Source organism: Bubalus kerabau, chromosome 22, assembly GCF_029407905.1.
Source record: "Bubalus kerabau isolate K-KA32 ecotype Philippines breed swamp buffalo chromosome 22, PCC_UOA_SB_1v2, whole genome shotgun sequence".
Classification (NCBI taxonomy): Eukaryota; Metazoa; Chordata; class Mammalia; order Artiodactyla; family Bovidae; genus Bubalus; species Bubalus kerabau.
Window position 1 is genome coordinate 39716568 of NC_073645.1, and position 283433 is coordinate 40000000.

The 283433-nt window shown below is 45.0% G+C and overlaps 4 protein-coding genes, 3 long non-coding RNA genes and 1 other non-coding gene across 10 annotated transcripts; 4 read left to right on the forward strand and 4 right to left on the reverse strand.

Moving 5' to 3' along the window:
• Positions 1–1050: 1050 nt before the first annotated feature.
• Positions 1051–3306, forward strand: LOC129636517 (uncharacterized). Its single transcript, XR_008706975.1, has 3 exons — positions 1051–1246; positions 1582–1684; positions 3170–3306. It is a non-coding gene; the product is annotated as an uncharacterized LOC129636517 (long non-coding RNA).
• A 128-nt stretch (positions 3307–3434) lies between these two features.
• VAX1 (ventral anterior homeobox 1) lies at positions 3435–9366 on the reverse strand. 2 transcript variants are annotated; one of them, XM_055559956.1, is made up of 4 exons: positions 9126–9366; positions 7783–7970; positions 3754–3787; positions 3435–3614 (listed from the first exon to the last, which is right to left on the reverse strand). In XM_055559956.1, exons 1-4 carry the CDS (start codon positions 9364–9366, stop codon positions 3442–3444), a joined length of 636 nt encoding a protein of 211 aa, XP_055415931.1. In that variant the 3' UTR covers positions 3435–3441. The 2 variants fall into 2 exon arrangements, with proteins under 2 accessions (XP_055415931.1, XP_055415930.1); XM_055559955.1 differs by having other exon boundaries at positions 3470–5866.
• Positions 9367–62199: 52833 nt separating this feature from the next.
• KCNK18 (potassium two pore domain channel subfamily K member 18) lies at positions 62200–74374 on the forward strand. Its single transcript, XM_055560823.1, has 3 exons — positions 62200–62419; positions 64770–64898; positions 73581–74374. The coding sequence occupies exons 1-3, from the start codon at positions 62200–62202 to the stop codon at positions 74372–74374; spliced, it is 1143 nt and encodes a 380-aa protein (XP_055416798.1).
• A 6935-nt stretch (positions 74375–81309) lies between these two features.
• LOC129636699 (uncharacterized) lies at positions 81310–90302 on the reverse strand. Its single transcript, XR_008707083.1, has 3 exons — positions 90227–90302; positions 82500–82684; positions 81310–81554 (listed from the first exon to the last, which is right to left on the reverse strand). It is a non-coding gene; the product is annotated as an uncharacterized LOC129636699 (long non-coding RNA).
• LOC129636700 (uncharacterized) lies at positions 87839–89031 on the forward strand. Its single transcript, XR_008707084.1, has 2 exons — positions 87839–88434; positions 88729–89031. It is a non-coding gene; the product is annotated as an uncharacterized LOC129636700 (long non-coding RNA).
• A 5689-nt stretch (positions 90303–95991) lies between the features above and the next one.
• Positions 95992–134772, forward strand: SLC18A2 (solute carrier family 18 member A2). The gene is made up of 16 exons (XM_055560718.1): positions 95992–96098; positions 96569–96704; positions 98282–98633; positions 108107–108165; positions 108466–108549; positions 108843–108935; positions 109860–109949; positions 110059–110102; positions 110172–110232; positions 113417–113512; positions 124572–124650; positions 124835–124886; positions 125789–125852; positions 128309–128428; positions 128550–128683; positions 134409–134772. Exons 2-16 carry the CDS (start codon positions 96584–96586, stop codon positions 134511–134513), a joined length of 1554 nt encoding a protein of 517 aa, XP_055416693.1. The 5' UTR covers positions 95992–96098; positions 96569–96583; the 3' UTR covers positions 134514–134772.
• Positions 134773–137724: 2952 nt separating this feature from the next.
• PDZD8 (PDZ domain containing 8) lies at positions 137725–220176 on the reverse strand. 2 transcript variants are annotated; one of them, XM_055560716.1, is made up of 5 exons: positions 219076–220176; positions 192165–192290; positions 177296–177398; positions 146732–146894; positions 137725–142614 (listed from the first exon to the last, which is right to left on the reverse strand). In XM_055560716.1, exons 1-5 carry the CDS (start codon positions 219945–219947, stop codon positions 140411–140413), a joined length of 3468 nt encoding a protein of 1155 aa, XP_055416691.1. In that variant the 5' UTR covers positions 219948–220176; the 3' UTR covers positions 137725–140410. The 2 variants fall into 2 exon arrangements, with proteins under 2 accessions (XP_055416691.1, XP_055416692.1); XM_055560717.1 differs by lacking the exon at positions 192165–192290.
• Positions 220177–257770: 37594 nt separating this feature from the next.
• On the reverse strand, positions 257771–257843 carry TRNAE-CUC (transfer RNA glutamic acid (anticodon CUC)). The gene has a single exon. It is a non-coding gene; the product is annotated as a tRNA-Glu (tRNA).
• Positions 257844–283433: the final 25590 nt, after the last annotated feature.

Here is a 283433-nt window from a genome sequence, read left to right on the forward strand (position 1 = left end):
TAGATAGAAAATAAGTTTCTTATCAACTAAATAAACCAAAGAATGTGGTGCTCGTTTTCAGCTTTGATGTGTATTCCATGCCAGTTCCTCTGGACCTGGTGGCCTTGCTTCTATCACAGCTCTGATGTCTCTCCAGCTGACACCTATGGGTCCCATCAAGAAAGGTGTGCACCTGAGTGTCTTTCAGCAAATATGGAGGACTCTCCTTCTGCCCTCCCCAAACTCCCAGGTCTGAACAGGAGCAGCCCAACAAGATGGTCCCAGTTAGGTTAATAAAAGACCTTCCCTTAGATTTGTTCTTGTTGTTGAGTTGTTAAGTTGTGTCTGACTCTTGCGACCCCATGGACTGTGTAGCCCACCAGGCTCCTCTGTCTATGGAATTTCCCAGGCAACACTACTGGAGTGGGTTGCCATTCCCTTCTCCAGGGTATCTTCCTGATCCAAGGATGAAACCCTCGTCTCCTGCATTAGCAGGTGGATTCTTTACCACTTAACTACTGAGTAAGCCCCACCCTTAGATATGAGATACCACCAGAATCTATCCATCTTCCTCTTCTGCTTCATTAAAATGAAATCTACTTAAGTGAGAAGACTCTGATCTGTAAGGATTTCCCAATGTAGAAATGGTGTTAAATTACTATAGTGTGAGGTGATCCAAGAAACTTGTGTCAGAAAATGTGGATTATTGTGTTTAATAAACATGCATCGTATTCCTACCGAACACCAGGCCCTAGGCCGGATACTGGAGGTCTCCGTGAGTTTGCCTTTGAGTACAGGAATTTTCAAATGTTAGAGTGGATAAGGATCACTGTAGGAAACTTGTTAACAATGCACATTCCTGAACCCACCCCCAGAGTTTCTGATTATTAGATGGGGCTGAGGTTTAGGAATCTGCATTTAAACTAGTTCCCAAGTGATTCTATAGCAGGTGGTTTTCATCTGTATCTTGAGAAACTCTGAGTTAGTAGACAGTTCTGACCAGGTGTTTAAGTCAACCTCAGGACTGCAGGAGATTGGAGGATACAAAGTGTAGGGTAAAGAGGGTAATGGGCATCATTTCAGAGGGAAGTAGAGGCAAGGAGTTGGGTACTGGCAGGAAAAAAAAAAAAAAACAGGAAGAAGGGAGAAATTCGGATCTCTTGATGAAGGCACCAAGTTAATCCTCAGCAGCTGGTGTAGTAGAAAGAGGCCTGGAAATAGGAGGTGGCAGACGTGGATGCAAATAGGCTAAAGAGTTCCATTAACTGTGAGCCAGACGTTCTGGACACAAAAGAAGGGAATGAAGGAAAGGAGGGAGTGAGGGAAGTAGCAAGGCAGGAGAGGGAGGGAGAGAAGAGGAAGAAACAGAAAGAGGAAGGCCCTGAACCTAGGGGGAGCTTATAGTCCTGTGGTTCTGACTATGAGGCCATGGGCAAGTCATTTGAGAGCTCCCTGCAGGGGTGGGGGCGGGGCAGCTGTATGTGGCTCTTTAAAATTAGGCTAGACCTCTGGAAATAAGGAGAAATAGAGGTGGTATATGCAAAGGCTGTTTTGTATAAAGAATTGCTAAATGATGCTCATTACAAATTGATTCTGGCTCAGAGTTAGGCCCACTGCAAGCATGGATGTGATCACATCTGATTCAGCTCCTGAAGTGACTTCCCTCATCTTTGCCACACCTGACCACCAAACTCACAGGAGTTTGGTGAGACGTTTTCCCTTTTTCTTCTCTGCTCTGAGCTAACTTGGATATGGCTTTGTGCAGGCCTGGGCATGAGATTCCTTTCAGCACTCCCACCTCCAGCTGTTCTCCTTGACCCCAGAACCCTTCCACCTTCTCCCCAAAAAGGGCCAGCTGTTGTCCCAGAAGCCACCTGCCTCCTCCTTGGCCTATGAGTCACTAGTTGGGGGCCAGAGGCTTCACTGGAGGATTCCAAGGACCAAAGCAACTGGCTGGAGGCCCTTGGGAAAGGAGAGGAGACAGGGCAGACATTAAAATGAAATCAATTGTCTATAAATATTTTTTAATTAAAATTGTAATTCTTATTCCGTGCAGAAGAGTCTAAGAACAACTTTGCTCCAAGTGCCAGGCGAAATGCTCAGCAGCTCTCCCAAAGCCAGGGAGGGGAAGGGAGGTGAGAGCAGAGAAGAGATTCAGTAACTGGTTCTTTCTACTTTTAGGGATAAAAAGCAAAAGGAGAAAGGCCAGGGAGCTGGTAAGGGATATTCTTGGTGACTCCCCAGGCTGAGGCTCCTGGGGCAGGGAGCTGAGCTTCTTGGGGGCCCTGAAGCTGGAATTTTTGTACTTTCCTTTGTTCTATAAAATTATGCCACCTTCTCACTCCCTTTTTCCCCCTTGCAGGCCCCCCCGGCCACCAGCCATGAAACTGCAGCCAAAACCACCCATGCATTGGCCTGGGGGCCACCCGGGCAGACAGAGGAATCAGAAAGCAGGGAGAAAGAGAGAGGGAGAGGGAGAGACTGGGGGCAGTGGAAATCTCCAGATGGAGACTGAGTGGAAGAAGGGAGAGAGACAGTCTGGAGAAGCGATGGAAAAGGGCAGAAACAAGAGGGTGGAGACAGAGAGCCCACCAGAGGAGAGAGGTCCTTAGAGGGAAAGACAAAGATACAAATCAGGGAGGAGGGAAAAGAGGGTAGGAAGAAAGGACAGGGAGGGAAAAGCAGAGAGGTAGCGAAGCTGAGGGGTGTGTAGCGACTCAGAAACAAAAGTCTAGGGTTTGCGGCTGCTCTGAGCCCAGAAAAAAAAAAAAAAAATACCGTGAGCTCACAGCGAGGGTCCAAAGCATAGAGAGCAACTCACACTCAGCTCAGGAACTCCACCGCCCCGCCCTGTGCCGCCGCCTCATTTCGGATGCCTCAAACTTGAGGTTTAGGTGCAGTACACTCGCGGTGGCCCGAGGGGCCTCACTTGGGCAATTTCCCCAAGAGAACTGTGACCGCCCCCCCACCCCGCCCCCCAGAGGTTCTGACGCCATATGAAGAGAGGGCTAGGGTTAGGAGAGCGTGTCCCAGGGTACCATCCCCAGGCCTCCTAGCTCTCCCAGATTTCTGACTGCAAAATCTACATGGGTCACCATTGTGTTAGTGTAGTGGGATGGGGTGAGGGTGGGGGCGGTGGAGAGATCTCTGCAAGAATTAATATCTATTTTATTCTCTTGCTCCTTCAAAGTTTCTCTTTTACCGCCGAGCGACTTCTTGACAGTCAGAAGAAAGGCAAATCTTTCCTCTTCGGGACCCTGTGATTGCACAAATCCAACATACTGCTGCCAGGGAGATGCAGCTGGAAAACTCTAGAAGCTGGAAGTGTTGTCATTAGGCAGGAACTCCAGGGTGTCCAGAGACAAATTCCTAAATAAACCTGGAAACATCAAAGTGGGAGACGGAGGAGAGAGGGACTGAAGGTTGGATACAACTGGGACAGAGGGCCGGAGAGTGAGACCCTCATGGAAGCCGAACGAACATCGTGGCAGGCTCCTCTGTCTGAAAACCTTGTCCCAGGAGCTCAGGGTACCAGCTATAGGGCCCGGCACCCGCGGGGCAGCCACCCCCTGCCTCAGACTCGTCACTTGCCGAGTCTTTTCTCTTCTTTTTTTGTTTTTGTTTTTTTTTTAATCCTTCAAATACAAGACAAAAATACACCTCATTTATCATCATAGATATATATATTTCACTCTCACCACATAAATACAAAACATCCAAATATCCAAAACATTCAAAACAGTTAGTAGTCAGGATTCAGTAACACCTACCCGCGTGTGAATCGTTCATTATTTTCTTCACTATTTGCCTAAAAAAAAAAAAGACAGAAAAAGGAAAAAAAAAAAAAGAAAGAAAAAAGGAAAAGGGGGGAAAGCTTCCGACGTAAATAATTTACAATAAAATTACTATTTTTAAAATGCTCTCCGCTCACTTCGGATGGACGAATACATTCTTAGACGCTGCAGCACCCGCCGTCTGGGTCTGTGGTTTTGGTCAAAATATGCGTGGCCGTGGCCGTGGGGATGGGCGTTGTTGCGGGGGAAGGGGTGAGGCCGCGACCGAGTGGAGGTCCGGTTTTCTCACTTGGAACCGTGGAAACTCTGTTTCTGTTGTTGTTGTTTTATAGGGAAGGAGGTGGGAAAGGATGCTTTTCCTAACCACGCAGGGAACTGATCCGGATACGGAGACTACCGACAGAGGAGGCCGGGTCGCCCTGTCCGCGGCTGCCATTCGGACGTTTCCAGAGTGCTGGAGGGTTTTGTGAATCCGGGGGTGGGGGAGAGGGATGGGCACTGATTTGTTTCCAAACCTAGCAATGCTGCCCGGAGCCACGGATCCGGGAGACGGTGGGGAGGAGAGGCCGGGAGCTGCCCTACTCTCTCCCGGAGGAGCGTGATGCCGTCGGTTATCTCCCGCAGCAGCCTCGGAGAAGATCCTGAATTTTCTATCATTCGCGGCATAGGCATTTCTTTTGCTTTTTTCCCTTTTCAATTCCTGTTTAAAGTCGTAACACCCGGATCTTTAATTTTGCATTGCCCTGGATGCATTTTCTATCCTGAATTTTCTTACCGCTTCCTAACTCCATCGTTATGAGTTTTTAAAAAACTGCTTCCACTCCACTCGGTTCTGTATGGTAATTACTCTCCTTTTATTGCTGATTAGATCAAACGTTATTACAACAGTCGCCTATCATGATGTTTGGTTTATTGTCTCCTGGGATCGGGGTTGGTGGTGATGGGAGTTTTTCTAAAAGGGGGAGAAGATTCGGCACGATTTGTCCAGCCAGGAAGCTGAGTGTGCGCCGGCTCTCCCGAGATGTCCGCAAAGTGGTGTCCAGCGGCTTCCAAAAGCCCTGGTTTCTCTGGCGAGAGGAAGGAGCCTCATCCTTTTTGGTCTAACGAAACCTGTCAGCCTTTTCAGCTGGGGTCTACTTGCAGCTTCCCTTTTTCAAATATTCATAAGCATAATGAACGGCAGCAGCGGCTCAATCTAAAGCAGATGTCCTGTGCTTTGGACTTAGAACGAGTCTTTCCCTCCAGGGCCAGGCACTGGTTGGGGCATCAGGTTGGTTTTCCCCCCCAATTCTTTGGATTCTCCTGGATGCAGAAGGAAGTTGGCGCCGGAGGGTGGGTGTGGGACGACACGGGGGGGAGGGTAGCCCAAATGGCAGAAACTGGTGCGGAAGGAGAGCTGTCAGAGGCCTCTTGGGAGCCGGGTGCCCAGCTCAGGAGCCCCGGCGCCTAATGCGCGTGAGTCCATAAATATCACCACAATAGATACTATAAATATAAATACAGGGAAACACTTCAAATCAGTCCAGCGCTTTTTTCTCCGCCCCTTCTTTATTGTTGGTCCGGGAGTAAGGTTCGAAGGCCGAGGAGCTCAGGTATCGGGCGGAGAGTTCTTGTAAATTCCCGGCCAGTGAACCGGCCATTGTCAACGGGGCGGAGGAAAGACGGCTGGCGACGGAGCCGAGCAGCGAGGGCACGGGCAGGCTGAAGAGGCCGTGGCCGGCGGCCGGTGCGCCCGCGTGCAGTCCCCCGGGCCCGGTGGGCCCCGGGCCCGGAGCGCCGCCCACGGCTGGCGGGTGCGGGGATGCGGCGCCGGCAGGACCCGGGGCGGCGGCGGCTGCGGCGGCGGCCGAGCCCGCGGCGGCGCCCGCGCCCAGGGCCGGCAGACTGGGCCCGCGGAGCGCGGAGCCGAGCGCGCCCGTGGCGCAGGGCGGCAGGAGCGCTGGCAGGCCTGGCGGCGACAGCAGGCGGCCCTGCTCCAGCAGCCGGAGCACGCTGCACGTGGCCGCGGTCTCGGACACCACCGAGCGCAGCTCCGAGTCCTTGCCCTGGTCCTTCTTCTGCTTCGTGCGCCGGTTCTGGAACCAGACCTTCACCTGCGCGCCGGCCCAGGGGAGGGTGGGAGAGAGGGAAACGAGCGTCAAGGGGAGCAAGCTCCCGGGGCACAAGGGCTCCGGGGAGGGGGGCTTCCCCCAACTCCAGCCAAACCCCCGATCCCAACCCCAAGCTGGAGCCGGAGAAGTCGGGCCCGGGAGCAGCGGGGCAAGGGCGGCGGGAGTCGGGGGACTGGGGGGACAAGGGCCGCCAAGAGGGAAACACAGCTCCCATAAGCTGCGCTTCCGGATGGGTCATGGAAGCAGGCCTAGGCCGACCCCGGTTACAAACAACAAAGAAATAAAAATGCCCATGACCCTAACTGGGAAGATCAGAAGTTACTTCACTGGGCCACCGCACTACTCGCAGGGGGACTGTGGATCATCGCTGCGTAAAGGCCCGTTTTTCCAGGAGAAGGTGTAAGGCCTAAAGGGAAGTAGGAAGTGAGCGTGAATGAGAAGGAGTATTGCCCTGCCTTTCAGGACCCAAACCCCTGGCCATAACTGGCTCGAATTTAGCCCCAGAAGCACTAATTCTGTTGAAGGCTACAAAAGGCTATTTCTTGCTTTTTAGGGTCAGATGGACTATCAACTAACAGTAAGCAGGGAAGATGTCTACACATAGAATCTGTGCAGGATGCATTTTATAAGCCAAGCTTTCTCCATCTCCTCACCAGGTGCTAGACTGGAGGGTCTGAGTGATGTCCTTAATTGATAACCTAACTCTGCTGCTGTCCGTCATGGACTTTGGAGTCATGGGAGGAAGTCAGGAGGCTGGGGTAGACTAAGTACTCTCCATCAATCTCCACTCTTACTTCCACATCTCACTCTGTCCCTCTTCAGGCCTAACTGGTGGCCCAGAATTGGGCATTTGGCAGCTCTAGGGAAAGGTTATTCTGTCCAGATTTTGTAAACTAAGAGAATGGTAGCAGAAAGAGTAGGGGTAAAGCTACATGCCAACTCAAACTCAAAATGGATATCCTGTATGCTCTGCCCTTGGGTCTCAGCTCTGCCCAGATCCTATATCTAAAATGCTCCCCATCTGTTTCAGAGCTGGACACGGTAAAAGGGACTGGTCCTCAGAAAGAAATATGCCTTACCTAGGCCAAGCTGAAGCCATGCCCTGGGCAGGTCCTAAATGACCTCCACAAGGCAAAGCTCTTGGGCCCCAAAGACCTCTTGGGCCCAAAGTCCCAGTAGAGTATGGATTTTGAGTAAAGGAGAAGACCTACAGCACAATTGTCAGTGCTGGCTCCCAAGGGCCCAGATTTGTTTCCTATCTCATACCTCACACATCACTGGCACTGAAGGTGCCCAGAGTGGATGCTTGGGGCTGGGAATGGGGCTGAGTCCAGTTCAAGGCCAGCAAAAGCATTAAGGATCAGGGCAGCCTGGTAGGCAAAAGCAGATGTCCAGAATGTGCACCTTTTTAATCCCTGGTTGTCACCCACAGTTCTGAAACAGGGGTCTTTGGTCCTAGACCCATTCTTGCTGAATGAGCCTGGGTGCTAGGGAAGGTTACCATCTCCAGAGAGGGTGGTGCCAGGAAATCTGGCCAAAATAGGGTGGCCAAAACAGGGGCAAACATAGGTTCCTCCACGAGGAGAGGCAAGCAGGGAATTCTCAAGACTAGGGTCTAAAAAGAAACCAAAAAGACAGGGTTTGGGGTCCTCCTGAGCTAGGCCAAGGTGGGCAGACATGGGCCCTGGAAGATGTGGGGTGTAGGGGGAAAAGGATGGCTTAGCAAAGGGAGAAAGCCTTCAACCCTTCTTTTCCATCCTCCCCAATTCCTCTGCCCCACCGTGGGAGGCTTGGTCCAGAGTCAAGCTAGGTGGTCAGGAAGAGCTTCTAGAGCTGGCTGGGGCTGATGGGGAGGGAGGCTGATGCAGAGAGCTGTGTGCGGCCTGGTCTCTGAGTACCTGCGTCTCGGAGAGGTTGAGCTGCCGTGCGAGCTCCGTTCTCTCTCGGCCCACCACGTACTGGCAGCGCTGGAACTCCATCTCCAGGCGGTAGAGCTGCTCGGCGGTGAAGGACGTGCGTGTCCTCTTGGGCCTATCCAGGTCCAGGCCTTTGGGGAGGATGATCTCTCGGATGGACCCCTTGGCATCTGGGGAAGGGGAGATGTCAAGCATCAGAACCCATCCTCCTGCTTTCCTCCACCTCCCCAAGCCGGAGCTGGCTTCTGAACCACAGTCCGGAGGTGGATGATGGGGGTGGTGGGAGTAGTGGGGGTGCAGCCACAGCCGGGAAACAAGGACCCTATGTGTGTTTGGGGGGTGAGGGGACTAACTCCACATAGCTGATGGGAGGGGGAATCGCTGTTGGCCTTTGTAGAGCCCTCCGGACAGGGGAGAAAAAATAAGTGGGCTGACGTTCCTTTTAGCCTGGGAGACTCGGCTGCATGGACAGGATCCCCTGTAGTTTGAGGGTCCCCGCACTGACCAGCCCAGGTCCTGCCAGCCCCAGCTCTAGAGCAGGCTGACCGAGACCGTGCTACATTGGTCCCCACCCCCATCCCGGGGTCTCCTTCCCTCCCAAAGCCAGGCGGCGGAAGGAGGAGGGACCGAGTGGGAGCCTGCACGGCCTGGCGATCGGTTGGCGGAGGCGGCGTCCGGCTGGGGCCGGAGTCGGTCCTCCGCACCGCCACCGCCGGAGCTGAGCGCACCCCGCGCAGCAGAGCGGGGTCGAGCCCAGCACTGAAACGGCATCCGCGGCCCGGCAAGCCCGCCTGGCTGATTCTCCCAGCGGCGGCGGCGGCCAGCCTGGAGCACGGCGCCGGGCCCCCTTGGCCCAGAGCGCCAACTCGCCGGGCCGTTGCTGGCGGTCCGCGGCTCTTCTCCAGCGCTCGCGTCCCCTTGGGTGCGCTCGACTCGCAGGGCGCGGGAGCCCCCAAGCAGGCTCCCCGCAGTTCCTCGGATCCACCGGACGCAAACACGTCCTCCAGAGTTTCCTGCTGCCTTCCCGGGTCGGAGGCCGCAGCCTGGAGCCTGGGCCCTACCGCTCAGTCCCTCGGCTCTCCCCCAGCAGCCCAGCCGGCGGGGCCCCTCGAGGCTTGGAGGGATCGAGGCTCCTGGAGAGCGTGCGTCCCAGGTGGGAGTCCCTAGCGGCGGGCGGGACCCCTGCCCGGGGAGGGCCAGCAACTTTCACCTAAGTCCCGGGCGGCAGACCCACCCCGCCGGCCAGGGTAGGCGGCGGGGTGCCTCTCGGGTCTCGGAGTCGCCCCTAAAAAACGCCCCCCGCAGCAGCCCTGCCCCGTTCCTACCTCGGACCAGGATCCGGCGGCAGTAATCCGGGTCGGCTGCTGAATTGCCTTTACTTTTGTTACAATCTTCCGGAGCGCCCGACGCAGAGAAGGCGCCCTGCGGCTCCTTGAGGAAGGCGGCGGGGAGGTTCCCCTCCGCGCCCTTGCTCTCCCGGCTCTCCTTGTGCGCGTTCTTGGAGACCCGGGCGGCCTCTGTGTCCGAGTGGCACCGAACGTCCATTTTGTCTGGTTTCCCGAACATAGGAGAGGCACGAGCAACAACAACAACAACAAAAAAAAGGCGAGGAAAAAAAATAGAGGGGGGACAAAACCCCTACAATACAGCCCTTACTCCCTGCCCGGAGAGAGGCAAGCGGCACGAATGAATGTCCCCGCGGGGCGGCCGCGGGCGGGTCAGCGGCGACCGCCGAGTGGCGCGCTCGCCGAGAGGCGGCGAGTGTGGTCCAGGATCCCGGCGGAGCAGCGGCGAGGCCGCCTCGTCAGCGCCCGCGTCTTCTGAGCACGTCCAGTGTCCCCAGCTTGGCAATCAGGTAGCGAGCAGCGCAACTCCGAATTGCTGTGGCTCCCGCCTATTACTGAGACGCGGAGTTGCAGTTGTCCGACACCCGGGGGGGACGCGCACTCGCTGTTGCAATTGATTACGGGTAATTTCGCAGCCCCCACGTTTCGGTTACCTCATGAATACACTAAATTGTTTGGATAATATATCAGATCGTAATGGATGGTTTCTGTCCTTGTCCCCAATCAAGTAGGGGTTTAGCCAGTGAATAAACGGAAATGATTGGTCTTGCTTTCAGGAAACACACAATCAAAGACCCATACTTCCAGAAAAACTTTTGACAAGATTCATCCTGAATTGTTAGTACCATTAGCAGGCATTATTAACTTTCCCTTTGCCTTTGACCCTCCTGCTCACATACGGGCTAGAGGGGCTTTCTCCACACTCGACAGATAGAGCTGAATGGGGGGGGTGGGGGGCGGGGGGAGGAGAAACAAAACCCCTTACACACCCTCAGCAGAAGAAAGCAGTCGCCTCTAGGAGTGGGGAAAAAAAGAAGGGGGAAGAAGAAAAAGTTTTCCCCAAAAGTATCTCCCCCACACTCTAAAAAGCCAAGCTTTCCTCCCAAACAACTCCTTAACACACCTCGACGCTGACAGCCATCTTAAACTGCCACCTCTCTTCATTTAGTTCCAGTCGGATTTTTTCACGCCTGCACCTCCAACAGCCCTGAGGCAGCCCATTCAAAGGGCAGCTTTGTACTCAGAGTCCAGCAGGAGAGAGAGGGGGAGAGGGAGAGGGAGAGAGAGCCGCGAAAATCTCAACTGTGAGATCTGCTTCAAAAAAAAAAAAAAAAAGTTTTCCCCTAGCTATTTCATTGTCTCTGCTACAATATCTTTGAGAAAAGCAACAGCCAGTAATCCAATAAGAGCATTGATTAGGCCACAATGATTCAATTCAAGCGCATGGCCTTGTGCAAGGAGCATGCTCCAGCCCTTCTCGTCACCTTGCCGGGGCAGAAGCCCTCTCCACGCCGCTCTCCCCATTCATTCCTTTATGGGAAATACGGAGCAAAAGGAGTGAAAGATGGCAATTATCTAATTGGACTATTAAACAGTCCTCTGAGTGCGGCGGTCTGGCGTGGCTCCTGGGCGGGGGAAGGGCCGTGTTCCTGCCCTCATTCACAAAGAGTGCAGGGGCCGGGGAGGAAAGGGGGTTTTTTAAAGGGAGTGGGGCGGGGGGGAGAGGAGAGGTGGGAGGTTTGGCTGAGAATTTTTCCACACAATTCCAAGAATGGGGGCGGAGGCAGGCAGGCGGGCGGGCGGGCGGGGAAGGGGAGGGGGCTGGGGCGGGGGTCACGGCGAGCGGGTGGGAGAGGGGGAAGGCAGGGGTGCGAGTGTGTGCGGTGGACTCGGCGGGGCTCGAGCTGACAGCGAGGAGCACTCGGCCCGCTCCACCCTCCCGCCGCCGCGGTCGCCGCCCAGCCGGACTCTGGCTAACGTCGGGGGCGGGGATGGCGAGGGGCCCGGAGCCCGGACCTTCGCTCTCTTCCCCACCCCTCCCCTTCGTCCCTCAGCCCCTCTGGCCCCCAGGGAGAATCCACGCTCTGTCCGATTCCGACCTGAAGGAATCGGACAGCCTCCTCTGTCCCCGGAGGCAGACCTTGGGCTTTTACTTTATTTCATTGGTTGGTGGTTGTGTGTACGAGTGTGTGTGTGTGTGTGTGTGTGTGTGTGTGAGAGAGAGAGAGAGAGAGAGAGAGAGAGAGAACGCCCGATTGTCCCCAGCTCCTCTCCGCGGGGCGGCTGGTTTTCCGGGTCCCCAGCCGACCGGTGGCCCGTCGGTCCCCTTCTGCACCGGCGCGACCCTCCAAACTCGACGCCAGCGCGGCCTCAGGTGGACAGTGCCTTCGAGTCCGCGTCTCGCGGGCCGGCTGGTAGGGGCGGGTGGGCGTGGAGAGAGGGGAGAAGGACCCTTGCGGCGGCCCCGTCCTGAAGACGTAGAGCAGGCTTGAGACAAAAATCCAGCCAACCTTCCAGGGACCTGCGGCACTGCTCAGTAAACCCCTGGGTTGGCGCTCCGAGGCCCACCGAGGGCTTAGCTCCCTAGTGGGCCGAGCCGACGCGGGGCGCCGCGGCCGGGACTTGGCGGTTCCGGGATCTGGGCCCTCTTGATAAGGATTCGGGCGGTGGATGGGGTCCTTGTTTCCCTGAAGAGCTCAACCAGTCAATTATTGGGGCCTCAGCGGGCTGGGAGATGGTGTGGTCCCAAATCCCTGCCCACCCGCCCTTCCCCGCCACCTGGGGGTGGGCCTCGAACCCTCCGGCTCCTGGCTCTAGCCAGGGTCTCCCACCCCGACCGCTCCGGGTCCCTTGTTCCGGAGGATTCGGGGCCTTCTTCCCTCCGGAGACCTCAGGCCAGCGGAGAGTCAAGATCGCAGGGACTCTCCCCGGCCACACCCACTTCCAAAGCCTGCAAAAACCTTGTCAAAAGCCCAGAGGAAAATCTTTAAAAATAAAAATGCCCCACCCACCACCTCTTAACTTCCCCGGTGGCTCAGATGGTAAAGAATCTACCTGCAAAGCGGGAGTCCTGGGTTTTATCCCTGGGTTGGGAAAACCCACTGGAGAAGGGAATGACTACCCACTCCAGTATTCTTGCCTGGAGAATTCCATGGACCGAGGAGCCTGGCGGGCTAGAGTCCATGGGATCACAAAGAGTCTTACACGACTGAGCAATTAACACACATACCACCCCTCTTATTTTAGGTCTAGGAGGTTGAACTGGCGAAGGAACCGAAGTACTGCTTGTAGTAAGGGCACCATGGTGGGTGTCCCAGGGTGGTGGTCCCAGAGATCCATGGCCACATTTCCCTGGCACCAAAGAATACACCCAACTGTAGCCAAGTCCCAGTTTGAGGTTGGGCCTCAGACAGTCTCCCCTCCTTCTTCTTGTAGGGGATAAAAGTGGCAACTATTTATTGAGCAGTCACTTACTGACCAGGTGCATAAATTAATTTTTTTAACCTTCCCATCAGGGAGATAATAATATGCCTGCTTTGAGTTTTTAGAATCTGCCAGTGATGGTGAGGTAAAGTGCAAGGACCTTCATGTTAATGCCTGATATCCTTGAGTATTAGGCATCAATTTTCATGAATTTTACACTGATTACATGAAATACAAATGCAAACATGAAATTCTTGTTTCTGATAATGCTGTTTGTTTCTAACCATGAACATTTCTTAGTAGTCCATCACCCTCCTACATCAAGCTGCCCTGGATTGAGTGAAATGTAGTTTTATTGGCTCAAAACCTACTGAATGAACATCTGAGAGCAGGGTCCTAGAATGCACATTTCTAGTTGCCGCCCCAGGGAAACTTTCCATAAGTTAAAGTTGGAGAACTACACCTTTTAAAGTTAGCTTAAGTTAGGAGACTCTGCTAAGCTTCTTGAGGACAGGGTTTTCCCCCTCCTCCTTAGGGGTTTTCCCCCTCCTCCTTATTGGAAATGTAATACTTATTGGGGAAGGGAAGAAAATGGGGTATTATGGGGAAACAACCAATTTAAATTAAGCAGCCAGTTACCAAGAGACCAGGGTTGCTACAAATCATATAGGGCTTCTCTCCACAGCTTCAAGGACAAACCCTTATCTACTGACCCTAGCCATGGCTCTGAGCTGGCAGCTCAGATGGTGCTGTTGAACGATGCCCTGCCATGTTCCAAGTCCTTGGAAAAAAAAAAAATTCAATAAAGAAACAGTCAACCCATAACCTGTTTTTGCTTTTTGTTATGTATAGCACTTTTTTGTGACTGGATTAAAATTCTATGGGCATCCATCCAGAAAAACCATGACAGGTTTCTGAGAGAACACAGGGAGACGGAAGCCCTGGGATGGAAATTTCAGAAAAGCAGCTGCTGCTCCCAGAAAAACTAAAGCTGTGTGTCCATTGGCAACGGAAGGAGAGAATCCAGTCAATTATTTTGTTAATCTGAGACAAGCCTGTCTACACAACACATGAGGATACAGGGCTGCCCCAGGTAAAAAGTGTTTTATTCTCTTGACTAAATGTGCCTCCCTTGTCAGTACCCTTCCTGCCCCCCACATCACTGTCTGCAGGTGCAGACAGACCCAGAATAGAACTGTAGAGCTGGAAGAATTTTTAGAGATCATCTATTCCATAACCTTCATCTAACTTGACAGATGAGAAAAATGAGCCTGGAAAGACAAAGTGACTTGTTAAGGATTAGGGAACTAGTTAGTAGGGACATCTGTGCTACAATCCTTGTCTCCTGACTTAAAACTGCACTCCCACCACCATCCAGACTGCCCCGAACCTGAACAAGATGAATGTGCTCTCTGGAAGTGATGAAACAATGGCATTTAAATTAATTTCGTCATAATCTGGGCCTTGGAGGTACTTTTCATATTTCCTGCCTCCACCTTGTCACTGCAACAGAAAGCAGGATCGGAGGTACTACACATTGCTTCCTTTTCCCATCTTCATTTTTTTATTTCAAAAAGAAGTAGGAGGGAAAAGCAAGCTGGCAGAAAAATCTGAGATCCTCTTAGGTTATGAGTGACTTAGGGATAGCATAACAATGTCTGAGACATCATTTTAAAAAGAACTGCACCAGAGGAGATGATGCCACCAGAAATTAAGTTTCTGTAACAATAAATCAGAGTACCTGCTAATAATGACTAATTAAAAACAAGAACGCCTATCAAAGTTGCAGTATCATGTAATTGTCATTATCCTCATTTCACAGAAAGTAGTCAGGGCGCTGGGCTTCCCTGGTTGCTCAGTGGTAAATAATCCACCTGAAAAGCAGGAGCCATAGGAGATGTGGGTTTGATCCCTGAGTTGGGAAGATCCGCTGGAGGAGGGCATGGCAACCCACTCCAGTATTCTTGTCTGGAGAATCCCATGGACAGAGGAGCCTGGTGGGTACAGTCCATAGGGTCTCAAAGAGTCGGACACAACTGAAATGACTTAGCTTGCATGCAGGCAGTCAGGGCACTGGAGAAGCAATTGAATTGAGAACTGGTGCTGAATATCCAAGGTAAAAAATACAGCCTTATATCCAGATACTTCCTCCCCATTTTAGCTAGAGTATTAGCCAAAAGGCAGAGAGTTAAGTTCTGAATTATTCTGACCACATTTCCAGCAAACATTCCCAGGAGACTCCATTTCTCAATTTTGTATTTTGTAACAAGAAACAAGTTCTTTCAACTACTTTATATATTTTGTAGGTAGAAGCAACATACAATTTTTGAGTTGGAGGGGGTCTTAAATCTGTGTAATAAACAGGGTTCTGCGGTCAACCACGCTGTCAGGTTCATATGTTCTTAGCTCTGCTACTTACTAGGTATGTAGCTTTAGGCTGGTTACTTTGCTACTCTGTGACTCAGCAGCCTATCTGCACAGTAAGGTTAGCCCTAGTACCTATCTACCTGTAATGCAAGAGACCTGGATTTGATCCTCGCATTGGGAAGATCCCCTGGAAATGTCTACCCACTCTAGTATTCTTGCTTACAGAATTTCATGGACAGAGGAGCCTGGTGAGCTAGGCTCCTCCGTCCATGTGGTTGCAAAGAATCCGACATGACTGAGTGACTAATACTTTCACATTTTCACGGTATCATGTGAGGCAGGGATGAGCCGTCCATGCTGAGCCCTGTCCAAATAACATAATCTTGAAAAAAATTACAGTTGCTGTTGTTTTAAACCGTGCTTTGGGTGGGTTTGTTATGCAGTAATTGGTAACAGAAATACCCATATTTTGGATGAGAAACTGAGGTTCAGAGAAGTTAAGCAACTTGGTGTCACAAGTAGACGGTGGTGTAGCCTGGATTTAAACCCAGGGCCATCCTGTACCCAAATTCATGACCTTGGCCGATGAACTATGTTGTACTTCCTAGGGAATAACCGACTTCTAAAGAATAATTTATTAGTTTCTTTTTGTAATTTCTCTATTTCAGATCTTAAACACTGGACTAGTGAAAGACATAGCACATCACTCTAAACACCAAAGAGGATAAAAGTGTTAGAGCTAGAAATGGACGAGTGATTGTGGCCTTTGCCAAGTTCTTCATCACTTCTTGTGAATTGTGTGGGGCTACTTCGCTGGGATGTACCTCAGGGTGCAGAGCCCTAAATTACTTAAAAAAAAAATAAAGATGCAAATGAACATATTCTGTTCTCACCTTTAGGAAATCAGAGACCCATTTGCACTTAGGGTGGTAAGTGGAAAACGACAGCAGGTGCTTGCTGGCTGTGACATTCTCTACATGAAGCATTCTGGGAGAAGGAAAAGAAAGGTTGATTTTATTACATTTTCTGGGTCAGGGATAACTTTGAGGTTTTCCAGGAAAGCTGGCTTATAAATCTGTATCTTTCTAACAGGAGTACATTTGTGTTTCAAAGTGTCTTTAAACCCATCATTTTCTAAAATGTCTGGCTGCCTGAATAGCTGCTGGAGCCATTTATTCAACAAGCAGGTACTGACATCTACTCTGTGCAAATCTCTAAGAACTTCCTGTATCAGAACTGTAAAGTGTTTTTATTTCAGTGTGCAGGAATGCTTGCCCAGGAGTCACTTATAAACCTCACCCCCTCTAGAAGAGAGCCACAACTGGAAAAGAAAGAAGGCAAAGCCATGGAGTCGTTAAAAGATGTGTATCAAAGAATGTAAATTACAACCTGGATTCTTGGCTTATAGGAGACCTTCTCAGTCCCTCATTCAAAGCCAATTTACTTTCATTTTAGACCCAATTCTAACAAACTCAACTCTCCTATTTCCTAGTCTATAGACCATTAGAGGCAGCAAATGGGAAGGGAAAATACTACTTGGAGAGAGAGAGAAAACAGACCAAGTAACTTGAAAAATATCACAGACTGGGGTGACTTTGCTTGGACACAAGTAACTACAAGCTCAAGTGCTCTTGAGGGCATGAAAACAGTCAAATGCAACATGACAATGGATATCCAGGGAAATGACCCTCAAAAGATTAAATTGTGTTTTTGTTTAAGAGGGCAGAGAAGCACAGGAAACCTCTGAGAAACATTTTATTATAAAATAAACTCAGAAAATTACATACATGTCACACTGTATTCATTTATAATAAGGGAGAAATCACTGCAAGTTTGAAAGGAAAAATTATATTGGTATGAAAACAGTGCAAGCCCTGAGGACTTCCCTTCATTCTCAACTTAAAGCCGACAGAGGTGAGAGCATTAACATAGGAAGACAGAACTGAGCATGGTTTTATTCCAAGATGTTTTGTGTTAGATCTCTGCAACAGAGCCAAAGGAATCAAGAGAAGCGGCAAGATGAATCGACTCGTCCAAGGTCACCCAGCAAAAAACATTAACCCAGACAAGAGAAGAGGACCCAAAGGGAGGGAGTGCCTGGTACAAGGTGGGCACTCAGTATCTGTAAAGAGAGGAAAAGAAAATGCGAGGACTGTTGGCTGTTTTTGAGAGACGTTTGTTCTAAGAGTTTGCCAAGACTCTCAGCTGTGACAGAAGGAGAGAACTCAGGGGGCCTCAGGGGGCTGTAACTGGCCTGGGACCCCAAGGTGACCCCAGAAGGAGACAGAAACACTCTCCAGGAATGAATTATGGTCAGAATTATGGTCAGAACTAACACACACCCAAAGAGCTGGAAAGGATGACATTTATAACCAGGAGATGTTATCGTAAAGTGAATTGAGTAATTTCTAATACTACTTATACTTAGTCCTTCTCCAGCACTTTCCTTCTTCACAAGTGCTTTACAAACATTCACTAATTAAACCAGCATGACTTCTGGAAGGGAAAATTGAGCCTCTGTAATCTGCTTGAGTTCTCTGAAAAAGCTAATAAAATTAAGATGTAATGTTCATGAAGAGGAGTACACAGAACTGTAAAGAGCTTTTGTAAGGGATTAAATATGGAGGTGTGACGGCATCTGATACTCTCAGAGGCTGTTTATGGCAACATTATGTCACTACCATGACACCACCAACAGAAGACCAAGTCCAAACACGGAAGATGCTCTCTTTCTTCAAACAGCCTGATTGTCTGTGGCTGGCTGTGTTCCCCTCTCCTTACGGTTCTTTCTGTGAAGGGCTTGTCTGAGCCCTGGGTACATGGAATGAGGAGGAAGCCTGACTCCTGGGTAAATCAAGCTCCATCCACCATCTCTGCAGAAAGGGCCTCATAAAGAGGTGTGGGGAGCAGACACTCTTGAGAAGCCCTACATCAGCCACAGGCCAAATATCTGGTGCAGAGTAAGACACTCAGCCCTACCCCCACCCCGTTCAAATATTTGATCCCTGCTGCCCAATACATACACCCCACTCCAGTACTCTTGCCTGGAAAATCCCATGGACGGAGGAGCCTGGTGGGCTGCAGTCCATGAGGTCGCTAAAGAATCAGACAGGACTGGGCGACTTCACTTTCACTTTTCACTTTCATGCATTGGAGAAGGAAATGGCAACCCACTCCAGTGTTCTTGCCTGGAGAATCCCAGGGATGGGGGAGCCTGGTGGGCTGCCGTCTATGGGGTCGCACAGAGTCGGACACGACTGAAGCAACTTAGCAGCAGCAGCAGCAGCAGCCCAATACACAAATGCTTTAAAATAGTCACAGTTTTGAGATTCTACAGTGTCTTCTCCCACTACATTCTTGATCTGGACAAGTTCTTTTGCCTGTTTTTACATGTTGCCATGTTTTTCATAAAAGGGGGATGTTGTTACTCTTGGCGAAGAAATTCGGCGGCAATCAAATGAAAATGCACATCAGAGCATTCTGATTTGCCAAATTAGAGTTCCACTCGCCCTGATTTTGACTTCAGCCATAAACAACAGACCACAGTGCTGGCCACTCATTCAACCTGCCTCTCATTCTACAGTGGCTTGAAATCCCAGTGGCTCAGGGGAATACTGGTTCTCAGGAGACTGTTGTTTGGGGTTGTGTGTGTGCTAAGTTATTCAATCATGTCCAACTCTTAGTGACCCCATGGATTGTAGCCCACCAGGCTCCTCTGTCCATGAGATTCTTCAGGCAAGAAACTGGAGTGGGTTGCCATGTCCTCCTCCAGTGGATCTTCCCAACACAGGGATCAAACCCACAGCTCCTGCTGCCTCCTGCTTTACAGGTGGATTCTTTAAATCCACCAGGGAAGCCCAAGTTTGGGGTTGAAGCAGAGGCGATTATTTTATAGCAGGAAATGGAAGCTCTAGGAAAAAAGGAAGGAAATAGGACCAGGGGTTGGGCTGCTTCAACTAGTTCACTAAAAATCTGAGTGATCCCAGGCAAAACCCCACTCCATCTAACCTTAACTTTCTTTTTTTTTTTTTTTAATGAAGAAGGAGCAAGACATGATCAGTGGCCCAAGGAGAGCTGGTGATCCCAGCTCTCACATTCTCAGACTCTGTAGTTACACATGTAACCCTACGGGAACTGGGTACTTAGGCAGAGGCTACTTGATTCATGGCAGAATCATCAAACTATCCAAATTTGACCGCTGCTGGGTATTTAGACAAGGCCAAAAAAAACGCAGTGTGTGCGCTCAGTCATGTCTGACTCCTTGCAATCTCATGGACTGTAGCTCATTAGGCTCCTCTGTCCATGGGATTTTCCAGGCAAGAGTACCAGAGTGGGTTGCCATGTCCTACTCCAAATAAAAACACAGATAAGTCACAAAACAGCTCCACCGAGCATTTACCAGTACACTCATGTGGATTACTTGAAAGCACAGGCTTGAGACCTGAGCCGAATCCAGTCTGTGATTTTGTGTTCTGTTCACGTTTTAAAGGTTAATTTCCAATATTTAAAAGATAAGCAATTTCATCTAAAAGCCTGAACTTCCATTTCTCTTGAAAAATTAGATGACCTGGTTGCACTGGGCTCATTTTTCCATATCAACAGTCAGCTGGAGGTGAGAAGTGACTACCTTTCCTGGAAAGGACATGGGCGCCCCAGTTCCTCACCAGGTGGGCTCTTGAATCAAATTCCTCGCTTGGGTCTGGAGGCGTCTGAGTCTAAGAAATGCTGCAGGGAGCAGGTGCTGTAGACGTGTCTGTCCAGCCGGGCACAAGCAGCTGGCGGTGCAGGCTGCCATCGCTCTGAGCAGCAGACAAAGTGGGAGAGCCTCAGCGTCTGTCGGGTTCTCCCTGCTCGCTGGTCCTAAAACACATCTCACAAAACTGCCCATTGGGGTTTGCACCATACACGGAGTACTTAGAACGCTGAGTCACACCAGGGAAGTCCTACCTCAGTGGAATAGCCCTGAGGCCCCTCCCTTCCTCCTCCCCAGTCCAGAGGTCCAGCCACAGTGAGGCTGGGGAAGATGAGAGAACAAATGACAGGCAGCTGGTGAAAACAGTGAGAACAGCCACATCCTCCCGGGGACTGACACCTCCACAGGAGCCTTCACAGCAATCTTCCCCCACTGTCTGTGCCATTTTACAGGTGGGAAAACTGAGGCTCAGGGTTCCCAGAATGACAAGCCTAGAGGAAGCAGAAACAGAGTCGGGATGACCAGCCTACGTTTTTCACTCCAGTATCCACGTTCCCTCTCCTGCACCCGAAGAGTTGCTATCAGAGACCGCAGGCTGGTGTCCACCCTGCCAGACACGGAGCAGGAGAAAACACAGGCACATGTCCGTGGGTGCCAAGGCTGGTCCTTCAGCTCTAGAAGAGGAAAGAAGAAACAGAAAGGCAATGTGAGACCCAGAGGTTCAGACCCCAACCCTGCCCCAGGTTCTGAGGATTCAAAACAATAAAACCAAACCCAAAAGGATTCCAGCTGTCTACACAGATCAACTCTCTTGACAGTAAAAAAACATTCTAGTTAAATTCTCTTTACAGGGCAAATCTTCGCATGCCAGAAGGGGAGGGAGGGTCAGACTGGGGACTATGTGGCCCAGTGGCTAATGTCTCACTGTACCAGGACATTGACTCTGGTGGGTGTTTGGAGGAAAACAGGAGAAGCCGAGTGTGCTGAGTAAGAAAGAGGATGGTGCCAAGAAGGGTGAGAAGTGACAGCTGGTGACGGGCAGGCCCAGCAGGGCCTGCTGACAAACCCGAGAAGGTCGGTAAATGGAACGGAATCACCAGTGATGCAAAACACTCTCAGAACGTCTGCTGGCTTCTCCCTTGCTTTGAAACACTGGTGTTTTTGTGCAAATAAAAATGGAGCTCTCTTCTCTACAGACTCTCTGCCCAAGCCACGTTATCCTGTTTGCTGCCCCAGGACATATCACTCAGTGCCGCCTCCCATCCCTGGCTCCCCAGAGTTTCTTCTCTTCCTCCTCTGCTCCTTTGCATCTGCCTGTTTTTCTGGGACCTCTCCAAGTCACTTCTTTCTCCAGATGACATTTTCTTTGTCCTACTTGGGAGTTCTAAAATTTTGCATGATTGCTGTCAGTCACGAAATTGACTGGAGCTGCTATGACTAATTCACATAGCTACTATTAACATAGTATCCTATATGCTCAGTTGCAAAGTCATGTCTTACTCTTTTGTGACCCCATGGACTGTAGCCCACCAGGCTTCTCTGTCCATGGGATTTCCCCAGCAAGAATACTGGAGCAGGTTACCATTTCCTTCTCCAGAGATTTTCCTGACCCAAGAATTGAACTCAGGTCTCATGTTGCAGGAAGATTCTTTACCATCGCTTACATATATTAACTCATTTAATCTTCATCACAATTCTACCAGGAAGAAACTATTATTAGCTCCATTTTACAGGTGAGGAAACTAAGGTACACAGAGGATAAAGACTGGTCCAAGGCCAGCCAACTAGTTAGTAACTGTGTATATTTTAGCTTACTAGGGCTTTCATGGCAAAATAGCATAGATTGGGTGACTTAAACAACAGGAATTTAATTTTCTGCAGTGCTGTAAACTGGAAGTCTGAGATCAAGGTGCTGTCTAGGTTGGTTCTGATGAGACCTCGCTTCCTGATTTGTAGACAGCCGCTTTCTCACTATGTCCTCACATGGCCTGACCTCTGTGCTCATGTTGGGAGAGAGAGATCTGGTGTCTCTTCCTCTTCTTATAAGGGCACCAATCTTTTTGGATTAGGGCCCTGCCTTATCACCTCATTTAACCTTCATTGCTGCCTAAAGTCTCCGTCTCCAAATAGAGCCACAGTACGCATCAGGGCTACAACATACAAATTTGGGAGGGCCAGAATTCAGCCTAATAGTGTGATATGACTTTTTTCATTTATTCATTCATTTACCAGTTGCCAAACAGTCTGTTAAGTATGTAAAGACAGGGCAGTGAAGAAGGCAGGGGTTTCCCTAGTGGCTCAGTGGTGAAGAATTCACCTGCCAATGCAAGAGACATGGATTGGATCCCTGAGCTGGGAGAATCCCACATGCCATGGAGCAACTAAGTCCATGTGCCGCAACTCCTGAGGCCTGTGTGCTTAGAGCCTGTGCTCTGCGACAAGAGAAGCCCATGCGCCACAACTAGAGAGCAGCCTCCACTCGATGCAACTAGAGAAAAGTCCGCCCAGCAACAAAGACCCAAAGAAAGTGAGAGTGAAAGTTGCGTCCGACTCTTTGTGACACCATGGACTATACCAGGCCAGGATACTGGAGTGGGTAGCCTTTCCCTTCTCTAGGGGATCTTTCCAATCCGGGGATCGAACCCGGATCTCCCGCATTGCAGGTAGATTCTTTACCAGCTGAGCCACAAGGGAAACCCAAGAATACTGGAGAGGGTAGCCTATCCCTTCCCCAGGGAGTCTTCCTGACCCAGGAATCGAACAGGGGTCTCTGGCATTGCAGGCAGATTCTTTACCAACTGAGCTATGAAGGAAGCCCCAACAAAGACCCAGCAAAGCCATAAATAAATAAATAAATACTCTTTTTTTTTTTTTTAAAGAGAGAGGTTTTAAAAAAAGAAAAAGGCAAACAAGGGCCTTGCTTGTTAAAATATAAGCTCCCTTTCAACAGTCCCCAACCTCTTTGGTATCAGGGACCAGTTTTGTGAAAGACAATTTTTCCATGGACCAGAGGTGTGAGGATGGTTTTGGGGTGAGTCAAGTGCATTATTTTTATTGTGCACTTTATTTCTATTATGATTACATCATCTCCACTTCAGATCAAGCATTACAAAAGAGAGCTTGGGGACCCCTGGAGTGGCAACAAATGAGGAACATGTGAACTCATTTGCCAACTAGGTAATTTCAAATGATGATAAGTGCTATGAAGAAATAATAATAAGGTGTGTTATTGGACTAACTTGGTCAGGAACGATTAAGTATCTATTAAGCATTTATTATGTGTAAAATCTATTTACCCACTCAACAAATATTTACTGAGTATCTATTCTGTGGGATAATGTACTGATGCTGGAAACACAGTGGTGAACAAGACAGATCAAGTCCACGTCCTCAAGAAATTTACTGGTGAATGTGTTATAGAGAGGAGGCTCTAAGACATTATGGTCCCAGCCCAGGATGCTTCCATTAAAATGTCAAGTTAAGACATCTCAGAGGGCTGAACTCTGGCTTACTCAGCGAGCAGGGAAGGAATTCAGAAGAAAGGAAGGGCCAGCCACAGTGAGAGCTAGAGTGTGGAGCATGGCTGTTTTGAAGACGTGGAACTCAACAGGCATCAAAGGATGGATGCGTGGCGGGGTTGGAGTGGGAGGGGGTGGTTTCTATCTAAAGAGATATAAGGAAAGGTGCATGGTGGAATGGAAACAGAAGTAACAGCAACAGCTTATTCTGAATGAATTTTCATTCAACACCTATTCAGCACATGCTCTGTCCCTGTGGGGCCCCAGGCTCCTGTCTTCCAGGTATTTCCATCTGGTAAGGAAAAGGAAGGCCCCTGATGACACATTATACCCTAGAAAGTGAGATGCTCTGTTAGAGAGCTGGGGAAAACACTGAGGGACATGAGAGGAGTCGATCTGCCTTTTGTGTATAACAGTAGCCCTAGAAACTTGTATGCATGCCTCCCTATCTATACATGCACATACAAAGAACAGTTTATACTTTCAAAGTGCCTTTGCATTTATCCATATAAGTGACTTTGTTAAATATGCACAACAGGAGGGATGGTGACTTCTATTTTCCATGTGCATAAATGCAGTGCTTTCTCAGTCAGGACCCAGTAAGGAAACCTGGAACCCCAGCTCTGCCCACTGCTACAGTGCCCTGCTCTACCATCAGTTCAGAGCTGCTGGGGAAATGCACGAGCACGTACATGGGAAATGGCCGTGGGGACAAGTGGGAGGACTCAGGCCATAGTTAGGTTGAACTGGCAGGACCTGCTGCTGGGTTGAGTGTAAGGGTAAGTGAAAGAGAGGAATGAAGGATAACGAGATTTACAGAAGACCAAGGAAATAAAGGTGGAGGGGGAAGGGAAACAGTTAAGATATTGTATAGCACTGATTTAGCTACTGAGAGGCTGTTTGATTCCAAGCAAGCATTTCTTTCTCCAGGTCTCAGTTTTCTCATTTGTAAAATGAAACTATTTAGATCCAATAACTAAAGTTCTTTATGTATGTATATCAGATCAGATCAGATCAGTCACTCAGTCGTGTCCGATTCTTTGCGACCCCATGAATCACAGCACGCCAGGCCTCCCTGTCCATCACCAACTCCCGGAGTTCACTCAGACTCACGTCCATCGAGTCAGTGATGCCATCCAGCCATCTCATCTTCTGTCATCCCCTTCTCCTCCTGCCCCCAATCCCTCCCAGCATCAGAGTCTTTTCCAATGAGTCAACTCTTTGCATGAGGTGGCCAAAGTACTGGAGTTTCAGCTTTAGCATCATTCCTTCCAAAGAAATCCCAGGGCTGATCTCCTTCAGAATGGACTGTTTGGATCTCCTTGCAGTCCAAGGGACTCTCAAGAGTCTTCTCCAACACCACAGTTCAAAAGCATCAATTCTTAGGCGCTCAGCCTTCTTCATATGTATATATGTATGATATGTAAATATTTCATATATACCAACATTTATAAAACTGAGACAGTGAACATTCATGTGACCACCTCCAACATAACACATAACACACCAACATAACTTAAGACTCTTTGCAAAAAAGATAAAAAACACTCTTTGCACAGCCTTTTGAATTGTACCCCCTACCTTTATCCCTACTCCAGATACAACCATACTACCATGCTGTTGAATCTGGCATTTGTCATTAAATCTTTTACTGTTTAATAAGAATTCTGTTATTTTCCTGCATCTTACACTTTAACAATGCTCACTCTTCTGTACAGTTGATTTGTGGTTGACGGAAAGCTTCCCATACAGACATGTCCTCTGGTTTTCACTGAAATCCCATGAGAGGGGCTGACCTTTGAGGATTAGCTCCAGTTTTTCAAATGAGCAAAGGGAGGTTCCAAGTGCAGTATGCCATCCACTTATCATCTTGACTACATTTGCATCCCCTTCTTGCTTTGCTTTCTGCTGCTAGTTATCTTTTCAAGCACATGTGTCCCCATAACTAGGCTGTAAGTTCTTGAGAGCAGGGATCTCTTCCCCGAAGCTGTGGCCAGTGCAGTGAGATTATGGGACTCAGGCTTTAGTCAAAGAAACAATGATGATGGGAAAGCAGCTTATGTGATGGAGTGGTTTCACGGGTAACACAGGAGAAAAGATGTAGAATTGGATCTAAAGAGAACAGAACCAGTGAGCTCCAACCCAGTAATCAAGAAAGCGCTTAAGAGATCAGAACCCATGACTTTGCATTCTAGGCACAGTTTTGCTTAAAAAGCAAAATAAAGAAGTTTTCAGAATAGTTGTAAGAAACCATAGGGGTCATCCAGTGTGCTTGTTGGCATAATCCTGGACTTCCTGCAAATGTAACATATGTTTAGTAAAATGCAATGGGATCATATTACAAACCAACCAGTGTAGTCAGGCAAGCATGACCTTCTAAGTATAACATTTCAGAATCAGTAAATTTAGGACTAAGGACTGCCATGGAGAAGGGTATAAAAGATAACCATAACCTTACAAAAATTATCTCCCAAAAAGCTGGAGGGTATTTCTTTTGTTCATAGGCTTCTCAGAGTCTCAGCCCATCAGTAGGGAAATGAAAACTTCTTGTATGTCACCAATCAGCTCATACAGCATAAGTTACTTGAAAAAGGTCTCTCAGATTTCAAGCGGCCCTTATGAAGGGTAAATTTTGTTACACGACTGGTATTTTAAGGAAAATACGTTGGTTTCAATGATCTCACCTCTTGGTCAGTCTTGATATACTCCACTTGAATACTCCAATTTATTCCTGCTTCAAGGTTCCTATCTATAAAAACTAGAAAATCTTGGATTTCTCAACTCTCATAAAAATACAAGAATCAAGATTGGGAAGACTACTGTGTCTGCAGAATGTGTCCATAAATGTATAGGCCAATTAGCGAAGCTTTATTTGTATATGACAAGTCTCTTATGGTCTAGGAGTAAAACATGTGACCACAATATCCTTGGAATTGACAATCTTTCTAGTGACAGGGACAAGACTAGAAAGAACTACAGGGTTGGGTCTTGGATGCTCAGTGTACACACGGATAATACTGATGATCACTAACATTGAGTGCTGAATGCTTTACATGCAACGTGTCATTTAAGCTTTCTAACAAATAATAGAGCAGTATTATTCTTATTTTCCCTATTCTTAAAAACAAGGCAACAGAAGCTCAAGAGTGGTTAGTAACTCATTCAGAGTCACCAAGAAAGCAAACAGGGGAGTCACGGTGCAAACACAGGTCTATCTGTCTCTGGAGCCCCAACTCTTAAGCGTTTTGCCATCTCATCTCCTTCGATGACTCTCTCGCTTTCCAGTAAGACCTAGGCTCTGAGCTGTTTCTGTGCTAGCCAAGTGAAGGTAGGTTTGCACAGATCCAGCCTGGGGTTGCTGGAGACAGGGACTACTCATTACGATCTCAAAGTAAATAAGCATACGACCTTGGCCTCATTAGCATGAGGTTCAATCTCCTCAGGTTGCCTGTCTTGGCCAATTATACTTTTATTATAAGCAGCTGATATGTTTTGTGCTTCCCAGGTTACTCATAGCTAAACACGAGTAATAAATGGATAACAACTCCTGGAGTGATGCCGACAATTAGCTTGCCTCAGGTCCAAGGGCAAAACAGTCTTAAGTGTCCTACTGACTCTTTAGCTCCAGGACAAACAAATCTTTCTGCCACTAGATAACATTTTCTAGGTGAAAACATTTAGGGCGGTAGACCTGTGTGGGGATATGTGAAAAGAGAGATGCCTATGGCAGATCAGAGGGTTTCTTTCCATTCTGTGGGCTTGTTTCACTTTCATAGAAGATCTCAAGTGTGACAAAATAGCTCCAAAGGATTAATATTTATCAGTGTGTGTCATGAATGTTAGAAATCTTGACATATCATAATATTTTACATATATATATATACATGTACACACACATACATATATGTATCTGTGTGTCTATATGTATAAAGTGAGCAGACAGGAAACACTATGGCCCAGTGGAAAATATTTGAGATTCCGTAGTTTCTAACCTTTTGGGGTTTGATATTCAATAATACAATATTAGAAAATCTTTTAGGGGTTTGCTATTCAATAATACAAAACAAAAAAAAAATGAGACAACTATAAATAAATCCTATCTAGCTGATTTAAATGATAGAGCCCATGCAGCTTGAGCAAATCTTCTTCCTTTAGCCACGGTGTGATTCCTCTTGATTGAGAATTGAGTTTCTGGGCTGTTCTCAGAGAATGAAATTACAAAATACAAGACAGCAGATTTTTGAAAAATGTGTCCCCAGGTATCCCTGCAGAATATCAAGTGACTAGGTCAGAAACTCAGTCGGAAACTTTGCTTCAGGAAGAGCAGAGCAAATCCCTCTCGCCTGGGAGGCCAAACAGAGCATTGTTTTAGTTCTGTAGGAGTTGATGACAATGGAATGGGACATTGTCCCTGGTAATGGTCTCCTGCTGCTGGGGAACCGCGGAGGCTAAACCGAGGTGCTCAGCAAAAACAAACAAGCGGCTGAACTGTTACCTTCTTTTTAACGCAAAAAACTGTTGATCCTGGAACCCAGCCCCTCCCAGCAGCTTCCCTTCGGTTAGAAAAGTCTTGCTTTTGGAGGCTCTCTGGGCTGGGGTGTCGCTGAGTGGGGAAGCAAGCTCGGAGGCTAACTGGCTCTCCTGTTTCTGAATTGCTGGCTTCAGAGACAGGCTTTGGGGACCATTTTGAATTTCACCAGCTGCTGGACAAAACAGGCTTTCCATAAAAAACAATCCCTGCATCACGCGTCGGTACCAGATGAGTCCTCCCTGCCCCCACATCCCACTCTCACCACCTCCCATTTCAGGGCTGCTGATCACACTGGTGGACTTTGTGCTAGCAAAGTCCCTCATGTGAGAACACCTTTATTTTTTGAGTATTAATCAGAGATATCTGAAGACAAAAACCAATAGCTCATTTCTCTGGCATAGAAAGTCAGAACCTTCCTTTTCTCTCTTTTTTTCCCTGTAAAATAATATTAAATGTAGAGAATCTCTAATGTGCATCTCAAAACATAATTTAAAGCGGATAAAAAGTGGAAATGATGGAAAATTGGACATTTTGGAAAATAACAAATATCCTTGCACATTTGAAACCAAAAAATAAATGAAAATTCAGGGTCAAAGTCGTCCCTCAGCCAACTGAAGCTTTTGTAGCAAATACAGTTCAAACTCTACCACACAGATGGAAAATAGTCTGTCTGAATGCAAGCTGGCACTATTCTTTCAATCCACAAACTTCTACAATCTCCATTAAAGCTGCGTGGCATTCAAAAGTTGCAGTCCAATTCATCTTTGCTGTTACTGAGACATTTTACAAGCGTATTTTTTTTCTTGGGAAAAAATTTTAAATTGGGTAAAACAAATGGGAAGTGGATATTTTTTTTAAAAAGAACAACTCCTGCCTGGTCTGGTGATTGACTTGCTTAGAATTCTGAGCAAGCATTTCATTTCCCGATAACTGCCATTTCCACTCCCATCCCAAATTCCTTCTCCTTGGGGCAGACACAGATCATGGAAATACTAATTTGTTCTGCTGGAATTCCCTTCAAGTGTTTCAACAAGAGAATTATTTTGTATCAGCTGTCAGGGTGTCCTTCCAACTTTTCCTTTTCCTCTCTGTACAGGTTTTCCTACAAAGAAGGATGCCAGAGATTGTCAGTTATAGGAACGAGGCATTTGGGGTTAGACACACATTTTGATGTTTTATATGGCCACTATTTGTGTTTTATAATGTTGCTAGTAGAAAACAACTCTGGACGTGAATATCCAATGGCAATGGCAATTTACATTTGTCTTACAGTAATTAATCCAATATTTCTAATTTAAAGACATCTTGTTTAAAACCCTGAAGGAGAAGATGTTTTTGCCCTCAGTCACTTGTTCATGATTTTCTCATTTTTCTCCCTTACCTTCCTGGGTTGACTACGGCTCCTTGGTTAAATGATACTCCAGTGGGCGAAAAAAGGCATCAGTTAATTTTGAAAGTGTTTTGAAAATGTGTTCAGTAACGTAAATCACCATCATAGAAACCTCAAGTGAGAAAAGAATAAATGGGGAAGAATAACAAGCAAAAAGAGCTAGTCCAAAGTACAGGAATAAAGAGGGGAAAAGTAAAAATTTGTAGGGACAGAAAAACTCTTTAATTTGAAGATCTAGTTGTTAAAGAACAAAATTAGAGTATAAGCATTTGGATTAGGCAGACTCAGTTCAAATTGTTACCAACAATATAGGGAGAAACCAAAGCAAACAGTTTTCCGGTAAATCCTAGGTACTCAGAGCTGGCTAAACAAAACGAGCTCTGGAAAAGAAATGAAAATTGGTAATAAACAGAAAGATACAGAAACACTGAGGACAAGTCTGATCTCACTGCCTCTTCGTTATCTGAGTGTATCCTGTAAAACAAGGGATTACTGGAATTTTGTCTTCATCCTCCATGCATCTGGCTAGATTTTGCATCTTCCTCATTTTGTCAGCATGTCCAAAATATCTGCTGAATTTTACACTGATGCCAAGTCCAAAATCTTGTCCACCCTAATAGGCATCCAAAAACTTGCATTTCTTCTGGACTTGCCATAAAGCAGAGTTCTTCAGGAAGGCAAAACTTCCCTCCTGACAATTCTGCTTCCAGATGAGGAAGGTCCAGGCACCCAGACATGCTCATTTCAAAGAATCTGGCAGGAAATTGATGGTTGTGAATGTTGTGCTCCAACTCCTGTTTCTTAAAGAGTGCTGCCAGAAATATTATATTTAAGGTGAAATTTCTTTCAGAAAAAGTTAATGAAAATTGTTTTAGAATTTTAGGAAAGTGCATTTGGTAAAGGCGGAAAGTTTTCAACTTCAGAGACTTTTTGAAAAAAGGAAACAAATTTCTATCACTTTAATATATATTTTTAAAAGTGATTTCTGATAACTGTAGCCTGCCTGCTGATGCCTAAGGCATAGGCTGAAGTTTCCAAGTTGAAACATCATCCTTGTATTTGGGAAACGTCCTCTCAGCAATTCTGACAAATATTAAAAAAATATGGAAGCAATTGTAAAATCACTTTAACCTGAGCAGTATCCTTTTTTTTTTTTTTATGACTGTGTCCAGATTACATAGCTAGGGTTACAGATTTTCACAAACAGTTTCATTTGTGGTAGTTATGTGGCTGAAATTCAAGGCTGCTGTTTCATTCTATTGAACGATTGAGTGCTATCTTTGCCCTCTCTTCCTTCTGCTACTTAAATCGGCCAAGAAAATGTCAAGAAACTAAGAGGAATGGAAAACAGGAGGTAGAGATCATATTCAGAGGACTGAAATCCATCGCATGAGAAACATTAAGTGGATAATAGTTGGGGTTACCTCCCAGCTCCAAGTCCTCCATCTGTGCAATGGGCTAACGTCCCTGGGCTGGGCATGCCTGAGGATGAAGAAAGAAATCCTCAGCCGCTGCAGAGATGCTAAGAAAACAGCCAACTGTCTCCAGACTTAGAATGTTTCAAAGCTTTCTGGCCTCTCGGAGGAAGCCGACCCATATCCTCCCGGTGTCAATTTGCCTTCTAGAAGCAACAGGATGCGCACAAAGATCTGGGCAGGGCTTACATTTTTAGTTTATTGGTTTTATGAGGGTTGTTTGGGGCTCTCTCTGAGATCTGCTGCAGAGTGGGGGGCGGGGGACAAGGTGGGGAGGAAAGGAGTCAGCGAAGAAGAGAGTAAGAGAGAAGCAGGGGGGGTGGAAACCCCAGGAGGGAAAGGAAATGCCCAAGGCGGAGAACGCAGACAGAGGAGGGCCGGGGAAGAGGCTGGGCGGCACTCGGGCTGCGTCCGGAACCAGAGGGCCCGGACCGGGCTCCGTTTGAGCACGCCGCTCAGCCCGGGGCCGCGCCCTCGGCAGCCGAACTGGGTCCCCGGGCTCGGCCTCCGCCCACGGCCCACTGCCCGCCCCCTCCCCTCCCAGGTGGCTGCCTCCAGGAGGCAGGAGCCGCCGAGATGCTGAACTCTGTCCGCCTTCCTCGCAGGCTCGATCGGGGATCTGCACCAGCCGCGAGACTGAGCCGCGGCGGGGGCAGCCTGCGGCCGGGTGGCTCTCCAGGCTGGATGGGGTGGCCCGTTTTACCAGGCGCTGGTGTTTGCAGGAGGCAAGGCCACTTGGGGCCTCCCTGACTCCTGCGGGCCGGGCCAGGGAGCCGGGAATGAAGATGCAAGTCGAACTCCAGGTTCTGCGTGTCGCTGGCGACCGCCGGGCGTGAACTGTCCTCCTCGGTCTCGGTCCCGGCCGGGGGAGGTGCCCCCCACCACCTCCCCCGGTTCTGAGTCGCGACGCCCTCCGGGACCTGGTGCGGATCGCCACGCGGGACCCGGGAGCCGAGCGGAGAGGGAGGCGCTCTGCGCGCCTCGACTTTCCCTGCGCGCCGACGGCTCGGAGCGCCGGGGGGCCCCTCGCGGGCAAGGGGTGCTCGCTCGTCCGCCCTCCCCGCGACCTCACCTCGGCGTCGGGCCCTGCCTCGGGCCGCGAGGATAGAGGCCGGGCGCCGGCTCCGCTGCGGCCGCATCCCTAGCCAGCCCAGAGGCTCCTTCTCGCCCTTTCCACCCCAGGGACCTAAACTCCCCAAACCCCGTGCAGGGGGCAGCGGGGTGCCGCGGGGAAGATAAAACAGTCCAAGTTTTCCGCCAGCGGCGCCAAAGAAACTTCTTGGGGGGTGCGCTCCAGGTTCGGGAGTGTCGCCTCCCCCGGTGACTTGATGGAGTGGGTGCCAGGCTGGGCCTCTTGACAGTTTCATCGCTACTTCTAAAGTCTCCTTCGCTTTGAACTCGGGGAACTAGCCCCTCTTCTTGGAGAAGGAGGCCGCGCCCGCACCCAAAGGGAATCCTCAGGTGACCCGGGGGAGTGGGGCTGTCTGTCTGGGTGTGCCACCTGGGGCCAGGAGTTGGAGATTTCTGATGCAGCTGAGAAACACAACGGCGTCAGGGAGAATAAACTAATAGTAGGACTGGGCCTAAACTTAATTTTTTTTTTTTTAAAGTCTCAAATTGTCCAGTTTGTCTTTTCGCTTCTACTGAAAACATTAGGGGAATGAATGAAAGGTGACCAGTGGGTCACCCCGTGCGTCTGGTTTGCCTTCATTTCCTTCGTTTCTCCCGCAGTTGTCCCAGCAGTGTCCACGTAAAATATTTTCTTCTGTCGAACTCTTGCAACGAAATCGGATTTTCTATTTGGATGGTTCTACGTCAAAGACGGTCTGCAGCGGCACCCGGCTTTGCCCGTGATTAACGGAAGGACATTTCCTACAATAAGGTAGAGTCAATGCCGTGAGCCCAAGCCATTGATTTCCACCCCTGTGTCGTCAGCTTGTTGTTCACTTTCTTTTAAGATTATGGCAGCAATCATCATCATTATAATAACCAGGACACAAACAGCTCCTGAGAAGCCGCTTATAACTACCTCTTCTAGGAGGTGAGACACACGCACACCACCCTGTGGACCTATGTTTTATTTTTGCCAGAGGAACGGCAGAATTGCCTGAGTTTTTAAAAAATGATCTATTTACAGACTTGCTAATGCCTCTGCAGAAATCCTGTTTATCAGCCCAATAGTTGTGACAGGGTTAGAAAACCATTTTAAACTGTTAATCGGCCACAAAAAGGGTCCCAGATTGACGCCTTTCACTTACCTTTGAAAGGCTATAAAAGCGATGCTGTACATTGGGATGAAATTAGACAGCGACAAAATCATTACCTTGACTTCCCACAATAAAGACAGCCTTAGAGAGGGGCTATTGATGGTTTCAAATTACATAACCGTGGTTTATAAGTTCTTCCTCTGGGCTCACAGAAAGCAATTTTAAAGTGTGAATTCTTCAAAGAACAAACGGCCACTAGCATTCAAACACTGACATGCAGCTGCCTTTTAATTTTATTTATTGCAAAACGGCTATTAGTAAAAAAGAGAGAGAAACACAAAAACAAAAATCCCAGCAAGAGCAGGCCAAGCCCAAAGAGAAAACCATGTTCATGTTGTATTTCACCAAGCTCCCTGGGTGCACACTTGGCCAGGGAGCTCCCTGGCCAGACCTTTTCCTCCTCCACGGGACAGGGAGTGGAATTCATAGCCTCGGGAGTAGGAAGAGCCCTGCCAGTGTGACGGGGTCCTGTCTGCCCCCTGCATCTGCAGGTTTAAATCCGAGCACAGCCTCCTCTAGGCTAGAAGGAAAGACATTTTTTCCATACAGCACAGAATCCGGGGGTGGGGTGGGCCTGGGGGCTGGGTCCTGGGCTAAAGATCAGCCCTTCCACTCTCATCCCTCTGGGTTGGCTCCAACATGACCAAGGGTGGGACTCCACCTTTCAGCTGACCTTTACTCAGACCGATTTCTACCTAAATCCGGGAGGCGATGGAAAGCTAATGGCCCTTTCCTTTGCTCTCAAAGTGGCATCTGCATTTTTGCGGGCTGGCCCCCCCAAACCCCAACCTCCTTTGTTGACCTGCAAGGCCTGAAAAAAAAACCCAATGGGGCACCCCGCCGCCCCAGCTTCCGCTTCTTGGGGACCAAATCAGTGGTGGAAAAGCAACCAGGTGGCAGTGTCTTTACCGAGCAAAAACATTCAGGACGGCCTCACCGAGCACTGCGCGAGGAGGGAGAGGAGCGCGCCCTCTTTAGCGTGTTCGGGCGAGGGGCCTTTTGGGGTCAGGAGAATTCTAGGTGCAACTTTGCAGCGGATTTGAGAGACCGGAGGGAGTCGGAGAACCGGAGGCAAGCTGGGGTTCGGCCACATTCGCTGCGCAGCACTGCCCCCTGGTATCCTGCGCCAAAACTGCCCCACTAGGCAGTGGCGATCTCCCTGCTCCGCGGCCCGGGGTTAACCTTTTTCTCCTTTTTTAGGCCACAAGCCCTCTTCTAGAAGCTCCCCGGGAGGCCTTGAGAGAGCTCTCCTGCGGAGCTCTAAAGCCTTCCTTCCCGCCCTGCCCCAAGCACTCACCTTCCCAAAGAGGACTCCCGAAACCAGGCCCCTGGTGTGACTCTGGCACCCAAGCGTCAGCTGAGATGTGAGGGCTGCCAGGAGGCCTCACTGCAGGCCTGTGTGAGCGGGGAAGGCTTGTGTACACGGAGGTTCATTTAGGATTGGGAAGGTTCATTCTTTTAATGAACGCAAGTTCCCTGGGCATCTTTTTTTTCTTGGCATTTGGGCTTTCTGGAGAAGAAAGAAAGGGGAGGCAGGGTCACGGTCTTCCTGGCACCCAGAAGTGGGAGAGATGGGTAGGTATCAGGTGACCCACTCAGAACACCAGGGCGTGGCTCAGGAGGGCCCAGAGTCCTGCCCAGTTTGCCCCCTTCCTATGGGTCCCCAATAGCCCTGCCTTCCTGCAGGTGTCCGGAGGAAGACTGCCCTCTTCTCCAACCCATACTGGGCATCTGGTGCCTGTTGTGGGTACCAGCCTCAAGACACCCACCAGCAACTGGAGGACTGGGCCCCTGCTTGAGGCTAGGGCTTGGGGAGAGGTAGGTGTTCAGATAACTGGACACAGAGAAGGAGTTCAGACCTCCAAACCAGGTCCGCTCTGGGTTCCAGCTTGGTCACCTGCAGACGGTGTGACCTTGAGACCTTCAGCCTCTCTGTACATCTCTTTCCTTGCTACTTTTTCAGGGAGGTTGTGAGAATTGAGATAATGTTCTTCAAGTGTGTGCTCAGTCAGGGTCACCATTGGTGACTGTAGGTGTTCCCTGCAGGAAAGTGCCCCAGAGAGCATCCCATAAGGAGTGGGGCCTGAAGCACCACAGTGGTGCTAACCCCAGTTTTCAGGAGAGGTGGATACAGAGCAGTGATAGCCCTGAAGGCTGTGCCCTGGGTCCCAACGCTTCCTGGGTGTCTTCCACCAGGGCCCAGGCTTTGCTCGAAGGGAGGACTTAGCTCACTCCTCTTGGCTCTGGGAAGCTAGTCATCCCTGTGTATGACAGCATCTAGTGTTGAGAACCTTGGCCTAACACGTGTCACACACCCAGCCTTAACCTGCATCAGACACAGGGCTAAGAGCTTCACGTTCACTATCCCATTTCATCTTCACAGTGATGGGACAGAAGTAGTTAAGTTTTCAAAACTCCATTTTACAGAGCAGGCAGCTGAGCTCAGAGAGGTGGGGTAACTTGCTCAAGATCACAGAGCTGGTTTTTTTCAGAGGCTAAGCCCTTTCTGGTGTGACATTAGAAAGCATAGGCTTTCACTCTTCCGTTTCCACTCATGCTGCTACTGCTGCTGCTGCTAAGTCACTTCAGTCGTGTCCGACTCTGTGCGACCCCATAGACAGCAGCCCACCAGGCTCTGCCGTCCCTGGGATTCTCCAGGCAAGAACACTGGAGTGGCTACGTTCTTTAAACTGCAGTTTCTTTTTCCCTGCCTTGGCACCTACGGAAGCTGAGGCGGCTCCCGGGAATCTCAGGCCTTGACGCGAATTTTCACTCAATCGAGTCTGCTTCGGTCTCTAGTCCCCTAGGTGATCTCAGATCAGAATGACCCACCCGAGCATCCGGACAAGAGTTCGGGGAAGAAACCTCTCCCCTCCCTGGAAGCTGAGATCAAGCGGTTAAGACGGTCCAGGAAACAGGTGAGGCCACGCCTGTTGAGTCCCCGGGAGGCGCAGGCGCGCGGATCCGGGATGCTGGGATGCTTCGGGGACTCCTCCGGATACCCACGCCGCGCGAAACCTCCCTCGCTCCCTCACCCTAAACCAAGGTCTCGAGGACCGGAGGTTGGAGTGCGGGGAGTGTACTGCGTGTAACGGATGTCGCGGCGCAGGGCACCAGCAGTCAGCTATGGAATGGACTTGACCATGATGTTCCCGGGCCAGCGGCTCCCTGCGATGGGAGTCCCCGAGCTCCCCAGTCGGTAAATATCCGACGATTGCTTCCTGGGAGCTACGCCCGGCATCCACGCCTCTCCCTACCCACTACGTCCCAGTCACGGTCAATTTCCAGGCCGCCCCCAGGGTCCCCCACTCTCTGTCCTAACCCCCGCCCTCCCGTGGGGCCAAGTTGAGGGCACCACCAGCGCTCTTCGGAGTGAGTTTTCTGGTGGGGCCCAGGCTTCGTTGTATCGCACGCACCCCGCCCACCCATCCCCCAACTGCTCTCCCCGGAGCGCAGCCCCGGCGTCGGCCGCGCCGAGCGAGGCGCCCCCTGGCGGCAGGAAGCCGCGCGCACTCGTCTCCCTGGTGGCTCCGGGCGCCCTCGCCGGCCTCTCCCACGGAGATGGCTACCTTGTTCCCAGAGACGGTCCGAGAGACGCTCGCAGCTTTCCTTGACTGGCCCGGGCGCGCCCTTGGCCCAAGCCCCCTCCACGTTCCCCAGCAGCGGGCCTGGTCCTCCCTGAATAGAAACCACTGATGCCAGGTAACCCCCACCCCACTGCCGGGCTTCACTGGACGCTAGGCCCCTCGGAGGCCAGCGCTATGGTTGAGAAAAGAAAGGAAAAAAAAAATCCACCCATCCACCTAATTCAGGGGTGAAGGAAAACCGTATTCATCCGGATTTTCAAAAAGAAAACGTCCCCCCCTCAACAACCTCGCGTCCACCGCCCCTTGCCCGGATCCTGTGAACCGGAAAGGCAGATATTCCACGGCCTTCTCTCCGGTCACGTGAATGTCCCCGGTGCTATCTGCCCACATCTCTGTGTGAAGCAGTTTCTTTCCCTCGAAATCCCACCGGGAAGACGCGATGGAGAGAGAGGACTCATTCGAACAAGAATCTGGAGAAAAACTCCCCGAGAGTGTTCAAAAACTCAGCAAGCTGCATTTTAGCCGAAGTTCCTGGTTAGAGCTCCCTGAGTTTCCTGTGGGTTTCAGGTCTAGTGTCAGAATGACCTGAATTTGAATCTTGATTTTGTCACTTAATAGCTGACTCGGGCAAATTACCTTCTAAGTACCAGTTTTCCCTGTTACAGTAGTTACCTCACAGGCTATCATAAAGATTAAAAGATCATACTGTGAAGTTTAGGCAGGTAACTGTATCTTGATTATTTCCCCTAAAGCCAGAGTTCAATGCTTGCTAAGCCTCTTCAGTTGCAGTCGGGTCCTACTCTGCGACCCTGTGGACTGTAGCCCACCAGGCTTCTCTGTGCATGGGATTCTCTAGGCAAGACTACTAGAGTGGCCATGCCCTCCTCCAGAGGATCTTCCTACCCAAGGATGGAACCTATGTCTCCTACCTATCCTGCATTTGCAGGTGGATTCTTTACCACTAGCGGCACCTGGGAAGCCCAAGAGTTCAACGAGACTTTAGCTAGTTAAGGTTGGAAAATTGGATTTGACTTGGACTCAAGGATGAGACTGGGGGCAGAGATACTGTTAAAAGGTGAGTTTTTAATCCTGGGAGGGCTGAACTCACAAATAACCATTCGGTGCTTGCATCAGTGAGAATCAGTAAGGCTGGGAGTTGGGACCCTAGGGCTCTCCAAGGACCTTCCCAAGCCTAAGTGTTTTCTTATGCCTGCCTTGGGGCAGGGCTGGTCTTTGTCTTTGTACTCTTGCACCCAAGAGGCGGCCAGTTACTCAGGGTCCGTGCTGGCTGCTGAGTGAGTGGATTTGGTCATCCCAAATGTGGCCTTACACAAGTCATCTTTCCCTTTGCTTTCTTAACTCCTGCCTTCTCTGAACAGGCCAGATTCCCCTGTCATATGCTCTCAGCGGACCATACACTTTCTCTTCATGATGACTTACCACTGTTAAAACTTCACATTTATTCGTGCAATCATCAGATTGTCTTCCTGTTGCTGTGAGCTCCATAGCTGTTTTCCTGTCCCTGAGTTGTTCTTAACAGTTAATACAATGGATAATGGTTGAATGGCAACGAAATGGCTTTTTTTGTAGCTAGATTCAGAAAGTAGTTTAACCCTGCCCCTCACCCTAATTAGCAGTCATGGTAGGTAATTCACAATACACTCTTTCAATATGTTGTAAAGAAATTAGCCTCCAAATGCACTACCAGGCAGGCTATTCTAGACGTGACGGAATAGAAAGGCACACAGACCAAGTTAAGATGCTTTAATCTCACAGATTATTGGATAAATTGAAAACACACAGGGAGAAGGAAGATAAAAAGAGATGGGATAGGTTAGCAACAATATGATCAGATATAAGAAGGTGGGGAGGACCACTTGCAGAATCGTGGGTTATGTAATATGTCATGTTCATGTCCCCTTTTCCCTCCCCCCTATAGTAAGTTCAGTTCAGCTCAGTCGCTAAGTCATGTTCAACTCTTTGCAACCCCATGGAACGCAGCATGCCAAGCCTCCCTGTCCATCACTAACTCCCGGAACTTGCTCAAACTCATGTCCATCCAGTCAGTGATGCCATCCAACCGTCTCATCCTCTGTCGCCCCCTTCTCCTCCTGGCTTCAATCTTGCCCAGCATCAGGGTCTTTTGCAATGAGTCAGGTCTTCGCATCAGGTGGCCAAAGTATTGAAGCTTCAGCTTCAGCATCAATCCTTCCAATGAATATTCAGGACTGATTTCCTTTAGGATTGACTGGTTTGATTTCCTTGCAGTCCAAAGGACTCTCAAGAGCCTTCTCCAACACCACAGTTCAAAAGCATCAATTCTTCTGCGTTCAGCCTTCTTTTAGGGTCAACTGTCACATCCATACATAACTACTGGAAAAACCATAGCTTTGACTATACAGACCTTTGTCAGCAAAGTAGTCTTTGCTTTTAAATATGCTGTCTAGGTTGGTCATGGCTTTTCTTCCAAGGAGCAAGCATCTTTTCATTTCATTTCTGCATCACCATCTGCAGTGATTTTGAGACCCCCCAAAATAAAGCCTGTCACTGTTTCCACTTTTTGCCCATGTATTTACCATGAAGTGATGGGTCTGGATGCCACGATCTTAGTTTTTTCAATGTTCAAGCCAACTTTTTCACTCTCCTCTTTCACATTCATTAAGAGGTTCTTTAGTTCTCCTTCACTTTCTGCCATGAGGGTGGTGTCATCTGCATATCTGAGGTTGTTGATATTTCTCCTGGCAATCTTGATTCCAGCTTGTGCTTCATCCAGCCCGGCATTTTGCATGATGTACTCTGCATAGAAGTTAAATAAACAAGGTGACAATACACAGCCTTGACATACTCCTTTCCCAATTTGGAACCAGTCCATTGTTCCATGTCTAATTCTAACTGTTGCTTCTTGACCTGCATATAGATTTCTCAGGTTCCCCCTTGATGATGTGGTTACAAGGACTAGAGTTGGGGGTGGGTACTGAGATAACAGACAGAAGGTGCCCAAGGCAGTGACACACACTTTCACCATCAAGTTCGCCTGGCTAACAGCAGGAGCTCTACTGTTAGTCTGTACAACACCTTCAGGTTTAGCTGTGCGTCATTGGCAGAACACAACCGGGACCACAGTGGATGTCGCCAGTGAGTGGCTAGTTTAGAGGATTACATAACTGCCAGCTCTGAGGTGGCATGATCGTACCTTATTACTTGGTCTTTTCATCTCTATTTGTACTTAGCACTCTGGTTTGTTCTACACTATTTTTTTCTCTCCATCTTTACCATATCCTGCATATAGCTGCGGAGAAGGCAATGGCACCCCACTCTAGTACTCTTGCCTGGAAAATCCCATGGACGGAGGAGTCTGGCAGGCTGCAGTTCATGGGGTCACTAAGAGTCGGACACGACTGAGTGACTTCACTTTCACTTTTTCACTTTCATGCATTGGAGAAGGAAATGGCAACCCACTCCAGTGTTCTTGCCTGGAGAGTCCCAGGGACGAGGGAGCCTGGTGGGCTGCCGTCTGTGGGGTCACACAGAGTCGGACACGACTGAAGCGACTTAGCAGCAGCAGCAGCAGCAGCATATTGCTGATTTACCTGCAGGTGAACTCTGCCATGTCCCACAAGATACTTGTGACCCCTGCTCTAGAATGAACACTTCCTATGAACTTTGCTTATATTTCATTGTCTACTGACTTGCTTACCATCACACTGCTTATGAGTTTCATCCATCTGTTTCTTTTTCCTGTCTTCTGGAACACGATTCAGTATTCTCAGATAACACAGCACACACATATTGCACAGTATGTGTAACTAAATGCTAAGCATCATGCTAAGCAGCCTTCTAGTTAGTGGAAAGACACAATCAGTCCACACAGTCATATGGAATGGGACAAATGCCGGGCAGCTGGGCCGGGGGAAGGTTGGAGAGATCTGCTGTCCCAAGAACATGTGATGAGCAGTCAGGGAGAGCTTCCCGGAGGAGATAGCACTTGAGCTGAGATCTGCAAGCAGCGCTCCATAGTCCTGAGATTTCTGAAATTCCTGATAAATAAACATCAAGGTCTATTGCTTTCCCCCATCCCACTTTTGAGTCACATTTAGCCTGTTTTCCCTTTGACTTTCCGAGGGAACACTAACCTGTTCTAGTCCCCCAAATGCGCAAATGTTATGTTTTACACAACAATAAGAATGAAACACACCTATTGGCAAAAGACATTGCAGAACAGTGTTTAGGCTTATAAATGGTTCTAACTGGGATCAACAGCCTATAATTAGACTTTAACAATCTAAGAGAGGAGTAATGTGCACCCCGCAGGACAGATTGGCGTCTTTTTCTTTAGTTCTGCAGGTTTGGTGGGTAGATTGGCCCCCGACGTGCCTCCTACAATAACTGTCCCACCGAGGTAAACATGTCACAAACAAGAACAATGAGATCACCAATAATATAACACTAATACTATAAACAAAAGGAACGCCACCTTCCGCTCTGGTGGAATAAAAAACACAATGTGGACCAACTAACAGGGCTATTTAAAAACAAGTTATCACGGCCAAGCTTCTTAGCTCTCCAAACGCAATTTTCCGGGAACCTCGGTACAAGAAGAAGTTTTTCCTGAAAGGGGCCTGCCTCTGCTGCTTTCTGGATAGCATTTGCTTACAGATCTGAGGCCTCAGACAAAGAAGAATATGCCCCACACAGACCCACCTCAATGCTTATTCTCATTTATTTCCCCCCAAGTTGAGACATTTCTAGGGTCAAAGGTTACTGTAAATGGAGCGTCTGTAAGCACATCCTCGCAGTGACATTTTCAAGAAACCTCAGGCTTTTCCCAAATGCCAAAGCCCTTTGATCACAGGCCACACTTCCCTGATAAGGACTGTTTTCCATGTTTTCTTAAAGAATGTTTAAGTGGGCGACAGAATATTAGCTGCAGTGGACCTTTTACGAAACTGTTTGGTCTGTCCCTTTCATTTTGTAAACGGCAACCAGCTCCAGGTGCAGACTGGAAGACATGACAGGCCTTGCTGTGAAGAAAACACAATGTATCCTTATACAAATAAATGAGGATCAAGCAAGATGCCTGGCTGGTTTCACCGGGGTGTTGCAGTTTGCCCTCATTCCATGAACCAACTTGTTGGGCCAAGGGATGAGTAGCCAGAGTCCTCAACTAACTTCCATGTGACATGACAAGAAGGACAGAGACAAAGCCCATTGTCTAGAAAAGGAAGTGTGCGATTAAAATGGGATGACTACTAGTTGTCGTAGAAGAGATGTTACATTGGATAGGACCTTTGAGCCAACTCAAAGCTGACCTAAGAAATGAAACGACTTTATTGGACCACATAACAAAAAAGTCTAGAAAAATAATCATTTCAGACATAGTTATCTCCAGAGACCAATGGTATCACATTCTCTATTTCTTGGGTCCCTCATGGTGACAAGATTTCTGCCAGATACTCCAAGCCTGCATCCTACCAGGTTTAAGTACTGTGAAAGAGAGTGCCTGTCCCTTAATGATCACAGCAGGGGTCTCAGTGCTTCTGACTGGGCCATGTGCTCATGCCTTAACCAATCACTTGGGCCAAGAGAAAGCAAGGCTCCGAGTACTCAAGTCTGAATCTCATGTCCATTCTTGACACAGGTGAAACATCATTCTGAATGTGAGAGAGAGTGGTCACTCCTAGAAAAATCGAGGTATCAGGAAGCAGACAGGGTGATGGATAGCAAAACCTAAGACATCCACCATAGATGTGAAATTGAACACAAGGTGTCCCTTGGAGCATCAGCCTTCTAGTGGCAGCCCCAGGTTATGTGGGCTCTGGAATCCAGATATGCACCCAGAGAGTCTTGCAAACTCAAGCACAGCTCTTTGATCAATATGAAGTATCTCTGATTAGCATTATCTCCTCCATGAGGTAAGCTTGTAAAATCAATACTTCGATTTCAGGACTTTCACTTCTACAGATTTGTAATATGGTTTCTGATTCACCAGACTTTTGGATGCTGGCAAGCCTCAGTTTCCTCATCTGTCTAATGGGGATAATACAATGAAAGTGGAAGCATTTTGCAAACCATAAAATACCATTCAGAAGACATGAGGGTGGATGGGAAAGTCGGGATTCCATGGCTACAAAGCCAAAAGCATGGATGTTCTAGGCCTTTTCAGATGAGGGGCAAGCTGATCTGTGGGTGAACACTATAGTTAAGGGATCTCTGAACCAGAACCCTGGGTACACTGTCTCAGAGAGAGTCTGGGTTTTTGACCATGTGCAAGAAAGAAAAGGAACTCCAATGCACTCTTTATTCACAGAACCCCAGAGGGCAAGAGTGTCACACCTCAGGTGTGAGTCATGAATATCACCCGAGGCCTGGGAGAGGGAATAAGACCCAGGACAGTAGCAGCCCCTGTTGGTCCTGTCACCTGACTTGGCAAGCACGCAGAAGGTGCTTCTTGGGGAACACGTGCTGGTGCGGGCCAGGGGGCGGCTGGGGATGAACCTAGAGTGGTGGTGACAGTTACCTATCAGCCTTCCAGGAGAAAGCCAGGCGACATCTGTCCTTGGAAGGCTTTCCAGACGTCTCCAGGAGCAGTTGCCACTCCTCTGTCCATGGAATTCTCTAGGCAAGAATACTAGAGTAGGTAGCCATTCCCTTCTATGGGGATCTTCCTGACTCAGGGATTGAACCTGGGTCTCCTGCATTGCATGCAGATTCTTTACCATCTGAGCCACCAGGGAAGCCACACGGAGTGGTCACGTACTCCTCTAATGTCTTCTGAGAGCAGGAACAGTGCATCTGATCATGTCAACAAACCCACTTCCCTATTGGCCTACAGCCTCCTTCAAGTGTGGCGCTCACAACAGCAATCTGTGCTGAACCCCCAAACCTGAGTGTCAGGGCCATTTCCCTCTGCCACCCCCTATCCCTCGCTGCCCTTCTGGTTTCCCCTTATGTTCTTTCTGCACAATAACCACAGGCCCATGGGCCCACGGGAGCATCAGCCCTCTTCACAGTTCTGTCTCCAAACACATTTTAAAAAAGGGAACTTTCTGCAGGTGCAAAATAATCTTGAGAAAAAAAAAAAAAGCAGGCTCGGCATCCTCATGTGGTAATACGGATGATAACCTCATGAACACCAACTGTTCTAATCAACAAGCGATCTCAGGTGGGGATTGTCGTGCTGCTGGATGCGGTTGCTGCATCTCCTCCCTGGGGAGTCTCCTCACTTCTTCCTGGAAGCAGAACACCACGCTGCTGTGTCCCCATCCCAGCCGAGAGGCGGACCTGCAGTAAAAAAGGGGGCACATGGAATCAAGCAGCTGGAAGCCATGTCCACTTTAGTTCCAAGGCCTGGCTAACACAGTCTGTCACATCAGTGTTATCATATGTTTGTTGGAGTAGCTTGGTAAAGAGGGCCCCCGAGGGGTGGGGCTGGCACTCCTGTTGCTGTTGGAGACAGGATCTGTGTTCGATTCTGGTTGGGAGAGCGGTTCCAGAGGCTGTGAATCCAGACAGGGAGAACGCTAGCATCTGATCCTCTGGACAGTGCACTACGGCAGAGTATCAAGGCAGGACTTGTGCTTTGGGGATCATTTGTGTCTGAAATATTCTTGGGAAACCCATGGAGGAAGGCAGCTGTTCTATAAATCTAAGATACAGATTAATTTTGCAGTGTGTACCTGTCATAAATTCATAGTGAAGTAAAACCATTAGAGGGTTTACACTGGTCCTTGGACTTGCTGAGAGCAGAGAGGAGCTTTTTCCCCTCTTCATGAACACCAAGAAAGCAGAATTCAGACTTGTTCTTAGAGCTCCCTCTGGTGGCAATTACAAAAAAAACCCCAGCTCTGAGGGTTGTTTTTTGGCGGGAGCGGGGGAGGGGGTGCTTCCCTGATAGCTCAGTTGGTAAACAGTCCACCTATAATGCAGGAGACCCCGATTTGATTCCTGGGTCAGGAAGATCCGCTGGAGAAGGGATTACCCACTCCAGTATTCTTGGGCTTCCCTGGTGGCTCAGCTGGTAAAGTATCCACCTGCAACGTGGGAGACCTGGGTTCAATCCATGGACTGGGAAGATCCCCTGGAGAAGGGAAAGGCTACCCACTCCAGCATTCTGGCCTGGACAATTCCATGGACTATATAGAGTCAGACACGAGTGGCTCCAAAATCACTCCAGATGGTGACCACAGCCATGAAATTAAAAGACCCTTGCTCCTTGGAAGAAAAGCTATGACAAACCTAGACAATGTATTAAAAAGCAGAGACATTACTTTGCCAACAAAGATCTGTATATGGTTTTTCCAGTAGTCATGTATGGATGTGAGAGTTGGACGATAAAGAAGGCTGAACGCCTTCTTTGAATTGATGCTTTTGAACTGTGGTGTGGGAGAAGATTCTTGAGTCCCTTGGACTGCAAGATCAAACCAGTCAATCCTAAAGGAAATCAGTCCTAAATATTCATTGGAAGGACTGATGCTGAAGCTGAAGCTCCAATAGTTTGACCACCTGATGTGAATAGCCAACTCACTAGAAAAGATCCTGATGCTGGGAAAGATTGAAGACAGGAGGAGAAGCAGATGACAGAGGATGAGATGGTTGGATGGCATCACTGACTCAAAAGACATGAGTTTGAGCAAGCTCCGGGAGATGGTGAAGGACAGGGAAGCCTGGCGTGCTGCAGTCTATGGGGTCACAAAGAGCTGGACACAGTTGAGAAACTGAACATTAACAAGAGGCACAGAGGGGCTTCCTGAGGCCTCAGCAGGTAAAAAGTCCACCTGCAAAGCAGGAGGTGCAGGAGACGCAAGTTCCATCCCTGGGTCAGGAAGACCCCTGGAGAAGAAAATGACAACCCACTCCACTATTCTTGCAGGGATAATTCCATGGACAGAGGAGCCTGGCGGACTACAGTCCATGGGGTCGCAAAGAGTTAGACGTGACTGAGTGCAGTGACACAGAGGTCACCTGAGTTTTCAGTAAGAAGCTATAGGAGAAAAGGTCCTCTACCCTTTCAGTGTCATGGCAAAAAGTCCACCATCCCCTTCTGTAAGGGGCTGCCGTTCGGAGTCTGAGAAGTTGAAATTCCTCCGGATGTCTGGTCCTGTTGATGTGCGTGTATCCTGGCGTGAATGATTCTTGCAGGGAACTTGGACAGCTGCTCTGGACTACTTTGATGCTTGTCTTCTCATTTGTGCATGCTAAGTCGTTTCAGTTATGTCCGACTCTGTGCGACCCCATGGATTGTAGCCCGCCAAGCTCCTCTGTCCATGGGATTCTCCAGACAAGAATACTGGAGTGGGTAGCCATTTCCTCCTCCAGGGAATCTCCTTGACCCAGGAATTGAACTGGAGTCTCATGTGTCCTGCATTGGCGGGCAGGTCCTATCCCTAGAGCTTTCCTATATTGGTCCCCATTTCTCAAGCAGATCAGCAGTCTCTCCAGTGCCGAGATGACATCTTAATCACCCGTGCAGGATGCCTCCCTCCCTCCAGCATCTAGCAGGGGACTTTGCCGATGGGACGACTTCCTGGGAGATGCTGGAGCCTGGCCAGTCACGAGGTGAACTGCCATGCGCCTCTGAGGCTGATGCTGAGTGACCAAGCGCATCAGCTGCTTGCCTGCCCTGTGCGGGCTGCGATCTCATAGGTCTTGACAGACGGTGGCAGCTTTGACATGTCGTCAGCCTCATGTGAACGCTCGTCCCCAGTCGCTGCTCTCGGACCGCCAGCTCTGATTCCGAGAGCTGGGCTTTTCAGTTAATGCTTTTGCCCCGGGAGATGGGGGCCGCGGGCAGCGTGGCGGGAGTTCGAAGGCAGCCCGTAGCGTTGGAAGAGACTATTTTCAAATAGCTAATGGTGTTTTCAGTGACCTGGGGATATTTGCTACCACTTTCAATGATGAAAATGAATCTGCAGCTCAAGAATTCTAATTTGTCTTCCTCTTAACCGGTGGGGCATTTCCTGAACACCACTGCCCCCTTGTGGCAGTGAATCTAATCTTGTAGGGTGGTGAAGACAACAATTTCTGAAGCCTTATAAGCTTAAACTGGGTGGGCTTCTCAGGTGGAGCTAGTGGTAAAGAATCCGCCTGACAATGCAGGTAGCCATAAAAGACTCGAGTTTGACCCCTGAATCAGGAAGATCCCCTGGAGTAGGAAATGACAACCTGCTCCAGTATTCCTGCCTGGAAAATTCCATGGACAGAGAAGCCAGAAGACTACATTCCTTGGACTTGCAAAGAGTCGGACAAGATTGAGTGACTGAGCACGCCCACGAGCACATACACAAACACAGACACACAAACTTGGATTAACAAAGGGGGCTGGAGATTGTCCCCCAAACTTTACTCATCCCTGGAAGGAACACATACTTGTAACTAGATGAGGTGCTTGGGTCATTCATCCCCTTAATGCCTTGGCTTTACTTCAAGCTGGTAATTTAGAGGCAATCGTTAAGTGGATTTACAGCCAGATTATTTAAATCCACTGATAAATCGACTTGTGGATTAAAATTTGCAAGCTTCTGAGACCTGGTACACTCCTGTTTCACAGTGGATTCATTGAAAAGAGAAATGACACTGGTAAACACTTGTAGTTATTAAACATCTCATTTGTATGAAGACAGCTTCTACTTTTTCTTGGAGTAAGATTTTTTTAAATTGTTGATTAGTCACTACATTGTGTCCGACTCTTTTGTGACCTCATGGAGTGTAGCCCAACAGGCTCCTCTGTCCATGGGATTTCCTAGGCAAGAATACTGGAGTGGGTTGCCATTTCCTTCTCCAGGAGATCTTCCTGACCCAAGGGTCAAACCCATGTCTCGTGCATTGCAGGTGGATTCTTCACTGCTGAACCACCAGGGAAGCCTTGAGATAAGGTTTACATAACATAAAATCGGCCATTTTTGCAAACTGAAGTATAGTTGATTAACATTGTTGTATTGGTTACTGTGTACAATAAAGTGATTCACACACATATATTCTTTTTCATATTCTTCTCCATTATAGTTTATAAAATCAATCATTTTAACGTGAACAATTCAGTGACATTCAGTACATACACAATATTATGCGACTATTAGGCTATGTGAATGTCCTAGTTCCAAAACACTTTCATCATCTCAAAAGAAAACTCCTGTACCGATGCAGTTAGTCCCCATTTCTCTGGTACCTGGAAACCACCCATTTATTTTCTGTCTGTATGTGTTTACCTTACTCTAGTAAATGAAATGGAATCATACAATATTTGTCCTTTTGTATCTGGCTTCTTTCACCTAGTATAAGGTTTCTGAGGTTCATACAAGTTGTAGCACATAACAGAATTTCATTCCTTTTAATGGCTGAATAATATTCTATTACATATGGTACCACTCATCCACTGATGGCCCTTTGGGTTGTTCCCACCTTGTGGCTATTGTGAACAGTGCTCCTATGAACATTCGTGTCCAGGCATGTGTCTGAGTCCCTATTCTCAATTATTTGGGGTATGTAGGTATGTAGTCCACTAGGAGTGGACTTTCTGGGTCATGTAATAATTCTGTGTTTAACTTCTTGATGAACCGGGTCTTCAGGTAGAAGACATGTTCTAGCATCTAACAATTCCTGCCACCTGCTCATCTGTTCTGCATCTGTTGCAGGTCTGCCAGCTGGCCGGAATGCCTTGGCTTGGGTGGGAGTAGGGGGGTTCTGGTTGGCTCTGTGTGTCTGGAACCAATAGCTCTCAGAGATGCTCTTCTCACTGTGCATAGCAGAAGCCTAACCCATCCACGCAAACACATTAAAAAGCCTTCTCTGTCCTCATAGCTGCTGCCCTTTCATTGTCTAAAGTCACATCGGTTCAGTTCAGTTCAGTGGCTCAGTCGTGTTAGCCGAGCCCAACTTTAATGGAGAAGGGATGTAACCGTGGGAGGCTTTGCAAAGTCACAGGGCAGAGGGTGTGGCTGATTTGTGGTCTTAGAGGCACAGAGTAAGGAATGGGAGAAATCACCCTCCTCAACATCGCTGATAAGATTTGGTTCTCTTTATACTGGGCCGATTTTCAATACTTAACTTACTTTTTTCTACATCATATTTACATTGTATCCAGGACATTCATGGTCTTGATGCAAATGTGTTTGCACTGTGGGATGTTTATAGCCAACCACAGCTGTGGAGCATCCCAATTGCTGGAAACGCCTCTGGGGAAGCTGGGCTTGCTCTGGGTGGAAACCTCCAGCCTCCTTTAAGATGGGCCTCTTAAGGAATGGGCATCAATAAGTGGCATCAATTATTCACCTCCAGGAACGTTCTCAGAAAGGAACAGCAGGCTGCAGAAATCGCCAGCAGTATTCATACTTTTCAGTGTTTGGACCTCTGTTCATCTTCTGAAAGACTGGGCATTTCTAAACTATTAAAAATTCAGATTTCAGAATAGAATGACTCTACATTGTGCTGAGATGTCAAAGCGACCCTGAGGTTCCTTTTACACTTCTTCTGTAGGGTCAGGGGAATGTAGGAGCATCTTGTCCGTGGGAGATGCCACAGGCCCCTCTGTGATGTGACCTTAAGGTTGCAGAAAGGGTCTATCCTCTGTTCAGCAAGGTCTTTGCTGCCTGTCTGCTGAGACAGCAGAAATTAATTCCCCTGGTAGTTCAGTGGGTAAGACACTGCCCTTCCAGTACAGGGAGTGCAGGTTCGATCCTTGGTGTGAAGTGAAAGTTGCTCAGTCGTGTCCAACTCTTTGCGACCCCATGGACTATATAGTTCATGGAATTCTCCAGGCTGGAATTCTCCATACTGGAGTGGGTAGATGTTCCATTCTCCAGGGGATCTTCCCAACCCAGGGATTGAACCCAGGTCTCCCGCATTGAAGGCAGATTCTTTACCATCTGAGCCACCAGGGAAGCCCTCAATCCCTGGTTGGGGAACTAAAATTCCACATGCCACATGGTGTGGCCCAAAAAATACCTAAAACAAAACACATTAAAAACCATTCTGAGGGATTTGCTTCTTTGGAAGACTCCTTTCAGAATGCAAAACCACAGGAGGGAAGGGAAGGAAAATTAACATTTATCAAACATCTAAAATGTGGATGAATCCTCACCCACAAGATAGATACACTTTACAGATTGCTTTATTAGATTTTCCTTTTAAATAATGAATACCTCACAGAAATATGTAATACTGGGAAAGTTTTTTTTAAAAAGGAAGAGTCTCTGCATTCCAGCCCTCAGAGATAATCTCTGGCAATGGTGCAGTGTATAACCCTCCAGGATTTTATATATGCTCTATATACTCACATATATTTGCATCTCACTTGACCTGTCAGCAGGCTTCCCTGGTAGCTCAGCTGGTAAAGAATCTACCTGCAATGCAGGAGACCCCAGTATGATTCCTGGGTCGGGAAGATCCGCTGGAGAAGGGATAGGCTATCCACTCCAGTATTCTGGGAGTCCCTTGTGGGTCAGACAGTAAAGAATCTGCCTGCAATGCGGGATCCCTGGGTTGGGAAGATCCCCTGGAGAAAGGAATGGCTACCCACTCCAGTATTCTTGCCTGGAGAAGTCCATGGACAGAGGAGCCCCGGTAGGCTACAGTCCATGGGGTCACAAAGAGTTGGCCAAGACTGAGTGACTTTCACTTTGATCCATTAGCAGCACTTGATGGGGTTGATGACATTGGGCTGTCCCAGCTTCAGAGATGGAATCCCCCTAGTTCCCACTTACTGCTCTGGCTGCCTGATCTCAGTGGTTTCTATAGCTTTCTCTTCTCCTTGTTGGGGGTTTCTCAGTGCTCAGCTGTGGACCATCTTCTCTACTCATTCTATATGTGTTGGGAGGTCTTGTTCACTCCAGTCCCATCATATACTATCTGCCCAATTATGGATCTCCAGCCTTTTTCTCTCTTCTGAGCCCTGACTTAAATACCCAACTGCTTTCTGACATTTGTCACTAGTATGTCTTAGAGGAACTCCAAACTTACTTGAACAAAACTGATATGTTGATCTTTCTCTTTCAAAATCTGCCACTATTCAGTGAAACACATCTTGGTTACTTCCAACTTTGAAGTAATTATGAATCAAGCTGCTGTAACGTTCACACACAGGTTTTGTGTAAGTTTTCAGCTCCTTTAGCTCCTTTTCAGCTCTATCAGGCCTAGATCTGATAGATAGAGTGCCTGATGAACTATGGAATGAGGTTCGTGACATTGTACAGGAGACGGGGATCAAGACCATCCCCATGGAAAAGAAATGCAAAAAAGCAAAATGGCTGTCTGGGGAGGCCTTACAAATAGCTGTGAAAAGAAGAGAAGCGAAAAGCAAAGGAGAAAAGGAAAGATATAAACATCTGAATGCAGAGTTCCAAAGAATAGCAAGAAGAGATAAGAAAGCCTTCTTCAGCGATCAATGCAAAGAAATAGAGGAAAAACAACAGAATGGTAAAGACTAGGGATCTCTTCAAGAAAATCAGAGATACCAAGGGAACATTTCATGCAAAGATGGGCTCAATAAAGGACAGAAATGGTATGGACCTAACAGAAGCAGAAGATATTAAGAAGAGATGGCAAGAATACACAGAAGAACTGTACAAAAAAGATCTTCATGACCCAGATAATCACGATGGTGTGATCACTGACCTAGAGCCAGACATCCTGGAATGTGAAGTCAAGTGGGCCTTAGAAAGCATCACTACGAACAAAGCTAGTGGAGGTGATGGAATTCCAGTTGAGCTATTCTAAATCCTGAAAGATGATGCTGTGAAAGTGCTGCACTCAATATGCCAGCAAATTTGGAAAACTCAGCAGTGGCCACAGGACTGGAAAAGGTCAGTTTTCATTCCAATCCCAAAGAAAGGCAATGCCAAAGAATGCTCAAACTACCACACAATTGCACTCATCTCACACACTACTAAAGTAATGCTCAAAATTCTCCAAGCCAGGCTTCAGCAATATGTGAACCATGAATTTCCTGATGTTCAAGCTGGTTTTAGAAAAGGCAGAGGAACCAGAGACCAAATTGTCAACATCCGCTGGATCATCGAAAAAGCAAGAGAGTTCCAGAAAAGCATCTATTTCTGCTTTATTGACTATGCCAGAGCCTTTGACTGTGTGGATCACAATAAACTATGGAAAATTCTTCAAGAGATGGGAATACCAGACCACCTGATCTGCCTCTTGAGAAATCTGTATGCAGGTCAGGAAGCAACAGTTAGAACTGGACATGGAACAACAGACTGGTTCCAAATAGGAAAAGGAGTACGTCAAGGCTGTCTATTGTCACCCTGTTTATTTAACTTCTATGCAGAGTACATCATGAGAAATGCTGGACTGGAAGAAACACAAGCTGGAATCAAGATTGCTGGGAGAAATATCAATAACGTCAGATATTCAGATGACACCACCCTTATGGCAGAAAGTGAAGAGGAACTAAAAAGCCTCTTGATGAAAGTGAAAAATTGGCTTAAAGCTCAACAATCAGAAAATGAAGATCATGGCATTCGGTCCCATCACTTCATGAGAAATAGATGGGGAAACAGTGGAAACAGTGTCAGACTTTATTTTTCTGGGCTCCAAAATCACTACAGATGGTGACTGCAGCCATGAAATTAAAAGACACTTACTCCTTGGAAGGAAAGTTATGACCAATCTAGATAGCGTATTCAAAAGCAGAGACATTACTTTGCCAACAAAGGTTCATCTAGTCAAGGCTATGGTTTTTCCTGTGGTCATGTATGGATGTGAGAGTTGGACTGTGAAGAAGGCTGAGCACCGAAGAATTGATGCTTTTGAACTGTGGTGTTGGAGAAGACTCTTGAGAGTCCCTTGGACTGCAAGGAGATCCAAACAGTCCATTCTGAAGGAGATCAGCCCTGGGATTTCTTTGGAAGGAATGATGCTAAAGCTGAAACTCCAGTACTTTGGCCACCTCATGCGAAGAGTTGACTCACTGGAAAAGACTGATGCTGGGAGGGATTGGGGACAAGAGGAGAAGGGGACGACAGAGGATGAGATGGCTGGATGGCATCACTGACTCAATGGATGTGAGTCTAAGTGAACTCCGGGAGTTGGTGATGGACAGGGAGGCCTGGTGTGCTGCGATTCATGGGGTCACAAAGAGTCAGACATGACTGAGCGACTCATCTGAATCTGAATCAGCTCCTTTGGAGAAGCACCGAGGAGTGTGATTACTGCATCATGTGGTAATGGTGTGTTTAATCTTATGAAAAAAAAAAAAAAAATCACACTGTCTTCCACAGTGATTATGATCTCGCTAAGGCAGCAGTGAGCGGTGGCGGGAAACGAGATCTTAATTCCCTACCCAGGAATTGAACGTGGGTAGCCTGGATGAGAACCAGAAATCCTAGCCAGCGGATCAGCAAGGGCTAGAAGTTAGAGGCTATCTTTCCCTGGATCTTTGCCCCAGTGAAAAATGCATTTATCACGGAGGCAGAAACTGTAAGTGCAGGTACAAAGTTTATTATCAGAGACGCAGCACACAAGTGGGAGAGCACATGGAGAAACGGCTTGTTTAGCTAAGACAGAGCAAGGCAGAGAGGCACACCCAGAGAGGAAGGTGAGGGCAGCCGCTCTAGTGAGAAGGAGCGCAGTAAACAGGTGGTTAAGTCATTCACATAGGTCAGTGCTTCTGGGTCTTCCTTCAGGCCAATTATCCCATTTCTTTTTCCTTACCTGACCTACCTTGTGTGCTGCAGTCCATGGGGTCACAAAGGGTCGGACATGACTGAGCGACTGAACTGAACTGAACTGACCTATTCTGAGACCCTCCCCTGAGTGCGCACCCACCCCTCAGGCAAGATGGATCTTGAAGTGAAGGCTTCTGGGAGGAGCAAGACTCATGGCCTGGAGTTATCCTTTCCCTTTTGATCCACAAGGAGACTTTCTGTGCATGAGTAATATCTCCCTTGTTTCCAAAGAAGGGGGGAGCGGAGATCCCTCAATCTTTTACTCAAACAGAGTTTTGTCCCTCTTTGTCCTTGCCATGACTTTTACCTAAAGGTGTTTTTTTGTTTGTGTTTTTTTTTTTCGTCGTGTCCGACTCTTTGCGACCTCATGGACTGTAACCTGACAGACTCCTTTTTCTATGGAATTTTCCAGGCAAGAATACTGGAGTGGGTTGCCATTTCCTTCTCCAGGGGATCTTCCTGACTCAGGGATTGAACCCAGGTCTCCTGTATTGCAGGTGGATTCTTTACCATCTGAGCCACCAGAGAAGCCTGGTGTCTACAAGAGACAAACGTGGCTATTTACCCTGTTACTGTTGTTACTTCCATTTGGGAAGGCAAACAGGAAGCTGATTGCAAATGCCTTAACTGGAGCCCACCTATCTCTTGTCTCAAGAAATGCTAACTATTTTAAGTATCCAGCCTGAAGCCCACTTCTTCATGCCCCATGAAATGCAAACAGGAGGCCAATTATAAATGTCTAACCTGTAGCCCATCAATCTCCTACATCAACTATACCATTTTGCATGTCCACCAGCAGTAGATGAGAGTTCTTGTTGCTTACCAGCATTTGGCGTTGGTGGTTGTTTCAGATTTTAGCCATTCTAAGAGAGGTGTAGTTGTGTGTCATTGTTACTTTAATTTGCAGTTCCCTAATGATGTATGATTGCGTACTTGCGTTCATGCTCAGTTGTGTCTGACTCTTTGTGACCCCTCGGACTGTAGCCCACCAGGCTCCTTTGTCCATGGAATTTCCCAGGCAAGAGTACTAGAGTGGGTTGCCATTTCCTACTCCAGGGGATCTTCCGGACCCAGGGATCTGGGTCTTGCATCTCTTGTGTCTTCTGCTTTGGGAGGAGGATTGTTTACCACTGAGCCATCTGGGAAGCCCCATGATGTATGATGCTGAGTATCTTTTCATATGCTTATTTGTACCCGTGTATATATATCATTTTGGAGAAGGAAATGGCAACCCACTCCAGTGTTCTTGCCTGGAGAATCCCAGGGACGGGGGAGCCTGGTGGGCTGCAGTCTCTGGGGTCGCACAGAGTCGGACACGACTGAAGCGACTTAGCAGTAGCATATATATCATTTATATATGTCATTTGAAGTGTCTGTTCAGATCTTTCACCCATTTAAAAATTGAACAAATTTTAATTTATCTACTTATGGCTGTGCTGGGTCCTCCTTGCAGTGCTTGCGTTTCTCTTTGCAGTGGCTTCTTTTGCTGCTGAGCATGGGCTCTAGGGACTTCCCTGGTGGCTCAGATGGTAAAGCGTCTGCCTGCAATACGGGAGACCCAGGTTCAATCCCTGGGTTGGGAAGATCTCCTGGAGAAGGAAATGGCAACCCATTCCAGTATTCCTGCCTGGAGAATCCCAGGGACAGAGGAGCCTGGTAGGCCACAGTCCATGGGGTCACAAATAGTTGGACACGACTGAGCGACTTCACTTCACTTCACTTTCACTTCATGGGCTCTAGGGTGAATGGGCTTCAGTAGTTGTGGCGCCCGGGGAATAGAATCCTGGCTCAGTAGTTGTGGCGAAGAGGCTTGGTTGCCTAGCAGCCTTTGGAATCTTCCTGGACCAGAAATCTAACTTGTGTCCCCCTGCAACGGCAGGCAGATTCTTAACCACTGGACCACCAGGGAAGCTTTATCTTGTTAAAAATTAAAAATATTTTATTTTCCAGCTTTATTAGATGTAGTTGACATGTAGCATTGGGTAAGTTTAAGGTATACAGCATATTGATTTGATGCTCCTATATAATACATCGCAAAGTGAGGTTGTTCTTTTTATTGAGTTTTAAGAGTTCTTTATATATTTTTGATAAATCCTTTATCAGGCATTTCTTTTGCAAATATCTTCTCTCACTCTGTGCCTTGTCTTCTCATTTTCAGTTAGTTTTAAATTTCATATTTTTAAATTTTAAATTCTAGAATATCTTCTTGATGGTCTTTTAGAGAGTCTCTGTTAACATTACTCATTCATCCACTTGTCAACCTTTTCTCTTATGTTCTTTATCGTGTTAGTTACAGTTATGTTAAAGTACTTACCTCCTTATTCTAACATCTGGATCACAAGTGGGTCCACCTTTGTTTTTTTCCCCACTTGATTATGTTCACAATTTCCTGTCAATATGTCTATTGTGTTTTTTTTGGGGGTAGTGCTGAACAGGCAGAATGAAAAGGGTGGGAACCTCCACACCTCAACATTCTGTGCTATGTGCTGAATCGCTTCAGTTATGTCTGACTCTTTGAGACCCCATGGACTGTAGCCCACCAGGCTCCTCTGTCTATGGGGATTCTGTAGGCAAGAATGCTGGAGTGGGTTGCCATGCCCTCCTCCAGGGGATCTTCCCAACCCAGGGATTGAACCCAGGTTTCCTGCATTGCAGGTGGATTCTTTACCGACTGAGCCACTAGGGAACATCCTAAAATAATAAAAATCACAAAAATCACAAACAAAAAAGCAAAATCCCCAAATAAGAACATCATCCCTTGAATTTACACAGTGCTTTAGACGCAGGTTTGATCCCTGGATTGGGAAGATCCCCTGGAGGAGGAAATGGTAACCCATTCCAGTATTCTCACCTAGAAAATCCCATGGAGAGAGGAGCCTGGCAGGCTACAGCCCATGGTGTCGCAAAGACATGACTGAAGTGACTTAGCGCACTTAGAGTTCCCAAAGCGCTTTCAAAACTTTTCATCTTTTGGCTTTTCTCATTCTTCCCACACCAACCAGGATAATTAACTGCAGGCGGTAATAAGAAGTCATCTCTACAAGGAGATTTTATGAAAGCGCTTATCAAAGACTCAGATCCGTGTGTCTCCATCCACAGGAGTGGTGACTTAGCCACAGTCTCAGGATATCTTGCCCCATGAGTGTGGTTGTGGTCAATTCTGTGCTCCTAATCAAGCCTCCCTTCTTCCTGGGCAGTTGCCACTGCCAGATGCTTTGCTTACATCTTCTGGATGACCTGGTGGCTCAGTGTGAGGAAGTCCTCATCAACTGAATGTGAGTACAAGCGATGTGTGCAGTTTCCATCTCACTGACGTTTAAAAAAAATAGTTCTCATCCTGACTCCCCCTTTCCCTTCCCTTGAGATAGGACAGGGATGAGCTTAAGAGTCTAGCGTTTTGGGGTTTTTTAATATAGTGGTCAGCGAAGAATCAAAGGTATTTTTAGATTTATTTTTGGCTGTGCTGGGTCTTTGCTGCTGAGTGGGCTTTTCTCTGGTTGTGGAGACTGGACGCTGCTCTCTAGTTGAGACGCACTGGCTTCTCACTGTGGTGGCTTCTCTCGTTTCGGAGCACAGGCTCTAGGCAGCACGGGCTTCAGTAGTGGGGTCACGTAGGCTCAGTAGTTGTGGCTCCTGGGCTTTGGAGCACAGGTTCAGAAGCTGTGGTGCACGGGCCTAGTTGCTCTGCAGCACGTGGGATCTTCCCAGATCAGGGATTGAACCTCTGTGTCCTGCATTGGCAAGCAGATTCTTTACCACTGAGCCACTAGGTAAGCCCGAGAGTCTAGTTTTAAGCATGCAGCTGGGGTTGATGGCTTAGGGCAGTGCTTCTCAAACTTTAATGTGCTTTAGCATCACCTGAGGAGCTTGATCACCACACTGGGTCCCACCCCCAGAGTTCTGAATTCAGTAGGTCTGGGATGGGGCTCAGGAACTTCCATTTCCTACAAGTCCCCAAACAATGGTCATGCCGCTTGTCTAAGGGCCACATTTTGAAAACTGCTGCCCTAGGATATGATGGGGCAACAAGATGGAAAGACTCTGGTGCTTAATGACTGTGAGGCGGGAGATAGATGTGCCCCAGCCTGAGCAGCTGGAGTTTGTCCCCTGTGGACAGTTACTCCTAGATGAAGAGGAGGAGCTGGGCGAGCCCTGCCCAGATAAGAGACCACATTTCTCTCATTCTCAAGGTCATGGCGACCTTCCCAACTGCATCTGTGCAGAAAGGCTCCTTGGGGATCAAAATGGAGGGGGAGTCACCTCACAGTAAGTGATGACAGCCTGCCCATGGGCCTCTTCACTAGAATCCATCTTGGCCGCATGACCTACACATGGGAGGACTCTGAGATAAATTAAGAACAAGCTCAGAACCAGGCAAAGCAAGATAATTGGCCAAAGGAGACCTGGAAGAAATGTCCCACGTAAGTGATTCAAGCTACCACATGGACACAACTCTCTCTCCAAGTCCACCCGTGTATCCATCCACATGTATTCCTTTCCCTTGTAATAAACACTTAACTTGTCTCATGACTTTCTGTGTCTATATGGACATTTATTTCTGCAAAGCTGTTGGGCCAGGGCCTTGTCACTGGTCACTTGGTCTGTGGCTGGGATTCAGAGCTCTCACTGCCTCGGCCTAACTTCAGTCTCTGTCTGGGGAACTGAAATCCTGCTTCAAGCCGCTGCAGGCCAAGGCCACCTGAGATCAGCTGGATGAAGTGGAGCTGCTCCAACAGCAAGGAGCTCCTGCTTCCAGCCTGTTATGTAAGAGGTTGGTATACTTCCATCTCTTTTAAGCCACTATATATATATTTTTGGTCCTCTCATTAAAGCAACTTCGCCTTTATTCCCATCTAGGACATAGGGTGATGGCCAAGAAGGGAATAGTAGTCTGTGGGCAGGTCTTTGGTCAATGATGTCCTTAAGGTTTAATTTCCTCTCTGGGCCTATGACTTCTGAAGGAATCATCCTTTTCCCATGCCCTGCGATGTGGACAGCAGGTCACATGTCCCATTTCCATGCCAAAGCCATACAAGTTGATTGTAACATAGCAATTTGATTTTAGGAACCAATGCCATGTTTAATGTAGAAGTGTAATCAGCTTCTCATTATTTCTACAAGAACTGGTGGGTTCGTTGTGATTGAGAAGCACACTCCTTGATTACTCATCCTTTCTTAAGAGTGAGAAATCGGGACTTCCCTGGTTATTCAGTGGTTACAATTTTACCTCCCAGTGCAGGGGGCGCAGGTTCGATCCCTGGTCAGGCAGCTAAGATCCCACATGCCTCTCCGCCAGGAAACCAAAACATAAAACAGAAACAAACAAACAAACAAAAAAGAGTGAGAAATAGACACACGCACACAGAGACACACGTAGGGAGGCCATGTTTCCCTCCAGGGCAGCCTGCGGTAGGAGAACGCACATGGCCAGTGTGGTGCGGCTGCTCCGTGGGGTGGGGCTGGGTCTGGCCAATGAGCCGGCGCTCACTTACTCTCAGTTTGGGGCAGATCCCAGGGTCTTTCTCTAGCCTGCAGTCTATCTACCTGTGGAAGGTGCACAGCATCGTGATACTCATCACCAAGGATGACGAGCACACAGGCTCTGTTATCCTCTACACTGTTCTAGACGTTTGGACTATGTCTTCTGGAAAGACTTACAAAGAGGAGTACAAATACACTTTTTGGCTTCTACCATCTAACATTTTCATCCATTAACATTGCCCCCAAACACATTAAATAGCACTCAGAATGCACTACGTAATAAATAATGAACGACTTATGCCTTCTTATCTTAAGATGTTGATTCTTGACGAGTAAAGAATGATTGAGAGCACACTAAGGCAGCATTCAAAAACAATGGCCAGGAGCGACATCCTGTGTTCATGGACTGGGGGGTTCAACATAGTTTGGTGTTGAGTCTCCCCACATTGTTCTGTGGGTTTATGCAGTTCCTATCAAAATCCCAGTGAGGTTTTCTGTAGACATAGGTAAGATAATTCAAAAACTTACGTAATGGGCCTTTTTGGTCTTCTTTTTAAATTGAAGCATAGGGCCTCAGTGGTGGCTCAGTAAAGAATCTGCCTGCCAGTGGAGGAGACATGGGTTCGATCCCTAGTCCGGGAAGATCCCACATGCTGAAGAGCAACTGAACTCATGTGCCACAACTACTGAGCCTGTGCTCTAGAGACCGGAAACCACAACTGCTGAGCCCACGGGCCACAACTGCTGAAGCCTGCGAGCCCTAGAGCCCGCAACAAGAGAAGCCACTGCAATGAAGGGTAGCCTCTGCTTCCCACAACTAGAGGAAAGTCCACACATCAGTGAAGACCCAGCACAGCCAAAAATAAATACATAAATAAAAAGGGCATTCTAATTTTAAAAATTGATTATAGTTGATTTACAATGTTGTGTTATGTTCACATGTACAGCAAAATGATTCAGTTATATATATATATTTTTTTTTTCAGATTCTTTTCCCTTATAGGTTATTACAAGATATTGAGTATAGCTCCCTGTGCTATACAGTATGCCTTTGAAGTAGAAAGGCCTTAAGATAGCTAAAACAATCTTGAAAAGGAAGAACAAGGTAGGAGGAATCATTATACCTGATATGAAGGTGTTCACACTGCAGGGGCAGGGAGAATATGGGTAGTAACCAGGGGACCCACTTCTTATCCATGTCTGTGAATGGGCAAACACAAGCAAGTCGACCTGGAAAGGCTCAAACCTTTCAAGAATGAGGATTTGGGTCATGCCATTGGGAAATCCACTGAAAGCAGCAAAAGAGGTGGCAGAGGGCAAGGAAAATTTAGAATGAATAGTGAAATAAGGAGGCTAAGAAAATCAGTTACTGTCCTGAGTCCAACCACAGCGGAAGCTGTGCTTTGTCCTACAAACTTCCCTTTCTAGGTTGCCTTCAGGGGATCAATGGAACTGTCTAATAACCTTCTAAACTTAGTAGTAGCCTTAGTTTCTCAGTCATGTCCAATTCTTTGTGACCCAATGGACTGTAGCCCAGCTGGCTCCTCTGTCCGTGGGATTCTCCAGGCAAGAATACTGGAGTGGGTTGCCATTCCCTTCTCCAGGGTATCTTTCTGACCCAGAGATTGAACTTGGGTCTCCTGCATTGCAGGCAGATTCTTTACTGTCTGAGCCACCAGGGAAGCCCAACCTACACTTATCCTTATATTGATCATCCCTCTCCTGTTTTAAATGACTGGGTTGGTGCACTTGTACACCATACCAGCTCACCATTGACAAAAGTTTAACAACTGCATGGCAATCTTGAGCCAAGAACTTTCTGCACACCATTTCCTTGCCAATGAGTATTGAGCCATCCTGCCCTCTCAGATCACCCCTGGTGCCCACTACTGCAGACTGGATCCCTTGTGAAGCAGACACAGATAGAGTAAGGCATGCAAAAACTCTATTTATTAGCAAGTAAAGGAGAAGGGAGGAGGATCAACCCTGCATATTCATTAGAAGGACTGGTGCTGAAGCTCCAATACTTTGGCCACCTGATGCGAAGAGCTGACTCATTAGAAAAGGCCCTGATGCTGGGAAGGATGGAGGGCAGGAGAAGAAGGGGACAACAGAGGATGTGATGGTTGGATGGCATCACCGACTCAATGGACATGAGTGAGCAAACTCCAGGAGATAGTGAAGGACAGGGAAGCCTGGCGTGCTGCCGTCCATGGGGCTGCAAAGAGTCAGACGTGACTTGGCGACTGGACAACAACACAATATGCAAAAGCTCTATTTATTAGGAAGTAAGGGAGAGGGGAGGAAGCAGGATGGGACACGGGGGAGCCTTGAGATCATGATGCAGACCCGATAAAATCTCTGGTAGACCAATAAAGAGCAAAGATTTCAGGTCAGAGGAGTTTGGCAGGTGATAGAAATGGTTAAGCTCTTGTTCCCCTCACCTTGCTCAGCCAATGGACAGAGGCTTCCCAGAGAACACGGCCTGAATGCTGAGGCAAACCCCGAAAGAACGAACAGCTGGAGGCTGTCAGGAACCATGCTCCTTGGAGCTGCACAGAATCCTTTCATGAAGGGGGATCTAAAGGTACACACATCTCCACGTCTGCCATCTGGGGCACATTTTTATCCTCCTAGCAGAGACAGGGCACAGGGCAGCAAGTTGCATTTCACGTTTCAGGCGCTTGCTTACATCATACCTGCTAATACTTGATTGGCTGGAGCAAGCCACGTGGCTTAGTCCAACACTAAGAAGCAGGGAAGTATGCTCCGCCCACCTGAGGCCAAGGCAAGGGTTGGGGTACGCTACTGAGGAATGAAGAATTGGGACCAACAATTAGATCCACACAGGATGAAGGCCCTTTGTAAACCATGGAGCTCTGGCCTCACTAATTACGATTTGGCACCCCGCTCCAGTACTCTTGCCTGGAAAATCCCATGGATGGAGGAGCCTGGTGGGCTGCAGTCCATGGGGTCGCGAAGAGTCGGACCTGACTGAGCGACTTCACTTTCACTTTTCACTTTCATGCATTGGAGAAGGAAATGGCAACCCACTCCAGTGTTCTTGCCTGGAGAATCCCAGGGACGGGGGAGCCTGGTGGGCTGCCGTCTATGGGGTCGCACAGAGTCGGACACGACTGAAGCGACTTAGCAGCAGCAGCAGCAGCTTCCTGTCCAAGAGTCTGGGTACCACACATACCCAGGAAGGACCATCACTTGGCTAGAAAGCAAAAGTCGCATTCGGTACCTGGAAGTCAAAAGTGCAGCTTCGGAACGGGAAAGGCCAAAGCACAAAGCAACCACCAGATAGTCTTTCCAAAGCCCCTGAAGGGCAGCTCAGGGATTGGCCAGGCTGCTGGGCGTGCAGTGGCCCGGTGGATCAATAGCAATTTGGGGCACTGAGTAGGGGTGGGCCGGGGAGAGGGGTGCGCTCTCCGAGAAACTCGCAGGAACTGAATGCTATGAGTGCCGGCTGCTTCCCGAGTCCTATGGGTGGGGGAGAGGGGGAATCCTGGCACCAACCACTTAACGCTGGAACCGGGCCATTCTCAGGGCGCTTTCCTCCACCTCCCCCCGCCCCCCGCACCTCCTCCCATCCTCTGGACTCTGGCCTCTCCAGCATTTCCTGTCCTGCCCACTGCGGGGAGGATGGAGGCTGCGGGGCTTCCCCAGGCGAAGAGCTGCTTCTGGGAGGCCCTGGAGAAGCTCTTCCCTCGTCTCTGTTTCCTCTGCTCCCTGGTGACCTACGCACTGGTGGGAGCTGCGGTCTTCTCAGCCATCGAGGGCAGCCAGGACCTGAGGGCAGAGGACCCGGAGTTTGAGGAGTTCTTGGAGAAGCTCTGTGGCATCCTGAAATGTAACAGCACAGGTAGGTGGCTCACCTGGTGGGCAGGTCTTTTCTCTGTTGGTGGAAGCAGCCCCCAGAGAACAGCGGGTTTGGAGGAGGCTTGATCTGGGAGCCCTCTGCCTGCCTCCTCCCCATCCCTGGGCAAACTTAGGCAAGTGACTTCTGAGTCTCAGTTTTCCCTTCTGTAAAATGGGAGAGAAGAGTGGACGGCCTCTCAGGGTTGTTATAAAGAATGTAGGAAAAGCACTGGACATCCAGTAGGTGTTCCCACCCCTTTGCCTCAGCTCCAGCCCCACCCAGAGCATCATGGTCCATGGAGGACCGATTGCTGGAGATTTGATGGGGCGGGGTGGCATGGCTGGCTGGCCAGATCTGGAGCCAGGGATTCCTAGGCTGGTCCTCGGAACTGCCTGGCCCACCTTGATTCAGTTTACAGGGACTAGAATTCAAGGAACCATCCAAATTGGATAGGCCCCAGCCTGCCTCTACTTTTTGTTCCCAAAGGCCTTTTTGTGTGTGTGTGTGTGGTCTGACTCAGGGGAGATAAGAAGGGTCCTGAGAAGAACTTGGGTCCTGGTTCCAGGCCAGGTGCTCTCCCAGCTTGCTGTGTGATCTGCGGCAGAGTAATTACCCTCTCTAGGTCTCAGTCTGCCAGAGAGAAGAAGGCCCACAATCTCAGGTCTGCCAACCCCAGGGACCCTGTGGGAAGCAGATGAGATAATAGACATGAAGCCTCTTGGAAGGCACAGGGCGCTGTATGTCTATCCTTATTGCTTTTCATTGGTATTTGTCCATTATTTCTATTCTGTTCTGTCCCCTAAAACTTGCAGAGATGTATTCAACAGAACAAGATAAAATAATAGAGAGTGAAGAAAAGACAAAGGAAATGCAGACTCTAAAGTTCAGAGGAATAACAGGGTCCCACGGTACGACAGGTCCTCAGCCAGGCTGTTAATGACTCCTCTGACCTGCGGGAGGTCCCTTCAGTGGGGGCGGACCAGAGGCTGCTCACAGGTGGCAGAGTCCTTCCTCGGTGGAGAGTCCTTCTCTCTGCCTCTGGGCCACGCAGATGACCCACGAGATGCCATCAGACACTGCACCATTACTGGATCCAGACTGTCAACAAGTTCAGGGCTTTACAAACCTGGCCACACACCAGAGTCATCAAAGGAGCTTGTCTCAAATACACATTCCCAGGCTCTTCCCCAAACCCATTGAAGCAGGATCTCCAGGGCTGGGCTGGGAATCTTATTTTTAAAAAGTTTCCTGGGTGATTCTGATGCACAGAGCTGACCCATCCCCTGATTTTCACTGGAGAAAGTGCTTGGTAAGTGCTGGATTCTGCAGCCCTTGTGCCGAGTGTTTTTCATGCACTATCTCACTAAATCCTCCCACCAACCCAATGAGGTATGAATTGTCCCCCTTTTACAGATCAGAAAACTGAGGCACTGGGAGTGAAACAACTTGCCCAAGGTTACCCACGAGAAAAAGGAGCCAGGGGTTCAATCCGAGGCATTTAGATTCCTAAGCCAGAACTTTTCACCTTGTCATGCTTCCTCCTCCATGGGGAAACTGAGGCTCAGAAAGAAGCCTCATGTCCACAGCTACGGGAACTAGTCAAGGGCAGAGCTGCGTCTAGACTGCAGGTGTCTGGATTCCCAGTTCAGTGCCCATTCAAATAAGGATGGATTTTCTTTTATAAAATTAAGGAATTGTGTAATATTTCACAAAAATAAGGGTTTTCTGCTGTGTGCCTGGCTGTGTGATCTCCTCTTATAACAGTGCCAGCTGGCAGGCAGTTTCTGGGATCCCTAAACCCCCTGAGTGCTGGGCCAAGGGAACCATTTGGGAACCTCCTTGAGAAACCAGGGCCCCCAAGCTGGCCTCCACCCAGGCTTCCTAGACATTCTCAGGCAGCTGATGCCAGCCTGATCCCAATGCTCGATCAGGCTTAATGGTCTCCGGGAGTGGGGATGGTTTGCAATCATGCAACTCCTCTCATTTCATGAAACGCTTTTCCTTTCAGTTCTTAAGACCCTGGTGAAAGAGACAGAGCAGAAGTTAGTAAGCCCCTTTGCAAGGCTCAGAACATTCAGAAAGCCCCCAGGGCACTTCCATGACTGACCTCAGGCTGGTGGGCATCTCTCTCGGGTGCTCGTCACGCAGGTTTACATGGGCTCCTGATCTCCGCAGCTGCCAGAGCAGTACCTAAACTGCAGAGACGTCGAGCAAAGGGCTCCGAGAGCCATCTCGCGTTGATGAGGGCCACAAGGCATGGGGCGTGGTCCCAGGGGAAGACACCCCTTCACCTGGGCGGGACCTGTTTTAGAGGGTGGGACCTTCTCTCTCACTCCGTCCTGTCTCTGTGGAGTTGAGGAAGGCCGGAAGCGGGACCTGGAGAAGCTGCTGCAGAAGGTGAAGCCCCAGTGGTTTAGCAGGTCTGCAGACTGGTCCTTCCTCAGCTCACTCTTTTTCTGCTGCACGGTCATCAGCACAGTGGGTAAGTCCAAGGGCAAGGGCGGGCTTGCAAGAGAAAGCAGAGGTGGGGGGTGGGGGAAACGCTTGGTAGGGATGCTGAAATGTTTACTTCATTTAGTGCAAGAAATGGGTGTGGCGTGCCTACCCTGTGCTCAGAAAGATGGCATGAGTGAGGCTGCCACTGGCCCATTTGTGCAAATCAGGAAAGCATACCCTTTCAGTTCGAGCTTCCCTGGTGGCTCAGATGGTAAAGAATCTGCCTGTAATGCTGGAGACCCAGGTTCAATCCCTGGGTCGGGAAGATCCCCTGGAGAAGGGAATGGCAACCCACTCCAATATTCTTGCCTGGAGAATCCCACGGACAGAGGAGCCTGGCGGGCTACAGTCCAGGGGCTCACAAGAGTCTGACATGACTTAGCGACTAAACAACCTTTCCTTCGGGTGGGGGCAGCCCTATGCGGAGGTCCCAGTAAGCAAGGTGCAGGCTGCATTTCAGCTTCTTCTTCGTCTCCGGGTGAGTGCTCTTGTACAAAACATGCCATGTACCTGCCTGCCCAGGGTCTTGGACTCAGGGGCAACCAAATGTGGTCAGTGTGATGTGCTTAGGGTAACGCGAGAGCACAGTCACTCCAGCCTTGGAGTTTCAGAGTCACCGGCACACTGATGGCAGCTGACTCCGAAGGAATGGAGGAACGCGCTCAAGGAGGGCTCTTCGTGGAGAGGGAGGAGGGTGTGCCAGAGCACGACCAGAGCACTAGCCATGAGACAGAGGAGGAGGAGTGGGAGCTGCAGGGCTAACGAGAGCTAACAGCTGCCTGCAGGGGCTGTGCTAAGCCACCTCCTTTAAGGCCCACAGGGAATCAGGTCAGGGAGCCCGAGCCCAGAGGGCGGATGTCAGGGGCCAAGGTCACGCAGAGAGTGGAGCTGGTGCCCGTGACAACCACTGAGACTCCAAGTCCGGTGCTCCTTCCCCGAAGGAGGCTGCTGGTTTGCAGGCCTGTGGGAGTGCCGTGGGGACTCCGCCTCCTGCTGCACAGGGAGCTCCTGGGAGGGCTTGGCTGTTCCTGGGAAGCAGGGACCCCTCGGATTCCTGCGTCTAACTGGAGTGGATGATGGTGCCTGCAAGGAAGGGGCTTGCAGAGAGGAAGGAGCTGGCCTCTACCCTGCTCCCTGCACTTGCTGTATATGTGTCTCCAGCCTCGGAGCAAGGGAAAGACTTCTGTGTGAGTCCTTGTCCTGGGGATGTCTCTCCCAGAGCCCCGGTGGAGAGGGTGCGGGGACAGACCTGCCCCCACCCCACAGTGACCACTTGCATGTTTAAAGATGGACTTGTTGACCCTCAAAGCCACAGACTCTCCTCTCGATGGCTGCAAAACGGGTGGGCTCAGGGAATGGCAATCCACTCCAGGATTCTTGCCTGGAGAACTCCATGGACAGAGGAGTCCATGAGGTCACAACGGGTCTGACACAACTGAGCGAGTAACATTTTCACTTTTCATTTTCCTGGGTGACAGAAGACACTGGAACTGGGCCGTGGAGATAGCCTTTGCTGTCTCCCTTCTTTCCTTAATTGACACACACTGAACACCTATGACCGCAGCAGCAGCCGCTGCGCTGGCCAACACATGTGCATTTACTACTGACCAGGCTCCATTCTGAGTTTTTTTGCCATGATCAGCCTGTTGAACCCTCGCGGCAGCCCTGAGGTAGCTGCTGGTGTGCGTCCCACTCCCTGGATGGGGAAAGTGAGGCAGGGCAGGTCCACCCTGTTTGCAAGGTGACACAGCTCATGTGTGTCTGGGTTCAGGCTGTCTGGGTCTTAACCTGAGACCCCGCTGCTTCTGTCTGGACCTGACTTTCTCTGTGCCCAGCACTGGACTGAACTAGGTGGACGCCTCCCACCCCAGTGGCTCCAAGTCTAACGAAGGGAGGAACAATGAACAGCTGGGCATGCAGATGAGCTCAGAGGAGAAGCTTGGACTGTGAAAGTGGGTGAAACAGGGTGTAGGGGTGGTCCTGATGGGTGAGGAGCAGGGAGAGACTTGTCAGTGAAAGTGACATTGGAGCTGAAGGATCTGTGGAGATTAACCAGGCAAAGAAGGCTGAGAGAGCTTTCCAGCCAGGCAGCAGGGCAGAACTCTGAGGGAGAGGCCACCAAGGCTGGCAGGCTGTGAGGGACGGGGCTGGTCTTGCATTCAAGCACCGTATCCCTAGGTCAGTGTCGGAGGGCCTCCTAGCATCTGGGCCCATACACTGGCCACCTGATGCAAAGAACCAACTCATTGGAAAAGACCCTGATACTGGGAAAGATTGAGGGCAGGAGGAGAAGGGGATGACAGTGGATGAGATGGTTGGATGGCTTCACCGACTCTATAGATGTGAGTTTGAGCAAACTCTGGGAGATGGTGGGGGACAGGGAAGCCTGGCGTGCTACAGTCCACGGGGTCACAGAGTCGAACACGACTGAGCGGCTGAATGACAAGAAGCTTCCCTCTGTGGTGCAGCAGTAGGAAGGGCCTGGTGAGAGCAGCCAAGCCAGGGTTGGTAGGAACCTCCCTTGCTGGGGGCAGGGGTCACCGTAGTAGAGGGGATGGGGCAGCCCTCAGCCACGAGGCAGGAGATCCTGGCTCAGCGTCCCCACCAGGCATGTGAGCCATTGCTCAGCCCCTGCCCCTTTTGGTCAGCACAAAGGACTGGGGCTCTGTCTTCATTCAGGAGGACATCAATTCAAGAGAGTACCAATCCTGGTTGGAGGGGGACGGTAAACCTGGGCTCACAAGGATCGTGGCTGGGCACTCATCCTGGAAGTGGAGCACAGTGGCTACTATGGATTCTGGGGGCCAGCCACCTGGGGTCAGAGCTGTGTGACCTCCAGTGAGCAATGTAGCCGGTCTGAGCCTTGTTCCCTAATCTCTAACTCCTCCCAGACCTGCCTTCAGGGTCTGTGTAAGCATCAGTGACAAGCACCTATATGAGCAGCTGCCACTAACAGAAAACCCAACCCAACTGGCTTAAACTGCAAGGAAAACGTGTCACCTTGCAAGTAAGAAGGCCAGTCGGGGACGGCTCTCAGGCCGCTTGCTGGGCAGCTCACTTGTGACACTGACCATCAGGCTCTCTCCATCTGGCTCAGTGGGTCATAAGATGACCACCAAGGTCCACTCCCACCCTGGTGTAGTCACATCTCGTAGGCAGAGGAAGGGCCAGCTGTCGTAATCAGCAAGGAAACTTCTTCCGAGAAGCCTCCCACCCCAAGCCAGTCCCTGGCAAAGGGGGTTGGATTACCGGGATGATTTAGACTAACTGGATCTATCGCTGAATCGGATAAGGGAGCAGCGGCATTCCAGGGAAAGAGGGGGGAATGGCTGCTGGATGGACAGGCAGTGTCTACAGTGAGGAGCGCATATAAATGGGCACGTGCTTGTGTCAAAGGGCGCCCCCGTGTGGCTTCTTTCAGAACAGCTCTCATTCACCTGAATGCTGATACAGGCAGCGACAGGTAAGGGGCAGAAAGTGGGGTAGTTGTTGTTTATTCGCTAAAGGAGTAACAGCAACTTAATAGCTGTGCTACTGAGCATGTACCAGCGTCAGGCATGGTGTCAGCATGTTTTATATGCACGATTTTATTTAATTCTCACAGCAGCTCTACAAGGTAGGTGCTGTGACCGTTCCTTTTGGGAGTGACCTAGGACTTTGGCACGGCTGATGTCTTAAACCAAAGGATTCTTTACAGTGGGGGCTGTTCTTTGCACTCATCGTGGGATGTTTATAAGTATCCCTGGCCTCTCTCCACTATGGAAACCCAACTTTTTCCCTGCTGTCTCCACCAGTTGTGAAAGCCCAGAATGTCTCCAGACATTGCCAGATATCCCTCAGGGAGCAAAGCTGCCCCCTGTTGAGAACCACTGATGTGATGTAATGCTTATCAGATCGTGGTCCCTGGACCAGTGGCATGACTACCACCAGAGAACCTGTTAGAAATACAAATTAATTATCAGGCCCCATCCGAGACCTACTGAGTCAGAAGCTATGGATGCAGGGCCAGTGAACTCTGTTGTAACCAGCTCTACATGTGATTTTGATGCACAAGACATTTGAGAAACACTCTCCTGGGACAAGTGTTCTCAGGCGAGGCTGCACGTCAGAATCACTGGGTTATCATTTACAGGCGCCTCCCCCCCCACCCCCACCCTGCTGCCATGCCTGGACCCCACACCAATCAAGTCAGACTTACTCGGGACAGGCCCAGGCATCAGTGTTTTTCAGAGCCCTCCAGGTGATTCTAATGGTAGTCCAGGCCATGAAGCACTGATCTAATGGAAATGCATTAGCTTGGTTTATACCCCAAGGAAACGACACTCCCACTCATGTCCAAATCCATTAGGACATCAGGCCATCCAGTAATTACTACTGGAAGGGGATGTTGGGGCAGTTTCTGCACTGCCCATAATCAATAATGGCCCTGCTGGTAATGCTGCTTGCTGCCCCGCATCTCTGGGTCACCTGAAATGCAGCTGACCTTGATGCTGAGGAAGGGACCCTGGGCAGGTACGAGGCTGGTCAATCCCCAGTCATTTCCAAACGGATCAGCCCCCTGGGATTTGAGAGTGCATGGGCTGTTAAATCCTCAGAGACTAAGTGAGGTGAACTGATGGCATTAGAATATATACCCACATTATAAGGAATGATATGATTTTTCCATTCTGTGTTCTAGCATTCAGTAATTGGGGAGGAAATCCATTTCCTTCCCAGGGTCCTGTGCTCTGAGACTTGCCTCTCTGCCGTATGGCCCGTCCTCTGGATTGTAATCGTATTCCACTCAGAGGCGGCCACAATGACTGTTTATGATCCACTGAACCCACCTTTGCCAAGGACAGCATGTGGGTGGGGAGGGGGCGGAGGTCTTTGGGCGAGGGGTGCACACGCTTGTTGGCTGGGGGCTGGGGGCCCCAGACGAGTCACCTGACTTTCCTCTTCCTTGCCCATTGACATGCAGTAATAGGAGTGGTTGCCAGCATTAGGGGTTCTGGTATGCAGGGAATTCTGACTCTAAAAGGCACTTTACTCCATAAATCCAGTAAGAAATGTGATATTCTTCTCTTTACATAGATCTCACCTTAAGACCCCATCCTGGAGGCTGGGGGGCTTCCACTGGGAGCTTTTCCTGATTTTCCTACGGGTGCACGAAAGCTGGGGACTTACGCAACATCTGGAAAACGGGATGACTCCCTGCTTACGGGTCCCTCTGCTGACATCTTTTAAGGACTGCCAGCCCTGCGGGGCCTGTGACAAGCTCTGGCATGGGCATCTTTGCTGACACTCGGGCTGGACCCCTCCAAGAATCCATGGCCTCTCTGAACTCCTGTCCCCACGAGGGGCTCTGGGTGCCCTCTTTTCTCCTTTCCCCTGCCCTGGAGAATCTCTCTACCCCCTCCACACTCACCCTGGCTCCAGAGAGCAGCTCCCTGGAGTGCCCGAGGCTGCCCTGGCTTTGGCAATTAAGGGTTTTACCAGAACAGGAGACTCTGAGTCCTGGGCACATGGGGTAGTTGGTCCTCCTATCCAGGGCCTCCTCTATTGCCCACCCCCTCCCTCTCCCTGAGATGCCACTGCACCCTCACCTCCTCGGTGCTCCTAGGAGGTCATTGTCACTGAAGTATGGACGAGACGCTGTCCTGAGGTCCCTTCTGCCACCTCCTCTCCCCGAGGGGAGGGCTGAGCTGCTGGAGCCCTGCAGAGAGCAGAGACCGGAAACCCTGGGCTCCCTCAGCATGGCTGGCCCCACTGAGCAACCCCGGTGTCTGATGGGCGGTTTAGCCAGGGAGAGCTCACTCCAGACCCTGGTGCTGTCAGTCCTGCTGGGCACTGAGGGAGCTGAAGTCATGGCTTTGCTTCCCTCTCGACTAGGAGCCCCCGGAGGGCATGGCCTCTGCCCGTTCCTCACTGCATCCTCAATACTGCCCACAAAAGCCTGGCACAGTGTAGGTCCTCAATAAATGTGAATACAGCTTGGACGCCTTTGTTCCAATCTAATTTGTTGTTGTTCACTGGCTTGGGCTTCCCTGATAGCCCAGTTGGTAAAGAATCCACCTGCAGTGCAGGAGAGCCCAGTTTGATTCCTGGGTTGGGAAGATCCGCTGGAGAAGGGATAGGCTACCCACTCCAGTATTCTTGGGCTTCCCCGGTGGCTCAGCTGGTAAAGAATCCACCTGCAATGCAGGAGACCTGGGTTCAATCCCTCGGTTGGGAAGATACCCTAGAGAAAGGAAAGGCTACCCACTTCAGTATTCTGGCCTAGAGAATTCCGTGACTGTATAGTTCATAGGGTCACAAAGAGTTGGACACGACTGAGTGACTTTCACTTTCACTCGCTAAGTTGTGTCTGACTCTGCGACCCCATGGACTGCAGCACATCAGGCCTCCCTGTCTTTCATTTTCTCCTGGAGTTGGCTCAAATTCGTATCCACTGAGTTGATGATGCTCTCTAACCATCTCATCCTCTGCACCCCCTTCTCCTTTTGCCCTCAATCTTTCCCCCTTCAGGGTCTTTTCCAATGAGTCAGCTCTTCAAATCAGGTGGCCATGTTTTCCTCTTTTATGACTTGTTACTGATCTCCACGTGCATACTCGCTGTGTTTAGTTGCTCAGTCAAGTCCAACTCTTTGCAACCCCATGGACTGTAGCCCACCAAGCTCTTCTATCCATGGGGGTTCTCCAGGCAAGAATACTGGAGTGGATTGTCATGCCCTCCTCCAGAGGATCTTCCTAACCCAGGGATTGAACCCAGGTCTCCTGCACTGCAGGCAGATTCTTTGCCTTCTGAGCCACCAGGGAAGCACACTCACTGAGGTGCTTATTTGATTCATATTTGCCTCCTCCACTAGACCAGAAGCTCACCGAGGTTGGATCCCGGATCTGTTTGGCTCACCGATCTGCCCCAGTGCATGTAGCGAGTGCTTATGTGCCTAGACCATATGAATGTAGAGCTCGATGCGCCTGCCATCAATGGTACCTAGCGGAAGCAGCAGGGTGGCGTGGAGAGCCCTGGGAGGGATGCACATGGAGGAAACCCTCCGAGGGCCTCCCCCCGGGGACCCCAATAAAGATGGGCAGCCTGACCACCTGCATGTGCCTGGAGGGCAGACGCTGAGGCCAGAGTTTGCACAGGAAGTGGTGGCCCTGGAGGAGGTTGCGGCTTAGCCAGCTTGTCAATTGCCTTCCAATTAATTTACATAATTGGGCTGGGGCTTTCTGCATGAATCATCCTTTAGGACATCAAAAATTAAACACAGGCATTAAATACAGAAGCTTCTCCCTCTTTGTGGGAGGCACTGAGTTTGCCCACTCCAGAAGATCCTGCGACTTGTGCTGTGGGATTTGACATCCCTCTGCTCCTGGGCCTCTGTCGACAAGAGAGGAGGCTGGGGTGACGGAATGAGGCAGCTCGTGAAGAGAAGGAAGACTTCAACCTAGCCCTCTCTTTGCTTGGCTCACCTGTCCTCAATGGTTGGCATGTCCAGCCCCCTTGTTGCTCCTGACCCAGCGGAGGGAGCTGGCTTGGGAGCCAGATGGGATTTCCAGGCATCCATCCTAGAGTAGCATTTATTGAGTACCTACTGTAGGCCAGGTTTCAATGCTTTGACCTCCAGCTTCACAGTTTATCACACGTATGCTCTTGGCTAAGTCGGTTCACTTCTCTGAGCCTCAGTTTCCCCGTCTGTGATGGTGATCACCATAGCTACCAATGAAGGCTGGTTAATACCTGGCCACCAGTAAGTGCTCAAAAAGCCAGCTCTTATTATTAGATCGAGGACATTGACTGCCTGGGAATGACACATCCACTGAGTGTGAGGCACTGGTCTCTTGTAATCCCTCCAGCTGGTCAGTATGCAAAGCAGGGGTGGTCCTCCCCACTTTAGAGATAAGAAACCTGAAATGTGAGCAGTCACATCACTTTCTAGTAAATGGTAGAGCTGGAACTGGAAATGAGGCTGGCAGGATGCTGGATGCTGGGGTCCTCAACTCTTCACTGTTGTCCATGAACAGTCGTCTGACCCACTCAACCGCAGCTGGCTCTGAGGGCAGCAGTGGTATGTTATTCACTGCTCCTCTTTCTGCCATCCCAAGAACTGTGAGCACTGCTTACACAGCACTGGCATGTAATTGCCTCTTATACAGAAACAAACCTCATCCGGAGGCCCAGACATGCCAGAAAGGATGGGCGTGGCTTCTTAGGAACCAATGCTTTCATGGAGGATGACGGAGGTGATGGGTTTGCTTGCAAAGCCACCACACCCTGTCACCTGAGCTCATCACGTTTCTCCAGGTGTGCTGGCTCTGTCCTCTTTCAGACGCTCAGAGATGGCAAAAGGCAAGGCAGTCAGCTCACTCCCACATGCGGGCTTGTCTCCTGCCAAGGACATGAGTCTTCCCTTACCCTAAAGATAAGCTGGGTTTCACCTCCTTCTGCCCCAACCAAAGCAGACCTAACGTCAGACAAGCTGATGAATGTTTTAAGATGAATATTTTTAAAATATGTGGTGCAAAACGTCATGCCAAGGAAAGGAAATGGCAGAAGGTCTCTTTAAAGGTTGTTTTTTGTTTTTTTTTGGTGTTTTTTTTTGTTTCGTTTTGTTTTGTTTTTTTTTTTTGCGGCGGAGGGGGAGGAGCCGCCAACCATCTGGGGCAAGGTCTTCTTTTTCAGGTTACAGCCACATCTACCCCGTCACCAGGCTCGGCAAGTACCTGTGCATGCTGTACGCTCTCTTTGGCATCCCGCTGATGTTCCTGGTCCTCACGGACACGGGCGACATCCTGGCCACCATCTTATCCACGTCCTACAATCAATTCCGAAGATTTCCCTTCCTCCCCACTCCCCTTCCCAAGTGGTGCTCCGGACGCCCCAGCAAAAGACGACCCGACTCCTGTCCCACAGATGAAGACGTCCCGCACGTGGTCGTCCATGACCGGGAGCTCCCGGCCCCCAGACCTGCCCCCGTGGCCCCAAGCAGCAACATGGAGCTGTTCGAGAGACTTCTGACACGGGAGAAAGACAACACCCTCCAGGTGCCTCCTCAGGCCATGGAAAGGAGCACATCGTGTCCCGAGCTGGGGTCCGGGCGGCTCTCGAGCTCCATCATCAGCAACCTGGATGAGGTGGGGCGGCAGGTGGAGAGGCTGGACGTCCCCCTCCCCGTCATAGCCCTCGTGGTCTTCACCTACATTTCCTGCGCGGCCGCCGTCCTTCCCATCTGGGAGAAGCAGCTGAACTTCGAAAACGCCTTCTACTTCTGCTTCATCACGCTGACCACCATTGGGTTTGGGGACATTGGGCTGGAACACCCTCACTTCTTCTTGTTCTTCTCCATTTACATCATCATTGGGATGGAGATTCTGTGCATTGCTTTCAAGCTGGTGCAGAACAGGCTGATTCACCTCTATAAAACTCTCATACTCTTCTTTGCAAACGGGAGGTTTTCCAGTCCTGTCAAAAAGTGAAAATGCTCCATTGACTCGGGTTTTCCCATCTTGTTGAAGAGGGAAGGCTGCGTTGACTCTCAGGTGACGCCGCTGGCCAAGCTGGTTGTCTCGTCCTGTGTTCGGGGGCGCTCTAGTTAGAACTGGTGTCGCCTGAGACCTTGGAGTCACATTCCGACATGACATCTAATTACTGTCTTGAGGCCCTGCAGAAAAGTGGCCAATGTCTTGATAGGAAATCAGGACATTAGAAAAAAACTGTCACCATCCTCTGAAGTCCAATTAATTGCCATCTCCATTTTTCAAAAGCTTCCCCTGATGTGAATCAAACCACCTCAGAGATGTCACTGGGTTTCTTGCAGCAGGAGGAAAAAAATTACCTTTGATTTTGCCATTTGTACTTTCAGCTAAATTAAAACCTTCCTGAGCTGCTCCCCTTTTATCCTTGGTGAAGCAGAGCGAGTCTGAGCCACCTCTTTTCTTGAATGACTGCATGAGTCGGATCAGCCCAATCCCTGCCCTTGTAACATACACCAATGGCACTAAGAGAAATTGTCACCTGTGTTCACAGGGGCCAGGCAGATTTCCTGATTGCCAGATTCAGTGTAGACTAGGGCTCTCACCAAGTGGCACAGGATTGCATCTCCTGAGTGAGCTGGCATGTGAACATGTTGATGTTTATGGATGGGTATGTAAAAGGGCTGGTGTTTATCTGGTGGATGTGAGCAGTTCGTGAATGACTGGCGTGTGAATGGGGGGTCTGTGTGGCATGTGGCCTGGTACTCCAGCTCCCTTTGCCGGAGGACTTTCTCTGGCCACTAAAGCACAGGCATGCTCAAGGCAGGCTAGAAGTGCCAAGGTTAGGGTCCCTGAACCTATGACCTGCGGGAGTGGGTGGACATATGGCGCCAGCTTCTTGCCCCTCTCATGGGATAACTTTGGACCACATTCAACACTGTCTCCCCGAGCTCCCCAGGGCAGTCGAGCCTCACTTGCTCATGAGTGTGCCCATGTATTGGTGTGCCCTCCTTCATTTCTCTGTCTCACGTCTCCACTCCTCTTGAGATCACCCCGAGATAACCCACTTGCACACAAAGCCTTGTCTCAGAGTCACTCCTGGGGGACCCAGCCTGGGAGAGGAAGTACCAAATCCATATAGAAAACCGGTTGCCTTGTGCATGGAATAACATGAGCCACTCTGTTTCCCTATTCATTTATTGGAAGTGTCTTATTGGAGAGAAGCAAAGTTTCCTGAATGCTTCTTTGAAAGAATCTTGGAAAAATCAACTCATGTCCTGTGATTGGCCAAACTGCATAACCAGTGAATTTTCCTCCAAGGTATAGAACAAAATCCCGAAGTCAGGAAGATTCCCTGGAAGAGGAAATGGCTACCCACTCCAGTATTCTCGCTTGGGAAATCCCGTGGACGGAGGAGCCTGGTGGGGTACAGTTCCTGGGGTTGCAAAGAGTTGAACACAACTGAGCGCCTGAGTGCACAGGTAGAGCAAAAGTCACAAGAACCAATGAAAACTGCCAGTGTGCTCCAGTTTGAAGTGAAAGCAAGTCAGCTCCCAGTGGAGGGTGCAGGCCTTCCTTTCTGGATCTTTCCTTTTCTCCCCTACTACTGTTGTTAATGCAACCCCAAGCTGAGTCCTTCCCCGAGTGGCCACCAGGTGGCGCCGCCAGACCGCGCGGGCCCCGCGCTCCCGGGGCCAGCAGGTGGCGCGCCTGCCACCCGGCGCTTCGGAAGAAGGGGCTTCAGGAGTGTTTGTCTCCCCCCAGTCCCATCCCATGGTCTCCCCTACGAAGGGGAGAGTCAAGCTCCTGTCATCCGCTGTGGCCCTCTGACAAGGGACGCCTCGGACTTCTCACTGAGGACACCGGGAAAAGCAACTCGTGGGCGCCTTGGACGTCTGTCCCGCATCTCTGAAATCACAGCTCAAGTCAGGGCCTGAAATGTTACTACTTGAGTCTCAGCCACTTGACACATGGTGTCCTGTTAGTAATCCCACCTTTAGCTCCCTTTCACCCTGGATGTTTTTCTGACCCACCAGCCTCACTGGGGAGAAGGAAATGGCAAGACACTCCAGTATTTTTGCCTAGAGAATCCTGTGGACAGAGGAACCTGGTGGGCTGCCATGTATGGGGTCTCACAGAGTCGGACACGACTGAAGAGACTTAGCAGCAGCAGCAACAGCCTCCCTGGAGGGCAGGGCCCTCCCTAACACTATCCCCTCTCCAGTTTGGGTGGATCGGGCCAAATACCAGCAGGTGGTGCTTGCCACAAAGGATCAGAGACTCCCAGTGACTCTGATGAAGGTCGGTGTGTTAAAAGCAGAGGTGATGTACCTGGTAACTGATGAAGCTTAAGCTCAGGGTCCCATGGCTCACCTGGGACCTCCTTTGGCTGGGAGACACCTTGACAGTAAAGTCCTTCAGTTGTATTTTGTATTCGTTGGCATTTTAATTTGTTGTTAAATGTTAAACAGTCTAGAAAATTATTCACAATCAAACCCAACTTTGAATGGACAGTTTTGTATTGTTTTCTTACAGAAGCCCCTTAAATTGAATCAACATCCACAAACCCGCCCCTGCTGACAGGTACTCGACAGAAGGAAATGTTGTCCAGGGGGACATCCCTTTTGGCCAGCCTCCTGCTGATCCAATGTCCTCCCCCAGACAGAGGTCCAGCCACTTTGCCACTGGCCACAAGGTCCCCTCTGCCCACATCAGCCTCCACGCACACAGGCATACAGTAAATAACCTTAGGAGGAGGCAGGAACTAACAGGATTTATGCCCTGGTTTTTGCCATGTGGTAAGACTGCCCACTGTTGAGAGATGCCCCCAAAAGAAGGTGGCTTATAGAAAGAGTCAAGAAGAAAGAACTCGAATGCCAGCCCAGAAACTTCCCCAGGAGCACCTTCAATGTGCTGACCAGGAAGAGACAGGGCCAGGCTAGCTCTGATCGAAAGGGGCTTGGGGAAACTAATGCTTCCTGGAAGGGCTGCTGGGGACGGAGGGACAAGGAATCAGAAAACCTGGCCAGAGCACCAGACCTGGGTGCTTCTGAGTTCTCTGGAGAGGAGAGGATCGCCCCTGTGTCCTGGTGCTTTGATGGGTGGGAAATAGTGATCACTTCCCTAACAACGAACCCTGGCCAGTTGACACAATAGTACTGACTATTTACTATTGGTTGGTAGTTGTTGTGAGGCTCAAACAAGAGAATCCACGTGGAGCGCTGTAGCCCTGTGCCCACCTTTGCATGCATGCATGCTCACTCTCTTCAGTTGTGTCCGATTCTTTGCAACCCTGTGGGCTGTAGCCCACCAGGCTTCTCTGTCCATGGGATTCTCCAGGCAACAATATTAGAGTGGGTTGCCATTTCCTCCTCCAGGGGATCTTCCTGACCCAGAGATCAAACCCATGTCTCCTGTGTCTCCTGAATTGCAAGCAGGCTGTTTACCACTGAGCCACTAGGAACACCCATGCCCACCTTTACTAGTGCCTAAAAAATCCTAGCTGTCCCCATTACTGTGATTAGGAGGCAAAAAATGCCAGGTTTCCTCTGTCTCCAGCACCCCCTCACTGATTAGGGGAGAAGGTGCATTGGTCATTCCTGGCCAATTCTAGGGTGGTCTTATTCTTGCGGGCCCAGGCAGAATAGGCAACCTCCAGCCAGATGGGACACGTTCAGTGGCTGGCACCCTAGCACACCTCTTCCTCGGCTCCCCACTGGGTACCCTGAGGTCCCCAGACATGACTAGATCCTTCTTCTCCAGCCTGCGTTTATCCTTTCTTGTGGCTTCCGCAACACCTCATTGCCTGATGCTCTCTGATGGCTCTGTTTCTGCTGGGCCCTCCTCGTGGGGCTCCAGGGCTTACACCTCGGACCATTTGTTTCTTCCCTGTCTCCACTCTCTCCCTTCTACTCGTCCATGCTAGTGGATATAAACACCATCTCCAGTCCTGGCGTCTCTCCAAGACTGCAGACTCACAGCTTCTTCCGCAGCCTCTCCCTGGACAAGCCCAAGACACAGCTTGAACCTCTCCCCGAGTCCTGCTCCCTCCCACCCACCCTGGGAGTGGCAGCTTCAGCCTGCTAGCTGCCCAAGCCACATGCCTGGGAGGCTGTCTTGACCCTGCTTTCTTTTCTTGCCCGCTGTGACTTAAGAGGCATGTGTGCAGCGTTTATGAAGCCCCCCACTCCAGTCTTGAGAGATTCTGCTGTTGCTGATTTCAGGAGAGGCTCAGCATTTGTATATTTTAGAAGCTCCCAGCTGGCTCTGGCTGTGTCTTCATGCACTTACTCATCACAAGCTTTTGTCCAATAACTGTGTGCCAGGCACCGAGGCAACAGCTCTGAAGAAGAACACTTCTGATGCCCAGGCACACAGCAGGTGCTCCTGTGTGTTGAGGTGGAGGTGGTGACCCAGACCTGCCCCCCCACAACAGAGAAGGAGCAAGACGGCTGGCTGGATGATGGAGGCGCCAAGCTGAGCAGGTCATCAGACTCCCCACACCCTGTAACTTCCTGGAGCTGGGCTGTCAGGATTGGGCGGGCTGGGCGGCTTGGTTGTTGCCATGGTGACCAATGCGCATCTGTCTGCTCAGCAGATAACTTTGAAGTTGACTTGGATGCGGGGACAACAAAGGGCACCTCCATCTTGGATGCAAATTATGCTTCTTTTCATCCTCCTGGGCTCTTTACTGTTTTGCTTTTATTCTTGCCATTTAGATCAGAGAATGAAACCCTTTCAAATGCTGTAAATTCAAGACACAGACAATTAAGGGGGCCTCTCTGAGGTTCAAGCCCCCTCCTTTAGTCTCTTTGGAAAGTAATCTCACGTGTAGAACAAGAGATGACCTCACAGAGACAGCCTTGCTTGTATGTCAGTATCCAATAAATATTTACTAAGCACCTACTGTGTGCTAGGACTCAGGGTGGGTTGGGTGCTGGGGATTCAGCATGGTAAAAAACTAACCAGGTCTCTGCTTTCTCAGAGCTTATGATCAGGACTGCCTCTCCAGGCCTGTTTCCCAGAGTACAAGGGGGCTGAAGGAGCCTAGGGATTTTCATACGGAGGTTTCTGAAACCCAGGTGACGATCCCAGTCACTTACTTTGCTCCATGTTATATATTCTACTTCCCTATAACATTTCGTTTGAAAAAAGAAGTCCGTTAAAAAAAAAAAAAGACTTCCTTAGCAGTCCAGTGGTTAGGACTCCTTGATTCCACTGCAGAGGGCACAGGTTTGATCCCTGGTTGGGGACCTAAAATCCTGCAAGCCACGTGGCAGGGCCAAAAAAACACCCGAAATGGAATGGACTGCCTGTCACTGGCGTATAGGCTCAGTGGACTCTTGGCTTTGGGGAGTCCCTTCCTTCTGGGTATGTATGGGGCTCAGCATCACCAGCAATCCTGCTAACCAGCCCCTCCTTCATCTTTGGGGAGAGGTGAGCTGTGGGGAGTAGAGGGCAATGTCAAGATCTGAAGCAGGCTGGTTGGTCAGCACACAATGCACAACCCATTCATCCTCTCATTTTTTATTTGCATAAAGACCTTAAAAAAACTTTTAAAATTAGCAATATGTAATCATGCAGTTTTGGAAAATATTTGACACTTGGTGGGAAGGATGAAGCTTGGGTATCCCACGAGCCAGCAGTTCCAGTCCCAGGCACGGACCCTAAAGAAACTCAGGTCACAGTCTCCACAGTAGGGTTGCTAAAAAACAGCCCTGAATGTGGAACACACCAATGATGTCCATCCACAGAATGAACAAAGAGATTGTGATATAGCTTTGCAATGGAATACTACACAGCAGTGAACAGGAATGGCCTTTAGGTGTTGGTGACACGGAAGAGGAACCAGAAAAAGAAAGAACATCCACAGAAAGATTCCACTCATGAAAAGATAAAAGACAGATAAACCTCAATTGTATTTGTAGGGAAGCACCATCGGTGGTTGGAGAGGGCAATAGCATCCCGCTCCAGTACTCTTGCCTGGAAAATCCCATGGATGGAGGAACCTGGTGGGCTGCAGTCCATGGGGTCACTGAGGGTCAGACACGACTGAGCGACTTCACTTTCACTTTTCACTTTCATGCATTGGAGAAGGAAATGGCAACCCACTCCAGTGTTCTTGCCTGGAGAATCCCAGGGACAGGGGAGCCTGGTGGGCTGCCGTCTATGGGGTTGCACAGAGTCGGACACGACTGAAGTGACTTAGCAAACCATAGGTGGTAGAATTATGAAAAAAGAACAAGGAACAGAAAATCTAACAAGTCAGGAAGTCTAGAGGAAGGGAGGTAACTGTGATGGAGGAGAGGCCCCTGGGAGGTCCGGGGCCTCCAGACGGGTTTTATGTCTTGACCTGGGTGAGGCCGCATGTGGCTCACTGAACGATTATCTTTTACTCTGTAAACATTGGCTTCCCTGGTGGCTCAGTCGGTAAAAAAAAAAAAAAATCTGCCTGCAATGTGGGAGACCTGGGTTCAATCCCTGGATTGGGAAGATCCCCTGCAGGAGGGCATGACAACCCACTCCAGTATTCTTGCCTGGAGAATCCCCAAGGACAGAGGAGCCTGGTGGGCTACAGTCCACAGGGCCGCAAAGAGTCAGACACGACTGAGCATGGCATGGGTGGGGTAGCATGTGGCTCACCAAACAATTATTTTTTACTTTGTAAACATGTCCTGTGCTCTCCTTTGTATATATGATATATCCCATAATGAAGATATGAGAAAGAAGCAATAGAAGCTGTGCTAAATAATACTTTTAAAAAATTGGATGGACATAAGATTACCCATGGAGAGTGAAAATCTGCACCCTCTTACTCTCCTCTTCCCCCATTATTTTCAGTCCCTGGAACTAAATACAGTAAATACCATTGTGGGCTGACCATCAGTCATCCAGAAAGAATCTGTTTTCCGCATTTTGCATTAATACATGTATGTAAAGCCTTTTCGATGAGTTAACTTGCTTTCCTAAATGAATCACAGCAGACGCACTGTCCTGTGAGCTTTGATTTCACAAATCAAAGAATGAAAAATACAGAGTGGAGAATGTCCTGGATGCTTTCCCAGGGTGCACCTCGCTCTGCCTCATCCTCTCGGCCCCTGGGCCCTTCACTGTCAGCGTGACCACCACTTGCTTTCACAGGCCCCAGCGTGCAGACACTCAGGAGGCTTCCAGTTCTTCCCCACTGCAATTTTAAAGTCACACAAGTGACTTGACATACAAATGTCTTAACTAATTTTCAAAAGATTTCTCATTCCTAAGTATTTGGTCTCATTGGGCAGGGGGGGTGGTGCATTGGAAAATTCCTGCACTTGCAGAAGATACGCAGTCTCTCCATGCTGCCACTTTAAAGGGATTCGTTCTCTGTTCTCAGAGGAATTAGGAATTAGCAACATCTGGAACTTCAAAAATTAGACCCAGAGAGTCAGCTATGTAAAAGCAGCTCTGGTCACCTGTGTGAAAAGGGTGGATCAGAACCTTCCCAAAGTCTCCTAGAAAAGGGGTAACTGTATCATGTGTGTGTGAGTGTGTATGTGTGTGTGTTTATGTGTGTGTGTGTGCCTGTGCATGTGTACGTGTGTATATGTTCATGTGTATATATGTGTGTGAGTGTATATGAGTATGTGTGTTTATGTGTGTGTGCGTCAGTATGATTATGTGTGTGTCCATGTGCACGCGTATGTGTTCCTGTGAGTGTATGTGTGTGAGCGTGTATACGTATGTGTGTCTGTGTGTGTGTGACCCTATGACACCCGAACGCTGGTTTTGCAGGGAGACGACATCTTCGACAACAAGACAACAACAGTCAATATAAATCCAATTGGCCGTAATGACTGGATCTCTCTCCCCTTCAGACACGGTGACTGTGATTGCTCAGATGCCTTTTAGTTACGGACAAGTTTCTGAACAAAATAATTAGGTTTGGGGCTTTGCAGTCTGCCCTATTGGACTATTGATTATCCACTAAAATCTCCTGCCCTGCGGACACCCGGGTGTGCAGTCAGCATAGCAAGTGGGCGAAGACAGATCTGGGCAGGGGTGAGGGGGTGGGGGCAGAAGCCGTCACACAGCTGCACCCCAAGTCGCTCCCAGCTTCCTCTGTGGCCGAGGACCATCCGTGGACACCCACCTGTCGGCCCCTCCAGTGTCACTCATCAGCCGTCCCCGAACCACGAAGGCCCAGGAAGCAGCGTTCCAGCTCTCACGGCTGTGTGACCTCGGGCAGGGCTCTGTCTGTCTCTGAGTCTGCTTTCCCACGTGGAAAGGCAGCCATTAGACTCAACAACCTCTGGGCGCTGATATTCTAGCTCCGCACTATCCAGTAGAAATGTAACATCAGCCACAAACACCAGTCGCATGGATCATTTCACATCCAGCAGCCATGTTTAAAAAAGTAAAAAGCAAGAGGTGAAATTAGTTTTTAATAACATATTTTATTTAGGCCAATTCTAAGTATCTAAGATACTAAGATCTAAGATATAAAGATCTTATCTAAGTCTCTAAGATATTACTGTTTCAGCATATAAGCATAATAAACATTAATGAATTCCTTACATTTTTTTCATACTAAGTCTTTGAAATTCAGTGTGTATTTTATACTTAACAGCACAGCTCACTTTGGCCTCTGGCATTTTGAGTGCTCCATGGCCATGGGTGGTGAATGGCTACTGGACTGGACAGCTCAGGTGTCCTTGGTCTGTTCCTTGTCTATACAGATGAAGACACTGAAGCAGGCTGACTGGGACAGATGGCTCTGGCCCCAGGCTCCTGCCTGCGATCTGATGCTGGTTGCAGGATTTACTCTTTACAGTTCACTGTACGAGCCACTCTGGGGGACGCAGAGGAGGAAGGCATCCCTTTGCCATCAAGGAGCTATTAATCCAGTTGGAGAAAAGAAAAAGAATGAGCCCAGAGGTACCTACTGGGGACCAGTGCTGGCTGGTAAAATTTTAGGGGGAACAGGCTATTAGGGCTTCATGCTCTCTTAGAGGTAGAGACCCAGGGCAGCTGTGGGTCATCCCAGACTTGACTTCATGTGAACAGAGGACTTGAGTTGGGAACCCAGGGTAGGAAAAAGATTCGAAAACTCAGAGAGATGTGGAAAATATGAAGAATGTCCATTGCTGGGGAATTGAGGGGGCCAGGGTGATTAGAGTGTGGTGGGGTGGATTGTGGACAACCTTGAAACATAGATGCTGGGAAAGATTGAAGGCAGGAGGAGAAGGGGACAACAGAGGATGAGAAGGTTGGATGGCATCACCGACTTGATGGACATGAGTTTGAGCAAGCACCAGGAGTTGGTGATGGACAGGGAAGCCTGGCATGCTGCAGTCCATGGGGTCACAAAGAGTCGGACACAGCTGAGTGACTGAATTTAAAACACAGAAGTGCTTAGACAGGAGTATAGGGAGTCACCTTTGGCTCTTGAGCTGGGGAAGGGTTCGCTGGAAGCGGTGGTTCAGTGAGATCTGCTCAGTCACTGATGGATTGGAGGCAGCACCTGGTGCCAGGGAGCGGGTGAGGGGACCGCTGGAGCAGGAGGTGGTGACGGGAGTTGGGGGTAAGAGGAGCCATCTACAGAATGAGAGGATGCCAGTCCCCTGGGTCTTCAGCTTTGATGGTGAAACCGTGACAGTGTGATGACATCTGGGCATTTTGTTTCCTCCTGGGCTCCCCTTCCTAAGGGCAGGAGGGTCATACTATGTGGGTGGTCCTGCTTAAGCAAAGAGTCAGTCAGGAAGAAACAGAGGTTGGGGTGTTGGGAGTGGGTTGGCTGCAGGTAACTGCTGGGGAGGGAGGGGGCATGAAGGAATCAATTACTTGAGGCTTTAAGAAGCAGAGACAGCAATTCCTTGCTTGGGTGCTTAGTTGCTCAGGCATGTCCGACTCTTTGCGACCCCAAGGACTATAGCCTGTCAGGCTTCTCTGTCCATGGAATTCTCCAGGCAAGAATATTGGAGTGGGTAGCCATTCCCTTCTCCAGGGGAGCTTCCCAACTCAAGGATCAAACCTGGGTCTCTTGCATTGCAGGCAGATTCTTTACCATCTGAGCCACTAAGCCTTGGCATCATAGATTGAGCAGAGTTTTAGTGAGTGGATCATGGCATCTGGTCCCATCACTTCATGGCAAATAGATGGGGAAACAGTGGCTGACTTTATTTTTCTGGGCTCCAAAATCACTGCAGATGGTGATTGCAGCCATGAAATTAAAAGACGCTTACTCCTTGGAAGGGAAGTTATGATCAACCTAGACAGTATATTAAAAAGCAGAGACATTACTTTGCCAACAAAGTCTGTCTAGTCAAGGCTATGGTTTTTCCAGTAGTTATGTGAGAGTTGGACTATAAAGAAAGCTGAGCACCGAAGAATAGATGCTTTTGAACTGTGGTGTTGGAGAAGACTCTTGAGAGTCCCTTGGACTGCAAGGAGATCCAACCAGTCCATCCTAAAGGAAATCAGTCCTGAATATTCATTGGAAGGACTGATGTTGAAGCTGAAACTCCAATACTTTGGCCACCTGATGCGAAGAGCTGACTTCATTTGAAAAGACCTTGATGCTGGGAAAGATTGAAGGCAGGAGGAGATGGAGACAACAGAGGATGAGATGGTTGGATAGCATCACTGACTCAATGGACATGAGTTTGAGTAAACCCCTGGAGTTGGTGATGGACAGGGAGGCCTGGCGTGCTGCAGTCCATGGGGTCGCAAAGAGTCGGACATGACTGAGAGATTGAACTGAGCTTTAGTGAGTTGGTGGAATGATAGGAAAAAGGTTTTTCAACCCCAACCAGCTAAGAGGGGTCGGGGCTTGGGCAGGTAGGAGACGGGTGGTGGAGGGACATCACTCTTGCAATGGCCTATGAGCCGGAAGGGGTGTAGCAGCTTGTTCCTGTTTCTAGACAGCCTGGGAGAACAGAGGTCAATTCCATGAGTCACCCTCAGAGGGCGCTCACTGCCAAAGTGATCTCCAAGCCTGAGTCAACCACTGCATTTATGGATACTTAACTGTGCCAGGCAGCATGAGGCTCTAGGGGGAAGACGTGGGAGCAAGACCGCAGCGGCCTTGCCCTGGCCTCCGATTGTGTGAAGGAGGGATGGAGAAGTCAGACATTAATCACAATCTCACAGTCACAGATTATAATTGAGAAATGGCAGGAATCAATCAATATCAGATCAGTCATTCAGTTGTGTCCGACTCTTTGCGACCCCATGAATTGCAGCACACCAGGCCTCCCTGTCCATCACCAACTCCGGGAGTTCACTGAGACTCACGTCCATTGAGTCAGTGATGCCATCCAGCCATCTCATCCTCTGTCGTCCCCATCTTCTCTTGCCCCCAATCCCTCCCAGCATCAGAGTCTTTTCCAATGAGTCAACTCTTTGCATGAGGTGGCCAAAGTTCTGGAGTTTCAGCTTTAGCATCATTCCTTCCAAAGAAATCCCAGGGCTGATCTCCTTCAGAATGGAATGGTTGGATCTCCTTGCAGTCCAAGGGACTCTCAAGAGTCTTCTCCAACACCACAGTTCAAAAGCATCAATTCTTTGGTGCTCAGCCTTCTTCACAGTCCAACTCTCACATCCATACATGACCACAGGAAAAACCATAGCCTGTCAAGATGAACCTTTGTTGGCAAAGTAATGTCTCTGCTTTTGAATATGCTATCTAGGTTGGTCATAACTTTCCTTCCAAGGAGTAAGTGTCTTTTAATTTCATGGCTGCAGTCACCGTCTGTAGCGATTTTGGAGCCCAGAAAAATAAAGTCTGACACTGTTTCCACTGTTTCCCCATCTATTTGCCATGAAGTGATGGGACTGGATGCCATGATCTTCGTTTTCTGAATGTTGAGCTTTAAGCCGACTTTTTCACTCTCCACTTTCACTTTCATCAAGAGGCTTTTTAGTTCCTCTTCACTTTCTGCCATAAGGGTGGTGTCATCTGCATATCTGAGGTTATTGATATTTCTCCCAGCAATCTTGATTCCAGCTTGCGTTTCTTCCAGTCTAGCGTTTCTCATGATGTACTCTGCATATAAGTTAAATAAACAGGGTGACAATAGACAGCCTTGACGTACTCCTTTTCCTATTTGGAACCAGTCTGTTGTTCCATGTCCAGTTCTAACTGTTGCTTCCTGACCTGCATACAGATTTCTCAAGAGGCAGATCAGGTGGTCTGGTATTCCCATCTCTTTCAGAATTTTCCACAGTTTACTGTGATCCACACAGTCAAAGGCTTTGGCATAGTCAATAAAGCAGAAATAGATGTTTTTCTGAAACTCTCTTGCTTTTTCGATGATCCAGCGGATGTTGGCAATTTGATCTCTGGTTCCTCTGCCTTTTCTAAAACCAGCTTGAACATCAGGAAATTCATGGTTCACGTATTGCTGAAGCCTGGCTTGGAGAATTTTGAGCATTACTTTACTAGCATGTGAGATGAGTACAATTGTGCGGTAGGTTGAGCATTCTTTGGCATTGCCTTTCTTTGGGATTGGAATAAAAACTGACCTTTTCCAGTCCTGTGGCCACTGCTGAGTTTTCCAAATTTGCTGGCATATTGAGTGCAGCACTTTCACAGCATCATCTTTCAGGATTTGAAAGAGCTCAACTGGAATTCCATCAGCTCCACTAGCTTTGTTCGTAGTGATGCTTTCTAAGGCCCACTGGACTTCAAATTCCAGGATGTCTGGCTCTGTGATTATCTGGGTTGTGAAGATCTTTTTTGTACAGTTCTTCTGTGTATTCTTGCCACCTCTTCTTAATATCTTCTGCTTCTGTTAGGTCCATACCATTTCTGTCCTTTATCGAGCCCATCTTTGCATGAAATGTTCCCTTGGTATCTCTAATTTTCTTGAAGAGATCTCTAGTCTTTCCCAATCTGTTATTTTCCTCTATTTCTTTGCACTGATTGCTGAGGAAGGCTTTGTTATCTGTTCTTGCTATTGTTTGGAACTCTGCATTCAGATGCTTACATCTTTCCTTTTCTCCTTTGCTTTTAGACACAGTAGGTAAGGGATATGGAAACTTGGCAGCAAGTATTAGCTCAACAAAGAAATCCTCAACTAGTTCTATTTTAACAGTTTTAACTCTTTGAGGAGCTCTGCATTGTTAGAATATCTTAAGCTTCCCGTGCCTCTTGTGATTGGGAGGCTGTGAATCTGAACAAACCTGTCAGGCAAGCTAGAAGGTCATCAGAGGGGGTTGAATTGAAACACTCCTATTATGCCCAGGAGACTTATTAACTAGAGTTTTAAGTTGATTTTCTTACAAAGGTGGTCAGGGATAGCCCCCCCATAAATGTCAGAAGAGTTGGTGAAAGTCGTGAAATAGTAAAACAGACAGATTTTGGTTTTGGGGTAGACGCTCAGGCAGGTCCAGGGAGGGTGGCCCTCGAGTCCTGACTCGCCTTTGCATATCAGGCCTCTCCGTATGACCTTTGTCATGGGTGGGAACTCCCGTGCTGGCTCCCAGCAAGAGAAGAACCTCACAGGCAGAAGGAATGGAGTGTACAAAGGCCCTGAGGCAGAGAACCTCAGTGCAAGGAGCCCTCTGTGGCTGAAGGGGGAAAGCAGGGGCCATAAGAAGTGTGGAGGCTGCATGACCCAGGAGGGGTACGGCCTCTGGGTCAGGGTTCCTCTGGCTGCAATGCTAGGACCCCCGTGATACACACAGACATCTGATGCCACGTGAGAGCCCTGCTAATTAGAAGGGAATCTGATCTTATGTCAGCGGCAGGAACAATGTGGTAAATGAGGATGGAGGAGTGGTCGAGGCCAGAGAAGGCACTTCCTGTTGGGCCACATCGAAGATGTTTGACATTATCCCAAGTGCAAGGCCATTGAGGGTTTAGAGAGGGAGTGGTATCACCATTCTGGTGTTTTGGAGCTCTCTAGAACAGGTGAGGAGGGTGAACTGCAGGAGGCCTGGGTGACCGTCAGTGTAGCCACTGGAGATGATTGCAAAAGTCCAGGTGACAGTGGACGATCAAGGCTTACAGCTGATGAAATGCTGCCCTTCACAGCTGCCTGGCTCCTCTGCAGCCTCTGATTACAGCAAATGTCCTCAGACAGGTTAGTGATTCTATTAAAGTGGCCAAACCTGGAGACCCACGTTTTACAGATAATGCTGCATGAAGCCAGTTAATTCAGTGATTGAATTATTAAGTTAGAGCATCTATGACTTAATTTCATTGGCCGTCAGCAAGGCCTCCTTCAAGTAAATTGACATTTGCTTTGCCATTCTGTCTTAAAACCAGAACAGTAGATCTGGTTAAACTTTATACAGAAAATGTGCCTTTGCAGTATGCAGAAGAACTCAGAAAAGAATGAAAATAAAATGCATGTTTTTCCTACTTGAATTCTCAGTCTTTATATACGTGGTCAACAACAGATGGAGCTGGCTTCAAGAAGGAAGAAAGCTCCCTGAATGAGACCGATCTTGGCCGAGACCTTCCAAGAGCGCTTGAAAAGAATGTGAAGTCATTTGTTCAGCGTAAATAAATATCAATTAAACCAAGGTGGTTGATGGCGTGGTTTTGATCTTCTACGTCTGCTGATTTTTTGGTCTAGGTGTTCAGATTCCCTAGTTTGGATTGTGAAATTGTCTTTTTCTCTTATTTAATTCTCTCTGGTTTTGTTTCATACATTTTGAAGTTCTCCTCGGGTGTATACACATTGAGTCTTATGTCTTCTACTGAATTGATTGCTTTTACCATGATATTAATGTAGTCATTTCAGCACTCTTATGCTTACAGTTTGCATGCTGTATTTTTTTTTCATCCATTTGCTTTCCACCTACCTGTGTCTATATTTAAATGGTCTCCTACAGACATCATAGAGGCGGGACTATTTAAAAAAAAAATCTATTCTGACAATTTTCTTTTAATTGTGTGTTCCCCATACACAATGTGGAGAAGGAAATGGCAACCCACTCCAGTGTTCTTGCCTGGAGAATCCCAGGGACAGGGGAGCCTAGTAGGCTGCCATCTATGGGGTCGCACAAAGTTGGACACGATTGAAGTGACTTAGCAGCATACACAATGTAATTGTTAATATAGCTAGATTTCAATCTCACTTTAAAATTTTTTATTTCTTTATTGACTTATTTTTGGCTGTGCTGGGTCTCTGTTGCTGCAGGAGCTTTTCTCTAGTTGCAGCAAGCAGGGGGCTACTCTCTCGTGGTATGTGGGCTTCTCACTGTGGTGGCTTATCTTGTTTCAGAACATTGGCTCCAGGGTGCCTGGGCTTCAGCAGTTGTGACTCCCAGACTCTAGGGCGCAGGCTCAATGGTTGTGTTGCACAGGCTTAGTTGCTCTGTGACATGTAGATTCTTCCTGGATAAAAGAGCCACCAGGGAAGCCCTCCATCTATCATCTTATTTTTTGTTTTCTACTTGACTCCTCTAGGTTTTTTTTGTTTGTTTGTTTGTTTGATTTCTTTCTTTTTTTTTTTTTTCCTTGCTCATCTGTTCCTCCTTCCTACCTTTTACAAGTATTTGAATACTTTACGGAATTCCATTAATTTTCCTGTTAGCTATTTATTCTCCTTTTTATTACTTTTACAGGTGTTGTGCTAGAGATTACAATACACATTCTTGACTTCTTACAGTCCATTGACAGTGAATAATATACCACTTCACATAAAATACAGATATCTGGCTGCTTGATATCGCCACAACCACCCTCATCCTCTAAGTTGTAGTTGTTTTAAGTAGTACATCTACTCGTCACCAATTCCTCAATTGTTACAGTTTTAAATGTTATAAATTTAAACAGTTAAAGACTTATTTATAAAGAGGGAAAAGGCAAAACAAAACAAGACCAAAACACCAGCTGTATCTTTTGCATTTAGCCAGACAGCTTACTCTTTCCCATGTTCTCTGCTCTTTCCTGGACCTGGATTTCCATCTGCTCTCACTCCCCGTCAGTCTGAGTTAGGATGGAGTGCAGCCCTGCCTGCCCTGGGAGATAAAGCCCATGAGCAGCCTGTGTGTTCAGAGCAGCTAACTCTGTACTGAAAGGCTTCAACGTCTCTAGGCGCCCCTTTGTGGGCAACCATGTGTGCAGAGAGTTGAGCTGATCATCTGTCTCATCTTTGATCATACTATCATCAGTGGTCCTTGTAAGGCCCATTCCTTGGTTTATTTACACTTTTTTCCCCAACATCCCAGATGCTCACTCCTGGTCCCCTCCCCTATGAAGGCACCCACTCTGAAGAACTTAATACGGACACTCGAATAGGAATGAAGCCTCTAAAATTAGTGCTGCTCTGTGTGCTCTTACAACATGGAATCTTACTTTAGAGCCTGCTCGCCTCCTGCAGCCTTTACACTCAAGGCTTAGTAGAATCTGTGCACAGACACGTGGGTAATCCCACATCCATGGCACTCCATTCTGAGCATCCTCCACATTTCAACTATTTATTCCCTAGTGATGGAGACCGAGGTTGCCTCAAACTCCCTACTGCAACCAACACTGTAATGCCTTCCCTTGTTCTTCCCCTCTTGGCATTTCCCTGAGATGTGGACTTGATCAGAGGGTGCACAGTGACTTAATTCCACCAAGCTCTCTGGAAAGGCTGCCCCAGTCCCCACAGCACCCCCAAGGAAAGGGTCCCTATTTCCTTACATCTTCACCAACATCGGCATTTACCCAGCTTCCTAGTTGTTGCCAGTCTGATGGGTATAGCGCTGCCTCTTCCTCCCATTATAATTGGCATTTCTCTGATCACTAGTGTGTCTGAGCATCTCTTCATGAGTTTGGGAGCCACTGGGGCTCCCTCTTCTAGGAACAGCCTGCTTCACCCTGTGCCTGGCTCTCCACTGGGTACTCCACTCCTTATTCTGCCCATACATTAACCAGTGTATTGGGTTTTGCTGGCCCATGAACCATTTTGTCTCTTCAAGATGCCATTGTTCATCTCTGCTCTGATCCCTTGGCTGCATGTCACAGCTTAATGCCCAGGTCATAAATCTGTTTTCCTTATTTCCAAGGTCTCTGGTGGGGGGAGTGCCTGAGGATTTTCCCATGGACCACTTACACCTCCCACGTATCAGCACTTTCACTTTTCTGAGGCCAAGAAACCCTTCAAGTGTGAGCCTCTGCTCTGCGCCAGGCACTGTGGCAGGATCATCTCCCTCCATCCCCAAACAGCTCTGCTGGGTCAGTGGCGGGGGGGCTCCTATTATGCTTGAGTGACAGATGCGAAACTGAGGCATGTAAAAGTTTAACAACTCGCTCAAATTCACAGAATTGTAAGTGACCCAATCAGAAGCCATCCATAGCTTAAACTCTTGTTAGTGTATCTCCCATAGTGCCTATTTCAAATAACTGCTACGTTCTAGAAAGCTCCATCCCTTATCTTTCCTAAATACTAAAATTTAGTGGGAAAAAAAAAGTCAACCTTGGTGAGACCTTTGTACCTTCCCAGTCCCTAGTGTTTGAAAATGGTGGGAGTGGGAGGAGGCAAGGGGTTCAGCGGCTGAGCTCACCAGTCTGAGTTCCCAGTAAGAGTAAATACTGGGTTGGCCAGGAAGTTTGTTCGAGTTTTTCCTTAACATCCTACAGAAAATCCCGAACTTTTTGGTCAACCTAATAAATGTGTTCACTAGAAAATGAAAGTGAAAGTAGTAGTCACTCAGTTGTGTCCAACTCTTTGCGACCCCCTGGACTGTAGCCCGCAAGGCTCCTCTGCCCGTGGAATTCTCCAGGCAAGAATACTGGAGTGGGTTGCCATTCCCTTCTCCAGGGGATTTTCCCGACCCCTCCCGCATTGCAGGCTAATTCTTTTATCATCTGAGCCACCATTGTTCACTAGGGGGCTTCCTCAAAGCCTGGTCCTGGAGGAGTGGGGGAGAGAGACAGGAGTGTAACCTTGACCTTCCAACAAAGGTGCTTCTCTTTCAGGTTCCCACCATTCTGCTTCAGAAGGGAACCTGACCTACCCAGAACACATCCTCCTTGCAGGTATCTAATGAGCTTCATCTGTGTTCTGGAACCTCGGGGATGACCAAGAAGGGTCTCCCTGGTCCTGATACCTGGGAGACAGAGATAACTGATCACACCTATGGGAGAACAGCTCCTCATGGACAGACACATTCTGGAGGAAGTAACAGTTCCATGAGGATTTACAAGAGAAGGGGACCTGTCTGATACTTGGAGCTGGGGTGTCCATGAAAGAATGGCTCCCCTTAAGAAGTAGCATTAGGACTGGTAAAGAAGAATGAGAAGGTGATAACTAGAAGCAGAACTTCCTGGGCAGAGAATGTGCAGAGGCCCTGTGGCAGAGAAGGACCGAGACAGCAAGTGTGGCTGGAGAGGGGAGGTAGGGGCTGAGTCAATTAAAAGGCTATGGGAGTCCCAAAGTTCCCGATCAGGCAGGGCTTTCCAGGTTGGCTCTTCAATCTGCTACTTCAGGACACTGGGTATATATGAAGGTTTCCCAAGCCATAGCAGATGCTCATTCCATATGTCCTGTGCTTAAAAATTAGTCTGGCTGAGATGGACCCACCCAGGTAGAAACATGAAGATTCTCTTTTATCACTTCCCCTTTCAACAATCTCCTGTCTCCCACTGGACAAAGAAAGGCTTACCTCCCACCCACCCTGACACGTACTGTTTTACTGGGTTACATTGTTCTGAAGCATAAAAACATCCAGAGACAATATGGTTTCTTTTCTGTTAAGGCTCCAAAATCCTCTCTGTACTCATCTCATTAGGTAATACACATCTAATATGTTTCTCTTTGTGTTTAATATTTATCAAAATTCATATTATACATTTGCAGCTTTATCATTTATATACTACTAATAATTGGTATAATAACACAATCTTAAAAAAGAATTTTCAAACTTAGGACCTTATGGCCATAAGAAAATTTTAAAATGCTAATACATGCTCATATATCTGTTGCAGTTTATATAATAGATAAGGTGGTAAATGCAGAATTTAAGTAATAAAAACATTACAGTTAGATAAAATTCTGTTGAAAGTGGCTAGAAAATATACTTTGAGAGCATAAAGGAAACAATGTAAAAATTTTACATTGTTAAAGAGAAACAATGTAACATTTACAGTATTAAAGAAAAAGTTATTTGTATTTTTAAATAAAATATGGTAATTTTATAATCCATTGGGTACATTTAAGAGAGTGGTAATGGTTTTATATATAAAGGTGAATATAGCCTGGCATGCTGCAGTCCATGGGGTTGCAGAGTCAGACAGGACTGAGCAAATGAACTGCATTGAACTAATACATGATATGGGGCTTCCCTGGTGGCTCAGACGGTAAAGAATCTGCCTGCAACACAGGAAACCTGGGTTCGATCCCTGGGTTGGGAAGATCCCCTGGAGAGGGGAATGGCAACCTACTCCAATATTCTTGCCTAGAGAATACCATGGACAGAGGAGCCTGGTGAGCTACAGTCCATGTGGTTGCAAAGAGTCGGACATGACTGAGCGACTTCACTTCACTTCAAGTGACTAACATGCACACGCATACATGATATACCCCTAAACTATTTAAATTTATGATGAAAGAATATTTTGGATGCCAACTGAGAAACGTGTGAGGCACACCTATCTTTTTAAAAACACTTTTGGGCATGTCAATAAAAAATCTGAAGATGCTAATATAGGCTATGGTGCTCTAGGCCGGGTGGCAGAGATCAGGAGACGGGACCCAGGGATTGGCATTTTCCCCTGGCGCCATACTCCTCCAGATGGCTGCGCTGGAGCTGATGTGGCATCCTCTGTGCACTGCTGTGGTGTTGCCACCAGAACATGTAAGCCCCCCAAGGATGGGCATTTTATCTCTTTGGGCCATTAATATCTGTCCAGTATCAACGACAGTGCCTGGTTGTGGTCAATGCTCAATAAATATTTGTTGGGTGGATGAACGGTGGATGCTGACTTTCACTTTGTGCCAGGCACTGTGTTAAGGAATCCCTGTGGATCCCCACAACAACACTGCATTATGTCCAGTTGGCATCATGTCCAGTTGGCATCCCCGTTTCAGAGATGAGGAAACTAAGGCACGGAGAAGATACATAATGTGCCTGAGGTCACCTATCAAGGACACAGCGGACTGGACCCAGGCATCCTGATAACCATGACACCTCTCTGGCCCAGGGAGCAGAGGGACAGGGCCTGTGTCTTTGTTCTGAAACTCCAGGCACTTTGGGCCACCCCATGAACGTGATACCCTTCTCAGCCATCTCAAACAGCTCCCTGCCAGCTGTTCTCTCCTCCTAAGTGGTTTTCCTCCCCTCCTCCCCGTTTAATATTTAAGTTGCACACATCCTGGGACATCCCAGAGTCCCCATGTTACTGACCTACTTATTTATCCAACCATTTCTCTCCATTGGGGATGGCACAGGGGGTGTCTGGAAGGGAGGAAGGAGGCACAGAGAGAGGGGAGTCCCACACAGCATCCCGCTGCTCTCAGCAGTCTCCAGCTGACAAGCAAACATTAATAAAACATGCCCAGACTCTAGGGCTGCAGTCGCAGCAGATAACGTTTAGTCTAAGTGGCTTTCCTGGAGAAGGAAATGGCAACCCACTCCAGTATTCTTGCCTGGAGAATCCCATGGACAGTTGAGCCTAGTGGGCTGCCGTCTATGGGGTCGCACAGAGTCGGACACGACTGAAGCGATTTAGCAGCAGCAGCAGCAGCAAGTGGCTTTCCAAGAAAACACTTGCTCCACCCGCCCCCTAAAGGGTCTCCAAAGCTCCAGCCGAGTCAGGAGAGAAGTCTGTCTGTTTCTCTTTATAAAATAGAGGGACTTGGAAATCAAAGTGGGCTCCTGTCCTTTGGTAGCGAAGATGACAGCTCCAGGTCAGCCACAAACAGGCCCTTTGCCAGAATCCCCCGAAAACACTGAGCGGAGAGCACTATGGCGCACAGGGCTTGGGCAGCTGCCCACGGGGTCCTTTTATCTGGGCACCAGGCACTCACCTAGTCTCCAGTGCCGCCTGCTCAGGGGACGTGGTCCTCCTTTCTGGGACCTGAACTCAGCGGCCTGGGACCCTCATATCCTCACTCTCACTATGGGGGTGATGCTGAGGGATGTCCCCTTCTCCCTGTCCCCCGCGTTTCCACATCACCATCTGGAGGGTACCCAAGGACCCAATGGTCAAAGAGGCCGAGGGGCATTCTGCACCAAGATCCGGAGGCGGGAGAGGGGAGGCGTGCTAGGGTACTGGGTGGCTTCTCTAGGAAACAGGTCTGTCATCGGCCGCCCAACCCCTACCTCTGTCCCTGGCACACTCACTGAAGAGGCTTCACATCCTCAGGAAATCGGAGGCTCAACGAGAGCGTTAGCTCCTAACTGAGGCCAGATGAGAGCACTAATCCCCGACTCCTCATCCTGGCCCCCCGCCCTTGGGTTCCTGACGTCCTCCCTTTGAGACCCATCCGCTTCACCCTGGCCGGTGTCCCCAGGGCTCACGGCGAAGTGCCCGGACAGGGGCGAGGGTCTGCTCGGGACGGGGCGACTCCAGAGTCCGGGAGCAAAGCCGGGTCCGGGACGGGGCGGGGACAGGAAAGCTACTGCGCCGGGAGGGCGGAGGCCAGGGCGCCCCAGCCCCCCGCCCCCGCTCCGCGCCGGCCGTGACGTCAGAGCCGGACCCGGTAAACTGAGCGGCGGCGGCCGGGCGCTGGAGTGGAGACTGCGACCGGTGCCGCCGGCCAGACGGAGCCCACGGCGGCCAGGGCGGGCAGCCGCAGACCACCCCGAGGTAAGGCCGACCCCGCTCCCGGCCCGCGGGGCTCGGCGCTGGGGACTGATCGCCGCCCGGACGCACGGGAGAGCGGGGCCCGGCCGAGGACAGGGGAAGCCCCCGGAGGCGCCACGCGCGGGGTTCCGAGGGGTCCCGGGAAAGCCGAGGTGCAGGACGCCTGGTGCGCGGGTGGCGCGCAGCCCTTTCCGAGCGCGCGGAGGGTGAAGTGGGCGCGGGCGGCGGAGAGCCGGGCGTGGCGGGGGATCGCGCCCCGACGGCGCTCGCCGGCGTTATTACCTCCGGAGCGCAGGTGCTGGTGAGAACGCGCTCGCCGCACGTGAGCCGAGGGTGGGACGCCGGGGACCGTCTGGGGCCGCCAGGTGAGCGCCGCTCCCCGAACGCCCCTCCAGCGGGCCGGGCCGGGCGAGCCCTGGGATCGAGGGAGCCCGCGGCCCCGTACGGTCCCTGACCGCGCGCCGCGCCCGCAGCTGAGCCCAGGAGTCATGGCCCTGAGCGAGCTGGCGCTGCTCCGCCGGCTGCAGGAGAGCCGGCACTCGCGGAAGCTCATCCTGTTCATCGTGTTCCTCGCGCTGCTGCTGGACAACATGCTGCTCACGGTTGTGGGTATGTACAGACCCGGCGTCCCAGTCCCCCGGCGCGCCCCGCTTACCCCAGCGCGGTGCGGGCAGGTTGGAGAGAATACGTTTTTCAAAAAGATGTTCCCCGCCCGAGACTGTCTCGCTTAGGCTAGTGGCCGCGTTTGCGGCTTCGTTTTCCTGGAGGTCCGGTCAAAAAACTGTGATATCAGATAAAACCCAGAACTTTTGTTTCCTCCTGATAATTTCCTGCTTCCCCTTGTCACTTTCAACGCGATAAAAAAAAAATTTTTTTTTTTAATATTCTATGAAGGAAGAGCAATTTCCAGGATTCAGAATATTATAATAATTATTATGCCCCCCGAAAAAGGTGGGTTAATAATGTGGTCTGTCACCTAAAGGAACAGTCAGCATACCTCCCTCCATAGAAGGAAGGGACATTTAAATGTAGCGACTCTGCAGATGACTTGACATGGACACATGTCAGGACTCCTATCAAGAGCAGTTTTAACTGTTGGTTTTCATCTTTTTTTGCTGTAATAGATTTTTGAACAGCTACATAATTGACATCCAGGTCTCTTAATTAGCCCCATGAACAACAGGTTTGGCATGCATATTTTCCTGAAAAATACCCCAATTTTTAATGAATAAAAAATACTTTTTAAAGGGTCATTTCCCTTGTCTCTGTTTAAGTTTTTCTCTCTGGACAGTTTTCAGAGCACCAGAGAGTCAGGTTTTCACTTCCAGAAATATGGGAGCTTTGGGGCTCATCCCAGTAGAGTAAGAAGGGCCTGTGTCCTCCTTTGTCTTGAATCCTCTGTTATACACATGCCCAAAGCTTCGATTACATCAGCTTTCTTTTCCTTTATGAAAGTCTCAGGAAGTCTTGAATTTGCCAAGTTGTATGAAACATTGCTGCTTCCCCCTCAAGTAATAGAAAGATAAAGTGAGTCTAGTGCAGAATTTCCGAATTATTACTTCCTGCAGGTTAATTTTTTTTTTCTCTAAGACACATAATGAAATTTAGGTTTCTGTTTTCCTGATTCATTCACTTAAAGGTCTTTCTAGCCTCTTTCTGAGAAGCCCTGGTTGACCCCAGGTCAGCACGGACCAGATTTCAGATTGCATCTTTTTCCTTTCCTAAAATAGTCCTATGAAGGAGCCCTGTGAGAAGCACAGGGAGCTCTGGGGCTGGTCAGGTCTGCTGGCCCTGAGAGCTCTCACAGCCTCTGGGGCTTTGTTCTCAGAGCTTGTTGTTGTTTAGTCGTTCAGTCATGTCCGACTCTTTGCAGCCCCTTGGACTGCAGCCCACCAGCCTTCCCTGTCCTTCACCATCTCCTGGAATTTGCTAAAACTTAAGTCCACTGAGTCAGTGATGCTCTCTAATCATCTCATCTCCTGTCACCCCTTTCTCTTTCTGCCCTCAATCTTTCCCAGAGCTAAACAACATAAAATTGTTCAGTGTCGGTGCAGAGGTTCCCTTTCCTGAGGCAGGCACGCCACTTCTCTGGGTCTCATTTAGCATTTGACAAGACCACAGTTTTGATGGCTTTGGTCCCAGGGAAGCTTTCAGTGTAATCACCGTTGTCCTGCTCTCGTCCCCAGTCCCCATCATCCCGAGTTACTTGTACAGCATTGAGCATGAGAAAGATGCTCTAGAAATCCAGACCGCCAAGCCCGGGCTCACAGCCTCCGCCCCCGGGAGCTTCCAGAACATCTTCTCCTATTATGACAATTCCACCATGGTCACCGGGAACAGCACCGACCACCTTCAGGGGGCGCTGGTGCACGAGGCCACCACGCAGCGCATGGCCACTAACTCGTCCTCGGCCCCTTCCGACTGTCCCAGTGAAGACAAAGACCTGCTGAATGAGAATGTGCAGGTCGGGCTGCTGTTTGCCTCGAAAGCCACTGTCCAGCTCCTCACCAACCCATTCATAGGACTGTTGACCAACAGGTAGGTTATATTGTTTTGGTCAAGGAGCTAAATATTCATAATATTGTTCCAGATCATTTTGTGTCTCATTCGTTGATCAGAGTCTGGAGATCCAAATCTGGAGGGGAAATCCAGTCTCCTTCACCTTGTGTTTCCATCTTGAGTCAGTCGAGATTTCCCACTTGGTGCTCCTCTTCATTGCCACCGTGGCCATCATTGTGGGATTGTATGTGCCACTTAGCTTTATCTTCTCTTCCACCTCTGGTCATGGACTTCCCAATAGACAGCTGAAGTGGTTTCCTTCAGGGCTGGCTTGGTCAAGGCTCGTGTGGATGGCCAGGTAGGGAACGTGGCATGTGATCCATAGTCCTGCTGATAGAGGAAGCAGGTCTCTGACACTGAGGCCCTGGGCAGTGCACCTTCCCCTGCCACGTGCTGAGCTGTGTCCACGTGCACACCAACGAAGAGAATTTTTTTTCCCCAGATAATTCAAGCTGCCCACACAAGCTTTATATTAATCCAGATGTTCTGGAGTCTTTTGAGACCCAGTTTTTCTGAATAATGGTTCACATTTCCATTGTTGGTGGCCATCCAGCTAATATTTGTTTGTCTCCAGCTAAGTTGGTCTAGCTCTGCCCAGGACTTGGGGGCTGCAAGCACAGGACAGGGGGCTTGCAAAAGAGGGGAGGAGGTGTCTGTTGCAAAGAGTGGGAGCTGGTAGAGAGAGCGGTGGTGGTGGGCTCCCATCTAAACAGTGTGACCCCAAAAGCAGAGATTTGAAAAATGGTGGAGGGGGGCGGTGCCCAGAGTCCTACCTGTGAAGCAGGCTTAGACGCACAAAGACAAGGACCAGAGGTGGGAAAGAGAGCAAAAGAGGGGTCCAGAGAACTGAGGAGGGCAGGTCTGGGGGACTGGGCGGGGCTGGGCTATGAGGAGCCCCACGTGCTAGATGACAGAGGAGTAGGCATTTGTTGCAGGAGCACTTGGGAGCCACTAGAGGTTCCAAAGCTAAGTTGAAGAGTCAGGGAAAGTGAAAAGTGAAAGTGTTAGTCACTCAGTCCTGTCCGACTCTTTGCAACCCCATGGACTGTAGCCCACCAGGCTCCTCTGTCCATGAGATTTCCCAGACAAGAATACTGGAGTAGGTTGCCATTTCCTCCTCCAAGGCCCAGTCTTTTATTAAAATATTGCTAATCATATCGAGATGGTGACAATAGAGGGGTCCTGTGTGGCTGAGAGTGGGGCCAACTCTGGAGGGCTGGGGGCTCTATGAGGCAACGAGGCCTCGGGTGGCAGCAGGGGCTCAAAGTGGCCACAGCAGGCCTGCCTTCCTCCACACAAGCGGTCCTCTGGAACAACGATTTCTGGTAGGGTACCCATGGTGAGTCGGATGGAAGCAGCTTTTCTACCTCTGCGATGCGATTTTCTGGACTGGGTGGTGCCATTGAATCCATTTTAACCCTCCCAGGCCACATCCAGCCTGTAGGCTGTGTGGCAGTGTTACCAGGCTGCTGCCTAAAATGCTGAGCAGATGAATGCAGGACGCTGGGCCGACTGGGAGCCCACCAAGAGGCACCATTATTAAGGTGGCGTTCGGCATTTCGTCTGTTCTTCAGGAGGAAAACCAGGCAGACCCCCGTGGTTTACAGGGTTTTCTTTCTTTTCTCACGCCTAAGAGCACTCCTTAAAATGCATCTGGTATAATTACAGAAAACAGCTCAGGGTTTTGTATTCTGAGAAAGTAAACAGCTCAAATACTATATGGGAAAATTGAGGACATTATTGTAATAACACCTTGCCAGTCACTTGAACATGAATGTCACTAGCTGTACAGCGCAATACTTAGAAACTTGGCGGAAATGATGTGAGTGTTCCAATCTTCCAAATGTAAATGGCAAATGAAAAGCTTTAAAAAAAATCCCATTCTCGTTTCTAATGCTTTGCTTATGCCAAGGGGCGGGAGCTTGTTTAAAACCAGCGAGACTTTTGCCCTATTATATACTCCAAACACTTTGATATTGCAGCCACCTCAGCGGTAGAGAATCTGCCTGCAATGCAGGAGACACAGGAGACGCAGGTTCGATCCCTGGGTTGGGAAGATCCCCTGGAAGAGGGCGTGGCAACCCACTCCAGTGTTCTTCCCCGGAGAATCCCATGGACAGAGGAACCTGGCGGTCTTACAGTCCATGGGGTTGCAAAGAGTTGGATGCGACTTAGCATGCATGCATGCAAGGCTTGTGTTTGGGCCTCCTAAAAAAAATTATCTTCCAAGAGAAAACTAATTTCCTTTAGTGACCTGTGAAATTTAGTCTATTTGTATGGTGGAACTTGTCAAGAACAAAATTTTCCTCCCTAGCTGATTTCTCCCAGCTCTCCAGCAAATTTCAAAATAATCTTCATCTTCTAGCACTGCCTTGTAATGTGGAAATGGAAACAAATTTTAATATCAATGCAGGCAGGAAAAACAATTGAACAAACTCAGTTGTCCCTCCAACATGGTCATGATAAGTAATGTTTTCTAATATTTTCCAAGCCCAGTAGATATGAATTTGGGGACTTGCAGCATTTCTGGGCACTCTGCGGCTCTGCTCAGAGAAGTGATAAATATATTTCTGTTTACCGACTCTTCCCTTGTGAGCCATTGCAAATAGCCTTTTGATGTAATTTGTGCCAATCACATCCGCAATTACCAACGAGATATGTGACTCACATTTTCAGGGTTGTAAAGAACTGAGTTTAAAATAGCATTTTACACTTGGTTAATATGTTTCTGATTAAAGAGTAGTTAAAACATGAAGCATCAGATCTTGAGGAGGCTTGAGCAAAAGCTTTTGGGGGTGTCTTAGTATTTTTATAGTAGTGGTCCCCAACCTTTTTGGCACCAGGGACCGGTTTTGTGAAGACAATTTTTCCATGGGTAGGGGGTGGGGGATGCTTTGGGGATGATTCAAAGGCATTACATATATTGTGCACTTTATTTCTGTTATTATTACATCAGCTCCAGCTCAGATCACCAGGCGTTAGATCCTGAAGGTTAGGGACCCCTGCTTTATAGCCAAAGGGGTGTGCCACTCACGAGGATAGGATTCCTCAGTGACTCAGTGGAATGAAATTGCAACCACTCCAGTATTCTTTCCTGCAAAATCCCATGGACAGAGGAGCCTGGCTAGCTATAGTCCATGGGGTGGAGAAACAATCAGACACAACTTAGCGACTAAACAAGTCAGGAGGAGAAAGCATTTGTCCAGACTCTGGCTGATGTCTTCCTGTCTTCTGGTTCTTTCCACCAGCTTACTGTTAACCCAATTTGTACCTTTAGTTACGGAATATAAATAATATAGGTAAAATCTGCCTTTTTTTGCATCTACTTGGGCTCTCCCTGGGTGCCCCAGGCTGAATGAGGAAAAGTCCAAACAGTGAGTTGTTGGATGCAATTTTTATTCAGTGGGAGGGAGTTTAGGAAAAATCAGCCTGATCTGAGGGATCTCAATCCTCACCCACCTCCCTGGCCCTAGAAAACTATCTTTTTCCATCCCACGATGCACGCTGGCCCAGTCTCCTGGTGTCTCTGCAATGCTTCTGACAGTGGGGAAAAAAGAGACCTCTTGCATCTCCAGAGATGTAGTAGGGAGCTTGGAGCCACTCATTTCTAAAGCTTCTTGCTGTAAGCAGCAGCTACTGCTGCTGCTAAGTCACTTCAGTTGTGTAAAATGAAATACCCAACGTCACACCCATCATAACCCGTTGAACCCCCGCATTACAGTCCAGCACCCCATTGTTTGTGGTCACGATGCTGCCGTGTGAGTGGCTTTTGTGAGTGGGTAACAACAGAAGGCAGCCTCCTGTCTTTTGTTTTAAATATTGGGTAAGATCTCATGTTGAACCATGAAAAAAAATATGACGATTCTTCAGATCAGATCAGATCAGTCGCTCAGTCATGTCCGACTCTTTGCGACCCCATGAATCACAGCACGCCAGGCCTCCCTGTCCATCACCAACTCCCGGAGTTCACTCAGACTCACGTCCATCGAGTCAGTGATGCCATCCAGCCATCTCATCCTCTGTCGTCCCCTTCTCCTCTTGCCCCCAATCCCTCCCAGCATCAGAGTCTTTTCCAAAGAGTCAACTCTTCGCATGGGTGGCCAAAGTACTGGAGTTTCATCTTTAGCATCATTCCTTCCAAAGAAATCCCAGGGCCAATGATGATTCTTGGGAGTATTTAAATGCTCACTTTGCTGCTAGATGGTACAAGTAATTCCCGTTTCATTTCTTCTGTAGGTAGCATATTTTCACTGAATAATTTGTGACCAGATAGGGAACAAAGGACATTTTGACTACGGTGAGGGTGGTGATCACAGGCCCAGTAACACACTTTCCAAAGCCTGTGGGTGTGTGTCTTGACTTGATTGCCATCTTTGAGGCTTGTGTGACTTCTTTTCTGATTCCAGTTTAACTCTTCATTTCATGATTGCACTTGTGAGTGAAATGGAGTGGAAGGACTTATACGAGCAACAGCTGTTGTCCTTTGGCCCAGTAAGTGGACTTTAGAGGTGCACACACATAAAAAGCATGTTCCAGGGGGGTAAACAATGTGAAAACCACCTTTACGTTTCTCTCTTCCGTAAGTCAAGTTAAGAGCATGGCACCATGGTCTTCACTTGCTTAACATAAGGCTTACATAGTAGTTGTATCTTTAGACCCAAGATATTCCAAATGAACCCAATGGCTTGGGAAAGGGTTAACTCTGGGGACGGGGGTGGGGAGAGCTCCCTCCTCAGCTTGTCGCTGTCTCAGTGGTCTGCTTTTTATCAAACCAGCATCAGTGGCTTAATTTATTTCCATAGTTACCTAGTATATTTGAAAGCCAGGTATTCTTCCTCACAAATCTTAGCTCACATCTGAACGACAGGGAGAAAGCTGCAGGGCATGAAATCCCCACCAAATCGACTGTGTGCTTTTGTGGGTTTTTTTTCTCTAGCTTTAGGCAGTTGGTCTGAAGTGGGTTCTATAGCAATAAGCAGTGACCTTTTCACAAAGCGTCTCCATGGACAGGGAAATCAGCCATTCTGGGAAGGGATCTCCCATCCCAGACATCGTGAGGATGGAGAGGGTGTGACAGAGTGTTTGCTTTGAAATCAGAAGAAGCTGGCCATGGATTTGGGTCCTTCCCATGGGAGCAGAGCCCTCACGTGATCTGTGCATCAAGGAACACCTGGGAGAGTAAGAAATTCAAGACTCATGTAGCTCACTCCACACATGTTGTAACTGAAAGAGACAGACCCAGGGGCTAAACCTAAGGATTTTCTTTTATTTATGAAATGGTTGACCACAAGCTTCCAAGCCCTGTCAGACTTTTTGTGACCCAATGGACTGTAGCCGGCCAGGCTCCTCTGTCCGTGGCATTTCCCAGGCAAGAATACTGGAGTGGGTTGCCATTCCCTTCTCCAGGGGATCTCCCCGCTCCAGGGCTGGACCCTGTGTCTCCTGCACACCACTGAGCCACTAGGAAATGTAAAATACCTCTCTGTTCACTGCTGTTCACCATTTAGGAGTGTGTTGAGATAATTGCAAAGGGAGATGTCACCTCTTGTCTCCTCTGGGGCAGTTTGTTCCCTTCTCTGTCCCCTATTCTGCGTCCTTGCTTTGGTCACATACCCAGAAGAGGGAACCGAGGCAGATGTTAGCAAGCCTGGGACAAGAGCTTACATTAATCTCTGTGGTAAAGATAAACTAGTCCGTAGCATAGAGAACAAGTATTGATTGCCAGTGATAATTTAGGAACATAATAGGGTTTCGCCACTGACTGTGTATGGATACATAATACATGTAACTTTTATTGCTTTGCACTCTCTTCTAGGATTCAAATATACAATTTTTACTCTTATTCCAATTGGATTAACTGTTCCCTGATGCCCTGTGGAGATGACTGTGGGCCAGGATGACTCACGAAGGGGTGATAATGGGATGCTTGGGTAAAGGTTTGCCGCATCAGACATGGCTCGGCTCAGTATCACTTTAATTGAGATGGCATTGAATTGCGGCAGGAGGCCAAATCAGACATTTATGACTAATGTCAGTTGAGGTTCTGACCATTTAGGAGACATTGTGGGGAGGGAGAAAGGACAGTGGCCATCTGCCCACCACTCAGTGACCCTGGGGCCTTGGGCAGCTGTTCTGAGGCAGGTGTTCAGGGGGACAGGGCATTCTGAGGGTGGAGATCCAGGAGCTGCCCATTGGGCTGCATTTGCCTTGGGGCTGAGCTCCAGAGAAGGATGCTGCCCAGCACTTGCCACTGGGCAACCCTGCCAGTGGCTTGGCCGGTGTTGAAAGCGTAGGGCACACGAGTCTGGTAGTGAGAAGGAAGCAGCAGGATCCCAGTGATACCCAAAGTGTGTGGTTTGCTCTGCAGTTGTGGCTGAGTCACAGGCTCCACCTTTGAACCTTGACTTTCTCATCCGAGATGGGGGTTTGGACTGGCCAGCCTTTGAGTTTCCTTCTAGCTTTGCCATTTGGTTCTCCAGTCATGCTTTATTAAAATCCCAAAGCAACTGAGAAACACAACAGTAGCTGCTGCATTTTTAGAGAAAAACACAACACCTGGTCTTGGTTTAAAAGAATCATCCGTAAGTGCGCAGCCCTGTGGGTACCAAGCCACCTGGTATTAACAGGTACTGTGGACCCACGTTCCACGCACCCCGTGTGAACCTTTGCTCCTGAGACTGGTGTCCCCACCAAAGTGTATACTAGTAGGGCCCGGCCTCATCGACACTCAAGATTATGCCCTCTGCCCTGACTCTGGGGCAAGTTACTTAAATCTCTTGAGCCTCCATGTAGCCATCTGAAAATAGGATTGGAGCCAGCTACCACATGGAATTGTGACAGTCACAGGTGACTCTGCACGCTTATCATCTCCAGGAGTGCTGGAGCCTCCTGCTAAGAAGGCGCTCACACCAGCTGTGTCCTGCCAGGTGACCTTGGTCAGTGGCCAGGCTGTCAACTGGATGTAATATTACTGGTATTCCAATAGCTTTGGCTTAAGTCAGTGGTTTTCCAAGCTGGATGTTGAAAGGGATAAGAAGCCTCTGTTCATTCCAGGGCAGTTGTGTGTTCGTTCTTCCCCCAGACATGCAACATTGTTCAGTTGCTCAATCGTGTCTGACTCTTTGCGACCCCATGGACTGCAAGCACCAGGCTTCCCTGTCCTTCACCAGCTCCTGGAGTTTGCTCAAACTCATGTCCATTGAGTCGGTGATGCCATCCAACCATCTCATCCTCTGTTGTCCCCTTCTCTTCCCTCCCTCAATTTTCCCCAGCATCAGGGTCTTTTCCAGTGAGTCAGCTTTTTGCAGCAGGTGGCCAAAGTATTGGAGCTTCACCTTCCAATGAATATTCATGGTTGATTTCCTTTAGGATTGACTGGCTTGATCTCTTTGCAGTCCAGGAGACTCTCAAAAGTCTTCCTCAGCATCACAGTTCAAAAGCATCAATTCTTTGGCTCTCAGCCTTCTTTATGGACATGCAGCAGTTGCTAAGAAAATAAACTGCCTGTGACTTCTCTCGGAGCCTCCTGGAAGTTTCCTTCATCAGTTTCCATTAGTGCCATGTTGGATCTGGTGTTGTGAGCAGGTTTCTTTTGCCTCCAGAAGTAAGCACAGAGCAGTCGGTTCGGGGCTGGTGGAGACGAGCAGCTGTCATTTGACGGCATCTGAACTGCAGTTCAGCACCTCGGTATCTTTCCTAGTTCACCAGATTGGTTTCAAAGCCTGCTTTGTGAGTTACAAGCTCACTTCAGGTTACAGCAGAGGAGTCTTTGCATCGGTTTGTGGGGTGGTGATTGCCTGAGAATGCGATGGTTTTATGAGGCTATTTGTTTCCTGGATGCACATGAAGCAGTTAAAAAATTATGTAAGTGAGACCAGAACTTTTAGAAAGTTCTGTTCAAAACCATATATGCCTTTTGGCTACCTGGGGAGGTTAGTAAAGTAAGTCTGCAAGGAGAAGGACTGGACGGAATGGCCCTGAGTGGAATTAGCCCTAGGACATCAGACAAGTCAGTTTTTCATACCTCATCTGTAACATGTGGAAGTGGTCCATCTGCTCTTATCACATCAGGGAGCTCATGGGTGGAAGTGCTTGGAGAATGGAGTGTAACCTTAGGTGAAGGTATTGTTATGATTTTTCATTCCAGCCTTGAGTAGAAGAGCCCTCCCAGGCTGTGTGACTGGTACTCAGGGCTCCTTGTTCCTTGTTGGGTTTCTCTCCAGGGTCTTGAGTGTCTGGGACTGGAGGAAGATGAGGCCTGGAGATGCTCAGGGCTATTCTGGGCTGTGACACAGATCTCCTCGAGGGCTGTAGCTCAGCCAGTCCTGGCCTCTGCTTTTTTGTGATTTGTTCCTGGCAGAAAGGAGGCCAGGGGGCAGGAAGCTGCTTTACTCTCATGTGCCATCTATATGACAGGGACCAACCTGCTTGCTTAATCTGCGGAAACAGGTAGGGAAAACAGGAAGAGAATGAGGGATGAAGCAAAATTTCTAAAGCACTTGTCTATGTTCCGGGTGCCCTGGTAGCAGTTTAATAGCCATGTCTCATATCATACCCTCTCCACCTCCCAGGTGGTACCAGTGGTAAAGAACCCACCTACTAGTGCAGGAGACATAAGAGATGTGGATTCACTCCCTGGGTCAGGAAGATCCCCTAGAGAAGGACATGGCAACCTACTATCTAGTATTCTTGCCTGGAGAATCCCATGGACAGAGGAGCCTGGTGGGCTACAGTCCATGGGGTTGCAAAGAGTCAGACATGACTGAAGGGACTTAGCATTCCACCTCTGGGAAGTGGGTGGTGGTCTCTCTTTGAGCCTCAGGGGAGATCTACTTGAGTTAAATGGCAAGGCCAGGTGTCCAGCCAAGGGTGTGATACCCAGACATTGAGGTCTCCCCACCTCTCCTGTCTGCCTGGTGGCGGAGCCCTGTGCTCTGTGGTCTTATGGAGCAATTAGGATGTTGAAATTTTTGCACAGAAAACAAGGTCTGTATCAGGGTCAAGTGAAGATAGATTTGGAAATGTCCTCATTTCCTGATGCTTCTTAGACGTACTGCAGTTGTGTCTGCTGCCCATGGAATCTCTTGATGACCTTTTACTAGAATCATTTGATTGCAGCTGTCCCTCTGGGGAAGCTTTAGCCAAGACTCTAATTAAAGAAAGTTTTACAAAATGCTGGAAACAGGGGCTGTGTATTTGAATGTGTTCTGGGTTACTTGCCAAGATTTTATTAACATTTATGCCAGAGAAATTTCCCCTCAGAGTGGCAGCCCCTAAATGTATTCACGTTCTAAGACAGTCAAACACCAAAAGGTCACGGAGGAAGCACCAACTATATGAATTTTTAGAAAAGTTGACCAGATGCTTATCCGCCAGATCCCAAAGACTAACAGGAGAAACTCAACAGAAATACGGAGCAGTCACTAGGTTCTCTCTGTGGTTCTGTTTTGCAGAATTGGCTACCCAATTCCCATGTTTACGGGATTCTGCATCATGTTTATCTCAACAGTTAGTAAGTGTCTGACATTTGCCTTCTGAGTTTGGGTCACTGGGTGGGCTCTGACCAACACCAGCTGGGAATTGAGAACACAGCTGGGATGGGAGTGGGGGTAGGTATGTTGGCAACAACTGCAGAAAGGAGTGAGGGTCTTCAGGGTGGGTGAGGTCTTCAGGGAGCCAAAGCATGATGTGATTAATCCAGAAGTACCCTCACCAAGTTAAGGGAGGCCTTTAGAAAGGTCCTGTTTGAGCAGATTTGGTCACCGTGCCAGCTGGGTCTATACTGACCGTGGCCTGGCCACTCTCTCCGCAGTGTTCGCCTTCTCCCGCAGCTACGCCTTCTTGCTGATCGCCAGGTCCCTGCAGGGCATCGGTTCCTCCTGCTCATCTGTAGCTGGTAGGTGTGGAACTGACTAAGTCTGTGCCCCGGGGGCTTTGGTCTGTGGGAGGACCATGGGCACCGCCTTGGCTGGCGACCCTTTATGGAATGAGCTGGAATAATTCAGGCAATCAAGGTATCGGTGGTGGTGGTGGGTGATGGGTTTTTGGATGTTGCTTGACCTTATGTTTTGTTGGTCTGGCAGGTGTGGGAAGACCACCGTCTGGGCTGGGGGTGGGCAGGGGTGCGAGTCCTGAAGATAATTCTCTTGCTTCCAGAGCTTGGCTGTCACCGTTTCTTTCCCTGATTAGGCATGGGCATGCTGGCCAGCGTGTACACAGATGATGAGGAGAGGGGCAACGCCATGGGGATCGCCCTGGGAGGCCTGGCCATGGGGGTCCTAGGTGGGTGAGGGCTGCAGTAGAGGGAAGGGTCTATCCCGTGTGGGACACTGAGCCCCTTTGCACTCTACTGTCCTCTGTCTCCTTCCTCCTTTCATGGAGACTTTGAAAAATGGGACATGTCCTGACCTGGGTGGTCCTGGGCTCTCCAGTCCTCTCTTCCCAATCCAGATGAAAACAAGTCTTGAACAGGATGCTCTGCCAAGGTCCCTGCCCTAGAACATTCTCTGAGTTTCCATCCCGCCCGAGGACCTCCCCACTTTCTGAGCCTGCCTCCCCGACTTGCCCTGGCTGAGCTCCCAGACCAGGAACAGGCACCTTCCCTGACAGATCCAGGTCGTCTGCCTTCTCTGTACATTCCTGACCTTCGTCTGGGGGCCCACAGTCCCTCCCTGTCTGCTGCTTCATAAGGACCCTGCAGTCCTCCCTGGCCTGTTTTCCTATGCATGTCTGTGCCTGGGCCTTACTTCTCTCTGACCTTTACTTGTGGGGTTTCCCTCCTAGGCTCTTGCCCATGTCTCAGGTGTAAAACCACTTAGAGGAGTTGCCAGGGTGGTTTAACACTCCTGAACAGAATATAGGGTGGTCCTTTCACATACTGTCTGGAACCAAGTAGAGGGGCTTCCCGGGTGATGCTCGTGGTAAAGAATCTGCCTGCCAGTGCAGGAGACTCAGGAGAGGAGGGTTTGCTCTCGGGTCAGGAAGATCCCCTGGAGTAGGAAATGGCAACCCACTTCAGCATTCTTGCCTGGGGAATCCCATGGATAGAGGAGCCTGGTGGGCTACAGTCCATGGGGTCACAAAGAGTCAGACACAACTGAGCAACTGAGCACGCATCACAAGAGGAGCACAAAGAAGATGGTTCTGGTCGAGGGGGTGGTCGGCAGTCCTGGGCCTGGTACCAGCCCCGCTCTGTCTTTCTCGCAGTGGGCCCCCCCTTTGGGAGTGTGCTATACGAGTTTGTGGGGAAGACAGCTCCGTTCCTGGTCTTGGCTGCCCTGGTGCTCTTGGATGGAGGTGAGTGAGTGAGTCCCCTGGGACCCCTGGCCGTGACCTCGGGGCCCTCGGGCTCAGCATCCTTGTGGGCAGTTGCTCGGGGCCACACCTCTTCTTTTTCCTCCCATAGCTATTCAGCTCTTTGTGCTCCAGCCGTCCCGGGTGCAGCCAGAGGTGAGCAGCAGGGCCAGGTGGGCACTGTGGTGGCCGCATGGCCTCTTCTAACTCCTGTTTTCCCAATAGAGCCAGAAGGGGACACCGCTCACCACCCTGCTGAGGGACCCATACATCCTCATCGCTGCAGGTGGGGCTCCCCCAGCACCCTGGCACTTCCCTGTCAAGTGGGTGGGGGTGGGTGGCGAGGACCAGTGTTGGTTTTGCTGCTGGAAACATTGCTGCTGCTGCTAAGTCTCTTCAGTCGTGTCCGACTCTGTGTGACCCCATAGACGGCAGCCCACCAGGCTCCTCCGTCCATGGGATTCTCCAGGCAAGAACACTGGAGTGGGTTGCCATTTCCTTCGCCAATGCATGAAAGTGAAAAGTGAAAGTAAAGTCGCTCAGTCATATCCGACTCTTTGCGACCCCATGGGCTGCAGCCTACCAGGCTCCTCCATCCATGGGAGTTTCCAGGCAAGAGTACTGGAGTGGGGTGCCATTGCCTTCTCCGTGCTGGAAACGTTGGGCTGTAGAAAAACATAAAAGGCACAAAGAGGTCACACATCAGAAGAAATGTTTTTCTTCCGTCGTTGATTTCTGACACAGCCGAGCTGCTTTGTTGTTTTGCATTTGGGGCAAAGATGTCTGAGTCACAGAGATGCCCTCCATGGAGGATTGTTTGGGGCCAAGCTTATTCGCTGTGTTTGTGTCAGCGGGCATCACTGTTTGGCCTTGAGCTTCCGGAATGGGTCCGTGGGCTCCCTGCAGGCATCTTAGGTGGGTGGTCTGATTTCACCTTGCCATCTGGGAATGGAGACCGACAGCAGGGCACTGGAGGGTGAAGGGGCGCCCCCTTTCTGCAGAGGGTGTCCTGTGCAGTGGCCAGAAGACATCCTTTGTGTTCTTAGCAGAGAGAGGATCAAAGGAAGCTGTGGGGTGCTGTGGCTCTTGCGGGGGATAATGGGCTGTATCCATCCAAGTGACCATCTTCCCAGGACCATCCCTGTGACCTGGGCCTGAAACTGCCTCGTGAGGAACTAGTTTTAGGTGGCCTGGGCCTGGACACAGTGGTCAGCAGCAGCCTTTGAGATCAGGGGAGCCGTGCAGTGTGGGTTCCCTCCTGTTAGGCTTAGGTGTGTCTAAGCAGGGGTCACAGACATGAAGGCTGATTTTTTTTTATTAATATTTAAAAATTTTTATTGGAGTATAGTTGCTTTATAGTTTTGTATTAGTTTTTGCTGTGTAACAAAGCAAATCAGCTATATATATGTATGTATATACATATATGTGTCCCTCCTTTTTTGAAGCAGGCTTGGCAACCCACTCCAGTATTCTTGCCTGGAGAATCCCCATGGACAGAGGAGCCTGGCAGGCTACAGTCATGGGGTCACAAAAATTCAAACATGACTGTGAGACTAAGCACATCCCTCCTTTTTGGATTTTTCTTGCCATTTATGTCATCACCGAGCATTGAGTAGAGTTCCCTGTGGTATACAGTAGGTTCTCCTTAGTTATCTATTTTATACATGTATCAATAGTGTGCATACGTCCGTGTGGAATCTGAAAAAGTTGGTACAGAGGATCTTATTTACAAAGCAGAAATAGAGACACAGAGGTAGAGAATGAACGTTTTCTTACCAAGGAGGGGAGGAGCAGGTGGGATGAATTATGAGATTGGGGTTGACCTATATACCCAGGCAGACTTTGTTAAGCCATCTGCCACTGGGTTTGGTTCAGGGGGCACGCATGTGGCCCTGGTCTAGACCTTGTCTGTCAGACCCGTTGACCAAAGGGTAGTAAGCCTACCGTGGTGACCGCCTCCTGGAGGAGGCCTTCTGTGTGCCCCCTGCAAGACACAGAAAACATTCCAGAGCTGGGATTCCCTTGGAGCCCTGGCTGTCAGAGCTGGGGATGAGGACATGTGTGGTAAGAGGTGAAGGCCCAGAGATGCCACCCTGCACCTTGGGGCAGATGTGTGGGTAGGTGTTGCTGCCTGTGACCTTCCTGCCCCCAGCCTCTCTCTGACCTTCTCTGACCTGTCTTGTTCCTACGTGCCCCCCGACCCGCCATGGAGGAAGTACAGAGACCCAGCCAGCACTCAGTGTCAGGCCATCACAGGTCTGGGCAGCCTGGCCAGGGGGAGGGGTTAGTTGGGAGCCTGGTGTGTCTCCTTTGTCAGTTTATGGAGATGACTGAGTGATGGATGACACAGAGAGGTCAATACCACTGAAGGAAGATTTTGTTAGTTGCATTTCCCAAGAAAAGGGAGCATGCCACACTGCTCAGAGCCACATGGGGAACTGGTTTGGTCAGGAGGCAGAAAGGAGCTGGGGAAAGCCCAGGCCAGATCCTAGGGGCTTCTATGTGAATATCAGGGCAGGGTAAGCAGCTTAGGGTTGGCTAATTTCAATAATCCCAGTCTGGGTGCTCTCCTCAGTTCCCTGGGTGAATTTAGGGTGGGGAGGGGGTACTGGTGTCGTGGGTCAGAGTTGCTAAAGAGGGAGCTCAGAAGATGGGCTCTGGTTCACAGGGGAGACAGTTTGGCCCTATAGTTAATGTCAAATAGACAAATACAGAATCTAAGGAAACACAAAATAGGTGAGTGAAGGTAGTCCAGCCATTTCAATATCATTTTTATGTTCTGTCTTTAAATTTACAAAGAATGAAAAAAAATATTTTTTCATCTGTAAGCACCTTAATTATGGTTGCACGATGTTCTTTGAATCAGAAGTCTAGAAAATTAGAGGATTCACAGCGCAGAGCAGAGGAAGCTTTCAGAATAAAGGGGACAGCGGTGTGTGTGTGTGTGTTTCCCAAAGGTTCTGCATTTACAAAGGGTTCTGGTTAACACAGTGATGATGGATATTTACCCTATAGGTATAGTTGTTTAAAAAGAAAAATTCCTCACCAGCATATTTGCACCGAGTACACTGGAATTTCAAGCAACCAGGGGCATCATTAGAAATATCTGTGTGATTGCACAAAGTGTAGGAGCCTCAGGTTGCCTGAGTCTGTGTGTGATCAGTCTGAGCTGCTGAGTGGCCTCAAGCACATTACTTTCCTAATAAATTGGGAAAGTTTAAACCTAGTGATCTCTAAGCCTTTCTCCAGTTCCAAACTTTATGACTCTGAGATGCTAGTTGTCTCAAGTACTTAAAAGAACAACCCTCCCCACTATCCCCTTGATCTATTATTCTTACAAAAGTAGATGTTCTGGATATCTGAGCTGATTGTTCTGGCTGTGGGCACATGGGATTTAGCTGTGTTTGGGAATGGTAGGGGACACTGGAGACCCCAAACAGAAGGACACTAACCCTCTTCCTCCCTTAAAGGGTCCATCTGCTTCGCAAACATGGGGATTGCCATGCTGGAGCCAGCCCTGCCCATCTGGATGATGGAGACCATGTGTTCCCACAAGTGGCAGCTGGGTAAGACTGGGCTGGGTACTTCTGATTCTAGAACTGTTGTCCCCAGGGTAGGTCTCATTATTGTAGCCCTGCTGAGCTGCTGGTGGCAGGATGCTAAAGCGATTGTTTCTGTTTGACACTTAAGGGGATCAGTGCTTAGGTTAGCAGTGAGCTTTGGGGTTTCTTTCAACTCCAGTTTTTGCATCATGCCTGATAGAGGTGCAGTTAATGCAAAGAGCAGAAATGAGAGAGGAAAAAATGCATTCAGTATTTCCTCATGTTTCTGAAGCTGAACTATTGTATTAAATGTATGTGGATAGCAGTCAAGTTTATGGAAAAGATAAATAACAAGAAACTTAGTTTTATTTTTCAAGGGGGCTTCCCTAGTGGCTCAGTGGTAAAGAATCCACTTGCAGTACGGGAGATGCGAGTTGGTCCCTGGGTCAGGAAGATCCTCTGGAGAAGGAAATGGCAACCCATTCTTGTATTCTTGCCTGGGAAATCCCATGGACAGAGGAGCCTGGTAGGCCACAGTCCATGGGGCTGCTAAAGAGTCAGACCGGACTTAGCAACTAAACAATTTTTAAAAAAATTGAAGTTCAGTTGATTTACACTCTTTTGTTAGTTTCTGATGTACAGCAAAGTGGTCTAGTTATGCATGCATGCGTGCTCAGTCACTCAGTCATGTTTGACTCTTCAAGACTCTGCAAACTGTAGCCCACCAGGCTCCTCTGTCCTTAGAGTTTTCCAGGAAAATTTCGTCCTCTAGATCTTTCCAACCCAGGGATCAAACCTGAGTCTCTTGTGTTTCCTGTATTGGCAGACAGATTCTTTACCACTGTGCCTCCTAGGAAGGCCCAAGCATATATATACATATTCTTTTACACTATGGTTTATTACAGGATATCGAGTATAGTTCTCTGTGCTATAGAGTAGGCCCTTGTTGTTTATTTATTTTATATGTAGTAATTTGTATCTGCTAAGACCAAACTCCTAATTTATCTCTCCCCCACCTTCCCTATTCAGCAACTATGTATTTTGTCTTCCATGTCTAAGTCTGTTTCTGTTCCCTAAATAAGTTCATTTGTGTCAAATTTTAGATTCTGCATATAAGTGGTATCATTTGCTATTTGTCTTTCTCTGTTTGAGTTACTCCCTTAGTATGATAATCTCTAGGTCCATACATGTTGCTGGAATGGCATTATTTCATTCTTTTTATGGCTGAGTAGTATTCCATTTTATATATATACCACATCATCTTTATATATTACAAACTTAGTTTTTAAGAGGATGAATTTTTTAGAGTATTTTTTGTTTATATAGTAATTCATGCTTATTGGTGGCTGTCAGCTGGTAAAGAATCCGCCTGCAATGCAGGAATCCTGGGTTTGATCCCTGGATTGGGAAGATCCCCTGGAGAAGGGAACGGCTATCCAGTCCAATATTGTGGTCTGGAGAATTCCATGGACTGTATAGCCCATGGGCTCACAAAGAGTCAGATATGACTAAGAGACTTTCACTTTCGCTTTCATGCTTCTTGTTCAAAACCAAAGTACAGGGAATGAGGAAGTAAAATTTTTTTAAAAATCTCATGCATCTTTCCCCTTCTCCCAGCCCAGTCCTCTGTGACATAACAATTTTGTGTCTTTTCTGGTTCTGTGCCATCTGTATGAAATGCTTGAAAACCCAGCCCTTGTGAAATCTTGTTATTTACATCAACATGTGACCTCTTTTTTTCATGCTTCTGTGTCAGAATGGGTAGATTTACTTTTCACAGTTAAATTTTAATTTTTATCAAAATTGCACATGTACATAATTTTTAAGCAAAATATTATACAAGTCGTAGTGAAAAGACAGCAGTCTTTTCTCAGTGCCTTCTCATCTCCAATCTCTTCCTCAAATTTTGTTCACCCTCAACTCTTTTAGTTGTTTCCTCTGCTAATTCCTTTATGTCTCTCAATAACGTGTGCACCCTTATTTTTTGATTTTCCAATTTCTGACTTGTCCACCAGCTTCCTAATATAATAGATGAAGCTTTAATGCCATTGTTGCTCTACCTGAGAATATCAAACAAACAACTCACGTGTTTTCTCATCCTCTATTCTCCTAAAACAGTTCTCTACCAGGCTTTGTTTACATTGGCTTTCAGTGTTGACATTACTGTGACTGTGTAAATATTGTTCAAAGATGAGCTGTATAGGGTTCTGTGATTATTTCCTTTTAGTGTGTGTGTGGAATCTCGTTTCCTAACCAGGGATTGAACCCAGGGCCCCTGCAGCAGAAGCGTGGAGTCTTAAGTACTGGACTGCTGGTAGTTTCTTTCTCTTTTACAAGCTGCCTGTTTTTCCTGTAGGTAGTAATTGCTGTCTTTCCATTTCCTTAGACTCCTGTGTAGCATTTGTGAATATATCCCTCAAACTCTCCTGCAGAGATGAGAGACCCTCTAAATACAGCCAAGTGCATCCACAGACCTATCCTTTCTGTGTTTTTGCTTGTTTGTGGACATCTGTTCCATGTCATTCTGTTTTCCTGCTCCAGTCTAGACTTGTGCTCTAGGCCATCCTGAGACTTTTCTCTTCTAATATCTGGGCATCTTCTTTGCCTCTTCTGTTTCCTGTGCCCTCCTCTCCTGCATTCGTCTCTTTGGTTTACATTCTCGTCATGCTGGAACACATTGTCCAGCAGCTTCCTGAGGTAAAAGTTCTCTGGGATCCTGCATATCTGAAAGTGTCTTTACAGAGGAGGGCATGGCACCCCACTCCAGTGTTCTTGCCTAGAGAATCCCATGGACAGAGGAGCCTGCTGGGCTACAGTCCATAGGGTTGCAAAGAGTCAGTCATGACTGAAGCAACTTAGCACACATACATGCATCCTTACCTCAATTTTATCCTGAGTTTGATTGCCTTAGTCTGTTTGGGTATATTATTCTTGGTTGGAAATGCTTTTCCTTCAGAGTCTTATAAAAAAATTTTTTTTTGACCACACTGTGTGGCATGTGGGATCTTAGTTCCCCAACCAGGGATCAAACCCATGCTCCCTGCCTTGGAAGTGTGGAGCCCTAACCACTTGACCACCAGGGAAGTCCTCCTTCAGAGTTTTGAGGCCACTGCCCTGTTCTTCTGGCAGCCAGGGTTGCTGCTGAGGAGGCCAGTGTCCTCATTCCCCATCTTCTGCAGGAGCTTGAAGGGTCTTCTGTTTGTCTCTAGGTTTTGAGCACCCACGATGGTGATTGACAGGAGTCTTGTTTTCCTCCGCTCTGCTGGGCAGTAGCATGGGCTGCCTCCTCACTTGGGAAACCCCTTCTTTCAGTTCTGGGAAACCTTTTTATATTATTTCTTTAATCCTACCCCGCTTCCATTTTCTCTCTGCTCTTTTCTGGTGCTTTGGTTGGTTGGATGTTGGACCCTACATTTTATGCTTTAATTTCTTATCTTGCCTTTCCTGTTTCCACTGATTTCTTCATCTTCATCCTCTGAACTCGACCGAGCTTTTATAATTGGTGTCATCACGTCATACATTTGAAGAGTCTTTTCATATTTTCTCTGAGTGGTTTTGTGTGTGTGTGTTAGGGAGTGGTGATGGGGTTGTTGAAAGAATATCCTCTTACTATTTGGTAGGAAGACTCTCTTCACCTCCTGTTTCAGCCTCCCGTGTCATTATCTGGGGTCTTTGAGCCTCTTCAGTTCAGTTTCTCTCAAGAAACTGTCTTCCGCCAGGTGAACCACAGAGGACGGGGCGGGTGAGGGGGCAGTTCACCCTCTTTGTGGTGGACTGCCTCCACTCTCAGCCTTTCGTTCACAGCACCCACAGCCTGCAGCTCCTGAGCGTCCTGGGCTCTGAGGCACGAAGGTCTCACTGCTTCTGCCCACTCTGTGTGCGGGTAGAAGGTTCCAGAGCTCTCTGCCATGTCCCTCGCTTCTCTCCCTCTGTTTGATCTCCCTCTCACTGCATTTTGCTTTTTCATTTTGTTTCTCCTTGAGCAGACAGGGGAGGGTCTGTAGTTTTCTTTTATTCCTTTACTAAAATTTAAGTGGAATTTAGAAAACCCTGTAGATTCAGTCTGCCCTGTTTAACTGGATCTGGCTTCCCAGATGGCTCAGTGGTAAAGAATCTGCCTCTAATGCAGGAGATGCAGGTTCAATCCTTGGGTCAGGAAGATCTCCTGGAGAAGGAAATGGCAACCCACTCCAGTGTTCTTGCCAAGAGAATTCTATGGACAGAGGAGCCTGCTGGGCTACTGTCCAGGGGTGTCGCAAAAGAGTCAGAAATGACTTGGCAACTAAATAACATCATTCCTTTTTTAAATTTAAATATTTATTTATTTATTTGGCTGAGCAGGATCTTTAGTTGTGGCGTGCGAACACTTAGTTGCTACATGTGGAATCTGGATCCCTGACCAGGGATGGAACCTGGGCCCCCTGCATTGGGAGTGTGGCATCTTAGCCACTGGACCACTAGGGATGTCCCCAACATTCCTACTAGTGATTTCTTTCTGTTCTGTGTTATGATTATACCATACATTTCCCACCTGTCCCTAGCTGGACATTTGGTTTCATTCCAGTTTTTGCCATTAGGAACCACACTGCAGTGAAATATCCTTTCCATGTATTCCTACTCAAGTTTGAAAGTACCTATGTCTATAGGGCAAATTCCTAAACTTATTATGTTTTGATATTTGGTGGCCTTGCACTAAAACAGGTGTTTTCAGCCTTTCCCCATTGAGTGTATGTGAGAAAGGGGGTCTCATATTGATTTATTTCTGCTTTGTGAGTGAAATTGAGCACCTTTTCATATGTTTATTATCCATATCTATTCCCTTTACTGTGAATTTCTGATTAATATCCTTTGCCCATTTTTTTCTATTGTTTCATCCTTTTTAAAAAAGTTGTGTTCTTTGTATGTTCAGATATTAATCTTTATCAGATGTTTTGCAAATATGGCCCTTTGTTGTATGTCTTTTGACTTAATAGGTATTCTCAGGTTTTTTTGTTGTTTTCCTTTTTGTCACTTGGAACATTTAAAATGCCCTGAGTCATATTTAGCAGGCTTCTTCATCGTTTCAAGTCAGGTTCAGGAAGGCCTTTCCTATGTCAAGATTATTGTTTCACTGAGTTTCCTTCAATAAATGTGTGAGTTGCTTTTTTTTTGCATTTAACTTTTGGTTTTACAGAGAATGCATTTTTCTGTAAAAGAGTGTGACAAGGACCTGGTGTTACTGTTTTCTTTATAGCCATCCAGCCCTACAGCCAGGCACCCCTGGAGTCCATCTGATATTTCCCATGTCCAACTTGCTGGAAATGACCGTTTCATTCTCGGGTCTGTTTCTGGGTTTCTCTCTTGTGTTCCATTTGTCTGCCTGTATCCCCTTGTCAATACCTTACTATTTAATTATTGTAGCCTGAGAATCCTGCTTAATATCTGGAAGACCAGTTCTTGCACATACACATTTCTTTAAGGATTTATCAATTGTCCTTCCTAGAGGTTTAGTTTGTTTTCACGGTTCTTTCACATTACGTACTGACATCTTCAGATGGAGACTCTCAGTTCTGAATAAGCCCACATTTTTAGAGCCCCCCAACTTTGTCTGGTAGCTCAGCTGGTAAAGAATCAGCCTGCAGTGCGGGAGACCTGGGTTTGATCCCTGGGTCAGGAAGATCCCCTGGAGGAGGGCATGGCAACCCACTCCAGTATTCTGGCCTGAAGAATCCCCATGGACGGAGGAGCCTGGCGGGCTGCAGTCCATGGGGTCGCAAAGAGTCAGACACAACTGAGTGACTGAGCACAGCACCGCATAGCACTGCCTTCCTCGGGTGAGCTTGCATGCCCCTTGCAGAGGCGTCTTCACAAATGCTGCCCTCTGGTTGGGGCTGGTCCCTCATCTTCCAGACTTATTCCAGTTGGCCTGGCCTGGGGACTAGTCCTTTGGGGGTCTGCACTGAATTTCTGTGTTCTTTCATAAAAAAAAAAAAATCCTTCATTAAAAAGCCCCAAATGGCTAGAAGCTGGGCCGGATGTGGAGATACTGCTAAAGGGTGTGAGATTTCTTTTGGGGGTGATGAAAGCATTCTGAAATTAAATCTTAATGGTGGTTTCACAGCCCTGTGGATATACTAAAACCCAGTGAACTGTGTACTTTAAAAGGGTACGCAGAATTGTCTGGTCTGTGGATTATGCCACAAAACAAAAACAAAACCAAACCCTCAACAACAAGAGTCATTCAATGAAGGAAGAAAGATTCTGGGAGCTCAACTAAAGCCAGTTCTCAGCAGAAATCTCACTCTGAACTTCCTGGCTATGGAGACGGCAGAGGAACTGTGGAGGCTCCCCAGGGTCCTAAGGCGAGCTTAGTGCTTCGCCGGAGGCGTGGACTTCTGTCCTCAAGTTAGTGAATAGCAGTTTTGCAAAGGATGAGACGAGCTTCCGTCTCAGTGCTGATACCAGTGGATGACATCATGGGAGGTGTTTTTCTCGGGCTCTTTCCCTCTGGCCTGTGCTGACTGGGGCCTCCAGGGGTCCTCAGGCAGTGCCCTGTGTGTGTGGGGGACGGGGGGAGGGGGGTGGCGCGTGGCTGTGAGTGGAGCTACGTGTTGGCTTTGCACGTGCTCCTGGGCAGGGATGCTGCTCCGATGTTTCTGTTTTCTCCAATTAACTGACTTATCGCCCTAATTGACCATGTCCTGGCCGTACGCAGGGCTCTTCAGCGGCTTCGCCTTCTTCCTCTCCAGACACGTAAACGCAGTCAAATCTTTCACGTCAGTCAGGGACCCGGGCCATCCGGATTAGATAGCCGGCCACAGGCTGCCTAGATTTCATCAGGAGGACCTCCTGCAGGGCTTATCTCTCCGGCCAGATGGTCCCCCAACCCCATACCTTTCCACCAGTGACCTGGCTCCTTCCTTGCCTCAGAGCTAGATTTGTGTTTCCTTCAGAGAATCAGATTTCTGTTCCCATTTGCACTGTCATCTCCTGTGGGAGGGGGGAGGGGGAATCTCCCCCCACCCCCCACCCTGTGGGCCCTTGGCACCTTGCTGCCCACCTCTCCCGAGCCCCTTGGGCCCCTCCCAGCCAGGTGAGGAGCCCCCAGGCTGGGCCTGTCCCCGAGGTGTGGACCCAGTGACAGGAGGCCGCACAGCTCTTTCCCAGAGGCCTGGCATCTCTGCCCCTCTGGTCTAGGGTCTTGTGAGGTGGGGGTTGAAGCCCACTGTTCTTGGCCCTGGAATATGAACCAGGGCTGGTGGGTGGAGATGATGGGAAGGCTTAGGGCTTGGTGTCAGGGTGCCTGCCCTGTCCTAGGAGGTGCCCCTGAAAGGCTGTCTGGAAAGGTAATCAGTTGCTAGCCCCGGTCTCTAAAGCAGAGATGGATGGCCCCCTCTTGGAACACTGGAGCAGTTCCTCCTTGAGGCCCACTGAGGTCTCTCTGAGTTCCGAGAGGCTGGTTCTGTCGATGGTGTAGGTGGTGGAGGTCCCAGAAGGCAGAGGATGCAGAGGCTGTCAGAACATGAATCGGGAGCTTGGAGCCTGAGGTCCAAAGAACACATGTGGCCCTGTCTGCACCTTGGAGAGAGAAGGGGGCCTCTGGGCTCCCGAACATGTACCCTGTCTGTTTCCCCATGGCGCAGGCTGCTGGACCAGTGGGGGCGCCTTCAAAGGACGGCCTTCAGCTCTGTGAAGTGAACATCCTTGCTCAGGGTCTTTCCTCTAAATGGTCAGCTGATTCTGGGTACCTCCTGTGTGCCGCCATGGAGCAAGTCTGCAGGGAGACAGATGAAGTGCTCCCCGCCCACAGCAGCTTACCGCAGTGTGGGGAAGGTCAGCGTGCCAGGGTGAATGGTGGGTCAGGTGGGGTGAGTGTGGAGTGACAGGGCACAGGGATCGGGCTGGGAGGGCAGGTGCCAAGGCTCTTGGTGCTCACTTTGCCACGTGATCCTCAAAGCCTCTCTGTGAGGTGTGTGCAGTGGGAGCTGTTGCCGTCTCTGTCTTGAGGTTCAAGTGACCCATTCAAGCCTCAGCTGGTAAATTCCCAGCTGAAATGAACACCTTGCTGCCTGCCTCCTAATTCCATGCTTCTGGCTAGAGAATCATGAAGTTGGTGTTTCCCATCTGAGAATACAGCTGACCCTTGAACAATGGAGGGGTTAGAAGCACTGACCCTCCACACAGTTGGAAATTCGCTATAATTTATAGTTGCCTTGGTTTCTGTGGTTCCACATGTGTGGATTCACCCAACCGTGCGGCATGTAGAACTGTAGTATTTACTACTGAAAAAAATCTACACGCAAATGATTCTGAGCAGTTCAAACTCATATTGTTCAAGGGTCAGCTCTGTTTGCTGTCCGTGGAAAATAACGTGTGCTGGCTCCTGGGTTATGCCTCTGTGCTCAGCATCCCAGCTGGTTTGCTTGGGAAGACGTAGCTCATCTGGGGTGTCCCCTGAGCTTGTCTGCATCCCTGCTTTGAAGTTTCGGCTTCAGAGATGCTTCCCATGTTTCACCTAGGGAGTCAGGAGTCACCAGCAAGCCATTCTGGCCAGATGCTGTACCAACCACTTTCTCCAACCTCTGCTCAGGTTCTGGGCCAAATTCAGCCTAGAAGTACGTTTTGCTTGGCTGGCACAGGTGTTGGCATGAGGTTTATGTTTTTAAAATATGAATTGCCAACGTGTAAAAATTAGGAGACTTCATGTAAGAATCTGGAGTTCCAACTTTTCTAGAAAAACCAGATGGTCTCATTTGGGACTTCAGTCCCCCAGGGCAGTCAGTGTCCGGGCAGAATGGCAGCTGTGCCCTTAGGTGGGTCTGGGGCCTCCCGCTCTGTTTTCCTTTTGTTTCTCTGATGCTGAAGCTGAATGTCAGCGGCTCTTTATCACAGTGCTCGTGCTGTCGCTTTTCAGATAGTTTGTGTGCTTTATTCATTAATGCCTCCCTGACGCTCATCCTCAGACAAAGGCCCTCGTGATTTCTTACATCGCCAGACTAGTTTAGTTCTCTGCTATGCCCCTTCCAGGGTCAGGTTTAAACACCAGCTGCTTTGGGGAGCTTTGCCAGCCAGACTCTGGTTCCCAGAGCACGGCATTGGTACCTGTGTGCATCCCCAACTCAGTTCAGATGTCCTCTGATCCTTTGAAGAGACTCTCATGGTGACCAGGACCATGTTGTGGCCATGGTCTTTGCCGCAGCCCAGCACTGAGCTGGGCATGAGCTGCCGGTGATGTTTGCCGTGCCCTGTCACCTCCAGCACTTATGTGGCCGCTGTATGTTGCTAAGTGCGATGGAAATGGTTTCCTGGAACGTGAAATGAGATTGCACTTAATTGTTATTTTCCAGATTATCAAATCTAAAATGATTTGGTTTTAGATTTAGCTCCGGTAAGCAATGACTGTTGAAGTCCCTTCTGTTCTGGGAAGCTTGGCTTTTCTGGAGGGTTTTTTTTTTTTTTTTTTAATTAATTTTTATTGGATCATAGTTGCTTTACAATGTTGTTTTAGTTTCTACTGTACAGGAAAGTGCAACCTGCTGTATGTTTACATATATCCCCTTTTTTGATTTCCTTCACTACTGTGTATCTGAGGGTTTGATGGCTTGTGTTAGTGCCTGTGGGGGAGCAGTGGAAGCCAGTGTGTCTTTGGAGAGGTAAGATCACACTTGCTGCTCGTGTGCTGGTGAGCTGCCTGTACAAGGAGGACTCTGGCTCTGGGCCTTTGGAGTGAGTGGGGACCTGCTGAACATTTATACAGTCAGATGATTGGGAACAAAGCAACATTTACCACTTGTGGGCAAGGCTTAGGAACCAACCTGGTGTTTCTGGATTTCAAGGGGAAATACCAAAAGTGTGAAAAGTTTGAAAAGCCATCTTTGGAAAAGAGATTGTCGTGTTGTCCTAAGGATGGATTGAGGCCAGATGGAGTGGACAAATGCCCTGGCCAGCAAGCGTGGGCTGGCTTGAATAGGCTTTCCTGTTCAAGGCAGAGAGGTATGTTCAAGGCAACCATTGCCCTCGTCAGCTGTGAACTCAGCTTGGGGCTTGCAAAGTTCCTCTCCTGGGAAAACATGAAACTGTCAGTTACATAGGATTTGGCCACAAAAAAATGACCACATATTTATTTACTTATTTATCTGGCATGGACACATGTCCATAAAGGTAACTGAAAGCAGAATGGGGCTTCTCTAGTGGCTCAGTGGTAGAGAATCCACCTGCCATTTTAGGAGATGCGGGTTTGATCCCTGGTTCGATCCCTGGAGGATCCCACATGCCACGGGACAACTAAGCCCGTGTGCCACTACTGAGCCTGTGTTCTAGAGCCCAGGAACTGCCACTGCTGAAGCCTGTGGGCCCTAGATCCTGTGGTCCCCAACAAGAGAGCCACCGCAAGGAAGAGTAGCTCCACTCGCTGCAACTAGGGAAAAGCCTGACCAGCAATGAAGACCCGGCATAGCCAAAAATAAATAAATAAATCTTAAAAAAAAAAAGCAGGATGTAGAACCGTAGGTATAGTACTAATTTTTTTTCTTTAAAGACACAAAACTGTCTTATGCATTTATTTATGTACATAGAACATGCAAGGCAAAACAACTGTGGGATTATCTGAGCGATGGAACGTGGGAGAATTTTAATGTTTTTTTCCTTTGTGCTCATCTCAGTGTTCCTGACTTTTGTCAGTGCCTGTGTCTTTGCTCTGCTGTACACATACGAAGGGAGGCACCTGGGAGCAGATCACCACCACTGCTCACTGCCTGTGGGGTGCCAGCTGGCGGCTGCACAGCCAGGAGCTGTCGCTGTCGTCCACCCCAACTCCCCTGGTAAAACCCGCCACCAGGCAGAGGTGGGGGCGAGATGAAGCCCACGATAGAGGGAGGAATCGCATTTCTAGAGTGTTGAGGCGGCTGGCGGCTTCGTGTGGACGGATAAGCTGTGTGGAGTCCAGACTAGCTCCATCAGACACCGGATATTAGCTGCTTGGGTGCAGGTCCCAGGGCTTCATTTCCTCAGCTCTCATCACAAGCGTGGTGCCTCACAATTATTAGTTTTTCTCACACGTGACTGATATCTGTACTGATAAGGTGTCCCTTTCATAAATTTACAGGCGTGGCTTTCTTGCCAGCTAGCGTCTCTTATCTCATTGGAACCAATGTTTTTGGGATCCTCGCACACAAAATGGGGAGGTAAGATGAAATGAAACAACCCAACACTCAGTTACAGTAACAAACTTACTTTAAAAAATTCCAAGTGTTTCTAGTTTCAGTACTGTTAGAAACTTTCACTACCATAAACTGTTATTTCCACTGAAAACCTGGATGGTGGGGGTGGAGAATCATTTCTTAATGGTGCTTTTTTGTTTTTTGACAGATGGCTTTGTGCTCTTCTAGGAATGATAATTGTCGGAATGAGCATTTTATGTGTGAGTAAAAGATGACATTTGGGGAAAAAAAAAAAAAAAAGATGACATTTGGCAGGTCAATAATACAGGTTACAAATAACCTGTAAATGAAACTTTTGCTTTGGGCAAGAGTCACCAACAAATATGGCAGTTTGAAGTTTGTTGACACTTAGTTTTATTAATCTTCCATTTTCTTCTCATTTTTTATCATGTTAAAAACTTCAGACAAGATTCTCCAAAGGGTTTATCTTTATTTTACCTCAGTTGGAAATTACTTAGAATGTTTTATTACACTGTTTTTATTTCACCTTGTTCCCCTCTCCCTGTGCATCTGAAACATTACAGTGTCTTGAACACTTTAGGGCAACCAGCCAGAAACAATAGCAAGATGTTTTTCTAGAATAAAACATCTTCTACCAAAGGCTAATATCTAGCCCAAATGAGACCTTCTGGTTCTTTTAAAAAATGGAGTATGGTATGGGCACTTCACTGGTGGTCCAGAGGCTAAGACTTTGCCCTCCCAGTGCAGTGGGCCTGGGTTTGATCCCTCGTCAGGGAACTAGATCCTACATGAAGCAACTAAGCATTCGAACGCTGCAGCTGAAGATCCCGCATGCTGCAACTAGGACCCAGTGCAGCCACATAAATAAAAATAACTATTAAAAAAATGGAGTGTAGACTAGGCTGAACTTTCACATATGGAAGTGAACTAGCTTTTCGTGGTGGTCACAAAACCCATTTAAACTCTATTAAAGATTTGGAGGGTCCTCTTCTGCCCAAACCCCATCTTGCGCCCTCCTCCTAATTCCTTCAGAAGGGAACACACATAACTGGCCAGAGAAAACCTATCTTTTAAGACTTTCTGTGATAATTCAGAATTGAATAGCATGTTCTTTTGGCATAACATGTATTTCCTCTTACAGATTCCTCTTGCAAAAAACATCTACGGACTCATAGCTCCCAACTTTGGAGTTGGTTTTGCAATTGGTAAGTCACCGGAGCCTTGTGCCTAAATTTAACACTTTGTTTCCCCAGTACCAAGAAAGAGTTCCTCAACTTCCCTGGCAGTCCAGTGGTTAGGACTCTTGTACTTTTACAGCAAGGGCTTGGGTTCAATTCCTGGTTGGGGAACTAAGATTTTGCATGCTGCACTGTGTGGCCAAAACAAACAAACAAACAAAAAAGAAAGAGTTCTTACTTGGGCAGACTTCAGTTCAGTTCAGTTCAGTCGCTCAGTCGTGTCCGACTCTTTGCGACCCCATGAATCGCAGCACGCCAGGCCTCCCTGTCCATCACCAACTCCCGGAGTTCACTCAGACTCACGTCCATCGAGTCAGTGATGCCATCCAGCCATCTCATCCTCTGTCGTCTCCTTCTCCTCCTGCCCCCAATCCCTCCCAGCATCAGAGTCTTTTCCATTGAGTCAACTCGTCGCATGAGATGGCCAAAAGTACTGGAGTTTCAGCTTGAGCATCATTCCTTCCAAATAAATCCTAGGGCTGATCTCCTTCAGAATGGACTGGTTGGATCTCCTTGCAGTCCAAGGGACTCTCAAGAGTCTTCTCCAACACCACAGTTCAAAAGCATCAATTCTTCGGCCCTCAGCCTTCTTCACAGTCCAACTCTCACATCCATACATGATCACTGGAAAAACCATAGCCTTGACTAGACGGACCTTTGTTGGCAAAGTAATGTCTCTGCTTTTGAATATGCTATCTAGGTTGGTCATAACTTTCCTTCCAAGGAGTAAGTGTCTTTTAATTTCATGGCTGCAGTCACCATCGGCAGTGCTCAATTTAAAATTTCTAGATGTTTGACAGGAGGCTGCAGCAGCTTAGCTCATGTACAGTTTGTAGATTGTCCACAGACACTGGCTTTCATGAACTAGTCATTTATTTCCTGAAAACCAGTATTGTAAAAGCCTGATATTTACAGAAGCAAAATGACACTCCCCTGTTGAGCCTGGGCAAACAGGAGAGCTGCTTACTCAGAATCCATCTGTTTGGGCTCATATCTATACACAGACTTTCTCATATGAGGCTGGGGGACAAAGGCTTCACATGTAGTTTTCAATAAGGCTTGGTACAGAAAAGGTAGACTGATGTATTGATGACCAGCTGTACTGCGGGAATTTTCACAAGCAAAGGGGACAAGTCTTTGGAGCAGTGTGAGGCACAGTAAGTAATGTGTTAGGAAAAATCTCGTTCATATTTTAGATAAATAGCACATGCTTGTTTCTCACTTATAATATACAGATTAATCATGAAAAGGTGAATCTGTCGCCAGGTAAAGGCAGAAGTTGGATCTTTGGTACAGTAGAGAGGATGGAGCCTTTGCTGACGCCTTAGACCAGGCTAGGTTATCCCAGCTTATGTGCATACATATACATATACACATACACATACATATGTGTATACATACACATAGCTTCTCACAGCGCCCTCATAGCATCACTCACAATCATAATTTATTTTTCAACTCTTTGCTCTGTTCACCCTTATCCCAGCACCTTGCACGTTTCAGGTGATCAGCACGTATTAGTTGAATGCAAGAAATTTCCCTTACCCTCCTGCCTCTGTAGGGGTGCAGGTGAGGGGTCTGATGTTTGAATGCCCTGCCAGGTGTGTTCACAGCCATCGTCTAATTCAGCCAATCATTATCATCTGCATTTTATCCATGGGGAGAGTGGCGTTCAGAGAGAGAAGGCATGACAATGCTCCACCACCCAGGGGTTTGGATTTAGAACTCCGAACACACACGTCCTTTCTTTATGCTTCCTGTTTGCTGACTGTTCTAGAGACCAGAGGTTCTAATACAGGTCTTGGCAGTGGTGATGGTTTTTGGTGTTTTAGCCAACTAAAGGAGCAAACCTCTTTTGATTTTAGTTTCCTGAGTAGGGCCAGGCAATCCCTCAGACTCTTTCCTGTTCTGGTTCCTTCTGATTCTCTCTATGCTTTCCAACTTTAACTCTCATAATCTAAGAGTGAGGCCAAGCTGTGGGTGGGGAGGAGGCTGGGTGAGGCGTGTAGTGTACCCATTCTTTGAGGGCAGAGGACGATGTGGACCAGAAAATAGTGAATCAGGAAAGCACCCACAGGAAGCAGGCTCAGGGTTCACACAGCCAGTAACCAGCATCCCTCTGGGTCTGCAGAATGACAGGCAAGCCCCTAGAGGACTGGGTACCATCTACCAGACAGTGGAGGACAACATGAGGCAAGGCAGGGAACAGGCAAATAGCAGTCTGAGTTCCAGTCCCAGCCTCAGGCACCTTTAGTCTGTCTTCAGTGAAAGGTCTGTTGTAGGGAGTTTGCCTCAAGACTTGGCAGACAGCAGTGAATAATCTTGGCAGGGTTGTGAGGTTAGGACACAGTCATTGACGTTCAGCCCACTGTTGGTTTCCATCAGTTTTCTGTAGACTGTCTGTGTTTCCTGACTGTCCACAGGCATGGTGGATTCATCAATGATGCCCATCATGGGCTACCTGGTCGACCTGCGGCACGTGTCGGTCTATGGGAGTGTGTACGCCATTGCCGATGTCGCGTTTTGTATGGGATATGCCATAGGTAAGGACGTTGGGTTTCCAAAAGAACTTTTTTTTCTCAGTACACCATTGATAATGCCTACTGAAAATTATTTAAACCTTTGCATCTTTCTGCCTACATCTAATTCTCTGTTTCCTGAAAGGTCCTTCTGCTGGTGGGGCTATCGCAAAGGCAATTGGATTTCCATGGCTCATGACAATTATTGGAATAATTGATATTCTTTTTGCTCCTCTTTGCTTTTTTCTTCGAAGTCCACCTGCCAAGGAAGAAAAAATGGTAAGAAAAATTTTAGGATGCAGTTAAGTGTTTCTTGATGAGTTTAGCATGGTCTTCTGGCTGGTGTCTTATGGCTTGGTTCTAAAATATATTTCTACTCCTTTTGAACAGAACTCCCCAAATATAAATTGTAAGAGTTTCTTTTTAGTTTATACCATGTGGAGCAGATACTTCTTTGACTGTATCAAGCATTATGTTTATACATTTGAAGAGTGAAATAATTTTCGTACATAGATTAGCTGTTAGTATAGATCTCTGTCAACCAAATATAAACATAGATTTATATTGAAAATTAACAATTAAATTTTCAAAGATTCTTGAAATCTTGAACATAACTTTTTAACCTCCTGTGCTCACTCCTAAGATCAACCGTTTTTGGTCCTGTTTGCTTTTCTGCTAACCCTTACAGTTTTCAGTAGTAGCGTCTTAGTCTTTACTGCATAAGACTCTGGAGATGGTTTTAATGTAGGCAATAGACACTTATGGAAAAACATTGTTTTGTGTACCTTTGGGCACATGTGAGCACATCTTTATAACGTTTAAGTTAATAATTTCATGACCAGAATCCTAGCTATAGGCAAGATATAGTATTGAATATAAAGTGTTCCCCTTTTGAACAAATTCAAACTTATCAATTCTAAATTTGAATTTTGAAATGCATCAGTCATTTTACCCTTTCCAATAAGTGTTCATACCTGGTGCTGCTGCTGCTGCTGACTTTTTTTAAACGTCCGATGCTGGAGGACATTCATCTGGTTAAAAGAAGAGGGCCTTAGATTAAGAGTGAATGAGAGAAGCAAGGCCGGGGGAGATGGTATTTTTTTGTTTAGTAATGGATGTGAGGTTCCCTTGCGCTGTGCTCTTGGGAATACGTCAGAAGTTCTCCATGATGTTTGAACTGAAATGGGTTTTAAGGCTTTGGCATTTCTTAATTGCCCCCTTCATGATCTTCCCCAAAGAGCAGGTTTAAAGACAGACACAGACCCTGAAGTTGGGTCGTGTGTAGTCTTTGTTTTGGGCATTTGGGGCATTTACTAAGATGTTCAGTATATTTAAGAAGTGTATCCAGCACTGAGCACTGGTCTTATGCCCTTTATTATATATGATTTAAGTAGGTATCTTTGAATTATTCACACCCATCTGACTCTTCCTCTTGCTGACGCCTCCCCAGCTCCGAACAACGTTCCCGTCTCTCTCAGGGCACTTCCTGTTTTCCAGCCTGGTCATCGGAGTTCCCTGGCCACCTTTGTCCGACCCCAGCAGAGTTCCTTGGCCCCCATCAGGGTCAGGAAATTCTCTGTGCAATCACAGAAAATAGTTCTTGTTCTGTAGCCACTGTATCAATCTGATTAAGGCTGAATGAAGATTACTCCCAACCCTATTTAACCAAAAAAAAAAAAAAAAAATCACCTACAAATGATTCTGTCACCCAGGAAACTGTGCAAGACTCAGGAGGTAGTGCAGGGGCCCTGGAGCCGAGCTGTCTCTCTCATAGGAAGACGATTTAGCCTTGACCTCACAGGGTGGTTTGAGGATTCAGTGAAAGAATCCCAGCAGAGTGTGACCCCCATGTCTGCACACAGTAAATGCTCAATAAGTTGTCACTAGTTTCCACATAACCCCACTCTCCTTTCTTGCTCTTCCCTAACTCTGACGCACTCTGTCATCCAGCAGTCCCTCAGGTCCCTCCCTCTCTTCTCTCTGTTGAGATGAGAACTCTCATAACCCAGCACTGCCCAGTGGGCTTCCCTTGCCGAGCAGACGTTAGTGGCTACTGTGTTATCCGTTTGTCAGTAACAGCTTCGAGGGCTTATCTGAGGTCTTGGAGGAAGTGGGTGAGGTCAGGGGACTAGTTCCCACTCTGGGGTCCACACATGATGGGCAGAAGGCCTCTGTGCCTCTTCCCACATTTAAACCAAGGCTTTAGTTCATTTAAAAAGAAAAGCGCTGAAGGAAGTGGAAGAGACAATCCTGAAAGACAAAGTGATAAGAAGGGCCAGGCTTCCAGAAGCTACTGCCACTGTAAAATGTCCCTTAATAAGTGCCTAGCAAGATGAATCATTGAAAACCAGAGAGAATGTGTGTCTCCCTGCCCATAATTGATGCCTGTAATTGAAGGCATCACGTCAGATCCATTTGAGGGGCACGATGGTGACATGGGAAGGTGGCAGCCAACAGCCGCTGCCTGCTCACTGTGCAGGCAGGAAGCAGCCGATAGCACCGAGTGATGAGAGGGAGCGAGGGCAGGAAGCGGTGCGTGCCAGGGTGGAGAAACGATCGATTACCACCCACTTGAGAAAATCCAATACCGCCAAGCGCCGGCATTCAGAATCAGCAGTTACCAAGTGCAGGGGACAGGAGAGCCAGAAAGCGTACAAGTCTTAGCAAGTAATCCCTTCATTAGGAATCATTCTGATTAAGTGGTGCGTGGACTTAAGCTTGAAATGGAAAGTTCGAGTGCCATTTTATGGTTCCCAAGTCATCCAATCATGAACCAGTTTGTGAGCACCTGAGTTTTGCATTCATTTGGTTTATTGGATTTCCGGGATTTTGTTTGTTTGTTTGAAATCAGTGTTATCATACAGGCAGAGAGAAAAGCCTGTTACTCTAGTCCCTCTGCAGGTATAAGAAACACCAGCTCTGTCATTTGAGGCAACTGCGTTCCACTTATAGGAGATCGATTGTAGCCTCTGGCTCTCAGAGTAGCCAGTGAGGAAACTGGGTTCTGGAATGGACTTTTTTCAGGTTAAAATTTTTTTAAAGATAGGGCACATTTCTTAGGTCTCAGTGGACATGAGTTTGAGCAAACTCCAGGTGATGGTGAAGGACAGGGAGCCTGGCGTGCTGCAGTCCATAGAGTTGCAAAGAATCACGACTTAGCGACTAAACAATTTAGGTCTTACTCTTCAAGTTTCTACTTGTTGCTCAGACAGGAAAGTAGGCGATTTGAGGACTGTAGCTTGCTTTTACTGGCTGATCCTGATGCAAAACCATCATTTTTTTTTTTTTTTTAAAAGATAATGTGGTAAATAAGTCTTTTCGAGCACACGGGAGCTCTGGTATCTTTCAATGTCTTTAAGTCTGGAACTCTTGCATTTTAATGCTTTGATGGTTTCACTGTCCTAGCTTCATATTTATGTTATTTTTACACTTCACTTGGTCCAGCATGTTTTCACTGTTTTGGAAGTCCTGACTCTATGGTGTCTGATATGAAACCAGGCATTTGGCAGGACTGGAGCTCAACTCTCAGGAATGGGCTTTGCTCTGGATACAAATGACAATCCCCTGCACCCCCCCCCCCACCCCCTTTCTACTTCACTTGAGAGTCAAACACACCTTTCTCCCCACAGCAGTGCATGGAAGACTGCTCTAATTACCAGGCTGCTCCCCAGGCCCCTCTGTATGCGTCCCTCATGCCCGTGACTTACCCACTTGATGTTGTTCATGCCTCTCTTTTCATGGCACTTTTGGACTATGACATGCCATCTGGCTTAATCTTGTATAACTTAAAAAAAAAAAAATGGCACAATAAATCTTTCAAAAGAGTGTCCAGAAGCCAGTAAGCTAGGTTTTAAAAGTTACAAATGATCTTTTAAGAAAGAAAACTCCTTTACCTGGTACAGGTAGTGTCAGCAAATGCAGTGGGGTTAATAAGTTCTGAACAGTGCCAAATAATTGGTCTGACTGAACGTCTTCCCTTGCAATGCAGTTTTTAAATTGGGTCCCTGTTATGTGCCCAGTGCTAGGTTCCAGAAGTCCTTAAGTCTATATAGTGCATAGTATAATGGTGGACTAGCCAGGGGAGAGGCCTTTGTGGTAAGGAAGAAGGATGGCCATCCTTTGCAAGGCTGGCTCTCCGCCTGTGGGCCTGGGGTTAATAAGGCCTCTTGCCTGGCCTTCAGGGTCCTACAGTCTGGGTTTGGTTGGTCTTTCCTGTGATGTGGTCTCACTGTACCTCAACATCAGATCTCAGGGTTGGCAGGAGGGTGGGGGAAAAGGCAGGCTGCTTTAATGTCCTGCAAGCTTCAAGTCCACCCCTATCTTCTCCACGTGCTTTCCCCAAGCACTTAACTCCCAGTCAGCACTCTGCCCACAAACCCTCTGGAACCCTCACTTGTGTGCAGTGAGGTTCCTAAGTTGCTGGAGAGGACCTTAAAGGCACACATCTGATAGGAGCCCAGTAAGCTGTCGTCAGATGTGTGACCCTGCTTTGTCCCAGAAGATGCCACACATGAGTCATGTGGTGTTTCTCACAGCATGTTGACACCAGGGTCACCAAGGGTAGGAACCTGGGATTCGATGTTTAACCTGCCCCATCGAGTGATCCTGGGCACATTTCTTTGAGGACTGTGACTCCAGAGGCAAGACATGGAGCTCTTGATGGCTAAAGCTTTTGTGTTACAAGCACATACCCATGTGGCAAGAAGGGTCCTGCTGTCTATCACTTCAGTTACTTTTAAAAAAATTGAGCTCTTCATGAAGTCCATGTATCAGTTCGCTTGGCAAGAAGCATAATAATGAAAAAAAAAACTAGAGTTGAATTTGCAGCTGACAATTTGAGCTGGCAGCCTAACTTAGAGAGTCACGGAAGTCCTTATCATCAGAGGCCACATGGCAGATCATTTTAGAATTTCTTGGGAAATGATAAATGGGTTAAGGAGACACAGAAGCTTATCAAATCTGCGGGACAAGAACTGGGAGGAGCAGCTGACAAGTGCCAACATAGGTTGCAATAGGCCAACAGAAGATTAATTTAATCCAGATAAATGTTGCCATTTAGATTTTCAAATGCACAAAAAGGCACTGGCAGGATAGCTTACGTGGAGGGAAACTGAAAGACAAGCCTGGTGAGAGAATTAGTTTCAGTTGCACCCAATGTCACGCTCTGCACCCCTGGCTGTCCTGTGGGGGCGTCACCAGAGCAGATGCTGGCACAGGCTGCTTGGGCTTGATCCACCCCATTTAGCAATACATCTCTTGGTCAAGGTCTTTGACCCCTGTGCCTACACAGAGGGTGATCAAGCTATCACATAGGGCTGTTGTGAAGTAGAGGTGTATTGAAAATGCCTAGATAGCAGTCTTGGCATGATAAACCCCATCTCTATACTCAAGATTATGTGCTTGGTCCGTATACCTCCAGGAGGAATGATGACTATAGCGCTTATCAACTGAGGATCAATTGATCTTTAAAAGGTTTGTTACAATAAGGGAGCACATAGAATTTTTAAGTGTATGAGAGAAACATACTTTTTATTAATAAAACACACTTGAGCAAGAAGAGGCCAGCCAGGACTTGGGAAGACATCCTTCCGAGATGCCATATTTAAAGATAAGGGCCCTCTGATGCTTAATCCAGGGAAATCAAAGGGGCCATACCTGTGGCCTTAACTAAGGAGGATCCGCCCACCCTAAGTATAAACTAAACCCAACCTAAATACCCCTTTCTTCATAGCTTACAGGTTCCTCCAAATCAACTTAGGGTCCCTGGCAGATGTAATAGGAACACTGCAGAGACTGCTTCTGCTGCCTCCTCCTGCCTGGTATGTCCACTCTAGAACTCCAGGTCTTCTAGGCCAGGCACCTGGCAGTGGCACCAAATTACTGGTTGGTTAATATCGGGTGGTACTGTAGGAAGTTGTCAAGCTACTAATCCTTCGTCTTAAGCAGTCTCTGGCTTCTCTTTGTGAACCAGTGAGTTAATGTATCTGCACCTGCTCTCTCTTAGGCTATCCTCATGGATCACAACTGCCCCATTAGAACAAAAATGTACACGCAGAACAGCAGCCAGTCGCATCCAATAGGTGAGGATGAAGAATCTGAAAGTGACTGAGACCCGCAAAAGTCCTCCAATACCTAATTGTATAAAAGTGTTTCCAGTGAAATGACTCATCCAGAACTGTCTTAGTCATACCACTCATCCCTGGTGAAAGTCATACAACCAAAGGTTCTTTCTTTTCCACGGTTATGATCGATTGCCAACGGCCTTATAAAGAAAAAGCAGCTTTTCTAGGGGTTTGTATAAATAGTGTTGAAAACTTTATTTTATGTATTTGATTTTATTAAATATTATACAATATATTTTGACGAAATATAGTGTAAATCTATAAATATTTGAATCCAAATCAAATATAATTTTTTAACTTACATTCACAAACACCTGGGCAAAAAAAAAGTCTTATATTTTTTTCTGAATATTGGTAATGAGTGTTTAAAGCACACATTATCTCCGAGACACTTCCAACAATGAGAAACTAGAAGGAAGTCTGAAAAAAGAGAGTCAAGTAAGACGGCATATATTAGGTAGTGACACTGAATGTTACTGAGCTTGGAATTACAGTTGACCTGGAACAACACAGGGTTTGGGAACGCCAACACCCCACACAGCTGAAAACAATCAGCCCTCGTGTCCGTGATTTCACGTCTGTGGATTCAACCAGCCATGGGCCACGTAGTACTGCGTCTGTTATTTGCTGAAAAAACTCTGCATATAGGGGCACCCATGCAGCTCAAATCACGCTGTTTGGGGGTCAATTGTACTATCAGTATATTCATGAGGTAAAAGCTAGTTATCTCAGATGCAGAAGAACTTGAGTCAGTCTCTTTTGGATTTAATCCACGAATCTCAGTTGGCATTAGTTTTCTATGTAATCACCTACCTGGAAGCAGATGGTTGTAAATTATATGTTTACATGTCTTGTGGTTGGCAGCAAACATTAAAGCCAATAAGGGTAAAACAGTGAATGTTCTGAAAGCAGAGAAAAGCACCCAAATATATAGTTATGAACAACCAGAAGCTTTCTCTTTCAGATACATACTTGTCTTACCGGATGACAAAGATTGAGAAAGAAACACCTTATACTATCAGGATTGTAGAAGCATGATGAGATATACCAACATCTAGCTGAAGTTTTAGAAAAGAAATTTAAAAAGCTAATAGCTGCTGTGACGTGAAAAAAAAAATATCCCAGACTATAATTTTCTTTTACCTGGAAGTCAAGTGTTTTCTAGGGATCTGTTTATTTTTTTTGATAACTATTATTTTAGATGAAGATGAAGGAGGAATAAAACTGTCTTGAATCATGTTAGGAAAACAGGTAAAAATAATAGGGTGGTCAGGGCACACTCCCTTTCACATGCAGGAAAAACCCCAAACATCTAAAGATGTCTATGTAATACTGTATCACCTAGTGCTGTGTGATGTAGTTTTTCTGAGCATGATAACATTGCTGTGCCTTTTCGATGTAAGTACTGTTAGTGAACATTGTCCGTTTACATCATTTTGTATGATATGAAGATAGTGTGGAATGTCTCAAAAACACTTGCTCATTCTGTAGTTCTGTAATGGTAAACAAAAACTACCTGATGTCAGTTTTTTTGTTAAGCTAAAATTGTTTCTGTTAAACTTGGAAAGACTCTACCTTTTACTTCCCTAAGAAAGTAGCTAATACTTCCTTTCATTTTCTTCATGAAGTTTTTTGTGGGGCTTTGATCTGAAGTCTGGTTTTTTAAGTGCATGTGTGTGTTGGAAGCAAACTGGCTTCCTACTCATGTATTTGCATTGGGCGACTCACACAAGGCCTCTGCTTTGCTGGAGATGCTTCTATGGCTAAAGCAAAAAACCGGGATTGTTCTCTACTTCTGTAGGGGAGACCCTTAAAAAACAGGGTGCTGCAAATCAGTTCTCTTGGAGGGTTTGTAGTTCTCCCCACTCCTAATACTATATAGCTTTAAAAATTTTTGCCTGTAAGGCTTCAGTCTCAAGAATGACTGGCAGCTATGTCTGCTGGTGATCCCTAGAGATCATATAAATGTTATTCAGACATGTAGTGAGAGCAAAAGGAAAAGCTGTATCTGATGAGGAAAAAAACTGTAAGGTCTTTCATGTAAGTAATATTCTGGGGTTGGCAAAATATGAAAAGAGGGGCTGTTTTTAAATATGTGTATCAGAACAAAGAACACACAGCTCTCTGAACTGTTTGTTTTGAGCAGAGGTGGTTTTTATGTTTGTACCTAGCAAAACAGATACAAAAAACTTAATGAGGTAGCAATGAATACTCAGTTCTTTCTTTTGACTGCTAAGTGTATCCACCTACATTCTGTTTTAGCTAGTTTACCTAATAAATCTTCTGAACACTACTGTGCCTGTTGTTTTCCTTTGTTAACCACATAATATCATCAGAATAAAATATGTGAGAACATATTAACTGTGGATATTCAATTAAAAACTATTCTTTTTGCTTGCAGGCGTCAGGTAAAATCTGCTCCAGACTAGTTTGAACCATATTTTCTGGCTTTGCAAAATTTGTTTTAAATTGAAATCTGTAACTAGCCCCATGGTGTCAATGTGGAACCAACCAGTAAGTTACCCTTGCCTCTCTAAAGTTGTACTGTATTCCTGATTGCTGTGAGTAACTGTGGGTGATAAAAATAACTATGATATGCAGCCACTTGACACAGGAGATCCACGGCCATTGAAGTACCATGAAGTCTAGGATGTGCTTGTGTGCATCTTTCAGGGGTGAGAATCCATGGTTTTAAACAGATCTTCAAGTGGATCCATGGCTTAAAAAGGATTAAGGGAACCTCCCCCAATCCCATTTTTAAAGAAAAGCTATTATCTCTCAGTTTAGAAATAAACTCAATATATTTTAAAATTAAAGTGATTTTGAAGTTACTCACTTTTACGGGAACTTAAGACTTTATTATTTTACTACTAGTAAGAGCCAAATGTCTTCAAACTGCCTTTCGAAAAATTCCGATATACTTAAATTTAGAACTGACAGTAACCCGCAAATCTTTACTACCCTGTGTTTTTTCCTCTCAAAATCACGAACGGCCACAGGATATTTTAACTAGTTCTGATACTTAAGAATGTAAGGCTTGATATTAAGAAATGTGGCATATGAATTGATTTTAAAATAATGCTAAAACGTTGCTCAACTTGGCTGTCTAAACATTCATCTGAATACCGATATGTGGAAAATATACTTTAAATAGTCTCGTTACTCCTAGATAGCAGAGGCAAATAGATAAATCTGATATTTCACAGCATAAAAAAAGAGTAAAACCAAATTTAATGCTTTTAGACAATTTTCAGAATAGCAATTTTGTTTAGCAAAAGTGGACTTTTTAAGCTTGTTTTCATGGTCCAATTATACAGGCAATAATTCCACAAAGATGCAGTATTTTTTTCAGATGTCGTTAAATGAAGATATTCTTGTTTTCTTGGTAGTTTTTATTTATTATTATTTTTAAGCTATTGATAACATAGCATGGCAGAAAGATTACATCAGGAATGTGATATAATACAACTGTTTTCATTGAAGCTTTAGACCTTACTATTCCCTAGACGGCTGGGAGGGTTCCCCTCCCTTGCCCTAAAATACAACTGTGATGCCTCTATTGCCTCTCACCAGTAAATAGGAAAATACCGCACTACGCTGAAGGTACATTGGTACATTTTACAATCGTCATTAGCAGCATTTCTGAGCTTTCCATAATTGTGGTTCTACAGAGTCAGATACTTTAAAAACATGAGCAGATTTTTATGAAAGCAAAGCTTTGCATTATTTCTACAGCTGTTTCAAATGCATCCGTTTCAGCAGCATGCTTGGATGTCACTAAAACTTCCATGGTATAATCCAAAACCACCAGTCACTTACTCTACCTTCCAGGTTGTCAGTGGTAAGTGATTTTTTTATGTTAAGATGAAAGTTTGTGATCACACTGGGCAGATTAAACTATTGTTTACAGAACAGTATTTTAGCTTTCAGTGAATCTGGTGTATAGAGACTTATATAGCAGTGTTCTTTTAAAATGCAAGCATGCTTAAACAAAAAAGGGGGCATACAGAGATATATTTTTGTTACAAACTTGGCCAAGAAAGGTATTTAGTTTCCTTGTATTTTACTTGATAATAAAACAGCAAGAATGAGAACTGGCTATTGATTTTAAAACTGGAATAGCTTTTCTACCCATAAAAATGTTTTTACCATCCATGTAAGTCATCCCTTTTATTTGAACAGCTTTTTACTATTCAGAGAACTTCCACAGTTATGCTGTTGTTACCCTCACAACAATTCTGTGAGGTAGTTAAGAGGAAGTTTTGGTTTATTTCTACTTTAGAGCTGGGGAGACTGCAGCATGGAGCCCTTCTGTGGCTTGCTTATGGTTACACAGTTTGCTAATGGCCAACAGAAGAGCTTCAACTTAAACTCTTGTATGGAATCCTGGGTTATGGACCTGGGCCAGAATCCTTACTATTATATGATGCCTTTTCCTGCCAGTTATAAAAGCAGTGCTATCTAGTTTTAAATTCATGTCAGTTTCACTATATAGCAATTATCATAGTAGCTACCTACGAAAGGGAAAAACATGTACATATCTTTTATAGACACATAAAAGGCCAAAACTTTTATGGTATACCAACAAAGGTCATGCTCACATGTTTTCCCTCAGTCATGTGTTACCGAGGCTCCACACAATGAACTATTACAGTAGACCTTCCTTTTAAGACACCTGGTCCCAATTCCTAGGTATCTATGCTCTCCAATTTTTTTTTTAAATGAATAAAAGTCTGAACTATAGAAGCATTCAGAATGATCATTCCTTTAAGTCTGCAGATGTCAGATAAAACAATAAATGTTATTTTGCATGATTCCTTTCATTCACAACATTCTCATGCATGAAAAAATTTCTAAAACAAAATAGCCAAACCAGATATCAACAAGGTCATTTTAAGAACAGTCCTCTGAAACTTCTAATATCCTTGCACATGCTTTATTTCCTATGGGAGAACTGAAGCTGAAAAATAATCATAAATGCTTAAAACTTCTACTTGAAAGGAAAGTATCAATATTTTGAAAGATTATATTTCAAAATCCTATGGTTATTGTTTTTTTTTTTAGTAATCTTGTTATCCTCTCAAAATTTGTAACCAACTGCATTTTATATTTATTCCCTATTACATTTTGTTTTTCAATGCAAGCTCTTCAAATTAATCACTATATTCTTACTATACTTAAACTGCACAGAAGCTTTAGAAAAAAATTTCACAGAAGCATAAAAAACAAGCAATATATGTATTTTTTTTTTTTTTTTTTACTAAATCAGCATAACTAACTAAAGCTGCAGCATCTGCTTTCATATTACATTTGGCAAAATCAAAACAGAAAGCATCACCTCCAAACCCCAAAATAACAAAAATCTCAAGCAAGTAGAAATGACAAACTTTATAACACAAAGTAAGATTCAAAACCTGTTCCCTCAATGATTGCTGTTGTCAAGTTGGGCATGCAGCAAATTTGTTGTTACAACCGTGATGGAAGTGAAAATATTTCAAGAATCTGGACAGTATGCTATTTAACACTAATTCAAAAACTAGGAAGAGGAGGGGGAAAAAACACAACGAGACATCACACATACAGAAACACAAAAAGTCAGCTTACATAATTACATAATTAGAAAAAGTTAAAAATAAATTAGTAAAAATAAATTCCCAGTATAAACCCAAAAAAGCATAGCTATAAATGCAATCTGAAACAACCAATTTAGTGGGCTGGTCATGTTTTTGCTGGAAAACCACCTTTTCCACTCTAGTTCTCACGCAAGTAAATAACTGTGAAGAAGCAGGCCAAAGTGCATAATAAGAGGGTTTAAACGTGGTTGTATCTATGGTACTTTAGATGCCACTTTTCCTCAATCACTTGAAAGTTTAAATATGGACTGTTACACAGACTCAGATGGGCCAAATAAGTCATCTGATATGCTACTGAATGGCTGAGAGTCTATGAGTTGGGTTATTTCACTGTCGAGGTCTTCTTCTGTGTCATCTGTGTACTTGCTGATTTTCTTGGCATGCTGGTCTAAAGACAGACTTTCTAAAGATTCAATATCTTCAATGCCTGCTCTGTAGTGGATCATGAGAAGTGTTAGAGCTTGTAGCCTTTCACTAGATTTAGCCAAAGACGCAGAAAGAAGTGACTTTTTCCTTGTATCAGTTGTCTCTTTTTCTTCTCTAACAAGGGAATTATTATGTTCCAACTCCTGATCAATTTCATTCTGCAGTTTATCTAGCATGAACTCTAGTTTCTGAATCCTCTCCTCTGTAGGCAAGCCCCTGTACAGATCACGACCGATCTCTTTAACGGCAATGAAAACGCTATCATCCAGACCACCCTCCTTTCTCACTAACTTTATTCCTGCGCTGTTGCCCCGTTTAGAAGGGCTGTTTGAACCACAGACCTCTGTGTCACTGCCTTCATTGTCTGATGTGTTGGGTGTGTGTTTTGGTGAAGGTTCTACTAGATCAGTTCCTGGCTCAGACAGGCGGGTTTTGGAGACTGGACGCAGGTTTAACAAACGAGAGCTCGTATTGATAATATGCCTCGTCAAACCTGTTGTTATGTTGACTGACTTCCCAGCTTCAGCATCAACACGAGGGGGCAGGCCTAAGAGGGTTTCTTGTCCTTCCAGCCTGAGATTTTTCAGGGCCCGGTCTATCCGCTGATCCGTCGTTGCTCCACAAAGAGGAGTCTCAGCTAGACACTTTTCCTGACATTTTTTATGGCAGACATAAGCACAGAACATACACTGGGAAGCAGCTTTAGTCCAGACTTTTTTCTTACAGTAATCACACCAAGTTGGGTTCTGGAACTGAGTGTCCTGGAAACTGTGTTTATTTTCTGTTAAACCCATTTGTCCAACAAAATGCTCCTCTTTAGGCAGGGCAGACACCTCTTCGACCAAATGGAGTTCTTTTTCTTTCTCTAAGTTAGTAACTACGTGGTCTGGCTCTCCTTCTTTCAAATATTTGAAGTGAACAGTAATGTCACCGTAGCAGAATTTGTCATTGAACCCCTTCTGCATACTCAAATTGCGTAGTGCAGTTCTCGTGACCATGGCCTTAGGTGACGGGGCTTCCAGTCTGAACTTGGAAAGGTACTCCATGTTTGAAGTAGCTAAGCATCCTAACGCCACCTCTTCAAGTTTCAAGCTCACGTGCCCCAAGCAGATGAGACCCCCTAGTTTGAAAGGGTCCCTGCACCACAGCGCAATGTTTAAGTACCTGTGGCAGGCTTCTATGTCAAAGAAACAGCTGGCTCTGGTTCTTGTCCATTTTCCCAGCTTCTTGCGATAAGGAATTTCTGATGATTCCCACGTTTGATGGTCATCTGAACTGTCCTTAGGTGGGCAGGTGCTTTCAGAAGTCAGATATTTTGCCACTTCTTGCTTGGCTAAAAACTGCTTAGCTGCAGCTGCTTCTTCTATGTGATCCAGATTCTTCACTTGCTTTTCAGCAGGTTTATCTGCAGGAGGCGGTGGCAGCACCTTCTCTGGCTTTTCAACAGAAATATCTGGTTCGGCCTGAGTCGGGGCATCAGTAGAAGGCAAAGGAACTCTGACTTGTGGTCGTGGTGGCACAGGTGGTTTGAAAGAGGGTCCTTGGGTGGGTTTTGACACTTGTGCTGGTTCTGTTACCTCGGAAGATTTGAGGGCTAAGGGCTTATTTCCTTCTTTGGATGGAAGTTTTGGTGGTGGTGGGTAACTTCCTACAACTAATTTACGGTTTAGAACAGGTGATATAGTTCCAAGAGGTTTAACAGCAAGTGTTGTTGGAGTACGTTTGGGGCTGTGACTTAGTGACTGTGCCTCCTCTCTGGCTTCAGTTTGTGCTCTGACATCACTTGCTAAGTCTTCAAATTCAGAATCCAGGTCTCTATTTTCAGCATCTACTGCCAACCCAGTTGCTTCCTCTTCAAAGTTCGGTTGGCATGAGCCTGACAGAAAGTTTTCTTCCAACTGTCCAAAGTTATCTTGCAGCACTGTACCCTGATTACTCTGGCCAACAGGCCTCTCATAATATACCAGCACTCGGTCACCAGCCTGCTTGATGAGCTTCAGCACCTGCAGTGTAGATGTGATTTTCACGCCTGTTTTAAGATTTTAAAAGGGAAAACATAAAATTACTGCAGTAAAAATTACCTAAATTCACTAAGTATAACTGCCATTAATTCATGATCATTTAACTAATGGAAAAGCAACAGTGAAAACTGTAACATATGTTGTGGGCTTATGGATACATCAGTGTACTGGTTCTTAAACTCTGACTGCTCCAGTGTCCTGGAAATGTTTACCTTTCTAAACCAAATGATGCCATGAAAATCTTAGGAGGGTGTCAAGCTGCTAACTCCTAACTGCTTCCCATTCCTTTCTAGGTTTAAATGACATTTTTTCTCAGTTTGAATTGAAGTGAACCGAGTGAAACCTATTGAAAAGGATTTTATTAATGGTTACCCCAGGCTTAAAAATGATGGGAAACTGATTCTACTGAAGGAAATTCTACAGCGCTTCAGGGATTATAAGCTAGTGATAAATGATTCAAATTAAGAGACCGGTGCTTGAACTAAACTTAGCAAAATACTATGCTGTGAATAGTGGATGCTTACAGATTCTATTAGCCCTACCCATGAAACGAATCTTTTTCAGGACGAGAAAGAATAAGGAAGGGATAGGAGGGCTTTAAAGTTAACCAAGTTGTTTATTTCCTGTATCTGTATCAATAATACCTATCTTAAATTTTCATTCTATTTTCTGATAGGTGCTATATTAATTCAAAAGGCACAGAAAGAAGCACAGTGGAAAGTCTCCCTTCCCTGAGGCAATCAAAGCTAGCAGCTTCTGATGCATTCTTCTAGGGACATTCCAGGTTTAACTTCAAAAGGTCTCCCCGCCCTCCCTCAAACAGTACTTACCTAAGCAATCCCCTTCTATAGGACTTTAAGAGAAAGGTGAGTCTTGGCTTTCCAAAGATCCTACAGCCATCCTCAATAAATCAAAATAGTATCAGCCCCATCTAATAACCTGACTTCAGAGTTCCCCAACCTCAATATTCTCCAGCTGCCCAGGCAAGAGCATGCTTTAGATCTGGTCATCACTTGGAACTTTTCCACATCAAAGATCTTCTACTTGGAAATGAACTTCTGATCACAGTCTCTTATTTCCACCTCTAACAAGCCTGTCTGCTAACTAAATCTGTTTTGAGGTAGTGTCCATGTCTGGTCATTCCTCCTTTTGCTCTCATAGTCCAGCTGGTCCACTTGCCTCCTTCCCCAGGCTCAGTTTCAAGACCTTAATGGTGTTCACATCAAGCTTTTTTATGCTTTTGCCCTAGCCCTCTCCTCTTCACCATAATGCTGTTCACATCAAGGTTTTTTATGCTTCTGCTCCAGCCCTCTCCTCTTCTACCATCTGCCTGTCCCGATGATCCCTATCTGGGCTAGCCCCCTCCCTGCCGCTGAGCTTCCTACCTGGAGACAGCATCAAGTTACGCCATCTGTCTCCAGTGTGCTTTTCAGTGCTGCTTTAGCATTCTTTGAATTGGTCTCTAAACAACTAAGTCTCCAAACACCAGCTTCAAATCTTTCTTATTCCCCTGAAACCCACCGTTCCTGCTCTTTCATTCTATAGATGACATCACTTTATTTACTGAAAAGACCAACAAACAGCTGCCTTTTCTCCCTTCCCATCATTTTCCGGACTGAGCTGTCTGAGAGGGAAGCCGCCCTTCACCTGTACTCTAGATTCTGTTCCCCATCTCCATCAGGACTTTGCTCTGTCGATTATTCTTGCTGAAATGTTAATTCCTGTCCTTCTTTTCCTTTAAAACCTTCCGTTTCCTGGGTTTTACAGCGCTGTGGTGATTTAGCTCTGATCGTCTCTCCTTACCACCCCCCCCCAACCTGTATTGGTCCCTTGTATGAGACGTCCCCGTGGTTTTGTCGCTGGCTTCCCCGACCGCTCTGCTCTCTCCCTAGATCACACCCATTCAGTAGTCTCAACCACCAACTTTTTCTCTGGGTGGAGGCCCCTCTTCTTCAATCTAGTCATATATTCCCAAAGGCTTCTGGGTATCACCACCTGGATGTTTTGTTGATAAAGTTAAAACTTCTCTTTGACATTCTCATCTTGCTGTCCTTACTAGTACATGAATCAATTTGCTGCCCTCCCAGTTAACCTGATTTGAATCGTGGAGATGGTGGACTCAAGATTCATTCTGCTGTGAATCCAAGAGTTCCAGTCCATTTTCCTCCCTGGCTCAGATGCTCCTGACCGCTTGTTTCAACTACAGTAGTAAACAGCTTTTTACTATGATCCTCACTTAGAGCGTCCTTATTTTAATCACCAAACATATGCTGCTTCCCAACTTTCCTAAAACACTGGTTCAAAACCCTTTAGCTAAACTCAATCATACGGAAATCAAGAGCTAACATGACTTCATGATTCATCCAGCCTTCAGCTCTACTCTTCCCTCTAACCACACTATGTTCCAGCAAAACTGTAGTCTGACATAAAAAATAAGTCCGTCTGAAGATCTGAGGTAGGCACAACTTCACATCAATCTAAACTCATCCTTTGGAACCAGCCAGCCAAATTTGGCTTATTTTCCTTTTGGAATATTTCAAATATACACAAGAGCAGAGGAAATAGTAAAATGAACTCCATCATTGAGCTATTTAAGCTATAACATTTTGTCAGTCTTATTTCAACTATCACCATTCCTGTTACTAAATATTTTTTAAATGATACATACGTGCATAAATGAAGTACAGTGATTAAAAAAAAAGAATGTGTATTATACCTGCCCCTTATCTCAATATTATAATTTTTAACAAATGTTAGACATGAAGAGGTGACTTTTGTTTTTTCACCCCATCTATATTTATATTGCTTGGATTTACTTTTGATAATAGATATTTATGACTTGTGTAATTGAAAACAAAAATCTCCCATAAAAGGGCCTAAAAAGGAAAATTTTATGCTGTAGGTAAAATCAAAACAGGGTATGTATAAATGTAAAAAATTTATACTGAACTGTGATTTTTGGCTGAGGGATAACTGTTATGTTTATGTTAAATGACTATGTAACAGATGAGGCCTATTTTATAGCCTTATTATCCTAGGTGTTTGTGGACCAGAGTCATCATCTGGGAGCTTGTTAGAAATGTAGAACCTGGAGCCCCACCCCAGATCTACTAAGTCAGAACCCACATTTTAACACCATGCCTGGGTGACTGGAATACACAAGAGACTTTGAAAAGCACTGTTTCAAAATTTTCAAATTCTAATTTTTCAATATTTTGAAAATTAAAAAATTTTCATTATTTTATTGTCATGATGGATGTGAATTAAAATAAAGGCAGAGTTTCTTTGACATATAACCAAAGACAACTGCTCCTTAATTTAGGAACTAACCTACCTGGTTATTTATTGTCTTAGCTGTGACAGAATATTCCACATAGCCTTTAAAAGCTCAACTGTAACCAACCATGTGTTTAAAAAATCTCTTGACAAGTCTAGAATGGGTGGGCCCGGCACTACAAAGATCTGAAGAGGTTTAGACTTTTCCCCACTGGTGTCCGTAAGTTAGCCTTATTGATAATTTACATGCAAGCAAATGATCTGCCAATCAATAGATTTGCAGTTTTTATTATATCAATGCAACTGACAGGAAGGCATGCAGGTGACACGTTTTTCTACCAGTGACAGTGATTTGGGCTGCACTCTGAATGTCAGTCCATCAACCAAAGGCTGGCCAATAAGGAACAATACGGCCAGCAAATGGGGGTCACAGGATAGATCGGGTATGCCCTGTTAGACAAGGAATCTCTCTCCTGTTCATTATCTAGTCCTAAGTGATGGGGGTAGTAGTGCTAATTCTGTCAGTTTTAGGCTCAGAGTAGTAATGGTGGTGAACATACAGAAAGATAATTGTTGACCTGCCCTTTCATACTCAGTAAAAAACAGAGAAGTAAAAGAAGGAAAATGGTCTAAAGAGGAAGTATTTTAAAGATTTATACATTAGAACTAAAATGATACCTATTTCAAATTTTTAAGGCTTCCTTCAGATTTTTACTTATAATAATGAATTTTTTCCCATTATAAAAGTAATGTGCTTATAGAAACAAAGAAGGAAGAGGAAAAAAGCCCCACATCTACTCTCTGGTTTTCTTGATAAATGTCAAGTAAACTGCACATCAGCATAATTACCTCCAATAGCAATCAGTCGATCTCCCCGCTGAAGGTTAGCAATTGCAGCAGGTGAATTTGGGGCCACAGTCTCAATTATGACGTGCCCAGCATAGCCGTCAGTTGACTGGACAAGACGAAGTGTAAGTCCGACACTTTGTAAATTCCCCTTTATTAATTCAACCTTTGATAAAGAGAAAAAAATGAAAACAGATTCAGTGGGTTCACAGTGGTGGCGGGAAAACACGAACACACAGAGCACTACAGCTGATGCTTTTACGCCTTGGTGATTATTACAGATCGATAAAAGGTAGGAAATCTCTATTGTGACAACAGAAACTAACCTATGCTTAGATTGCACATGTGGGCCATTGGAAACATGAAACACCTTATCTTACATATGTTAGGAAAGATGCATGCTTGCTGTAGAAAATTTGAAAATAAGGCAAAATGAAAATCACTCCTAGAACTGCTGTATTTCGTATTCTCATATATAATATATATATGTGTGTGTGTGTGTGTGTGTGTGTGTGTATATATAAAGTTGAGATCCCATTATAAATATAATCCTGAATCTTGCTTTTTTGAAATAAAATGGGAATAATCTTCTATTAATATCTATTAAGATGTGCTTGGGAACTTCCATTTTTTGTAGTATATTGTTAAATTTTTCGAGGTGGGGGGGAGTTCATGCTCATGTTTTATTAAGAGTTATCTTGTGAAATATCCTGTTCTAACTCATCAAGATCATTCTGTTTTCTAAAGAAATACCATCCAATTTATTAGGAGTATGTCTCTCAGACTCATATCATCTATAAATTTAAAAAAACAACATATACTATCTGTCCTCATTTGAATCACTGATTTAAAAAATGGATAGAATACCACAACCCTCTAGATGACAAGAATTTAATCTGTTTATTAAGCTAAATTATAAATCAGTCTAATTGTATTATCATTCAGGCCATGTCTATTCTTCAAGCTACCTCATGAAGGACTCTGCCAAATAATCTGCTAATATCCACATATATCACTGTCTGTAGTGCTTTAATTGATAAATCCCACTTAAAAGCCAGAAATTCAATTCCCCTACCTAATGATGCTGGCCTAATGATGTTATTGAAAGTTGTTCTTTAATATGGGTGTTAATAGATTTTGAAAAGTTATTTTTATATTAAGGAAAATCTTACCAATATTAATAATATGTTCAAGAAATGGGAAATGTAGTCAGGTTTTTAACTATTTAAAAGTTTACCAAAAAATCTACTGAAACAATCCTTCCATAAAACATTATTTCTGTTTAAACCTCCAAAAACATTGGTCCAATTCTTGCCTCATGATATAGTAAATATCACCTTATAATGTTAAAAGCATTTTTCAGTTAATAAAGCCCTAAAGAAAACTTTCTCTCAAATCCATGAACCTATATATATTCTTAATATACAGAGTACCAAAGCTTAAAAAGAATGCAAATTCTTCTACTTTCAAAAAGTTAACGATGTAAATGGATAAAAAAACTGCTAAACTGTATGAGTCTGAGAACTGTAAAATTTAAAAATTAACATTTAGAACGTGATTTTTTGTGATCTCGTCTCTTTGTTCCTCAAGTGGAATGGAGATGGGGGATGGTGGGGTTGAGAAGGGAATTGAGTCCAATACAGGCTTCTGCACGATTCAGTCTCTTAATTTATTTTCTCCCTGCCAATCACATTATTTCCTTTGCTTTTCTTATTTCAAATGATCCTTGAAGTAAACATTCCAGATGGAAAAAAGGTTTTTAGTAGGAATAATTAATAAGGGCAAATACTGAATTACTTCCTTCTCCCAACTTTTATAGTGATTATTAGTAAATGCTCTTAATTTCATACATAGGGTACAGAGCTTAAGACATTATTTATTTCATCTCCTTTCTTATTAAAAGCTTATTTCCTTTTAAGCTAATAGTGCTGACCCATCTACTTTCAGAATTAGTTCCAGCCTTCTCTGATACACAAATTTAAAACTTACAATTAAGTTGTGACAATGATTCAAATAAAGTATAAAAACCCCTAATAATTAAAAACCTGAGAAAAATTTTAAAGAAAATATTTAAAAATGAATATCACACAAAATTTTTATTTTAATGAAAATTTAAGATAATGTTTACGAGACCACTCAAATATCCCATACTTTTAAAACAAAACTGACATGTCCATTTGGGTGAAACTATTTTTAAATTAAGAATAGCAAAATAATTATATAATTCTCCCCTATATACATGTATCTACATTTTAAATTTTTATATGATTATTGGATATACCATGTACTATAAAATATATGACAAAATAGAAACTTTTAAATGATGAGGTGAAAACAGAAATCCTAAATATTTTCCTTACATCTGGTAACAAAATTTTAGGGAATTTCACTAGTAGATGAAGATAATAATCATAATCAAGTGGAATTGATTCAGGAATTCAAGGTTGATTCAAGCAGCCAGGAGTCAATAGTATAAGTCACTTTCTACTTTCTAAACTCTATCATCAAAATTGATAACTATTATATTCATTTTTAAACTATTTTAAGCCATCAAGGTTAACTGAAAGTCAGCTATGTTTAAAACATTATAACTATATAAATATTATTTATTGAGAATCTGGACATCTTTATATTTTCTGTCTTGTATAGTCTTTTGTTTTTCTTGGAGGTTTTCTTAAAACAACAGCTTTCACTTTAAATGCAGGGTTTATGTAATAAGTTCTGTTTCTGCAATTAGCTCTTAAATGCACCTATCCATTTGTTTACATATTAAATTATTTAGCATTCAAAGGGAAGTTTTTCTTTACCTCTCCCTCATTCCTGCCTAAAAGAAGCCAGTTAATAAATGCAGAAAGAATGATTAAATTTGAAAAATCACTCTTTTATAATCTCCCAAAAGGGGAGAGAAGCATTTAGATTAAAAAAGACAGAGACAAACACTAAAGAGATGTAACAACACAATGCAATGTGTGAATCTTGGTAAGACGTAAGAATAGGGGGAAAAAGAAAATTCACAAAAACATTATGGGACATTGGGAGCATTTTAATATAGACAAACAAATTAAGGAATTATTAATTTTTTATGTGTGATGATGGTTATTGTAGCATCTATCCACCAACAGAACATGTAGTAAAATGTTCTATTTTTAGAAGATTCATACTGAAATACTTAGAGGTGAAATAAAATGTCTTCAACAATCCTTGCCTATGACTTTAGGCAAATATTAAGTTCTGTGAATGTCACTGACAAAATGACATGTCTTTTTCATATGTGGAGCTGTGAAAAGTTTCAGTATTTATTATTATTCCTATTAGTAAGACTTGGCATCACTAGTCAAAATGGGATACAAAAGGAAATTTAAAAACCAATCTGCTGTAAATGAACTTAATATACTGCTCAACAAACAAGGCAAACATATCATGAAACAAACATTGATTCAGGACATTAGAATTTATTAAACTATTTTATATCGTACAAACGTTAATTTACTTTTATAGGATCAAGACTGAGAAGCTAAAAATAATTTTATGATCACATAAAATTTAAAACCTTTAAAAACTGTCTCATTAGAAAAGACAAAGATGGTGACTGATGTCAACATTCAATAAGAGAACAGCAGCCGGTTCAAACCCACTAGGAGAAGAATGGGCTCAAGCATGGTCTTTATTAATATTTCTGAAATCTAGAAACCAGCACAGTGATGATAAATATCTACTTTTTCACAAAATAATGTTTTTGTATTTCTATCGAAATTATGTTTCTATCCCACTAGAAAGTTCCCTCTATAGAAGACTAAAGACATATCAAATGAAAGGGGAAGAAGTCAAGAAAAGCAATAGCAGGGAGATAAAAAAACTGTATTTCTTATGGACAAATAAGAACATATATTTTGAATGAGGAGAGTGAAAAAGTTGGCTTAAAACTCAACATTCAAAAAACGAAGATCATGGCATCTGGTCTCATGACTTCATGGCAAATAGATGGGGAAACAATGGAAACAGTGACAGACTTTATTTTTTTGGACGCCAAAATCACTGCATCACAGCAGATGGTGACTGCAGCCATAAAATTAAAAGACGTTTGCTCCTTGGAAGAAAAGCTATGACAAACTTAGGCAGCATATTAAAAAGCAGAGACACTACTTTGCCAACAAAGTTCCATCTAGTCAAAGCTGTTTTTCCAGTAGTCATGTATGGATGTAAGAGCTGGACTTTTAGGAAGCTGAGCACCAAAGAACTGATGTTTTTGAACTGTGGTGCTGGAGAAGACTCCTGAGAGTCCCTTGGACTGCAAGAACAAACTAGTCCATCCTAAAGGAAATCAGTCCTGAATATTCATTGGAAGGACTTACACTGAAGCTAAAGCTCCAATACTTTCAAACATGTTCAGGCTAACCAGGCCCTGTGTTAGAGACCATGATATACAATATGTCATAAACTCAAATTGCTGTATTTATTAACTACACAGCTACAAATACATTATGAGTGTAGGGGGGAATCTGCTTGCATCTAGCCAGGGGCATCTGCTGCCTGCCCCTGCAGGGACTTGGGGCCTGCGAGATGGGTCAGAGAAGGGAGGAGCATGAGGGCCGGCACTGTACCAGCAGCTCCTCCTGACAACACAGCCTGCCTCTTCCATAGACAGGGGCCTGTCTAGCAGCTCAAGGGGACTCGAGGCTTCAGAAGTGGGGTGCTATCCTCACTAAAACCAAGTCCCCCTAAAGCAGAGTTCCCTTACTGAGTTTGTGGTTATTCTATCTAAAGCTGTATTTCCTTTCTTTGTCACCTCTTACTCCAATCCTGTGCTAACTGAACAGCAATCGACTAGAGTCATAGCTAATTTCATGGCTGCAGTCACCATCTGCAATGATTTGCAGTTAGTCATTACTGCTAACATCATTGTAGATGTCATTTTTAAAGTACAAACTCAAGTTGTTTCTCCAGGGCAAGTTTAGCTAACAACTCCCTGAGGAACACCTGGCCTGAGAATCATAAGCCAGAGACACCCTGACTCCTAAAATTATGATTAAGACATGCCATATACAGTAAGTGAAGAAGAACTAAAGAGTCTCTTGATGAAAGTGAAAGATAGTGAAAAAGTTGGCTTAAAACTTAACATTTAGAAAACTAAGATCATGGCATCTGGTCCCATCACTTCATGGCAAATAGATGGGGAAACAGTGGAAACAGTGTCAGACTTTATTTTTGGGGGCTCCAAAATCATTGCAGATGGTGACTGCAGCCATGAAATTAAAAGACGCTTCCTCCTTGGAAGGAAAGCTATAACCAACCTAGACAGCATATCAAAAAGCAAAGACATTATTTTGCCAACAAAGGTCCATCTAGTCAAAGTGATGGCTTTTCCAGTAGTCATGTGTGGATGTGAGAGTTGGACTATAAAGAAAGCTGAGCACTGAAGAACTGATGCTTTTGAACTGTGGTGTTGGAGAAGACTCTTGAGAATCTCTTGGACTGCAAGGAGAACAAACCAGTCCATCCTAAAGGAAACCAGTCCTGAATATTCAATGAAAGGACTGATGCTGAAGCTGAAACTCCAATACTTTGGCCACCTGATGTGAAGAACTGACTCACTGGAAAAGACCCTGATGATGGGACAGACTGAAGAGGGGAAAGAGGAGAAGGGGACAACAGAGGGTGAGATGGTTGGATGGCATCACTGAATCGATGGACATGAGTTTGAGCAAGCTCCGGGAGTTGGTGATGGACAGGGAAGCCTGGTGTGCTGCAGTCCACAAGGTCGCAAAGAGTTGGACATGACTGAGCGACTGAACTGACTGACGTACAGTATGTGATTAATAGATATAAATTACTGTATACAAAAGATAAACACCAAAGCAACAAAGATTTACTCTATAGCACAGGGAGCTATATATTCAATATTGTGTAATAACCTATAATGAAAAATAATCTGAAAAAATACATATATAAAACTGAATCACTGTGCTGTATATCTGAAACTAACACACATTATAAATCAACTATAATTCAGTTTAAAAAAAGAAATGTCATGTAGAACAACCTAGTGGTTACCAGAGTGGGGAGGGAAGTGGGAAGGGACAAGACAGGAGTAGGGGTTAAAAGGTGGCTCAGATGGTAAAGAATCTGCCTGCAATGCAGGAGACCTGGGTTCAATCCCTGGGTCAGGAAGAGCCCCTGCAGAAGAAAATGGCAACCTACTCCAGTATTCTTGTGTGAAGAATTTCATAGACAGAGGAGCCTGGCAGGCTATAGTCTATGGGGTTGCAAAGAGTCAGACACAACTGAGTGACTACCACCAACACCAGGGGTTAAAAAACAGCAAACTACTATGTACAAAATAAGTAAGCTACAAAGATGTATTATATATGCAGCACAAGGAAGATGAATCTGCCTGCCATGCAGGAGAAAGAAAGAAAGTGGTCTCTCAGTCGTGTCTGACCCTTTGCGACCCCACAGACTGTGGCCTGCCAGGCTTCTCCGTCTATGGGATTTTCCAGGTAAGAGTACTGGAGTGGGTTGCCATTTCCTTCTCCAGGGGATCTTCCCGACCCGGGGATCAAACCCAGATCTCGTGCATTGTAGGCAGATGCTTTACCATCTGAGCTACCAGGGAAGTCCCAGCAAGGAGACCTGGGTTCAATCCCTGGGTCAGGAAGATCCCCTGGAGCAGGAAATAGCAACCCGCTCTAGTATTCTTGCCTGGGAAATCCCATGGACAGAGGATTTCTGGTGGGCCACAGTCCGTGGGATCGCAAACAGTCGGACATGACTGAGTGGCTGACACACACACAACAAGGAAGACTGCCAGTATTTTAGAACAACTATAAAGGGTATACAACCTATAGAACGGTGATCATTATGTTGCTCCCCTGAAAGTTATATAATACCTTACACATCAGCTATGCCTCAATTAAATCACTAGGTGATGATTAATCTTGTGACTTTCTTACCCTTTAAAATAGCCCCTAAATCAAAGACCAAATTGGAGTGGATCTAAGATTTGTCTCCCACTCCCTTGCTTGGCACCCTACAAATAAACCCTCACTTTGATTCATACACCTGTTGTCAATGTTGGGCTCCTACGTCTCGGCACACGAGCCTGCTCCATAACAAGAGGACCCCCAGGCTGGCAGCTCCAGGTCCTGGAGTGTCAGCGACAGAGAGGCTCTTGGAAGGGTACAGGTCTAGGCATCTCCAAACTCATAAGCTGCATCCTCAGGGTCTCCATGAGGCTTGAGCTGCTGTCCCTAGCCCCCAGGAGCAGCACAGTAGGCTTCAGAGTCTGGGATGAGCAGGGAACTGCTGGAAGACATCCTTGTTGGGCAGGAGTACACCCCTGCTCCCTGCCCTTGTAGTACCCTCATGTGCTAAGTAAAGTGGGCTTTAATATCTATAACTTGTATCTTAGTAGTTGATTATACTCTGAACTGTTATGAAGAAATTCTTTAACTGTGCTATAAACATAATCAATATACCAACCTCTAATAGGAATAGAAAAAAAAAAAATGTAGGATGGAAAAGTGTTTTCTCTGTGGCTTAGCATGTATCAATTGACCTGAATTTTGCTGAAACCAAAAGATAAATTTCTACTGGAACAGAAATACTATTTCCAGTATTCTTTTGCATGATATACCAAAAAAAAAAAGCTTATCAATTGTCAAGAACTGCTGACACATACTAACTAAACGCCATTACCTGAGCTAAATCACTAGTCAATACATACAAGATTGCAGACAGCCTGCATTTAACTTCACCAATAATGTTGGACTCAGGTTAAAAAATTCTAACTGTATGTGTACCTATCTGGTGGACAGCAATTCAGTAAAAACACCAAGATAGCCTTTAAGAGCTCTCACACTCTGACATAATTTTAGCCTTTCCTGGACCCAGCTGTGATGCCTTATTTTCACCTAAGAGGTTGGGAAACAACATATTGATTTTTAAATCCCTTCCTAATAGGGACATAATTTTATACAATGGATAAGAAGAGAATATATTTTAATAACACATCAATATAACTCCTTTACAAACTGTTCTGTTACTTGAGCTTGTAACATTGAGCAAAAAACCAAAAATGCAAGAAAGAATAAAAGGATCTATGTGAAAGACCCTTGAATTACTGTGACCATGTATACTTCTGAGTATTTGTTCATCAAAAAGCTTCTGAAAAAGACATCATGAGGACTATTTCCTAGCTTTTTTGGTAAAGTAGGGGGAAAGGAGGAGAAATGACACAACAGCCTGTACACATACATACACAGCACCTGTATAAAACTGAACTTTTTAACAGATCACCTTTACTTGGCTTGCTTTGGGATGTGGCATTTAAATTCTGAATATTTGGGGCCCAGTCAATTATGATTAAAGATTTATCCCCAAACTCTGATTTATATTTGAGAGGTCAAGATTTCTAAAACTAGAACAACTTTTATATTAAATATAAGTTTCTGAGCTGTTTGCAAGGGAAACTTCGAAGTACAACATACTTGGCACAGAGTGTCTTAGAGGTGTAACTTTCTGGTCATTTGCTTAAATACCAGGTATCAGATCAATCTGTTTATGGCTACAGGGCACAGAATACAGCCAGGCTTGGGACCAACAGTTTACTGTCCATCTCAATTAGAAGCAGCAATGAGGCCGTTGAAGAGCTAGAGCCAGATTTCACATTTTTTGTGTGTGTGATCATTTTTCTTTTTTAATTGGAACATAATTGCTTTACAATGCTGTGTTAGTTTCTGCTGTATAACAATGTGAATTAGCCATATGTATACACAGGGGAAACAGTGGAAACAGTGTCAGACTTTATTTTTCTGGGCTCCAAAATCACTACAGATGGTGACTGCAGCCATGAAATTAAAAGACGCTTACTCCTTCGAAGGAAAGTTATGACCAACCTAGATAGCATATTCAAAAGCAGAGACATTTCTTTGCCAACAAAGGTCCGTCTAGTCAAGGCTATGGTTTTTCCTGTGGTCATGTATGGATGTGAGAGTTGGACTGTGAAGAAGGCTGAGCGCCAAAGAATTGATGCTTTTGAACTGTGGTGTTGGAGAAGACTCTTGAGAGTCCCTTGGACTGCAAGGAGATCCAACCAGTCCATTCTGAAGGAGATCAGCCCTGGTATTTCTTTGGAGGGAATGATGCTGAAGCTGAAACTCCAGTACTTTGGCCACCTCATGCAAAGAGTTGACTCATTGGAAAAGACTTTGATGCTGGGAGGGGTTGGGGGCAGGAGGAGAAGGGGACGACAGAGGATGAGATGGCTGGATGGCATCATTGACTCGATGGACGTGAGTCTCAGTGAACTCCGGGAGTTGGTGATGGACAGGGAGGTCTGGTGTGCTGCGATTCATGGGGTCACAAAGAGTCGGACACAACTGAGCAACTGATCTGATCTGATCTGATCCATATATCCCGGAGAAGGCAATGGCACCCCATTCCAGTACTCTTGCCTGGAAAATCCCATGGGCGGAGGAGCCTGGTAGGCTCCAGTCCAAGGGGTCGCTAAGTTGGACACGACTGAGTGACTTCACTTTCACTTTTCACTTTCACGCATTGGAGAAGGAAATGGCAACCCACTCCAGTGTTCCTGCCTGGAGAATCCCAGGGACGGGGGAGCCTGGTGGGCTGCCGTCTGTGGGGTTGCAGAGAGTCAGACACAACTGAAGCGACTTAGTAGCAGCAGCAGCATACATACATCCCCTCCCTCTTGAGCCTCCTTCCCACACCCCTATTCCACCACTTTATGTCATCACAGAGCATCGAACTGAGGAACTGAACTTCCTATGCTATAGAGCAGCTTCCTGCTGGTTAGCGATTTTACACATGGCAGTGTACATATGCCACTGTTACTCTCAATTCCTCCCACCGTCACCTTCACCCACTGTGTATTTTACCATCTATCACATTTAAAAATCAAAACCATAACTGATGATTCCACTAACTCCATTAGTTAGTCTTGGGGCTCTAGACTACTGGGTAACTATGCTGCTTCCAAAGATTCAACTGAATTCTCAACTGTTTTCCACTAACGTTTATCACTCAACCAGAAAAGAGGAGATACTATGTTTATTAGCTGTCTTCTTTCAAACTCTTATCAGCAAAGAGAATTCACAATTTACCGTCTTTTTCACAAAAAAGTGTAACTCTTAAAACATACATATGGCAAATGTCTTGTTTTTATCACTTGGCAAACAATTATCAACTCCCATAAACTTTTTCAAAGACCTGGCATTAAAATTAACCACTTCATAAAGGTTTAAATCATAACAGATCTTAAAACTCATAAGCCAGATAAATAAAAAATAAAATAATCTGTCAGATAAAGAGAACTGCCACCACAGAAGTAAATTTTCATGCCTTGTCCCAAATGATGACAAAAATTATTTTTAAAAGAGATGGGTGTTTCTTAAAAAGGCATATATTAATAGTACAGGGGATAAACCGTAAATTCTCTCACAAAGACTTTACAAGTACACATCTTTTTTGTTAGCTGCTGCTGCTAAGTCGCATCAGTCGTGTCTGACTCTGTGTGACCCCGCAGACGGAAGTCCACCAGGCTCCTCTGTCCCTGGGATTCTCCCGGCAAGAATACTAGAGTGGGTTGCCATTTCCTTCTCCAATGCATGCATGCTGCTGCTGCTGCTGCTAAGTTGCTTCAGCCGTGTCTGACTCTGCGACCCCATAGACGGCAGCCCACCAGGCTCCCCCGTCCCTGGGATTCGCCAGAAAAGAACACTGGAGTGGGTTGCCATTTCCTTATCCACCAGTTCTATGCTATTGCTGCTGCTGCTGCTAAGCCGCTTCAGTCGTGTCCGACTCTGTGCGACCCCATAGACGGCCTCCTACCAGGAGCCTCTGTCTCTGGGATTCTCCAGGCAAGAACACTGGAGTGGGGTGCCATTGCCTTCTCCTTCTCTTTTTGTTAGCAGAATGTCTAAATTTTCAGTCATCACATCTTAATGAATGGGTAAAAAAAACAACAAAATAAACAACAAAAATACTGAAATAAACTCAGTACTAGGACCAATTCAAATTCTTCGAAGAAAAACTGCTATGTCTGAGATGGCCTGTATTCAGTATTGGATTTGAATTTTAGCTCTAACATTTACTAGTTTTGTGGTCTCAGGCAAGTGAGTTATCCTCTATGGGTCTTCTTTGTGAAAAGGGGACACTAATATCTACCACCCTGGGGTGTTGTCAAGATTAAATGAACTCCAGGAATAAATGACTAATACAATCCAGGCACTTTAATTATCTCTGTTCAGGTGGATGAGGAAGACCTCTTTCTCGGATAAAAATACAAGTGAGACCCCTTACGTGTTAAAATGGAATGCTAGCTTGGCCACCTAATAATCTTGTCTCTAAGGCAACTGGATGGTAAATTAGGGCTGCATCCTTTCATTGCCTCATCTGAGAGACAACAAAGATGTACAGATATGCTGAGAAAAAAAGTCCGTTATAAAAATACAATTGACCTAAGAGATCCAAAGAATAATAATGACCCTTTGCCCAGGTTCAAAGGCTCTTAGGAAAGCAAGCTGAGCCAAATGATTACCTTGCCATACCCTAGGTTTCTTCTCTTTCTTTTTAAACGTGATTGAAGTCTGCATTAATATTTTGATCTGACACGAATGTAAATTTTACACAACCATTCCAGTGAAATAAAAAGCTCTGAAAAGTACGTCAAGTCTGAGCTGTTGCAGAAACAACGCAGTGGAACACTTTTGCTCTTTTTAATTCTTTTGTCAAACAGAAACAGCTGATTCTGAATCACCAAGTCAACTCGCAGCTCCATATATTGTCAACTGTCCTTCTGCAGGGTGATTTACACCTCACTAAGAAAGTATGAGAGCTTTAGAGCTGGACCATTATTTATTTTGAAATAATTTCAAACATACAGAAACACTGTACTAAGGGTTTCCATTCATCCTAAATCCAGACTTACCAATTATTAACGTTTTCCTACTTTTTTCCTCTCTCATATTTTTTCATGAACCATTTGAAAATGAGTTGCAGGCGTGATGTCCCCTCAGCATTAAATATTTGACCGTGTATTTCCTAACAAGGACATTTTGTTATATAACCACAGCACAGTTATCAAGGTCAGAAGATTAACATTGATATAATACTATTATCTAATTTATAGCCTTGATTCTAGCTGGGATGCAATTTTGAAATACCTACTAAAAGCTTTTCTTTTTTGGGATAATCTTTGATCAAGGAGTCATTTAGATCAGCGGTCAGCAAACTACAGTTATTTCTAAAAAAGTTTTACTGGAAAACAGCCACACGAATTTGCTTATGTATTGTCTCTGGCTGCTTTAGCATTAAACAGGTGAGTTGAGTAGTTCTGAGCCTTAGCATCTTGCCCACAAAGCTTAAAATATTTCCTATCGGCCCTTTATAGAAAAAGTGTGCCAAACCATGACTTAATGAATGTATGTGAATACATACATATATATACACACAGAGCCATTATATATTTCTCTACAACATCAAAAAATTGGAAAAAGTCCAAATGTTTACCAATAAATGATTGGTTAAATAGATTATAGTACACGGTGGAGTATCATGCAGACATTAAAAAAAAATAACACATGTATTGAGATAAAAATATGCCCTTGGTATATTGCTAAGTTGGAAAAAAAGCAGGTTATAAAATATACAATCTCATTTTATTCTTATTTACAGAACCATGTAATACCTGTGTGTATATGCTTGTATCTATAAAGTTCTTCTTAAAAGTTATTAGTGGTTTCTTTGGAAAGTAGGAATATGGCTGGCTTTTACAGCTTTATTTATAGCCTTCTCTCTTTTTTTTTAATATGGGCAAAAAAAGAAAGCTCATACCAATTTCCAAACATATATCAATTTTATCGTATATAAATTACTGATTTTACTGTTAAAATACACAAATATCCTCCAATTTCACAAATGAGTGTAACAAAAACTAAAACTCTGCTTCATGATACCTACACTTCCTTATGTTCAATGGTTTCCTACTTAGACTTGTGACAACATTCTCATACGTGTGCTAAGTCACATCAGTCGTGTCCAACTCTTTGTGACCCCAGGGACTGTGGCCTGCCAGGCTCCTCTGTCCAAGGATTCTCCATGCAAGACGACTGCAGTGGGTTGCCATACCTTCCTCCAGGGGATCTTTCCGACCCAGGGATCGAATGTGTATCTCATTGTGGTTCCTGCATTGGCAGGTGGGTTCTTTACTACAAGCACCACCAGGGAAGCCCAAAGTTCTGATCAGTTTACAAAAGATAATCATCAGCTGTGATGAGCAATAGCTAGTTGATCTCTATCTTTCTTCTAATAGCCTTTAATAACCTTGTAGATGTTTTTAAAAGTAACCATCTGAAAGTCTTAAAACAATACTATCCCTTCAGGAAGCTATTTCCTTGTCCTCCTCACCTTGTTATAGGAAGAATCTAAAAGAGAGAGGGGGATTTATAAGAATGTACAAAATATCAGATAGCACTAAAGACACTGGTGCAAAAGAGGCGGCATTTGGGTCAAGTTCAATAATAATAGTTACTGTTATAGTTACCATGACACTGGGCTAAGTGTCCAACCATTACTAGTATTTCTTTTTTAGAATTATGAAATAACTTGTTCACTGGCACAGAACTAGAGTGGGAGAACCGGACTTGAAGCCAGCATTCATGGAGACGGCATAGTAACGCAGAGCCCCAGCTCTGGAGTCACACAGCCTGGGTGTGCAGACTGTCTCACCATCTGCTTAGCTGGATGATCCGAGTCAGTTACTTTCTCTCTGTGCCTCAGTTTCCTCATACATAAAATGGAGATGATAATAGTGCCTATCCTTGAAGAGTTGTTATAAGAATTTAATGCATGCGTCTTAAAATCCCTAGAGGCACAGAGAAATCACTGGTATCTTCTTATTGCTCCTAAATACCACTGGACTGAACACATGTGGGCAAGGAGCTGTAATACACTGCAGGATCTCTGATAAAACCTAACACTTTTCTAAACTGTCTATTTCCTAGTTCTGTATCCTGCATCTGAGTGTATGACTCAGAAAATGAGCTATCTGGCTAAGTGGATTTCTATGCGAAGGTGCTACTGTGCCTTGAACAGAATGTTTTAGTTCATGACAAAGTAAGAACTTGGGGAATCAGTTTTACTTGGATCGCGGTGAACTGGAGAGTTCTAATAAAAAAAAACCCCAAACCAGTGTTTAGGTCTCATTAGTATTATTTCCTTAACGTGTTCTCAAAGGCTCTTTAAAAAAATTTTTAGATTCTTACTATTCTTTTGCGAAACCATTCTGCTTCTCTTTATCCTTGAATAAAGAAATCTAAAAACAGAGTGAAGTGAAGTGAAGTGAAGTGAAGTGAAGTGAAAGTCGCTCAGTTGTGTCCGATTCTTTGCAACCCCATGGACTGTACAGTCCATGGAATTCTCCAGGCCAGAATACTGGAGTTGGTAGCCTTCCCCAACCCGGGGATCGAACCCAGGTGTCCTGCGTTGCAGGCGGATTCTTTACCAGCTGAGCCACAAGAGATATTTCAAATGAAGTGTTCAACTTACCAGATATTAAAACTTTGAACAACAGCACTGAAAATATTAAAAACAAATGAACAAAAAACAATAAATCAAAGCAGCACATTTAAAAAAAAATTATCTCCGGACTGACCTCTGACCATCACTGTCCCCTAACACATTACAGGTACAGTGATGTGTACTCAGCACATCCAGAATGAGACCTCCTTTCTCTGCTTCCTTTACCCTCCTCATGGCTCTTGTCTTTCTGGTTTTCTCTCTCATTCTCCAAAACCCTCCATTTTCCAGTGGTATTTGAGCCACTCTGATTCTATTTTCCACTTGCACCATTGTTCTGTTTTAGACTTCCATTACCCTTCACCTCTTCTATTTCAAGTCTTTCCCTTGTCAAATCATCCTTGCTTTTACCCATTTGCTGCCAGGTTTAGTGAACATTTTATTACCTACTATATGCCAGATATTGTACTAGGCATTTTAATATAGAGAATCTCATTTATCTATAGGAGAAGACAACGGCACCCCACTCCAGTGCTCTTGCCTGGAAAATCCCATTGATGGTGGAGCCTGGTGGGCTGCAGTCCATGGGGTCGCAAAGAGTCAGACACGACTGAGCAACTTCACTTTCACGCATTGGAGAAGGAAATGGCAACCCACTCCAGTGTTCTCGCTTGGAGAATCCCAGGGACGGGGGAGCCTGGTGGGCTACCGTCTATGGGGTCACACAGAGTCAGACATGACTGAAGTGACTTAGCAGCATTTATCTACTGGTTCAGTTGGTAAAGAATCTGCCTGCAATTGCAGGAAACCTGGGTTCGATCCCTGGGTAGCAAAGTTTCCCTGGAGAAGGAAATGACAACCCACTTCAGTATTCTTGCCTGGAGAATCCCATGGACAGAGGAGCCGGGCAGCCTACGGTCCATGGGATCACAAAGAGTTGGACACGACTGAGCAGTATTTGAGAGACAAATAAAATACTTGTGAATGAGATAGGTTTGGGGACTTTAAGATCCTCCTGCCAATAAGTGAAACAGCTAAGACTCAAAGTGAGAGCCAAGTCTGTTTAAATCAAGATTGTGCTGACATCAGTTTCATTCTAAAAGCCTCCGTAACTGCTGTCTGGGAGTTAAGTCAAATTTAACATGATCCCACTGCTTTTACTCTTGTTTTGCATGATCTACCTGCATTACCAAATTCTTTAGCCAACCTGGAGGACTCAATGCATGCTCACTCACTCAGTTGCTTCAGTTGTGTCCGACTCTCTGTGACCCTATGGACTGTAACCCACAAGGCTCCTCTGTCCATGGGATTCTCCCATGAATACTGGGAGTGGGTTGCAAGAACACTGGAGTGGATTGCCATGCTCTCCTCCAGGGGATCTTCCTGATCCAGGGATTGAGTCTTTTTATGTCTCCTGCAGTGGCAGGCGGGTTGTTCTTTTTTTTTTTTTTTTAACCACTAGCGCCATCTGGGAAGCCCCCAATGTATCCTAAACATGCTCAAACATTCATACTATTTATTTGAATTTACCCCATGTTTTCCACCCTTAAATGCCCTCCCTATTACATTTCAAAATCCTACATATACTGTGAAGCTTGGCTCAAATGTCACCTCAAAATATTCTTTCCTGGTTTTCCCAAAAGAAAGCTATTTACCCTCCAATGGAACCTTGTAATACTTTATCACGGAACTCTCTTAGAGCATTCATGTGCTAACAGGAATATTGATGCTTATCATGTTGTTGTTGGTCAGTTGCTAAGTCGTGTCCAGCTCTTTGTGGCCCCATGGACTGCAGCAGCCAGGCTCCCCTGTCCTTCACTATCTCCTAGAGTTTGCTCAAATTCATGTCCATTAAGTCAGTGATGATATCTTACCATATCATTCTCTGCTGCCCCCTTCTCTTTTTGCCTTCCATCTTTCCTAGCATCAGGGTCTTTCCCAGTGAGTCAGCTCTTTGCATCAGGTGGCCAAAGTATTGGAGCTTTAGCATCAGTCCTTCCAATGAATATTCAGGTATGTTCATTATATTGCTGATCTTATTTCCTCCTCCTTGAAGGAAAGGACCACATTCTCATCACCTTGCACCTCATGCTCACTTTCCTCTTTCTCATACTCAATGCTTTATACTGACTTGATTTGGAGATACTTCTGTATTTTAACCTAAATTCCTACTCTTTTCACAGGATTTCACAATCATATTAAACACAGAAAACATGAGACAGAAAACTGCATCCTTCATTTCTAACGAAGATGAACTTAAGAGTGGAAATGCTAAATAGAATTTACTACTAAAGCTCAAAGGTATTTAGTTTATTTAAGAAGCCAAATTATAGAGGGTTATATATGGTTAAAATTTCACTGAGTCCCTACTGAATTCATAAATATTATCAAATGGAACTAAAGCAGAGTTTTCATAAAAACTGACATTTTCAAAAAAGCTTTATTTGTTTTAATCTTTCTCTTCCTTTCGACAAGATTAAGACTGTAAATGGCAAATGGTTAAACAGGAGCGCCAAAAAATACCATCTGCAAGGCATCTGGCCTTAAACAAACACACCAAAATGCCAGCTCTGAAGTATCTACCTTAATGTGTTTATAAATTTGTCTCTTATGTTCTTACTTAAAATCACAGTTCTTTAGGGAGCTCTTTTCGACAGTTTGTATGTACACACAATTCATGGACATATAATATTCAGCATGAACTTCTAAAACTCTCCAAAACTAAGAAAGAAGCGAGGCAAGTAAAATTTTAGATCCCAGTCATTTTATTTCAGGATATGTTGAACTACACACATTGGATAAGAAGTTCTGGTATTCTTAATAATGCCATTATACTATTATGTGCCACATGTGTAAATTCCTCACTCTAAAAACCAGGCCTCTTGAATACTGATCAGTAAATCTGTGGTTATCCTTAACCTAAATATTTTTATTTGCTTAAAACATACATCAGAGATAGACTTGAAGGGAGAAAGGAGACAGAAATGTGACTAAGTCATGCTGAAAGTTTGGAAGAAACACTGTGGGATCTAAATTTTACTAGCCTTACTTCCCTTTAAGTTGTGGGGAGTTTTAGAAGCTCTTGCTGAACACAGGGAAGAATTATAATATTATTAGCAGAGGCTAGAGGCTGGAGCATCAAGCAGATTTTTCCAGCAGAAGGTACGAGTATAGTGAGTTTGTGTCCTGTGAGAAGTATGGAGCCATGAAGGCCGCCAATCCTCCTCGTCCCCTCCCAGGACATTCACCGAACGACTGCAAAATACCAGGAATTCTAATAGGTGCAGGACACATAGCGTAAATAGAACAGAACATATTTGTGCTCCTGCAAGGTCTCTCAGCAAGTATGTAGTGTGCAGTGTTACCAGAGACCTTTTAAGTACCCTTCTTTTAGCATCTGATTATCACCAGGGCTATGAGATTTACCTTCACAGACCCATAGACTTAGTTCCTTGACTCCGTAAATTTGATCATTCTATTGTTTACTTTTTATATTTATATTCTTCCATTAATCATTCACCTGCATTTGTCTTTTCAGCTGAAGAACATTAATTTTTTCCCATCCATTTATCTTTATGTAGCTACCTCACTTCCATGTAAACTTTAGTTCTTTCTCCCTAGATTACCTAGCAAATATACATTTGTAGTATTATAGAAAACAGAAATGTACAAACAACTTATTCTGAGAATTTCTTAGCTTTAAAATCAGCATATTCACTTTGTGACACTCACTCTAATGAAAAGCTGTCTTGTTTTGGAGGTACGATATAACTGTCTATTTCTTTAGGGAAACTAGATTTCACATATTTTAGGCACAGTTTGGAATTCTTTCTTACACATTTGTCCTAAGAGCGCGTTCTCAATTCTGTACCTCTTAACGGGGCACATTCTAGAAGTTTAATGATATGTGCAAAGCTGAGTTGCTTTCTCTATATTTGTGTTGTCGGATATAGTCACGTGGTTGAACACTTGAAATGTGGCTAGGATGAATCGTGATCTGTTGTAGTTGTAAAATCTGCACCACATTTCAAAGACTATAAAAAAAAGTCTCCTTAAATTTTATGTTATGCGGAAATGACAATGTTTTAGGTTTATGGGTCAAATAAAAGATTACTAAAACTGTTTACTGGCTAATTTCTACTTTTTCAAACGTGGCTACAAGAACATTTAAAATTACTTAAGTGGCATGCATTTTATTTATATTGGAGAGTGCTATTGTTTGCGAAAACTCGTCAAAGGCCTGAACTCAATCATCCAGGATATTACATCCAATCATTTTTACCGTTTCCCCTTATCCTTAAGGCAAATCTGTGACAAAATATTCTCCTAGTAATTAGATGATTTGGGAACCTATAGTATGGATATTCATCAAAAGCTTTCTGAAAGTTGAGAATGCATTTACTGTTTCCATTTCTTTTATATGTTTGTTAAGCATCTTCATACTAGACAGGAAAGATTTCCATATACATTGCATTTTCTCCCAAATGACTAGCTTCCTTCTACAAAATGCTTCCTGTATTCAGTGGCCCTAACCTTCACTCTGGAAGTAGAAGAAGAATCATTCAGTTCAGTCGCTCAGTCGTGTCTGACTCTTTGCGTCTCCATGGACTGCAGCACACCAGGTGTCCCTGTCCATCACCAACTCCCGGAATTTATTCAAACTCATGTCCACAGAGTCGGTGATGCCATCCAACCATCTTATCCTTTGTCGTCCACGTCTCCTCCCGCCTTCAATCTTTCCCAGCATCAGTGTCTTTTCTAATGAGTCAATTCTTCACATCAGGTGGCCAAAGTATTGGAGTTTAAGCTTCAACATCAGTCCTTCCAATGAATATTCAGGACTGATTTCCTTTAGGATGGACTGGTTGGATCTCTTGGCTGTCCAATGGACTCTCAAGAGTCTTGTCCAACACCACAGTTCAAAAGCATCAATTGTTCAGTGCTCAGCTTTCTTTATAGTTCAACTCTCACATCCATACATGACTACTGGAAAAACCATAGTCTTGACTAGACGGACCTTTGTTGGCAAAGCAATGTCTCTGCTTTTTAACATGCTGTCTAGGTTGGTCATAACTTTTCTTCCAAAAAGTAAGACTCTTTTAATTTCATGGCTGCAGTCACCATCTGCAGTGATTTTGGAGCCCCCCAAAATAAGGTCTAGGACAGTTTCCCCATCTATTTGCCATAAAGTGATTGGCCCAGATGCCATGATCTTAGTTTTCAGAATGGTGAGTTTTAAACCAACTTTTTCACTCTGCTCTTTCACTTTCATCAAGAGGCTCTTTAGTTCCTCTTCACTTTCTGCCGTAAGGGTGGTGTCATCTGCATATCTGAGGTTATTGATGTCTCTCCCACCAATCTTAATTCCAGCTTGTGCTTCATCCAGCCCAGCATTTCTCATGATGTACTCTGCATATAAATCAAATTAGCAGGGTGATAATATACAGCCTTGACGTACTCCTTCCCTATTTGGAACCAGTCTGTTGTTCCATGTCGTTGTAACTGTTGTTTCCTGACCTGCATACAGATTTCCCAAGAGGCAGGTCAGGTGGTCTGGTACTCCCATCTCTTTCAGAATTTTCCATAGTTTATTGTGATCCACACAGTCAAAGGCTTTGGCACAGTCAATAAAGCAGAAATAGATGTTTTTCTGGAACTCTCTTGCTTTTACAATAATCCAACAGATGTTGGCAATTTGATCTCTGGTTCCTCTGCATTATCTAAATCCAGCTTGAATACCTGCAAGTTAATAGTTCATGTACTGTTGAAGTCCGGCTTGGAGAATTTTGAGCATTACTTTATTAGCGTGTGAGATGAGTCCAATTGTGCACTAGTTTGAGCATTCCTTGGCACTGCCTTTCTTTGGGATTAGAATGAAAACTGACCATTTCCAGTCCTGTGGCCACTGCTGAGATTTCCAAATTTGCTGGGATATTGAGTGTAGCACTTTCACAGCATCATCTTTTAGGATCTGAAATAGCTCAACTGGAATTCCATCACCTCCACTAGCTTTGTTCGTAGTGATGCTTTCTAAGGCCCACTTGACTTCACATTCCAGGATGTCTGGCTCTAGGTCAGTGATCACACCATTGTGGTTATCTGAGTCATGAAGATCTTTTTTGTACAGATCTTCTGTGTATTCTTGCCACCTCTTCTTAATATCTTATGCTTCTGTTCAGTTCAGTTCAGTCGCTCAGTTGTGTCCAACTCTTTGCAACCCCATGAATCACAGCACGCCAGGCCTCCCTGTCCATCATCAACTCCCGGAGTTCACTCAAACTCATGTCCATTGAGTTGCTGATGCCATCCAGCCATCTCATCCTCTGTCGTCCCCTTCTCCTCCTGCCCCCAATCCCTCTGAGCATCAGGGTCTTTTCCAATGAGTCAACACTTCGCATGAGGTGGCCCAAGTATTGGAGTTTCAGCTTCAGCATCAGTCCCTCCAATGAATACCCAGGACTGATCTCCTTTAGGATGGATTGGTTGGATCTCCTTGCTTCTGTTAGGTCCATACATTTCTGTCCTTTATTGTGCTCATCTTTGCATGAAATGTTCCCTTGGTATCTCTAATTTTCTTGAAGAGATCGCTAGTCTTTCTCATTCTATTGCTTTCCTCTATTTCTTTGCACTGATCACTGAGGAAGGCTTTCTTAGCTCTCCTTGTTAGTCTTTGAAACTCTGCATTCAAATGGGTATATCTTTCCTTCTCTCCTTTGTTTTTTGGTTTTCTTCTTTTCACAGCTATTTGTAAGGCCTCCTCAGACAGCCATTTTGCTTTTTTGCATTTCTTTTTCTTGGAGATAGTCTTGATCACTGTCTCCTGTATAATGTCACAAACTTCCATCCATAGTTCTTCAAGCACTCTATTAGATTTAATCCCTTGAATCTATTTGTCACTTCCACTGTATAATCATAAGGGATTTGATTTAGGTCATACCTGAATGGTCTAGTGGTTTTCCCTACTTTCTTCAATTGAAGTCTGAATTTGGCAATTAGGAGTTCATGATCTGAGCCACAGTCAGCTCCTGGTCTTGTTTTTGCTGACTGTATAGAGCCTCTCCATCTTTGGCTGCAAATAATATAATCAATCTGATATCAGTGTTGATTATCTGGTGATGTCCACGTGTAGAGTCTTCTCTTGTGTTGTTGGAAAAGGGTGTTTGCTATGACCAGTGCGTTCTCTATTAGACTTTGCCCTGCTTCATTCTGTACTCCAAGGCCAAATTTGCCTGTTACTCCAGGTGTCCCTTGACTTCCTACTTTTGCATTCCAGTCACCCATGATAAAAAGGACATCTTTTTTGGGTGTTAGTTCTAAAAGGTCTTGTTGGTATTCATAGAACTGTTCAACTTCGGCTTCTTCAGCATTACTACTCAGGGCACGGACTTGGATTACGGTGATACTGAATGGTTTGCCTTGGAAACGAACAGAGATCGTTCTATTGTTTTTGAGATTGCATCCAAGTACTGCATTTTGGACTCTTTTGTTGACTATGATGGCTACTCCATTTCTTCTAAGGGATTCTTGCCCATAGTCGTGGATATAATGGGCATCTGAGTTAAATTCACCCATTCCAGTCCATCTTAGTTCACTGATTCCTTGAATGTCGACATTCACTCTTGCCATCTCCTGTTTGACCACTTTTAATTTGTGTTGATTCACGGACCTAACCTTCCAGATTCCTATGCAATATTGCTCTTTACAGCATTGGACTTTGCTTCTATCACCAGTCACATCCCCAGCTGGGTGTTGTTTTTGTTTTGGCTGTGTCTCTTCATTCTTTCTAGAGATATTTCTCCACTGATCTCCAGTAGCAGATTCATTGGAGTCTATATTAAGGCAGATTATCAAGCTCAATCTTTGGCAATTAAACATGGCTGACCTTATTTTGAAGGCTCTTTCACTCAACTTCCATCTCCCCACAGTCTCAAAGTTCTCCTTGCCTCTGGTCTAAAATAATCCACTAACACCACTCCCGAATTGTCTCCTAATTATCAGACTACCACACACAGTCTAATTTTTGTTAAGAGGTAGTGGGATTGGAGGGAACAAGAACAGATCCTATGAGCAAAAAGACTTTGGTTCTGTATATATGGTAAAAGAATCCAGTATTTCGTAGACTCTGAAGTATTACTTATGTGACATATTTGGTTTACATGTTTCTTTTCCTATACTGACAGTTCTTAGAAAGTAGGCATCATCTCGTCAAATGTTTCTCTAATTCTAGTCAAAGTCAAAGTCGCTCGGTTGTGTCCAACTTTTTGAGACCCTATGGACTATACAGTCCATGGAATTCTCTAGGCCAGAATACTGGAGTGGGTAGCCTTTCCCTTCTCCAGGGGATCTTCCCAACCTAGGGATCGAACCCAGGTGTCCTGCATTGCAGGCATTATTTTTTACCAGCTGAGTCACAAGGGAAACCCAAGAATACTGGAGTGGGTAGCCTATTCCTTCTCCAGCGGATCTTCCTGACCCAGGAATCGAAGTGGGGGTCTAATTCTAAGAGTAGGTTAAAAGAAAATGAAAGGGAATCTGATATAAATTATTTATCTCTCAGAATCAAATCCTTTAAAAAAATGAGGTTTTGATAGGGAAGCGGTAGTAGAGAGAAGGAAAAGTACCAATCAAGTAAAACAAAAAGATAAAGTCTAGACTCTAGATGACTTCTGACTTCATGATTTTGGATGTGGCTGATCCTATCTAAAGCCCTTCTTAGAGCAGTGGCCAATTTCAAGTTGCCAGCTGACAACACATAACCCTCTAAAAGGAATACATTCATTCTGATTAAGAGTTTCAAATGATTATTTATGGACTCTCCCCAAGTGGTTAGCAGAATGCTTTTCAGGAATTTATTACTTCTTATTTTTCAGACAAATCTGAAATGTCATGACATCTCCTAATGTCTTTAACGGTTCTCTGCGGCATCTACATACCGGGCTACGTAAGTGCTTAATAAGACATTAGGCGCTGCTGCTTTTCATACTGAACACGCGACTGCAGCAGTAGCTCTCTTTTGCCCACCTACTATACATCCAGAGAAGAGTCCTTGCTAATTCCTCACCACCTCAAAGGAAGACATCGATATTCTTTCTTCCTGTCTGATAGTGACACATTATGTGGATGGACTGCCTTAACAGTTATTTAGATTTTTATCCTTCTACCTCTAATTAGAGAAGGGAAAACTTAAATCTTACAAGAGACAATTGCTATCAAGGGTCTCAGGGCATAGTCTGGTAGACTGGAAGGAGAGGGAATAGGGCTAGTATCAAAAATGTACATTAAAAAGCTTGTCTTAAAAATTCAAACTCCTTTCATATTTTTATTCAAAATGGAGAACAAGGGAAAGCTAGACTGAACAGCCGGGTGCCAAAAGGCCCCCACTGCTTTTCCCTCAGCCCCAGAATTTCCACATTCAGAGGTTCCACAGCTCATTTTCATGGTGCCTTCTTCTCTTCTCCCCAGATGGCCTCAAGAATTTCACGTTGCACCAAGAATAAAACAATGTTTGAAGACTCCAGTGGCAGTTTGGATAACTGATGGAAGAGAAGACATGGACGGCACAGACAGGATAGTAAAGAGAGATAAAAGAAAAGAGTATTTACAGATAACCTATCTTATGTCCAGGAGTAAGGGTAAAGCAAGTGGGTGGTCAAGGATGAGTGAGCTCTAATTCTGGGAGGGTAAGACTCAAGATCTCTCCTTCTTTAAAACCACGTATGTCTAAGTGACATTTATGAGATCTGTTTGCTTTACCATGCACACAATAATGATTATGTGTGATCAATATGTTTAATATGTGTATATGTTAAGTTGCTTCAGTCATGTCTGACTCTTTGCAACCCTATGGACCATAGCCTGCTTAGCTCCTCTGTCCATGGGATTCTGCAGGCAAGAATACTGGGGTGGGTTGCCATGCCCTTCTCCAGGGGATCTTCTGGACCCAGGGATTGAACCAGTGTGTCTTAGGTTTCCTGCATGGGCAGGTGGGTTCTTTATCACTAGCACCACCTGCGAAGTTCCATGTTTAATAGATGTCAGGTTAACTGTATTGTCAATAGAGCTGAGCTATACTGTTGTCTTCATCGTTTCCTACTGAAATATCATGGCCTGAAACTTTTTCAAAATCTGAAAACTCCTTAAATTTGTTCCTTAGTAAAAAAGCAAACTATCATCATCAAACCTGTATAGTGCAACAGACGGAAATAAATCATAAAGTACCCTGCCTCTTTTGGTGCAAGTAAATACATTTTTAGTATTGACACTGTCATCACTTGCAAGATGATCCTCTAATTTTTGTTTAAGCCTAATTTCCAATTTATTCCTCATTCTATCTCATGAGGAATCTTTACTTATTATTTTTAAAGAACAAAGGCTACCATAAAGTACTTCATTTACCCTATGAGCTCTTTTATTGTGCAAATAAGCTAACAAACAGGGCACCGAACTGAGTGTCTGATTTTGATCCAAACTTTCCTCAGATTTCTAATACGGTAGGAAGTAGGTTCTATGCAGGGTATTTATTAAATTATTCTTTTAAATTATTCTCTGACATTCCAAATTAAGAAAAATTTCACAAGACAATTAAGTTCTTTTCTTACTTAAGCCACTATTCATTAGATTTAGCTAGGACTTACACCTATTGCATTACAACTGTTCCACTTCCATCGCCAGCTCCAACATCTGTGCAAATACCAAAAATTCAAAACTTTCCATTTATTATTGATCTTACCCAACTTAAGAGCATAAGGTACATTACACTTTAAAAAAAGGTTTGAAAAACTCAAAGGCATATTTAAAACATGTAATTAAGTTTCTTTCAAATACTTTTTTTAGCACATTTATTTTTTAATGATAAACTTTTTTCTAGCCAAATTTGCAATGTATCTCAAATTATCAAATCCTATTCTCTAATGCTTTACGTAGTCTGGAGAAACACTGTGATTCTCCTCCCTAGGGTTATTGAATTCAGACACATGTGATTTAATGCCTGGAGACACTTCAGTGCTGCTGCCATTTTTGACACCAGATGTAATTACTAACCTAGAATTCCTTCCCCAAAACTACCTATGACATATGCTAAGATCTAAAATTATGACTCAAGATTAAAGTCTCAGTAACCTTTGCTACAAAATATTAAAGCTGTCTAATCGCATATCTTTGCAAGTATAATAAAGGAAACTGAAAATGCCAACAGCAATGGCAAATTAGGACCCTTTCATATCTAGACAAAACAATGCTGGTTTTCACGTATTTATTTATTTGAGAACAAACTGTAAACCTGGCTATTTTCTCTGAGAAGTTGCTTCAAATTGTTTGAGATGTAACAAAGGAAAGGTGGCATGAACAACCACAAGAGAAAGGGGAGGTTTTCCTATAAAAAACTATTTTGACCCTGTCACTCAGTTCAGTTCAGTTCAGTCCTTCAGTCGTGTCCAGCTCTTTGCAGCCCTATGGACTGCAGTCCCATGTCCCAAATCCTATGCTCCTAATTACTTTCACATATTCAAACTCTGGGGGTCAGCCCATCCTCCCTTTTCAGCTTTATTTCTCCCTCCTTTCCCATACTCATTGAAATTACTCTATTCCAAAAGAATTTCACAGTGTTCAATTTTTTTACATAAGAATGTTCACAATTACTACATAGACAAGCTGGCAACAATTCAAAAGTCAAAGGGACATCCATAAAAATACCACCTAACCATTAAAAGTCAAAATTTTTGAAAGCATGGTAATATGTTTATGTACCTGTTTAAAAAATTGAGAACTGTCTTTTTTAAAATGCTATGAAGAATAACAGGCTATTCTAGAAATTCCAAAAAGTACCCTTACTGCTACTGTGAAACAGCTAGGTAATACAGTTCAAAAGTACTTATTCACCAGTATAATGAAGACAAAAGAGAGAGCTTTCTTAAATACTGGCTACCGAATAATAATCATAGGATTAGTTATACTGCCACCAAGAGTTAAATGTGAACAGCTAAATATTTAACTTATTAAACACAACTTTAAAAACACAATAATTTATTCCTGCAAAAAACTACTGATGTACTAAACAGATCTTACCTTAAAACAGACTAAAAGTAACTTTGGAGCGGTCTGGGGTACCAAAAGCACTCTTGGAATTTTATTATTCAGTTCAGTTCAGTTCAGGTGGTCAGTCGTGTTCGACTCTTTGCGACCCCATGAATCGCAGCACACCAGGCCTCCCTGTCCATCACAAGCTTCCGGAGCTCACTCAGACTCACGTCCATCGAGTCAGTGATGCCATCCAGCCATCTCATCCTCTGTCATCCCCTTCTCCTCCTGCCCTCAATCCCTCCCAGCATCAGAGTCTTTTCCAATGAGTCAACTCTTTGCATGAGGTGGCCAAAGTACTGGAGTTTCAGATTCAGCATCATTCCTTCCAAAGAAATCCCAGGGCTGATCTCCTTCAGAATGGACTGGTTGGATCTCCTTGCAGTCCAAGGGACTTTCAAGAGTTTTCTCCAACACCGCAGTTCAAAAGCATCAATTCTTCGGTGCTCAGCCTTCTTCACAGTCCAACTCTCACATCCATACATGACCACAGGAAAAACCATAGCCTTGACTAGACGGACCTTTGTTGGCAAAGTAATGTCTCTGCTTTTCCATATGCTATCTAGGTTGATCATAACTTTCCTTCCAAGGAGTAAGCATCTTTTAATTTCATGGCTGCAGTCACCATCTGCAGTTATTTTGGAGCCCCCCAAAATAAAGTCTGACACTGTTTCCACTGTTTCCCCATCTATTTCCCATGAAGTGATGGGACTGGATGCCATCATCTTCATTTTCTGAATGTTGAGCTTTAGGCCAACTTTTTCACTCTCCTCTTTCACCTTCATCAAGAGGCTTTTTAGTTCCTCTTCACTTTCTGTCATAAGGGTGGTGTCATCTGCATATCTGAGGTTATTGATATTTCTCCCAGCAATCTTGATTCTAGCTTGTGCTTCTTCCAGCCCAGCATTTCTCATGATGTACTCTGCATATAAGTTAAATAAGCAGGGTGACAATATACAGCCTTGACGTACTCCTTTTCCTATTTGGAACCAGTCTGTTGTTCCATGTCCAGTTCTAACTGTTGCTTCCTGACCTGCATACAAATTTCTCAAGAGGCAGATCAGGTGGTCTGGTATTCCCATCTCTTGAAGAATTTTCCACAGTTTATTGCAACTCACACAGTCAAAGGCTTTGGCATAGTCAATAAAGCAGAAATAGATGTTTTTCTGGAATTCTCTTGCTTTTTCCATGATCCAGCGGATGTTGGCAATTTCATCTCTGGTTCCTCTGCCTTTTCTAAAACCAGCTTGAACATCTCGAAGTTCACGGTTCACGTACTGCTGAAGCCTGGCTTGGAGAATTTTGAGCATTACTTTACTAGCGTGTGAGATGAGTGCAGTTGTGTGGTAGTTTGAGCATTCTTTGGCATTGCCTTTCTTTGGGATTGGAATGAAAACTGACCTTTTCCAGTCCTGTGGCCACTGCTGAGTTTTCCAAATTTGCTGGCATATTGAGTGCAGCACTTTCATAGCATCATCTTTCAGGATTTGAAATAGCTCAGCTGGAATTCCATCACCTCCACTAGCTTTGTTCATAGTGATGCTTTCCAAGGCCCACTTGACTTCACATTCCAGGATGTCTGGCTCTAGGTCAGTGATCACACCATCGTGATTATCTGGGTCGTGAAGATCTTTTTTGTACAGTTCTTCTGTGTATTCTTGCCACCTCTTCTTAATATCTTCTGCTTCTGTTAGGTCCCTACCATTTCTGTCCTTTATCGAGCCCATCTTTGCATGAAATGTTTCCTTGGTATCTCTAATTTTCTTGAAGAGATCTCTAGTCTTTTCCATTCTGTTGTTTTCCTCTATTTCTTTGCATTGATCGCTGAGGAAGGCTTTGTTGTTATCTCTTCTTGCTATTCTTTGGAACTCTGCATTCAGATGCTTATATCTTTCCTTTTCGCTTCTCTTCTTTTCACAGCTATTTGTAAGGCCTCCCCAGACAGCCATTTTGCTTTTTTGCATTTCTTTTCCATGGGGATGGTCTTGATCCCTGTCTCCTGTACAATGTCACGAACCTCAGTCCATAGTTCATCAGGCACTCTATCTATCAGATACAGTCCCTTAAATCTATTTCTCACTTCCACTGTATAATCATAAGGGATTTGATTTAGGTCATACCTGAATGGTTTAGTGGTTTTCCCTACTTTCTTCAATTTTATTATTAATAAATCCATAATATCTCAGTATATGCTTAGTAAACTAAATAAACCTTTTTTTTTTTTTTTTTAACAGTCTGAGGGTCCCTTTAGGACACTGACTTTTTTTTCCTTCTCTATTTCAGCCATAAAATTCTGGGATTCTATTTTCATTGTGTAACTTCATGGGCTTAATGAAGAAATTTTGTAGACAATATCTTGAATAAATGTTCTAAAATCTTTAATAGACTACTAGATTTATGCAAATTCCTAGAAGCAAGACATAACTGCTACTAAAACTGCTATGCAGAACATTCAAAAACACTAACTCAACTTTGAAAACAAATTAGCTAATAACTAGTGACAATTTTTACTCATTTAGGAACCCAAAGAACACAGACAAGTCCAAATAAAACATAATGAGATTAAAGCACTGTTTTTATTTTTAATTATAGCACTTAAAATATTTTAAAAATGCTTTTACAGTTTTTTCAAACTCTTTGCAATTTAGGTGACAGCTTCTTTTGAGAGAGATCAAAAAAGGAACCAGAACTTTCACACACCAAATCAGATCTGATCAGTCGCTCAGTCATGTCCGACTTTTTGCGACCCCATGAATCGCAGCACACCAGGCCTCCCTGTCCATCATCAACTCCCGGAGTTCACTCAGACTCACGTCCATCGAGTCAGCGATGCCATCCAGCCATCTCATCCTCTGTCGTCCCCTTTTCCTCCTGCCCTCAATCCCTCCCAGCATCAGAGTCTTCTCCAATGAGTCAACTCTTCGCATGAGGTGGCCAAAGTACTGGAGTTTCAGCTTCAGCATCATTCCTTCCAAAGAAATCCCAGGGCTGATCTCCTTCAAATTGGACTGACTGGATCTCCTTGCAGTGCAAGGGACTCTCAAGTCTTCTCCAACACCACAGTTCAAAAGCATCAATTCTTTGGCGCTCAGCCTTCTTCACAGTCCAACTCTCACATCCATACATGACCACAAGAAAAACCATAGCCTTGACTAGACGGACCTTTGTTGGCAAAGTAATGTCTCTGCTTTTCCATATGCTATCTAGGTTGATCATAACTTTCCTTCCAAGGAGTAAGCGTCTTTTAATTTCATGGCTGCAGTCACCATCTGTAGTGATTTTGGAGCCCAGAAAAATAAAGTCTGACACTGTTTCCACTGTTTCCCCATCTATTTCCCATGAAGTGGTGGGACTGGATGCCATGTAGGTCCCAAATCCATTCTCTTCTTTCCATTGCCTTGGCTACCACCTAGTTAAAGTAGCCAATGCCTCCCCTAAATGCCTCTTAACTGATCTGATCTCTCTGCAGGTTTACCCCTGTCCTCTTGTGATTCTTTGTCTGTGCAGGCAGACGAGTATCAAACCTCTCCCTGGGACAGCACAACAAAAACAGGGTCTCTTGTCTTGAGATACAAGAGACTGTTTCCCCAGCAGCTAACACAGTGCCTGGTACAAAGTAAGTGCTCACAAAATATCCGATGAATCAATGAATGAATGAATGCTCTGAATGTACATACTTTTCAATGTTTTCAGAATTATTTCCCTCTGATCCCACAACTATGAAACAACTAAAGTTATAACAAGAAAATTAGTCAAACAAGGTTTTTGATGCAAGCAAGCAATTAATATCATAGCTTTATGTGATTCATTTTATTATGGATGCATTACAAAAAAACAAATAAGAGCTGTTCATAAGTATTTGCAAATGACTAAAAATAACTCGATACAGAAATATTAAAAAAACAGTTATAGAATATAAACTTTATACAGATGTAAAACTAAGCAAATTTATCTTACCGTCTTAATAGAACTCCTTTGCTTTTCTTCCCAAACACCAGTACTCAGTTCAAGTGTGCAATGAATATTTGCTTCAGTGTCATAAGATCCAAAAATAAGTAATCTGAAGTATAAAATAAAATATAGGGACTATTATACCAATTATATGTATTAAACTTTTTCTTCCTGATCATTATACCAAAAGTTAATAAATTACTCTGTTAACAGAGGAAAAAATTTAATTAAACGCTTGGTACATGCTCTAGTAGAAAAGTGAAATAAAATGAAAAATCAGATGAAACTCTAGGACACACTGTTTCTAAGCAGCTTATTCAAAGAAAGTAGTATCTATTCATGAGGTTAAAAAAATTGACCAGACATCTATACATAGTAGCAAATGCTATAGATTTTCAAATCAGGCTGCTGAATTTTAAATATAAGTTGCAAAGTGATGCATATATACAGTATGATGCCATCTCTGTAAAAATTAAACACACATAAAATAGTATAATATAGTTGCTTATGAACGCGCGCGCGCACACACACACACACCTCTCCATCCACTAATGTGACTTGGGCAAATTATTTAACTTCTCGAAACTCATGTCTTCCTCTGGAAACTTCAGGCCAAAAACAGAAACTTACCTCTTAGAAGCAGCTGTTGTGAGAATAAGAGACAATGCACATAGGCATTTAGCATAGTGTTTAGCAAACAGTCTGGAGAAAGAAATGGCACCCCACTCCAGTACTCTTGCCTGGAGAACTCCATGGACAGAGGAGCCTGGTGGGCTGCAGTCTATGGCATCTCAAAACGTCAGACAAGACTGAGTGACTACCACTTAGTGAACAGTCAGTGCTCACTATAGGTTTACTATTTCTATTACGGTGAAAACAACTGTGACAGAATAACTGTGCCACTTAATTTTACTGTTTAATATTTAGATCTAAAAAGGAAATCTTGGATCCAATCTTGCGATGATATAAAGCAGTTTTTCTTATTGAAGGAAAAAAACGTTACCCACATGTTCAACTTCTATATTACATATCTCCTAAGTCAGAATGTAAGTCTGCCAATGTGTTTTAGGAGTAAGTTTGCAAATAGCTTTAGCATTAATCACCATTTTGATTGTTACTCTATTACTTTATCTCTACACAAAGATCATAGGGACAGGAGTAAGATAATGAAAGAAAAGTGGATAAACGACCTTATAGTATTAAGAGAAAATTATGTCCTAAGGTTGGAGAACTGAAGAAAACCATGCCCATACCTCACAAACTCGTTTAATAAACTGAAAAGTCAGAATAAACTCATAGCAAAAAAGTTCCTAAATTTAAATAATTTTTAATCTTAAATGGAAATTTAAACTTACTACCTAACAATTTATTGCCAAGAGCATTAAAAATCTTCATAATTCAAAAATACTAGGCTTAAAAATTGAGAATTTTCATTCAGCAAAGCTCTGCTGCCACCATCTGTTCAAAAGAGCAAACTACCTGAAGGATTTACTGTCGATCCAGAGAAGGCTATGCACCATCTGCTGCTGCTGCTGCTGCTAAGTCGCTTCAGTCGTGTCTGACTCTGTGCGACCCCATAGACGGCAGCCCACCAGGCTCCCCCGTCCCTGGGATTCTCCAGGCAAGAACACTGGAGTGGGTTGCCATTTCCTTCTCCAATGCATGAAAGTGAAAAGTGAAAGTGAAGTCGCTCAGTCATGTCCGACTCTAGCGACCCCATGGACTGCAGCCCACCAGGCTCCTCCATCCATGGGATTTTCCAGACAAGAGTACTGGAGTGGGGTGCCATTGCCTTCTCCAATGCACCATCTAGTACTCCCAAATTCTCAACAAGTATTACAGGATTCAGGAATGAGAAAGCATAATTCTTGCAATCCTTCCCTAAAACCATAAATCATTCTATATTTTTGACAACACTTTAAAAAAATTTTAAAAACATGTAATAAAAAGTAACCAAAAAGTAAGCCATAGAAATAAATGTCTGATAAGAAATAAATTTCTTTTTTGTTTCAGAAAATAAATTGCTGATAAGAAAACATAAAAGCAAACATTTGTGACCTTAATCAGGCAACAATTTCTTAAAACAGGAGACCAAAAGCACAGGTAACAAAAGAAAAAATAGGTGAATGGAACTTTACTGAAATTAAAATTTTTCTCCTTCAAAGGATACCACCAAGTAAGCAAAGACAATCCACAGAATGTGCAAATCAGATGTCTCATAAGGACCTATTATAACCCGATTGAAAAATGGACAAAGAATATGAATAGACATTTATCCAAAGAAGATATGCGAACAGCCAATCAACACATGAAAATATGCTCAACATCATTAGTCATCAGGGAAATGCAAATTAAAACCACAATGAGATACACTTCATACCCACTAGATGGCTAATGTAAAAAGAGAGAAATATGGGTGAGGATATGGAGAACCTAGAATCCTCACACATTGCTGGAGGGGTTGGAAAATGATGTACTCACTTGCTCCTTAAAAAGTTAACATAGAATTAACATATATGACCCAGAAATTCTACTCCTAGATATATAATCAAGAAAAATAAAAGCATACATTCACACAAAAACTTGACATGAATGTCCATGATAGCATTAGTCACAACAGCCAAAAAGTGAAAACAACCCATATGTCCGTGAGGTCATGAGCAGGTAAATAAGATACGGCATATGGCATATACACACGATGAAATATTATTTGGTAACAAAAGGCAATGAAGTGATGATACATGCTACAATATGGATAAACCCTGAAAACAAGGTAAGTGAAAAAAGCCAGTCACAAAAGACCTCGTACTGTATGGAATGTCTGCTGCTGCTGCTAAGTCGCTTCAGTTGTGTCCAACTCTGTGTGACCCCATAGACGGCAGCCCACCAGGCTCCCCCGTCCCTGGGATTCTCCAAGCAAGAACACTGAAGTGGGTTGCCATTTCCTTCTCCAATGCACGGAAGTGAAAAGTGAAAGAAGTCGCTCAGTCGTGTCTGACTCTTAGCGACCTCATGGACTAAAGCCTGCCATGCTCCCCCGGTCCATGGGATTTTCCAGGCAAAAGAGTACTGGAGTGGGGTGCCATTGCTTTCTCCGATGGAATGTGTGGAAATAAGCAAATTTACAGAGGCAAAAGTAGCATCAAAGATCACTGATCATAGATCACCATAACAAATAATAATGAAAAAGTTTGAAATACTCTGGGAATTAACAAAATATGACATAGACACAAAGTGAGCAAATGCTGTAGGAAAAAATGGTGTTGACAGACTTGCTCAATGTAGGGTTGTCACTTAATGTAGGGTTGGCACAAACCCTCAATTTCTAAATGTAATATTTATGAAATACAGTAAAGCAAGGCGCAGTAAAACAGGTATACTTGTGTATCTCTACTGCTATTTCATGTAGTAAAACTATTTTCATGCTTCTGATATCTGAATAGTTAAAGAATTTGAGAAAATTAAGTACAAACCCGGATGACATAAAGCCAACACTGTGTTAAAATGCCAGACTCCAAAATATTTCAGTGTGATGTTGGTATGCTATACACTTACATATGATACCTTCAACAAAAGTGAACTGTGAAATGAACTGTGGTGAGAAAAATAGAATTCAACAGACTATTGGTTACATAAGGTCTGGGGGAAGAGAACTAGGGAGAATAGGAATTGACTGCTACTGAGTGTGGAGCTTCTGCGACAGGGACAAAAATATTGTAAACTCAGACTGTGGTGACAGCTGTACCTTCTCCCTCTGAAGCAAGTGTCACTACTTCCCTTCAGGTCCTGGAGGAGAAACACTGTCTTGAACTTTATAACCTCTAATATTAGAAATAACCAATACTTGACCAAGTCAAAGTTCAATGAGATCATAACTCACCTAGACTCAAATTCTTAACATTCCTTGGCTGCTTCTGCCTACACCACCCACGTATTCTGTCACTCACTAAATCCTGCCCTAGGTATACCCTTTGGCCCTTTCGTTTCTACTAATACATGTATTTCAAGAACTTACTTCCTCACTTTTAACCTATAATACCTCTTAATTTGTTTCTGGGCCTTCAATTTCTCTTACCACGCAATGCGTACTATAAACAGCAATTTCTGAAAACAAGTGTTATCTTAATGTCACCTTCAGGTATCTTTAATAAGTTCATCAGAAGCACTTGATTGACAGTTATGGCATCATGGTCAAAGGGAGGGAAAATTCAGATATAATACTCTTGAATTTTTATTTTTCTGACCACAGTTCATTTCACAGTTCACTTTTGTTGAAAGTATCATATTTAAGTATATAGCATGCCAACATCACACTGAAATATTTTGGAGTCTGGCATTTTAACACAGTGTTGGCTTTATGTCATCTGGGTTTGTACTTAATTTTCTTAAGTTCTTTTGCTATTCAGATATCAGAAGCATGAAAATAGTTGTTTTACTACATGAAATAGCAGTAGAGGTATACAAGCATACCTGTTTTACCATGCCTTGCTTTACTGCTCTTTGCTTTACTATATTTTGTAAATATCACAATTTTTAAAATTGAGGGTTTGTGACAACCCTGCATTGAGCAAGTAAGTCTATCAATACCATTTTTCCTACAGCATTTGCTCACTTTGTGTCTATGTCACATTTTGTTAATTCTCAGAGTATCTCAAATTTTTCATTATCATTATATTTGTTATGGTGATCTATGATGAATGATCCTTGATGCTATTATGTAATTATTTTGGAGCACCATGAAGAAGGCAAACTTGTTTGACCTTAAAAAAATCTGTTAATGTACCTTTTATTTCAGTTGAACAATGCAGTGATGGTTTCAAGTGGAGAGAGAAGGGACTCAGCCATACATATACATGTATCCAGCAATGGCACCCCACTCCAGCACTCTTGCCTGGAAAATCCCATGGGCGGAGGACCCTGGTAGGCTGCAGTCCATGGGGTCGCTAAGAGTCAGACACAACTGAGCAACTTCACTTTCTCTTTTCACCTTCATGCATTGGAGAAGGAAATGGCAACCCACTCCAGTGTTCTTGCCTGGAGAATCCCAGGGACGGGGGAGCCTGGTGGGCTGCCGTCTATGGGGTCGCACAGAGTCGGACACGACTGAAGCGACTTAGCAGCAGCAGCAGCAGCATTCTTCCCCAAACTCCCCTCCCATCCAGGCTGCCACATAACACTGAGCAGAGTTCCATGTGCTAAACACAGTAGGTAGTTGTTGATTATCCACTTTAAACATAGCAGTGTGTTCGGGTTCATTCCCAACTCCCTAAGTATCCCTTCCCCCTGGCAACCATAAATTCATTCTCTTAAGTCTGCGAGTCTCCTTCTGTTTTGTTAAGATCATTTATCTCATCTTTTTAGATTCCACATATAAGGAATGTCACATATTTTTTCCTTCTCTGACTTACTTCACTCAGTATGACAATCTCTAGGTCCATCCATGTTGCTGCAAATGGCATTATTGCATTCTTTTTAAAGGCTGAGTAATATTTCATTGAATATATGTACCACATCTTATTTCATTCCTCTGTCAATGGACATTTAAGTTGCTTCTGTGTCTTGGCTACTGTAAATAGTGCTGTGGTGAACACGAGGGAGAATGTATCCTTTCTCATCATGTTTTTCTCCAGGGATATGCTGGGGAGTGGGATTGCAGGGTCATATGGTAGCTCTATTTTTCGTTTTTTAAGGAACCTCCATACTGTTCTCCATAGTGACTGTACCAATTTACATTCCCACCAACAGTGTAGGAGAATTCCCTTCTCTCCACATCCTCTCCAGCATTTACTGTTTCAAACTCAATTGACTTTTGAAAATAACAACAAAGGATTTAGACTATTACATAAACTTTACTGGTAAAACAGTGGCAGGATTTTAGAGCACTGACTCCAGTTTTGACAAAAGTTCTGCTGTGAATAAAATACTATCAAGCAGAACTGCTACAGAGAAATCGTCTATGAAAGGAAGACTCAATCAATGCAGCCAATTTCTCTGTTGTCTTATTCTAAGAAATTACCATGCCATCTCATCCTTCAGCAACCACCACACTTGTTAAGTCACAGGAGCCGTCAACATTAAGGCAAGATTATCCACCAGCAAAGAGTTTATGACTTGCTGAAGGCTCATATGATGGTGAGCATCGTTTGGTAATCAAGTCTTTTATAATTAAGGTATGTACATTTTTCTAGACATAATACTATCACACACTTAACAGACTACAGTACAGTGTAAACATAACTTTCACATGTATTGGGAAACCAAAACATTCACGTGATTTGCTTTATCGTCATGTTCATGTTATCGTGGTGCTCTGGAACTATGCTTATACAATTACTAAAGAAACAATACTATTTCCAACACAGCAATCTCAGGGAAGAGGAAGCAGGGCAAGAAAAGAATACCTACGTAAACCTAGGGCAAGTGAACTCCAAATTTAGGATCTTCTGAGAAGCCTGCTTCTAGTCAGAAGCAACCTAACTACAGGAAGATCCCTTATTATACCCCAGAGAAGTGTACAGAAACTAAGGGAAACATCATTCAATTACTTTATTTGTCTCTTACTGCTAGAGGAACATAAACAGTTAAATAAAAACAGGCATAGGCATAAGATCTCTAGGAATTCAGTTCATCTTGTGGAGTTATATGTCCAAATTCAGAGTTACAGACCATTACCGTTATAGATCTACATAGCTTTTTAAAAAAACTCTTAAGAATAATATTCAGCAACAGTGCCAAGTAATTCTGTTTTTCAACAGCTCACTTTGAGTGGAAGTTTTCCCTTAAACAAAATTATATATCTCATGTTTGCTCTAATTTCCTTTTATCTCTCCTCCAGCCTTTATATAAATGATGCTTCATTATTAATACACATTTCTACATCTCAAGATCTTCCTGAAAAGGTAACTTAAAAAATGGCTTGCCTTCAAACAGATTTAAAAAAAAAAAAATCCAAAATTTATATACTTCTAACACAATATGAAAAATTTAAGAATCAAAATTTTCTTCAGCAAGCTAAAAAAGAACAAAAAACAAAAAAACACAAAGACTATGAAGATAGAATGAGTGAAGGATTTTGAAGTCAAACAAACCTAGCTTCAAATTCCAGCTATGTGGTTTTAAGCAAGTAACTTATGGATCTCAGTTCTTCAGATATATTACTAATCTCATGAAGATGTTCTGAGGACTGAAATAATGAATGCAAAGTGCCTACTATATATATATGTATATATATTGCAGATAATAAGTAAATGCTATTAACAAGAAAGGTATCTGTGGAATCATGCACCCAAATATATTAAAATTTAGCTAGATATTTTCTCTTTTGAAAAAAGACAAAACTGTCAAATAGTAAAGTAAATGCAGACTATAAGGTACATCTATTTACCAACTACTCAGAAGGGAAAGTTAATATTTAGCATTATTTACCGCAGATAATTTTTTTTTTAAGCTACTACTTGAGTCAAAAATAAACAAGTGAATGTACTCAAACTCAATCCTAAAATAAATAGAAGATTACAAACAAATGTAAGCTAGAATTATATCTTGGGTTTTAACTTTTAAAATAGCTCATGAATTTGAAATGAATTTCAAAACTCCATGTTAACAGCCTTCTCCATGGAAGAACCAAGTACTTCACTATATAATATGGATATAACGCTACTTAAAAGTATTAATTCCTTCTGCCAAATTTTTATGTCAAAGCTGCCTCTAATAAAAGAAACAAGACCAGCTGATTTTATTTCAAAATTGTTTAATCACACAATTAAACCCTTCCCTTTGCCTTATAAAAATTTAAGTAAAAATATGTATTTCTGGTTCTAGAAGGATGGTGGTAGTGACAGCATAGTTTTGAGTCTCCCAAAATCCTCCCATAAAAGCACAGAGAACAATCAGGAAAACCAAGGCAAAACCTGTCAACAACATCTACAACAAAACCAGGTGAACAGTACTTCAGGTGATAGTGGTAAAGTGGTCACACAAACTCTCCAACAGACTGCAGTTATAAAAAGTGGATAAAAAGAATCGTAAAAACACTTTTAAAGGCAATGAAAACCTTCCCAAAGCAGAGAGAAGCCAGAGGACAGTCGAATTTCAAAAATTTTCAAGGAGTACAAATTACTAGCTTGGGGTTTACATAGCTCAGGGATAGAGCTGCAGGAAAATGGTGGTATAGTTCATGCAGCAGAAAGTTGAAGCTTTATGGGTTTTAACTATCAGAGGATGGAGTGCAAAGCCGACAGAGCAGCTAGAAATTATGGGGTGATCCCCAGGGGCAAAAAAACCACTGAGAGGCTAAGTTCCATCTCTGCTCAAATCCTTGGCTGACTGCTATATACAGGAGGAGACTCCAGGACACCAGTCTAACACGGCAGCAGTGGGAGACAAAGCAGAGAACGGAAACATGCTGCTGCTGGGAAGATGGAAAGGCGGGAAGGGTAAGGAGACAAAGTTTGCAACTTGAGGAAAGGAAAGCCAACTGCCCTCTAGAACATAACATCAATCATCCCAGAATATAACAGAATCCAAGTTTCCACAACTCATTATTTCCAATGTCCAGTTTTCAAGAAGCAGCAGCAAGAAAAAGAAAAGCAAAGAAAAAAAGACAAGGTCATGTCACAAGCATATAGGAACCAGTTTGAAGAGGCTCCAAGAAGCTACATCTGAGAAAATTTAGGCACCAAAATAATTAAGCATGGTAAAGAATTATAACCATTGAAAAAAATAGGAACCCATGAGTGCATGCTGATAACAGATAATTATGGGATAAGGGAGAACTCTTGGTAATAAAAGTAGAATGCCAAGGGCTATTGTTTTTCTGTATTTGTGTTAACATTTAAAAAAAATTTTAAATGATGTATTTTTGGAACCCAGTAAAACAAAACAACACTCTAAAAGGTGCTGAGAAAACAGAAGCTTTACAACACTCTAAGTAATGACTCAGTGAGGAACTGACCTTATTTAGAACTTTTATCTATAATAAGGACAGACTATCTTAAATATACTACTTTAGAGTACAGAACTCTCACACGACAAAACTTTACAGGCTTTGTTTTCACTATTAGCTCGTTTCTTAAAAATATCACTGGTTGCTAAAACCAGGAAAACAAAAGAGAGAAGAGATGAGATGAGAAGAGGCCCACTACACTGTTTAATGTCTTTTATACAAAGATGTAGGGGCAAATCCCTTCTAGAACTCTCTTCCCTGAAAAGCAGGCACGGTTTATCCAGAGATTAAAAACTAAGAAACCTATCAAGTTTCCTTCTCCAAAAAACTGACCTCTCTTCTACAAGGTTGTTTTTCATCTAATTTATCTTCTATTTAACTGCACATGGGAATATTATTTTCTTTTGCAAAGTATCCAAAATCCTCTTAGAAGCTGAACTATAAATTTAAAAATAATCTTAATAATCTTAGTGACTGCAACACTAATGTGAAATAATTTAGTCTTCTAATAGCAGTACTACAAACACAGCAGTTGAGTTCTTCTGTGATTAAAAAACTAACTTTAGTCAATGCAAAAAAAAAAGGCAACTTCAGAATGACTGTGTTTGCTTTCTAAAACATTTGATAAAAGCAAGGTGTAAGAACCAATTTTTACAAACACAACTATGTTTCCATTCCCAAGCTTTATTTGGGAAATTCAAAACTGTATTTCATATAATTAGAAAACAACTTCCCTTCACAGTGCAAGATCCTTTCAAATTAATATATTCAAATTCCAGTTCTCACAGCTAAATGTCCAAAAAACCCACTTTTCTAAAAAGATTTACTTTTTTCTTGATAAATGAGAATGATTACATCAAGGCATAACAAAAGAAGTTACATCTACTGAAGCCTTAGTGTGTAGTAATGGAAACCCACTCCAGTATTCTTACCTAGAGAATCCTGTGGACAGAGGAGCCTGGTGGGCTGCTGTCCATAGGGTCACACAGAGTCGGACACAACTGAAGCGACTTAGCATGCATGCATGCAGGCACTGGAGAGGGAAATGGCAACCCACGCCAGTATTTTTGCCTGGAGAATCCCAGGGACGGGGGAGCCTAGTGGGCTGCCGTCTATGGGGTCGCACAGAGTAGGACACAACTGAAGCGACTTAGCAGCAGCAGCAGGCACCATAGTTTATTTACCTATCTCTGATCACAGTTACCAGCAAAGCAGCATACTTGTCCATTTTTACAGATGTGTAACTTGCCCAAGAACATGTAACAAACAGTAAAACCGTATCACCAGGATGTGAACATAGCACTTGCTAACTCAAAAGTCAGGATTATTTCTACTCCGCGTTGCCTTCTGAAGCATAAAGCTGTACAACTCCAGTATTTTCAGTAAACAGTTTTCTATGAATACTTCTAACTTGTTTCCTCTTTGGCAAAATTTTCTCTTAAATTACAACAGCTAAGTTTGGTAAATCTTCACACAGACTTCTGGCAGTCTGAAATTCAAAATAAAGTTAAGAAAGAAAAAAATCCTCACAGAGAACCATTTTATTATTTCAAAATAAAGTTTAAAAAAATAAAGAAATCCTTGCAGAAAGCCATCACTGTCTGTGGGTGATGAGTATGATCCTTTCCTGGATTTCGGGAAAACATTATTAAAGTTATATTTTACTTGATTCAAGGTCAAGTTCAAAAATGCTTAAGAAACAAACATTTAAAAGAATATTAAGCTAGGTGACTTCCCTGGTGGCAGAGTGGATAAGAATCTACCTGCCAATGCAGGGAACATGGGTTCGATCCCTGGTCCAGGAGGATTCCACATGCTGTGGAAGCCCATGTGCCACACTTCTGCGTCTGTGCTCTAGAGCCCACAAGCCACAACTACTGAGCCTGTGTGACGCAACTACTGAAGCCCACGTGCCCAGAGCCTGTGTTCCACAGCAAAAGCCACCACAATCAGAAGCCCACGCACTGCCACAAAGAGTAGCCCCTCTCAGAGCAGCTAGAGAAAGCCCGTGTGCAGCAATAAAGACCCAGTGCAACCAAAAGATAAAAATTTAAAAAACATATTAAGTTAAAATTATAACAACACTGGGCTTCCCAGGTGGCTCAGTGGTAAAGAATCTGCCTGCCAATGCAGGAGATGCAGCAGACGCAGGTTTGACCCCTGGATTGGGAAGATCCTCTGTAGGAGGAAATGGCAACCCACTCTAGTGTTTTTGCCTAGAGAAGCCCATGGACAGAGGAGCCTGGCAGGCTGCAGTCCATGGGTTGACACAACTTAAGAGATGGGTTGACACAACTGAAGAGACTAAGCATGCACGAACATAACAATGCTAAGTGATCCCTATGACACTGTAACAACCTGCACATGTTTAAATAGGTCTCAAGGAGGAGAAATGTGAATACGCATGCCTAAACGTTAAAAACCCAAGAAACTTTGAATCATGATAGCAGGCTAATTTAGAACAATTTTATATACATACAAGTGGTCTACAGATATGTTCTAATCTTAATTGGTTTATGCTCTTTCAAAAATTTGATCATTCTAAAACGTTCTTCTCTTTGTTTCAAATATTTTCCTATGAAGCTGGGTTTCAAAGAGGCAGAGGAACTAGAGATTAAATTGCCAACATACACTGGATCATGGAGAAAGCAAGGGAGTTCCAGAAAAACATCTACTTTTGCTTCATTGACTGTGCTAAAGCCTCTGATTGTATCGATCACAACAAACTGTGGAAAATTATTTAAGAGATGGGAGTACCAGACCATCTTAACCTGTTTCCTAAGAAACCTGTAGGCAGGTCAAGAAGTAACAGTTACAACCAGACATGGAACTCACTGGTTCAAAATGGGAAAAGTAGTACAACAAGGCTGTATATTGTCAACTTCTGTGCAGAGTACATCATGTGAAATACTGGGCTGGACAAATCACAGGCTGGAATCAAGACTGCCAGGAGAAATGTCAACAACCTCAGATATGCAGATGATACTACTCTAATGGCAGAAAGTAAGGAGGAACTAAAGAGACTCTTCATGAGGGTGAAAGAGGAGAGTGAAAAAGCTGTCTTGAAACAACATTCAAAAAAACTAAAATCAAGGCATCAGGTCCCATCATGTCATGGCAAGTAGAAGGGGAAGAGTAGTAGTGACAGATTTTATTTTGTGGGCTCCAAAATCACTGCTGACGGTGACTGCAGCCATGAAGTTAAAAGACGCTTGCTCTTTGGAAGGAAAGTTATGACAAACCTAGACAGCATATTAAAAAGCAAAGATATCACTTTGCCGACAAAGGTCCACGTAGTCAAAACTATGGTTTTCCCAGTAGTCATGTATGGATGTGAGAGTTGGACCATAAAGAAGGCTGCATGCCAAAGAATTGATGCTTTTGAACTGTGGTGTTGGAGAAGACTCTTGAGAGTCCTTGGACAGCAAGGAGATCAAACCAGTCAATCCTAAAGGAAATCAACCCTGAATACTCATTGGAAGGACTGATGCTGAAGTTGAAGCTCTAATACTTTGGCCATCTGATGTAAAGAGCTGACTCATTGGAAAAAACCCTAAAGCTGGGAAAGATTGAAGCCAAAAGGCGAAGTGGGTGGCAAAAGATGAGATGGTTAGATAGCACTACCGACTCAATGGACCTGAATCTGAGCAAATTCCAAGAGGTAGTGGAGGACAGAGGAGCCTGGCATGCTACAGTCCATGAGGTCACAAAGAGTCGGATGCTACGTAGCAACTGAACAACAACTTTTCACATCACTAAGTGAAGCAGTCATGGTAAAAATATCTTAAGAGCTCTTAAGCCTTAAGCTTCCAAAATGGAAATAAACATTATTTTGTTCTTCCTCCAAAAAGGGGGGCATTATTATTTGTTCTTCTGTTTTTTCTAGAGTGTCACTTTCTGTTTTAGAGATTACAATAAACCACACAAGATGAATTTATATTCAGTAGGGGGAAAACATAAAATACTGAGATTATAATAGTACATTTCCTTTAGTGTGAATTCTAGAAACTTGGAAGCTATATGAATTGAGAGTTCTATTTTTATACTAACAAAAATGTTTAGAAGAAAATAATGTAAAAAAGATTTTAATAAAAATGAGACGAATGTTTCGACTTCTCAACACTAAGACAAAAAAGAAGCAAGGATGAGTTGAAAATAATAATTTATTCTCTCCTCCACTAACGATTTTAAGTACTCCTTAAACTATGTGAATAATACATAGCACCACAACACTAAGTAACTTTACATGGTCAGGTTTCTAACCATAGTGACTAAAAACTATTGAGACAGCGTGCTTGTTTCCAAGATTAAGCTGTCACCCGGGAAAAGGTGCTGGCACTATATAACCCAAGCCTACAAGGACTAACATAAGAACATGGAACCACTGTCCATGCTTTGTCCTTCAACTCTCCAGAAATACTGGTCTTTATTTTTATTTTTTGACAAGGTGATACAGTCACAAAAATCAAACAATACAAAAAAAGTTTACAGTGAAGAGTTTGGATCCCACCTTCACCCCTGTCCATTATCATTAACCCAGTTTCCTTCACCTTTTCCCCATAAAAATCTTTATTGGTTTCTTGTATATTCTTTCAGAGATTCGTTATACAGGTCCTTATTAAAATAAAGTAGGATACATATACTTCACAAATTGTCATGTTTTTCTTTCTATCATTGATATCAATTCAACATGACCTAAATAATGCCTCACTATACTCTCTTGATGCCTTCATGAAGTCTTGGGTCCAAGACTGACCCAAGGCTTTAGGTGAGCAGTATCTCAGATATAGCAAGAGAACGGTGAGCAAAGGAGACAACAATAGCTAGTGGTTAAAAGCCACAAGCAATAGACACAAGAGCTTGGTATGTTTAAATATCTAAGGCTGGGAATGGCGAACTATGTGGTCCATGGACCAAATCCAGTCCACTGTTTGTTTTTCTATGGCCTGTGGGCTACCAATGGTTTCCACATTTTTAAATGGTTAAAAAAAAAAAAAAAACTTTATGACACACAAAAATTATAAAATTCATATAATACAGCTTTATGGTTACACAGTCAAGTCATGCCCATTCATTTACTTACTGTCTTATCTATGACTGCTTTCTTACTACAAGGCAGAGTTGAGTAGTTGCAAAAGAAACCATGTGAATGCCAAAGCCAAGACTATTTACTTATCTGGCACTTTAGAGAAAAAATCTGCCATCCTCTTCTCTTAGGAAGGTCTATTTGGCTGAAGCACTGTGAGTGAGGGGCTGAGTACAAAAAGAAACTAGAGAGGTAAAGAGGGACACGCACGTCATGGTAATGATTTGGGTCTATAGCCTAAGAGGAATGGGGAAGCCATTAAACGAACTTTAAGTAAGAAAGGGACAATCAGATATGCATTTTGAAAAGCTTATTCTGGTTGTCATATTGGTAACCAGTGTTAGGAGATAAGGGAGGAGGCTAATGTAGTAAGTAGTTCAAGCGAAGTATAAACACAGCTTAGACTATAGGGATGGAAAAATAAAGAGGCTGGGCCAGATTATTTCTGAGATTCACTTCCAGCTTAAAATTTAAGAATCACAAGGGTTTACAAGTCTGGTTTTGCAACTTTCCAGGGTATTTTTAATTATCAAAAACAATTTTCAAAACTGTTATGCTATGAACAGCTTTCTAACAGGTAGTAAGAAATATGCCAACAGAGCATTCTGTATCTAAGAAGTCTGGAAATTACTGCAGGATAAATGATTCCCCCCATTGGCATGCTTTCTAAAATATAGTTTATATTTTTTATAAGTTGGAAAGGACTACTCTTATGAAATTTACCACTAAAGAATTTACAGATAATATAATATAAATCAACACAGAGGGGAACAAGCACAAATACTGCTCAAGTACATTTTTGGTATACCTTCTTTCCTCTAAGGTAGTAATAACAAAGAACATACCTGCTACATTCTAGCAATGTAACTTTAAGGCGGCCTTCAGTAAGTGCCCATTGTTGTATATGGATAAGCTCTTCGTCGTCGTCTTCAAATCCTTGCAAGGTTTGGAACGGGAAAAAAGGCTTATACCTGACAAAAGTAAAGATAAGTCTAAATTTCTGAATAATAAACACCACACTTTAAAGCACTGTAACAAAACCTACCTGTAGGAAAACAACACAAAACAAAACACCTAATACCTAAATTATAAAACCAGTTTACCCCTGTCCCTCCTAACTGGCTGCAAATGCTGCTTTCTCTGCGGCAGTCAGAACTTCCTGGTTTTTCTGGCATGCCCTCACTGACTAGGCAGGACTCCAGGAAGAAAGTTAAAGAAAATCTAAGGCCAACCAGTGGGCTCTGAAACTTGAGTTGGGAGGAGAGAGATTCTTTCTGGACCAGATGGGAAGTGTTCCTACAGTAACAATATCAAAATTCAGAATGCACTGTTCCATGGAAACAATATAACTGGATAGTGATTAGTACTAGATACTGATAAATAATAACACAACAACAATTAACAGCAGCAAAGGTATTTATCAGACATGTTTACTATTTGCCAGGCAGTGTGCTAAGAGCTTTACATGCTTTGTATCTTATTCATGCTTACAATCCTGAATGGGCAATATTACTAGCTTCCCTTTCCAGATGAAGTGAGGGTTAGAAAGGTTAAAGAATTTGTTCAACATTACATGGTGAGTGGCATAACCAGAATTCAAGCTATTCTGACTTCATCAAAGCTCAAACTACATAATGCTTCTGTTATGTAGTGTTTATACACATAAACACTTCAGTTACCTATGAATTATTCAGGTCTTTACGTGTTCATTGTTAATACTCTAGGTTTTTATGGAGATGCTTGTGGTGAGTTACAAACTGCAGCTTTAAAAATCTTTACTTTGACACATACTTCGTACTTCTCCATTTAAGCAAAGGACAAAAAATAAGAGAAAATTGGACTTGAGGGTCTATAGTTTTTGACTAACTCTCCTTGCTGTCACTAGTGGAGAAGGCAATGGCAGCCCACTCCAGTGCTCTTGCCTGGAAAATCCCATGGACAGAGGAGCCTGGTAGGCTGCAGTCCACGGGGTCGCTAGGAGTCGGACAAGACTGAGCGACTACACTTTCACTCTTTACTTTCATGCATTGGAGAAGGCAATGGCAACCCACTCCAGTGTTCTTGCCTGGAGAATCCCAGGGACGGGGGAGCCTGGTGGGCTGCCGTCTATGGGGTCGCACAGAGTCAGACACGACTGAAGCGACTTAGCAGTAGCAGCAGCAGCTGTCACTAGATACGACATTTGCCTGCTCAAAAGCTTTATGCCGTCTCACTAACCATACAATATAAAAGATAGTCAAAAGTTCTTGGTTTCATGTTCAAGGTCTACCAAAACCAATCTTTCCAATAGCATTTTTCCTTAATAGAAACTTTCCAATCTAGAAGACTAGTCACCTCATGAACCCAGAAGATGCCATGTGTATTCCTGCTTTCAAGCCTTTTGTAGAAAGTGAAGGTTTCCCTATTCCTCAAAGCCTGCTGCTGCTGCTACTGCTATGTCGCTTCAGTCGTGTCCGACTCTGTGTGATCCCATAGACGGCAGCCTACCAGGCTCCCCCGCCCCTGGGATTCTCCAGGCAAGAACACTGGAGTGGGTTGCCATTTCCTTCTCCAATGCATGAAAGTGAAAAGTGAAAGTGAAGTTGCTCAGTTGTGTCCGACTCTTAGCGACCCCATGGACTGCAGCCCACCAGGCTCCTCCGTCCATGGGATTTGCCAGGCAAGAGTGCTGGAGTGGGGTGCCACTGCCTTGTCCGTCCTCAAAGCCTACTCAAACCCTAAACAATCAGCTTTAGTTCCTGTATCATGGTAGACCACACACACTGCTTTCATTCTTCTTTATCTTATAGTTATTTAAAAATTGCTGGGCATTTATGCCTTGAAATCTCAGATGTACTCTGGTCTCACAATTATCTAACCCCTGACACAGACCATCAGGACTGAAGCATGTATTGATCTGGTTTATAAAAATCCAACACTAAAAATGAAACAAACATTAAGAAAATACGAATGGCCCTCAACAGTTTATACTGAAAAAGACTGTTAGAGGGAGAGAAATACTATTTTACGGTTGCCCGCTGAAACATGAGTAAAGAAAAACACCTCTTAGGGAAGGTGAGCAGACAGACAACGCTCAGCGCTCTTCTGCTGCTCCTGGAACGGATGGAAAACAGAAAGACGCCTTTAGTTTCTTAATTTCCACTGAACTTCTTTGATTCAGACAGACTGGCGCCAAATTTCTGAGAGGAAAAAAGTTAGAAACTACATCTATCATAGAAATGACAGATGATGTGGTAGCTGAATGTTTTTAATAAGCCTTATGACTCCTGAAGAACATGTTACAGTCACTCTATTAAAAACAAAAAAATCGCAAAAAGCACTATATACACTAGCAACTTTGAATAATCCAGGTGCTAAATCACAGCTGCTGCATGAATTACCTTTTCTTGTCAAATATAAAGCTAAAATTCAATTAAAAAATTTCTCACAGGTGTGTGACTTTAATGTTACAAGCAGTAAAATCTAATTTCGGTTTATTAATACTTCTAGGGGTGCTGCTGAAAGGATTTCTGCACAAAAATAAACTAAAATTAAAAAATGTATTCCATTTAGAAACAGCACACTAAACAGTGGGATAAAGCTACTTGTTCAACACCCTCTCATCACTCACAAAAACAGAATCAAAATGGCTTAAAGACGTTAAGACACGACACCATAAAACTCCTAGAAGAGAACACAGGCAAAACATTCTCTGACATAAATCATACCAGTATTTTCATAGGTCAACCTCCTAAGGCAATAGAAATAAATATAAACAAATAGAACCTAATCAAACTTATAAGCTTTTGTACTGCAAAAAAATAAATAAATAAACAAAACAAAAAGATGACCTACAGATTGGAAGAAAATATTTGCAAATGATGCAACTGACATGGGCTTAATTTCTGAAATATACCAACAATTCATACAACTGAACAAGAAAATAGCCCAAAATAAAAATGGGCAGAAGATCTAAAAAGACATTTCTCCAAAGAATAAATACAGACAGCCAGTAAGCACATGAAAAGATGCTCAACATCACTAATTATCAAAGAAATGCAAATCAAAATTATTACAATGAGGTACTACCTCAAACTGGTCAGAATGGCCATTATTAAAGAGTCTACAAACGACAAATGCTGGGGAGGATATGGAGAAAAGGGAACCCTCCTACCTGGTTGGTGGTAATATAAGTTGGTGTAGTCATAGTCACTCTAGAAAACAATAGAGAGGTTCCTCAGAAAACTAAAAATAGAATTACCATATGATCCAGGAATCATACTCCTGGGCATATATCCAGACAAAACTATAATTCAAAAAAATACATACACCCCTATGTTCACAGTAGCACTATTCACAACAGCTAAGACATGGAAACAACCTCTACATGTCCATAGACAGATGAATGAATAAAGAAGATGTGCTACACACATACAATGAAATATTATTCAGCCATAAAAAAGAACAAAATAATGCCATTTGTAGCAGCACGGGTCAACAGATGCAACTAAAGATTATTGTACTAAGTGAAGTAAGTCAGAAAGAGAAAGACAGATACCATGTAATATAACTTATCAGTTCAGTTCAGTTGCTCAATCGTGTCTGACTCTTTGGGACCCCATGAACTGCAGCAGGCCAGGCCTCCCTGTCCATCACCAACTCCTGGAGTCCACCCAAACCCATGTTCATTGAGTCGGTGATGCAATCCAACCATCTCATCCTCTGTCGTCCCCTTCTCCTTCCGCCCTCAATCTTTCCCAGCATCAGGGTCTTTTCAAATGAGTCAGCTCTTCGCATCAGGTGGCCAAAGTATTGGAGTTTCAGCTTCAACATGAGTCCTTCCAATGAACAGCCAGGACTGATCTCCTTTAGAATGGACTGGCTGGATCTCCTTGCAGTCCAAGGGACTCTCAAGAGTCTTCTCCAACACCACAGTTCAAAAGCATCAATTCTTCAGCACTCAGCTTTCTTTATAGTCCAACTCTCACATCCATAAATGACCACAGGAAAAACCATAGCCTTGACTAGATGGACCTTTGTTGACAAAGTAACGTCTCTGCTTTTGAATATGCTGTCTAGGTTGGTCATAACTTTCCTTCCAAGGAGTAAGCGTCTTTTAATTTCATGGCTGCAGTCACCATCTGTAGTGATTTTGGAGCCCACAAAAATAAAGTCTGACACTGTTTCCACTGTTCCTTTTTTTAAGGCCAAGTCACGTGGCATGTGGGATCTTAGTTTCCCAACCAGGGCTTGAACCAGGGACCCCTGCATTAACCACTGAACCACCTGGAAGTCCCTGCAGAATCTAAAATATGACACAAATGAACCTATCCATGAAAGAGGAACAGAATCACGGACATAGAGAACAGACTGGTGGTTGCCAAGGGGGAGGAGGGATTTGGGAGAGGGATAAAGTTGGAGGTTGGGGTTAACACATGTAAGTTTTAATATACAGAGTGGATAAACAACAAGGTCCTACTGTATAGCACAGGGAACTATATTCAACATTCTGTGATAAACCATAATGGAAAAGAATATGAAAAGGAATGTATTTATATATATGTGTATAACTGAGTCACTTTGCTGTATAGCAGTAATTAACACAACACTGCAAATTATACTTCAACAAAACAAAACAAAAAGCCACTTGTTCAGCAAGTTAATAAACAGAACCCACACACTCTCAAAGAACACTTGGTTTTCAAAACTTTTAGTCCAAGTCTTTAGTAGCTCAAGTTCATAAAGGAATCCAAACAATGAAGCAGGCTACTTCTATAACTTCCTTTTGTCTTCCCAAGGGAACATTTCATGCAAAGACAGGCACAATAAAGAACAGAAATGGTATGGACCTAACAGAAGCAGAAGATATTAATTAAGAAGAGGTGGCAACAATACACAGAAGAACTATAAAAAAAGATCTTCATGACCCAGATAATCACAATGGTGTGATCACTCACCTAGAGCCAGACATCCTGGAATGTGAAGTCAAGTGGGCCTTAGGAAGCATCCCTACAAACAAAGCTAGTGGAGGTGATGGAATTCCAGTTGAGCTATTTCAAATCCTAAAAGATGATGCTGTGAAAGTGCCGCACTCAATATGCCCAAAAATTTGGAAAACTCAGCAGTGGCCACAGGACTGGAAAAGATTAGTTTTCATTCCAATCCCAAAGAAAGGCAATGCCAAAGAATGCTCAAACTACTGCACAACTGCACTCATCTCACACACTAGTAAAGTAATGCTCAAAATTCTCCAAGCAGACTTCAACAGTACGTGAACTTCCAGATGTTCAAGCTGGATTTAGAAAAAGCAGAGGAACCAGAGATCAAATTGCCAACATCCGCTGGATCATGGAAAAAGCGAGAGAGTTCCAGAAAAACATCTACCTCTGTTTTATTGACTATGCCAAAGTCTTTGACTGTGTGGATCACAACAAACTGCAGAAAATACCAGATCGCCTGACCTGCCTCCTGAGAAATCTGGAAGCAGGTCAAGAATCAACAGTTAGAACTGGACATGGAACAACAGACTGGTTCCAAATAGGAAAAGGAGTACGTCAAGGCTGTATATTGTCACCCTGCTTATTTAACTTATATGCAGAGTACGTCATGAGAAACGCTGGGCTGGAAGAAGCACAAGCTGGAATCAAGATTGCTGGGAGAAATATCAATAACCTCAGATATGCAGGTGACACCACACTTATGGCAGAAAGTGAAGAGGAACTAAAGAGCCTCTTGATGAAAGTGGAAGAGGAGAGTGAAAATGCTGGCTTAAAACTCAACATTCAGAAAACTAATATCATGGCATCCGGTCCCATCACTTCATGGGAAATAGATGGGGAAACAGTGGCTGACTTTATTTTTTGGGGCTCCAAAATCACTGCAGATGGTGACTGCAGCCATGAAATTAAAAGACGCTTTCTCCTTGGAAGGAAAGTTATGACCAACCTAGACAGCATATTCAAAAGCAGAGACATTACTTTGTCAACAAAGCTCCATCTAGTCACGGCTATGGTTTTTCCAGTAGTCATGTATGGATGTGAGAGTTGGACTATAAAGAAAACTGAGTGCCGAAGAATTGATGCTTTTGAACTGTGGTGTTGGAGAAGACTCTTGAGAGTCCCTTGGACTGCAAGGAGATCCAACTAGTCCATTCTAAAGGAAATCAGTCCTGAATATTCATTGGAAGGACTGATGCTGAAGCTGAAACTCCAATACTTTGGCCACCTGATGCCAACTGACTCACTAGAAAAGCTCCTGATGCTGGGAAAGATTGAAGGCAGGAGGAGAAAAGGACAACAGAGGATGAGATGGTTGGATGGCATCACAGACTCTATGGACATGAGTTTGAGTAAGTTCCGGGAGTTGGTGATGGACAGGGAGGCCTGGTGTGCTGCAGTCCATGGGGTTGCAAAGAGTCGGATACGGTTGAGCGACTGAACTGAACTCTGTCTTCCCACCCTATCACAAAATCCTTTCATTAGCCTTTATCTCTTGTTAACTATCAACTTAAAACTGTCAGTTTTCTCACTCAAGTTCCCAGAAGACAAACCTTTTACAAGCTATCTGTATTTCCTCTTGTAGAAAACTTTAAAAACCAATATGGGAAGATGGACTTTTATAACAGCATGAGACACTCCATTGATCTGCTCCCAGTAAAACTGGGGAAATTATTAAAACAAATATTAAGGCCTCTGGAAATGGTTCCAAGGGCAAACAGCAAGTAAATAAACTTATAATCAAGAAAACCTATAGAAACGTGGTAAGAAAGGTGACAATCTGTGGTGCTGAAGTCAAGACTGCTCCCACCAATAGGCTCAGCAAGAAAGATATTTCACTCTGGACTGCTGTAGCCAAGAACACAGGATGCCTTGCCATCACCACCACCCCAACTCCAATTCCCTGTCAGAGGAAAGAACAGGTCATCAGTGTTTCTCATATGGCCCTCGACTACCTATGATAAGGTTAAGTTCAGGGCAAGAATGCTCAAGAAATTGGGAGCTCCTTTCATTGACCCGGTCCCCACTTGAGAAACGCAGACTCTATCTTGGGCATAGCACACTAAGGATTCTGCCATCTTGACTGTCCTTGCCCTGGTTCATGACACAGTGGTTCTCTGCCAAGAGAGGCAACCCAAGAGGACCTCAGGCTTCTGCCACCCCGCAAGGCTTCTGTCACCCCCTCATCTCATTTCCATCTAACATCCAACAGCTAGAGTCAGGGAACATTCCAGGGCATTGTTGAAAACAAAAGATATGTCAGAGACTTAACATGCCACTAAAATAATCCAAGCAAATCACTAAAACAATCATTAAACAAACACACACTAAACCCTGGGAGAGGGGGACAGTATCCAGTTACTACAGTATTTTATCTAAAATATTTGGTTTCCAACAAAAAATATGAGGCATATAAAGCAACAGGAAAGCATGATCTGTAAAGCAGAAAGAAAGCAGGCAACACAAACTACAACCTGCCAGTTAAAACGACCAGGTGTTGGACTTAACAGAAAAAGACTTTAAAATAGCTCTTAAAAACATGCTCGCGAAAAAAATGTTTAAAGCATGATTAAAGAAGTAAAAGGAGGTATTATGACAATGTCATACGAAATCTTTAATATCAATGGATACACTGATATATTTTTAAAAATATGTATTTTAAAAAAAAGTGTGAATTCTGGACTTGAAAAATAGAATAAAATTTAAAGTACAGAGAAATTTTGAAGTTCAACAAAAGGGCTCTGAACAGTAGCTATGAACTTGTAGAAGAAAAAAAAGTAGTGAACTGGAAGACAGAGCAATAGAGGTTGGCAAGCCAAAAAATGGGGGGTGGGGGTGGCCTGGGGGGGGCGGATGAAGAAAAACAAACTGAGCCTTAGAGAAATGATATCATTAAGTATACCAACATAGACATAATGGGAGTGCCAGTGGGAGGGGAGGGGAGAGAGAGAGAAAAGCAGAAAAAATATTCAAATAGAGGTAGCTGCTGCTGCTAAGTTGCCTTCAGTAGTGTCCGACTCTGTGCAACCCCATAGACGGCAGCCCCCTAGGCTCCTCCGTCCCTGGGACTCTCCAGGCAAGAATACTGGAGTGGGTTGCCATTTCCTTCTCCAATGCGTGCATGCATGCTAAGTCGCTTCAGTTATGTCCGACTCTGGGCGACCCTATGGACAGCAAACCACCAGGCTCCTCTGTCCACGGGATTCTCTAGGCAAGAATATTGGAGTGGGTTGCCATTTCCTTCTCCAAAATAGAGGTAGCTAGTAAGCCCCAAAGCCACAAATTACATGATTTCATTCATATGAAAATCCAGAATAAAGACATCGACAGAAAGTAGTTAGTGGTTGCTTAGGGTTTAGGGTGGTAGGTGGGTAAGGAGGATGATGGTTGAGGGTATGGGGTTTTGTTTTTGAGGTGATAAGAAATGGTCTAAAATGACAGTAGTGACACACCACTGAATTGCAGGTTTAAGTAGCTGAATTTGGAGTATGAATTATATCTCAATAAAGCTACTTTTAAAAATCTAACCCAGTTACCCAGAGATAATTGCTCTTGTCATTGTTTTGATATGTAAATGTTTGGTTAGAATTATCTGATTAAAGAAACAAAACCATAAATGACACTTCCCATTAAAATAACTTATAGGAGACACACCGTTTTTCGAGGCAGAAGCCCAGTGTGTCCCTCTTTGCCTGACAAAATAATAAATCTATCCTTTCCTAACTAACATAAAATAAAGTAACTTACAGGTTGTTTTAAGGCTTATGAGAAAGAGTTACTGAATGGCTACCATACCAGGTACTGACTGTATAAAGCACTTATTTGCTCACGTAACTCCCCCAAACCAGGCATCAGCACACTGTACATAAGGAAACAGCCCTAGATGGCTCACAAACACTATACCCTGGAGCCCAAACTGGAAACTGTATTAGTTTCCCAGCACCGCCACAACAGAATACCATAGACTGGGTGGCATAAAAAACAGAAGCTTGTTTTCTCACAGTGGAAGTCAAAGATCAAGATGCCAGGAGAGCTGGTTTCTGGTAAAACCTCTCTCCTGGCTTACAGACAGCCACCTTCTTGCTGTATCCTCTCATGGCCTTCCTGCTGTATCCTGCACACACCCTCTCTGCACACACACTTCTGGTATCTCTTCCTTTTCTTGCAAGAAACCAGTCTTACTAGGATTAGAACTCCATCTTTATGAACTCTTTAACATTAATTACCTCCTTAAAGGCCCTATTATCTCAAATAGTTACACTGAAGGTTAGGGCTTTAACATTTTGGGGATACAATTTGTCCATAAAAGAACTCAAACATAACTCCAGAGCCGGGTCTACAGTTCCTGAGGCTGACTTGATGACCACCCTGATTTCTGCTGGAACACATGCTCTAAACCTGGTCTGCAGTTATCTGACAAGGATGGGCATGGTTTCACATGTACTACTGTGCTTGAGTCTCACTCAGCAACAACAGGGTGAGGCACAGCTGCAGATCATTTTCCCATTTCACACAACAGGTTCAGAGAGAACAAAGAGCCTTGCTGATCCTTTATTAAAAAGTTACATGAAATACATGCCAACAAAATGAGGGTCTAAAGCAAGAAAGAAGAAAGTAATCCAGGAAACGGGATTCAAGTCAAGAAGGCAATGATGCCCTAAACCCAGATGACAGGACTGTAGCAAACCAAGGGACAAGTCCAGTTTGGGGAAGGTGATGAAAACTCCAAGAAGGAAATCTCCAGAAAATAGGGAATGAAAGAAGAAATAAGGAAGAGATTCATTTTTCAATTAAATCTTGAAGATTTGGTTAAGACAATTTGGTAAGAGGATAAAAAAGAATTCAAACTTGACTCTAGGAACTAATTTGAAAAGCTCAAAGATTTTTAAATTGTAGTATAGAAAAGGAAGCATAAACCAGCATATTTGGCAGTTCTGCAATAAAAAAAAATTGTACAAACCTAACAGTAAGGTATATATATATCAATCAAGGAAGATTTAAGTCTGAATAGAACATAATTGTTATTATATATAAAGAAGGATGCAGTTCAGTGAATGAACTGAAAACAGTGACATAACTGGATTGGGAAAAGACAGAAAGGAACGTGCTGCTGCTGCTAAGTCGCTTCAGTAGGGTCCGCCTCTGTGCGACCCCATACAGGGCAGCCCACTAGGCTTCCCTGTCCCTGGGATTCTCCAGGCAAGAATACTGGAGTGGGTTGCCATTTCCTTCTCCAATGAATGCTGCTGCTGCTGCTAAGTCGCTTCAGTTGTGTCTGACTCTGTGTGACCCCATGGACAGCAGCCCACCAGGCTCCTCTGTCCACGGGATTCTCCAGGGAAGAATACTGGGGTGGGTTGCCATTTCCTTCTCCAAAAGGAAGGTGAGAAGGTATCATTTAGCTAAATCTTCATCTATCTTAGAAGGAAGTCAATCAATAGAAAATATTTAAAGATGTTGAAGCAAGACACCTGACTGTATGACTTTGTTGAACAATATAGGCAATGTCATAATTAATTAGCTAACATTTACTGTCACAGCTAACGTTTACTGAGTACTTACTACATAAGTCATTTATTAATTCTCGCAATTTTGTAAGACAGATACTATAATTAATCCCCATTTTGTAGATGAAGAAACTAGACACAGAGAGGTTAAAAACTTGCTCAAGGTTACACAATTAGTAAGTGGTAAAGCCAAGAAGAGAATCTAAGCAGTGTGGCTTCAACATCTATGCTATTTATCACTGCCTCTTAAATTAAAAGTTGCTCAAAACAGAAATAGTACATACAAATGGTACTGAAGACTGTGACTTACGGGAGGAAAGTAGAGGGTTTAGGGAAGTAATCATTGGTTTTAATTATCAGTCCTTCTATTATGTTTGATTTTAAAATTATGTACATTAACTCAAATAAAAAGACATGCGTGCATGCATGTAAGTCGCTTCAGTCGTGTCCAACTCTTTGCAACGCTATGGACTGTAGCCCGCCAGGCTCCTCTGTCCATGGAATTTTCCAGGCAAGAATACTAGAGTGGTTTGCCAGGCCCCACTCCGGGGGATCTTCCCGACCCAGGAATCAAACCCGTTGTCTTTTAAGTCTCCTACACTGGCAGACAGGTTCTCCAAATGAAAAGACAGACGATATCAAATGCTGAAAAGGATGTGAAACTGCAAGTATGCTATTATAACTACTGCAAAACTGTGTGGCTATATCTACTAGATCAGGATAGGCGCTTACCTATGGCTCAGCAATCCTAGATACCCAACAGAAATGTGCATAAATGTTCACCAGAAACATGTATAAGAATACTCATAACAGCAATATCCAACTGTCTATCAACAGTAGAAGGGATAAATCGAGGTACATGTGGAAGACCCCACAGCAAATATAATGAACAAACTATATACACAGTAACATGGAAACAATCTCACAAATGTACTGTTGAGTCAAAGAATCAGAAAAACAATGAGTGTAAACACTATGGCTCAATTTATACAAGTTAAAAAACAGGCACCCCCCCCCCCCCCACCAAAATGCAATGGTGGTAGACGGCAGGACAGTAGTTACTCCTAAGAAGAGCAGGGAAGGTAGCACATGAGGGACTTCCTGATTGCTGGTAATATTCTATTCCTTGTTCTGAATGCTGTTTTGTTCATTTTGTAAAAATTCACTAAACTGAACTTTTACAGTTAGTATGCTTTTTAAGCAGTGAGTTATACTGCAGTAAAAGTTTAAAAGAAAAACCATGTTTAATTTAAAAATATGTTACTCTGATAACATTTTAAAAATACATATTTAAAATTTTACACTTACAAGAAATGCCAAGCCTTCTTCTCATATGTGGATCTGAGAGAATCTTTTTTAACATCTAAAATATGTTTTTGCTCTAAGATGTTTCAAGACTGTTCTATAAGCACCCTGAATGCCAGCTGGTGACATCTCCATCACATGGCAGCAGTAAAACTGTTTGCAAACACTGTGATCTTTAGAGAAGAGGCTTTACTACAAACCCAATATAAAAATATTCTCAGGCCTAAATCTACTTTGGACTTCACCAAGGGTTCTTGCATCCTTGCCATAATAATAAATCAGCTAAGAGTTTTCAACTCAATGAAAGGGAAAACTTTTTACCAATTAAGAGATAATAATAACAATAAAAAAGGCATAACTGTCTCGAGACATTGCTTGCCTTCTATTTCTCAAAATATTCATGTAGAGGTTGGATGAGGCCTTGTCAAGGAGGCAAGGTGTTGTGTAAACATGATTTAGAGTCATACAAACACAGATTATAGTCCCAGTTCCTAGATATTTGTTTCAAAATAATCAAAGGAGGGGAGCATGGGAAGATACAGATGATCAAAAGTGACTACAAGTTCATGACTGTCTGGCTACAGATAATGGGGTTTATCAAACTATTTCTTTTAACTTTTGAGTAAGCTTGAAATTTCCCATAATGGAGAATTAGAAGTTTATTCTATATACTAAAACAACTTGAATTCTCTCTTTTTCTTTCCTTTCTTTTCTATACTTTCCTTAGCAACATCATTTGCTCTCACTGCATCTATGAATTCCATATATTTATGCTTAAAAGTAAATGGAATACCTTTGCTTTGAACTTGCTCCTCCTTTCCTGTTTTCTCTTACTGGCATCATTGATTTCATGAACTTTTATAAATCTGAAGTTAACTTGTACCTCCTCCTCACAACCAACCAGTTCCACCTCTGCTCCCCCAATTTCATACGGCTAAACTGTCTCTTCTACTATTCTTCTGCGTTCCCCACTAGATTGGTTCAGGTTATCAATGATTACTCAGAATTTTGTGACTTCTAAAATTATGTTTCCTCTTAAAAAAAGACTATTTTCTGAACCAAAAAGAAGAGGCTTTGTCCTTTATTTTCTTTAAAAAGCAACTTCACAGGACTAATTAGAGAGTTCACACATGTCAAGCACCTCAGAGAGTTCTCAGCAGGTAACAGGTATACAAATGCTAGTTTTCTCCCTTCTCTGTGCTTGAGTCTCATCAAACTGGCTTTCTTCATGTCCCTGAAGATAGTACACAGTGTCCTGATTCTGTTCCTTTGCTATTTCTTCTACCCACACTAAACTTCCATCCCATCTCCCTAGGTCTAAAGCCACACCATCCTTCAACAATCAGCTTAAATGTCATCTCATCCCTTCAACAAAGGTTTACTGTGTTCAAGAATGGAGAGACCAATCACAGTCAGGCTCTCAGAGACTAGTCTTATCTCAGGCTCAGGAACATAAACAGCACTACCTCCTGCCTAATGAGCAGTAGAACAAGCAGATATGAGCAGGCCACTGGGAGTTCTGTGTGGTTTTTGCCTTTTATTCTGACAGTCTTGACTTTCTCACATTAAGAACTAGCAAACATAATTGTGCTCCCAAATCTCCTAGACCAAATATATAAACTAGATAAATCAGTGGTGATCGTTTCAAAATGTGTCTCCATTCATTGTTCTTCAGAGGCACCTCAGTAGTCATTTAAAGAAAGAGTTCTCCTGGTGCATTTAAATATCATCACAAACCTCTATTAGTCATAACTTGTATGGTGCCCATTATTATGCAAAGTACGGTACACATACAAAACCGTACATAATGAGAAAGAAAACAAAGTACAAGTAGTTCGAAACACTCTTTATTTTCTACATTGGGAAACTATGGACCTAAATTTCAAATCTTCTATTTTATGTAGACAATTCATCTGATATTACACTAAAAAGACAACTCATACACCAGGCTCCTCCACTCAGCAATGTTAGCACAGCCATATTATTTCTCCTGAGAGACTTGTCTGCCTGCTAATCACTCTGATCTTGTAACTGGCCCCAGATGGTAAGTTCCTAATTTACACTATTCAAGTTCTCCTTCAAAGTCACCTCCTCTCTAACCAGCAGCCCCCTCCCCACCCCCACCGTCTGGTCACAGCTTCCTCAACTGTACTCTAAAAGCACTTGACACACATTTCTGTTATGTCACTAATCACCCCGTTTACATGTCTGTCTGTCTGTGGTTCTCCCACACCTCCCACTGCTCCCAGCTAAACAGGGAGTTGTCTGAAGAGAGGAAACATCTGTAGCAGGTAGTCCCGAGGAGTGGTTAAGAGCAGACTCTGGAGCCAGACAGCTGGGCTTGGGGTCCTGTTCTGCCACTTTGCAGTGACATGACCCTGAGTCAACTCTTGCCTTTAAGCCTCAGTTTCCTCATATCAGAAGGAGGACAGTAATAACAACTATCACAGTGCTGTTACAAGGACTACAAGAAATAATGTAAAGCACGTAGCGTCCTTCACTTCTCAGTTTCTTTTTTACATGGTAGTTTAAAGCAGTGGTAAGGACACAGATTTTAGTTAAGACTTAGTTTTGAATTTCAGGTCCAACACTTATTAGCTTTGAGACCTGGGCAAGCTATTTCAACTTTGAGAGCCTCAGTCTCTCCATCCGTAAACGTAGTATAATAATTAGAACCTATCTTATAGGGTTACTCTAAGGATTATTTGAGAACGTTCACATAAAGCATTTGGCATAGGGAGATGCACTAGAAATATTTCCTGTCAAACTTTCTATTTATTTATTTGAAGGCTGGTCTCCTAGAGACATGTCAGACAGAAACTTCTTCCCTCCCACAAGGAACCATCTCCCATCTCGGGACTTAGCATTCACCATGGATGATGTTCAAGATTGTAGGTGTTTGTCTTCCTTGGACTTAAGATTTCACATGACCATGGTTTCAGTCACTCTACTAGCTGACCTTTTAAAAACTGTGTCCTTTGTGTGGATATAAACTTGCAAGTGCAAAGAAACAAGTTGATAATAGCCAGTATGCTTCCCTACCTTAGGCATCACCTTTATACTTCTGTGTCATTAAGCTTTTTAAACAAAGGCTTATATTAAATTGAATATATTATGACACTGCATGGGTTTCTTAAGGAAACCCAGGAAACCCACACAGAATTGTTCTATTTATGGAATTCCTTGGGGCACACTAGGTGGATAAAGTTCATACTTGGGAAAATGATTTTAATTTCTGTACTCCTGGGGAGAAAAAAGTACTTCTAAGTGGTAATGAAACTAATAAAAACAAGGATAACAAATAATATTACAAAAAAACTTTCCCTCCTGCTCATTCATCCATACACCCTCTACCTAATATGAGAGGTTCACTTTTATCCAAACTCCTAATTCTGAACAGACTAATCAAGGTCTAAAATGTTACAGAATTTTCTGAAGTGGTTTATATATAGGCTGACAAGAGTGATAACAGAGGCTGCAAGTCCCTCACTAAAGAACTCAATAGCTGGTGACTCAAAGGTGAGTCAGTGTTAACTGATATCCTATGCATGAGAGAGATAAAGTATCAATCGAGATGAGTTGCTCAGGAAACCAAAGCAATTCTCTTGACCACGTCTAATAAATCCATCTTTTTATGTTCATCACAACCTACAACGTGAAGGTCTCTTACCATGGCCTGTGACCAATTACATTGACACTCTAAACTTTCATGATGCTTAAAATAAAGGTAAGCAATTGATCCCTAAAATGGCCTTTCAATTAGATAAACTATATTCATGGGCTTTACTGCAGACTAAGGTTGCCATGATTTGTCTCCTCATACTTCACGAGTTTCAAAATACCTGAACTAAATCTGTGCTATCTACCATTCCAGAATGAGTAAACAAAAGCTATCATATTATGCTACAAACATTTACTTAAATTCTTCCCATGTTAAGAGTCTGCAATTCTAGTCCTGATTAAAATCCAAACTTAAATACTGAGAACTAATAACCTTCCCAAATATTAAAATAGACCAGATATCATCACCTGAATTTTACAGAATATTGTACTTAATAATGGTGAGAACAAAACAAAAATTTCAGTGTGTTATAAAAATAATTATCATACGATGAAATTAGCTATAGAAGAATGACTCTTAACTTTAGCTATACCAAGTTTCACAGAACTAAAAGCTTTGAATAATTTACTTGCTTGACCAAATAACTAAGGTAGAGAGACTGTGCAGTCAGCAACCACATCCGTCCTTAGTAATGAGTATGAGTATAACCTTACATGCACGAAAGGCTATTGTGTGAGGAGGACAATGAGTTAGCACACACCACCAGATACTCTGTTTAGTAGATACTGATGCCTGCATGAAACAGCTGTACTAAGAACACAGTCATTTTCAAAACAGAGATTCTTATAGCCAGCTACTAAACAGAAATACTATCTCCCCATATTGCTACTGAAGATTTTACAGCCAAAAAAAAAAAAAGCTAAAAACAATAGTCACTTATAACTGCAGATTATCTAGGAGGATATGGAGTTGATCCTAGCAGAAACACCATTTCTAAACAAACACCTATTCAATAACAGGCACATACCTCACCAAATGAAACAAGTAACAGTAAGTAACAGGTACTTAATACAGAAGAATGCGTGCATGCTCAGTCGCTTCAGTTGTGTCCCACTGTCTGAGACCAGGCCTCTGTCATGGGATTCTCCATGCAAGAATACTGGGAGTGGGTTGCCATGTTCTACTCCAGGGGATCTTCCCCACCCGGAGATCAAACCTGTCTCCCCAGCGTCTCCTGCACTACAGGCAGATTCTTTACTGCTGAGCCACCTGGAAAGCCAGATACAAAAGAATAAACTCTTCTAAAACATCTTTACTGTTGTGCTTGCTAATCAGCATGTTTGTTTTAAGTACATATCAAGAAAAACTAATTATGCTGGGGAAGGGGAAATTGTGCAGCTTTTTAATCAAAGTTATGCAAATCAAAGCACAGATATTTCTGTAATTCACCTAGCATATCATCAGCTCCTTTCCCCCTACAATATATAAAGAATTCATGGGCATAAAATAAAGACCCAATGTGCTGATTACAGAAAAAATACATGTTCCGAAGCATTCAACTGGTTTTAAGAAAACTGGTAATTATGTGAAAATAAGTTTTATTGTTATTCTATATCAGTCCAAGGGAAGGATGATAATCTAGTTTATCAATACTGACCTTTCCAAAGAATGTGAAAATCAAAAACCAAGGTTTCTAGAGTGTTAGAGAAGGTTGCAAATGGATTCATGTTTGTCTTTGTAAGAATCAGAGGAAGAGAGAGGGTGTCCATAAGGTGCCCGACAGACCTTGAAGTCAGCACTGTGAACTTCTGGAAACCTCAATTAGCATCATTTGAGTGCATGTCTGTGTGTTGGGAGAGAAGGCATCCCTCTTCAGTACTGATTTTATAATCAGAATTGGATTACATATCATTAGTCTGTGTTTATAATGACAACCTTCAACCATTAAAAAAAAAGTTAATATATTCTATACATTCCATTTACAGAAAGTCAACGAACAGGTATTCTTCAAACTAAATTCAAAATCCCAACACTTCAGTTACAAGGCTGAGTGCACTTTGTGAGAATTTAAGTGTATGCTTAGGATTTGGGCAGTTTCTATATCACACACAGAAACACACAATGTATCAGTAAAAAGTCTGTGCAAAAAAAATAATAATTCCACACATAACACACTAATGTACTTTTTTATATAGGATAACTAAAAGTAATAAGGAAGCAAGGACCTGAAAAGTGACAGGGTGAGCTCTTTGGCTATCTGGGGAAAAATATTCCTGGAGAACTAGCCAAGGCCTCGGATGCAAGATTGGAGTGTGAGAACACCCAGGAAGCTGAAACAAACTAAGTAAGAAGAAGAGGTATAGAAATATAAGGTCAGAGCCAGAGAAAATAAGAGATATAGAAAATAAGGTATGGCCAGGAGTGGAATAAATCAGTGAATTAGACCTATACATACTGCCTGGAGGGATGTTCGTGTTACACCTACAAACCAATTTTCATGGTCACATTTATATTACACTCTCCATTTTTTTATTAAGGAGAAAAGGATGGGGACATGGAGAGGGAGAGAAAGAGGAAGAGACAGGTACCTCTTCAGTATATAAGAGGCTTGTATATGTGTGTTTGAGCTTAAGAGTTGTATTGATGTACCTGTGATTGAGCAGAGCTGGGTGTACACCACAAACTTAACAATGGGTATATCGAGGAATGAAATTAAAAGGGAGAGGAGTGTATTTTCAACTCCTTAATGCTCCTAAATACAATACTTGAACACTGGCAAAAAAAAATGGGGGAAAAACAAAACAAAACAAAAAAAATACTCCTTCAAAAAAATTCTCCTTCATAACATACTCCTTCAAATCACAAGGAAAAAAACTAGTATCTACTCAAAGATATATAGAGAAATGTCTGTGGTACCATTATTTATATTAGTGAAAAACTGGAGGAAAAAATCAACAAGAAATTGGTTAACTTGTGGTACTTGCAATCAGTGTAATTCCAAGCACCTTTAAAAAGAAAATAAAGCAGGTACATTTAAAAACCTAAGATACAGTGAGTAACACAAACAAAAAAAGCAAGATGCTAACAGTGGGATACCAACTGTTTTTATAAACTAGTAACAAATTACAGGGGCTTCCCAGGTGGCACTAGGGGGTATATCCATCTGCCAATGCAGGAGACACTGGTTGGATTCCCTGGGTAGGTAAGATCCCCTGGAGAAGGAAATAGCAACCTGTTCTAGTGTTCTTGCTGGGAGGATCCCATGGACAGAGGGAAGCTCCAATACTCTGGCCACCTGATGTGAAGAGCCAACTCCTTGGAAAAGACCCTGCTGCTGGGAAAGATTAAATGCAGGAGAAGAAGAGGGTGGCAGAGGATCGGATGGTTAGACAGCATCACCAACTCAATGGACATGAATTTAAACAAACTCCGGAAGATAGTAAAGGACAGGGAAGCCTGCTGTGCTGCAATCCACAGGGTCACACTAAGTCTGACATGAACCAGTGACTGAACAACAAATTAGAATACATTTAGAAAAACATATGGAAGAATAGTCCCTGAATTTAACAGTTTTAAGAAAACATATTACAGGAGATTTTCCACTGTGATTTTCTCTAACAGTTAGATTTTCCCTGTTTGTATTTTTTTTTACAATGAGCTTATCACTCATTTGAAAAGATAAATTTTTTTTAACAGTATCACCTAACAAATTTCTGACATCTCTAGCAAAATGTGACAAATGTAGGATAATCAATAAATGTGTACATTCAATTAGTTACTAAAGCAAAGATATATTTATTCAGTAGATATCATATATGACATTTATTATCTTTAATTAGATAGATATTACTTCATCTCCATTTTACAAATATGGAAACTGAGACTAAGAGAAGATAAAAGCCTTTTGTCCAAGGTCCTTTTGAGCAGCAGAATGCTGAATTAAAGTATATGGTAATCCAAAGCTCTATTTACTGGAATAGATAACTGAAGTACTTCTCTGTAGCCTCAAACAAAAGAATGAAATAATTCCACAGTACTGGCAGCTTCTCTGTAACACCTTCAGTTCTACTCATTTGAAGGTAAATAATTAACACTTACACCTCATTTTTCCCAACAAATACAGTAAGTATGTGGTTTTATTGGAGTCTTAGCAATTTGGCACGGAGAAGGCAATGGCACCCCACTCCAGTACTCTTGCCTGGAAAATCCCATGGATGGAGGAGCCTGATAGGCTGCAGTCCATGGGGTCGCACAGAGTCGGACACACTGAAGTGACTTAGCAGCAGCAGCAGCAATTTGGCAAGAGAGATTTTGAAACTACTCTGTAAAACTTCTGCTAATGACCAGGTAGGCGCTTTACAACTTTCCGACGAAGTATGATGTGCTCTGATGTCATGACAAAAGTGTTGGTAGGTCCTATGATGTTAGAAAGAAACAAAGGGATTTAACAGCACTTGTTTCGTGGTGACAATATTCGGAGGGTATGGGAGAATTAGAAGGGAAAAAATGCTGGGTCAGTGAGCCATAGAAGCCATACAAGAAGGCCAGCAAAAGTATGAAGTGCTTAATAATTATTTCAGAAGATTAATTTTAGTTGTATTTATGGGAACAAAATTGTATTCTTTTGTGTTTACTATGCAACCTGGGTTAAGAACCCTAGACAGGTTTCCAGGGGACCAAAAATTCCATGAAATTAAACTGTTTATGCATTTTTCTGCCAAGTACCACAGTTATCATTAGCTTTCCAAAAAGATAGGACCCTCAAAAAAAGGTTTAAAAGTACCTTTCAACGTATTGTATATGCACACATGTTCCTTTTTTGTATACACTTAAGCACAGTTTTGTTGTTGCTTTTTTTTCAGGGCTTTCTGTTTCACGGTTGAGACCAGGGATTAGCAAACCTTTTTTAATAATGGACCAGAAAGGAAATATTTTAGAATCCATGGGCGAATATGGTCTGTTGCACATTCTTCTTCTTTTTGTTTGAACAACTTTAAAATGTAAAGTTAAAAAATGTAAAAGCCATTCTTAATTTGTGAGTCTAGCACCAATTTGTTTGCGAACTCCTGGTATATTTAGAGTAACCACTGATTTATCTCCGTAGAAATAACGCAGCATGGCTTTGGGAGTCCAGGACTTTTTAAAAGGACTCTGAGAAAGTCACTAACCCCCTGGAAGTCTCCAGTTTCCAACGTCTCTGTAAAAATGAGATACCGACTTCCTATACAGTTCCTGTAACTATGAAAAAAGAAAGATAGCAAGTATGTGGAAGTACACACACAGTGCTTTGCATATAGTCAGCAAACTGATTTTATTACCTGTGCCTCTATCTCATGCGATAGACTAGCAATATTTATAAGTCAATATTAACTGTTTGATCAGGCATGCTCCTTCAACGCAATCTACTCTATAGTGATCTGCTTTAGCTATTTCCAGTAACAACACAGTGGGGCTTTCTCAGAAGCCAACAGATCTCTACACTACTGATTAGACTCCAACAGCTTCCTCATTATTATTCTTCTCTTTTCAATATGTAAGTCAAATTTTTAGAGCAAAGATTTAATTCTCAATATACTATTTTTCCATCTAAAGAGTTTTAAATGTCTAAATCATAATAATTCAAAATAGCTGAAGAAAACCCAACTTGCAAGAAGTTAAAACCAGCACTAAACTGGACCACACTCAGGTATTCCAAGGTCACAAAACATTATACAGCACAAAGTAATCAAGTGCTCGCCTAGCAGACACTGATGGCTCCTCTTCATTTCTCACGAAACTGAAGGTCTTAAATATATACAAATGCCAGTATAATGAGCTTTAACTGTTTTTTGTTTTTCCCAGGAAGAGTAACCAGCTTGAAAGCATGAACTACGCTATAACCATTTTTATCATCATACTCTTACCACAACACTAGGTATGGTGTGTGTGTGTGTGTTTGTTTTAGTCACTCAGTATTGTCCAAATGTTTGCGACCCCATGGTCTGTAGCCCACCAGGCTCCTCTGTCCATGGAATTGTCCAGGCAAAAATACTGGAGTGGGCTGCCATTTCCTTCTCCACCTGGTATGGTAGTCTTCAGGAAAAAGTTACTAAAAATAAGTGACTATTTTAAAAATGACAATTATTTATCTAAGACAATGTTATCTTACAATTCCATTTATATAGAGATACTCATCCGAGCAGAAGTACAAGAAAAAATAAAAAATTAGCTAATACATTACTCTAGAATAGCTAGAGTGATATTCCAATGTCTTTGTCTTCACTGTCCCAAAGAACCAAAGGTGAGCTTTATTTCCTACCAATATGAGTAAGTAAAATTATGATTAGTAGCTATTTTAAAGTTTTTCCAGCCTAAGCCAAGATATCTTTTAAAAGCTGTCCATATACAGAACGAAAAGTATGAAAGTGTAAGTGAATAAACACAGTACAATACATTTAACTTTACAAATGATTTTGTCAGCTTTCAGAGAATTCACTTTAAAAATTTTTAAGAAGACATTGATTACTAGAAATTATCTTTACCTCCAGTATTCAATAAAATTTTAAAAAGTTATAATTAACATTAAGAATAAATGTTTTTCTTTCTCAACTCAGACCAAGGAAGAAATAACACAATTAGAAGCTACTTTATAGAGTATGAAGCTTTCCAGACCAGGCCTAATTTAGTTCTCTGAAATTAATCATATATTAGAGAAGAAACAGATAATTATACTAAAAGAGCCTATCGAACTAAATACAGACCTATCCTCAATCTCCAGTCACTAAGAATATGTGAAAATTTTCTACAAATATATATCAGAACATTGAATGAAACAGTTTTGACAAAATCGTCATGCTCAGAAGACATTCCATGAACTTGAAAAGTGAAGTTTTCCAATATTTGTTCCATACTCATTTATTAAATTCAAATAGTGTCAATAAGTAGATGCCTCCTTCTTTGTAACTCAGAGAAGTAAACACTTATACATAGTTAATTGATGACCCATACTTTGCACTAAAGCAAAAGTCCAGCAAACTCAAGGGAAAAGCAGCCACTGTCTACTTAGTATCACTATACTGCAGAGAAACGAAAAACATTTCAAGGGATTTTTAAAAGATTTCCAATAGAATGATGTTTTTAATATTCAACATTATAATGATAATATCTTTTACAAAATAAAGTTGTTCAGTGAAAGGCTTTTCAAAGATATAATGTTTAAAAAGGGATCAAAATGATCACCCTCTACTACCCAGTTACTAACTCTCTTCCCACTTGCAGTGAAGAGCAAGAGTAATGTTCTTCATTTAGTAAGCAATTTCAAATGTATACAATGCCAGGCCAGGCAAGTGTCATCAGTAAATGTAGCAAGTGGATGGGGACTCACTCTATGTACCAGCTTCCTGTAGCTGTGACTAGACTCCATCTCTCCCGTCTTATTATTGCTGGGACAAATGCAAGCCTAGTGCTTTAAGACCTTCCAGATTTTCCTGAGAGAAGCCAGAAATCCAAATCATGCAATATTTTCCATTTTTAAATGCTGGCAATGAAGAAACAAAAAAACTATAGTGCAGGCCAAATTGAAAGGACCTACGAACCAGATCTGGCCTTTCAGTATGCAACCACTGCTGACGACTTAGCAATGATACCCCAGGAAGAGGAGCATCAGTAAGAATCTCAAATACCTGACCTGCAAACCCTAAACTCCTCAGGACTATTACTCAGATTTCATGCTGAAGATGGGTTCCCCACATAGTCAAGAGCACTGGTAACCCACAATTCTCTGCTAATAGGAAATTAAATTAAAAAAAATTTTTTGAGAACAAAAAAAAAAAAGAAAAGAACACTGATGGTAATCTTTTCCTCTTGAAGACTAATTTTTGGTTAATAATAATTTAAAAAATGATGGCTTTACTATTTTAAAGAAATACTATTTTAAGAAAAAAATCAAAAAAAATAACACTGATAGTGACATTGGAATATTAATAAAATTAGAATAATATGTAAAAAAATGTATACTCATTAAAAAAATACTACAACCTTTACCAACTATGTTAGCTGGGTAAAATGAAGTGTCTATCAGCTAGGTCCTTAGGAAAGCAGCCAACCACTTGAGCTGCCCTCTCATCTCCTGATGAGAACTGGAAGCCCTGATGGTCCACTTTACACTTTTACTTTAGCAACATGAAAATGGAAAAACAAATGAAGAGGGGGAATAAGTGACAACAAGGCCAACTGTGAAGATATTTCTGCTTTATAATAATTTCAAGTGCCAAAAGATCCTAAGACTCAAAACAGTTTTCTTTACTGCTATAGCTCTACTAAGTAGATTAGACAGCTTAAAAGGATAAACTAGCAAGACCTTCTATTTGGAAACAAAATCTGCTGGATTAAAAATGAAATGCTAAATAGGGCAGCACCCAAAGATTTAACCTTATGATTTAAATTTAAAAGGAATCTTTCGCAAAACTAATTTAAGGGGGGAAAAAAGCTGTACAGTCATATGCCTCTTAAGAGTTCTCAGTTAATTTGGAAGGATACCCCCCACATACATTATTTTGATGGCATACTTTAAAAAATCCCTTAAGGACAACACAGTATAGTTTAAGAAAAAAGGGCAGTCTGGCTTTATCTGAGCTGGATTTCACCATCTGACAGTTGTGTGACTTTAAGCAAGTTATTTAGCTACTCTGAGCACTCTTCCCCCATCTATAAAAAAGGAGAAACCACAGCTATTTTAATTCTCATTATGAGAATTGTGACACATCTTAAATGTATTTTAATTTATTCTCTTTGCTGAAACTTGAATTTGCTCCACAACATCAGTAGTTTAAAATATTCCTGGCAGAACAGCTACACACAGATAAGAGAACTCAACACTTTGTGAAGCAGCACTCTCCATCCTCATACGTCTATCATTCTCTTTTACTAAACTAAAATCAGCTTCCTAGTTACTTCAGTGTTACCCACTAATGACATTCTAGCTAAATCTTATTAAGTACAGCTAATTCAATCCTCACTAAACTCCAACCTCCATTAGGGTTGAGACTGTACTGAAATCCTGTACCCAGAAAAATGGTAAGCACATAGCAGACACACAGTAAATATTTACAAATTGAGTGATATATTCTGTGCAGTACTTACTATTGAAATGCTTTGGCATATAGAGCACAAGTGTGTAGACTTCTGGAGGTGACCATTTAACATTTAAGGTTTAAAAGTTCAAATATCATAACACCCAAACACACCCAAGATTTTTATGTTTTCTAAAAATCCTTTTGGATACAGTAAATAAAAGCAATTTGACTATATTTTAAATGATGATGCTATTCAATTAAACAGATGCTAAAGTTCCTTCAAAGGAAATAAACCTATTAATGGCTCCATGACTCCTAATCATAATTTCCTTCAGATTTAACTGAATTTCAAGTCGACATTGAAAACAGCCAACCAACTTAAAATGACATGTAATCCCATTGCTGCTGCTAAGTCACTTCAGTCGTGTCCGACTCTGTGTGACCCCATAGATGGCAGCCCACCAGGCTCCCCTGTCCATGGGATTCTCCAGGCAAGAACACTGGAGTGAGTTGCCATTTCCTTCTCCAATGCATGAAAGTGAAAAGTGAAAGTGAAGTCGCTCAGTCGTGTCAGATCCTTAGGGATCCTATGGACTGCAGCCTGCCAGGCTCCTCCGTCCATGGGGTTTTCCAGGCAAAAGAGTACTGGAGTGGGGTGCCATTGCCTTCTCCATTACCACTGGCTATCCTGCAAATAACCCCCAAATATTAGTAATAGCTTAGTCAAGTTTTTGGCATCTTAAAGCCACTTAGAAAATATTAGAACTGAAGTTGTGAAAACATATCAAAATCTGTAACAACTTTCTCTCATGACTTTCTCAGCCACACACTGCTATAAACACCTCACTGCTTAAACACTGCAACTCACTGAGAATTTAGTCACATATTCCAGCGCTGAAAGAGTAGGTTTCATAAAGTATGTTCTACTTCACAGAACAGGAAATCAGTAACCAGTTCACCATCTTCTTCAAATCTATGGAAATTTTTCCATTATAAATTTCTGCCACCTGATGGTTTTAAGCTGTCACTATGCTATTAGCCTAAACAAACGCAACTACTAAGGCAAACAAGTCAACTCCATCCCAAACATAAAACATTCCTGAATTACCTGGGTCATTGATGTTTTAAACTGTGGTAGCAAATTAGTGATCTAGTAACATGTAACTTCCACTAAAGGGAACTAGGTAAGGCAAATACCAGACTGACATAATTTTATGGCAAATAAAAACTTCCAAAAGGGTTAAACACTTTAAGTAAAATTAAAAATGTATCTGTTTTAGAATAACCATATATGACCCTTCAACACTGACAAGCCTTCCCAGACCAAAGTGAAGACTAGCCCCACAAAACTTCTTTTCCCTTTCCACTTCTACGATATTAAAAATAAATAAATAAAAACCCAAACCCTTGTACATTAATCACAAAAATCAAGCCGCCAAATATCGGTAGGCTTTACAAAGTCAAAATCACTACCCATCTTAAAATACTACCTGCTGGGCAATTTCAGGTACTGTGGGAGGAGCCTACAGCCAAGTAGAGTTGAAAGGTCAGGAGGCAGCCTGGGGTTGTGCTACAGAATTTACCCCAGACGACATTAACACTAAAGGTACAGAGAAGTACAAGATGTATAGGCTCCCAACTCGTTTCCAATTTGCAATGGAAAAGTATTCCTTTCCGATAGACTCTGCCTCTGCCTTGAAAGTTGCCAAATGACATGTAATCCCACTGCTGCTGCTAAGTCACTTCAGTCGTGTCCGACTCTGTGCGACCCCATAGACGGCAGCCCACCAAGCTCCCTTGTGCCTGGGATTCTCCAGGCAAGAACACTGGAGTGGGTTGCCATTTCCTTCTCCAATGCATGAAAGTGAAAAGTGAAGTGAAGCACCACGGCAAAACTGGCCTGCGGTTGCAAAATACAAGAGCTCTGGGCTCCCAGCACACTCTTCATGCCTGTACTTGGTATCCACGCACAATTTCTCAATGTGGCCAAGGCGATGCTGCAATGCAGCAACCACCTAGAGAAATAGTTTCTCAACAGTCCCAGAGCCGTTCGGGGAGGGAAGGACTTCCCTTCCATTTTCAATATGTTGCTTCGACCCGCGCTGACAGCACCGTGGATGACCAAGAGCACACGGAAAGGCTTCCAGCTCCTTATTAACGCCCTTCGGAAGCAAAGAATGTGGGCACTTAATCGAGGGCCCTGTCCAGGGTGGGGAAGAGCCCTGGAAAGCAGGGGGTGTATAAGTCTTTGCCCTTCCCACCCAACGACGGAGACAGTGCCCTGCCAGGCTCAGGGTCCCAGAGCCAGGGGGCCCTCGCGCCCGGGCGACCTTCCGCCGCAACCTTCCTCTCACCTGATCTTGTAACTCGGGAGGGTGTGCTTGCGCTTGATGATCTTCTTGAGCTGGTTGACGATGAAGGAGGTGAGCTGGGGCAGGGGCCGCCCTTCGAACTGGGAGCGCACCTCGAAGTCGATCAGCGGGTCCTCCACGAAGGAGAAGAACCAGTGGGTGAAGGGCACGCGGGTGAGGACGAAGCGCAGCCTCCCCACCACCCGTGACAGCTTGACGAACAGGTAGGCGGACTTGCCGAAGACCAAGTCCACGTCGATGGCCAGGTGGAAGCCCCCGTTGTACTCCACCTCCGCCTCGAAGGCCAGCTCCTCGGGGGTGGTGGCGGGGGGCAGCGCCTCCCCCTCGGGGCCATCGGGCTCCCCGGTGGCCGAGGGCGCCACGGGCCGGAGGAGCCGGATGGTCTTGATGAAGGGCACGGTCTCGCCCAGGAACACGTCCCGCAGGCTCAGCCCCTCCAGCAGGCGCCCAGCCGTCTTGGTCTGCAGCAGCTCCTCGAACTCCACCTTGATCTTCTTGGTGACCCAGCGGCGGGCCAGTGCAGTGTCCCGCAGCTCCCGGAACAAGAACAGGATGATGGCGTTAAGGAAGTAGCAGGTCTCCCGCGTCGGCGGGGCGGGGGTCTCGGGGGCCGGGGTCGCGCCGCCCTCGGGGGGCCCGCCAGAGGGCTCCTCAGCCCCGCCGCCGCCGCCATAAAGGTACTCTCTCAGGGGCAGGTCTGGCACCGGCTTGATGTAGCGGAAGCCGTCGGCCGCGCGGGCGGCCTCGTCCGGCGGCGGCTCGGGCTGTTTGCGGTAGAGCAGCAGGAACTGAGTGAGGAGCGTGAGGAAGGAGCCCAGCACGGCCGACGCCAGGATCATGAGGAGCAGCCCCATCCCGCCGCCGCCGCCGCCGCCTCCGCCCGTCCCGCCCGGGCCCTTGCCCCAGCGCCCACAGCGCCGCTTTCTTCACGCCGCCCTCCCCGCTGCCTCCATCTTGAGGACATCGGGCGGCGGGGGTCGGAGCAAGCGGCAAGCTGGGCCTCGTCCGGGGGCTCCGGACAGCGCGATGCGGCGCCCAAGCCTGCGGCGGCCTCGCGCTCCCTCAGACACTCCCGGAGGCGGCTGCCGTGGTGGCGGTGGCGGTGGCGGCGGCGGCGGCAGTGGTGGGGGCGGGAGGGGGCGGAACGGCGCCTCCCTCCGACCGCCGCTCATTGGACGAACGGCGCGTGACGTCAGGAGCGTACTCGCTCCCGGCGGCGTCGCCTGGCAGCCGGCACCCGAGCATGCGTACGCGGTTCCTTCTTCACCTCTCGGGCGCCCTTCCAGCCCCGCCCCCCACGGCAACATTCTAGTCCTCCGCAGTCCACGTGGCTGTCACTTCGGAAGTCGCTGTCCCGATCTAGGAGGGTAACCGGGGCCACCGGCTGGAGGAGAAGAGGCCGGACGGAGAGGGCGTGGCGGCGTGTTCTTGATCCCGATCATCCCGTTATCTTTTAATGCACCCATCCCCCTTCATTGGCCTCGGTCCCTGTCTGTTACCTCTGCTGCAGTGTGATTCTTCCTCTCGCGCCCCTGAGAATGGGCTGGCGGCTTTCCATGCAGGGCAGCGCCGCAGAAGATCTGAGCTAGCGGTTCGGAGACTTTCCAAGCCGAGGGCAAGATTGCATTGCCTCGGAGACTGCCGTAACCGACCATCAGTCTGACCAACAGACGCTCTGCGTCCGCAGAGGGTGGGCCCTGGGAAGGAGGGACAGACAAAAAAAAAAAAAAAAAAGCCTCAGATGCGAACTAACTTAACTACATAGATAAATATTTGAGATTTAAACCAGAAGGACAGAAAAGAACCGCTACAAGGAATAAATGAGGAGTGAGATGAACTTGCTAGATGATTGGAAGATGAATAGTCACCGTCTAGCTCTTGGAATGCGTTAAGCCCCTGGGTGTATTGCCACATTTAGTCCATTTAAGAGACAGTTTTAGTTAGCCACCATCCGTTTTACAAATGCAAACGCTGGCGCAGAGGCAAAGGAAGTTGCCGGGTTACACAATGGAGCCTGGTTTGTCTAAAACTAAACCCTAAGTCCTCAGTCACCACTCTGCACTAGGATAACAAGATTGCTAGAGAAGGAAGGGGGCTGACTGGTTCCCTGGGGCACAGGAAGGGGGAGTTGGGAAAGGGGGAGGGGGAGGTGAGGAAAGACTTCAGAAAATTTTGCACAGGGTAGCACCTTGAGGAAAGCCATAGAGTTAAGGAAGCCAGGTTGCCCAGCAACAATGTTACTCCCCCTGAAGTCTGGTTACATCATAAATGCTTTTGTGCTCCAACCTCGGGGACAGCACAAAGATCTTCCCCTACTCCCACACAGGTCAGATCAGTTCAGTTCAGTCACTCAGTCGTGTAGGACTCTTTGGGACCCTATGGACTGCAGCACGCCAGGCCTCCCTGTCCATCACCAACTCCCGGAGTTTACTCAAACTCATGTCCATCGAATCTGTAATGCCATCCAGCCATCTCATCCTCTGTTGTCCCCTTCTCCTCCTGCCTTCAATCTTTGCCAGAATCAGGGTCTTTTCAAATGAGTCAAGTTCTTCGCATCAGGTGGCCAAAGTATTGGAGTTTCAGCTTCAGGATCAGTCCTTCCAATGAATATTCAGGACTGATTTCCTTTAGGATGAACTGGTTGGATCTCCTTGCAGTCCAAGGGACTCTTAAGAGTCTTCTCCCACACCACAGTTCAAAGGCATCAATTCTTCGGTACTCAATTTTCTTTATAGTCCAACTCTCACATCCATACATGACTACTAGAAAAACCATAGCTTTGACTAGGTGGACTTTGTTAGCAAAGTAATGTCTCTGCTTTTTAATATGCTGTCTAGGTTGGTCATGCTTTTCTTCCCAAGGAGCAAGCATCTTTTAATTTCATGGCTGCAGTCACCATCTGCAGTGATTTTGGAGCCCCCCAAAATAGTCTGTCACTGTTTCCACTGTTTCCCCATCTATTTGTCATAAAGTGATGGGACCAGATGCCATGATCTTAGTTTTCTGAACTAAGGGTCAAAATACTCCATACCTAAAAGTCTCGTTGATTCTGGATGGCCTTAAGGGGCCAGGGCAAGGCTCCTCTCTAGTCCTGGAAGATTCCCCAAGCCAGTGACTGTCCTGAGACTGGGTGAGTCCAGAATGAAAACAGAATTCTGACCCAGCTGGAGCAGGCATAGAACTCGGGAACCAAGCTGATCTCATCTTTCTTACTCATGCCCAAGTTGGAGAAGGCAACGGTGACCCACTCTGGTACTCTTGCCTGGAAAATCCCATGGACGGAGGAGCCTGGTAGGCTGCAATCCATGGGGTCACAAAGAGTCTGACACGACTGAGCAGCTTCACTTTCACTTTTCACTTTCATGCATTGGAGAAGGAAATGGCAACCCACTTCAGTTGTTCTTGCCTGGAGAATCCCAGGGATGGAGGAGCCTGGTGGGCTGCTGTCTATGGGGTCCTACAGAGTCGGACACGACTGAAGCGACTTAGCGGTAGCATGCCCAAGTATGAGACCAGAATGGCTCCTTTACTATGAAAATGTAATCCTGCTGAGAGAACTAGGCTCAAAACCATATTCCACATCCTGTGGAAGCCCAGAACCCTGCAGGGATAGTTTCCTGTGATCACCTCTGGCTCCTGCTTCTGCTTCTGGGCTGCTGTCTCAGTTCTACACTCTTTAAACCCAAATGGGAAATGTAGACCCTTAATATCCACCAAAAACCTTTGTAATAGTCCTGTACCATTGTAGTAAGGCTTCCCTGATGACTCAGAGAGTAAGGAATCTGCCTGCAATGCAGAGGACCTGGGTTTGATCCCTGAGTAGGAAAGATCCCCTGGAGAAGGAAGTGTCAGCCCACTCCAGTATTCTTGCCTGGGAAGTTTCATGGACAGAAGAGCCTGGTGAGCTACAGTCCATGGGGTCGCAAAGAGTCAGACAGGACTGAGCCAATAACACGTTCACATTGTACTAAACATCACAGAAGCTGGAGGTGAGGTGGAAGATTATCTGAGTAATCTTCACATTACTGAGATACTTCAAATTGTGCGTTAATGCATTATGCATCTTAAAATATTCTTCGCCCACTTCCCTCCCCCACACAGAAGTTGATGATTTTCCTGGGAGTCTCAGTCTCAGACTCCATCTTGCAGGCTCTTCCCTATTCTGCCCTCCTACCTCATCCTTACTCCTCAGATTACCTCTGAGAACCTCCAGTCTTCTCAATCCGTTATATAGGGTTGATCAGGTGCCCAGCAGAATTTGTCCCCTAAAGTTCTGCCCCTAAAGTTCATTCATTTGTGCTCATGCTCAGTCGTGTTCTAATCTTTGCCACCCCATGGGCTGTAGCCTGTCAGGCTCCTCTGTTTATGGGACTTGCCAGGCAACAATGATGGAATGGGTTGCCATTTCCTTCTCCAGGGAATCTTCCAAATCCGGGGATTGAACCGGCATCTCCTGCATTACAGGCAGTTTCTTTACTGCTGAGCCATCAGGAAAGCCCATGTGTCAGGCTTAGTGTTACAGATTTTATGTGCCTTATCCCATTTAAAAATCAAGATGTCCATAAGCGTTGGCCCTGTCCCTCCACCCTGCCCAGGCCTGGGATAGCCAGTCCACCCCCTGTCTAGCTGACCTCATCATAGCCCATCTGGCCAACCCACTCCCACATTTCAACAGTGTCTGCCAGTGCAAATGTCTGCCAGGTTGGGGGCTTTTCTTCTTTTGCCTTTCATTAAGGGCAGCAAGCCCAGGGGTTCTGAACCTTGGCACTGTTGTCATTTGGAGCTGGAAAATTCTCTGTTATGAGGGATGTCCTGTGCATTGTGGGAGGTGATACTGTGTTCCTAGAAGCTTATCATTTTTAATGGCATTCTCTGGAAGAATAGAAATTCAGCAACCTTTTAAAAATATTAATGCTAGTTCACAGAAACTCAAAAGTCTGAGAACCGTTGACCCCCAGCTCTCAACATTTATGATTCTGAGTATGTTTTTGAAGGAAGTAGTACTTAGCCAGCCTGCTGACCTTTTAATGAGTTTCAAATGATGTCATTGAAATGTATCTGCCCCACCAGCCTTCCTGGGAAGTATCCATTTCAAGGGGAAAGGCAGTTGAATACTGGAAGATGGGGTACAAATAAAACCAGCATTCTCACCAGCCAGATAGAGGCGTGAACCACTTCTGCTGTTAAATTCTGAATTCCTCTTGGTGAAGGAACAAATAAGATGAGAAAGCCAAAGCATGTGAATATGGAGACTTTGTGAGTAACCTACTAACCGTTTATAAAAATGATACAAAATAATGCAAATATCACAAGATATGGAGAAAACCGTAGAGAAGTTTAGAATGCACTGAAGATAGTTAAACAGAAAGAAGAATCTTAGAACATTGATGATACTGAAGCTATATACAACCTTGCAATCCCACCTCTGGACCTCTTTTGCTTTAGAGACATATATCCCTTAAGCTATCTAGCTATTTCTCAGGTCTCTGTTGTTGTTGTTTAGTCGCTAAGTCGTGTCCAACTCTTTTGCGAACCCATGGGATTCAACCCTGATATAGGTTCATCACGTCTTTTGTCATCACTTGTACGATGTGTCTTATAAACCACAGTGTTTCCCAGTCCTCAACGTAGAGCTTGGAATGTAGTAAGTGCTCAACTGATAGTTATTAAATGAATATATTCACATGTCATCCTCTCCACTTTTGGTGAGAGAGAGCTACCCTATTTTTCTGAAACTTTGAGACTACTTGTTTGAAGGAAGAGGTTAGGGAAGAGGCAGTGCTGATATCAGAATGCCCCATTAAACTGAGAGAAGAGACACTGCCCTTGGCTGCACTTCCCTGCAAAGCAGAGGAAGGTAACTGTGGGGGAGAATGATAGGCTGCAGCTGCAAAAGGCTTGAAGTTTGTAAGCCCTTGACATCTACTGGCAAATCCAGATCTACTGTTGGGAATCAGTGTAACAGTGGGGTCTCAGGGCACATTCACCTCTTTTGTTTTTATATTCACTCCTTCAGTCAGTCAGTCAGTTCAGTTCTCAGTCGTGTCCGACTCTTTGAGACCCCACAAACGGCAGCACGTCAGGCCTCCCTGTCCATCACCAACTCCTGCAGTTCACCCAAACCCATGTCCATTGAGTCGGTGATGCCATCCAACCATCTCATCCTCTGTCGTCCCCTTCTCCTGCCCTCAATCTTTCCCAGCATCAGAGACTTTTCAAATGAGTCAGCTCTTCGCATCAGGTGGCCAAAATATTGGAGTTTCAGCTTCAACATCAGTCCTTCCAATGAACACCCAGGACTGATCTCCTTTAGGATGGACTGGTTAGATCTCCTTGCAGTCCAAGGGACTCTCAGGAGTCTTCTCCAACACCACAGTTCAAAAGCATCAATTCTTTGGCGCTCAGCTTTCTTTACAGTCCAACTCTCACATCCATACATGACTACTGGAAAAACCATAGCCTTGACTAGATGGACCTTTGTTGGCAAAGTAACGTCTCTGCTTTTGAATATGCTGTCTAGGTTGGTCATAACTTTCCTTCCAAGGAGTAAGCATATTTTAATTTCATGGCTGCAATCACCATCTGGAGTGATTTTGGAGCCCCCAAAATCAACTCAGCCACTGTTTCTACTGTTTCCCCATCTATTTGCCATGAAGTGATGGGGCCAGATGCCATGATCTTAGTTTTCTGAATGTTGAGCTTTAAGCTAATTTTTTCACTCTCCTCTTTCACTTTCATCAAAAAGCTCTTTAATTCTTCTTCACTTCCTGCCATAAGGGTGGTGTCATCTGCATAACTGAGGTTATTGATATTTCTCCTGGCAATCTTGATTCCAGCTTGTGCTTCCTCCAGCCCAGTGTTTCTCATGATGTACTCTGCATATAAGTCAAATAAGCAGGGTGACAATATACAGCCTTGATGTACTCCTTTTCCTATTTGGAACCACTCTGTTGTTCCATGTCCAGTTCTAACTGTTGCTTCCTGACCTGCATACAGGTTTCTCAAGAAGCAGGTCAGGTGGTCTGGTATTCCCATCTCTTTCAGAATTTTCCACAGTTTATTGTGATCCACACAGTCAAAGGCTTTGGCATAGTCAATAAAGCAGAAATAGATATTTTTCTGGAACTCTCTTGCTTTTTCGATGATCCAGCGGATGTTGGCAATTTGGTCTCTGGTTCCTCTGCCTTTTTTAAAACCAGCTTGAACATCTGGAAGTTCACGGTTCACGTATTCCTGAAGCCTGGCTTGGAGAATTTTAAGCATTACTCTACTAGTGTGTGAAATGAGTGCAATTGTGCAGTAGTTTGAGCATTATTTGGCATTACCTTTCTTTGGGATTGGAATGAAAACTGACCTTTTCCAGTCCTGTGTCCACTGCTGAGTTTTCCAAATTTGTTGGCATGTTGAGTGTGGCACTTTCGCAGCGTCATCTTTCAGGATTTGAAATAGCTCAACTGGAATTCCATCACCTCTGCTAGCTTTGTTCGTAGTGATGCTTCCTAAGGCCCACTTGACTTCACATTCCAGGATGTTTGGCTGTAGGTGAGTGATTCACTCGTTAGGTGATCTAATTCAACCACATGGCTTCATGTATTAATACTGTGCAAAACTAAGCTGATATTCACCACTACTGGTTCTTCGGGAAGCCCTCTATTAATGGTGCCTCTGTTCTTCCAGGTACTCAAGCCAAAAGCTTCGTGTTGTCCTTGGCACCTTTCTTTTGCATATATCTACCTCTGGTCTGTTGATCAATCCTGTTGGTTCTATCTTCAAAATATATTTGAAATTTTACCAATTCAACATCCTGGTTCAAGCACCATATTGGGCCTGGATTTTCAGAGCAGACTCTCCACTGGCCTCTCTCTTTCTTCCCTGGCCACCCTGATGTCTGTTCAAACACAGATGCCCCTGTGACTGCATTAAAGCATAAGTCTGATTGTTTCATTCAAGTGCTCAAAACCACCAGTGGTGCCTCGGTGGGCAGAATAGTGACCCCCTCAAAGATGTCCACATCCTAATCCCCAGGACCCTTCCATATGCTATGTCATACAACAAAAAGGAATTAATGTTGCAGATGAAATTAAGGTTGCTATTCAGCTTCCTTTAAGAGAGGGATATTATTCTGGATTATCCAGTTGTGTCCAGTATGATCATAAGAGTCCTTAAAAGTGGAAGAGGCAGGGAACTTTCCCAGTGGTCCGGTGGCTAAGACTCTGAACTCCTGACACAGGGGTTTGATCTCTAGTTAGGGAACTAGATCCCACAGGCCACAACTAAGAGATTGTATGCAGCAACCTAAGGTTCCACGTGCTGTAACTAAGACCTGGCACAGTCAAATAACCAAACAGAAGTTGTATCTTTTTTCTAAGTGGAAGAGGGAGGCAGGACAGAAGATCAGAATGACGTGATGGGGAAAGACTCAGTCCACTATTGCTGACTTTGAAGATGAAAGAGGGCCAAGAGCATGAATAGTGGTGGCCTCCAGAAAGGAACACTTTAATTTCCAACCGGTGAGACTGCTGAAAGTTGGCCTTTTGACCTCCAGAACTGTAAGAGAATAAATTTGTGTTTAGCCACTGTTTGTGGTTAATTTACTATAAGAGCCACGAGAAACTCATACAGTTCCCTGTCTCAGGCAAGGTGAAAGCTGATGTTGAACCTTGAAGTCCAAGGTTCCAGATGACCTGGTCCCTGTTGCCTATCATCTTCCACTTTCCACCTCATTCACTCTTCAGCCACCCTTTAAATCCAGCCATTAATCTACAGCTTTGTAGAAGGAATGAATGACTTTGAAACTTTGTTTTCCAGAAGAGAAGTGACTTGCCCTGGTGTCCCAGTAGGGACTGAAGTCAGGACTCCTGCTCAGCTGCCAGTGGGTTACTAATTCCATGGTGCTTAGCTTTTATTTCAGTTACCTTCCCTAAAACGTCATGTGGTTACATTTTCCTAACCACCTACTGAAGTGTTTAAATTCTCTTTCAACAAGGGAGTCTTTCTTCTGACCATATTCCTTGCCAGAAAAGTAGCTCGTTTCTTGCTGTCTAAAATTCAAAGATAGGGACTTCTCTGGTAGTCCAGTGTCTAAGCCTCTGAGCTCCCAATGCAGAGGGGTTGGGGTTCAGCCCCTGGTCAGGGAGCTAGATGCCACATATTGCAACTAAATATCCTGTGTGCCCAAGACCCAGTGCAATCAAATTAATAAAATAAATAAAACTCAAAAACGGAAACATTTTCTCTTGAAAAGGCAGAGGAAGATATTCCCAGGGCATCAGACTATAGTGATCAAGACAGGCAAATTCCTTAGAAGAGTCAGGTGTGGTTTTCCTTCAGTCAAGGAGGTCTTTACTGTGTGGATCCCTGTTTACACCCTGGGATGTAGGGTGAGCTAGGTATTTAGAAACCAAGACACTTTTCTAAGTAATGTTGGCCTTGTCAATCTGAGTGTAAATAGCCCTCCTTGTTTTGCTGACTTGGCACTTATATTTCCAAAAGAGAAGGTCTGATTGGTTAGCTCCCCAAGCCCCCTCACCCCTCATTTGTGCTGAATCATCTCAGTGTTGTTCAGCCTCTCTCGTGTTTAACTGGTATGTGTTGCAGGCTGCTCTGGGACCGATCTCTGGTCTACTCCGCTCTGGCCACAGGAGCAAAAGTGGCTTCCTCTACAAAGCTTGTGGGTACTGGCCTGGCCAGTATAGATATAGCACCTAGTTATGTCACTGGATATTTTTTTGTCTGTCCAGCATTGGTTTCATTTGGAAACTCCCCCTGGATCAGGGGTCTGCAAACTTTTTCTGTAAAGGAGCAGAAAGGAACTATTTTAGATTTTGTGGGCCATGAGTTCTCTGTTGTAACTACTCAACTCTGCCATTGTAGCCAAATACAGCCACAGGCGGTAGATAAACAAATGTCGCTGTATTCCAAGAAAGCTATATTTACAAAAATAGGCAGGGGGCCATAATTTGCCTACTTCCTGGTCTAGAAGATCTGGAACTTTGCCCTGTATTCACAATCCAGCCTCACTAGCCTCCTCTCAGAATCTTCATGCTCCAATCCACAGGGCTCTTTTCTTAAAGGGCTCCCAGCCTGAAACATTCTCCCAAGCGTTTGTAGGGTTAACCCCTACTACCAACCTAGATCATTGCTGAAATGTCACTGCCTCAGGGAATTCTTCCCTACTTCCCTTGTAGCTCAGCTGGTAAAGAATCTCCCTGCAATGGGTTTGATCCCTGGGTTGGGAAGATCCCCTGGAGCAGGGAAAGGCTTCCCACTCCAGTATTCTGGCCTGAGCAGACATGACTGAACAACTTTCACTTCACCCTGAGACTGGGCCAGATTCCCCTAGTTCCCACTTTCCTAGAGTACCTACCTCTCCTTCATGGCATTTTGGATCATCGTGGCAATTTTCAGTCTTTTCTTGTTAATTTGCTCTCTGTCTCTCCTCTAGACATAAGGGCGAGGTTCTGTCTGTTTTGTCCTGAACCAGGCATAGTTCTTAGTGCATAGTATTAACTCAGTGTGTATTTCCTGAAAGAGAGAGACAGAGGAAACAGAGGGAGAGAGGGAGAGAAAGGAAGGAAAGAAGAAATCAGACCTCAGAATGAGCATCTAAGGTAACACAGTTACATGGGACATTCTTCTTCCCCGTGTATGTTAAAGTCGGGAGAATATGAAAAGCTGGCAACACCGGCACTCCTGCCCACCTGTTCGGATATCTGGTAGCCTTTGGTGCTTGGGGATGTTCCCTGGAGGTGACCTCAAATCTCCGGTCTGACTGCAAATGGAACTGTGTCCTTGCAGCCCTTTCTGCCTATATCTTGACCCTCCCACATCACCTTCCTCTGTCCAAGTTCCCCACAGCACTGTGCACCAAGGTCGCCTCTCCTAACTACCCTTTCCCACAGTTACTCTGGCCTCCTGGGGTCAGATCCCAGCTCCAGGACTTAGAGGTTATATGACCTTGAGCAAGTCACTTAAACTCTACAAACCTCAGAGTCCTCTCTGTAAAGCAAGGATAATAAAATTACTGGTGACACAAGACTATTAAGAGGATTTAATAAGGTAATATGTAGAGAGTACTTAACAGGAAGTCTGACACATGCTTAGTGTCAATAAGTTATTACTAGCTAACTTTCAGGAAAAGAATAATCTGATTATCTGATTGAATCAATGGGGCCCAGTCTTAAAATATGTGGACTCAGGGCTAGGGTAGGAATACTGAAAATGTTTGAAAATTATAAATCAGGCTGTTAAAACAGGATTTGCCTTCTCCTTCTGCATTATGAATATGGGTTCACAATGGCAAAGCTTTTAAAAAAATCTGCACGTTCTAGTTTTTACGTGGCTAAAAGTTGGCAAAATATCAAGGACAACTGAACTTAATTATTATTGTTTATGTGCTATTGATGGCCAAGAAATATTTGCATTGTTACAAAGATTCCTACTCAACCCCCAGAGAATTTCTGGAGTGAATGCATGATGTATATGTGTTCATTATATGTCCGATTCTTTGTGAACCCATGGACTATAGCCTGCCAGGTTCCTCTGTCCATAGGATTTCCCAAGCAAGAATACTAGAGTGCATTGCCATTTCCTACTCCAAGGGATCCTCCAATCCAGGGATCGAACTTGTGTCTCTTGCATGTCCTGCATTGGCGAGTTCTCTATGAGTGCTGCCACATGGGACCTTTAAAAGGAAATTTGTATAGTGCCACCTGCCCTTACTGTCCCCTACTGCCTCCCGCCCTCTCCACACTCTATTTTTTAGCTAAGCAGCAGTAGGGCCACAACTGTTCAGCAACAAAATACACAGCAATCAAATGCTTTAATTCTTTATTTCCTGATTGATAGCAGAGTTTCAAGGAAGAACTTGGACAAGTAACTCAATAATAAACACATCAAAATAAAGCAGGGCTTCCTTGGTGGCTCAGAGGTTAAAGCGTCTGCCTGCAATGCGGGAGACCTGGGTTTGACCCCTGGGTAGGGAAGATCCCCTGGAGAAGGAAATGACAACCCACTCCAGTATTCTTGCCTGGAGAATCCCATGGACAGAGGAGCCTGGTGGGCTACAGTCCACGGGGTTGCAAAGAGTCGGACACGACTGAGCAAGTAGAAAAGGAAAAAAAAAAAAAAAAGAAACAGGAATAAGATACTGATCTGCAGAAAATGCCAACACTATTTTTTAAATCAGGACAAAGTAACCAAGATATATTGCTCATAAACACCTGTTAAAAGCTTTTTAAAAACAAAGGTAACTGCAATGGGCTAGGCCCTCAAATAAAAACTGGATCAGGATGTGTGCGTGCTAAGTTGCTTCAGTCATGTCTGACTCTTTACGACCCCATGGACCGTAGTCCACCAGGATCCTCTGTTCATGGGATCGAGATAGAATTCCTATTTTACAGAGGGGAAATGGAAGCATAGAGAGGCTAAGCAACATGCAGAAGGTCACACAGCCACTAAGTGGCAAAGGAAGAAAACGAATCCAGGTTCATGTGTCTGGATTCCAACCTGGTGACTACCTTGACATACTGGCTCTTTGCTCCCTACCATCTCACATCCAGAGAACCAAATAATCAACATTAGTGAAGAAAAATTCAGTGGGACTCCTGGCTAAGCATCTTTATTCTTCTTACTCCTCAGATTCTCTAGAAAGACAAATAAAGCTTATTAACACCTTGCAAACAGTTAATAAGCATGTGTTAAAAGTTAGTTTTAAGATGTTGTAAAACAATATTTTCTGACCTATCCTTTCCTATTGAGTAAAAACCTGATCTCTGAACTTAGAAGTACTTCTTCCCTCTAATTACAAAACTTTGACTTGCTTCATCTTTTGAAGACCAACCGGCTTTACGAGGTTATTACAAGTTGAAAAAGTGCCAAGACGGTCTTGAGTAACAAGATGGGGAAACATACCGTAGTACTAGGAAGATATCGACGTATCTTTATGTTTTATGTTTTGTTGATATCTTTATGATTAGTGAGATTTTTAATAGGTTTGTTGAAATATTTTTCACATACCATAAGATTCATCCATTTAAACTGTACAGTTGATTAGTTTTAATATATTCAGAGTTGTGATGCCATCACCATAATCTAATTTTAGAACATTTTTATCACCTGAAGAAGGAACCTCGTGCCCATTAACAATCACTCCTCATTTCCTCTCACTCCAACCCCAGGCAACCAGGAATCGTCTTCTATCTGTATGCTTAATCTGGATATGTCATGTAAAAGAAATGACACAATATGTGATTTTTTGTCACTGGCTACACTTTGGCCACCTGATGTAAAGCGCTGACTCATTGGAAAAGACCCTGATGCTGCGAAGGATTGAAGGCAAAAGGAGAAGAGGGCGGCAGAAGATGAGAGGATTAGATAACATCCCTGACTCAATGGACATGAATTTGCGCAAACTCTGGGAGATAGTGGAGGACAGAGGAGCCTGGCACATTGCAGTCCATGGGGTCACGAAGAGCGGGAAGTGAATCAGTGACTGAACAACAACAACTTGCACTTAGCATAATGCCTTTAAGATTCATCCATGCTATAGCATTTGTATTTTATTCTTTTTTATGACCAGATAATATTCCCTTGTATGAATATACAATTTGTTTATGCATTTAGCAGATGTTAGACATTTAGGTTTCTCTGCTTTTTTGGCTATGACAAATAATGTTGCTATGAAACAGTGTGTACAAGTGCTTGTGTGGACATATGTTTCCATTTCTCTTGAATATATACTTATGACTACAGTTGCTGGATCTTATGGTAGCTCTATGTGTAACCTTTTGAGAAACTACTAGGTTGTTTTTCAAAGCAGTTACACCATTTAACACTCCACCAGCAGTGCATATGGGTTCCAGTTTCTCCACTTGCTTGCCATTGCTTGTTTTCTTGATTTTAGCCATCCTAATGAGTGTGAGGTAGGATCTCTTTATGGTTTTGATGTGCATTTCCCTCACATCTAATGATGATCTTCTTTGGAGAAATGTCTTTTCAAATCCTTTACCTATTTTTAAATTGGGTTACTTGTCTTTTATTATTAATTTACAAGAGTTCTTTGTATTTCTGGATATAAGTCCCTTCTCAGATATATGATTTGCAAATATTTTCTCCCATTCTGTGAGTTGTCTTTTCATTTCCTTGATGATTGGGCTTCCCTCATAGCTCAGTTGGTAAAGAATCTGCCTGCAGTGCAGGAGACCCTGGTTCAATTCCTGGGTTGGGAAGATCCACTGGAGAAGGGACAGGCTACCCAATCCAGTATTCTTGGGCTTCCCTTGTGGCTCAGCTGGTAAAGAATCTGCCTGCAATGCGGGAGACCTGGCTTCAATCCCTGGGTTGGGAAGATCCCCTGGAGAAGGGAATGCTACCCACTCCAGTATTCTGGCCTGGAGAATCCCATGGACTGCCTGGTGGGCTACAGTCCATGGGGTGGCTAAGAGTTGGACACAACTGAGCGACTTCACTTTCACTTTTCACTTTCATGCATTGGAGAAGGAAATGGCAACCCACTCCAGTGTTCTTGCCTGGAGAATCCCAGGGACGGGGGAGCCTGGTGGGCTGCTGTCTATGGGGTCGCACAGAGTCGGACAGGACTGAAGCGACTTAGCAGCAGCATACAGTCCATGGGGTCGCAAAGAGTCGGACATGACTGAGCGACTTTCACTTTCACTTTTCCTTAATAGTGTCCAATGAAGTATGAAAGTTTTCAATTTGGATGAAGTCAAATTTATCTGTTTTCTTTGTTTGCTTGTGCATTTTGCATCATTACTTAAGAAATCATTGCCTAACCCAAGGTCATGAAGACTTACCCCTATATTTTATTGTAGGAATTATAGTTTTAGCTCTTATATGTGGGTAGTACATAATCCACCTTGAACAGACTTTTGTGTATGGTGTGAGGTAGGGGTCCAGCTTCATTCTTTTTCATGTAGATATCCAGTTGTCCCAAATCATCTGTTGGAAACACTTTGTCCTTTCCTCCATTGTATTGTCTTGTGCCCTTTTCAAAAATCAGTTGACCATAAATGTGAGTGTTTATTTCTCAGGAGTCAGGTGATCCTGCTTGTCGCATATATTTAAGAGAGGTGGCCAGGTAGCTGATAGGAACTTTGTGTATGTTAGTCTGCTTCTAGATTTTGAACTGTCTGTAGAATGATTTGAATCAGCCATCCTTAGAGTAATTGCTCACTGTATGATTAGATATTTCCTCTCGGGCAAGTTAGATTCCTTAGAGACTGTTCTTTGATTCTCCTGGCTTAAAGATACAGATCAGAATGTCAGGGTTCTGGGAACTGTTTAAGGGGAGAAATCAGGAGGAATTCAGAGATCAGCGTGCATCCATTTACAAATTTTAAGTTATTTTACTACAGCACTCATGCCCTCAGCTGTGCTTTACTCCCTCCAAATATTATAATCCCAGTCTTCTGCCGGGGTGAGAGGGGAGTAGTGATGTGGAGTGGGAGGAGGGAATTATTTCTCACACAGCTTTCAACTAAGTCCTCCCAATTTTAACTAATTTTAATCTCCCACCTTTACTTTCATTTCTAGAGGTATGTGGTGCCACTATTTCCTGAGTCTTTTGAATTTTCTCCACATTCCCCATTGCCAATTTAGAATTTGGCTTCCTTGTGTTTGTCAAGTCAATTAACACTCATCTGTCTAGTCTCTGGGCTTCCCAGGTGGTGCTAGTGGTAAAGAACCCACCTGCCAATGCAGGAGACACAAAAGATGCCAGTTTGATCTCTGGGTCGGGAAGGTCCCCTGGAGGAGGGTCTGGCAACCCACTCCAGCATTCTTACCTGGAGAATCCCATGGACAGAGGAGCTTGGTGGGCTACAATTCATATGGTCGCAGAGTCGGACATGACTGAAGTGACTTAGCGTACACACACATCTGCTTTCCAGAATTTTGATATTGTCTCTTAGCCAACTGTCTCTGTGCTTGTGGATTTAGGTATTAGAACAATTTTCTTTAATATAGTTTTAAGTGAGATTTTTAGGAGGAGGAAAACCAGATGCTTGGCTTAATACACCATCTTTGCCTGGGAATCTGATAACCATCTATTTTAAAAACACTAAGTGAAGGAGCAGGATGGAGTGGAGGCCTTTTTTCTCCTTGCAGTCTGTTTTCCCTTGGATTCCATTATGCTGTCCTCTCCCAGCTCCTGTCTTTAATCTCTGATTATTTCTTTTGGTTTCCTTTGCTGCCTCTTCTTCCTTTCTCTGTCCCCTAAATGATAAGAACCTCCACATTTGGGTCTTTAGTCCTCATTTCTGGGGCTTCCCCCATAGCTCAGTTGGTAAAGAATCCACCTGCAATGCAGGAGACCCCAGTTTGATCTCTGGGTTGGGAAGATCCCCTGGAGAAGGGAAAGGCTAGGGTCCTTGGTCCTCATTTCTGGCCTTTTCATCCTCGGCCTCATTTAACAGCCTTCATCTCAGAATAGCCTTCCCAGACCATGTTTTCTAAGCTGTTTTCCAAACCCATTACTCTGTCTCGCCTCCTGATTATTGCCTTCACAGCACTCATCACTATGTGAAATTAAGTTTATTAGCTTGTTTATCCTGTCTCAGCCCATCAGAACATAAACTCCATGAGCTCGGGAACTGCATCTGTCTTGTTTAGTGATGTATCAAGAAGTACCTGCTTGGTAAGTAATAAATATTCAGTAATGCTGTCTGAGGCTTCCCTGGTGGCTCAGACGGTCGAGTCTGCCTGCAATGCTATCTGAAGCCGTGAGTGAAAAATCTGACCTCTCCTGGTGTGGACAGAAGGGAACCCTCCTACACTGTTTGGACTTACGTTGGTGCAGCCACTGTGGAAAATAGTATGGCGGTTCCTCAGAAAATTAAAAATAGAATTACCATATGATCCAGCAGTCCTGCTCCTGGGCATATATCCAGACAAAACTGTAATTCAAAAAGATATATGCACTTCTATGTTCATAGCAGCACTATTCACAATACCAAAGACCTCTAAATGTCTGTTGAGGTTATTAATAGATAATGAAGGTGTGGTACATATATACAGTGGACTACTGCTGCTAAGTCACTTCAGTCATGTCTGACTCTGTGTGACCCCATAGACGGCAGCCCACCAGGCTCCCCCGTCCCTGGGATTCTCCAGGCAAGAACACTGGAGTGGGGTGCCATTGCCTTCTCCGGCAACGGACTACTACTCAGCCACAAAAATGAATGAAATAATGCCATTTGCAGCAACATGGATGCAACTAGGGATTATCATACAAGGTGAAGTAGATCAGAGAAACACAAAACCATATGATATCACTTATATGTGAAATCTAAAATATGACACAAATGACTCTTATGAAACAGAATCAGGGACATTGAAAATAGACTAGAGGTTGCCAAAGGGAAGTGGGGTGGGAGAGGGCTGGACCGGGAGTTTGGGATTAACAGACGCAACAGACGATATGTGTATATGTGTATATATATAGTGGATAAGCAACAAGGTCCTACTGTATAGCACAAGGAGCTGTATCCAAAAATCCTGTGATTTTGATGGAAAAGAATATGAAAAAAGAATGTATATGTGTATAATAATCATTTTGCTGTACAGCAGAAATAATATAACATTGTAAATCAACTATACATCAATAAAAATATTGATTAAAAAAAGATCAGACCTCTTCCTATATTTCTTCACCTTTATCTTACATCCCTGTCTCAATACCTATCATACCTAACCATCAGCAGTCCCCTGAGTACTAAGACTTTATACCTCAGGGCCTTTGCACAAGCAGTTCTCTCATAATGGAGTGCCCTTGTCTTCCTGCCAGCTTTCCTCTTTTTTCTTGAAATTCTTTCTCCGAGCCTTCTGACACCCCTGCCTCCAGACCTCCCTGTTCTCAGTACAAACTTCTATCCTTGACTCAGTCACTCCACAGGGACTTTTAATTTGCTAACATACCCGTCATTCCAACATGACTGTGTTTCTTGAAGGCAGGGATTACATTCTATCTGTGTTTGTAACTCCAGCCCGGGAATTCAAAGTGTGTTAAATGAATGATTTGGATACATTTGGTTTATGCGTACTCCTGTGCGTAGATGAGCACACTGATATTGTACGACTATTGACACTATAAGTCACACTATAAGGGCGTGTTTCTTATACATACTGAACAGGAGCTTAGATAATTACTGGATTCATTGACAAGTAATCGATGGTTTATTAAGAGCCTGATCAGGCTTTATACACACATATTTAAAAGAAATCCATTTGAGGACCAGAATGCATTGATCAAGTAAACTGATGACTGTCAAAATTTCTCTTTTCTTGGAACTCTATAGAAATTGACTGATATGCTCATTCAGCCCCAGGAAATTCTGCTTTCATTTGTGCTAAAGCTACTTTGCTCAAACCACTCTTGGGCTCATTACATCCTCTAATACCTTTGATCAATAGGTGGAAGGTGCTCATGGGTTTCAGAAGTTTTTACCCTCAGTGTCTCATTTCCTGGCTCAGACCGAAATATCTTTGGACTGAAGACAATTCAAAACCATCTATCCTGTCCAGTTTAGACCACATGACTTTTTATGGTTATTCCCATCAGAGTGAGAGTAATTAAGACTTTGACTGACGAGTGTATGATTTTTTCCATAAAATTGCTTAGCTGGGCAGACTTTCTTCTTCCACGTTCTTTAGTGACCTCAAAGGTCTCTGGGGGTGGGTTTGGGTGGGGTCTCATTCTTAAAGAAAAGGAACCAAAATGTCTTTGACCAAGGACAAATTCCTACTCCAATACTGAATACTCCATGTTGTCTAATGAACAAATCTGACACATGTTCCCAAAGTATTATGAAGGTTAGGGAACTTCTACTTTGAAACTACTCTCTACTTTGCAAAAGATCCTTCAAGGGATTTCATACTAATTTTAACCACAAAACCACTGCAAATGGCCTTGCATTATTCCCTTCCCCTACCCTTCATGTTCAGAGGTCATATGTAAGCAAAAAAGTGAAAAGTGAAAGTGTTAGTCACTCAGTTGTGTCTGATTCTTTGTGATCCCATGGACTGTAGCCCTCCACGCTCCTCTTGTCCATGGGATTTTCCAGACAAGAATACTTGAGCGGGTTGCTATTCCCTGCTCCAGGGGATCTTCCCGAACCAGGGATCAAACCCTCATCTCTTGTGTGTCCTACATTAGCAGGCAGGTTCTTTAGCACTAGTGCCACCTGGGAAGCTGACACATAGTAGGACCATACTAGGTCCTTCTCTTTTCTCTAATATCCACAGCCCTCAAAGGTGCCAAATCTCCAAAAGGTCTTCCTGGTGATGAAAATGCTGACTTTGCACCAGACCAATTTGAGTGTGACTCCTGGGGATATGAAAACAACCCTCAGAAGATCATGGTGTTGCCCCATAAAGAGCCAAATACAGTGTCTGATAACTAGGACGTGCTCAATTCACCACACTATATTATCATCAATACAAATCCAGAAGAGTCTAGAGAAGACTCTTCAGATATCTCATATCTTCAGATATGACAGACCAAGGCTTGACTCCATCCCAGAACTACCAAAAAAAAAAAAAACCAAATTGCCTTTTATTTCATTTATTCATTCTTTAGAATCTGTAAACAGTTTGAGATCTTTGCAGATGTAATTAAGTTAAAGATCTTGAGATGAGATGATCATGAATTAACCAAGTGGGCTCTTAATCCAATGACAAATGTCTTTAGAAGTGACAAATGGGGAGAGAGGCAGAAGAGAAGAAGTTCATGTGAAAATGGAGGCAGCGATTGGAGTGATGTGGCCACAAGCCAAGGAATGCCAGGAGCCACCAGAAACTGGAAAAAGCAAAGGATTCTCCCCCTAGAGGCTTCTGAAGGAGTCTGGCCATCTTGACACCTTAACTTCAGACTTCTAACCTCTAGAACTGTGACAGAATAATTTCTGTTGTTCTAAGTCACCCACTTTGTGGTAATTTGTTACAGCAGTCACAGGAAACTAATACATAAGGAACAGAAACACACACTCAAAGCTCAGAGGGTAAAGCGTCTGCCTTCAATGCGGGAGACCTGGGTTTGATCCCCGGGTTGGGAAGATCCCCTGGGGAAGGAAATGGCAACCCACTCCAGTATTCTTGCCCGGAGAATCCCATGGTTGGAGGAGCCTGGTAGGCTGCAGTCCACAGGGTCACAAAGAGTCAGACACGACTGAACGACTTCACTCACTCACTCCAAGTAACTTTGGCAACAAGAAAGGTGGGGAGTGGGCATTTTCTCAGGAGACACAAGGGGTATCATGGATTCCAAGGATGGAAAGTTCAGGCCGGCCTCATAAGGGACAAGGATCAGGATTCAGGAAGGTGGGAATGGGATGGCTGTCTTGTTCATGGACACTTGACCTCGTCATCCTCCCTATCAGCAGTCTGGCCTTCTCTGGTTCTTCATACGTGCAGCCAACACAGTCACCTTCAACGTGACTTGTCTGCACATCACATTTCAAGTGCATAAACAATTCTATCCCACTTGACAGGTCAGGGAGAATCTGACCTTCTTTCCAAGTCTTCTTTCCTGCATTAGACAATGTCCTTAGCTTTCTAAACTTCTGTGTCCTCAAACTCCTCGCTCTGGTATAACCGCATTGTATCACAGAGTGGAGAAAGCAAAGAGCTGTCCATTAGATTCTTGTTTTAAACATGACGTTAATCTACTGGAAGAAAAACATTATTGATTTGTGTCTATGATTGCCTTCTGAAACAACTGGTGTGTGCTACTCTTGGCAAAATATTTGGCTTGTTTGAACTCAGATCTTAATTTTTAAAAATTCCTATTTACTATTTTTGCATTCTTCCTTCGAAGGGCTCCTTTTGGCTAACTGGCACAGGAGATATTTGGAGGTGGAAGGACTTTGCCTATAATGCCTTTGATCCACAAAACAAAGCCTCAAACCAAACAGAAATCCAAGCCAAGCAGTGGTGTGGCAGAACAGGAGAAACAAGTTCTGGGAGAGAATCTCATTACTCGAAATTCAGGAAATAATCAAGGAGAATTTGCTGAGTGCATGATATGCACAGAAGTAGAGCTAGGATTGTGCATGCATGCTCAGTCACTCAGTTGTGTCCGACTCTTTGCAACCCCATGGACTGTAGCCCACCAGGCTCCTCTGTCCATGGGATTCTCCAGACAAGAATACTGGAGAGGCATTTCCTTCTCCAGGGGATCTTCTTGACTTAGGGGTTGAACCTGCACCAGGTAAGAGCTGGGATTACAGAGAGGAATAAGCTGGACTCTGTGCTTCCCACATGGAGCATGTGACCATGGGAGAGGCAGGCAGAGATAAAAGAAAATGACCCAGATGAATGCATAATTGCAAGCTACAGCTAAGGTCATGGAGGAGAGGGATTGGCACAGACAGTATGAATAACTTGGGCAATTAGCCTGAGGAGTCAGGGAAGTCATCTCTAAAGAAGGCACGTTTCCCTGAGATCTGAAGGTGTGTTGGTGTTTAACTAGATGAAGCTGATAGAGGTGGGGAGATGGGGGATATTCCAGGTAAAGGGAGCATTGCATGTAGATACTCATTATGCCATCCAGGTAGAAAGTCATAAGATGTAGAGACATCATACACATGCAGACCGACTGACGTGTGAAGGAATGAGACATCAGGCAGTTATGTGCTGCTTTTCTGTACATCCACAGATACAAGAGGTTGCATGAGGCTTTCCACTAGGCCTCTGACTCCAGCTAACTCTCACTAGAGCCTCTGGCATCCCTGGCCTGACCCCTCAGGGCTCCCTTGGGGTCAACATCCTCTAAAGTGTGTCAAGGAGCTCAATCTAAAGGAGACTAGGCAAGCCTGGATGGGAGGGGGGTTTGAGGGAGAATGAATACATGTCCATGTATGGCTGAGTTCCTGCACTGTTCACCTGAAACTGTCATAGTATTGTTAATTGGCTATACCCCAATACAAAATAAAAAGGTTAAAAAAATAAATAAAGGTGCTTTAGGCAGACAGAAAACAGATTTTGTCAGAAAGAAAATTTATTCTGAAATGAGGGACTGTTTTGTCTTATTTTGTCTCTAAAGGAAATCAACCCTGAATATTCATTGGAAGGACTGATGCTGAAGCTGAAGCTCCAATACTTTGGCCACCTGATGTGAAGAGCTGACTCACTGGAAAAGACCCTGATGCTGAGAACGATTGAAGGCAGGAGGAGAAGGGGATGACAGAGGATGAGACGGTTGGATGGCATCACTGACTCAGTGGACATGAATTTGAGCAAACTCCAGGAGATGGTGAGGGAAAGGCGTGCTGCATTTCTTGGGGTCACAAAGAGTTGGATACGACTTAGTAACTGAATGACAACAACAAAGGGAGAAGGTGGGATTCCTAGGGCATGGGGAGGTGTCCCCTGAGATTTTTCTATTTGATGATGTGCTTGTCTGAGAAGGCTACCTGGAGGAGTCAGTTTATCACCCTAGAAGGAATCAATGCTGGCAACGTTAGTAGGAGCGTCTACCTTCTCCCCTGGACATTGACCTTCACTGGCCATTTCTGATGGCCCTCTCCTTCCCACCTGCCCCAGGAGCCTGGGCTACACCTCTCTTGTGGTCCACTTTATAGTGCTTTCCTATCTGTCGACTTCCCCGGCTAGCTTTTGGGCTCTTTGAGGGACTGTGTCTTTTTCAGTTTTTGTTCTGTGCCTGGAACCTGGCAGTTACATGATAAGCATTCAATAAATATTCATTAAAGGAATGAATACTTCTACTACTGCTTCTAAGTCGCTTCAGTCGTGTCCGACTCTGTGGGACCCCATAGATGGCAGCCCACCAGGCTCCCCCGTCCCTGGGATTCTCCAGGCAAGAACACTGGAGTGGGTTGCCATTTCCTTCTCCAATGCATGAAAGTGAAAAGTAAAAAAGTGAAGTCACTCAGTCGTGTCCGACTCTTTGAGACCCCATGGACTTCAGCCTACCAGGCTCCTCCGTCCATAAGATTTTCCAAGCAAGAGTACTGGAGTGGGGTGCCATTGCCTTCTCCGAATGAATACACAGACCTTATTAATTTACACTCTGTTTAGTACCAAAAATTTTGAATCTGAATCATGTTGCTTAGTAATAGATGAGAGGAGACTGGATGAAGGATACGGTTCACACTGCGTTGTACAGAGCCGTTGCTCAATTGTGACATACCGAGTGGGTGGTTACTAACATCTCCATGTTAATGCTCTGGTACAGGCGGTGCAGTGATAAAGAACCCTGCCAGTGCAAGAGATGCCAGAGATGTGGGTTTGTTCCCTGGGTCAGAAAGATCCCCTGGAGGAAGGCATGGCAACCCACTCCAGTATTTGTGCCTGGAGAATCCCATGGACAGAGGAGCCTGGAAGGCTAAAGTCCATGGGATCTCAAAGAGTTGGACATGACTGAAGGACTGAGCACACACACACATACACACACACTCACACACACACACCCAGCACAATTCAGTTCTTAAAGGCATTGATTTTGTAACAAAGTGGCACTTTGGGGCAGGATTCACATATTCCTAAGCTAGTTATTTCAGTGAGGCAAAATCTTCCAATTACCATTCTTTTTTCACATAAGAGAATATATTTCTGCCCTTCCATTAAAGATAGGACATAGGCTTCTTTTGTTTTTTTGTGTGTCTTATTCTTGACCTTTGTAGAGCAGGACAACTAGTTCCCCTAATTTGTGAGTGTGTGTGTGTATGTGCATGTTCAGAAAACAAAGGCTCAAAGTCCTTCAGCAAAGGCAGCTGAAGCACCTCTGTCTCCTCCTTGCATAATGAGTCCTGCCAGTTAGGGCTATGCAAGGGTGGGAGGGGGTGGCGACTTGCCAGCGTGGTCTGTGGCATTTGGATAAACAGACATCAATATTTATCAGAGCTGCTCCAGTGTGCTTCCACAGCGGCTGCCAGAACAAGGAGCTCTCCCTGTACTTGTATATAGTTTTCTTAGTATGAGATAAAAGTTTGGGGCCATTAAGGGAAAAAAATGTTTGTACTTTGATCCCCAGTTACCTAGGCTAATTTACTGCACTAGCAGGCTTGGTAGTTCATTAATAATATACAAATACAAACCAAGGGAAGAAATTGACTTGTTAATTGACTTTTGTGATGCTAATCTAGGACTCCTTGCCTTTAAACATTACTCAACAACTGGGCTTGCACCAAACACTTTAGAGAAAGCAGAAAGTCACCCAATGCAAATGCTTGAAATCATTGCCTCTGGGTTATATAAACAGACACAACTCCACTGGTTCTCTTGAGAAGTCTGGAAGTGGAAGACTCAAGGAAAAGACACAGAGAGATGGGGATAGATAGACTCAGCCATCCTAGAATGCAGCCCAGACATGCTACAAGTTCAGGCCAGGCTATGCTGGACTGTGCTGGGCTATGTAGCAAGTTGACAGGCTCTCTATTCCAGGCCAGATGGCTGCAAAGCTTGATTAGATGCAGTTTTATCAGGTTTAGCTGACTGGTCCAATTAGGAGCAAAGTTCATCAGTGTCTTAAAACACCAAACCTCTCCCACTGACATCCCTAAGCTAGGCTTCTGTCTCTTGTCCTCTCTGATCATCGCCTATGGAGAAGATACGGAGCTTTTGTCAGTTCACTAATGATGAATTGGGAAGTAGCAGAGGTGAGTGGCAAGGTTTCCCAGGCCAGCCTTGATCGTCACATAGATCTGGATGTGAATCCTACCCATTCTCCCAGCAATTACCCATCCCTACAAGTCTGGAGAACGGGAGTTTCAAGTTCATGAATGTGACTTTAGGGATTAACAACTTCCTCATCCCCTTTGAGTCCGCTGGGGTCACCTGGATGACAAATCTGGTTCCTCCTTGTAGAAACCACTCACCCATGGGGTGAGGACCATGCAGATTTTACTGCAGATTTCATAGGGTGGACAAAGGGGAGCCTTTATGTCGCATGCCCCACAGCATACAGCTTAATCTTTCTGCTTGATTTTTCTATTTCTCTAAGGTCCTCCTTTTCAAAAATTTTTCAAAATTTATTTACTTTTAATTAGAGAATAAATTGCTTTACAATATTGTGTTGGGTTCTGCCATATATCCTGAATCAGCCATAGGCATACATATGTTCCCTCTCTCCCTGAGGTCCTTCTTGATTACTTAGTCTCTGGGACTTCTTCTTCTCTGACTTTGCCCTTTGGAGTCTCCTAATTCCTCTCATTCTTTTTTTTTTTTTTTAAATAATAAAAGAAAAGAAAAATCAGATCTGGTGTGTGAAGACTGAAATTCATTTTTCTCCTGTAAAATGGGGATGACAATAATTCCTACTTCATAAGGTGACAGGGAGAATTAAATGAAAATTAATTGAATTCTAAAGCCATGTTTTTCTAACATGACCCTGAAATCAGTTTAATGGGTTGCCACCAGCATTTAAAAAAATGAAGTAAGATAAAAATAGAATAGAAACTACCAGAGGGCATCACTGTAGTTGGGGAGGGGGGGTCAATCTTACTTTGTGAATCTTTTCTTTCAGCTTTTATATATTTCGGTGCAATTGTGTGTCACTACTGATGGAGCATAAATGGATTTTTTTTTTACTGTAGATTATGGTAAAAAAATGTTTGAAATGTTTGTTATTAAAATTTGTCTTCAGCTCTGAGGTGATCATCTCTGAGACCTAGGGAGACACCAAATCCTAATGTTGGTAGGATCAGAGACCCTACCTCCAGCTCCCAGCCAGGAGGCTATGACATCACACCAAGGCACACTTGAGCAGCAAGGGACTCAGTGCTGCTTATGGATATTTTTGGTAGCCTAGCACCGCACCGACAAAAAAATTTGAAATCATTACTATCATTTGAAAGTCGGACATGGACGTCTAGATTCTCAGCTTCTCTGGAAAATTCAGAAGATTTAACCGTACCAGGTATCTTGCCCACAATCTCTGTCCTGTTTGCGTCCTCACTTGTCTCCCGTCTGGGTTTGGGAAACATGCAAAGACTTCTGGTAGATTCCATGGGTGGGTTGCTGCTCATTCCTTGACCTAGAGTCCTGGCTCTATACTTTAATAAAGAATTACAAAGCTGGATTGTAGTCAAAGACTTTGGTCCAAATCTTCATTCGGAGGTGGAAGAAAGAGGCCCAGGGAGGGGGAGGTGACTCATCCAAGGTCACACAGGTCATCTGTGATGGGGATGGGAAAGTACCCAGATCCCCATCCTCCTAGGTCAGTGCTCCTGTCCTCATAAACGCTGAGACTTCCTTAAGAGATGTGCTTGCTTCACTTTAAAGGTCATCAGCCCTCACTTTTCCCCTCTGTCTCTACCAAGGCAAATGTTTACCTTGCAGAACTGAAATTTGATCCTGAGTGGTTCCTGCTTGTTTTACAAGGTGTTTACATGACTCTGCTTTTGTCCTCCCTGACTTCCCTGTGGCTTGGCTGTGGCTGCAGCTGAGAGAATGTGGCTTCTGCAGGAGAAGACTCTCAGGCAAAGAGATTCACCCCGGTGGGTGTTAGGAAAGGACATGTAACCCCAACGTAGTCTGGCTATTTGTTTCTTTAGCTGGAGAGCAGAGAAAACCAGCTTCAGATGCATTATTTGTCCAGCATGGTCACAGGCAATGCCGGGAGCAGCAGATGATGTATGTGTAATTCCCCATCACCCTACAAGAATATACAGGGTGGCCATTCTCAGAAGTGGAAGCCTCCCTCTGCCAGGCACAGGGCCAGGAGCTTGACAAATATTTTGGCTGTTTTTAATTTTTTTTAATTTATAAAAATAGTAAACATATACCAAGTAGAAAAGGATTAGTACAATGAACCTCCATATACCTATCACTCAGACTCAACATTTAAAGATCTTGCTGTGTATACTTTCTAATCCCCCTTTTAAATTTTTCTTTGACATGTAATTCTTATTTAGTGAGATTCAGATACATTTAGTGTACAGGTATGTGGTTTTTTTTTTAATTTGAATTTTTATTATTTTGAAATGATTTCATACTTATAGGAAGTTACAAAGATAACACGAAGAATTCCCATATACTCTTTAATGTGACTCCCTACACGTTAAAATTTTACCACATTTGCTTTATCATACTTTACACACATATTGTCATCGTCATCATCTTTCTGAACCATTTGCAGGTTGGTGAGTTTTGCCATCTATGCAATTATCAGTGAAATCAGATTATAAAACATTTCCAGCACTCCAGAAGGCAGCCTGGTGCTCTTTTCCATTTCTCATTTTTCATTGCTTTTCTTTCATTTTCATTTCAATTCTCATTCTCATTTTTATCATCATAGATTCATTCTGCCCTTTCTTGAGCTTGATGTATGTGGAATCATCCCCCACTATATTTTTACTCAATTTTTTAAAACCCCTGATCTCATGCTGTTTCCTTTCTGTATATTTTGTGAGTCTCTCTAAAAGTTACGGGCATTTTCTTATATAATCGTAATGCCAATGGAGTCTTCACAACAAGCTACTGGGATTATCTCTATTTTACAGGTGAGAGCACAGACCCAGGGAGGCAGCGAAACTTGCCCAAGGTCAGCCCGGAAGTAGCTGGTGGGGTGGCAGTTGTCCACCAGAGCCTGTCCTTAGGGCTCCCTAGTCTCAGATGTGAACCCAGTGAAGGGTCCTTGTGGAAGTATTTGCCTTCTCGGGGGCACATGCAAGGCTGGCGCCTCTGCAGACCCTTTCCTGTGGTTCCTCTCAGCTGAGTGCCTTTGGCACATAGCACGTGACAGACCAGAAACGCACTCAGAGCGACCCTTTGAGCACCCGCCCGCATATACACTCACTCACACCAGCACTCTTGAGAATGTTGCCTGCGGTCTCTGGCTGCCTCTCTTTAAAGACAAAAGAAAGAAAACACTCAGCGCCCCAGTGGCTGAACAGACTGAGAAGGCAGATGTGTTTGAAGGCTGCTCAGAGCTTCCCATTCACCAGGATCTAGACCTCAAAAAGGTGCCAAGACGAGTTAAACAGTCCAAATGCAGAAAAATACATTTCTTGCCTTTAATATTGATATTTTAGATCATAGTTGCAAATGAGTTCCAATAATACACAAAGTCACCTTTCATTTAAAAAAAGAAACTATCAATAACACCCACAGCAATCTGTTTTCCAGGAGACAATTAGGTATTAGTAGAAGGAAATCTAAAAGGGTATTTTCCCCACTCTGGAAGCCCAGCACAGAACTTACTGGAAACAACTTGTTGTAAGCCTGGATGCACTGCTAGTAATCACGATTTTATTCAATCTCATAAATTGTATGGCTCATGAAGCAAGTAGATAATTCAGACTTAAATGTATTCACATATAAAACCTTACCCTTTTCCCAGGAGACAGAATTGTTTGGTAAATATATCTTTATTGCCTGTTTCTAAAACAGAGCTGGATGGACCTGCTTGATTGGAAATGGATTTTCAGCAAAAACATATTTCTCAATTCCTTAGAAATAGACTCCTCCCTCCTATCCCACCTTCTTCAAGTCTCTATTCTCCACATTAAGGGGCCGTTGAACCCAGGCCCATCTTACAAGGTTTTCAAGCTCTCTTTGCATTCCACAAAAATCGAAAGAGGGGCCTCATAGACCAGGGGATGGAGGTCGGGATGGGTGGAGCCTCCCTGTCTTTCCCTCCTTCCCTCCCTACTTCCTTTCCTTCCTTATAATTAGCTGTCTGGCTCCTTTGTAACCTGTTTTATGTACTAAGCTTGTGTACAAGGCTCAGACAGTAAAGAATCTGCCTGCTATGGCAGGAGACCCGGGTTCAATCCCTGGGTCAAGAAGATCCCCTAACCCTAACCCTAACCCACTCCAATATTCTTGCCTGGGAAAGCCATGGACAGAGGAGCCTAGTGGGCTATAGTCCATGGGGTTGCAGAGTCAGACACGAATGAACAACTAACACGACACTTGTGTATAAGATGGCCTTTGGAGAACAACCGGCCTCATTGACCTTTTCTTTCTCTAGCATGTGAGATGCTAGGTAAGTCAACATGGTGGTGGTTTAGTTGCTAAGTCGTGTCCAACTCTTGCGACCCCATGGACTGTAGCCCAGCAGGTTCCTCTGTCCATGGGATTCTCCAGGCAAGAATACTGGAGTGGGTTGCCATTTCTTTCTCCAGGAGATCTTCCCGACCCAGGGATAGAACTCAGGTCTCCTGCATTGCAAGCAGATTTTTTGTCGACTAAGGGAATTCCCTAGGCTGTCAGCACCGGGTAGGCCTGGGAAGTGGCCTTGGGTACTGTAGCTGTCAATTCTGTCCTGAGGCCCATGGACTTGTTGCCATGGTACCTCCACCTCCCCAATGACTTCTGGGTATCCAGAGAGAGAAAGTGTGATTTTAAATGGAAACCAGCAATACACACTCCAGTGTTCTTGCCTGGAGAATCCCAGGGATGGGGGAGCCTGGTGGGCTGCCGTCAATGGGGTCGCACAGAGTCGGACACGACTGAGGTGACTTAGCAGCAGCAGCAGCAATACACAAAGGCTTGAGAGGCCTTTCAAACTTCCTCACCTCTTCCTCTTCCTTTCTCCCCTCATCCTTATTATCTTTATAAAGTTACATGTTGGGGTCTTCCCTGGTGGTCCAGTGGATAAGATTCTGTACTTTCATTGCAAGGGGAGCAGGGTTGATCCCTGGTTAAGGAACTAAGATCCCACATGCCATGTAGCACAGCCAAAAAAATTAAACCAACAACAACAACAACATGCTCATGGAAAAATTAGTAAAACACAGAAAAGTAGGAAGGGAACTTCCCTGGTGGTCCAGTGACTAAGACTTCCCTCTCCAGTGCAGGGGGTTCAAGTTCAATCCCTGGTTGGGGAACTAAGATCCCACACACTTCCTGGCAAAAAACCAAAACATAAAACAGAAGCAATATTGTAACGAAGTCAAAAATGACTTTAGAAAAAAAAGAAAGAAAAGTAGGAAGAAGACCAAAAAAAAAAAAAAAAACCTCATCATCCACTGGCTAGACACAAGAAGGTGTTTTCATCTTTAAAAAAATTTTTAAATGCATTTCAACATAGCTTGGATCATAAAGCATGTAGTACAACTTTGTACTCTGCTTTTTTTCACAATCCTTTTTCAACATGAAGTTTTTACTGATCAAGTAAAATCCCCTTGCAGTACTGGACCGAGATTTCCCTACAAGTGGGGGTTTACAGGAGGGTTTTCTTTTTCTATGAAAATTGCTTAAAATGTGTCCCAACCTTGCACTGAGGGTTTCCCCGATTGCTCAGTTAGTAAAGAATCCGCCTGCAATGCAGGAGACTCTAGTTCAATTCCTGGGTCAGGAAGATCCACTGGAGAAAGAATAGGCTACCCCCTCCAGTATTCTTGGACTTCCCTTGTGGCTCAGCTGGTACAGAATCCGCCTGCAATGTGGGAGACCTGGGTTCGATTCCTGGGTTGGGAAGATCCCTTGGAGAAGGGAAAGGCTACCCACTCCAGTATTCTGGCCTGGAGAATTCTATGGATTGTACAGCCGTGGGGTCTCAAAGAGTTGGACACGACTGAGGAACTTTCACTTTCACTTTCAACCTTTCACTGAGTGGGGAGGTCCCTCCCCTCTGTCTCTCTCCAGCACGAAGCAAGAGGGTTGCATTTTGCACAGAGCCTGTGCTTACGGTGATGGAGCAGGCAGCCCCAAAGACCAGCTAGGAATGAACTTCTTTTAAATTCTGACACAAACACTATTCACGTGGAGCATGGCAAGTGCATGGTCAAGGTCTGTGACCCAGAAAAGTGCTCCCCAATTAGTGGTGCTGGAGCACAGCTGCTTCTGTGCAATAAATCACTTCCTTGGAGCTTTCAGGAGAGGTCACTGCCCTCTTGTCTCATTAATCATATGTATATTTCAGGTTCTTAAAGCCTTTCCCACACCTTTATTATTCCCTCCAAAGGACCCAGCAAAAGGTCCCCTCCTCTCCCTGCACCATCAGAAAGCACTCTGTAACATACAGCCCTATAGAATGTAATGCCCCAAAAGGAATGATGGAAATACTCACCAGATGTGTCTGCACCAGGCATCGTGCCAAGGCATTACGTGTATGAGATTTCATTTAATCTTTATGAGGCAGGACTTGTTCTCCCCACTTTGCAAATGAACGAAGTGACACTCAGAGCTTGAATTAGATGCTTAAGGCTCCCAGGGCTTCCCGGGTGGCTCTAGTGGTAAAGAATCTGCCTACCAATGCAGGAGATGTAAGGGACATGGGTTCGATCCCTGGGTTGGGAAGAGCCCCTGGAGAAGGAAATGGTGACCCACTACAGTATTCTTGCTTGGAAAATTCCAAGGACAGAGGAGCCTGGCAGGCTACAGTCCATAGGGCTGCAACGAGTCGGACACAACTGAAATGACTTAGCACGCAAGGCTCCCAGGTCGGAAGGGCAGAACTGGGACTAGGACCCATCTCCCTACCTTACCTGCCCTGTCCGGCACTGCAGCCTTGGATGATCAGTTGCAGGACCCCTTCATTGTGGCCAGTCAGGACTCTCTTCCTCACCATGATTCTCTTTCTGGCTGGAGGAACCAGCCACCCTTCCTCCCAGGCCTTCTAGTACCAAAGGTAAAGGTGTACCCTTGGCTGCATCGAAAGCCCTCATAGGATCTCCCTGGAGCCTGACAGTGTTCAGAGAAATGAGGCAGGCAGAGCTCCCTAGAGACAGGGCCTGTTTATTTTATTTCATTTCACAAACACAATGAAAAGAAAAATTCTGCTAATAGGCTTGCCGATTCAGCATGCCTAAGCAAGCAACTCCAAGTAAATATAAAGCATCCCAGCACACCTTGAGATTGATGACAAGTCAGGAACAATGACAGGCAACCAGAAACTAATCAGGAGAGTTGTCTTTTACTAAAGGGAGGGGGAGGGAAAGAGAGCAGACAGGAGGGTGCAGCTGTTATAACCAACTCCTGTTGATTTTGTGCCTGCTTCTTTTGGGGCCCCTGTGGCTCCTAGGAGCTGAGGAAGCAGTCAGGTGGCTCTCTGGGCTGCCTGAGTGCTTGCATGCATACACGTGAAGTTGCTCCAGTGTCCGACTCTTTGAGACTCTATGGACTGTAGCCCGCCAGGCTTCTCTGTCCATGGGATTCTCCAGGCATGAATACTACAGTGGGTTGCCATTCCCATCTCCAGGGGATCTTCCCAACCCAGGGATCGAACCTGAGTCTCCTGGGTCTCTTGCATTGGCAGGTGGCAACTCTGACCAAACCATCACTCTTCCTCCATGGGGAATCTCTCTGCCTATGAAGGAGGGGCTTCCTCTGGTCCGGGTGTGATAAACTTTCTGGGGTGCTGAACCCTGCCCTTCAAGCCTTGCTGGCAAAGCACGGTGTCTCCTGGGCCAACACCGCCCTCCTTCTAATACTGTCCTGGCGCCAGCAGCTGTAACTTGGGGCTGATGGATCATGGCCAGCCTGCAAACTGCTGTCAGTCACCTCCTGGGTTGGGCTGGTCTTGAGTGGACCATTTTCATGTTGTCTTTCCCTGTTCTTACCTTTCTCCTTCTCCCGGCAGCTGTCTGTGGTAAGGAAGCTGGTAAGTGAGTGGGCCACTGTCCACTGGGGGTGGCAGAGAAACCCAAACTCTGCTCTGCTCTGGGCATGTATGGTTCACAAGTCCCCTCCTCTTTCTGGTCATGGTTAGCTCACCTGGAAGGTGGTCTGTGCTTGTCCAGTTCTTAGAAGGTGCAGCTTAAATGTGTCAGAGGACATTCATGATCATAAGCTTACCCTTGACCTCACATCCTATATCCTAGTCAAGAATTTTCCAGAATGTCCCATGCTCCTATACCTTCTCCATGCCCTCTCTCCATGCCTCTACTTGGCTATTTAAGTCCTAACTCCAGCATCACCTCCTCCCTGGTCCTTAGGAGGCCTTATTCCTCCTGTGTGTATCCCCACATCTTGTCTGCCCTCCAAAAGGCAGGTAACTGTCACCCAGTTAACTGCTGTACACTTTTTAAACCCAGTTCAGTGCTACATCCCAAAGAAATACACCCAAGAGAGGTATCTCAGGCACGACTTTGTAAAATGCAGGCATGTGAGAGGGGTGAGAAGCACTGGATCCATTTCCAAACCCCGAAATCCTGCTACAGAGGCACCAGACTCAGACCTCCAGTTTTCTTCTAAGATTCAGAAGGTCTTCCTGAGCCTGAGAGCCACCATCAGAGACATTAGGTTGCTTGCACTTCTTTCCATTTTAAGGTTCAGCAGTAACTTCTAGGAGCGCTAATCCCTGTGGATGGGAAGTGCTGCTGGCTTCCTTGGTTTTCACTGTCTCTTTATCACAGGGCAAAGGGCAGAGCACCATTGTGGGGCTGGAGCCTTTTAGGTGTGTGACTCTCATATCCATGCAGACCTGTGTCTTCAGGAGCCCCTGGGCTCCACCAGGAGGGGGACACCCACATCTCCGCAGGGAGAGATGGGCAGGGCACACCCAAGTGTCCACTTTAGGACAGTGAGGCCTCAGAGGCTTCAGGCTCTCAGGGATGGCAGCTTGGTGGCGGGGAGCTAGAATACCTGGTTTCTGCCCAATTCTGCCCTTGTAAGCCGCGAGTTTCTTCCTGCTGGTCACAGTGCAACAGAGTTTCATCCTCTTCAGCCAGGCTTATTCTCAAGCCCCATTAGGTTCTCTGGGTACCTGGTTTTCTGGTCCTAGGGGATAGAGCAGAGGGATGTTCACATTTGGGGAGAATGCTGGGATGATAGGGCAACTGTCATCCAGAAACCACTCACGGGTAGGAGCTGGCAGGGACTTGAGAGTCAATCAACCCATTTGTCTTAAAACTTAAGAATGCAAAAAGTTGGAGGGTTTTGCTTTGTTTTAACTCATGAAGGGCATGAACCACTTAGTGCTATGAAGTAACTGAAGAGGCAGCATGGTGGTCAAAATTGTCAGGCACCAAACTGTGGTAGATACCCATGATGGGGATATGTAGATCGCAACCCTGAAGGAAACTCACAGAAATAGGACCAAGTCTGGGCTGTGCAGTCTTGTGCCTGTGCCACACCAAGCAATTGATTAGCTTAATGCTGGCACCTGACTCAGATTAGACCGATCAGAGTTCTTACCTGGGAATTCAAAAACTTGGAACCATTTAGAACATAAGACAAGGGTGCTCAGGGCTGGTGCACTGGGACGACCCTGAGGGATGGGATGGGGAGGGTCAGGATGGGGAACACATGTACACCCATGGCTGATTCATGTGAATGTATGGCAAAAACCACCACAATATTGTAAAGTAATTAGCCTCTAATTAAAATTTTTTAAAGAGTCAAAAAAAAAAAAAAAAAAAAAAGAACTTACTTACAAAACAGAAAGAGACTCACAAACTTAAGAGAACCAACTTATGGTTGCCAGGGGTGGGGCGGGGGGAGGATGGGGGAAGGGAGAGTTAGGGAGCCTGGGATGGACATGCACACACTACTATATTTAAAATGGATAACCAACAAGGACCTGTATAGCACAGGGAACTCTGCTCCATGTTATGTGGCAGCCTGGATGGGAGGGGAGTTTGCGGGAGAATGGATACATGCATAAGTATGGCTGAGTCTCTTGCTGTTCACCTGAAACTGTCACAACATTGTTAATTAGCTATACTCCAATTCACAATAAAAGTTTTAAAAAAGTGGGAAAAAAGATTAAAAATTTGGAACTATTTGGAGGTGGGAGCTTCGAGATCTGAGATAGATGTGAGTGAGAGTGTTCTCAGCTCATGGAGAAAACTGGGCTGCGTGGAGATTAACTCAACGGGCGGAGGAAAGGTGGTGCTGGAGTTCTTGGTTTCAGTCGTTTTTGTAGCCCTGCTGCAGCTCCTTCTGTGGTTGGATGAGAGACCTTTTTGTCTGAGCTACTTTGGTTGCATTTCTGGCATTTGCAACCCAGTGTCCTGACTCACAGAAACAAAACTGTGTCAAGCCATTTCACAGGCTTGGAGCTGCTTGTCCTTAAAACCCCTATCTGATCTTAAGAAAGATCATAGCATCTGTAGGAGATGATATCGGAAGAGAGTTCTGCAAATTGGAAGTATCTATATCGACATTACATTAGGCTCCCAGAGAGAGCTTTCAGAAGAAAACAAATAAAGCGCAACTTCTGGTGTTCCCTAACTGCTTCTGACCTCAGAACCTCCTCATTGATGCTCTGGTATGCTATGCTGCCTCTAACCATTCCATGTGTTTCTAGGGTAGAAGGAGCACTGCACTGGGAGCCCTGATGCTGTTCCTTTCTGTCATTTGATGTCAAACAAACCACTCACCCTCTGTGGATGTTTCTTCATCTATAAAATAGAGGCCCCAATGGGACTGAAGTTCCAAATTCAAGTGCTGTGACTATCTCTTGGGAAACGAAAAACAGACCACATGGTCTGACAACTCTTCAGTCATTTGATTCAGTTCAGTTCAGTTCAGTTCAGTTGCTCAGTTGTGTCCGACTCTTTGCAACCCCATGAATTGCAGCACACCAGGCCTCCCTGTCCATCACCAACTCCAAGAGTTCACTCAGACTCACGTCCATTGAGTCAGTGATGCCATCCAGCCATCTCATCCTCTGTCGTCCCCTTCTCCTCCTGCCCCCAATCCCTCCCAGCATCACAGTCTTTTCCAATGAGTCAACTCTTCGCATGAGGTGGCCAAAGTTCTGGAGTTTCAGCTTTAGCATCATTCCTTCCGAAGAAATTCCAGGGCTGATCTCCTTCAGAATGGACTGGTTGGATCTCCTTGCAGTCCAAGGGACTTTCAAGAGTCTTCTCCAAAACCACAGTTCAAAAGCATTAATTCTTCGGCGCTCAGCCTTCTTCACAGTCCAACTCTCACATCCCTACATGACCACAGGAAAAACCATAGCCTTGACTAGACGGACCTTTGCTGGCAAAGTAATGTCTCTGCTTTTGAATATGCTATCTAGGTTGGTCATAACTTTTCTTCTAAGGAGTAAGCGTCTTTTAATTTCATGGCTGCAATCACCATCTGCGGTGATTTTGGAGCCCAAAAAAATAAAGTCTGACACTGTTTCCACTGTTTCCCCATGTATTTACCATGAAGTGATGGGACCAGATGCCATGATCTTCGTTCAGTACCGTTCAATAAATATTGCTGAGTGATCCCCCTGAGCCACTTCTGTTTTGAGAGCTGGTGATGTTGTAATGAGCTGGGGAGATGAGGGCTATTCTTATGCAGCTGATATCCTACTGGGGGCAGCAGAAAAATAAATAAGTCAACCAAGAAATGAACCCATAGGGACACTTTGAAAAAAGAGAAGTGCTATGAAGAAAGCAAAATGGGATGCAGAGTGAGTGAGCAAGCTCCTGAAGAGAGCAGGGCAGGCTATTTGAAACGGGGCCAGTCCTAGAAGACCTGGGGCATGAGGCACCATGATAATAAACCTGTCTTTTTAGATTGTACACCCAGCATGCAGTGATGGGCCTATGGCCAATGAAGGGTGTGGATAAACAGTTGAAGAAATCCCCATGCACACTGCTTACCCAGTTTTGGTCTCTGCAACTCAAAGAACTGTTTTCAGACTCAACTTAAAAAAAAGGGGTATTAACTGAACAATGGCTTGAGTAAGGAAAAAAAATGCCCATCTGAACTCACATTTCCTTTGGCATTTCTTTGCTATGGATGGTAACTTAAAACTTTTCCAGGTTAAGGCTGACTTGGTATCAGTGTTTTGTTTTTTTTTTCCCCCCCTTGGACAACTGGGTCCCACTCAGTTTGCCCAGCTGCTGACATCTTTAGAAATCTGACTTTCACCATTGGGCTTCTAAATCCTTCTTCCATAATGATTCTAATTGTTAGAAGGAAGGTACTAAGGCCTTAGACATTGTGGCAGGCACATATCATCATTTAATTCTTATAGGACTGAACTTGGTGAAGTTTTGTGACTCATCCTTGGTCACAAGTTACAAACCAATCACATCTGCCTCTCAGTCCTGGGTTGGTCGCCCAGCCACTTGGCTTCTGAGCTTTACCAGTGGCTCTGTCTACAAATGACAGGAAGCATCCCGTAGGAGGCTTTAAACAATGCCATGTTGTGGGAGCTCTGTGCCCATTATCAGTTGATCTGCACAATGGCTCTGTGAGGTGTCACGGACATTTTTATCACGACTTGTCAGCATCCCTTATTCTCTTCTCAGCTTTGCGCCCCCTTTTCAAGGAACTGCACCTGCCTCATTCCAATGAATTGGGTCTACAGTCAGGCAATAGATCTTGCCAGGCACCAAAAAAAGGGAGGAAGGCTTCCAGTCCTCCCAGCTCAGTAGGTGGTTCCTGATAACAGAAGAGGTACCTGCTCCCTGTGGACTGATTCTGCTGTGTGACTGGAAATGATACCTTTTTTCCCCAGCCCTTCCTATAATTCTATAAACTGTAAAAAACAAAACAACCTTTCTAGGGATAGAATGGGCTTCCTGGGTGGCTCAGTGGTAAAGAATCCACCTGCAAAGCAGGAGGAGACAGGGTTTGATCTCTGGGTCAGGAAGATCCCTGGAGGAGGGCATAGTAACTCACTCCAATATCCTTGCCTGGAGAATTCCGTGGACAGAGGAGCCTGGTGGGCTACAGTCCATAGGGTTGCAACTGAAGCAACTTAGCACACAGCATGCACAGGGCAAGTATAGAATTTTTTTCCTTGACAGATAGACTTACACAGCAACATAATTATTTCTTTGGGCTCAACACCCTCTGATACCTCAAGGAAGCAGGGGAAAATTGGTTTATAGTTCTTTCAAATTAAGCTCAAGTAGAAAGACTGGACTAAGCTTTAAAAAATTCTGCTCTGGTAATTTATGAAATCTGGTGGCACTGAAAGAGTCAGAACAATGGTCTTTGAGTCTCCAAAATCACCTCCCCACATTTTCTCTCCTATGCACACCCCATTTCGCTATCCCTGGTCATCTCATAACTTCATTTAGAGCCACTTTGCAAGACTAATCTTCCTTGCCAAAACCGTAGTCCAAATACAAATGGAAAAACAAGAGGAAAAAATAAAAAAGAAATGTACAAGGGTGTAGTCTTATAGTGCAATTAGCATTAACAATAGCTCCCTTTGACATTAGAAGAAATGGTGCTTTGTGTTTTCCCTCTGGGTTATGATTCTATTTTAAAAAACCTGTTTTATATATATGATTTTTGAAGTTAGATGGGCTCTGAAGTTACTCACCAATGTTTATCTCAGGGACTTGAGTCCAGGGGAAAATGCAGAATGCCCTTTTATGATGAGGTCACCCTGGCAGTCCAAGGCTGAGTCTCCAAAGCCTCAGTGAAATTGGAAATTGGAAGTGTTATTTGTCATTTGTCCAAACCTCCAGAGTCACTTCTCAACATGTATTTACCAGCTCCTGTTTGCCCTCCTCTGTCCATCACCATTTCATCCTAGAAGCCCCAGCTGTACAGCATTTCGCAGCTTACAAAATGCTTTGCAAACATTCTCATATGGCACTTACCGCAGCACTATGAAGCTGGCTGAGAAGGTAGCACCAGCCTCACTTTGAAGGTGAGGAAGCTGAAGCACAGAGAGTTTAAGGGGCTTGCTCAAGGTGACACAGAGCAGCAGGTCTTGAACCAAGGTTTCTTTTCTTTGGCTGTGCTGGGTCTTACCTGCGGCATGTGGGACCTTCGATCTTCCCTGTGCCCTGCAGGATCTTTGGCTGCAGCATTTGAACTCTTAGCTGTGGCATGTGGGATCTAATTCCCTGACCAGGGATTGAACCCAGGTGCCCTGCATTGAGAGTGCAAAGTCTTAGCCACTGGACCACCAGGGAAGTCCCTTGAATCAAGCTTTCTAACTTAAAATCCAGTGTGTTTTCCAAGGCCCTGTGGTCTTTAACATTTTAACTTTGTATGGTCTTACTGCATTGCCAGTGATGGCCCCACTTTCTCCCTATGACACTAGGGTCGGCATTCAGATAACCCCTGCGCATCTTGTAACCTGGCAAGGCTTTGGCCTGAGTTGCTTGGCCTCTGGCTACAGATCACACCATTTTCCATGTTAACAGCACCTATTGGTAGCTGTCAGCTTCCATAGCTCCTCCTTTCCTTGGGTGAACGAACACCCACTGGATTCTGGGAGGACACAGATGGAGAGCTTCAGGCAGAGAATTCTCTGTGACCACTGGATGTCAGTACTGATCTACACCTCTTTCCAAGCCAGGCAGAGCCACTAGCTCTGGGATTTAAAATGGAACAGGAGAGGCACGTTGATCAAAAGCTAAGTGTACCGTGACTTCATATTTTAATTAAACAGTTGGGTTTCTGCAGCCCCATCTCTGAAGGCTGCTCTTCTTGGATTCCCCCTCTAAGTTGTTTGGCTTAGCTGTTCAACTGGACCTGATCTAGCAGGAAAGAGAGCAACTGGGATACCAAGCAAAGCTGAGGACATCTCTGTTGGCTGGTTAATTTCCTTTCCCAGGATGGTACGACTTCAGATGTAGCAAAAGTACCACCAAGCAAAGAGTTTAAGTGGCTGTCTTTGAGATGGGGAAATCGGAAGCCTTGGAGACTTCTGAGATTCTTTAAATTAAAATTATGGCAACGTGTAGTCTGAATAAAATGGAAGAAAAAAAAATGTTACAAAGCAGTCACAAAATGTAGAAGGAGGGGAACGAAGGGGAAGGTAGAGAATGTTCATGTTCATCTCACTACTCCTAGACCTTCCAAAACGAACTTCCTCTCTGGAGGGACTTCTGACCTTCCTTATTTGGCCACGGCCTCCTGCCACCTTTGTTTTTTGCTCTTTCTCATCACACCTACACACACCCACACACATTCATGTAAGTCTCCACGTATTTGCCTGTGGTTTTGCCCATCTGCGATTCTCCCACTCTCCTCCAGATTCTCCTCTTAAAAAACAACAACAGCTTTATTGAGATAATTCACATACCACACAATCCACCAAAAGTGTAACATAAAATCGTTTTTAGTATATTCACAGGTATGTGCAATGTTTCACAGTTAATTTTAGAACATTTTCATCACCTTAAAAAGAACCCGATAGTTTAAAAATAAAGTAAAATTAAAAAAAAAAAAAAAAGAAAGAAAGTAAAAAAAAAAAAAAAAGAACCCGATAAGCTTTAGCCATCACTTCCCCAGTCCCCTCAGCCCCAGGCTACCAGCCCTAGACAACCCATAATCTATTTCCTTTCTGAATAGATTTCCCTGTTCCAGACATTTCATATAAATGGAATTGTACATGTGGTCTTTTGTGACTGGCTTATTTCACTTAGCATAATGTTCCCAAGGTTTCTCGGTATCGTAGCGTGTGTCAGAACTTCATTCCTTTCTATGGCCAAATAGAAATATTCTCATTCTCCCTATCTTTCAAAGTTCAGCTGAATCTTCGCCTCCTCCAGGAAGGCTCTGTAGTTCCTCGGGCCCTTCTAGACCTCTCCCTGGGATATTTTCACTGTAGCATGGAATTGTCCCTGTGTCCTTTCTTCCCCTGTCAGATGGGGTCCCAGGCCAGTTCCCTGGGAAGCAGGCTCTTGCACAAAGAAGTTTACCGGAGATGCCCTCATGCCCAGGCTCCTGGGGGAGTGACAGGTGCAGGAGTGGGCAGAGGGAGAATATGAACCGCAGCCCTGCAACCCTGGTCTCAGCCAACCTCCAGGAGCGCTAACACCGGAGCGCTAACACGGGAGCGCTTTCAGAGCTGGGCAAAGACTGGGCGTTTCCACCCCCTCGTCGAGTCACTGGAGGCAGCTGGTCCTGGAAGAAGGCGTGACCTTGGGCCACTTGTCTCTCTTCAGCCCAGGGCAAGTCCTGGAGAGGGACTCAGCTGAGGGCCGCGGCTAGCAGCGCCTCCAGTGATTCAGGGAAATGAGGACATCATGGCGTCCACTGTGGACCGGAAGCCCCTTGAAGTTGGGGGCCACGTCGTTCTTCCTACTTGCCGCTCCCCTTCCCTAGCACCTGAGTTTTGTTCAAAATCAGGCTCTGGAGTCAGGCAGTAACGGATTCAAATCTCAGCTCTGTAGCATATTATCTGAGGAACCATAGAAACGCTCCAAATTCCTTTAAGCCTGAGCGTCCTCACCTATGAAATGGGGCTAATAACAGTTCCTACCTTACAAAGTTGCTGGGAATACTGAGTTGATATTTGAAAAGCGTTTAACAAAATTGGTACGTGTGTGTGTATGTGTGTGTGTGTTAGTTGCTCAGCTGTGTTTGAATCTTGCCAACCCCATGGACTGTAATCCACCTGGATCCTCTGTCCATGGGATTCTCCAGGCAAGAATACTGGAGTGAGGTAGCTATTCCATTCTCCAGGAGAACTTCCTGACTCCAGAAGTTCTCCAGGAGAACTTCCAGGGATTGAACTTGGGTCTCCTGCACTGCAGGCAGATTCTTTACTATTTGAGCCACCAGGGAAGCACATACTGGTACATACTAAGCCCTCAATAAGTGTTAGTTACTGTTGTTATTAATGTTATTATTAGCAGATGCTCAAGGCAATCTGATCATCAGCTAACAAAGAAATGGGAGCTGATATATAACCTGCTGCTGCTGCTGCTGCTGTGTCGATTCAGTTGTGTCCGACTCTTAGTGACCCCATGGACTGCAGCCCACCACGCTCCTCCGTCCATGGGATTTTCCAGGCAAGAGTACTGGAGTGGGGTGCCATCGCCTTCTCTGGATATATAACCTAAGGGGCAACAAACGAATCAGATGTCAATACTGAGATGTTAGTATTCTAAGGTAGAAAGCAATTTTTTAAATTAGGAAATATTTCAAACATTCAGAAAGGCATAGGGGTTTACTGAATGTTCATGTTCCCACCACTGAAACTGATTTTCAGAATTATAGATATATTTGAAGCCTTTTGGGAACCCCTACCCGATATGCAACTGCCCCCAAGGTAAATCTTACAGATGATGTTTATCCTTCTAAGGAATGTCTCAGTGCTGCTGTGTATGTCTGAATCTCTAGATAAAATATGTTTTCTGTATGTTTTAAAACATTTAGGTAAATGACATCATCCCTTCTGCTTTTTTTTTTAACTCTACAGGATGCTTGATGTCAACTGTGTTTTTTGCTGTGACTCTGGTTCATTTATTTTCCCTGAAGTATAAGAATAAAAAGACTGCTCCCAAAGTATAAGAAGTGGAGGGAAAGAGACCCTTTCTGAGTGAGCTGCTTGGTCCCAGGTTCTTTCCAGCCACCCTCATCTTCTGGGGGAGGTAGTGTAGCCTAGAGGTTAAAGTCACTGGAGCTGGATTCTGTAGGTTTGAATCCCAAGTCTACCATCTGGGGAACCTTGGGTAAGCTCCTTAACCTCTCTGTGCCTTGTTGCCTGATCTGTAACATGAGAACAATAACACCTCATCCCTACTTTGGAAGACTCTTTGGGAACACTTCATGAAGAAGGTCGAGATGTGGTTCCAGCAGGGTTCCAGCAGGACTCCTCTACTTGGGTTGTCTCTAAGCAGATGACATGGAATGTAGCTCCATGAAGCATCATCCCAGTCACTATGGCCTGATTCCTCCTCCGTAGGGGAGGGCAGCTTTACACACCTGGATTTTTCACATTTGGGAAAGCTGGGATGCTGACGTGGAAAGCTGACTGTCCGATTTGTGGTCCCATATCCTGCTGGTGGCTCCTGGCCCAGTTGTGTAGAAAGGGCTCCCGGGTCCCATCTGTCATTGCCTTTGAACTGTCCAGCTCCCTCAAGGCCAGTCTTAGTATAGCTCCCATTGCACAGATGAGCAGATGGGCTCAGGGATGTAAACTGACCTGCGATTAACAAGTGAGCTGTACTGTGCTCAGCTGCTTCAGTCGTGTCCGACTCTTTGTGACCCCATGGTCAGTAGCCCGCCAGGCTCTTCTGTCCATGGGATATTCCTGGTAAGAATACTGGAGTGGGTTGCCATTCTCTTCTCAAGAGGATCTTCCTGACCCAGCAATGGAACCCATGTCCCCATTGTTGCAGGTGGATTCTTTACCTGCTAAGCCATTGGAAGCCCAACCTCCCAGAGACCCGAATCCGTCTCCTTATTCCAAATCCTGTGACCTACAGCTGTCTAGTTGGCCTCCCCGGATTCTATCAGTGATTTTCAGCCTTTTGTTTTCTTGCTTGAGAACAGGGCAGGACTGGAGGCTGGGGAGGGAAGAGAAGCAGTTTTCAGGACCACTCACCCCATGGGAGGCATGACCTGCTGCTGGCCTTGCAGGATCAACAATCACACAGCAGAAAGCCATGTTAGAACCAGAGGCTGTTTTGTGGATTTTTCTATCTTTCCTCAAGGACTTTAGCTGAGTCATCAAAATGTATTTTCCAAAAGGCTGAACAGCCAGCAAGGTGGGTGTGAGGGGAATCAGTGGGTGGATGATGAGCGTGGAGGCTGATGGTGGTCAGGCAGCTCAACTTGCATTCATCCAGATGCACAAGTTTTGTCTTGCCTCACCTTGAAATGCAGTTTCCATGGGGGAAAATTTGTCAAGGTAGACAGATTCTCTCCTTTTTGACATGTCTTATGACTATTCTTGCATGCAGTTATTTCTTTTAAAATAATTCACAGTGGCAGAGCTCACTGCCATTAATCAGTTTCTATTTCCATTACAAAACCAATTTTGGAAGGTGATGGTGTCTGCTATTTCATCTTCTTCAGGACTTAAACTTTACGTTTTTCTATTTAAAGAAGGAAGCAGTTTGTGTGTATGTTTTAAGAAACTAAGGGCCCGGACTCTTTGGGGGTGGGTTAGCAGTAGGAATTTAGGCAAGAAAATTGATAGTAAAGAGGTTTCAACTCCCATGATCATATCAGATCAGATCAGTTGCTCAGTCGTGTCCGACTCTTTGTGACCCCATGAATCAAAGCACGCCATGCCTCCCTGTCCATCACCAACTCCTGGAGTTCACTCAGACTCACATCCATCGAGTCAGTGATGCCATCCAGCCATCTCATCCTCTGTTATCCCCTTCTCCTCCTGCCCCCAATCCCTCCCAGCATCACAGTCTTTTCCAATGAGTCAACTCTTCACATGAGGTGGCCAAAGTACTGGAGTTTCAGCTTCAGCATCATTCCTCCCAAAGAAATCCCAGGGCTGATCTCCTTCAGAATGGACTGGTTGGATCTCCTTGCAGTCCAAGGGACTCTCAGGAGTCTTCTCCAACACCACAGTTCAAAAGCATCAATTCTTCGGTGCTCAGCCTTCTTCACAGTCCAACTCTCACATCCATACATGACCACAGGAAAAACCATAGCCTTGACTAGACGAACTTTAGTTGGCAAAGTAATGTCTCTGCTTTTGAATATGCTATCTAGGTTGGTCATAACTTTCCTTCCAAGGAGTAAGCGTCTTTTAATTTCATGGCTGCAGTCACCATCTGTAGTGATTTTGGAGCCCAGAAAAATAAAGCCTGACACTGTTTCCACTGTTTCCCCATCTATTTTCCATGAAGTGATGGGACCGGATGCCATGATCTTCGTTTTCTGAATGTTGAGCTTTAAGCCAACTTTTTCACTCTCCACTTTCACTTTCATCAAGAGGCTTTTTAGTTCCTCTTCACTTTCTGCCATAAGGGTGGTGTCCTCTGCATATCTGAGGTTATTGATATTTCAACTCCCATGATAACTTTGACCAATTTGTATTGGGTGACTGGTGTGTTGAGTTGAGAAGGATTCTGAGACTGTGTACAGCATCAGTGGACAAGAGCTGTGATTGATTAGTGATGTCTGTCATGAATCTCTGTGTGGGAAGGGAGAGCCCAGAGAGAACCCTGCAAACACTCATTTGTAAATAGAGTAAGCTTCATAGGTTTTGCCTAAAACAAACCTTTATTTCTTTGTAGCACTTGATGGTTTGGAAAGCATTTTCATGTGCTTTGTATTCATTGAACCACTCCATCATCTCTGTGAACTAAGGAGGGCTAATCTGTTTTCATATTCATTCATTTATCCATTAATATTTATTGGCAATTACTGTACTAGGCTGTGGTAGGTTATCTATAAGAAGGATGACCACCAATGTCTTCCCTTCCAGTTCATGAATGCTGTCCCTCAACAAGAAGTAGAATCGAATATCCTTCTAGAATCTGAACTGCTCTTACTGATGTGCTTGACTAATAAGATGCAGCTGAAATGATATTCAGGAACTTCTAATGATAGGTCTTCAGAGCCTCTTTCAGCCTATGTCTTCTTGAAATGTTTGCTTTCGATTACACTTCTGGGACTAGAGAGAGGGTCCCAGCTGAGCCCAACCTTCCAGCCATCCCACTGCAGCACCAGTGATATGGGAAGCCATCTTGGACTCTCCAGCCCAGCCAGTGGCCAGTTGAATGTCACTGAGTCACCCCGGTTGAGACTGTGTATAACAGAAGAATCACCAAGATGATTCCTGTATAAATTCCTGACTCACAAAATCATGATGTGAAATGAGTGTTATTTTAAGTGAGTAAGTTTTGGGATAGTTATGTAGCAGTACGTAACTGGGACATTGATACTAGGCTTCCAGAGATGAGTAAGACCCAGTTTCAATCCATAAGCTCATAGTCTCTTGGGAGAGATAGGCCCATGAACAAACAAATCATAATTTGGTGAAACCAAACATGTACAAGATCACTCTACTTAAAAGGGGGCTATTTTGACCCTGCCCATGTTTCATGGTAAAACTAAAATGAGGAACTGAGGACAGTTCTTGAATTTTTCTAGATCCCATATGTCTTCTTGGGGCTTCCCTGGTGGCTCAGATGGTAAAGAATCTGCCTGCAATGCCGGAGACCTGAGTTCAATCCCTGGGTTGGGAAGATCCCCTGAAGAAGGGAATGGCTACCCACTCCAGTATTCTTGCCTGCAGAATCCCCATGGACAGAGGAGCCTTGTGGGCTACAGTCCTGGGGTCCCAAAAAATTGGACACAACTGAGCAACTAGACACACATATGTCTTCTCAGTGTGAGGCAAAGGCGGAGTCCTTCTGGCTTGAGTCAGTCAGATGGAAGTGGACCACTGTCCACCTGGCTGTGTGTGTGTGTGTGTGTGTGTGTGTGTGTGTGACTGTGTGAAAGAGGATCTTTTGGGTCACAGGATCAGAGATGCACTCAGGTTGTTCCAGATTACAATAGAAACTGACGTGCTCCACTTCAGGAAGACTCCTCTCCCTCCAACATCATCCTCTCCTCTCAGCAAATCATTCCTCTGCTCATGCTCATATTTAGTAACAATTTTATGCAGCTCTCAGTGCCCCAGGAGAGAGTCTGGTTGGTTTAGCTTCTGCTCTAGGACAGAGCTTTGGCTCCTAGTCAGTCATAAATCCTGCCTTTGGGGCTGTGTCCAACTCCCAGTGAACTAGGTACAAAGTATGGTAGACCCTCTATGGGCATCTTAGAAGAGGTTTATGAGAAATCAGACCCCTGAGCTGCCCCCACAAGGGAAAGAGTCTTTGGCAGGCATGCTTATGAGTGCTGGAGTTAGGGCTGAACTGTGCAACTGATCACCCCTTGCAAATTACAGGCTGTGGCTTTGAACCCAGAAGTCCCTATTTTCAACCAATTGGCCAAACCCAGTGGCAGTGGACCAGGTGCATCCAGGGGAGGCCACTTTTGAGAATAAATTCCCTTGGGAAACTCCGAGGGCAGCTAAATCTCAAGAAAGCGAGTCGTTAGGAGCTCGGGAAGCTGTTTAATTGCCCTGTCCAGCCAAGATGCAATGCTGCCTGGCCAGCTTGCTGAAAAATAATGAATTCACTAGAAGTCCCAGCTCCCTCCCTGCCTGCCCAGGTCCCCTCCTGCTTCCTCTTCTTCCTCTCACCCCAGGCACTGTGGCCCCCTGCTGCCCAGAGGCCCTTGCTGTGGTGCTCTGTCACCTGTCTGTCCCTGGAGCAATCAGATTCTCAGAAAGAATATACAGAACCAGGCAAAGGGATGTTTTGCTGAACTGTTAATGTAATCACTTGAAAGTTATGTTTACAAATGTAGAAGGAGTAAATCACATAGAAATACTACTCAGCTCTCCTTAGAAAAGTATGACAGTTAGAGAAATTCATCCAGTCTTGGAAAAACTGTGATTTTCAGTTGCCATGGCAACACCCGCCTCCTCTCTGGAGCTGCCCTGGAGCAGGCTAGTTGCAGGCTGGGGGATAGTGCTGTGGGAGCAGAGAACCACTGGAGAGGGAGCTGGGAGGCTGTGCTCTAGTTCCAACTCTGCTGGGGACCAGTCCCTCTGAGCTTCCCAAACAGGAATGCTGCATCATAGATCTCAAAAGTCTTTTCCAGCAGGAACATTCCATGGTAATTATCTATCCATTTATATCGATCTATGTTTATATCTACTGCCCCACACCGCTTCTGGGATCTTGGTTCCCTGACAAAGGGATTGAACGCACGCCAAGGGAAGGTGCCAAGTCCTAACCTCAGACTGCCAAGGAATTCCCCCATCCATGGTAATTATCTGAAGTCAAGGGACCTTAGACCTTTTTAAGGGGATCTAGCTTTTCACTTTCATGCATTGGAGAAGGAAATGGCAACCCACTCCAGTGTTCTTGCCTGGAGAATCCCAGAGACAGAGGCTCCTGGTAGGAGGCCGTCTATGAGGTCGCACAGAGTCGGACACGACTGAAGTGACTTAGCAGCAGCAGCAGCAACAGCAGCAGCATAGAACTGGTGGAGAAGGAAATGGCAACCCACTCCAGTATTCTTGCCTGGAGAATCCCAGGGGCAGAGGAGCCTGGTGGGCTGCCGTCTATGGAGTCGCACAGGGTCGGACACGAACTGAAGCAACTTAGCATGCATGCATGGAGAAGGAAATGGCAACCCACTCCAATGTTCTTGCCTGGAGAATCCCAGGGACGGCAGAGCCTGGTGGGCTGCCGTCTATGGGGTCGCACAGAGTCGGACACGACTGAAGCGATGCTGCACCAGCAGCAGCAGCAGCAGCAGCAGCAGCAGCAGCAGCAGCGTGTGAAACTGCTTGGTACTAGCAGACATTCTCCCACAGGATGGGTTAAGGTGGGAGGCGGAGCCTCCAGTTCCCTGAGAAATATCAAGTCCAGCAGAGGCATCTCTTCGTTCTTGTCCACTAGGGGGCAGCACTTAACTGTGCTGGCCACTGGCTCTCTCCGCTGGAACCTGGAATCTCGAGTGACCCCAAGAGGCAGAGGCTGTTCCGACTGGTAGCCGCTGAATTGCTGGTGTAATGACTGTGACCGGGAGTGTCCCCTGGTGCCAAGAGTGATGTCTCAACCAAGCTTTTCTTGTGGCATGACCGTGACTGTGTTCTCTGTTAACTTGGTCTTGCCTCTTTTTCTGCTTCTTGTTTAATTTTCTAAGCAATGGCTTCCCAGGTGGTGCTAGTGGTAGGCTTTCATCCCTGGGTCAGGAAGATCCCCTGGAGGAGAAAAATGGCAACCCACTCCAGTATTCTTGCCTGGAGGAATCCCATGGACAAAGGAGCCTGGCACCTACAATCCACAGGGCTGCAAAGAGTCAGATACGACTGAGAGACTTAGCACAATACTTTCAGTAAGGATTTGGTATTTTCTCTTAGGTTGACCAGGGTTGATTTCTCTCTCTCTCTCTCTCTCTCTCTCTCTCTCTCTCAGTTTAGTGGCATCTTGGGGTTTCACATGTCACGTGATTCTCAGCCTATTCTTCCTATATCACCACCATCTCACATCCACTTGACTTGACTTTAATCATCTCTGTTACTGGAATATCTTACAGTATGTTTTCTGTGGCTAATTAACAACAAAGTACCCAAAACTTAAACAATGTGAATGTATCTTAGAGTTCTGCAGGTTAGATGTCTTATACAGGTCTCACTGGGCCAAAATCAAGGTGTTAGCCAGGCTGCTCTTCATTCTGGAGGGTCTAGGGGAGAATCCATTTCCTTTATCTTTTCTGGCTTCTAGAAATTGCTCATGTTCCTTGACTCATGGCCCCTCTTCCTCCACCTGCAAAGTCAGCAGTAGTCAGTTATGTCTTTCTCCCATTGAATCACTCACTGTTCTTTCTGCCTCCTTCTACATTTAAGGACCCTTGTGATCACTTTGGTCCCATCCATATAATCCAGGATAATCTTTCAATTTTCAGGTTAGCAGATTACCAACTTTAATTCCATTTGAAGCCTTAATTCCCCTTTGTCATGATAGGTAACATATTTCCAGGTTCCAGGGATTAAGTCAGGAACATTTGGTGGGGTGTGTGTGTGTGTGTGTGTGTGTGTGATATTTTGCATGGGCTTAACGGGTGGCTCAGTGGTAAAGAATCTGCCTGCTAATGCAGGAGATGCAGGAGACGCGGGTTTGATCCCTGAGTAGGGATGAACTCCCCTGGAGAAAGAAGTGGCAACCCACTCCAGCATTCTTGCCGGGGAAATACCATGGACAGAGGAGCCTGGTGGGCTACAGTCCATGGGGTTGCAAAGAGTAGGACATGACAGCGACTGAGCATGCACATGTCATATTTTGCCTTCCATACTCACCTTCTCGCTGAAGTCAGGATTTCTCATCCTGAGAAACCATTTCTTTGGTCCTGCTACCTGTGTGCATGTGCTACCCAGCTCTCCTGGATTCCATGCTAAGCTCCTTGGAGGAGGGTCTACTCTTGCTGTTTCCCATCCTTTTTCACCCACTCCTTTTTTAAAAAACTCAGATATGATTCACGTACCATAATAGTCACTCTTTTAAAGTGTACAATTTAGTGGTTTTAGTGTGTTCACTATAGTGTGAAGCCATCAGCACTATCTAATTCTAGAACATTATCATTACCCTAAAAAGAAACCCTATACCCATCATCAGTCACTCCCAATTCCTCCCTTCCTCAGTCTCCAGCAACCACTAAACTTCTGTCTCTGGATCCACCTATTCCAGCCTGGGCAGTTCATATAAATGTAATCATAGAATACATGGCTATTTGTATCTGGCTCATTTCACCAAATTCCCTGGTAGCTCAGGTGGTAAAGAATCCACCTGCCATGCAGGAGACCCCGGTTCGATTCCTTGGTTTAGAAGATCCCCTGGAGAAGTGAATGATAACCCACTCCAGTATCTTGCCTGGAGAATTCCATGGACAGAGGCGCCTGGCGGGCTACAGTCCATGGGGTTGCAAAGAGTCGGACACGACTGAGTGACTTTCATGTCATAGTGTTTCCAAGTGTCATTCATTCTTACATATCTCCCAGCCTGGCTTCCATGAATCTTTCCCATGCTTCACTTGCTGAGCTCCCTGTAGCATCCACTCAGTTGCTTCCAAATTTCATGGCCTTTCACGGCCTTAGTCAGTCACTGGTGGCAACCTCCCTCTTGGAACACTCCATCCTTGGCTTCCACCATGATGCCCCTTCCTGGTTCTCCTTCCATCTCTACGCCCTTGCTTCTCCTCTGGCCTTAGTCTCTCCCCTGGTCTTCTGAAAGGAACTGCCCCCCAATGGTTAGCCTAGGTTCTCTGCTGTTTCCTGTATCCCAGAGGTTCTAACACCCCAGGCTGGGACCTTAGATTGTGGATAACATTTTGTACATGCATCCATAGCTTTCATCTGCTTCTCAAATGGGTCCATGAATAGTAAAATGTTAAAAGCCACAGCTATGTAATCTTTCTGCCTTTGAGAAGAGAGGTTGCCAAGAAACTCTGGGTTGCAAGTGACAGAAACCCAACGTAAGCCAAGTTGGACAAAGAGGGAATTTAGAGACTTACATGCCTGGAGTAGCTCAAAGAACTCAAGGAAGCACAGCGGCTTTGTGGATTTGGGTGAACTGTGGATTTGGGTGACAGCATGTTGCTGTCAGAATTCTTTATTTTTCAACTCTGCTTGGCTTATTCTCTCCTTAAAATTAGCTTTTTCACACACCACAGAGTCTGGCACCTGGCAGCCCTCAATTTCTTCCCACTCTGGGACTAAAAAACCAAGCCCTTCTCCTCCAACTGCAACTTAAAAGTCCTGAGGGAGGGCTCTGAGCACCCTGTGTTGGGTCATATCCTCATCACTGGAGCAGTAATGTGGCCAAGTGAGTTGTGTGCTAGGATTGTGTTGTGTATCCTTGTATATTGTGGGGCAGGGCTCAGAGGTCCTGCCAGATGACCCTAATGGGCATGAAGGGGGAGCAGCTCTTAGAAGAGGTGTGTGCATGTGCTGGACAGTGAGAAACAGCCGATGTCTCCTTCAGGAGCCTGCCAGCCACTGTTGCCATGACTACCACCATGTGGCTAACTCCCAGTTATCCAGATGTCTCCTGAGGCCTACCCGGTGGTCCACTGGCACCCCCAAACTGAGCATCTCTGGGGTCCCCAGTCTTGTCAATGGCACCACTCTCAGCAAGTCTCCCAAGCTTCTCCCAGTTTCTTGCCCCATTGAATGGCCGTCCCCACTCCTGCCTAGGTAGTGGCCCAGGCCCACTTATCTTTGCACTTCAACATCGTTCCCAGCCCTTGTTCTCATCCCCAAGGCTCTCTGCCTAGGGAAGACCCTCAGTGTCCGTGCCTCAATCCACCCTCCTGAACTCTTAGTGAGACGCCCTGGCTCAAGGAAGATTCAGCCACCATCCATGGAGCCCCTACTCCATGCCAGAAATATGCTCAGCATCACTTAAAACAAATCCTCATAACAATTCCATGAGTAAGATAGTGTTATCGCCAATTTATAGGATAGGAAAGTGAGCTTTAGTAAATTAAGGGCTTGCTGAAAGAGGCAGGGGTGGTGGAGGAGAAGAATCGCAAGGAGAGATAAGAAAGCCTTCCTCAGCGATCAATGCAAAGAAATAGAGGAAAACGATAGAAAGGGTGAAGACTAGAGATCTCTTCAAGAAAATTAGAGATACCAAGGGAACATTTCATGCAGATGGGCTCAATAAAGGACAGAAATGCTAGGGACCTAACAGGAGCAGAAGATATTAAGAAGAGGTGGCAAGAATACACAGAAGAACTGTACAAAAAAAATCTTCACAACCCAGATAATCATGATGGTGTGATCACTCACCTAGAGCCAGACATCCTGGAACGTGAAGTCAAGTGAGCCTTAGAAAGCATCACTATGAACAAAGCTAGTGGAGGTGATGGAATTCTAGCTGTTGCTGCTGCTGCTATTTCAAATCCTGAAAGATGATGCTGTGAAAGTGCTGCCCTCAATATGCCAGCAAATTTGGAAAACTCAGCAGTGGCCACAGGACTGGAAAAGGTCAGTTGTCATTCCAATCCCAAAGAAAGGCAATGCCAAAGAATACTCAAACTACCGCACAATTGCACTCATCTCACATGCTAGTAAAGTAATGCTTAAAATTCTGCAAGCCAGGCTTCAGGAATACATGAACTGTGAACTTCCAGATGTTCAAGCTGGTTTTAAAAAAGGAAGAGGAACCAGAGATCAAACTGCCAACATCCGCTGGATCATCGAAAAAGCAAGAGAGTTCCAGAAAAACATCTATTTCTGCTTTATTGACTATGTCAAAGCCTTTGACTGTGTGGATCACAATAAACTGTGGAAAATTCTGAAAGAGATGGGAATACCAGACCACCTGACCTGCCTCTTGAGAAACCTGTACGCAGGTCAGGAAGCAACAGTTAGAACTGGACATGGAACAATAGACTGGGTCCAAATAGGAAAAGGAGTACATCAAGGCTGTATATTGTCACCCTGCTTATTTAACTTATATGCAGAGTACATCATGAGAAACGCTGGGCTGGAGGAAGCACAGGCTGGAATCAAGATTGCCGGGAGAAATATCAATAACCTCAGATATGCAGATGACACCACCCTTATGGCAGAAAGTGAAGAAGAACTAAAGAGCCTCTTGATGAAAGTGAAAGAGGAGAGTGAAAAGGTTGGCTTAAAGCTCAACATTCAGAAAACGAAGATCATGGCATTTGGTCCCATCACTTCATGGCAGATAGATGGGGAAAGAGTGGAAACAGTGGCTAACTTTACTTTTCTGGGCTCCAAAATCACTGCAGATGGTGGCTGCAGCCATGAAATTAAAAGATGCTTACTCCTTGGAAGGAAAGTTATGACCAACCTCAATAGCATATTAAAAAGCAGAGACATTAGTTTGCCAACAAAGGTTCGTCTAGTCAAGGCTATGATTTTTCCTGTGGTCATGTATGGATGTGAGAGTTGGACTGTGAAGAAGGCTGAGCGCCGAAGAATTGATGCTTTTGAACTGTGGTGTTGGAGAAGACTCTTGAGAGTCCCTTGGAATGCCAGGAGATCAAACCAGTCCATCCTAAAGGAGATCAGTCCTGGGTGTTCATTGGAAGGACTGATGCTGAAGCTGAAACTCCAATATTATGGCCACCTGATGAGAAGAGTTGACTCATTGGAAAAGCCCCTGATGCTGGGAAAGATTGAGGGCAGGAGGATGAGATGGTTGGATGGCATCATCCACTCAATGGACATGGGTTTGGGTGAACTCCGGGAGTTGGTGATGCACAGGGAGGCCTGGCGTGCTGTGGTTCATGGGGTCGCAAAGAGTCGGACACGACTGAGCAACTGAACTGAACTGAACTCTAATTCTGAGTGTAATGTCTATATTCTGGTTCCCCTCCATTGCCTTTTCAAATAGTTGCCTAATGAATTTATTTTATTTATTTTTATACTGTTATTTTATTTTCCTAATTATGAAAGAGTACAATATGCTGATTTTGGCACACACAGCTGTTCTGAAAACTGTAGTTTATAAAAAAGTGTCCTTAAGCAGCCCTGGGGCCTTGCTCATTGCTCACAAAGGGAAGTCCTGCGGAGGTCACCCTGATATCCAGGCCTCCCTGCAAGCTGGGGGGTCCTTCTCTCCTGCTGGTTGTCTGGGGTCACCAGGAGGGAAGAAAGCCTGTTTCCAAAAATCATTAAGCGGGAGAATTCAGCGTTAAGCACTTAACACTGAGCGCTTGATAATAAGTAAGCATCTGATAAGGTTACGTATTAGATAAGACTGCATGATGTGATAGTTATAGGACAGTTATGTTGGTGGTTTATTCGCTAAGTCATGTTCAACTCCTGTGACCTCATGGACTATAGCCCGCCCAGCTCCTCTGTCCATAGGATTCTCCAGGCAGGAATGCTAGAGTGGGTTGCCATTCTCTTCTCCAGGGGTCCTTCCTGACCCAGGGATCAAACTTGGGTTGCCTGAATTGCAGGTTCTGGGGGAGAGGGGGGAGAGCTGCATTGTCCTGGCTGCCCTGGAGGAGGTACCCTGTGGCCTCCTCTGGGCGGCTTCCACAGGCTCTGCTGTTTGTTTGCTTGTTAATGTGCTGGTTTTCAGTCTCTCCCCCAGCCCCCCAGATAAGCTGCAAATGAGGACCTTGCCTGTCTTCTTCAGGACCAGTGCTAGACCGTGAGTAGGTGCTCGATACGTGCTAGCTAGGTGCTCGATTCGTACTGGCTAGGTAGATGGATGGTTGGATGGCCTGGAGGGAGAAGGAAAAGAGTTTCTAGTTCAAGTCCTAGAATGAGATATTTTGAATTGTTACTGTACCACCCAGTGTTGTCATTCAGTTGCTAAGTGGTATCTGACTCTGTTGTGACCCCATGGACTGTAGCCCACCAGGCTCCTCTGTCCATGGAATTTCCCAGGCAAGAGTACTGGAGTGGGTTGCCATTTCCTTCTCCAGGGGATCTTCCCAACTCAGGAATCGAAACCGTGTCTCCTGCTTGGCAGGCGGATTCTTGACCACTGAGCCACCAGTTCCACCGAAGTGGTCATTTATTTTCTACTGAGTAGATCAAGTGTGCCTGAATAGGGAAACCCTGCAAGGACAGGGCCTCCAGCCAGGTATAGCAGTCTCCGTGCTCCCAGGCCCTCCAGGCCGCTCCTCCCGCAGGAGCCTCCTGCTGTAGAACACTGGGCTGCTCTCTAATTGACCTTGAAAGAGGCGCTATTTACAGCTGCAACTTAGCAGCCATTGACCTTGAATTGATTAAGCCAGCATTTTGAAAAGGAGAACTACAGGAACAGGAACAAAGAACCCCATGGACTGAGGATTTCACACCATCCATTTACCTCCTTTGCATCCAGTATGTGTGTTAAAAAAAAAAAATAAACAAACAATTAATGAATTACTTAGAAGAGGAAACAGGTCCAAATTTTTCTCAGCAGGAGGGCACACTGGCTGCCTAGATCCTTGAAAGGGCATTCCCAGCCCTCATTAGTTCTAACTGGAGAGGTCTGTCCATTCTCCCAAGCCGGCAGCTGATGAGGGCTCACAGGGCTGGGGCTTTGTCAGAGATTGTAAACTCTTTAGATCTGCTTTTTTTTTTTTTTTTTTGTGGCAGCTCCAGCACTTGGCAGGGCACCCAGAAAGAGCAGAAAACCTGGGTTTTCCTCTTGGCTCTGCCTGGCTGAGCTCAACCGGGCAAGTGACCTCCCTTTTGGGGCTTCAGATCACTCATGTGTAAAATGAGGGGGTTGGAAAAGTACATTGGTTTCTAAACCTTTTACTTTTTTCCCCCTGAAATCTGTTCTTTAAATGAAAGCTAAGTGGGTCTCCTCTTCCCCTCCAGCACATTGAAATGAAAGTTGGAAAAAAAGATGGGGTAGGAAGAGGCAATGGGGTCCCCTACGCACCCACTCCCAATCTCCAGTCTGAGAAGCGGGATCCATGGAACTGCCCAGCTTCTGGGGCATGCAATGTGGAAACCACTTCATGCTCTCCTGCCCAGCTCTAATTGGAGTTGTTCCTCATCAGAAGAAGCCTAATGCTTTTAGTATCTAGGAGTTGTGCATGGTTGCTAGTAATAAAGTGTTAGTCAGTCAGTCATGTCTGACACTTTGCGACCTCATGGACTGTCATCTGCCAGGTTCCTCTGTCTGTGAATTTCTCCAGGCAAGAATACTGGAGTGGGTAGACACTCCCTTCTCCAGGGCATCTTCCCAACCCAGGGATCGAAGCCAGGTCTCTTGCATTGCAGGCAGATTCTTTACCTTCTGAGCCACCATAGGAACCTGATAAATAAAAGTTTAAGCAGATTGAGGTGGTTGTTCATTCATTCAGTAATGAGAAGTCTGAAGGCAGGCACTCCACGACTAGTATGGTAGCTCCACAGTATCATCTGGGAGAAGAGTTCCAGACTCCTTTTATTTTTCTATTCCTTTATTTTAAGCATATGGCTCCCATCCTCAAAGTTGGCTCATGGTTAGAAAATGGCTGCTGAAGCTCCAGACATCACACTCACGTTCTAAACAAGAAAAAGGTGAAAGGGAAGAAGGACAGACAAGCACTTGCCAATTCAGTCTGCTCCTTTTAAAAAGTTTCCCTGGGTGCATTACTGGAGATTCCAGCTGATGTAACCTTGGCAAGAACAGTGTCACATGACTACTGGGTGCAAAGGAAGCCAGGAAACATTAGTATCATCATTTTTTTAAACCAAGGTGTATTGGCACCCAGCATAAAATTGGCGTTCTGCTAATAATGACAAGGAGAGACTGGATATTGGGTGGGCCACAGGATAAACAAACAGCTAACAGCTCCAGAGCACTTATTAAATACCATGCATGCATTATCTCATTTAATTCTCATAACTGCCTAGTGAGGTGAACACTCATCATTCCCATTTTATAGCTGAGGAAGTCAGAGCTCCAAGAAGTTAAGTGACTTGGCCACAGCAAACAAGTGTTGAAGCCAGGATATTAACCCAGGCACTCAAGCTAGAGTCCAAACCCTTAACCACCAGATTATACTGCTATGGTAAAGACCAAAATGTAGATTACATGCAGGGCTTTTCAATGCTGTTTCAGCATCTTTACAAAAGAGAGACACAGCAGTCCAAAGAGAGCCAATGCCTGCCTTTTCTCCTCCTCTGCCGTTTCCACATCCTCTTTCTCTAAGGACAACCGCGGTGGCAGACTGAATTGGCTATGATGCATTTACCAGAAGGTAAGTGTTTAGATACGGTTTGGAGGGAGTTCAGGGGAAACATTTTCAGGGACTTGACTTAGAGAAATGATTGATGAAGCAAGATTAAAAGAGCTAAGTCTATATGGGCTGGCACAGTATGAAAGGGAGGGAGGGAAGAAGGCAGCATGGAAGTTGAGCACGTAGGCAGCCTGAGTGTTCCAGAAACCTAGGGGCAGGCTGCGGTCCACGAGGCAGAGGGCTCACAACTCAGATCCCGTTGGAAAAGGACCAACAGCAAGCCCGTTGCAATGTCTTTATGTCGTTTCATATTTACAGACCACTTGGGCCACTTTTTTCTCTTTTAATCACCACAATATCATCCCAGGTGACATCACATACACCGGGCAGTGGGAAATCCAGGAGTGTGGACGGCATTAAAAACAGCATCTTGGGCTTCCTTGGTGGTCCAGTGGTTAAGAATCTGCCTGCCAGTACAGAGGTACAAGGGTTTGATCCCCAGTCCAGGAAGACCCCACGTGCTTCAGAGCAACTAAGCCCGCGTGCCAAAAACTACTAGCTCACAGGCCACAGCTACTAAAGTTGCCCGCACACCCTGGGGCCCATGCCCCACAAAAGAGAAGCCAGCTCAACGAGAAGCCCACGCGCCACAACCAGAAAGTAATACCCACTTACCAGAACTAGAGGAAACCCATGTGCAGCAACGAAGACCCAGAGCAGCCAAACATAAATCAATAAATTAAAAAGTGGCGTCTTCATTCAGTACATCCACTGAGACATCATAGTTGCACAATAAAAGTTCTCTGTAGCTAATATAGCTTAGAACCAAATCCATGGACATAGCCCTTGTGGGTCAGGATTTCTCTTAAGGGAAGTGCAACTTCAGCTTGTTCATCAGGAGGCAGACTTCAGAAGAGAAAGTAGGAATACTCCACTGTAAGACCAAGGAGTAATGCAAGTGAAATTCTCGTGAGCCAACACAGGAAGAGCTAGCTCCTAACCTGGCATTTTATTTTCTAATTGAGTTCTTTTTTAACAGAGGCTTTCTGAGCTTTTGGTAACATTCTATATCTTGATCCATTTGTGAAAATTCATTGTGCTTTATTATTCATATTTGCATTTTCTTTACCAAAAAAAACAACCCCAAAACACCCAAAACACAAAAAACCAAAAACAGGCATCTTCAACATTTCAAGGTGCTAAAATGGCATTCTGGTTAAGACTGTGATGTGGCAGAGACCACTGAGTGTCTCACAATCTCACTCTCTGCTTCCTCCTTAGAAGGAGACTCCTGATTTTTAACTGGGCACAGGGCTAGCTGGAATGAAACTACTGTACGTTTTCCACCTTCTCTTGCAACTGAGTGTTGCCTTGTGACCAAGTTCTGGGCAATGGGATATGTGATAATCATAGCAAGCAGTTTTAAGAAGTCACCTTCTTTCCTTCCCTTCTCCTTCTTGTTGGCTTGAAAGCAGATGAAATGGCTGGATCTTTGCAACTATCATAGTCCAGGAGGTGGAAATTGTGCTGTGGTTGTTGGCACACAGCACAGCTGGTCCTTGATCATGTAGCTCTCACAGCAGCCCTGAACTGTTTTTCTCCAGTTTTCTTTTTATAAAGGTGAATAAACTGCTATCCTGCTTAAGCAGCTGTTTTGGGGTTTCTCTGATTTGTAGCCAAATTTAATCCCAATAGATATATAGGATGGACCCCAAATTCAGATTCTTTTGAGGAGAGGGAGGAGACAGTGGGATCAGTTTCAATTCTATTGGTAAAAAGTTTGTTTCTTAACCTGGGTGGTGAGCATACAGGTGGTACATATGTTAAATTTTAAACTTTTGGGGGTATATCTAAGTGTCACACATTAAATCTCTTTATATGTATTGGTAAAAATAGTGTCAAAGCAAGACCATGAGCTACACAGAAAAATAATCAAATGGTGGCGATTTGGGGTTTCACCCCCCACTCTGGGTTCAGATCAGCTTTGGTGTGAGACTCTAACTGCTGTCTCTGAATAAGCTTAATGGACAGAGTGAGCAAGATTTGAAGGGGCAAGGGTGGGTTCAGCTTATGGATACCAAACCCAGTGTTTGGGAGCAGGAAGGGAAGAAGAAGAAGACAGGAGCTTGGCACCATTCTCTCCCCCACTCTGCCCAGGCCCTGTCTGGGATGGGTCAACCAGAATCTCTTACTGCAAACAAGCCATGGAAAGGTCTCTTTTTCCCATCCACCTACCTCATCCCTCTGCTCTCCACCAATCCCCACTTTTATTTTAAGAGAGTAAAAATAAATGTATTTAAAATCCTATATTTGCATGACAACAAATTCAACTAGATGTGGTTAAAGTGAAATATCCACAAAGCTTCCTCCTCTGGTCTAATCCTACCCTTTGGAGCTAGTCATGCTGAACAGCAGAGTGAGCCTGTGACTGCTGGCAAAGGCAAGTTTAAAGGCTAGAGCCCCAGGGAGACCAGGCAGATGTCTTGGTGGTGTAGGAGTAAAGAATCTGCTTGCCAGGGTGGGAGACCTAGGAGACTTGGGTTCAATTCCTGGGTTGGGAAGATCCCCCGGAGAAGGAACTGGTAACTCACTCCAGAATTCTTGCCTGGAGAGTCCCATGGACGGAGAAGCCTGGTGGGCTACAGTTCATGGAGTCCCAGAGTCGGCCAGGACTGAGAGATTGCACACAGTCTTCTGCCTAGGTACTGCCCATGGATATTGTAGGCTGCCGTGGTAGGGAAGGGCTGCTACTACGGAAGGGTCGGCCTGGGATCTCCTTGAACCTGTAAACTCCACACCACTGCTTTCACTACTCCTTCCACTGCCTCCCTCTGAATGCATCTTCAGTTCTCACGATGGGGGCGCCCATCCAGGAAGCCAGCCCTGATCTCTCTCCTCCCTGCAGGAATCCCCAGCCTCACCTTTGGGCCCCCAGAGCTCACGAAGACATCATGGAAACACTTGCAGCCCTTTATAGCATGGACATGAGCCTGTGTCTCGTCTGGCCTTGGGGAGCCCCTGGGGGCAGGTTTCTCTCTCTGTTCTCTGAGCCTTCAGACCAGCTGGAGCCCACCCCACGCTTGCTGATTGAAAATGGGTGTTTGGCCCAGATGTCTGTTTGGAGCCACATCTAAGACAGCCTGTACTGTGGGAGAGGCTCCCCACCTTCCCGGGTGCCTGAGCCAGTCACCACAATCCTCTCATCCCGACAAGAAAAAAACCCGCCAACCTCTGCTGGGCTGAACCCTCTGAGAAGTGGGATAAGATTCCAGAGCCGGGGCCCAGCCTGCCTGGAAGGCTGAGGGCAACGTCTACCTTGAGGGCCTGGGACCGGAAACGGAGGGGCGGGGGCAGGAAGGAGTGGGGGAGGAGCCGGCGGTGAAGGCTCTCCAGGATCCCCGCGCTTTGTAGCGGCGTCTTCTCTGTCACCTCCATGAAAGCACCTCAAAGCAGGTGTCACTCTCCTCTCATGGCACAGAGAACACTAGGTCAGTGAGAGAGCTTGCCCAAGGTTCTGCTGCAGGAAAAGGAGGCCTGGCTTGGGACAGTCTGCTTGCTTCTAAATAAGCGGACGTTTGGGTCAGGGCATGCTGTGACTGTTTCTTGTAGGCCCACTGCACAGAGAGGCTGGTCACTTGCTGGGAGATGGGTCCAGTCTAAATAGGAAGACAGACAAGATGCTTCCAGTTCAGTTCAGTTCAGTCACTCAGTTGTGTCTGACTCTTTGTGATTCAGATTTGGATTGCAGCATGCCAGGTTTTCCTGTCCATCACCAACTCCCAGAGCTTGCTGAAACTCATGTCCATCGAGTCGGTGATGCCATCCAACCATCTCATCCTCTCTCGTCCCCTTCTCCTCCTGCCTTCAATCTTTCCCAGCATCAGGGTCTTTTCCAAGGAGTCAGTTCTTCACATCAGGTGGCCAAAGTATTGGAGTTTCAGCTTCAGCATCAGTCCTTCCAATGAATATTCAGGACTGATTTCCTTTAGGATGGACTGGTTTGATCTCTTGCAGCCCAAGGGACTCTAAAGAGTCTTCTCCAACACTACAGCTCAAAAGCATCCATTCCACACTGGTGCTCTATTGATATATGGACTCTATACCCACATCCCTATGTACACGGACACAATAAAGCTCAAAGCTCTTTAGTCCTGTTGCTAAAGGTTGCAAAAGAAAGCTATTTAAAACAAGTGCATGGTGGCTGAGTCCAGGAGAGAAGAATGCACATTTGGGAAGAGAGATTTTTGAAATTGCTGCTTAGCTGAGTGACCTTGGGTAAATAACTGGACTCCACTGAACTTCAGTTTCCTCATCTGTAAAATGAAAATAGCTATGTTTTCCTTGCCTAATTGTCCAAGGATTACATGTACATGAGGTATTTAACTCAAGCCTGGGCCATAGCAAGTGCTCAGTGAATGAGCTGTTATTATTAAAATGAATTGTGTGTGTGTGCTCAGTCATGTCCGACTCTGTGACCACACGGACTGTAGCCTGCCAGGCTCCTCTGTCCATGGATTTCTCCAGGCAAGAATACTGGAGTGGGTTGCCATTTCCTTCTCCAGAGAATCTTTCTGAGCCAGGGATTGAACTTGCATCTCTTAAGTCTCCTGCGTTGGCAGGAGAGTTCTTTACCACTAGCACCACCTGGGAAGCTACCATTAGGAGACATTTTTGTCTCTCCCAAGCATACAGCAGAGTGCTGAGCCCATGGGGGCAGGAATTATATCCTCCCTCGTCTCTGATCTCTGGTGCCCAGACATCATCTGGCACAGAGGAGGCACTTGGTAAAGGTCTGCTGGGTTGAACTCAAGACTTGTTATTCTTCATTGTTATGGGGCACTCTGCCTTTATTAAAATCCTCTGAGTATAGTATTCCTTTTGAGCTTTTCCAAATGCCTGTGGAGCAGGCAGGACAGGTGATACTATTGTTCCCACTTTATGGCTGAAGAACACTGAGGCTTAGAGCAAAAATGCCTCCTGCCCAAGTCATGTGGCTGAGCTGAGCTGAGGTCAGTCTCTTCAGACTGTGGATTTCACGACCACTGTGTGTGAAAACCATCCACGGGAAGTGTATGGTGTTGGAATGAGCTGAGTTGGAAACCCCTTGGGAGACAGCCCCCTCCATCACATCCCAGGGTTCTCTGCCCACAGATTCAGAAAGGGTTTCAGAGAATGACTCAGTGTAGGTCATCTAAGTCACACTGATCTTGGCCCATCTTTCTACCCAGGCACAGTCCTGCTCTGCATCCAAGGTAGATGCCAGCTGGACCTCCTGGCCCATCACAAAGGACCTGGAGAGCCTGTGGATTTCAGAGCAGGTCAGACAAGGACTGCCTGGGGCACTTGGAGGAACTGGAAGTATGGGGCCTTGCCTGGCTGCAAACAACACCTACGGTCTGCATCCTGGCCTGGTTGACAGCCTCACTGACAGGTTTAGTACCGGGTTTTATGACTTCGAAGCTTAGTCACTGCCTAAGGAAGTCAGCCTGCTCAGAAACTAACATTTAGCAAAGCCATGACCCAGATGCTTAAGCAGGGAAAGGCTTCTCCACCCTTGGCAGAATTGGCCTCTGGAACCAAGTCCGGGGATACAGGAGGCAGCGAGGCTGAGGTCCTGGTATCTTTCAGTGACCCACATGGTTGTCCTTTATTTGCCCAAGTTTCCACTGCTGAGTTTTAAGGGAGCAAGGAGCAGATGTCCGCTACCACCAGAGACAGCCTGACAAGGGCCAAGGGCTTCTGATCCCTGTCCCCAGGCCTTCCTTATGAGTTGAATCTGATGGGGTGAAGAGCAGAGGTCTGGTTTATCCTGTGGTAGATAAATCAACCCCCCTCCTGGCTTTCACTTCATGCCCTGCAGACAGAAGATCAGTCTCTGATCCAAAGCAGTTCAAGCCTGGATTCCTCCACGTTGTTCCCCACCCCCACCTTGGCCTCTATGAAAACTGGAAGCTTCTCCAGCATCTCTTCAGCCTTGACCCAGGTCTGCAATCTACCCTTCCCATGAGGCTGGAACAGGCCTAGGCGGAGTGGGGAGTGGGGACACACCTCAGCCCAGGTCACACAGCTGCCTTCCTGCTATGAGGACGTGGGATCCTGCTGGGGACTCCAGCTAATTGGGGACCCCGACCCAGGCTGAAGAAGAGATGAGGTGCCCAGTTAACTGGAAACCAGCCCTGACCGAGAGTTGGGCTCTGTAGCTCTTAAGTTTGGATGGGGAGGAGGAACCTGGAGGATGCCATTGATCTTAGGTTGGTTGACTTGCCCAGTCCCCTCACAGCGTGGCTTTAGGACACTTGCCACATCATGTATTTTAATTCTCCAGGAGCTCACTTAGCCCTTTCTCCCTCACTCAAGTTACCACTGTCACTTGCCTGGTGATAACCACAAGAGTCTTCTCATGGATCTCCTGATTGGAGTGTTAGCTCCACTCCAGCCGCTGTTTTTCTTTCTTTCCCTCCCTGGGATTTTTATCTTGTCAAATACAATCCATCTCCTTCATTTCTCTTTCTCCCTTTCCAAGACACGTAAGTTTTATTTTAAAAATTGCTCCTGCTTTCTAGTGAATTTTAATACCACAACACCTGCTGTAATACCACAAAGTGAAGTGAAAGTTGCTCAGTCATGTCTGACTCTTTGAGACCCCATGGACTATACAGTTGTTGGACTTCTCCAGGCTAGAATATTGGAGTCAGTAGCCATTCCCTTTTCCAGGGGATCTTCCTCACCCAGGGATTGAACCCAAGTCTCCTGCATTGTGGGTGGATTCTTTACCAGCTGAGCCACCAAGAAAGCCCAAAAATACTGGAGTGGGTAGACTATCCCTTCTCCAGTGGATCTTCCCAACCCAGTAATTGAACTGGCGTCTCCTGCATACCAGGGACAGCCCAGGACCACAAAACGTGCTATTAAACAGGCACTTAAATTTTTATACAAATGAATTAGGATGGCATCACTGATAAGTCTATAAAACAAGTAGGATAAACTTGTGCAACTGGGCAGCTCCAGGCTCTAGGGGCCAGTTGTCCAGTACATCACGTCCAAATTTACATCATCACAAAATCAGTATCAATGCAAAGGTTTTATTGAAGCAGCATCAATACTAACCTTTTGGAGGACTTTAGCCCCAGAAAGTCCTAGCTTTAAATCCCAACTCTGCCACACGCTAATTTTATGACATAGGCCAAAGAATAAGCCTCAATTCTAGTTTATCCATCTAGAAAATGATAGCAAACACAACTTCATAGAGTTGTTGTGAGGTTTAAATACTGTGTCAGCTAGCTATTGCTGTGTAACAGTCAACCAGTACATCTCAGTGACACCCAACAACAAAATATTTATTTCTAATGTTTCCAAGGGCTGGCTGGGACCAGCTGCTGGAGCTGGGCTAGGCTGGGCAGCTCTGGTTCAGGCTGTGTCTGGATAACTCCAGTCTGCTCCACGAATCTTACTGCGGGCCCAGGCTGAGGGGGCAACAGCTGCCTAGGGGAATCTCTTCTCATAGCCAGAGCAGAGACACAAGAAAAAGACTGCTCAGGTGTATTTCAAGTCCTTGCTTGCATCTTTTCTACTAACATCCCATT

What these genes read in the sequence shown, in the direction of transcription:
- VAX1 (XM_055559955.1), bottom strand. Translation starts at nt 9,366, where the DNA reads ATGTTCGGGAAACCAGACAAAATGGACGTTCGGTGCCACTCGGACACA. An exon ending in CCGCCGGATCCTGGTCCGAG is followed by an intron (nt 7,971 to 9,125) that starts GTAGGAACGGGG and finishes CCCCTTCCCCAG; the next exon opens with ATGCCAAGGGGTCCATCCGA. An exon ending in TCAACCTCTCCGAGACGCAG is followed by an intron (nt 5,867 to 7,782) that starts GTACTCAGAGAC and finishes GCCGGCGCGCAG; the next exon opens with GTGAAGGTCTGGTTCCAGAA.
- KCNK18 (XM_055560823.1), top strand. Translation starts at nt 62,200, where the DNA reads ATGGAGGCTGCGGGGCTTCCCCAGGCGAAGAGCTGCTTCTGGGAGGCC. An exon ending in CCTGAAATGTAACAGCACAG is followed by an intron (nt 62,420 to 64,769) that starts GTAGGTGGCTCA and finishes GTCTCTGTGGAG; the next exon opens with TTGAGGAAGGCCGGAAGCGG. An exon ending in CACGGTCATCAGCACAGTGG is followed by an intron (nt 64,899 to 73,580) that starts GTAAGTCCAAGG and finishes CTTCTTTTTCAG; the next exon opens with GTTACAGCCACATCTACCCC.
- SLC18A2 (XM_055560718.1), top strand. Translation starts at nt 96,584, where the DNA reads ATGGCCCTGAGCGAGCTGGCGCTGCTCCGCCGGCTGCAGGAGAGCCGG. An exon ending in CGTCCCGGGTGCAGCCAGAG is followed by an intron (nt 110,103 to 110,171) that starts GTGAGCAGCAGG and finishes TTTTCCCAATAG; the next exon opens with AGCCAGAAGGGGACACCGCT. An exon ending in ATACATCCTCATCGCTGCAG is followed by an intron (nt 110,233 to 113,416) that starts GTGGGGCTCCCC and finishes CCTCCCTTAAAG; the next exon opens with GGTCCATCTGCTTCGCAAAC.
- PDZD8 (XM_055560716.1), bottom strand. Translation starts at nt 219,947, where the DNA reads ATGGGGCTGCTCCTCATGATCCTGGCGTCGGCCGTGCTGGGCTCCTTC. An exon ending in CTCCCGAGTTACAAGATCAG is followed by an intron (nt 192,291 to 219,075) that starts GTGAGAGGAAGG and finishes TACTTTTGTCAG; the next exon opens with GTATAAGCCTTTTTTCCCGT. An exon ending in AAAGGAGTTCTATTAAGACG is followed by an intron (nt 146,895 to 177,295) that starts GTAAGATAAATT and finishes TCTTTATCAAAG; the next exon opens with GTTGAATTAATAAAGGGGAA.